Source organism: Pezoporus occidentalis, unplaced genomic scaffold (genome assembly GCF_034315485.1).
Source record: "Pezoporus occidentalis ecotype Australia unplaced genomic scaffold, CSIRO_AGI_Poc_V1 ctg1, whole genome shotgun sequence".
Classification (NCBI taxonomy): Eukaryota; Metazoa; Chordata; class Aves; order Psittaciformes; family Psittacidae; genus Pezoporus; species Pezoporus occidentalis.
Genome location: NW_026912778.1, coordinates 4,072,906 through 4,315,813, shown reverse-complemented (window position 1 = coordinate 4,315,813; position 242,908 = coordinate 4,072,906). Strand labels below are relative to the sequence as shown.

The 242,908-nt window shown below is 36.6% G+C and overlaps 1 protein-coding gene across 5 annotated transcripts; it reads left to right on the top strand.

Moving 5' to 3' along the window:
* The first annotated feature begins 1,221 nt into the window (after window positions 1-1,221).
* Window positions 1,222-188,117, top strand: SPOCK3 (SPARC (osteonectin), cwcv and kazal like domains proteoglycan 3). Of its 5 annotated transcripts, none has more exons than XM_062615178.1 (11): window positions 1,222-1,387; window positions 1,487-1,660; window positions 77,457-77,502; window positions 90,216-90,330; window positions 118,887-119,013; window positions 136,419-136,533; window positions 169,880-169,999; window positions 177,808-178,029; window positions 183,715-183,777; window positions 185,054-185,191; window positions 186,215-188,117. In XM_062615178.1, exons 2-11 carry the CDS (start codon window positions 1,487-1,489, stop codon window positions 186,385-186,387), a joined length of 1,293 nt encoding a protein of 430 aa, XP_062471162.1. In that variant the 5' UTR covers window positions 1,222-1,387; the 3' UTR covers window positions 186,388-188,117. The 5 variants fall into 5 exon arrangements, with proteins under 5 accessions (XP_062471162.1, XP_062471408.1, XP_062471332.1 ...); XM_062615265.1 differs by having other exon boundaries at window positions 1,231-1,324; XM_062615424.1 differs by lacking the exon at window positions 177,808-178,029.
* Window positions 188,118-242,908: the final 54,791 nt, after the last annotated feature.

Genomic DNA, 242,908 nt, shown 5'->3' with positions numbered 1-242,908 from the left:
TTCCAGACTCTTCTTCCTGAACAGCACAGGGCGAACTGGGGGAGGTAGAGGTGTACAGTCAGTATGTAACGTTTTTAATTCACTGCTCTTTCCTTCTTATGCTTTGCTCTGCTCTGGCATGGCTTCTTCATGAGTTGCAGCCCTTTAGGAAAATGTTCTCCCATGTGTGATCACCACAGATACTTTGGGTACATGCAAAAGTATGGATGCAGCACTGGGCTGCAGTGCTCTGCCATGGGGCATCTCCTCCACCTCCTTCATCTCTCTCTGACCTTGGTGTTCCTTCGTTTCTTGTTCTTGTTCCCATCTCCTCTCTCCACACAGAATTTTCTGCCCTTTATTAGCTATGCTTTCACAGAGGCACCACCAGCCCTGCTTGACTCTGGAGCTGGCAGGAATTAGCACTTGGGGCAGCCCTGTACCTCTTTCCACAGAGGTCAGCCCTGCAGTCCCTTGCTATCAAAACTTTGCAGCCAATACAAACCTAAAAAGCAGAATGTCACTCAATTCTAGGGAATAAAGCTAACATTACAAAATTAGATGATTTAGGTCAACAGGATAACAGATGGAATTTCAAATTAAATATTGAGTCAGCTGTGCCAGAAGGTAATCGAACTGTTTCTGCACCTTGCTCATTTCTAAATTAAGTTTAACTAATTTGAGAAAGAAACTGTATGTCACTGAGAGCTCTGAGTTACTATATAGCCGCATTTTAAGACAGCCAGGAAGAGGGGAAGGGAATGCATGATCACTACAAAAGGGAGTAACAGGCAGCATTACAATGCCAGGATGTACCTAAATCAGCACCCTGTGCCGATGGGAGAGCTTGTGCGTCTCCCTTCCCCTAAGGTACATCAAGTTTTATCTCGAAATCACTGGGAGTTCTTAGCGGTTGTACCCGCCTCAGCCTCCCGCAGGCTTAACCTGGGGTACGAGGCGCTCGCACCGCTGGAGAGAAGTTCAGCGGCTTCCACCCCAGCCTGGAGGTGCGGGCTGCACAGCGCGGCTCCCACCGGGACCATCATGGGAGCGACGGCGGCGGCCAGTCCCACGGCTGCCCCGGCGGCAGCGGGAGGAGCAGCGGCCGTAGCTCAGCTCTGCCCGGCTGCACTCACCTCCGTACACAGCCCCTCCCGCAGGCCGCTAGCCCCGGGCGCGGCGGCCCCGGCGGCGGCGCGCGCGGAGCGGCACGGGGGCGGAGCGGGGCGGGCCGGGGGGCGGGCGGAGCGCGAGGCGCGGGGCTGCAGACGGCGGCGCGTGTGGAGAGGGAGCGGGCCGCTTTTCCGGCCGCGGCGAGGAGCGCGGGTGCGGGGCTGGCAGCAAGGTGACGGGTTGGGCGGCCGCCCCTTTCTCTACCCCTGCTTTCGCAGCCCTTGTCCCCTTCAAGGTGGGCGAAGGGGTCTGCTGCGGGCGACTGTCCCGGTCCCTCCGCAGGGGTTCAGCTGTGGTGTGGGTAACCACCGTCCTCGTGTCTCCTCTCGCCCAGATGCTCAAGGTAGCAGCCTTGGTGTGCGTGTGTGCAGCAGCCTGGTGCAGCCCGGCGCTGGCGGCGGCGGCCGGGGGCAGACCGGACAGCGGCAATTTTCTGGACGATAAACAATGGCTCACGACCATCTCGCAATACGACAAGGAGGTCGGGCAGTGGAACAAATTCCGAGACGTAAGTTCGCCCCTTGCACCCTGCCGGCCGTCAGCCGCGCCCGCCAGCTCCTGTGGCGGCGGGCGGGTTCCGTTCTCTGAGGGCATCCCTCGGGCAGCCAGGTTCGGGGGTGCACCTTAACTTCCCCCATCTCCCCGGGTTTCAGTTCTTAATTCCCCGCGGCGCCTCGGCAGGACGAGGGAGGTCCCACCGGGCAGTTCCCGGTGCGCTGCCGCCGCTACGCGGCGAGGACCGCCCGGTGTGTCTCGTGCCCAGCCAGCACCCCTGCGGCCCAGTGAGCCGGGGAACGGGAGCTGCTTCTTGCCCTGCGGGTCGCCAGCCGATAAAAGGCGGCGGAGGTGTGTGTGGGGGGCAGTTGCGTTTGTTCTTCCTCCTCCTCGTTTTCCGATCCGCGGTGGCTGCGGGAAGGGCTGCGATAGGGACACCCCTGCCCCCTCTGCCGTCCCTGCTCCCCGCTGAAGCCGAGCGCGGCGGGGGAAACAGGGGCTCACCCCGTGGCCGCTGGGCATGGCAGGGCAGAGCCCCGGGCACCTGGAGCGTGCGCCGGACGGGACTGCCCGGCCTCACCTGGCCGCTGTTGGAGTGCCGGGAGGGCGGGCTGGGGGACGGGGGCCTGCGGGGTAGTCGGAGCGCGGGTCATGGCAGGGAATCCTGCTAGGTAAGGAGGTAAGTCGTATAAATGAATGGTGCGTCCGGAGCGCCACGCACGGAGTGAACGCCAGACCCAGTCTGACTCGAATCCTCGTCAGTTACGAAACCTGCTACTGAAAGGTGGCCCTCGTCCTCCAGAGTGCTTCGCTTTTGCGCTCAATTCGTGCTCTCTTGCCAGTTCAGTAAAGCCCAGTCGGTTTTCGCAAGTCCTTCACGTTTCTTTCAGTGGAAGTTTTCCTTGAGTTACCAGTATCCGGCTTTCTTTGGTGTCACATTAAAAAACCTAAATTCCAAGCTTGTGAAATAATTTTTTGGTCAGCTTTCCCCTGTTGCCTACTGGATTTCTTTGCGTTGGTGTGAAGCACTGATTTGGTTTGCAACTTCAGAGTCAACAGGTTTCTTGTGCTACAGCTTGTTGGTGGCTGTGGTTTGCTATAGCGAACTGAAGTAAATGTCTCCAAGAAGTCTCTTTTGTTATTCTGAGAGCTGTAGCATGCTTGTGATGCATGTTTTTTTCTAGCTTTCTGTATATATTGCATGTGGGATGCAAACTTGTCTACTTATGTTAAGTAACTCGGAAAGAAGAGCTATTGTTAGAGTTGTGGGAGAACTTGCTTCCCCAGTAGTTTTATTAATGAGCATTTCTTTGGTGCTTGAGAACACCGAAAACAGTGTTCAGATATTTTTGTTTCGTTTAAATATCTTAAGAAATTATGTTCATGTTAGAAAAAAAACCCAACCCTAACAACCTGTTTAGTGTACTGTACTTTGGGATCTGTGATTTTGGAAAAAAAAAATACTCTGTGCTGTATAAATGTTTTAGGATGAAAGGCTGCTGGTAGAAAACTCCAAAATAAGTACATCAGTTATGTTTTGTAATTGGGCAAAGTCATTTATGTAAGGACTGCCCTGCAAGGCTGAAGAAGCTAAGTGCTCTTTAATGCCTGTCTCCTGGGTGCCCGATAACATATACTGTAATACTGGATATTAGCCAGATAATTTATTCTGTGACAAGTAGGTGTCCCCAAGGATTTTAAGAGTGACTGCATAGAGGAAGTGCTGGATACTGATTCTTCTGAGGCAATTTGCAAATACACTGGCATATTTATTTTTACACTGTTTGAAGTTTTCTAAGGCTGGTACTTCAGTGAGGAATATGCTTTTATTTCTTCTGTAGAGTGCTTGTATCCTATTGATTGGTACTTCATTTGGAATATATGCTGGATGGTCCTAATGCTTCACAAGACTGCTTTTAAAGCATGGATGGCTTTCAGTAATTCACGAAGTATAATTGTGAAAAAAAAAAAAGTATTTAAAATTATGAGTTAATCTACCTGCACAGGAACACATTAGAAAAGTATCTGACTTGTAAGAAGCACTGATCAATTACCATCCTGAAATATAACATGGTGGAGAAGTTCTTTTAACATCCTTCAGTTTTATATAATTGGTAAATTTACTAATTTGTTGGTTTTAAAACTGATTAGCAATTTAATTAGTGATTCAAATGTTGCCTCCTGTTAAAGGAACAGCGCAACTGCATTTTAAACATATGTGATCTAACTTCTTGCAGAGTTAGCTCAAAATAAAGGTATGCAAGGCCTGTGTTTGTAATTTACTTCTCTGATCAGAGAGCAGTGTATCTTTCTGGGCTTTAAATATCCTACTCCTAGGGTGAGCTGGAAATCTAGTGTGAAAAGAAGTATTTAAAGGCTTAAGACTTAACTGACAGGACTGATTAATGTAGAAGATAATGACCCTGACTTCTGGCTCATTGGCTCAGTTTCTTAGAGTTTTAGATCACAGTGAGAAGGAACATAGTCATTCAGAAATGAACCCGTACAAAACCTAATAAACCAAGCTATGATCTTCTATTAAAAACAAGCAAAAACACCCCCCCCCCGAAAAAACTTACTCCCCAACCCTCCCCCTCCCAAACAAACCCAGAAAACCCAAACCTAGCTGCCTTAATATCCTCTAAAATGTCAGATTTGCCTGTAAAGGTTTTTATTAGCATGATAGTATTAACTAAGATCTTCTCAGTACTTTGTACAGGCAAAACTGTAACTATTCAATTCTCTTGAAAGATCTTGATCATTCTGACAAATCTGTTGAAAATAATGAAATAAGTCTAGGGAAGAACTGTGCCTTCATGCAGAGCAGTGAGAGGCTGGGTGTGTGTTAGAGGCTATTTTCTCACATCTTTTTCTTGTGCAAAAACTAAGAATGAGCTCTTTATTAAGAAATAGGAGACTTTCTGCCTTAAAGGTGGGGGGAAGGGAAATTATATTTTTCATATGTCAAATATCAACTACCTCAATTTTTATGTGAGTCAAACATTTTGGGTTATATACAAGGATATGTTTACTTTTTGCCTACAGTAACTGGGGAGGAAGAATTTTTAACGCAGTTTTAGTGCTGCTGCAGTGTAGTTGGTGAGTAGCTGCAGCTCATGTCTGTCACTAAACTAAGTCTCGGAGCTAACGTGTTTATTAAGGTCCTTCAAGCAGCCTGCTTAGGCTGCTTCAACAGCGGTGTCATGCCCAGGGAAGTTGTGAATGCTCCATCCCTGGTGGTGTTCAAGACCAGGTTGGACAGAGCCTTGGGTGACATGGTTTAGTGTGAGCTGTCCCTGCCCATGGCAGGGGGGTTGGAACTTGATGATCTTAAGGTCCTTTCCAACCCTAACTATTCTGTGATTCTGTGTCCTAGCCCATGTGTACATATCCTTTATTTACTTGCATGCTGGGGAACTGAGGTTCTTCAGTAGATGCTAAGTTACAGGAATCTTCTTCATTCATATTTTATTTTATTTCTAGAGCTTTGTGCTGATGGACTAGTCTATGGTGATTGCACCAGACATTTGGTAAAAATAGATATGAATCTGAGTTTTACTAAAATGAATATTATCCCTTTTAAAAATGTTGTTGGGTAATGGCATTACATTTATACTCTTCTGCTTAGTACCTCCTAAATCTTACATATCAAACCTTCATTACTCATAATGCTGTAAATCTGTGGAGAAACCCAAAATATAGGGATAATTTTTTATTCTTTATTACTTGATTCCAAGTAATGGTATTATTTTTAATTCTAGAGCAAAACACAATGGATTTGTCATCTATAACACAATTTAAAAAAAAAAATATTTGGAAATTGAGTCCTGATCATTAAAAGGACTGTATAATGTATTTTATATGGTAAATTTTACATGCCGCTTAATGAGAGTTATTTATAACCTAACTTGCTGTTAGTGATTTTTACTTTTTCTTTTCAAAGAGATCAGAATTTAGCAATTCCTGTATTTGCAAATTTAAGATGCATCAGGAACTTTGTAGTGGAAGATATTTTAGTATGTAAATAGACTGCACAACTAGGCTATGGCATAGTATTGTTACAAAATAATATGGTCAGTTGATCAGTGGGATCACTTTGCATCATACCATAGCGTTACTATCATCCTAACATATTAATATAGTCATTAAAGGTAAAGAAAGTAGAAAAAAAAATAAAGTAACAGACCTTATAAACTATTAACTATGAAGGGGAAGATTGTGCTGGCAATACTACCTTTTTCTCTGCCTCTGTATGAAGTGTTCTCACATTGACCATGAAGGCAATATATTATCTTCTAAAATTTGGCAAGTCTGGGCAGCTCATGTTGGCCTCCCAGATGGGTCTTCTGAAGATATTTAAAGAATATGTTTTTTCAACATTAGTTGAAATATAAACCTTTCTGTTTGGAAAGGAGTTGAATCAAATACTAGGTCTCCATACTGATTCAGCAGTCGACAGTATTAATAGTTCTTTTATCTGTTTAGAGGTTTGAGGCTTCCCAAGAAGAAGCACTCTGTCCCCCCAGACTCCCAATTAAACTCCCCACCAACTATACACCCAGTGTTTCTTTACTATTGTGAGCAGAGCATCTCTGCTCAACTGTACATCCACAGAACTTCATTATTGTAGAGGTAAGAAAGCGAAAGGCTGTTTTAGAAAGGATTCCTCACAAGTTTTTTGCACTTAATTTTGCAAAATCACTGTGTGAATATTTGGAAGGCTTTCATGTTTCCAGAGTGGAATACCGATAATCTTATTTGAACAGGAGAAGGACTTGCGTTCAACAAGTCTATTGCATTGTGCTAGAATCCCTCGTAGTTTATGGAGGATCATGAATGTACTTTGGAAGAAGTTGGTATTTAAGAACACTTAGCAGTCTCTCCTCACTAGTCTTAACTCGGTAACTGTGAAAATAGGTCCAGTAGGCTTATTTGTCCTGTACTTTTTATGATTTTGGGCAAGTAAAACTACCTCTTTCCTTATTAGTGGGTAGGGCAGCTGTTTTATTACGTATATGTGTTTTGATGGAAAATCATGATTAGGACATCAGGAAAAAATGGAATGGCCAAACAGGAAAGATTAAATTCTTTGTTATGTTGTCCTGAGCCTAAGTTAAAGCAAGAACTTGCCAATAAGTTAGTTTTTATGAGGTCATTGAATCTGTTTGCCTCATGCCAGTTTGTTGCTTGAAACTTGTTATTGGTTATTCTAAAGTGGTATCAGTCTTTATCTTTTTTCATGACTTATTTTGTATGATCTTATTTTTAATAATATGCTGAAGGAGGAAAAAAATTGAAACCTAGGAGATCTGACTCCTATATGTCACCATAGATGTCATCCTAGAATGAGTATTTTATACCTACACCTCTAATTTCTGCCTGTGAAATTAAACTAATGGAGAGTAAAGAACTGATTTTTAAACTGTGAACTCTAGGAAAATATTAGGAATTTGCATTAGTTTTAATTAAGGAAATTTAAGCTATTTAATTGTTCAGCACTTATAAACTGAGCATGTCAAATTACAATGGGAAGGAGTAATGAAAATCTTGATTTTTTTTTTTTTATTTTAAAATATTTTCTGTATTATAGAAAAAGGCCTCTGATTTTTATATTTGCTTTTAGCTTGTTCTCAAGTATGGATTTCGTTTTTCTTTCACATGGTTACATTCCTCTGGTCTGGTTGTGCTGCTTATTTCTAATGGTAAGTATTTTTTGTCTGCAGAGCCAGAGTCTGCTAATCTCAAACTTTTGCTAACATAGAACTCTTAACTGTCTCTTAGAAGGCATTAGCTTGGAAGCTCTTTATATAGCTGACGTTCAGGAGTTAAGTAAACTGTAATGTGCTTTTCCTTAGATTGCCCTCATAATCTAAAGTAAAGCTGATAACATTGTTTCATCTTATCTTTATCTCCTTTCTCCAAAGAATAATCTCTATTTTATTTGCTGTAGGTTGTTTAGGGGATATGGATACCCAGTCTTCTCTTGTCTTATCATTAAATCTTATTGGAATTGACTCTAGCCATCTGTGCTTATTACAGTATAGTATAAATAGCTTTGTAATACACTAATAGATGGTAACAGTAACAGGAACACCATGGACTGTTTTACAACCAGAAAGGAAAGAAGTCTAAGCAAGAGGTATATTATGAGGGGAAGCTGAACATAGGAAACAATGGAATATGAGCATAATTAGAATATGTTTTCAGACTTACACCGTCAATTCTTTTTGCTGTCTCCTCCATCTCTATTACTGCATAATCATCAAAGCATTTGAAGGAACTAGCTGCAGGAAGGAGGAATAATAACTGTGCTTAATATGTTTGCGAATGTTGGCCAGTTTTCAAGCATAACTCCTTTAAATAGGCACTGAAGTTCATATAGTTATGTGTTGTGTCGTTTTTTCTTCCCCTTCAAGGCTGGTCCGTCCCTCCCAAGATATGCTGAATGAAATAAAGGAAATCTTTGAACAGTTGATTATTTTTTTTTGTACCTAGAGTAACTCCTAAGTTTTCAAGCAAAAGGAAACTTTTATTCTAACTACAATGTTTCTATCTTTTTCCTATCAGTACATGAAAAGTACTTGTTAGTAAGATAGCTTCAGTTTTTCTTTGTGGATATTTTTCTAATGTAGTCCTTCTTAAAAATCAACATTAATTTTGCAGTGGTATTTTTCCTATTGTATATTTGTCTTAATCTGACATACTTGAGTGTGTTAGTAACCGCAGATGAAGCACTGCTTTTTCTGTATCTGGTGTTAAGTCTCAGTTTGACAATGCTGAGTTTTAAAAATCTATCATGTTTGCCTTAGAAAGAAATATTATGGAGGCAATGGTAGTAAATGGTAACAAACTATGTTTTATGAAAAGTTCTTGTAATTTTCATATTTTTTTTAAGTTTAATTTCTGTAAGAGAAGTCTGTGGCTAGTAATATCAGTGATCAAAGCTTCACTGAATGTTCTTACAGAAAGTGAATATTCTTTAGTTATTTGAAAGAGTTTTGTCTTTTTTTTTTTTTAATGATTTTTCGCTTTTGCTTTCTAATTTCATCTCATTCCACACTGATAGATTACAGTAGCAAAATCTATTGCAGGAATTAACGATTTACTGTCATGGTTTAAGCCCAGCTGGCAACCCAGAACCACACAGCCACTCGCTCACTTCCCCCCTGCCCTGCTCCCGGAGAGATGGGGAGGAGAATCGAAAGAATGTAAGTCCCACAGGTTGAAATAAGAACAATCCAGTAACTAAGGTATAACACAAACCACTACTGCTACCACCAATAATAATAATGATAAGGGAAATAACAAGGGAAGACAATACAACTGCTCACCACCCTCTGACCAATACCCAGCCCAACCCCGGCAGTGATCTACCCTTTCTGGATAACTGCCCCCAGTTCTACATCCTGGGCATGATGTGCTGTGGTATGAAACACCCCTTTGCTAGTTTGGGTCAGGTGTTCTCTCTCTGCTTCCTCCCAGCTTCCCCTCCTCCCTGGCAGAGCGTGAGACTCACAAAGTCCTTGGTCAGAATAAACATTACTGAGCAAGAACTGAAAACATTGGTGTTATCAGCGCTGTTTGCAGGCTGAAAGTCAAAACCACAGCACTGCACCAGCTACTAAGGAGGAGAAAAATGACTGCTACTGCTGAACATTTACCTAAGGACATTTACCTAAGAAAGGTGGTGCAGTGTCAGGTAGCAGTCTTGGACAGGACACAGAGAGAGCCGGTATGACATTCAAACCCATGACAAACCTTTTACATTACAATGAGGGCGCAATTTCACTGCTCTGTTATCTCAGAAGTGACTGCTTTAAGAGAACACACGGAAAGAATGGATTTAAAAGATGTAAATCATCCAAACTTTTTGGTATTTTGCCACTTCTAGATATTATTGTCTCAATATTTTGTTATTAAAGGCTATCCAGTGCTTGACACTTTTCTGCAGAAAATTCTTACGAACTCTTTTACTTTTTCAAGTGATGTGTAATCATTGGCTCAAAGGAGGCACTCAGTTTGTAGCTTGTTCAGCATCTCTAAAAAAGTCTGCAAGTCATCAAATAATTTTATGTAGTGCACTTACACTGGGGCCTGCATGCAGCTGAAAATGAGCTCCTTTGACATTTTTGAGCTTGCACTGATGACAAAATTCACTCCAGTTATTAGGTCTGTGTAGCATAGCAATAAGAAGTACAGAACTTCCTCAGAAGTATATACCAAGGAGTATGGAAAATGACCTGTGTTTTAACTGCTATTTCTTAAAATAAATTTATTAATACGAAGGCTGTGGGGTATATATTATTGATGCAGGTATTTTTAAGGATTTGGAGGTGGTTGTGTTGGTGACTGAAGTATCACTTCAGCAGAAAACAGGAACAATGGTTCTTAAAAGCAGAATCAGTGAGTTGGTGTATAAAGCAGCAATTTCAGGAATTCACTGTGTAAAGTGCCCTTCCAGCCTTTTGCAGAAGAGTAAGTTCATAGAATCACAGAACTGTAGAATGGTTTGTGTAGGAAGGGATCTTAAAAGTTCTAACACCCTTGCCACCTTCCACTAGACCAGTTTGCTTCAACCTGACCTTGAAAGCTTCCAAGGCCGGGGCATCCACAGCTTCTTTGGGCAACCTGTTCCAGTGCCTCACTACCCTCACAGTTAAAGAACTTCTTAATATCTAATCTAAATCTACCATCTTTCAGCTGAAAGGTAAACCCCTTGTACTGTCACTATGTGCCCTTTTATAAAGTCCCTCTCCAGTTTTCTTATAGGACCCCTTTAGTTACTGGAAGCTGCTGTAAGGTCTCCCATGAGCCTTCTCTTCGCCAGGCTGAACAAGCACAATTCTGTATTAACAGGAAAGGTGCTCCAGCCCTCTGATGATCTTTGTGGCCCTTCTCTGGACTTGCAAACTGATCCACCAGTTTGGTCAGATTTAGGACACCCATGTGAAACAGAGAACTCTTTGTATTAATCAAGTTTAGGTCCAAAATACAACACTGGATTTCATAATATGCTTGCCTGTCTATAGTGGCTCATTAAAGTTTACTGTGACAGATTGTATTAAACCCAAAAATTCTAGTTGGGCAAAGGTGTTTCAGGAGGCTGTACTGGGTGCTGCTTGCACTGATTACGGTAAAGATTTTGATCTCTGAGGCCTGCAGTGTGAGGGAATTAATTAGCTGCAATATTCCCCTGTGATCTAGGCAACAAATTTATGTTCTAAGCAGAACAAGGAAGAATGCTATTTAAATTCAAAGTAATCTGGGAGTGCTTCCTTCTTTGGCCCAAGTATGACAATGGCTGGTGCTTGGTTCACCGTTCTTTGCTGTTTAAAAGGAATTCCATTTTGCCACCTTCATAGCATTTTTTTAAGTGTATTGTCAGTAGCAGTTACTGATTACTTTTATGCAAAAAAAAAATCACAAATGATATTGGAGTACAAACCAATTCACAGCCTAAGGAAGATGGAGAAATGGCTTCTGAATTTCCATTAAGGTATTCACTGAGATACATATTTTTTTCTTAATCTGGAGTGTAGGTTTTAAAACATACTAAGGATTAGTTAGGCAGTCTTGTTTCCAGCAACCAGAATTGAGAAGCATGAACGTGAAAAGCTCAGTAGATTTGTATATTCCAAAGCCAGCAAAGGGCGCAGCTTATGGCAAGTAGCGTGCAATACTTATGTGAATGAGAATAAAGTGCACTTAAGTGCATATCTGTTTTTCTAAATCTTAATAAATATAGCATTTTGCTTCTAAGCTGTTGAGATGTTTAGTTTTTTGTCCATGTGTGTATTTTAAAGTTGTCTGTATCTAACTTTATTTGGAATTCTTGTTTGGCAGTTGCAAGGTCCTGTTTTGGTGAACTCTGATAGTTGGGGTGTGAATGGACAGGTTTGTTTTTTTTTTTTACAGTAATAATAAGAAGAATCTGTTATGTTAGGAAAATAAGCAGTTGATGCCACCTGTGATGCATGGGCTCCTCAAAATAAAATATCCTGTCAATGAATACAGGAATGTATCTCCAAAACTTCATTGGAGTTACTGTAGCACCTGAGCTAAGTAAAGTGTAACACGCTGAAGAATCCTGGGATTTTGTTCCAAGATCTGTGTGTCTAGTCCCATAAAGATGGAGGAAGAGGGATATGCAGAAGTAAACTTAAGTATGTAGTTCTGTACTAGAGATTAAACTAATGCAGATATATAAAACCTCAAAACATTTCAGTACTCTTCAGTAGGACTGAATATTTATATATAATTCTACACAGTGTTAATCCCCAGTACCTGGTTTGGGCAACAGCTGCCACAGCTTTCTGTCTTTGCTTGCTTTACACTGAATGTTTACACTTTTCTTTTTTTTTCCCTTTCTTCACTGCATAAAAGTGATCTAGTGTTATAGGGCACATGAAACTCACTTTTCCTCTTTTTCCGCCAAGTTTTCTAGATTTGAATTGTCGCATAGCTTCTTTAAGTTGAACGCAAGTAAGTAACATTTTTTTGTAGATGATTTTTAGGTGCTAATGTTAGTATTTGATGTTCAGGACGTTAAAAAGTCAAGCTCTTGTGTTTTTTATAATTATGAATGCATGCCACATGCATGTCTGAGTGCATGCACACACTCGTGCACAGGCTGATATCTCAACTATTTAAAACAATTTAAAGAGATTTTACTCCATCCATCACTCATGCTGGGGAGCATTGCAACGCCTTACAGAGTCTTACAAGTATTTCACATGTCCAACCTCATGGTGTCTGCAGATTTTATCTTACCATCAGATTTTGATATCCCATTGATTGCAGATCATTTTGGGGTATATGCTGAGTGTGACATGGGTTTAACAATGTTTATGGTGTACAGAATAAAATAATTCTGAATTCCGGTCTCATATGTGGGCAGTTGTTTATTGTAGTTCAGTTTATTGGTTGGAAAAAATACCTGATTTTTTACTTCCCTTTAAATATTACATACGACAAGTATGACTGCAAGCATCTAGTGATTTTCAAGAAAATGTGTTGAATTCCCCTTTCCCCCAAAAAGCTAGGAGAAGGTATAAAAATGTTTTAATACAATTTGCAAAATTATTCTGTGAAGCAAACCTGAAGTTAGAATAATACGGTGCTCATCTGGTTGTAAAATGGGATAGTATCTACATAGTTTAAATTTAAAAAAAAAGAAAAAAAATATCTTTCTTGTCAACCTGTTATTCCTTTGGGTCGAAAGTAAGGGAATCTTTAGAATTTTTTTACAAAGAGTTGGACTGTGACTTTCCAACCTACTGTATGTATAGTTGGACTATTCAGCAGCATGAATGCTATGAAACGTTTTTCTTAAAATGTTGCAAGTTACTGTCAAACTTTAATTAGAATAATAAATAGTAAATTTTATTATTATTTGTATAATCCTGTTTTTTCAGTAGATAGTTCTACTTTAAAATCTTTAATCTAGTGAAGGTAAAAGTTAGTGATTTGCAAATGCTTAATTCCCACATACAGAGATTGTACTGTTGCTTGGTTTTATCAGAAAAGATTTTATTGAATAAATGTTCTAGTTGAAGCTGAAATTTCTGTAGCTATAAAATTATGCACATTATTTATGCAACTGGTTTAAAATATGTCAATCTTCATAATTTACTTATACTGCGATAAAACAAAAGCTTGAAAATCAAGCTGTCCAGATTTGACAACTGAATTTTTCAGTTGCTTAACTTAGGTGGCTTTAGCCAAACAGCTTGCTCATTAGACAAAAAAACTGCCAAGGGTAATCAAGCATAGGGATGAAACAAAGGACATTGTGATTTACCATTTTATGCTGGCATTTATCAAGAGAAGTGCTTGAATAAAGGAAAAAGAAGGAAAAAGGGAAAGAGGAAAAAAATCTTCATAATGCTGAATTAATTACTATTATATAATTTGAAAAACCTCAGTGATGTGTAGTCAGCTAACCCTGTAGTACCTGCAATGTTATAGGAGTTCTTTCAAATAGTGTATTTTTAAGTAGTTATGCAGGAAGTGAAATGCTTTTCCGCCACCTCTTTATCAAACCTTCACTGAGGATTTCACTGGGATAATGTTTTAGCAGGTGGGATCTCAGTCCAGGTTGTCTGGACTCTTTTCTTGCCTGATCGAGGTTACTGAGAATATGTTCACTGGTGTTTATGATATATGGAGTAAATATTTAATTATGCCAGTCTACTTACTTAAAATCATGATTTGAACATTAGGTCTACAAAACGGATTTCTGAATGTATTTTCCTTCTGTGAAAAATGGAAAGAAACCAAGCTTGAACTGGAGAGCAAACCAAGTCATCCATACAATGATAACTTCTTTTTCATTAGAAAATCCTATCTAGTGGTTTAAAGTAGAATACATTTTAAGATTGTTGTGTGGTTGTTTTTTTTCACCTTTTTTCTTTTTTTCTTCAAATTCTTAATTTGTTCCTACTTCTTGGAGAACAATGGAAACATTTTTTTTTTCCCCTTAAGCTACTGGATTTGATTGGGGATTTTATTTCTCTTTTAAAATGAAATATTTTTCTGTGTAAGTTGTTACTTGGTTTTTATACTGCTTCCCCCCCTCCTTTCTTTGAGGTGAGGGTAGAAAGCAGTCTTTCAGTTTCACTGACCTGAATATAAAATATTTCATTTTGGTTAATTCTTCTGAGAGGATTTCAGTTTGTGTATTTATGATCTGTGATTCATTTGCTACATTGCTTCATGGAGTTGTAGGTAGGTGCCTCTATGCTGCCTTACATGCCATGCTTCTACAATAAATTGCATATTGTATGATGCACTCTGCTTTCCCCTGTAGCCAAATCCCATGTTGCACTTGAGAAACAGAGATTCAATTAAATGGGAGGGTGGTAAGTATTAAATTAGAAAAAAAGAAAATCAGACCAGCATAAAAAAGCTGTACAGAGCATAGCAAGACAATATTATGCTATTATGAGACAAGATTTTCATCCTGTATCACAAAGGCCATTTATATAGATAATACTATTAAAAACTAAAGCTGAATAATGTATTTTGTGAGAGGTATTAAAGCATCTGCTGCACGGCTTAATTCTGTAGGAAATTATAAGAGTTTATGGCAAAGCTGAGCATTGGGATGGATTTTACCTAGTATTTATTTCTTTTATTTAAAACTGGATTTATTTTTTTTCTTTCTCCCTGGGATCTGATGCTGGATTAGATGGATCACCTAGTATACTGATTCTTAGATATCCAAAGTAAGGCATAAATCTGCAGGCAGTGCTTTATTGTGATTTTACAAGTGTATGATATTTCTTTCTGTATCAGAAGCTCACATAAGGAAACTTCTGTGTACCAATAAACCAGGGATCTGGAGCAAATAAAAATCTGGTTTAAGGTGCCATAGTATAACTCAAGTTAACTTTTTTTGAGTCTGTAGTTTATTTTCTGTTCTCATTATGGTATATCCTGCTTACTTTGCTTGTCTTCAGAGTTCTGAAGTTCTGTTACACCTGCCTAAGCTTTATGTTCTTAAACATTACTGGGTAACTTGATGTTTCCAGCATACATATTTGTCCTCATCTTTATTCAGAAATCAGTGCGACTGTTCTTTACTTCCCTCCTCTGCCTAGGCAGCACAGAGATTTAAATATTTTCTTTAAAACCAAAACATTTTACGTCACTTCCCTTTTACAGGTTTTCCAGAAAATTGGAAACAAGGGAATGTAAAATGAAAGTCGGAATTGTATGGCCATTTTGTCAACTGCAGGAATTTGCAGCATGTAGATTGTTTGTATGGAGATTTCTTTGATACTGGTCTTGCTGATAGATGTCCCTTTCTATGCAGCCTTTACGCCAGGTTCAAATCCCTAGTCATTCACATAAACATTTCAGTGGCAGTGTCCTTGCTTAGAGGCTCCAGACCACAACCAGTGATTTTTATGTGTTCTTTGTGCTGGCTGAAATTATTTTTATGTATGTGGCGTGAAGGAACTAGAAAAGAACAGGGCACTGTTTCAGCCTGGGTCTAGATATTCAAGGTATCTTCTGTTTTAATCTCTTAAATGCATGAGACTATAAACTCTGGAAATGAAGGTCAACAGCACCAGCCATTGGAAACTTGGAGTGGTAGTGTCAGTAAACGTGTGTAACTCCCTGCTGTCTTTGAATGTAGGTTAGTAGAAAGCTGCTCAGTTTAGTTATATCAGAAATAGAACTTATCTAATGTGGCAAAACTTGGGTATCAGTCAGATCGGAATTCCAGATCTTATCATTACTTATACCATGAATTTGGAAAAAGAAATTTATCCTTCCATTTGAGAATTAAACTTTGAGTGAGAGAATTCAGAGTGGAAACATTTTTCTCTGACTAGTAGAGTCTTTTTCTGCATCTATGCCACTTTCTGATGGTAGACTGTATGAATCTAAAGTCTTCCTTCTTGCATATTGCAAGTTAAGTTAAAGAAGGATTTAGAATCATAGAATAGTTAGGGTTGGAAAGGACCTTAAGATCATCTAGTTCCAACCCCCTGCCACGGGCAGGGACACCTGCCACTAAACCATGCCACCCAAGGCTCTGTCCAGCCTGGCCTTGAACACCTCCAGGGGTGGGACATTCACAACTTCCCTGGACAACCCATTCCAGTGCCTCACCACCCTCACAGTAAAGAGCTTCTTCCTTATATCCAACCTAAACTTCCCCTATTTAAGTTTGAACTCGTTACCCCATGTCCTATCACTACAGTCCCTGATGAAGAGTCCCTCCCCAGCATCCCTGTAGCGGCCCTTCAGATACTGGAAGGCCGCTATAAGGTCTCCACACAGCTTTCTCTTCTCCAGGCTGAACAGCCTCAACTTTCTCAGCCTGTCTTCATACGGGAGGTGCTCCAGTCCCCTGATCATCCTCGTGGCCATTCTCTGGACTTGTTCCAACAGTTCCATGTCCTTTTTCTGTTGAGGACACCAGAACTGCACACAATACTCCAGGTGAGTTCACACAAGAGCAGAGTAGAGGGGCAGGATCACCTCCTTCAACCTGCTGGTCACGCTCCTTTTGATGCCGCCCAGGATATGGTTGGCTTTCTGGGCTGCGAGCACACACTGCCGGCTCATGTTAAGTTTCTCATTGACTAGCACCCCCAAGTCCTTTTCCTCAGGGCTGCTCTGAGTCTCTTCTCTGGCCAGCCTCTAGCTGTGCCTGGGGTTGCTCCGACCCAGGTGTAGGACCTTGCACTTGGCATGGTTAAACTTCATAAGGTTGGCATCAGCGCACCTCACAAGTGTGTCAAGGTCCCTCTGGATGGCATTCCTTCCTTCCAGCGTATCAACCGAACCACACAGCTTGGTGTGATCAGCAAACTTGCTGAGGGCGCACTCAATCCCACTGTCCCTGTCAGCGACAAAGATGTTGAACAAGACGGGTCCCAACACTGATCCCCGAGGGACACCACTCGTTACTGGTCTTCAGCCAGACATTGAGCCATTGACCACAGCTCTGCATGCGGCCATCCAGCCAGTTCTTTATCCACTGAGTGGTCCACCTATCAAATTTGAATAAATGGTGTGCTTGCTTGAGTGGGGCATCCACAGATTCTCTGGCAACCTGTTCTAGTGCCTCACCACTCTCACAGTAAAGGACCCATTCCTAATATCTAAACTAAATCTACCCCCTTGCAGCTGAAAGACGTTCCCCCTTGTCCTATAGCTATATGCCCTTGTAGGTCCCCTTTAGGTGCCGGAAGACTTCCTGAAGGTGTCTTCTGAGCCTTCTCTTCTCCAGACTGAACAAGCCCAACTTCCAGTGGCTTGGAAACTTCATCCATCAGTTCCCTCAGGACCTGCAGATGCATCTCATCGGGTCCCATGGACTTGTGAACCTTCAGTTTCCTTAGGTGGTTTAAAACCTGATCTTCCACAGCAGGTGATTCTTTGTTCTCCCAGTCCCTGACTTTGTCTTCTGTGACTTGGTCAGTGTCGCTGAAGCTCTTGCTTTTGAAGGCCGAGGCAAAAATGTCATTGAGTACCTTAGCCTTCTCCATGTTGTGGGTGACATGGTCTGCTGTTGCCTTCTGGAGAGGGCCCGCATTTTCCCTTATCTTCCTTTCATCCCCAGTGTACCTATAGAAACTTTTCTTCTTGCCTTTAATGTCCCTAGCCAGCTGTAATTCTCTCCTGGCTTTAATTTTCCTAACCTGATTAAGCTACAAGTTACAATGACCCTAATTTCTATTACAAACCAGGGCAATTTTTGCAGGAAAAATGTCCTGAAGACTCTGTAGGCTGCTCACTGGGAAAAGGGTTTAAGAAATGATCCAGTTATATGTGATTGAGAAGAGGTTAAGAGTTTCACTTCAAGGGCATAAAATTATTTAAGGAGCCGATACTGTAATCTAGCTGTGCATTGCCTCTCTGAGTGATTTTTGGCTTGAGCTGTTATGAACAGTTACTTGTAATGACTGGCTGGTATGTCTGCTGCCAACTAGATTTCCAGGATGGGGAGAATCCTAAAACTGTCTTCAAACACTATGTATTATTTTTCTAAGAATAGTTTGACAAAATATGTCAAGTCTTATGGCACAACAGAATACTCCGAACTTTTTCAATGTTAAATATAAAATAGTATTTTCCACTGCAATAATCTTTCTTTAAAGTTAAAAAAAGGTAACACAAATATGAATGATTTATTGCATGTTGTTATTTGATTTACTGTTTCTCTCCTTGTTTAATTTTCATGTTCAAATTATGTTGTTTCTGTTTCATTTCTTACAGCAATTAAATCATCACTCTAAGGAGAAAGCTTAAGAATAATTCACAGGGTTCTAAAAAAAAAATAAATCACTTTTACAGTTGCATGAGTATTGTTTCATGATTTCTTGTGAGAATAGAACAGCAGAATTTGTGATAATATATCCAAAAGTTTCTGGGTACTCCGTTTTCTTATTTTATTGATGTCTAGTTACCCTATCTAGAAAACCTACTATATGTGCTTATTTGGAGAAATGAAATTTATCAGATTGTTTTACAAATACCAGAATCCTTGTTTATTTCTAGAGGTTTGTCTTTTAGTACACTAGAAAACCACCATGCTTATTTCCCTAAATCTCTTAGTAATCTGGTAAAAGTAAGACTGCGTGCCACGTGTCAGTTTTCACAATGATCATTAATGTTTAAACACGTGTCTTGCATCCTTATCTATGAGTGGTGAGATGGTCTGAGAAACTGATCTGTTAATACAGAATTTAAACATAAAGATCTATGCTTAGTCCTGTGCCATTGATCACTATGATTGACATCATTCTTAGAGGGCTTCTGACAGTGGGTTCCCAAAATGAACTGTACTAACAGGGTAGCCATGATTAGTTATTTGCTACTGGGATTGTATATACTTCTGCATGACGAATTCGAATTTCTTATGTCCTGAATGCTCTGTGCTCTATCCAGCAAAGACCTTAGGGTTAACATAAGCCTTACAAGCAGGCTTCCTTTGGTACGTGCTATGTTTCAGCTAAGTGAGTTTGTTTGCTTTATGTATGGATAATGCTATTATTGGTGGGCTTGAAAGTTATTTCCTATTAAATTTTTTTTCCATAAAGCTTTTTAATAAAATAAGTTAGTATAAAATATGTGGCATTTAATGGGGGGGGAAAAAAAAAGGTAAGGATGCTTCCTACAAGTGGAAATTTTGTATGAGAATATTTGTGAGTCATTGTATGTTCTATTGGAGAAGTCATGCCACAGTGTTATTAGGGGCTTTGTTCCTTTGCTAAACACTTCCCATAAGATCTTGATTAGGAAACCTGAAACTGGAAGCAGTGATGAAGCTAATATTGCACAAGCTACCAGGCATTAGATTTAATTTTCCTGTTGGTAATTTTAAGTTTCTGTTGCTTTTCCCTGAGTTTATAAGGTATTTTCTTCTTAAAGGTTCTTCTATTATTTGTTTTGCTAGCTATCAAAAAAGGGTTTTGGTGCCACTGTCATTTAAAGTAAGGTATGTGAAGTTTTAAAACTTTAGTTTTCTGTGTTGACTAAATTCCTGTATGTTTTAAATTTAGATTAAAAGTGTAGCCTGTGCTTTGACTAATGATTAGTAGACCTCTCAGGAGCATGTAATGACTTAATAAACTATGTTCAGAGAAAAAGAATGTGGAAAGTGAAGTATTCTATGCCTTATATTCCTTTTAATCTCAAAAATTGGGCAGTTTGGTTGGCTTATTCATACTTTGGTTAATAAATTTCTTAAATAGCAAACCACAAATTTCAGACTGTTAATTTTAGAAAGAAAACAAAACTTGCAGGCATTAATTCTGAGGTGGTTGAGCAACCTCTGCCGTTATGTTTTGTTGGGAGAAATATTGGTCTACCTATCCAATTAAACTACTGTTATGATGTGATTACATGGAACCATAGAACAGTATTTTTAAATCCACTTTTTTAAGGTCAGCTTCTTTTTAATAGCATTTAAAAGAAACATTTGCATTTCTTTTTTTAACAGATGTTTCTCTATGGGAAACCAACAATTTTTATCTATAAATGTTAGTTGCATGGGGAATGAGATACTAAATTTAATGGAATGAACACCAATATTCAGTTTTATTCAGATTTAAGTTTATCCTAATTCTTCAGTGACTAACACTTCTCTACACCGCTTGGTGTGTGTGTAGTATCTTTTTGCTGTGTAAAACATTTGTGTTTTTTTGATACATGATTACTTTGACACTTCACAAAGTAAAATTTCTAGTACTTTGGAAAGATTAAGTTTCTCATTACTATGCAATGTAAATATCTAGAACGTAGAATTTATGGAGGCATCTGCTGTGCAGAAGTAAACAATACTACTGCCAGTAAATATCAGATCAGTTGTGTCGAAACCTGTGGATTAATTTTCTAGTTAGTTATTTGCAGGTATAACTATCCTGAGTAGACACTATTCTTTTCAGTATTTTAAACTTTATTCAAGAGGAATATACATCAGGAAACCCGAAGTCTTTATAGTATTTGAGACAGCTTTGAATTTTTTGTTCAACAGAAAAGCTGAAAGGAAGTTTGTATTTGAATTTAAGATGTCTCTCAGTGTTGTGGCTTAAACAATTTCTGCAACTTCAGCTATGTATCACATCTTTTTAGTGTGCTTTTCTGTGCCTGACAATTCTGATATTTTCTAGACAAACCCAACCCACCCTTGTCCATGACTTATCTCTTTTTAAAGTTAAATATTTTTATAATATATGCATTGACTGTTGTTTTTTTTTTTTTTTCTTTTTTTTTTTTTAGAAACTTTCCTTATTTGTACACCTACTTGTTTCTCTGTAAATGTGTTTTTATTCTAGATCTCTCACGGTAACTTCCTGAAGAATAAGCAGTAACTAGTCAAGTACAACAGAACTCAAGGGCATGACCTCAATTTTTTATATCGTAGGGGAGCACTTACTATATGAAGTGTAATATGAATATCATGAACTATGGACCAGGTTTCCTTTAGCAGCCAAATCCCACTGTTTTTGTGATTTTATTACAGCTAGAGCTGCTACGCTGGAGATGCCGTTCTGAACTGTTCTGAACTAGATATGTGTGCTGGGAAAGTTTTGTGTTGATAAAAAGAATGTTTCAGGTTATGTAGGACAATAGATCATTTCAGCAGAAGAGTAAAGTAACTTTAAATTGAATTTATGTAGAAAACAGTTGTTTTTTAAATGGAAAATAACCTTATCCAGTGGGTTTCCTCTATGTTGTTAATTAATAAAAAGCCAAAAGTAAAACAAAAAAACAAACTAAAAAAAAGCAATTTGGACTTTAAAAATATTAAATTAATTATTTTCATCAGAGCTGATGATTTGCATTGAAGTGTTTGAAACTGAACAGTCAATTTGTCATCATTGAGACTTTTTTTTATAGGAAATGACGTACTGTTGAGTTGAGAAACTTATATGGAAAGTTGCATGCTCAAAATCATGTAATATTGTTACGGAACACCATCTGCAGGAAAAAAAAAGTCATCAGATGTACTGTTTATATATGAAGAGTTCTCATGAGTTCCAGTGAATCCAAGGAGAACCCTGATCTAGGACTGAAAATGCTGTATGTTATCAGGCTTTTGAAAAATGCTGTAAAATACATGTTAGAAACTCTTGAATGACAGCTAGGTGTGTGATATAGAGTACAATGCAGTGGTATTATGCACTCCCAATTCTTACACTTGTTTCATAATGCTAAAAGTTAGTTGTAGTCTATGTGTTTCTTGGTTGTTTCCATCAGTTTTCTTTCTGCTCCTGTATCGCTGACTTAGTGTGAAGGCATGCAATATGATACCGCAGTTTGATTAACAATAGGCATTGTATTTCTTGATGGATTTTGGTGATTGAGTGTATGTAGGGGTATATGTAGTTCTTATGCTGGTATTTAAAAAAACAAGCAGCAAAAAAGCCAAAAAAGAAAGAACCTGATGCATGTAATCAATTTTTCTGGTTATTAAGTCAGTATTCATGGATTTTTTTTGTGAATAATTCTTTAGCTTACATAGTCTAATTAAAGGCAAAAAGTGCTCTTAATAGTTGCTTTCCCTTTTTAAGGAGTAATTTCACACACTTTACATTTTCGTATACTTTCCCGTTTGTTTTTATTGCTATACTACCATGTTTTTCATATTGTTGTGTCTTGTGATTACTTTCCTATTGCTTTATTAGATAACTGATGGAACAAAGGAATCTGAGAGGTTCTCAAGGGGAAAACAGCAAAATAAAATGTTGATGAATATGCACCATAAGCACTAGAAGGATATACTCACTGATGTTAAAAATGATAGCAGCAGTATAGTAGTTTCTTCATAACTGGAATTTTAAAGCTGGTATTATGTGTTTTAGATTTATAAGCAAAACAGCAAGGCAAATATGTGTCTGCAGCAGGAGCAGGTTTTGTTGTTTTTTTTTCTGTGCATATGTGTGCAAGTGGTAGACGTTTTTTCTGCATTAAAGTCCTTTAACTGTTAAATATAGGATTAAGATGTTAATATTAGTCTCTATTTTTTAGACTGCAAGAAATAACAGATGAGACCAGATATTAATTTTATTTTTCTTTAATTCTAATTACAGAGCTAAGCTTAAAGGGAAGGGTGTTTGTCATGTGTACAATTAAAGAGACCAAAGGGTCTCATATAGAAGTTTTCCAGTTAACTTGGAAAGGTTAGGAAGAACTTAAGTTTGTGATAAATAGACAGCATGTCATCCTTGCTATCTCATTTTTAATAAGCATAGAGAAGCTTGGAATTACTTTTTCTCCCCAAATTAAAATGGAATATCTTCCTACAATTTTTCATCATTTGCTCAAAAAAGTTCTTGTCACGAGGGCATCAGTCATTCCAATGGGTACTAATTTCTACTGAGCACTTTCTGTCAGATGAGTTTTGTGTCTTTGAGTTGTATCTTGAAGAGTGATACGAGCTACTGGTTGAGGTAGTATTTTGCTGAAAATAGTAATATATGTGTATTTGAGTCCTGATTACAAAGTTCTTATCAACAACTCATACGTTTATGTGAACATTACTGTAGAATAAGTAGGGATGGAGAGCAAATTGCAATACTTTAGCAATTTGTTGTGATAGCTTTCTATGGGGAGACTGAAGGTGCACCTACATGGCAAAATGTTCTCAAGAGATATGTGTAACAAATGAGGATATAGAATTAATAATAATAGAAATAGTATAGCTGTAGTAATGCAGAGCATTAAACAAGCAAGTTTGTCATGTTTCTGAGCAAAGCCTGCAAAACCAATATGTACTTAACTTTTATTATAAAATCATAGAATCATAGAATAGTTAGGGTTGGAAAGGACCTTAAGATCATCTTGGTCCAGCACCCCTGCCATGGGCAGGGACACCTCACACAAAACCATGCCACCCAAGGCCTCGTCCGACCTGGCCTTGGACACTGCCAGGGATGGAGCATTCACGACTTCCTGGGCAACTCATTCCAGTGCCTCACCATCCTAACAGGAAAGAACTTCTTCCTTATAGCCAGTCTAAACCTCCCCTGTTTAAGTTTCAACCTGTTACCCGTTGTCCTGTCACTTCAGTCCCTAATGAAGAGTCCCTCCCCAGCATCCCTATAGGCCCCCTTCAGATACTGGAAGGCTGCTATGAGGTCTCCACGTAGCCTTATCTTCTTCAGGCTGAACAGCCCCAGCTTTCCCAGCCTGTCTTCATACGGGAGGTGCTCCAGTCCCGTCATCATCGTTGTGGCCCTTCTCTGGACTTGTTCCAACAGTTCCATGTCCTTTTTATTGATTTTGATATTTGAATTTGGTGTGCAGAGATGGTTTTGATATATCCAGATAGTATTTTAGACAAAATGTCTGGTTATATAACTTAAGTCCTTAGCTGCCTTTGAATGGAGTAACTGAATATCAAACTCAGTTTTACGAACACCAGTTGAAAAGTTGTTGCAGAACGGTTATTGGTTGCATATGTACAGTGGTTAGTTCATTGAGCTTATTTTTGAATGATGTTATAAAAGTAGAAAATAAAAATCACTGCTTTTATCAAAAAGGTTCTAAGTAGTTTAGCTTATGGGTTGTTAAACCGGAAACTTCAAATTTCAGTTGTTGGTGTGCCTTATTTCCTGATTTGGTGACTAAAATTTAATTCAAAAATAAAGGACAAAATATTAAAAAACCTAACCAAAACTAAACCAAACCAAACCACCATATTTAACACACTTCAGAAGTTGTGCCTTCTCTTTCAGTTATGCTATGGAGCTGTCTGAATGTTTGTGAGTACCAGAGAAAGATCCTATGGAGATCAGTATCTCTCTTTACAAATACTATTCCTAAATCATCCATACTTCTGTAGCATTTCTCACATTTCAATTGAGACTCAATTCAGGACCCTCAAGGTTTCAAAGTGACAATTTTTTTAATTTTTGAAATATTTTTGATGTAGCAATTGCAGTATGAAAGGAGAAAGTCTTTAATCTATGGGGGAAATTCTTTTCTCAGCTGTGGTTAATTTCGACTGTTAACTAAAGGAGTAAGAGCAAAGAGAATTGAATTGAGAGAGGTAAACAAAAGAGTATTCACATTGAAAAATTTAGAATAGAGGGGGAGAGAGTTTTTTCCTTATCTTTCTCAGACAGTGATTGGAGAAAGAAAATTTCTGACAGGCTGAAAGCTGAGATATATTCATATCCTTTGCTATGTATGCACATAATATTTGCTATGTTTACATGTAATATTTAACTGATTTGCCCATTTAGCAGCAAAATGAGAGATGCCTCTTCCTGATGATATGTTGCTTCAGGTTTCTCAAATATAAACCAACCTCTGGGAAATAGATACGTGTTCAAGTACCTCTTAGAGGTGTAATTTAATTTGCTTTACGCTATTGCATCTTCCCTTTTCCTGTAAAGAAAGATTAGGAGCTTGACCTCAAAGTACTGAAATGACAAATCATACTTATGTGGGAAAGCATATGATTCATATTGGATATTGTTACCGCTGCTCCATGACAGCTTTATGATTATGAGATTATTTAAGAGAAGCTTAAGTCTCTTTAAGTGTGTATATAATATTCTTGACAGAATTAATATTAGGAGTTACTAGTCAATATTACAGTAACCCTTCTACTTTGGTAACTATGTTCCTTTACATTAGACTGTTTTCTGTTTTTTCATTGTAAGACTATCTGGAAATGGAGGAATTAGTAAGATGTTTATCTCTTAAGCCTTTCAGCTTTGATTAGTGTGACAGTTGGAGAAATTTTGCAAAAGTTTCCAGCTCCTCAAAGGTCATCCATTTTCTACGTAACCTGAGTTGTAATTAAAAGCAGAGTTGTTTAAAAGGGGAGTGAGCTTAATGGATGCTAGTTTAAAAGGGCAAATCTGCTATCAGCACAAATTCTGCTTCCCAGGTGCCTGGGTTTCCTTCTAAAGAGCTCTTTCTCCTTCTTTCCCCCTTGTATAAGCCTTTTAAAGCCATATGTAGGCTTTTTTCCCTCTCCATCCTAATCATTAAGAATACAGTCCAGGCAGGAGTAAATTGCTAACATTATCATCAGAGGAATGAAAAGCTTTCAAGCTCTGTAGATTACAGTGTTGGTTTTGGTTGACTGGCTGTTAAGATCTCTGCCTTAAATCAGAAGGTGTGTGGTGTGTGAAAGGTCTGTGCTCTGTACCCCAGTATCCTGGTCTGATAACTGTGCCATATTACTGCAGATGCAGAGTTTGGCTCTAGTTCTGCTATACCAAGACATAAAATTTGCTAGGGAATTGTTTGACCAATACTGCTGACAAAGTATGTCATGGGTGAAATTTTCCAGCTCAGGATCAGTTCCACAGTAGATAGGTAATGCACTACTAGTGTTTGTTGCCTTTCTTTGTAGTTATGAACATAGTCTCCATGGGGGAACTTTGCTTTAATCCAAATGTCAAGTACCTCAAATTTTTGTTGCATTTCTTTGTGCTAGGAGGGGAAAACAATGTCCTGTAATAGGGCAAAAGATTTTAATTTTTATATTGCAAAAGTTTTGCTAGTAGAAATAGAAGCAAAAAAACAAAACCCTGCTATTGTCTGTAACCTTTCATCCCTCCTTCTGAGCTCTACAAAATCTACTTTTTTCATAATTTGTATCTTAATGATCGGGATAAAAGTTATTAGAACCTGAGAAAACTTAAAGAATTGGGCCATGAAAAGTTTTGATAATGAGAATGCTATTTCTCAAGGATGTCAGGACATCATGCAGTTTCTCATGGCTAGATGCATCTATTGCACTAAAAATTACATAGCTAGTAGTGGAGAAACTTCAAGGAGGGACCTGCTTTGTACAGATCATATATATTTATGTTTTTTTTTCTCAAATTATTACTGGGAAAGAAGTAAAATTAGAATATGATTACCATGGCTTTTGTTGGACTAGGAAAGCTGTTCAATGCCAGGACTCTTACTGTGGCTCCTTAAATAATCAGAAATTTCTTTTCCCTTATTTACAATACTTAATTTCTGTCTTTACATTTCTGCTGTTTCAAGTCTTCCAAATTATGAATGTTATTTTCACCGAGACTTGAGGCTAGACATATAAATGGTCTTTTCTTATGAGTAGTGGAGAATGTAAATTAGATATTGCCATATTATAAAGTGGAATTATTGATTCCTTTTGCCTAGAAAAAAATCAACATTAAAAAATACTTTTATTTTTTCCTCGAGGAAAAAAAAGAACCAAACTAAACGAACAATTTTTTTATGAACTTCCAGAAAGCTAATTCTAATGGAGATTGAATTAACTGTGATAGCAATGTATTCCTTCTTTTTGTTTGTTTAGGCTTAATGTTACAAGCCTAAAACTATTATGTAAGTTGTGTGTGTTTGTGGTTTTTTTATCTCCCTTGTGAAAATAGCTGCATTTGAAAAAGTTCAGTTATCTTTGGGTAAATTTTGCAACGAAGGAAACTTGTTCAGTATCTTAGGTAAGGGTGGGTTTTGTGTGGGTTGTGAGATCATAAGGTTTCCTTGCTTAACTGAGTAACTATTGGGTAGTGAAGCTGTGGTATTATTAAGGTAGAGCTGAGACTCATCTTGCCTAAATCTTAATAGTGTGAAAGCTTAGAATAAGTTAATTTTCTGCAGACTTCCTTCTGGAAACAGATGTCTGCTTTAAGCAGGTGTTTGTTTTGGTTTTTTTTCTTGCAATTTTGTCTATGATGTATCATCCTTTGAAAGTGGTCACCTTTTTCTGTCGGGATGACTGGTTATCTTAGATGCTCTGTACAGATGAAACAGCTAGGTTTTGAAATTTTTTGAACTAAAATTAGGCACAGTTAGTCTGTATTAGACCAAGACCCAAATTATAGGTGTTTTGTACAGGTGGATGGAGAGACAATTCTGTTTTTCTTTTGTAAGTTCAGTCTGGAATAGAATAAAGTATAGAACGTGCATGTTACAGTTGCTTTATGTGTAGACCATTTAATTTTTTTTCAGTGAAGCATGATACTGCTGAAACAAAAAAAAAGAAAAATATTAGCCTTGGTATGTATAATTATTACATAGTTAGCAGTCTTTTCTCTGAAACCTATTGTTCCAAACATCTACTGAAACATAAACATTTATTATTGTCTCAGTATTCTTCTACTTCTAACCAGGTTGAACGTTATTCCTTCACAATAATGTAGACTTTCAGAGTTATTCTCTGCAGGGACTTTTCAGTTGGATGTTTGTTTTTTTTTGTTTGTTTTTTTTCCTATCCTTTAATTTCAATAAAATTGTTGATGAATAGATCATTTTTATGACTTTTATGACTACACCTATGTAAGAGAAGATATTTAACTATTTCTCAGATCTTTCACAGAAGAAAGAGGCTGATTTTCAGATTAGCTTGTTTATGCGTGAAATATTGCAGAACTGACCTGGAATTCTTGGAAATCTTTTAGAGTACTTCAATGTGCTGTGGGTTGGACCTTGAAGACAACGCACTGATTAATGCACTAAATTGATATGAATGTCTTGTAACATACTTTTTCACTGCCCTGTGTGTGTTATGTTTCAGTACTTTCTCTGAAGTAGGTGAAGGCATATATATCTTGTCAAGAATTCTGTTTTTTGCAATCTGCAAGAGCAGATGTTACTTTCTTCAGAGTGATTCAGAAAGAACAGTGTAAAGTGTGGTATAGTTTGTTAAGGAAGTGTAGCTGTATAGCTGTGCATTGATCTTCTGTCAATCAAACTAACCACATCCATTTATTTTCAGTAGTTTCTGGGCGAGCCTTCAAAACTGCTGATCAGAGTAACAAATGGATCAGTAATAAATTCTGCAGGGAAAAAAAAGGAAATGAAAGCAGATGAGGTCAATGTTTAAAAATCTCCCAACTTCATAAATGAAGCAAAAGTGACACAAATACGAGGTAAAATATGCAGGTATATCTATGCATAGTGCAAAAATGTTCAGCAAAAAAGGGGGAAAATTTGAAAAAAAGAAGTGAAGCAAACAGTTTTGTGTATACTACATGTCATAATCTGGTTATCTAGGGATTCATTAGAGGGTATTATGAAGTGGCTGTTGCACGTACACAGAAATATGGGGAAACCTGTAAGTTTTGCACTGCAACTGTTAGGTTTTGAGCCTGAAGTGAAAAAAAAGAGAGAATTGCACACAGTATTTATTATATCACCTGTACAGAGATAAAAGCTTGGGACTTTACGCAAAAATGCCCAGAATATTAAAAAAAACAAACCGTGATGACTATTTCCAGCATGTTTTCTTAAATGTGTTCATTAGAAACATTTCTTGTCCTACATAGCCTTAGGCTGAGAGGCAATGGGAGTTCAAAGTAAAAATATTCTGAAATAGGGTCTTACTTAACCTAAGGAACTTTTTTAGGAAGGTGGCACAGGCAGGCACATGAGGCCACGAAAGGATTTTGGTGGCTCATTAGCTCCTGAAAAATCCTAACTAAAGGCATTCTTTCTCCTTCAGCCAAAAGAGAAGAGGTAGCTCCCTGTCAGTAGGTGTTTGCAAGTAGTTTTTAAAAACATTTTCTGATTGAATCTTATTTTCTATCTAATCAAAATACCAAATTTTATTCTGGTGTATGAGATCTCTTGTCTTCAGCTTATAAAACTAAAGTATTTTGGACCACTGGATATACTGAGGAAAACATTCTGGAAAGAAGAATCAGAAGTAGACTGTTTCATATAAATTGTCTGTGTGAAATACTTTTAGAAAGTCTTCTGAGTGCATTAAATGGAAGCTTTATATAATGGAGTAAAGAGAGTAAAGAAATTTTGACCGGCTGGGAATAAGTAAGTGCTGTTTTTTAATAGAGTAATGCTTTTAAAATTTTTTGAGAAAAATGCTGGTCTGTGTTGTGCTGAGGAATTAAGAAAATGATGACATGGTCATTGTTGCTTTTGACTTTAAAAGCAAAGAACAACTGGTTCTGTACACTGGAAAAAAATCTTAGTTTACTTTTCCTTTATTGTTCCTTCAGATAACCTAGCTATTTTCTATATTTTTGAGTGTTACAGCAGCCTTACTGAAATAGGAAGTGTTAACTCAAGATTCTGATCCCTCAGTCTATGTGAGGTTCAGTAACAGTTTAATACTCTCAGTAGCTCATTTTTTGATGCTCTTGAAGCATCACTTATTATGAAAAGATTAGAGGATGATGTAAGTAGGTTTAATCCCATCTTCTTATTTTCTTCAGTGAAAGTGGAGGGGGAAAAAAAACAACAGAAGTGGTATTTGTATGGGGTATTTATTTAAGCAATTATATTTTTGTTTAAAACTTCCAGTGGCGTTTCAAAGCATAATTTATAGTAATTAAAGTTACAGTTTTCCTTTCAGAGACTTTTTAATCCACCCTAATAGGAAAACAGTTTTTGTGTGTATATACTGTTCTACTTTCAAAGTAGTTTTACTGCAAAGTACTTTTAAGTCTGACTCAGGCTTCTGTTTTTTTTTTTTTTTTTTTTTTTAGTCAAATTTGAGTGTATCCTGAGGCCTTAGACTTGTGACTTCACCTATATTGGGGTAGCCTGAAGAGGAATTCTCTAGTTTTTGGCAAGCCCTGAGTTTTTTTTGCAGTTTTTGTCACACACAGCTGTGACCATCTGGTGGTAGATTGATTTTGATTTTTTTTTTTTTTTCTCTTTTTTTCTCTTCCTTCTGAAGGTATGCTTTGTCCACTGAACCTAAATATTTTTTAATCCCTTTGAAAGTCATTAATTCTTGTTCTGGAGAGCCCTGGCAGCCCTTTTTATTTAGAGTGCTCTTGTCCTCTAGTAGTAACCTGGGAAGAAAGCTTACTTTCTTTAGACAAGAAGCCTTCATCTCTCTTTGTGTACTGAATGGGATATAGCTGTCTAAGGGATTTCCTGTTTTGTGTTTTCACTGGTTTGGAGGAAAAAGGTGTATTTTGCATCCTCATGAGAACTTGACTGCTCTTAGAGCCAAGAGACTGGTGTGGTTACTTCACTGCTCTTGAATGTTGTATTGAAATTAAAGACACTTAATACAATTCTGCTCTCTTTTCTAGAGAGCCTTTCTCTTTATTTAAGTTAAGACAGTGTGATTGTGCAGAAAGTACACTAATGATAGGGGTGTTATGAAAGTCTTATAGGAGAGCCTTAAATTTCTAAATGATCATAAGCAGGAATAATTCCCTAGTTATTTTAGACATAATAACTCTTTGGTAATTGCAGAATTAAGTTGTTTATCTTTTCAGTAAATGTTTTCATTGTTGTTTTGTGTAAAGGACAGAGACATTCTAAAATCTAGGATCAAGAAATATCTTCAATTTTACTGACAAAAATTACATTTTAATGATTAAGGTGGTAAGGCACGCATCTTATAAGGCACGCATCTTATTTAGAGTTGTGTTTCATTGTGTTGAAATTTCTGGTATATATATGATCCTGAAGTAGACTCAGTGAGTGGTTTACCATTTGAAGTAAGAGTTTGCCTGGATTAGTGGTTTTGTAATTAAGAGTGCTCTGACCATGGGTGTATAATTTCTTTTTATACTGTCTTAGAACACTGTGGAGAAATTTTCTGGAGAAAAAAGGAACCTTTAAAAGTTAAAAACTAAATGCATGGCATGCCTATCAGCCGTCTAATCAGCAATTTTATAGGAAATTGCACTCATCTTTAAAATATAGTCAATATTGTTAAGATGAACTCCAGTACTGCTTTTGTCTCATGTCAGTGGCCTGTTTCTTATTCTAGATTATCATAAAGGAATCTGAATTCTCAAGTGTGCACCTGTTCAAGAAAAAAATGTGATTTTTTTTTAAATTTTTTTTGTAGGAACATCACAGTCTGATAGAAAAGGAAGGAAAGTAATGCTGTGTTTCTCTTGAAAGGAGAGAAATACATGGACAATTTCAGAAGGCAGTTAAAATAGAAGCAAACAAGTTATGCTGATGCCAGAATTAATGTCACTGGTAAAGAAACCTGTTGAGAACTAGTGAAATGGCTTTTCCACTGTTAAAGAGTTAAACCTTTATATTACAGAATTGTGTGAAGAGAAACCAGGCAGGTATTCTTAGGTGGTTTTGTTTTTCTCCTTTTTTTTGTTTTCGCTGGCTTATATTGCTGGCAAGTGTCTGGCTTGAAATCTTGTTTGCATATAATAATGCAAATAATAATAAGGATATACCTGGAAAAGGAAGGCTTTATGTAACTTGTGTATCCCAAGATCTGTTGCTCTATGACAAAAAGCTGTCCGTTCACTCCCCTGTATACTCAATTATGAAGACTACTAAAGACAGAAATGCAAAAGTGACAAAGGCATAATGCTGTCATTTCAAAATGATACAAAAGCACTTCAGAATAGCGAATAATACTACAGACTTTATCAGCATTGCATCATTTCTTTCGTCCATAAACTCCTTTATTATACAAATCGAAACAGTGTATTTGACAAAAATGATATAAAGCAAAAGGTGCTACTTATCTCCACTATAGTTAAGATAACTGCAACTAAGGAAATAATTATTTCATCCACAATTCCCCAGTTCATCTATCAAATGTATTCATAAAGATATTGTTATTTTATCACTATGCTCATTGTAGGCTGTTTTAAAATAAGTAGTTGGCTCAGATGCAGTAATATGTCTTACTATGCGTAAGTCACTGGGAATAGTGTTGTTTGTTTTTTATATAGTTGCACCTGTGTCAAGAAAGTCCCTTTCCTTGCGTGTATTATACAGAATACAACAAGCAGAATATTTAGACCTCTACTTTAGCTAGTGGGTAGTCATTAGAGGAAAACAGACATTCTCACCTTGCTTTTGGTCTTTCCAGAACTTCAGGCTGCTGCTTCTGCATTTGTTCAGTGTGAGGCAGTATTTGCAGCTTTACTGAACGTTTGCAATCAGAATACTTTTGTTGGATGTAGCAATAATGGGGCTGCAGGATTGCCTAGAATCTTCACTGGGATAAACTGTTAATGTCAGTGTCATTTGGAAATACAGGCTTTATTTGCCAACTCCTGAAGTCTTGAGACCTTCTTAATTTTCCTATACTTGAAACTCTTTGTGCAAAAGAAAGCCCCTTTGAGTATCTACCAAGCTAATTAGTTTCAAAAAAGGTTTACAGTAGTCCTGGATGATAAGTGTACAGTTGATGCATGTATTTGTTTCAGAGTGTTGCAACCTGGGGAGAAGGAGATGAGAAAAAATGTCCCATTGTGTCCTGGTCAACTTGATGTGTTGCTGCTCAGACTCACAGAAAATCAAATATTCTCCAGTAATGCTTATCTGGCCAACTGGCTTATCTAGAACTAAAAAAAAAAAAGAAATTTTTAGTGTGGTATTTCTGTGCAGCGCATACAGACGTGATCCCCTGCAGAGATATGAAAAGGCTTCTCATTTGGTAATTCAGTAGCCACTGTTTATTTCAGTTTTTTTTTTCTGTCCTGCTGTGAGTTTCTTCATCAAACTCTACCAAATACTTTACTGAATCAAATTCCCTATGCTTAGAGGTATGTTGTGACAAAAGTCTGCTTTGAGTGATTGTTGTCTCTTATGTGTACAGACAATTTTACAAGTGATTTTGAAAAACTCCAGTAATTTTCTCTGGGTTCTCTGTTTTTATCCTCTGATTCGATGAAGTCTAGTGGCATAAATCAGCCTGTTATTTCTGTCTTCCAAAACTGTCTATACTCCTGCTGTTTTTCTCTTTCCAGGAGATTAAAAAGTTACATTCTTTTAGTTTTTAAACTGTCTTGAATCTGGCTAAAATCTGAATCCTTACCAGTGGTTTGGTAGACATTCAAAAGGTATGTGGCCAGACACTGTAGGAGGAATACCAAGTTAACAGACACAGTCGTGTGCTAAAACATATATGAGAAGTTAGATGAAGATCTGAAAAAGTAATTGTAACACTTACCTACCTCTTAATTGTACTGATCCCAATGTGCATTTTTGTTCTCTTCTCTAATGGTGGCCACCAGAGGGCAAACTAAACGTACATGCTCCCCTCTCTATGTTGTTGCAAATCGGTCGTGGTTGTTCATGCCATTATAATTTGCTTTTTCTCTACAGTAATTGTAAATATTTAATTTTTTACTTCTCCCAAGAAAATTTTCTTTTTCACTGAAGAGTTTGTATTGTCTTGGCTCACTGTGTTGCAACAATAACCTGACAGACCAAGTCCGAGACAGCAGGTAGCTGTTGAGAAGAAATTTCACATGAGCAAACTAGTAATACATCTTACTGCTGGATAGGTTTTGGTGACATTTGTAAGCAGAAGATAGTGTGTGATTCTTTTGGTTCTAATCACTATCTAAAAGAACATTAATTACTATGAGGCTGTCAAGTTCTTCTGTATGCAATAAGAAGGTTTTATTCATGTAAGATTGGAACAAACTATTCCAAAGTCCCTTTCCATGACACTGCAAACACTGGCATTCGAAGGAAAGTTCCTATATGTTTGAATCAAGATAAGATTTTGTTATTTTAGAATTCAAAATAGTTCCTAGAGTTATTGTTCTTTACTTTCCCTTTAGATCAAACTAGCTTACTGGACAAAAAATTAGGAAAGTTTTGGCTAAGGCATATACTGAATTTGTTCTCAGTTAACTTATGGAAGATGACACATCCCAATGTTGATGTATTTTTGTGTCAATAGAAATAGAAGATAGTACATGGTTCTTTAAATTATCAAAAATTAAAATCTATTAAGAATAAAAAAAAAAATCCCCTTTGAAATAACTTTTAACAGTTCAATGAGAAGGGAATTGATTACTAAGTTTAGTAGAATCATAGAATAGGATAGTTAGGGTTGGAAAGGAATTTAAGATCATCTAGTTCCCTCCCCCGTGCCATGGGTTCCACCTCCCACTAAACCATGCCACCCAGGGCTCTGTCCAGCCTGGCCTTGAACACCTCCAGGGATGGAGCACTCATGACTTCCCTGGGCAACAGATTCCAGTGCCTCACCACCCTCACAGTAAAGAACTTCTTCCTTATTTCTAACCTGAACTTTCCCTGTTTAAGTTTTAACCCGTTACCCGTTGTCCTGTCACTACAGTCCCTAATGAAGAGCCCCTCCCCAGCATCCTTATAAGCCCCCTTTCAGATACTGGAAAGCTGCTATGTGTTCTCCACGCAGCCTTCTCCAGGCTGAACAGCCCCAACCCTCTCAGCCTGTCTTCATACGGGAGGTGCTCCAGTCCCCTGATAATCCTTGTGGCCCTCCTCTGGACTTGTTCCAACAGTTCCATGTCCTTTTTATGTTGAGGACACCAGAACTGCACACATGTCCTGGGTTCCGCAGTAGCAGTCATGTTTTTCCTTTGTGTTAACTGGTGCAGTGCTGTGTTTTGACTTCCAGCTTGAGAACAGTGTTGGTGAAGCCGATGTTTTCGGTTGTTGCTAAGTGATGTTTACCCTGACCAAGGACTCTGTGAGCCTCATGCTCTGCCAGGGAGGAGGGGGAGCCAGGAGGAAGCAGAGACAGGACACCTGACCCAAACTGACCAAAGAGGTATTCCATACCACAGCACGTCATGCCCAGGAGGTAACTGGGGGTTAGCCGGAAGGGCTGAGAGACTGCAGGGTTGGAGGAGGTATCGGTCAGAGCTTGGTCGGGCTGGGGGGGTGAGTTATCGGTCGGCTGGTGGTGAGATGATGTATTCTCTTCCCTTGTTATTTCCTTTATCATTATTATCATTGGTGGTAGCAGTAGTGATTTGTGTTATACATTAGTTACTAAACTGTTCTTATCTCAACCTGTGGGAGTTGCATTCTTTTCGATTCTCCTCTCCGTCCCTCCAAGAGCAGGGGGAGGGCAAGAAAAGGGGGGGAAGTGAGCGAACGAATTACCTGATTGGGTTTAAACCACGACAACACAATACTCCAGGTGAGGTCTCACGAGAGCAGAGTAGAGGGGCAGGATCGCTTTCTTCGACCTGCTGGTCATGCTCCTTTTGATGCAGCCCAGGATATGGTTGGCTTTCTGGGCTGTGAGCTCACACTGCTGGCTCATGTTAAGTTTCTCATTGACTAACACCCCCAAGTCCTTTTCCTCAGGGCTGCTTTCAGCCAACCTGTAGCTGTGCCTGGGATTGTTCCGACCCAGGTGTAGGACCTTACACTTGGCATGGTTAAACTTCATGTGGTTGGCATTAGCCCACCTCACAAGTGTATCAAGGCCCCTCTGGATGACATTCCTTCCCTCCAGCGTATCAACCGAACCACACAGCTTGGTGTCATCAGCAAACTTGCTGAGGGTGCACTCAATCCCACTGTCCGTGTCAGCGACAAAGATGTTGAACAAGACTGGTCCCAACACCAATCCCTGAGGGACACCACTCGTTACTGGTCTGCAGCTGAACTTTGAGCCATTAGTAGCTTAAATTCAGATTATCTTCTGTCATTGTGTAGTGATAGATACATCTTAATTTTAACGTGACTTACCTTTAAAAGGATGTGTTTCCTATTTCACATAATCTTATAGCTGTCAGATCAAATAATTGTTTACATCAAAAATCAGTTTACACACTGACACACTGATTTTAGAGTATAGATGAGTATACTTTCCTTCCCACCGTTTATTATTATCAGGCTATGATTTGGTATGTTTCTGTTTGAATTCAAGCTTCTTAGGTATGGTTAATTTTATTTCATCAAAACTTCAATATGGCCTGCATCCAACCACTGTGAAGGTAGATGAAGTATTGCAGGGTAGAAGGAAGTGCTTTGACAGGTTCTATATTGAGTAACTTTGATTTGCAGAAGTTTTGGTTTTATTAACCCTCGTGAATTTTAGCTCTCTTTGCAAAAAAATAATTAATGTCATTCTTTATCAACATTTCTAAGTATATCTTAGTATTTTTTCTTTGTTCTTTTGGGATTCCTGTGACCTTGTAGAAATTTTGTATTGGGTTAATTTAGAATTGCTCAGTTCATAATGAGACCACTTAACAGCTAGAAAATAATTCTGACAGAGTAGATTGAGTATTTGACAACTTACAAGTGGATGTGTTTTGTAGACAGTATGTTGTAGCATAATAATGTTTTTTTTCTGTCTGGTAGAGGGAGACTTGTACAATTTGTATGCTTGAGAACTACATCTATATACACCTACCTACCTGCCAAAATGAATTAAAGAACCATTTTTTTTCAGTGGCAGTTTGCTATATTTTCTACAATGTCTTGACCATATCCATTACACTTCACAAAGCTTTTCTTTTGAAAGAGTGGGCAAAATAAACATGTTATTGTGTGGAGGTGTGTCTCTGAGTCATTAAAAAATCCAAGAAAACAGGCATAAGACTAGAAACTCTTTTCAAAAAGAAACCTGTTCTGGAGCAGTGCAGTTCAGTGCTGAAGGAAGGAACAATATGTCTGAAATCTGTAGAAGAGGAGGAGGCCCCTGAAGTCAGCAAGCACAGAAAAAATGATTTTAATGGCAGAAATCTTTTCATACGTTACATTGCAACTATTGCAGCTAAGATGGAAATATCCAGTGCTGTTATTCAGGATTTAGTTACTGTTAAAATACTGATTATTCACCTACTAAATTTATTCCACTTAACAGCTCTAGAGAACTTAAATGTTTAGATGCTAAACCACATGTGAGAAAGTGTGACTATGACTGTTCTTAATGGAAAGAACAGCCTTTAAAAGCAGAATGACTCTTCTTTTATTGGTGACTCCAGTTTTCAGTAGGAGGGGTTGGAAGCTAGAAAGGTGATTTTTAAGTAATTTTTTGCTCTGAAATGTAAGATTTTTAGAAACAATTTCTACATAATGACATTTCCTTACTTTTTATTTTGCAAAGACTTTTGTAAAATACTCGTTTGTGCCTGATCTCTTTTGTGGGTCAAACAGCTTAAAGACTAATTCGATAAAATTCAGTGCTGTTTTGCTTTTTCAGCAGAAATTTGTTAAAACAAAATTTGGGTGGATTTTGAAGGAGCTTCACCTGAAGTTAGTCCAGAATTAGCTGACTTAAATCCATGGGTTCTGATCTGGTCTGATTTAAAAACTAAACAAAGCAAACCAACAACAAAACCCAGAGTAAAAAAAAACAAAACAACAACCCACCAAACCCCTAGTAAATGCTCCCAAGTAAGCAGAAAATGGAAGTAAATCCTTCCAAATTACTTCTATGCAGTAGCCCATAATGGCGACTGTTTGTCTGACTTCACTTTTCATTTTGAATTAAAACACAGTAAGCATGAGAAGAGTCAAAAAACTGTTATTTTGATAAATCACTCTAAAACATGTACATGCATATAGCATATGTACAACATCATGTATTTTGCTCCTTTTTCTTTTTTTCCCCAAAGTAGGTTAAAGTACTTTATGTTCAACATATACACTCTTGAATCCCAGAGCTGTTCTGTAGCATAGAGATGTGCGTTATAGGAAAGAATTGACTATGCTGAAATTGAAACAAGAGACTGCAACTTTATAATAATAATGTGGGAGATAATTTTATAATTCCTTAATACATATTTGGCAATTTAAAGGCAAAAATATTCAGTCCTATTGTATTCCATTTTTTGAAACTGAAATGGTGGTTTTGACATGTACAGCTGAAGGAAATATACCTGTGGTTTTACAGAAGAATATTTCCTGAATTTAATATTGGAATATGTTTTAGAATTAATTTAGAATTGTTGTTCTCACTGCATGACTACCAAGTCCTGTCCTGTTTGAACTGTAAACAATCTTAACACTAAATATTTCTTTTCCCTCTCCCTTGTTTTGCCTCAGACTTGGCTTGGTTGTTCATGTTCTTGAGCAGATGTAGGAATGTCTACTCCAAATGACTCCCAGATAAGAAAAGTATGTTGGGAGGTAACTGCAAAAATAGGAACTTGATGTTTTTCTTGTTGTGCAACTTGTGTTTCATGAACAGAGTATAATGCACAACTCAAAGCAAGGTGATTCGTAACCTGTCAACTGAATTATTGAGATGATGTATCAATTCCACAAAAATTTTCTGTTCTTGTGTCAACAGAGGGATTTCCAGATGCATCAAAAAACCTGATGTAGATGCTTTCCTTTCACTGCATTTTCTGTTCCAAATTAAAGGTCTTGCTGCCTCTGTATGAGATAAGTTAGTGATGGTTCAAGTATGGAACATCGGAAAGAAAAAATGGCTTTTCAGTAATTGTATTCCTTATATGCTAATACGAACTAATATGAAACTAATATGAAGTTTATATTAAGTCAGAACTGCCTCAGATCACTGTTGACAGCTTGAACCCTAATGATTTAGGATGCATATTTTCTCTCTGTGGTTTGTTTAAAAAAACCAAAAACAAGCTGGTGTTTTCAGGTAATCATTATGAACATGCTTTGTACATATAAGTACGTCATACGGCATTTTTTAAATGGTGACTTTGCTTGTTGTTTAACAAGCTGTCTTAGTTTGTAGGTTTTTTATTATTACTGTTTTAGTAATGTGCAGTTAGTGAATTATAGATTACACCTTAATGAAGTAATTATTGTGCAAAGAAGAGTCTGCATCTACTTTATGATTGTCTTTTGCTGGTTAATGCTCTCAAATTTACAGTTATACCCATTCAGCTTTTTGTGTCTCTTCTCTAGAGTCTTTTAAGTGGATTGTTCTATAAATAAACCAATTGGTCTATTTGATCTTGTAAGTACTGTGGGGATTTAAACTTTAAGGTCTTCTAGAAGGGAAAAAAAGAATTTCTTCATTGATAGACAAGCCCACACATTTGCAAGGTTGCCTATTGCTTCTTGTGTTGCTGGCTAGTAATTCCGTGTTTGAATTGAATCTGGAGTTTTTCAGGAGTCACTTAGCTATCTCAGCTTCTAATATATCATAATTGGACCTGATCCTTCTGTAGAATAGATTCTGAAGTAACTATATCAATGTCTCTGGAATATTTTCTACAAATGTATCAGAGTTGAGAGAAGAAATAACATCAACTTTTCCTGAAGTGATGCAAGAATAAGGTTGCTTGGAACCAAGATGTTCAGTCCATGTATCAAACATTAGATATAGATCTAACATTAGGTTCTGATAAGATTGCATGCAAGTTTCCATATTTTAGTTCTCTCAGTATTGTTTTCGTAATCTAACAAGAAGCTTTAAAGAGCAGGTAAAGTATGTGATGTGATGTTGAAAGTCTCTGAAGCAATAGCAATACAAGGCATCAAGCTTGGAAAATGGCTTTGGGGTGACACATTAATGATGCAAAGCTGTTTACCTATGCATATTTTAAGGGAAAGGAGTGTTAGGCAGACATCAGTTGGCCAAAGTTAAGATGCGTAGAGTACAACTGAGTTAGCTAAGCACAGACATCTAGTTTTGGTTTAGATGCTGGAAATTGTTTGCTCTCCACTGGCCAGGAGTGTAGATTTCCCTTAAATGTTGTGTTATACACAACTGCCCCATGTAGATGTGTAGAATCTCCTAGATCCCACAATGTTTAGGCAACTGCACCCCACCTCCAGTGCCAGTAGGAACTTCTTAATAAGCAGCAGGTGAGAACTATGAAAAACAATTTTTGATCTGCAACTTGAAAACTAAGTATCCTTTTCCTACTGAAAGCAATACCAAATAGAGAGATTGAGTTAGCCCTATGCTGTCTTTAGTACCTTTTCCTTGACACATTCTCCCTGATTTGAGAGCACTGAGTAGTAAATAGTATTTGTAAGTATTTGAATTGGCTTGTAACCTCCATTGGCCAATTATCAAGTTTACATAAGCGCTTCCTAGCCAGCAATCAGGAGTTTCCCTTATACACCAAAATGGTATCCATGGTGTGAAGCAAATTTATAAATCTCAGGTTATTGATTTGTCTTGTTTATGAAGATTACTCTATTTTACCAATCAACTCTTGCTTAGCAAGATTGCTGTTAGAATAGTGTACACAGCTCTGGTGCCCCGGTCACAGATGAGCAGGTTTGTATTGAGACCCCTATCCTTCCATTTAAAATTTTCCTTTTTAATAGATTTGGAGATAGCTATTCTGTTTGAATTGAACTGTACTTCTGCTCATAGCTTTATGGCTTTGTATAAAACCTGCTTGAAACATACCATGTTTGCTTGCAGAAGGCAGGCCAGTAATGCACAGCTATAGAGATGTCAAACTACCACTTGGCTTGCCTTTTGCATTCTTCCTTTCACAGTCTTGGTTGTATTCTCCTCTCCTCCTTCTCCCTTTCCCCCTGCCCCTTTCCCTTAAAACACAGAACTATTGAAGAGATAAAAAATGCATATGGTCAGGAGCTTAATGCTCATAACATACTACAAGAGATGGATCTCATATATATAATAATCACTCATTTGTATGAAATGTGTGGGAACATCCCACAAGTCAAGCTTAGTGTCCATCTCGTCCACACCTTGTGTCTGAATAGTTGCCAGTAACAGGCATCTAAAAAGGCAGATAAAATCAGAGAAGCTTTTTGCTGTTAATTAACATTTCCATCTGATAATGAAGGAAAAACATATTTAGGATTATTTTTTGAGTATAAAGATTACTCCCGCTTTCCTTAAGCTTGACCATTTATTTCTCCCTTTTTCCTCTTCATCAGTTATTTATGGTTTCCTAGCACTATTTTTGTATCTGTCAGTAAACCCTTTTTCCTAATTTTGAAAGCTTAAAAAAAGACGTAAAAAAGTAAAGCTTCCTTTTGTGCTGAAGGAGTTTTTAACTGTTATGAATGGCTGCGGAATTACCACTATTTGGAAATTGGTGATGTTCTTAAAGAAATTTCAGTTGTCACTTATGTTGCTTGTATGGGTTTTGTTGTGTACCAGTTAAATTACACTAAGAATACTGATCAAGCTACAATCAATTCAGCATGATTTGTTTTCCTCCCTCTTTTTGCCTCTGGTTGACAACTAAGTGAGATGCACTGCTCTCAAATTAGGTTATAATCTGGAATATTTAGAAATTCAGTGGGTGTTTCAATTTTAGCAGTGCTGTTTTTCCACCTGATTATCAGATAAGGAAAGGGATAAAATATCAATTTGCCAAATAATTTATTAACTGAGTACCACAGCTCTTCATATCTTACCCTCCTATCATTCTCATATATTCTATCCTCTACTCTTTGGCCTTCTGTATTGATTAATATTTTGGCATGTATTTTTAAGATAAACTTGACGATCGTGTTGAGCTTAGCTTTCATAATTACTATTGTGGGACTTCAGTTGCTCTTTTGTGTGTGTGTCTGCTGGCTATATTTAGGCATTTTTTAAGAGGTAGGCTCTTCTGTAATTTCTCTTGGCATAAAATTTACTGTAGTGAAATGTTGTATTGCTGCTAAAATGGTCGGGAGAAACGTACAGCAATTCAGGTTAGAAAGACGAATATCTCTAGAAATATATACTGACATGGGTTGGTCCATTCTGTTCAAAGGCAAATCTCACTATTACCTTTTATCACAAGAATTTCAGTTGGAATTATTTTACATAGTGCTCTACATTTTTAACTAGCATACACTGCCTAAGTGTTGTTTGTTTTCTTCACAGGTCACTCTTCAAAATATCAAAATAATATGAAATTTTCTGATAATGTAGGGAACAGTCAATAAAGAAAGTAAGGAGAAAAACTTCAAGTTTACTTTAATAAACTACAAATTTGATAGTTAAATAGCCTATTAATTGTAGAGGAATCTAAAATAACAAGGCCATTGACAAAACCTTAATAGATGCTGTGGGCTCTCAGTAGCCATTTAGTACAAAGCAGTGAGTTTGTGCAATGTTGTGGAGAAGTGCTGGATAAAATTCTTAAACTTTGTAATGGTGTCTTACATCTCTAGTTCTGGAAAACACAGGCTTCAGGTAGAACAAGAAATATTTTTAAGATTGTGTGAATTACTTGTAAGGTTGGAAAATTGTGCCTTGTTTTTCCTTCTCATGAAAAACGTTAAATAAATGAAGCAAAAGGCAACACAGTTTTCAGTAACTCCGGTGTAATTCAGAGGATGAGGAAGTAAAGTATATTTTTGGAATGTGGTGTTGAAGAATTTGAATTTATACATCCATCAGGTTTGCTGTGGAGGTAACTGACGTTGATGGAGCTGGCTCATAGGTGAGGAAAAAAGTATACTTTGGCAGGCAGTGATGCTAAAACAGAATGTGTAGTCACATGCCAGAGCTTTGCCGCTTTTTGGTGAGGTTGTGCATAGTTCTATGTTAATAGGTGGTCTATTTTTGTCATCAGTGCAAAAATCTGCCTTTTATATTTATATGTATTTAAAAACATAAAGCTACTTTAATAGTAAAGAGTAAGGTAATCTTAGAATTCAGTCATTGACGTAAACTGCTACTTACTGTATCCTTTGTTAGCACATCTTGAGTTTCTTGCACCTTCCAAACATGGACCTGGAAAATGGAGTGATACATTCTAATAAGTTAATTTTTTCTGTTAGTGTAAAGTTAGATAATGACAAAAAATAAGCAATCAGTATTTTTAAGTGTGAAAGCAAATGTTTAATAGCTGTACCTGCTTTACTGGTGCCCCTGTGTGGTGGGTTGACCTCTGGCATCAGATAAACCTCCACTCACTGTTTGCTCACTCCTGCATGGGCCCTCTTCCTTTCCTCATCATCAGGATTTGGGAGAGAATAGGAAGAGCAAAAGCGAGTGAAAACTCATGGGTCAACAAAGAGACAATTCAATAAGTGAAGTAAAACAAAGAAGAAAGAATTAAGTGATGTAAAGGCCACCTCTTACAGAGCATCCTGATGCCCAGCCAGTCTCTGAGCTGCAGCCATTTTGGAAATGGTTTGAAAACTCTCCTGGTTTTTACTACTGACCATTAAGTTGTGTTATGGAATATCAATTTGGTCAGTTTGGCTTAGCTGTCTCTTCTGTCCCCCTTCCTGTCCTCTTGCTGACCTCTGGCCCACTTGCAAGGAGGGCTGAGTGAGAAAAAGAGAAGTCTTTAATTTTGGGTTCGTTCTGGGACTATTTAGCAATGGTTAAAACATTAATGTGTTACCAACACTGTTTTGGTCACAGATCTAAAAACTGTGCTGCTATGACAAAAAGGAATTCCATCCCAGCCAGGCTTGGTACTAAAGTTGCCAGTTCATATCTTGAATGAATGACTTCCATCAAAGCTAAGGAAAATTTCTGAAGCTTTGAGTACTTTTTCCTGTCTTGACAGTGTTCTGCCTCTTCCTTGTTTTATCCATGTTTGCTTTCACTAACTATCCTGCTATGAAGCCTGCTGTGAGAAACAAGACTGTCACATAATTTGCTTTCATTCTGTCTATAAGAGCACTTTGCAAACTTGCTGTAATCATACATTGCTCATAAATGGTTGAAGTCAGAGGTGGCTGCCTCTCCCAGTCTTCAATATAGCTTCTAATGTAGAAGCATTACATGATGAATTAGTGCTGAATTACTCACCCACATGTATTCCTCTCTTAAAAGGACAATTACCCACTTCATCGGTGTTGACTAAGTTGAGTACTTTCATAGTCTTATGTCCCACTTGGTTTGCGTTACTCATTTTTTTTTCTTTTTTTTTCACTGTGTGTTCTCCAGTCTTTTTGGCCAAAACAGCTGCAGTCAAGGCAGAGAGATTATTTTATTTTGTATGTATTTAAATACATATATAGAACTTGGTTTTGATGAACTTAATTATAGTTTCATCTTTTAAAATTATTATTGTCCTTTCCCTAATGCAAAATAAGCACTTTGATTTAGCAAACAGACAAAACAAAGGATGACTCAGACATTTTAGAGTCCTAATGAGTCAAACTATCTAAGAAACACTGTAAAATATGTTATTTCTGTATGGAAACCTGCTGAATTTTTGAAATTGTTGAATTGAGGTTGGCTGACTTAACTCTTCAAGGGGTTTTGAAATTATGCTGTTGGATAAAGCATGCATGAAGATCGTAGTACGTTTTTTCTTTTAAACCAAGGTGTATAAGCATATAGTGTGTGTGCTGTCAGATGTTCACAGTCATTACTACACATCAAGGTAGAGGAGGAGACATTATTTTGGTGTACTTGGCAGAAGGAAGTCAAGGAAGAGGGCCAAGAGACCTGCGTGGCTAAATAGGGAATTGCTGGGTATGCTCAAGTGGAAGAGGAGAGTTTACAGGTCATGGAAGGAGGGGCTGGCCACTTGGGAGGAATATAGGGCTGCTGCTAGGGGATGTAGGAAGGCAGCTAGGAGGACTAAGGCATCCTTAGAATTAAACCTGGCAAGAAGGGTCAAGGACAGCAAAAAGAGCTTTTTCAAATACATGGCAGACAAAACTAACACCAGAGGCAATGTAGGCCCACTGATGAACGGGATGGGTGCCCTGGTGACAGAAGATGCAGAGATGGCAGAGTTACTGAATGCCTTCTTTGTCTCTGTCTACTCTGCTGCAGGCAGTCCTGAAGAGCCCTGTACCCCTGAGACCTTAGATGAAGTCAGGTCGACGGAACGGTTTGCCTTAGTCGATGAGGAATGGGTTAGAGATCAGTTGAGCAATCTGGACATCCATAAATCCATGGGTCCAGATGGGATGCACCCGCGGGTGCTGAGGGAACTGGCGGAAGTCATTGCTAGACCGCTCTCCATCATCTTTACCAAGTCCTGGGAAACGGGAGAGGTGCCTGAGGACTGGAGGAAAGCAAATGTCACTCCAGTCTTCAAAAAGGTCAAGAAGGAGGACCCGGGTAACTATAGACCGGTCAGCCTCACCTCCATCCCTGGGAAAGTGATGGAACACCTTATCCTTGGTGCCATCTTAAGGCATATCAAGGATAAGAGGGTTATGAGGGGCAGTCAACATGGCTTCACCAGGGGGAAATCATGTTTGACCAATCTCTTAGCCTTTTATGAGGAAATAACACGGTGGATGGATGATGGCAGAGCGGTGGATGTGGTCTACCTTGACTTCAGCAAAGCATTTGACACAGTCTCCCACAGCATCCTCACGGCTAAATTGAGGAAGTGTGGACTGGATGATCAGGTAGTGAGGTGGACTGCGAACTGGCTGAAGGAGAGAAGCCAGAGAGTTGTAGTCTATGGGGCAGAGTCTAGTTGGAGGCCTGTAACTAGTGGAGTGCCTCAAGGGTCAGTACTGGGACTGGTATTTAATATATTCATCAACGATTTAGATGAGGGAATTGAGTGTACTATCAGCAAGTTTACTGATGACGCTAAGCTGGGAGGAGTGGCTGACGCGCCAGAAGGCTGTGCTGCCATCCAGCGAGACCTGGACAGGCTGGAGAGTTGGGCAGGGAATAACTGGATGAAATATAACAAGGGAAAGTGTAGAGTCCTGCATCTGGGCAGGAACAACCCCAGGTTCCAGTATAGGTTGGGAAACGACCTGTTAGAGAGCAGTGTAGGGGAGAGGGACCTGGGGGTCCTAGTGGACGACAGGATGACCATGAGCCAACACTGTGCCCTTGTGGCTAAGAAGGCCAATGGCATCCTGGGGTGTATTAGAAGGGGGGTGGTTAGTAGGTCGAGAGAGGTCCTCCTTCCCCTCTACTCTGCCCTGGTGAGACCCCATCTGGAATATTGTGTCCAGTTCTGGGCCCCTCAGTTCAAGAAGGACAGGGAGCTGCTGGAGAGAGTCCAGCGCAGGGCAACTAAGATGATTAAGGGAGTGGAGCATCTCCCTTATGAGGAAAGACTGAGGGAGCTGGGTCTCTATAATTTGGAGGAGACTGAGGGGTGACCTTATAAGTGTCTATAAATATATAAAGGGGGAGTGTCACGAGGATGGAGCCAGGCTCTACTCAGTGGCAAACAATGATAGGACAAGGGGTAATGGGTACAAACTGGAACACAAGAGGTTCCACTTAAACTTGAGAAGAAACTTCTTCTCAGTGAGGGTGACGGAACACTGGAACAGGCTGCCCAGGGAGGTTGTGGAGTCTCCTTCCCTGGAGACATTCAAAGGCCGCCTGGACACATTCCTGTGTAACATTATCTAGGTGTTCCTGCTCCGGCAGGGGGATTGGACTAGATGATCTTTTGAGGTCCCTTCCAATCTCTAGCATACTGTGTGATACTGTGATAGTGTTGCAGAGTTCTGTGCCTGACCAGCTTCACAAATTCATCCCTGACATGTACTTATGTATTAAGAGTGCTATGTGCCATAGTTCTTTGCCACTCAACCTTTTAAGATTGCAGTATTGAAAACTTCATCCTTTTTCATTGTTAGCTGTGATTCTTGTCACTGTCAATAATTTTTATTTTTATTTTTTTCCCCAGTAGCTTCTTGTCAGTGAACTGAAAACACAGGAGGCATAAGGCTTTTGTTTATAATGGGCATTACAATACAATGCTGTTATATTGAAGTTACATTGAAGCATCCTCTTGCATTTACTCTCTCTTGGCAGTAACCTTGTGGGATAATTCCATCTAATAGAGAGTGCAAAACAGTGGAACCACTTATTGCTCTGAATAAAATTTCTGCTTAATTTTATTGAGTGGTGTTTCTTCTGCAAGTAGTCCAGTTGGTATACATCCGAAATTCAGGTAATGAGTTACAGAACATTCTCATTACTAAAAAGAGCCAGCTGACAAACAAACAGACAAAAAGTAACTATTAGAAAAGAATAGAAAACAAATCAGAAGGTAGGATAAAGTTCCTGTATAATCCTATAATACACATTGTGTACATTGTCATTCCCCCTCTGCCCACCCCTCAAGATATAGTAGAGTTAGAAGAAATATTCAAAAGAGCAAAAGAAGTGATAAACAGTATGAAAAAGAGCAGATTCTCATAAGAAGGTACTTAATATTTTAGGACATTGATATGAAAAGAAATGGTAATGAAGGGATACTGCTTTTATTTTTTTGCTTTTTTTTTGTAGTAGATAGCTATCTGCAGATCAGTAAGCACAAGCATCACCCTCATTAATGAGTTGGGATTCATTAGCCCTGTTCTCAGAAGTTCCATATTTATTACTGTACTTTCTGTGAATAGAACTGTTGTGGTGGGTTTCAGTAACTGAGAAAGAGTGGAATCTTAAGTGTGGAATATCACTGCTGCAACACTGAACTCACATTTCTTTGGGAAACGGCTGAAAAAATAGTATCAGGTGACAGATATGGGTAGGAGGACTCTTTCTGTGATTCCACATTGCTTTGTCCTCCCCATCGAGATCTCAGTATCTTTCAGGACTGTCATATTTAGCATGAGTAGGGTTTGACATTTGCTGCCTTTTTTTTTTTTCTTCCTTTTTCAATGAGGTTTTCAAACTTTGTTTTTGCTGTATTTATTTTTCTTAGTTTCGGGTGATGATTTTCTTTTTTTCTGGGGAGGTATGACTAGAGAAGCGGGCATTGTATTTTGGGAGGACAAGAAGTGATGCTTTTGAAATGTGGTCCTTTAAATCCTGTTGCTGTTGTTGATTGTACAAGATATCCAAGAAAAACTAAAAACAGAAATACCCTGGAGAAAGAGTCTTCCAGGAAACATTGTGCCTGGCAGCAGATAATTCATGATGTCAGTGCTAAATTTGTGTTCACTGTCAAAAACTGGGTCTCAACGATGAGCACTGAAGTTCATTGCAGAGGGTAGAAGGACTGCTGCTTGGCATGTATTATATGAGTTGCCTAAAGAATTAAATTTTTCCTGGTATACTTGTTTGAAATAGATGGTGTAACTGAAATAGTAATTGGCCTTGTCAGTCCAAGTGTGCACATTTTGTCCTTGTATGAATAATACAGCTAGAATCAGAGGAAATTTGACCTAAGACCTAAAATGTTTGAAACTTTCAGATGTGGCAGTAGTCTGAATTCACAAAAGAAGTTGGTTGGCAGAGTTGCTGAGTATGTGGGGAGAATGCTGGTGGCTTTGTTTTTTGGAGGGATTTTTTTTTTTTATTGTTCCTCTTGATTGTTTTGTTCCTTTTAATTTAAATGAGCTTGGACCATATGTGGCCATAATTTCTACTTTCCTTCTTCAGTGTTCTTGGAGGATTTTGAAGAAATAATAGGCTGCAAATCTTGTAATGTTTTGGCATCTTGATTCATATCTGCTTGATGGTGTATGTAGAACTGTTGTTTAAAGTTGTCTTCTCACGATGGGGTGGGAGTGTTTAAGAATGTCGGGTGATTTATTTAGAATTGTAGAATCATTTAGGTTGGAGAAGATTGCTAAGATCATAGAGTCCAGCTGCGAAAGTATTACTCTTGCATTGTTCTGATCCTTCTCTGGTAAAGCTGGGGTAAAGCAGTTCTGGTCAGGTCAGTGGAATTTGTATGCATTTTTATGGTATACACAAGGATGATGCCCCTTAAGCACAGTCTGAATAAGCAGCATCATATTGATAAAGTCTTATTTTCTTTTTAACTTTCATAGTGCCATCCCTCTGGTTTATAAAGTGTCTTAGATTAGGAAAAAAACTGATGAATAAACAAAAATGAGTACTGGAAATGAAGAAAACTTAAGTAGCAGTAAAGTATCTAAGGTAGCATTAAAGTGTCTAAGGTTAGAAAAAAACTGAAGAATGAAAAAATAAAATACCAAAAGTAAGGAGGTCTTAGGTAGCAGAACAGGATGTCTTCCTCCATCTAGTGAACAGGATGCTGACATCAAAGAAATGTGGCAAACAAGCTTTGTTAATTCAGTTGAAACTGAAAAAAAAATCCCTCTTTGTGTATTTAACAAGGATTTGATTGACTACCATTTGTCCAAATTTTGCTTTTTTTTAAGTATTTTCCCAAGTATTTCTAGTAAGGTAAATGTAACGTGTTTTTTTTTTTTTTTTCTGTGGGTTTTCTTTTTTTTTTTCTTTACTTGGCAGTCTCTAGGTTTCCTTGTAGTGTTCCTGAAATATCACAAGTAGACCCACAAGTAGAGAATGTTTGAGGGATGAGAAGCAATGTTCTTGACTGATAATTTTAAGGCCAGAAAATATTCAGTATTTATTTTTTCTGACTTCCTGTGTTACACAGGCGAAATAATTTTACTAATACCTGAAAAAATAAATAATTTCTTAATACTCTCAGTCTTATTTACAGATATCAGTCTGAGCCTTAAAATATGACAGTTATCAAATCAAGCATTTAGAAATTATTAAATAAAGTTTTCAACCTGATACCTGAACTGGTCCGTTTGTTGATATGCAGCATGATGTAGGCTATAACTTATTTTTTACCTATTGAGTGAAAGGGGTTTTCTATGAACTGGAGATGAACCATGCTTGTCTTTTGAAGGGCTTTGAGTCATTATGTTTGTTTCAGTCATGTTTCAGAGTACAGAACAGTTACTAAATAAGGCACAGAAGTGCAGGAAGAGAAAGGAAGGACTTCTGGAGAAGGTCGTTGATACTTCAAGACATGTACCACGATTTAATTTCTTGTTTCTATGTTTATTTCTTAATAAATGCTCCGCTTCTTGAATATTCAAGCTTTCTAACTTGAAGGAAGTAAAAATGATCTGAGTGTAACCCAGAGAATTTAATCTAAGTAAATGTTTTCCACAAAACAGCTATTAAATGTTTTGTGAAACAGAAGTGATGGATCAATACTCTAACATTTTCATGTTTAATGGCGCATACACTTAGTTGTCATACCTGAAGAGAATGTTACTCTTAAGAGCCTGACTAACCTAATTCAAAGATTTTTTTTTTTTTTAATGAGGAAGGTCCCCAATGGACTTTGTGTTTGTGAAACTTGGAGAAAGGTTGCATAACCCCACAGTGAACATACCTGTAAATCTGTTTAAATTCTTAAACCTGATGCTACTTTAAAATATAAGGTAACTGATTCAGCTGGCATGTTTTATTGCAGAGAAACTGCAGAGACTAAACTTGAAGTTTCAATAAAGTTTCTTTCATGCAAGTTGTCATAGTGAATTATAAATTAAAACCACAACTGAATGCGGCCCTGAGCAGCCTGCTGTGGTTGACCCTGCTTTTAAGTATAGGTGGAACTAGGCAGTCTTCAGAGCCTCCTGCTAACCTGAACTTTTCTTTTTCTGATTCTGTGAAATGTAAATTCTGGTAGTTCCCTGAAATAACATACGAAGCTATCAGATACTGTGTTCAAGTTTATATCTGACAGTAGGCTGTTGATAAACCCTTAAATATCTTCTATGTTTAGGTTTTTGGCAGTGGTTTGTGTTGACTTTTTTTTTTCTTTTCTTTAGCAAAGACATTTTGGTATGTCCCAGCTATGGGTATGTTGTGTTGGTATATGAGGATAGCATGTTTTGATAGTGTTCTGTTGTATCTTTAGTGACAGCAGTGCAAGTATATGTTACATGTACGCACACAGAAATTAAATGGTACAACTCTTAAAATAGACTGGTTTGTATTTTTCTACAAGTGCTTTTGTTTATAAAGAATAAGAAAGTTTTTTTTAAGTTATGATCAGTGTTCCCTTCTTTCAGACTTAAATTGTTCCAGATGAAGTAATATCATCTTCGTTTTTACTCGGGATGTTACTTAGACATTTTGGTTCCCAAGGTTCTTTTGCCTCAGTGGGGCTTGAATATTGTGTCTTTCTGTTGTCCTGCCTTTGTATTTCTTCTGGCCATTCTTTTTCTCTGTGTTTAGTAAAATCTTTCATATAGCTGGAAAATATGTACTGTATATGTTGTGTAACAATGCAATTCAAGTTGTTGCAAGCACAAAGTTCATTTCTGTATGTCTTTTGTTATCTATATAGCATCCATTTCTACTTCAAGAAAAATAGCATGAAACAATATCTTTTTATTAAACTGCACGTTATTATGTGACTAGAAATAAGTATTCAGTGACAGTAATGCACCAGCTTGAAGATTTACTGAGTTTCAAGTACAAATCAGGTGTTTTCTTCGGAAGAGAGGTTATAAAGTAGCTGATTAACCTTACCTGCAAAGCAGCATTTGCTCTTTATGCTTAAAATGACTTTCCTTGAGATGATGACAATTTCTTTTGATTTAATGTGAGCTCTAGTTTGTTTATTCTATTTCATTTTCCTCTTCCTCAATCTTTCTAGAAAAATATTTTCTAGTTAAATATATTGCTTACAAACTAAAATGGAGCTTATTTAGCAAATAAAACACATGATCTGCAAAGAGGAACATAGAAATATTTTTCTTGAATTCCTATTAGTAACATTGCTAATGTGTGTGTGTACATCTGTGTCTCATAACAAAACTGCCTAATCTGGGATATTTTGCTCTGGGATTAAGTAAATGGATTGAAAGAAAAGCTTCTTTGTGTAAGTGTAATGAAGACATGTATGGGTTTCAGTACATAATTCTTAAAAAGGACTTCAGTGGTTTCAGAATACTTCTGGAAAATAACTGGTTTGATACCTTATAAGCAGGTAGATAAGAAAGTGATTTGTTAAATTTGTGTGTGTGCACATACATGTTAAACCATTAAACGGTTTAGCGAATACAGTTGTTTTTATTGGTCATTTTAGACACTGTCTCTACTTCATAGTGAGAAAAAAAATATGGCATTATAAAACTGATATGAAATATTATTCCAAGATATATATTTATTGGCAAGTACTGCAGTGCTTTAGTGAAGATTATTATTACTTTCTTTTTTTTTTCTGTTGGCAGTAAGATAGAAAAGAATTCCTCAATATTTGACTTTGCAGGGTGGATTTAGAGAGCTCAGTAAAAAGCTCCTGTCCAAATGCAGGTATGTGTAAATATTCTGGCAGTAATCTTAATATTTCAGTAAGCAGGAAAGCTGCAATGAAGTTAATGGTATGGATAGTGGGAGGATGGGAAATAGAAATATTCCCCTGTACATTCTTCAGAATCTGGAACTGAACATTCTAGCTCAGAGATAATAAATTCCTTAATATCAGCCAAAGCTGTTCGGATACTAAATCTGTATGGAGATATATTTATCTATAGAGGGGGCAGTATTGTTTCTTCCTCCTTCTTCATTGTGAGCCAAAGCAAATCAAGTCTTTGTTATACTCTGTAGTGTCATCTGAAAACTTAAAGATAGCTCAATATAGAGGCGTTTTGAGTAAAAAGTCATAGAATCATAGAATCATAGAATAATTAGGGTTGGAAAGGACCTTAAGATCATCTAGTTCCAACCCCCCTGCCGTGGGCAGGGACACCTCACACTAGATCATATCACCCAAGGCCTCATCCAACCTGGTCTTGAACTCTGCCAGGGATGGAGCATTCACAACCCCACTGGGCAGCCCATTTCAGTGACTCACCACCCTAACAGGAAAGAATTTCCTCCTTATATCCAATCTAAACTTCCCCTGTTAAATTTTAACCCGTTACCCCTTGTCCTATCACTACAGTCTCTAATGAAGAGTCCCTCCCCAGCATCCCTATAGGCCCCCTTCAGATACTGGAAGGCTGCTGTGAGGTCTCCACACAGCCTTCTCTTCTTCAGGCTGAACAGCCCCAACTTCCTCAGCCTGTCTTCATAGGGGAGGTGCTCCACCCCCTGATCATCCTCGTGGCCCTTCTCTGGACTTGTTCCAACAGTTCCATGTCCTTTTTATATTGAGGACACCAGAACTGCACACAATATTCCAGGTGAGGTCACACAAGAGCAGAGTAGAGGGGCAGGATCACTTCCTTTGACCTGCTGGTCACACTCCTTTGGATGCAGCCCAGGATATGGTTGGCTTTCTGGGCTGCAAGCGCACACTGCCGGCTCATGTTCATTTTCTCATTGACTAACACCCCCCAAGTCCTTCTCTGCAGGGCTGCTCTGAATCTCTTCTCTGCCCAACCTGTAGCTGTGCCTGGGATTGCTCCAACCCAGGTGTAGGACCTTGAACTTGTCATGGTTAAACTTCATGAGGTTGGCATCAGCACCTCACAAGCGTGTCAAGGTCCCTCTGGATGGCATTCCTTCCCTCCAGCGTATCAACCAAACCACACAGCTTGGTATGATCATCAAACTTGCTGAGGGCGCACTCAATCCCACTGTCCCTGTCAGCGACCAAGATGTTGAAGAAGACCGGTCCCAACACCGAACCCTGTGGGACGCCACTTGTTACTGGTCTCCAGCTGGACATTGAGCCATTGATGACAACTCTTTTGTGTGCAGCCATCTGGCCAGTTCTTTATCCACTGAGTGGTCCATCCATCAAATTGATGTCTCTCCAATTTAGAGACAAGGATGTTGTGTGAGATGCCATCCAGTGCTCGTTTTTGCCAGGCACAGAGGTGACTGGTCTGTAATTCCCCGGGTCATCCATTTTCCCCTTCTTGAAAATGGGGGTTATATTTCCCTTTTTCTAGTCATTGGGAACTTCACCTGACTGCCATGATTTCTCAAATATGATGGCCAGCAGCTTCGCAACTTCATTTGCCAGTTCCTTCAGGACCCGTGGATGGATCAATAAAAAAAAGTTGAAAGAGTGTTAAAGCAGTCTCCCCAACAGGGTATTGTGGATAAGTTCAAGTATGTTACTCTCCACTTCCGGAGGAAGCACAGAAATGGATTCTAGAAGGTAACAAGAGAACAGAAAGTTGCAAATGGATTGGTCCTGACATGGTTGAAAGCAGTGCTGCCAAGCGAGAAAGGACAAGGAAATGAATTCTTTTATTTATTGAATAAACTTAATCATAAAAGGCAATTGAGACCTTTCCATGTATGCAATAGAAATTTGTAATGAAGATGTAGTTTGCGTCACAGAACAGTATAAAGATGGAACCAGCCTGTTCTCATCACTGCTACACAGGAGCAAGATTAGAGGTAAAGGGCATGTTATAACATGGGAAATCGTAATTAAGTAAAAGGAAAAAAATTCTTCCAAGAGTGAACAAACACAAGAATGGGTTGCCCAGACCAAGAGTTGGAATCTCCATCCCTAGAGATACACAGATCTTAATTGGGCATGACTTTGAGCAGCCTGTTCTAATTGGACATGCTTTAAGCAGGTGTTAGACTAGATGACCTCCAGAGGTCGTTTCCAACCTAGATTATTTTACTTTTGATGTATAACTTACAAGGAAGCTGTTAAAACTTGGTTTGCTAAACAGTCTGTGGAAATATTGTGTGTAATTTGTGCATGTAAATTGAAAGCTTTAAGTATTAGATCTGGTACTGTTTTGCTGAGGAAATTTACAGGATGTTCTGTCTTTCGCTAATTCAAAATATGTGTGAGTGGCAGAGTAGAGGAAACATTTGAGAGCGAATGATACATAAGTAACTTAGTTTCTTTTTAGAAATAACACAAATGATACATAGTTATACAAGCTAAATTGCAGAAAGTTTTTTAGAAAAAAAGTGTATTAATGTATACATTACACATGCATACATGGGTACATGGGCTAGTTTACAAATTCAGAAATTATCAGCAGTGTCACTATTAAACTACAAACTTGCTTTTAGTTTCTAGTTCAAATAAGTATAGAGCAAAAGATAAGACAAGTGGTTATATCTTACAAAGGTAGTTTTCTGTTCATGCCATTTGGCACAGCAGCAAATGTTACTTAAGATTTTTGTGGAAAACCTATGAGTTTAGTACACCACAGTTTCATCTTGATTTTTAACTATGATTACAAACAAAAATGCATTGACTTTTTTTTTCATTGCTAGTTTTCTGTTTTAAGTTTGACTCGGGGCATTTTGGCTCAAGTTTCCTTATCTGTTATGGCCTGTCTTACTTTCTCCCTTTATCTATATGCACAGTGGTTTCGTTGTAGTAATTTCCCTATCTCACGAAAGTAAAGATGCCTGTTTGATCTTAATAGCAAAGAGTATTTCTACCTCTTCTCTTATATCAGTACTTTTTGTTAAGCCTTCTTCAGCAGGGCAGCTTAGAGGCATACTTTTCCTCTGAATCTTTTAACTGTTTTAATTCTGCTGCTCCTGAAGCAGCTGGCATCTATTTATTAATTTGTTTAATTTATTATTGTTTTTTTTTTTAATTTTACTTCATAATGACATTGGGAGGGGGAGGAAAACAAAAGTCTCAGGCCCTGGATTTTTTTTGAGGTGGGCTAGTGGAGTGTCATCTGCTTCTGGATCTAACAGAATTACTGAAGCATCTCTCTTAAAACCTGAGAGGTGCTATGATAGAGGATTTGGGAGAATATATTGTGTTCACAGGCACCATGATTTTCCTGCAGTACCTTAAGGTCCACAGAGAAAACAGGAGTCTGAATGCAGAGGCTTGGAGCAAGGCCTCAGATTCCAGCTGACCTCATAGTCCAAAGTGGACAGGGTCTCTGAAGTATTTAATGGAGAAGATTGTTGGTCCAGTGTAAAAGGTCATAACTGTTGACCTGGAAAACATTTTATTTTTTGCCATTGTAGCAAACTACAGCTGATCCCGGCAAAATACGAGTAGTCAAAAATGAGAACTCTATCTATCTTTAAAGTATCGCTGAGAAGAAATGAACTCAAATGTTAATGCACTCAAGTGTCCTTTCAGGCTATTGTTTTTCTTTTGAGCAGAAGGAAGATGGCACATATAGGGCGTTAGGGATAATAAATGATAGTAGTCTTCAGCCATGATTGCAATTTATATATTAAAGTGCATTGTTACTGGATGTTTCCAGTAGAGTGAAGAAGAGAATTGGAATCTAGGCTTAAATGTTAACTGTAGTTCTTGTTAGCATTGAAATTGCCTCAGATATTTGGTATGTTGTTTTGTTTTCATTTTGTAACTAGCACATCGACAGCCATGACATTCTGCTACTGCTTGTTTGTCACCATAACTGAGACAACCTGACATGTAGTGCTTGTACGTAGACGCACAGTAAAGGTACTAAGGATTTGATCCTTAGTCGTGATATGTAACTGTTTTTATTGCACAACTTCAGTTGGAAATGGGAAGTCATTGCTGTTTTCTGCTAGTCTCCTTTGTGCCAAGCTTTACTTGAGCAGGGAATCTAAATTTGTACTGGCAGATACATCTAATATCTTACTGGCTTTGGTATCCCATATTTATAAATCTTGGTTAGAAAAATACTTAATTTCCATAGTGACATCACTGTAAAACGGAAAGAGGAGAATGTGTTTAATTTGTGTGATGTAAGTATAGTTCAATGCCAGTCTTCTTTTAATAAGACAGATTGTGCTACTTGGTATTTATTAGGTAAACTCTGAATACAGATGGTCTATGTTAAATAAAAAGTAACGGTAAAGAGTACCCACCCTATTTCTGATATTAAAGGATCAGTAATTCTTTCTTCTGTTACTTTTTGGGATAGTATGAATAATGCAACTAGATACATGCCGGATGTATGAAAACTACCATTTCAGCAGATCATTATAATTACTTGTACTTTCAGAGCCTCTTTTCCTGCAAACCTTAAGTGTGACTCTTTATATATATAGATATTTTTCCCCTAATAGTGATTAAACTAATGGTGAAGTTTGGTCCCAAGGTGAGGAAAATCTTTGGAAAAGCTTTTATTGGCTTATGTGGATTTTAGGTCAAGTCTATGGGGAAATGTTCCTGAAAGCTAGGCTTAGAAACTGATATAATAAAATGAAAAATGGGATGTGGTGACTTTGAACAGAATTTTTCAGCATAATGCTGTTGAGGTTCTTGCAGGAATAGAATAGAGGTAAGTGTACAGACTGTGGTTTAGACATATTCTAAAAAGTATATTTACTTTTATATCCTTTTATCTCATTTTAGGCTTTTAACAAAGAGAAGCTTCAGTAAAATAATACAGAAGATGTCTGAACAGAGAAGACAGTGCTGTTTGAGGAAGAGTAGACAGTTGTGGTTCTTTTCGTTCTCAGAATAGAGCACTGCATTAGGGCTTAATTCACAAACTAAGCGTGAAAGAAAAAATAGGAAGAGGCTGAAGTTCACAAATTGCCTTCTATTTGAAAAAATCCCAAAATAAATTTCACTGTATGCTGTACAAATGATTAACATTTGGTAACACTGAAATTACTTTTATTCTGGGGCAGGATATAGCAGATTCTAGTGTTCAGCAATGTAATTCTATTTTAAGACATATTGAATGCTCTCACTGATTTTGAAACATAAGGAAATCTCAAGAATACAGGATGTGATTTCCTAATTGGACACTAAAAAGGCTAGTATTCATTTTTTTCAATATTTTGTGTGTGTGTGTAAAGAATCATGCCACTTGTAACTGTAGCTGCCAAGAATTTAGCCAAATTAAATAGTCTTCAGTATGAATTCCCATTAAAAAAAAAATGCTTCTAGCAGCACAGTCCTTTCTAATACACTGCTTTGCTGTGAGTTCAGTGCTGACTTTATGTGTCATGTACTGAAGCATCAGCAGGGTTTCCTGCAGCAACTGGGGTTACTCTTTGTCAGTCAACCTAGCAAGGACCAGATCTACTTGGTTGGGAGATTAAAGGCCATAATAACCTGCCACAGGACCTGAGGGACTGAGATAACAGAATGCTCTTGTGGATGGGAAAGGAGGTTGATGTTAGGGGTGCAACGAGGTTATGAAAGGAGGGTGACACAATTTCTTTAACTGTTGAATAACTGTTTGTGTTGATTCTCGTCTTTTACTGTAACATTAGCAGGAATTTGATATTGGCAGTTTGCAGATACGAACCAATCTTTGTGGTAAACATAGCTTTTCATTTTCATGTGAATAAGCTAATCCTGTAGTAGAATCAATGAATGACAGTTAGGTATTTGATAATCTACCATGTCTCACTGAAGTCAGTGAAATATTCCTGCTGATGTCCTTGAGGTATGGAGAAACCCTAGAGGCTCTATCACTAGACCAGTGTTTTTTACAGATTTACTCTGCAATGATTTTGGCATAGTGCATTCCCCCACTCTCTAGTTCCAGTCTTGTATTTCTGCTTCCACTGTGCACCACTTCATTTGAACAGAACAAGATATTCACATAGTTCTCTTCTTCAATTCCACCTAAATTAGCATTGTTTCTGTTACGGGGTGTGTGTCCTATATAGGACTTTGGAATGGGTTTGGTCTTATATAGGACCTGTAGACCCATGGGTCCCTTCCACAGGGTGTGTTCTTCAGGAACAGACTGCTCCAGAATGGGCCTCTGTAGGGTCACAAGTCCCACTAGCAAACCTGCTCCAGTCCATGCTCCTCTTTCCACGTGGCCACAGGTCCTGCCAGAACCCTGCGCTGGGGCCACAGCCTCCTTGGGACACATCCACTGTCTCTGGCGTAGGGTTCTTCATGGGCTGTAGGTCTATGTCTGCTCCACTGTGGATATCCATGGGCTGCATAGGCACATCTTGCCTCACCATGGGCTGGCTGCACAATGGGCTACAGGGAAATCTCTGCTGAGCACCTGGAGCTTGTCCTCTTCTTCACTGACCTTGATGTCCGCAAGTGTTTTGTCACATATTGTCACTCTCTCTGGCTGAATAGATGTTTCACACACGCACCCACACACCCACCTCTACACCCCCCCCTTCCTTCTTAAATATGCTACTCCAAAGGTGCCACCACTATCGCTGATGTTCTTGGCCTTGCCCATCAGTGAGACCATCTTGGAGCCGTCTGGCATTGGCTTTATTGGACCTGGTAGAAGCTTCTAGCAGTTTCCCACAGAAGCCATCCCTGTAGCCCCCAATACCAAAACCTTGCCACACAAAGCAAACACAACAAAGAATAGGATAATATATCAAAAGACTTAAGTAAGCAAAATGTACTTTTTAAAGAAAAAAGGCTGAAAATTTTAAAAAGATAGAAAGAAAATTAGGGCAGAGAGTAGGTGATTAGTAAATGGAATTTGGAGAAAATAAATGATAGTGTATGTTAGTGCCCATTAAACTAGTAATCTAGTAATCTGCTGGTGGAGCAGGATTGCTGGCAATAGACTTTTTACTTTCAAAGGATTGGATTCTCTCTCAAATTCAGGGTAGCTTTTCCACCATCAGTCTGATCCCAAAACAGGGAAGGAGACTTTACTCATGCTTGGTCTTTGCTGGCATTTTTCACTGTAGAACTTTGTCTTGTTATAAATTCAAGATGTCTGTGATCAGAGACACTGACATGTTTAGAGGACCATTTAGGAATGGATTGCTTTTTGCTCCTCATTTTGCTGCTCTACAAGGGATGTGTTGTGAAGATTCTTTGTGGCACTGCTGGCCAAAGTTGTTTGGAGTTTTTCAGGTAAAGCAGGAACTTCATGTTATACTGCATGTGAAGATATATTATTTCAAAATAATGCAGTCATTAATGGTCTACAAGAAATGGGTCAATTGATTTGAGTTGAAATTAAATTGTATATAGGAATAATTCTTTTAATAAATTCAGCCTTTGGTGGCATACGGTTCATTATCCTGGATGAGTCTAATAGAAGAATAATGCAGATATTTCAAACTTCATTTTGTGCTTAAAATTCACTATGTTCCTTTATTGAACTGCCTTTGAACACCTTTATCTCATTCTGTTTTCTTTAAGCTTCATCAGTAAGAGTTATTCCTTTAGGAGCTTACAAATAATTTTCTCTTACAGAGACCTGCATGTTATGTTGCACTTTTTCTGAATAGCTGCTGTTACACACAATGAAAATGAAGCCAGCCTTTGCTCTTAACAGAAATGACTAATGGCTCTATTTTCTTTAGAAACGATAGAAGATAGCCATTTTGGAGGACAACAATTCTTCATTAATTTCCTTGGAGAAGACTATTCTTGTGCAGCAGATTTGACAGATAACTGATTAAAAACAATTCTAAAATTATGTGGTACAAAAGTGTGGCTTTGTACGTATTATCATCTCTGCTCAATAGAGAGGTTAAGGATGAAGTTAAGGGTAGTGTCTATATATACATATAGGAGAAAGACAGTTGTGCAAGCTAGGAAAATAAAATGAAGGTAAGGTGTGTATAAATAAGCAGAGTGGTGGTTGCAGAAAGGATGTGTAGTACATTTACGTGTCTAAGAGAAGAGTATCATAGGGGCTGGCTTACACAGCCAGATCTGGGGCTAGATCACTTGTTCTGGAAATGAATGGGCAGGAGGAGAAAGCATGTGTCACGTAACAGAGATTGCACGTTACACCTGGAAATATTGATGGAGTAAGCTGAGCCCTCTTTTCTGCTGCCACCTCTGATGTTACTGAACTTACACCTGCCATTCAAAAGACAGAGGAAGGCTGCTGTGTCTCACCTATTTTATGGCTTCTGCTGATGCCAGTGGGTCAGGTGTTTTAGCTCCTTTCATATTTTCTTGTTATGAAAGTTAATATTTAATAAAATAGTTTAATATGTCCTAGTTTAGTATACAAAGTATCATAGGCAATATTTAATTGATGTGGGAAATTCTTATTTTCTTTTTAGTGACACCTGTCATATATAAATAGGAATTTTCCACACATGGTTAGGATATCCAAGCAACCTTAACTATCCCAACATAGGCAAGGTGGCTGAAGTTAGAAAAGAAAATGTGCAATTTCTTCAAAATTAATCTACTTTTATTTGGGATATCAACATTTCATAAACTTTTTGTCACTTCAGTGTCAGTAGGGTTCAGCCTAAACTTCATGTCATGTTTATAGGCCTGGTATCACTAGAATGCATTTAATTTGAAGCAGTTGAAACTTTCTCCTGTTAACTCCATTTTAGCATGGCTTTTGTCAAGGGAAAAAGTAATAAGAATATAAGGTGTTATCAACTTTTTTTAAAATTTTTTATAAAATATTTGCGAGTCGGATGAGCAAAAATGTCACAAGACAGGTAATTCTTAAGGGGTGAATAAAAAGCGCTTAAAGTCATGCTAGAACTACTGTTTGAGAAATTGGAACATCAGAAAGCTTTTTGAGATTTAAACCTCTGCTGATTTATTTCAAAGCTATCATAGTGCTATATTAATTCTGTTAATGAATACAGAACTTTTCTTGGAAAGAAAACAGTACTTCTGATTAGGCAAAGTTCAGAGTAGGTGAAGTAATTCATGACATTATGAATTTTAGTCTTAATTTTCACTTTAAATGTAGGTTGAATGAGCCCAAACCTTGCTGGTGATAAAGATGGGCACATTCTTGTAAACAATTTCGTAGTTGTGAAGTACATATCCTAAGGAGATTAACTAAAACCTAAGTTTCTTGTTAATCACAGGGAACATAAGCTTGCAAATATTTTTCTAAGTAATGAACCCTGACTTAGTGTTCTTTAAACTGACAAAGACATACCTGTGAAATTCCTTTCATCTGTAGTGTAACTTTCATTTCTGTGAGGCAGTTGATCTTTTCCAAATGCCTCTGATATTGGAATTTATTTTCCCAAGTCATACTGTACGTTACTTTGGCTCTATTAAGTAACATATCACCATGAAATCTATATGTGTTATATCTAGTGTCTTCTCCAGTTTTCTAAATTTGTGCTTCTCTAATGTTGGCAAGAAACGTGGGAATCCCACAAATCAAAAGGGGTGACTGACTTATTTGGAATATAGTTCTTCTTACCAGCTTTCTCTTGTCTGTATACTTGTTCGATAAACTGTCTGACACCTTATTTACATTTCTTAATCGTAGATGCATAATTATGATTGTATTTTCAGAGTAATCTGAAATCTACTGATGAAACTGCTACTGTTTGTTAGAAATTAAAGCCACTCAACTATCATAATACCTCAAACAGTGTTATATCTATAGGGCATATACAGATACAATTTCAAAAGCAGGTAATGTAAAGCGGAGTATACATAAAAAAATTACAAGCTATTTAATACTTGAGAAGTTAAATCATCCTTGGAAATATCTTTCATTATGTTAGGATCCTTCCTAGAAGGTACTAAAAAGTGACGTTTTACTGCTTTTAAACTTTATAGTGAGTATTTTCTCATTCAGATAAAAGTGTTTTCTATCTAACTTTTGAAAGTTAGCATATTGCAGCGGCAGGGAATATTTGGTGAGCAAAGTGCGGCCTTGAGTGGGGAAAAAAGGTCACTTAGGTGATGAACACACTCTCAAGGAAAAGGGTGCTAGCTGTATCCGCTAAGAAATAACATGGAAATTGATGTGAGACTGACAGTGAACTTTATTTTTATCTGTGTTGTGTTTATAAAACACACATATACATGTATATATGCACAAAATAATAATAATAAAAAATCCTGTCTCTCATGTGTCTCTAGCTACCCTAAATTTCTAGATTTCGGTAATAAAACACTCATTCAGTCTTGGTGTTGTGAGGAACACCACTAATCTTATGCAGTCTGATTAATTCTCCCATTCTCTTAAAATTTCAGTCTGCTAATCTGTCACTCAGCATTTTGTATGCAGAAGCAGTCCTTTCCACAATTCCATGTTCACCACCTTGCTCCATCTAGTTTTCATTTGAAGGCTGAACCTCTGCCCAGTTTCTCTGGCTCACCCACGCCTACAAGGGACTCAGGAACTCCCAAGCTACAGAAGCTAGAAAACACAATCTTGAAAGAAGTTGTTAACCTTGCTTAAAAGAAACAACTAGTTTTTCCCTATAAACACACAGGGAATTTTGAGAGTAAAAACCAGCCAAGCCTGAGACTTTACTGCCCGTGGAGCTCTTTAAAGAAGATTTCAGTTACAAGAACAATTGCTACTTGTCTGTAATTTCATTGTTCAGCTGCTGAAGATTTACTTTTGTTTGTCAACTTCCCTCAGTCAAGCTAAGACAGACAAAAACCCCCAGACAGTCTTCAAGGCAATTCTTTTAGATACACAGAGCCAAGGCCTTATAAACTTTGCGAAATATCTAATATAATGGCATACGGCCTTGATTTGGGTACAGCAGTAAAATAAATTTTAATTTCTCAACACTAAAACCTTTCAGTCTACCCTTTAAATGTTCTTCTGTGAACCTGTTTCTTTCTGGACTGTAACTATCAATCTTGTGAACTGTTGAGAACATGCAGTTGACTAGCAATTGCAGATATTCAGTTCTATCAAAATGTTTTTTTTCTGTTGATTTGCCTTCAGTCTGGACTCTAATGATTGATTAGAACTGAGGAGATGGTAATTTTCATTCTCTTCTATGGTTATCAGTATGTTTAGTGTGTTTAAATGCTGATTTTATTTTTTTTTTGTTTGTTTGTATGGGAGAATGCTATATTTTTTTCATTTACAGAATGAGGCCAAAGAACATTGTTTCTTGTTACTGGAAATGCTTTATTTCATTTAATTAAATCCATAGATAAACCCAACAGGAAACACATATTGGTTCCATCAAGGAAAATAGGTTGTTCCTCGTGAATAGATACTGTCAAACCGGTTTTGATAGAGCTTTTAAGTTTTCATCAGTATTTTTTTGAAAGATGGGAATAACAGCATGTTTGATCTTGTAAAATAGCTAAAGCAATCAATTAAAAAAATGTTCATTTAGCATTTTTTATTTTGTCTAAATGTAAAATACAGGCTAAAATTTTAGTACAGATTGTCTTATAAACATCCTTGCTCTGTTGTTAAGTGCTATGCTGTAGTACTTTTGCTGAAAATTATCACTTCTAAAATAGTCAGTTTGGCTGTAGTTCAATGTACAATGCAGAAACAGCAAAAAAATAGTGGTAAAAATATTAATACTGGTCTGTAAATAGATTATGGATTATGAAATAATAATAACCTGTTTTGAAAAAGCCAGTACCAACCGAGCCGTGTATAATTAGTTCTGAGTTGGGGAAAACATATATTTGTATCACCAATGTATTGTCTATGTTTAATACAGAAATAAGTATATATTTCTCACTTATATAAACATATATGCACACAATCAATTTTGAGTTGAGGAAAGAAAAGTCCGTTTCCCATCCCATTATTTCCTGTACTACCTGCTACTGACTCTTCTGGGTTTGTGCCAAAGTGATGGAGGTAAAGATCTTAGTAAGATATAGAACGGCTGCAGAAGGGAGTCACAGAAGGCACGGGAAACTGGTTTAAGCCTTTCCCAGCACATTCCAAGGAATTTTGCAGGATCTGTTCTCTGGTTATAGATTTTGTAGCTAAATAACTGCTCGTGTTGAAAAACGCTTTGCATGCTAGCAGCATAGAAAGGTAATTCCTAACATCTTTCCTCAGTATTGTGGAGAAGTTTTAAATGTTTCCATATCTTAGTAGTCTTTCTCTTTTAAAGTATCTAATGGTTTTATGTGAGCTAGTAATCTTTTCAGTCTTGTGCTTTGCTGTTTTGTCTGTGGACAGTGACAGTGGAAAATTAGTGTGTCTACCTCTATTTCTATGGAAGAATGACCAAGGGCAGATGTAGTAACTTACTCAAGTAATTCATGCAGACATGTAATGTATTTTACACACTTTACTACTAGATTTGTAAATTCCTCATAATTTAGTGGCAGACTACATACATTCTTGAGCTACAAACAGCATTTTAAAAAATGAGCTTTTCCCTTAGAAGGCAAAGATAGCAATAATGTCCCAAATGACAGTAATTAAAATGGGTTTCCTTCTGCATTTTGAATCTCAACTACTTAGTCCTCACAGTGCTTATATCTTCCTCTCTTCAAGAAAAAGCTGCATTTGCAGATAATAAATTGAATGTTTGTGTTCTGGAAGTCTGTAAAGCAGCACATAGTGACTCAGCATTGGTTTCATACTAGGTAGTCAGATTTTTGACTTGAGATTTCTCAGCTCTATTAAAAGAGGAAGAAAAGACATAAAAGGTGATGATACATCTTAGTTTGCCCTTAAGTATGGGGTCTTATTTCATATAGGACTTGGACACAGCTTACCATTTACTTCAAATATGTAGTTGTCTAGAGAAACTAATACTACTTAGTTACCTTTTGCATGCATATATATAATGAGATCCTGAAATGGAATTCAGTCATTTTGACACTTGAATAAGTGACCTCTTAAGTGAGTAAATAGACAGGGCTTCACAGTTTCACCTCAGATTTCACAGGTTCCAAACGGGTTGGGGGAAACAGTAGCCTTTGCTTCGTAAGTTCTGTGAAAAGTTATAAAACATTGCAAATAAATTGTATAACAACGCTTACTTGTTTTTCATTTGTTACCCACAATGGAAACTCTAGGACCTGAGCAAGTATAGTGGCAAGAGTTACCCTGTTATTTGTTGGAGGGACAGCGCAGCAGGACATAAGCCATAAAGGAGGTTCTTGGAATATATTGATGGTACCTTTCTTCTCCATGTGATAGACAACCCAATAAGGAGAGGTGCTATATTGGACTTTTTTCTCACCAACCAGAAGGGGCTGGTGGGGAATGTAAAGCTTTAGCTCCAATGGCTGTGTAACCATAGACCTTGAGATCTTTACGGCAGTGAGGAGAGTGCAAGAGCACTACCCTGGACTTCATCAGAGCAGACCTTGGCCTCTTGAGGAATCTGCTTCGTAGAGTATCATGGGATGAAGTCCTGGAGGGAAGAGGGGCTCAAGAAAGTTGGTTAATGTTCATGGATAACCCCTCCTCCAAGCTCAGAAATGGTGCATCCAAGCAAAGAGGACATCAGGCAAGAACACCAGGAGGCCTGCATGGATAAACAAGGAGCTTCTGGACAAACTCCAGCATAAAAAGCCTACAGAAGGTGAAAGCAGGGACAGGTAGCCTGGGAGGAATAAAAAAAAATTGTCTGAGCAGCCAGGGGTCAAGTTAGAAAAGCTGAAGCCCTGATAGAACTAAAGCTGGCCAGGGACATCAAGGGCAAAAAGAAAATCTTCTATAGGCATATCAGTGATGAAAGAAAAAACTAGGGAAAATGTGGGCCCTCTCTGGAAGGAAATGAGAGACCTTGTCAGGTGGGACGTGGAGAAGGCTGAGATATTCAGTGCCTCTGTCTTAGCTGGCAAGAGCTCCAGCCATACTGCCGTACTGAGTCACAGAAGGCAAAAGCAGAGATTGTTAGACTGAAGAACCATCTGCTGTAGGAGATGGGGCTTGAGACCACCTAAGGAACCTCAAGGTGCACTAATCCATGGGACCCAAAGAGGTGGATCTGCAGATCCTGAGGTAGCTCCTGGATTCAGTGGCTAAGTCACTATCCATCATTTGGTAGATCGTGGCAGTCTGATGTAGTTCACACTGACTGGAACAGGGAAAATATAACCCTGATTTTTAAAAAGGTTAAAAAGGAAAACCTGGGGAACTACAGACCAGTCAGACTCACCTCAGTGCCCAGCAAGATCATAGAGCAGATGCTCCTGGAAACTGCCAAGGTACCTGGAAAATGAAGAGGTGATGGGTGCCAGCCAACGTAAGGCAAATAATGCCTGACAGATTTGGTGACCTTCTATGACAGGACTGTGTCGTTGGTGGATAAAGCAAGAGTGACTGATATCATCTACTTGAATTTGTGCAAAGCATTTGACACCTTCCCACATGACATCCTTGTCTCTAAACTGGAGAGTCATGGATTTGATGGATGGACTGCTTGATAAAAAAGGAATTAGAATCATAGAATAGTTAGGGTTGGAAAGGACCTTAAGATCATCTAGTTCCAACCCCCCTGCCATGGGCAGGGACACCTCACACTAAACTGTATCACCCAAGGCTTCGTCCAGCCTGATCTTGAACACTGCCACATGGTTTCTCTCAGAAGGTTGCAGTTGATGGCTCTAAGTGGAGACTGGTGGTGAGGGGCATCCCTTAGGGGTCAGAAATCTGGAGAGAACTTTCTACAGGTGCATGTAGTGACAGGACAAGGGAGAATGGCATTAAATTGTCAGAGGGGAGATTTACATTAGACATTAGGAAGAGATTCTTCACTGTGAGAGTGGTGAGGCACTGGCACAGGTTGCCCAGAGAAGTTGTGGCTGCCCCATCCCTGGCAGTGTTCCAGGTCAGGTTGGATGGGGCTTGGAGCAACCTGGTCTAGTGGAAGGTGTCCCTTCCCGTGGCAAGGTGGTTGGAACTAGATGATCTTTAAGGTCCCTTCCAACCCAAACCGTTCTATGATAATGATTTATATCAGTTATCTCATTATCTGGTAGATTGATTATCTTACTAGTTATTGGCTAGAAGACAACAGAGTTTCCCTAAAAACTTGGAGAAGGTATTTGGCATTTAAGCAAGATATGTCAGAGTCAGGGCCTATAGGATATCTATAATAACATTTCTCAACAACTGGAATGAGATACCTGAAAGATTATAAAGGTATGTTAACCAATAAAGTCCAGTAAAATAAGTCCAATAAATCAGTGACCAAAAATTCTTGTTAAGAATTTGATGATCTTATTGAAATGAGTTATCTCTTTAAAATTCACAGTATGCTTGGCGCATGCTGCTTTTTTTTAGTTTCTTTTTAGTTGATTAAAAATAAAAAGTGTTTAACATGTTCCTACATTAACATCCATACTACAGCAATTGTAGTGATTGCTTTTTATACAGTTTTTTAATGTTTAACTCATGAGATTTGATGATTCATATGATATTTTTAGGCTTCTGTATTACTGATTGTATCAGTAAATTTTGTAATCTCAACAGGGTGACTTGGAGCAAGAAGGCATAAAAATGCATTGAAGTTGATGCTTTTTAGTGATGAATTTAGGACAAAACTCTTGAGAAATTTTGAATTCCATCTTGAATCAAAGAGGAGTTTGCTTACATTATGTTTGTCTTTAAAAAGAATAATGTTTTACCAGGGTATAGTTGTATAGTGATTAAATTTCTGAACAAATTAATGTTTTTGCATATAGATTTGTTTCATTTTAATTTAACAATATAGTTTTTTTCTGTTTTTACTCCCTGTGGATCTACCCAATTTGCAGTGTTTTTTGAACCCCGTCTGGTATAAGCTATATAGGCTTGACTATAATGAACACGTATAATCATGCAGTGTTAATATTCACAAAGAATGTTGAATGTCTCTATCACAGGTTTAATTAGAGATTCTGAAGTGCAGCTTATATCTTCACAGATTCCAAGTTCAGGTATCTGTTGATTATGTGAATTTTTCTTTTCCTTTTTTTTTTTTTTTTTTAAGACGTCAGCTGTTTACAAGAAAAAAAACAAAACCAAAACCACTGGTACAGATCATACAAAAATAGGTACTAATTCATTCTTTCAGCATAGCTTTGCTTTACTTCTTAAAATCTGTGCAGCACTCTTCAGTTTTTAACTGCCTTCATTACATTGTCCTTAGTAGACCTTCCATCCCCTTTTCTGTTGCCACATCTGTACTTACTTGCTTTGTCATGTTAATTGTTCTGTAGTGCCTCTCTCATAATCTTTTGTATTCCTTAATTTCTTCCCTTTAGTTTTTTCTGGTTTGGTCTCTTTTCACACTAGGGTATTCTCTGTCTCCATGGCAATGAGAGTTATACCAGAACGTTGTTCTGTGCCTTGGCATAAGTGACTACCTGTTGGAAGAAACATACCAAATCCTGTCTATGCAGCTGGCATGTTATGGCACACTTTATGATTATCTTTGCAATAAATTTTCTCCAGGCTGGAAAACAAGCAACAGCAGGAAAAGTATAGTATCTCTTTTATAACTGCAGGTTGGTCTCCTTGACATGCTAAAAATACAGAAACTTTCAGCTTCCTGAAGGAGAGCTGATGAGTAGCACTTTTCTTGCCTCTTGCTGTCCTCAGATATGGTTCAAAAAATGTTTTCTAGAAATTGAGTAAGGGTCAAGGACTTTGCAAATACCTTTCTTAGACACTAAGAAGCCCCTTCAAAGCTAGAGTGTTTCTGTCTTTGTGCCCTTTGTGCCTTTCACACCTTTCAGGGTTTTTGTCCTGAACATAATGCAACAATTCTCATAACTGTATTATTTATTTTTTAAGTGGGGGGAGGGAAGGCAGATCAGTTACATGAGCCCTGGCTATTTCTGGACTATTGCAGCCTTTGAAGCAGAAGGACATTTTTATTTTCCCAATTTTATTAATCACATTTGGTCCAAGTAGGCTGCTGAGCCAGTCTACCATCCACTTTTTTTTTCAACAGGCAGAGCTTCAAATAGCATCAAAATTGATACTCCAGTGAATGTTCTGATTTTTAGTGGTGGTTTATCCCAAATCAGTTTGGTTTATTCTTCACTCAACAAGAGCCCATCGTCAGGAATTATGAGACTAATGCTTATAAAGAATGATAGAGGCCCTCAGGATATTGTAAGAAGGAATGAGCTTTTCTCAGTCTTAAATGAAGAAATGAAGCTATGACTGATCTGTACTGAAAATCAGGTGCATTACAAAGTACAATGGCAATGTACATGAGCTGTGTTTGTAGTGCTATAGAAAAGTACTTCTTTCCACTGAAAGATCACTTGCTGTCCCACTGTCAAGATTGTTTGACGTGAAAAAGACTTAGAAAATGCAAATTCTGGTTTTGAATTTTCTTTCTGTGGTTCTCCATGTCAATCAAACTGACCCTGTTTTTGTAGAGTTCCCTTATATCTAGCGTTTGGGTCTTAAGATGATATTTTCTGCATGAGATACTGTTCAGGAGTGTTCTTTTAATGAACTGCCTCAGAGCAAAGATGGAGTTTGCCTGCCTTGAAAATGGCACCCTGCTTTTTCTGCTGCAAGGCAAGAACATCACTATTTGATGTAGCACAACAAAAAAGTCTCTTTTGACTTTGTTTCTAAATATGGAGTATGCTAAAAACCACAGAATATTTTCTTGATCAACATGGCCCCCATTTTCCCCTTGTGCACAAAACTGTTGCTTCATTGTAGAAGGCAGTTTGGGTGATGAAGCACTACAAATCCTTGGTGGGTCTGTGCTGAGTATTTATTCTTGTCTGTCATGTGCATGGGAAAGGACTCAAAGAGGGTGTTTTCCATTGATGTTTACAAGGACTAAAGTAAGGCTGCTTCACCTGTAGTTCCCTGCATCTAACTTCTTGCCTTTAATTTTTTTAAGATGCTAGCTCTTTTTTCCACTTCCTGGAGACCTCCCTGGTACAGTGAACCATTTTTCTTAGATTCAAGCCATAGCCTCACAATCATATTGGCCATCTCTTTCAACACACTTAGGTAAATACCCTCCAGCCCCAAGATGAGATCTGGTCTCTCTGTACAGTTGTTACTGTTCAGCCAATCTCGACTGTCCATCCTCTGGACTGTGGCGTTGTATGTAGAGGTCATGGAATAATTTTTGCCCTTGTTGCCAGGAGCTTTCCCATTAGTGAAGGGGCATTTGAGGAAAGTGAACAGCAGCCCTTCTAAACAGGCATGTGGAAGTCCCACAGGTGGCCTTCGATCTCACATATGCAGCCTGTTTTCAACTCTTCTCTCAGGTTTATTAGACTACAGATCCTGTCGTCTAACCTGTTTTGAAGCCCTCCTCACAAATTGAATCTTGACAGCTTAATAGGAACATGGTCAAAACTTTTTATATGTGTTTAAAGTGAAAAGATGGTTAATTTAATGGTTGATTTGCTTTTTATTCATGATGAGAAATGAGATGCACTTTTAAAGAGACAATGTTTAAAATTTTATTGGGATTTAGAAGCTTGCAGTGTTCATGTTTTGATGTTAATTCCTTTCTCTTCAAAATGTTTTTCAGTATTTTCTCAGTATTTCTGAATATAAGCTTAAGTAAGCATTTGGTATTTCTTGGCAAATGATTTCAGTACTGTCCTATTCAGATGTGCTGTTAGTAATGCTGCTAGTACCAACTAGCCTTCACAGAAATCTTACTGAATGAGATCTGTGAAATAGAGGGAGAGAGGGCTGAAAAGTGATGGCGTTTAGCCCAGTCTCATCAACGGTACTAGAAGTGTGAGGCAAAGAAGGGGAGCGGGATAAATATTGAGTGGGGGAATCTGGGTGCCAGAGTTGCTGGAAGCAGCTATTGATACTAATTGTGCTTTGCCAGTTCTGTGAATACAGGCCTCGGGGGTGGCATGGCCCAGGAGCCTGGGGCAGCAGTGGAAGCTGACATCAGCCTCCCTGGAGCATTGAAAAGCAAACTGGCATCCTTCCACACATCACTCCAGTACCTCACTCAGGAAAGCTAGGTGCCAAACAACAAGAAAGGAGCTGTGCAGCAAGCCTCGGTCTTGCCTATAGTTGTTGAGGTTTTTTACTACCAGAGAAGTAGTGCTGTTCTTGCCTCTGTTGTGGTTCAGTATTCTGGTGTTTGTTTTCTCATATGAATTCTTTTGACTTACTAAACTGATTTTAAAGATTGACCAGTTCCCAGAAGTACTGGGTGTAGAGTGCACATCTATCTGTGTCTGAGGTACTTTATACACTGAATTACTTCTGCTGGTTTTTGCAAAACTAATTGTATTTCTAATGGAAGACTTAGTCTGGGGAAAGGAGTCAATTATAGCAGTAGTCACCTTTCTGCTAGCCTGTAAAAATCTTCTGAGTATTTTTTTCTCATTTCTTCAGTCTAGGTAATAAATCTGGTCGCTTATTCTTTAAACTTTGATTCACTAAAGAAGGGTTCCTGCTCTGTGCCTCTTTTTGAGTGTTGGAAAGGAACCCTCAAAGGTGGCATGGGGAAGCATAAGAGGTATCTCAGCTGGTGAGAAGTGATGTATCCTGTTGAGAAGAAACTGTAGAGCCAAAAAAATCTGCTATACAAACAGTACCTTCACTCCCTAAACTAGTTCTCTTCCTAGTTCTTCTTCATGTCCTCAAGCTGTGTGGTATCACATAAGGTATGTTCATACTGTCCTACAGATTAAGCAACCTATTCAATGTGTCTGGGACAATTAGGAAAAAGTCCTCCAGAGCATATGGTCTGTCCAGGCTTCTTGCCCTCACAGATCTTCTGAGACACATGAGATGTTGTGATAGTAAATAGAGTGCTGAGGAGTGTGGTAGCTACCTTATTCCCTTGCGTGTACAGTCCTGCAGTTAACTGGCTAAACTAGTGCTCCACATTTATACAACAGTGTTTACAGGGCTTATGATAGATCAGTTGTCTATGTGGGTCAGCAGAGATGAAAAGCAGCATCTGATAGGCAGGTGAGTATTCACATGCTGCTGAAGAGCATGTCTCTATCATGGATGAGAATTCCAGACTGGCTCAGATTTCAGGTCAAAGAATTTCCCAGTACACAAGCATCATGCATTGTCATGGTTCAGCTTATCCTTCCCCAGTTACGGTTTATGTTTCGGGGTAGTACTCTCATTAGATGTAGCTGGAGTATCTTAGTTATTCTGTGTATGCTACCTGTGGCCCTCATTTGTTTGGGGGAACTGCAGAGTTAGGAGTGGTGAATTTAACATATAATGGAAGCTTTCATGGTGTCTCATTCTTTAATTGCTGTAACATTTCCCTATGTGACCAGCAATTTATGGCTCTGCAGGGTAATGTCAATCTTGCTGATGTTAGGCTGATGGTGCTAGAGCAAGATCTAAGCAGAAGAATACTTTCTGCACACTGTTGATGCTAACTTTGTTTTTCCAGCAGTGGAATGAAGCTGGGACAGGTATTGGGTGACACCCCTATCATCAGAGCTATTTCAGTGAGACTTAGAACATAAATATGTGTTACAGAGTCACTGTGGGAAGGTTTGGTGCAGATGAGTCAAACTCTTTGCTATTGGGGAGGTGGAAAGATGTGAAGGAGAGATAACTTTGTGACCTCAAGTCTGCTGCAGAAGTGAGATGGAGGCAGATGGAAAGCTGCAGTGTTGGACTATTGGCTCAACTCATTTGGCTTGTTGAAATGGAGTCTGAAAATAGCATAACTACTGAATAGCAAAGACCTAGCCTAAAAGAGGTGAAGAGCTTTCAGATCCGATGAAAAACAGATGTATGTACTTGAGATGGAGATAGAAGAAATGTAATAGAAAACTGATTAAGAGCTCCTTGAAATTAAAAACAGCATAATAGTCTTAAAGCTAATGGCAGCAAGGAAAAAAAACTCAATCTAATACTGTGGGTTTTAAGTTATATTATGGAGCATGTGCAGCCTGAAAGACTTCTGTTTCTGAAATTGTCAAAATAGGATTTCATGTACATCTACAAATTGGAAGATGTAGCTATTTTTTGATAAAAACCCCAAGCCCTGTGTAGGAATAGAGAGGCCAGCAGTAAACCGTATTTTTGCATCATGCTTAATCATTTAAAACTTGAGAATTTTGTATGGGCAGAATTCAGTTTGGTATTGAATAAAGTTCAGGAAATCTTGTATCTTCCCTGCTTTAGTAACTGTTAGAAGTATTCTTTCTTAAAAGGGCATTATGTATGAAACGGTATCTCACATTGAACAGTTGCCTATTAGGCTTTTCCCTAAATTGGTAGTTTGTAAGTCATACGCTGTACAACCTGTTCTGTAGCAGTGAAGTTATATTTGGATAAAATACAAAGATATTTATAAATTTATCAATTTCAATGGATTCTCTGACATAAATCAGGTTTGCTTTTAATATATAGGCTTTTAATGTATAGGCCATACCAAAGGTGAAATGTGAGCACAGAACAAGGCCTGGATTTTCTTTTATCTGTGAGTTGTTTTTTTTCAGGTCAATTTGGTCTGAAACTATTTGTGAGGAAACTGCCCTCCCAGCTTGAGGATACCTGCTGTTCTCTGAGTCAGACTCATTGTCTCTACCATGTATCATTATGTTTAGCAATATAGATTTCTGTTGGATAACAACTAATTTCATGTCAACTGTATATGGCAGCATCTACAGAAAATGCTGCAGAGATTAATAAAAATCTGTAACAAATGCTGTACACAAGACACAATAATATGATGCTATTAATTTCCTATCTTGGAAGCTCAAAACTTCTGCTGCATAACTACATTGTCAGATATGATTTTTATTCAGTAAGCTTTTTTCTCTCTTACTGTACTGTTTTTTAAGAATGCGAATAGAATAATTCATATAGAAGAATATAGAACTCCAAAAAGAGCAATAGAAGTGTTCAAGACAAAATACTTATTTTTTTTAATATTATGTTTTTATTTATTTATTTTAATAGAACTTCTCTGACTAAACTGCTTTTGGTCATTTTGAATCCTTTTCTTAAGGCTGTCATAAAAAATATTTATTGGTCTGAAAGTGCATGTGTAATTGTAGCATGAACTTCAACACTTAGAAACAGTTCAACACTGACCTTGACTGAACATAATGTTTAAACATGTATAATTTTAAGGCATGGATATTAAACTCATTGGAATCCATCATGCATGGCTTTATGTGTCTTTCAGACAGAGAGACTTGAAGGAATTATTGACATTTCACGTAGTTTCCAGTAGAGCAGTAAGGATGAATTTTCTATTTCAAATGCATGTATAGCTTTAGCTAGAAAACATTAAAAAAGCAGTATGGCTCCTGTGACAGATCTGAGACTTTATTCTGTGTATTTTTACAGTCTGCCTTTAATCAGATGTCATAGGCTCTGTCCTGAGACATTGCTTTTGCATTTATAGATACTTCGGCTGGAGCTGTGATGCTACTCAGCTGCATTGTAAACTGTGTATTTGTTCATTCTAATTTTATATTAAAATCGAGGCTTTGTAAATTGCGTAATCATCTTGACATTCTCAAGAGGATATTGAACATTATAATAAACTGTTATTGATTGAAGATCAGGAAAGGTCTGAATGTAACAGGAAGCCAGATTCTTATACATGTGGTAGGTTAAATAGCTTTAGAAATATATGTAAAATTGTAGAACTGCAATTTATTGAAGCGATTTCCTTACTTAATCTGAGAATCAATCAACTATTTTATGTTGATGTTAGAGGCACATAAAGATTTTAACATACCTAGTAATGGACTTTCTTCAAGTAACAGTTGATTTGAAAAATTAACCCTTAGAAAAATCGGTATAGATATATATGTTTTGGATTTAAGATAGAAAATTTCATGTAAACCATAATCCGTTCAAACCATAGTACAATTAAAAAAACCCAAACAAAACCCAGAACACTCCCCCCAACCTAAAGAAAAAAAAGGAGGGGTAGTCTTAATGGGGAGAGGAATACAGAACAAAATAATGTTATAGCGTTGTGTGTACATGTGTTGTTCCATTTCATCTTGAATGATCTGTGTAATGCTAGTCATGCCTTTTTTAAAAAAATAGACTTGGAAATGATTGAGGAAAGGGTAACGGGAATGGTATGGAGTGGCTTTGTAGTCAGAAGTCGGTCAGCTAAGACTTATTTCTAGAAAAGCCTGAGGTATGTTGTATTTGGGATCTGTGAAGTTGTCTGCAGTATAGAGATGAACAAGACTTTATTTATTGTCTGGTTAGTTTGAGGCCAAATTGAGAATGTGTAATTTGTACAAGCAGCCCCACTCCTATGTTCTTCCTTAAGCATAATGCTGGATGCCTTGTTTTAGAAGGGATTTTGACCTCAGGATGATTGCTCTTTTGTTCTAACAGCTTTTTTATTGAATTAACTAGGTTGGAAAAGATCTTTAAGACCATCAAGTCAAACCATTCACCCATGACTGCTGCTTCCACCACTAAACCATGTCACTAAGGGCCTCATCTACATGGTTTTTTGAACACTTCCAGGGACTGTGATTCCAGTGCTTCCTTGAGCAGCCTGTTCCAATGCCTGAATACCCTTTTGGTGAAGAAATTCATCCCAATGTGTTCTAGTTATTCTAAGTTTTCACCATTTTAAAAATAAGCATATTGTCTGAATAGCCTTCTTGTGGGTGAATGTTACTGGTTTAGTAGAAATGGAAAGGCAGTCTGACACCTCTATGTTTTTTCAAGAGTTGAAATATTTGCCAGTGATGTGGTGTGGTTCATGGAATGAATAGCATTGCATTAATGCTGTGTCAAACTTCTTCAGAACACCACTGCAGAAATAACATCTCCATAGTTACTATTAGGAGGGATACAATTGGAAAACACTGCCATAATTGTAATTCCTGCTTCTCTCTTGCGTAATTAAAAAAAATTATAGATTGTTAATCTGTGCCACATCAGAGGAATGCGTACGTATCGCTACAGAACTTTGGTTCTACTTTGCACTTCCAGATCTAATAATTTCTTTCTTCCTCTTTCAAAACACACATTTCCATCACATTTATGCTAATAAAACATAATCATTGCAATACAGTTTAGGCTGCAACCACTCCTTCCCCTTTACCCCCACCTCATCCCCTTGGTGGTAAGGCTGTTGAACCACTAAAACCCAGAGAGTGCTTTGTTCCTGTGAAGATGTGCTTGATGCTTGATTGTTCTGAAGTTGTGATTACGTGGCTTTGACAGCTATATGAGACTCGCATTTTCCCAGTGGTTGCAATTTATTATAAATTGAGTTTCTTTATGGTGGTTTTGGTGATATTTTAGCAAGTGGGGTGGAAGTGCTGGATGTGACAATGCACCCAATGCAGTTTGTGAACCTTGATTTGTGCAGACATTAAAATGTCTGGTACAATCTTTTAAATGGTTTATTCTAGAGAATAAGGAGTTAAATTAAGACATAAAAAATGATTCTAGTATTTTTTCTGCTCTACCTGTTATCTGAGGTGTGCAGATTGCTTTATTTACATCAGCTATGAATCTATAGTTAATAAAATTTCTTAAAAAGCTTGAAAGCAATTCATTTAATTCAGGTTTTTCCTTCTTGAAATTGTAGTCTAATATAGCTGATGACATAATTAGGAGGATATTTTATGTTTAGGAAAATGGTTTGTAGAAAACAGAGTTAATTAGACTTACTTAATGACAGTTCTGACTGATGCAGTTGAAAACTACATGGCAGAATATTTATTTTTCTAAAATTCGTGTATCATTCTTTAAAACATAGCTGTATTTTATTGATGACTATTTTGGAGCTTTGGTTTTTGAAAAATCATTCATGAAAAATGTAATTAAGTTAATCAGTATCTTAGACCTTAAAGTACAGGAAAACTACTGTAAGATTTTAAAAGCAGTGTTAGAAACATTACCTATGTAAGTACTGTGAGAAATATTTTTCTATTTTAAGTGCTAGAAAGTAACATTAAATGGCATTTTTAATTAATGAGTACAAATACCTCTGAATGACATTGTTTTATTCTTCGAGTGATTTGTCCCATTATGATGACTGTAATCTTTTTCTCTCCCCCCTTTTTTTTCCCTTAACTGCTTGCCTTTTCTAGGAAGTAGAGGTTGGTATACATCTTACGTCTTTCATTATTCTGTGAGTTTTTCATGTGTACATGGAGTCTTTATATTTTACTAAATGTAGGTTGTTTCTCCCTCTCCAGGATGATTATTTCCGTACATGGAGTCCCGGTAAACCATTTGATCAAGGTAAGATTCTGCTACTAGTTATTTTGCATGGGATAAAATTTTAAGTATTGGCAATTATGTTCCTGTTCTTGAAAATTCTGTAAATCTGTGTAATTTTCTCCCTCTTCAAATGCTTGATTTAAAGAGAGCCAGAAATTCAGCCTAATCATGAAATTTTATCTCTGATTTTTTGCAAGCTTTCATTGATTAGAGATGGGGAGCATTAGGAAGCTCCCAAAGTAGCTTAAAGTTTCACTTATACAAACTTGGGGTTTGGGAGATTTTGTTTTGGTTTATTTGCATATACCCTATGCATTGCTGTTTTTCCAGTAGGTCATTTGAGAAAAAACAGGCATGTAATCTGATATTTGTCTTTTGCAGTTAAAAAAAATTAAAATGTTGAAAGTCTCTTTTTATAGCTTCCTGATAAACCAAGATCTAGAAAAACAGTTTTGGAAGTCTCTGTCATGTTCAAGTAATCTGTCTTGAGGCAAAACACAGATGGAGCTTTGAGAATGCTACAGCCTTACAATCATTTGAGCAACCACAGCAAATTTTCACATTAAACATTCCCTCCCTAGGCATTGGAACTTAATGTTTACTGTCAATATAATCCACTTCATGTATGTTGTTTCAAAGGGTATGACTACTGTTGTGAAACTACTGAGACTCTGGGTACATTTTTATTTTTTGTAATTGCTACAAGCAGCTGTTCAGAGTCTTTGTCTTTTCCGATAATACTGGTGACAGAAATGTAATGAAGAAACAACGTAGGGGCTTGGACACAAGAGACTGAGAGAAAAATATGTTGCAAAAATAAAGTTTACTCAATTTAAGGAAATTCTTCCATAGGGGATACTGAATTTAAAGGGAGGTTTGTGATGAATTATATTGTATTACAGCCACATCTCTTGGAGATGGACTTTCCACTACATTCTGTGCCTTTGTCACTTTAATTTAGGATTGCTGTAGTTAAGCCTGTGAAAAAAAATGCCTTAATTTCTTAAATGAATGCACCTGGCTTGTTTTGCTAGTTAGTGGGAGACAGGAGTAGTCACAGTTGTTTTCACTACTCTGAATTGTGGTGATTCTCTTCTGGTACGGTGGAAATTTGTAAATATTAAGTTAGATCTATGGCAGACTGAATATTTTAGAACATGACAATTTTGCAGACCATGTGTTTCTCCTCATTATATTCTAGTACATTAGGAAAAGTCCTTGACTTAAGGAGTTCTGTGACTCCTCAGAGAACAAGATTCCTTTCTTTTGGTAAAATACCTCATCTAAGAAGCAGGCTTATCACTTCACTACAAAGAACCTTTAGTCTATTCCCTTTCTTTGTTTTTTGATAAAGCAAGTTTTTAGTATGGGAACTACAATAGGTTATACTTTAGTGATTTACTGGTGGCAAAATCTTTCATCAGAAGCCATTGAATTGAATGCGCTGGAAATTTTGGTCAGTGTCTTAATTTGGCAGTCATATAATTTAAAGAATGTCGGGTATTTTTTCCTCCCAGTGCTTTTCAGTTTTCCTGCAGTAATGGCTGCAGTTTTTGCATTGAATTTAGCAATGATATTGAATGGAGCTGTATGTCAAAAGATTTACGGCTTCTCAAGTATTAGACATTTTTTAGACTGATGGACATACAGATATTCTTTACTAATCAGAGACTTGTATGTTGTTGTTATTCTATTGAAAGTCTGTAAAGAACATTACTGACTAGATTTGAAAGACATATTAAAAGTTAGGAAAAGGTTTCCCAGTCAACATCATGGCAGAATTGGCTTCCTCTTACTTTTAAGTAAAATGGGAAATGATCTTTTTTAAACATAGCAAAATATTCCTGAGAATAAAATATAACTATGGAAGTACCATGTACTTGTTAATACATTCAAGTCTCTCTCATCAGATGGAAAAAGTGATCATGGGTATTATTTTATAGGAAGAGCCATTCGTACTTAAAAGCATGGCAATCTTGCAAATGTCAGTTCCTTAGAAGTGAGTGTAATATTCACTGTTTACTGAAGAAATCAGATCTTTTATGATTCCCTGCGTTTGCCAGTAAAAGACATACAGCAGTGACAATCTCAACACATTTTTTTCCTCATATTACTTAAGATGGGAAAAAGTGAGAGTTGGTAGACTATAACAACTGAGTTTTAGGTGTACATTCTGATAGTCTCTGTGGCAACACATGTGAAAACATGAAACTCCTAAGTGAAGGACAAATTTTTAAAATGGAGACATAAACTTCCAGTCAGAGACTAAAGTTGCTCACTAATGATGTTTGAACAAGAGCAGTAGCAACTTCTCGTGTGTTAAGTTTGTAGTAATACTGCTGAAGATACATGCAGATAAGTTCTTCCAGGAGGGAAATAATTAATATCCTTAATTTATCAGTGTGTTATTTCTTTTATTTATCAATATTTGTCTTTTCAGGAAATTGCACATAAATCTGTGAAAGTATGGAATAAACAAGGAATCTTTTTGGCATTAAAAGATCTGAAGTCCAGGTCTACCAGATGTCATATTTTTTTCTGTTTACTGAGAAACCAATGGATCATAGGAATTACTAGTGCTTTTACAGAAACATTTTTCTTTGTTTATTAAAATTATAGCAGCTTTACATGATGAAATTACAAATAGTTGGAAGTTTTGAAATCTATATGAACAAATATGAAGACCTTTAAACTGCATAAATGCCAAGTGACTACCTGTAATAAAGGCGGTGGTAGAATCTTTAGCTTTATGTCTGTGTTTTCAGATTGTTAGTTGTCATTTAAAAATACTCTTAACCGTTTCATGCCTTGTCTTTTAGGCTGTTGTATAGGTAGGTACCTGTTACAGTTGTAACTCCTTGTCAATGCAAGTAGTAGTCAGACAAATGGGTTCTCATTATGTTTATTATGTTCTAATTTATTATGTTATATGTACATATTCTGCTCAAAATCAGCAATATATGGGGACCTTCAAACTGTTTTCAGCAAACATCCATATTAACTTGTAGGTAGTGTTTTTGAGGAACCAGTGCTTGCCATACAGACATATCTTTGAGGTCTACACATAGTTATTATTTTCCTAAGATTTATATGACTATTAAAACTTTTCCTAAGATTTCTGTAGATTTACTATATATGGATAATATAACTTTTTATTTTTTTAATGCATCATTAATCTGAATGCAAATCTTCATGCTATTTTTTTTTTTTTTTTAATATTTGAAAAGTCAGTGGTTCAGTGACTCAGTAGTTGTGCGTATGATACTCAGTATCTTAATAGTGTCTTAATTCACTCCGCTTTAATTAGGTGTGTTTTTAAAGGCATTCTTACATTGATATGGCTAAGTATGTAAAAATTGCTCATGTAGAAAGATCTGTGTAATTCCTTGAGTATTGGTGAGAGTAGTTATATGGAAATATATCTCCAAGCATTCCAGGAGGTTAGCTCTTACTATGAAAATATAGAATAATATTTACTCCTGGGCTGCAAAGTTTAAGTTATTTTAAAAGGTGGAAAAATATCAGGAATCGCATTGCAATCCACCAGTGCCATTCCTTAAAGCAACATTTGACATTTGTGCAAACAGTGCTTGTTCCTGTTGAACTCGTTTGCATATATACATCTAAGATAGAAAAAAGTTTTTAAATATTTTGACTGTATGATATATACGCACACATAAGTGTTTATATTTTTCTATAAACACCACAGTGTGAATTCTTAATAAACAATCATGTGCACCAGGTATTATTGTTTGAATAAATCAGAATGTTCTATTAATCATACTTAGTGCTAAAACGCAGTTTTTGCATTTTAAGTGGTTTTAGAAACAAGCAATTAGGATATTTTGTATTTTGGACTATTTCAAGTTGAACATGTTAGTACCTTTAATGTGTGTTTTATCAACGTTTTCTCAGCTTAAAAGGAAACAACAATACTTGCTAACATGTTTTCTTCATGTAACATTGTTACACCATGCAAAAATGTATGGAACGCTTAGGTATATTTTATTTTTAGACTACAGATGGTATTAGAGCTTGGAGGGTGCAGCTATTGAATAAAGTTGCATACACAAAGACACTGGTGTAATATTTTAAAGTGGAAAGGATGTTTTCCTTTGCTCAATAGAAATACCTTGGAGGAATAGTGGAGTATTTTCATGTAATGGAAAAAATATGCAATGACATTTCCATGGAGGATGAACACCCTGAAGGTATAGTTGGTTTGTGGATATATTAATAACATTTCTTGTAAACCATTCCACTGAATTATTTTTGGCTTTTATAGTGTCTGGTTATATTATATGTCTGTTTACAGCAGAGGTATTGTAGATACCATTTTACAACAGAAATAGATTCTGAAACAATTTCAGATACTTTTGAGTCCTTTGCCTTTTAGCTCTTTATGTTTCATCTACTTAATTCTGTAATAATTTGAGTAACTAAGGATATGCAAATACCTGCAAACAGTTCTCTGTAATTTGTGAGTACATTTCTGTACTATGAACTGAAACGATTTAGAGTCATATTCAATAAAATCATTTGAATCACTCATTTGCAAGCCTTGGGAGGTCTTAAGGGAGTTTAATAAAGATCTATTACTTGAAGACTGTGAAAACAGTCATGCAGATTTAACTTTGCTACATTTGATGTGTGCAGTCATGATCTAGTTTTTATAGCAAAGCTGTGGATGTTTTTTAAACTAGAAATATATATCCACAACTTTCAAGTTAAAATTCAGTACTTTGCAATTAAGATGTAATCTATATCACTTTAAATACAGTTTAGTCTTAATAGTAAATAATCATGAAATATTAACAGCTTTTCAGTTCTGTTCTTTTTGAAATTCATAGTGTCCTCCAACAAAGATACTGTATCTTCATCTGAGACAACATTTTAATCTGATGAATAGTTTCCAGTTTCAGGTATTTGGGTATGTTTAAGAACCCTGTTCACCCAGAAAATACACCAACTCCTGTGTTGAGCTGATTCCCACTGCTCTTTATTACTTTCAGCCAGCCCTTGCCTGAAAAGATCTTTTGTGAATGTCTGAGGAAACCTTTAATGGGTGGATTTTTTTGTTCATTATCTGGTGCCGTGCTTTAGTGGCTATTATTTCTAATAAATTTCACTACTGCGATGTACTTTGGAACTGCCTTGTCCTGTATGGTTCACAGTCTTTGCTTCTAACTCAGATTCCCTGCTTTTTAAAATCTGCTTTTTAAATTATGGACCTCAAATTGTTTCAGAATTTATTTATGTGGAATCATTGAATGGATTCTAAATTCTTAGAGCTATTTTAAGAATGACTATATAAAGATTTTTAGTGAGGCTAAACCCAACCCATAATATGAGATTTTGCTTGTCTTCAGTAACAATTCAACCCCTCATTCCTTCTCCCCTGCCACCCTTGCTTTATGTCTTCCTTTTAGGTCTGTACAGTCACCAAATCTTGAATTGTCATAAGATAAATTAAAAGGTTTTTTTTTTTATTTTTGTTTTTAGCCTGGCTAAGTCATGGATTTTGGTAAACATTCAGACCTACAACTAGTTATGTCAGAAAAGCAGAACTATGGCATGGGGCTACAATGACTGACTGGCTGGAGGTGGAGCGTCAGAGCTTTTAAGCTGGCAGCATGCTGAGCAAAGGGTGTGTGGAACTGTTTCTTTGCATTTCACAAACGTACTGAAGTTTAGTCCTGCAAATATCTTCATTTTAAAGTCCTCCTACTTCTGTCTTCTGTGCTGGGATGTCCTCGTTTACTGCCTTGAGTTCCTGAGGACTGTGTGCTTGAATATGTTTTGGTGTGTACTAGGACTGCTGCTTCTTTACAGGTTTACTTAGTTGCCTAATGAACTTTCCTGTGTTTGCCACAGGAATTTAGTAAGAAAGCTTGTAAAATAGCTAACAGAGGTAGTTATTAAGGATATGAAATCTGAAATCACACATTACTATTTAGTTGTGAGGGAAAAAGAAATACCTTAATAAATCCCGTGAACATAACCAACCAAATAAAGAATGTAAAGAAGAAAAAAAGACTGCACAGTTTTTCTTCCTTGTATAGATGAATGACAGTTCTTAAAGCACATTTTAAATGTTGAAATCTGACTTTTGGGAACAATTTTCATTTTTTTAACCTCATCATATTTAAAAAACTGTTTTCTTAGTTAATTTCATAACTGAGATGTTCCTTGTCTGTTTCTGTAATCCTTTTTATCGCTGGTTGACTTACACATAACTCTTTAGTAATTTTTAATTTACAGTGTGTAAAGAACATACATCCTAGGACATATAAGTCGAAGTGTGGCACTGACATATAAAATTCCTGTTAGTAGCTTCTGCATTGTTCTTGCATTTAGATGAACAGGATTGTGAGAGAATGGTAAGATTTCAGGGTTGTGCCTGAAGTTCTTATATAATTAGCACTCAGTATTTAAGAAATCTGGAGTCAATAATTGTTCTTAAAATCTTGATAGAAAAGTCTTAGATTCCTATTTCACTCACTCACACAGCCGTACTCACATCCTTGCCTGAAACCTGAGTAAATAATTAGGATTAAGTATAAACTTCATTCAGTTAAAAACTCTGCTAGTGAAGCTACAGCTTGTGGTAGTGTAATATTTGTTAATTTTGAAAGATTTCAAATTAGAGTTTAATATTAAAGATATCAAAACATTTGATAAGCATCAGTATATGAAGATTCCACGTTATCTGACAATATCAGCTGAGTGTTTATGTGATCTGCCTTGCTCTCCTCCCATCTGTTTCTGGAAACTGTGGTTCTGGGATTCTGCTCATTTCTCTAGATCAGTGCTTTTCTCAATGAGAAATTCTGCTTTAGGAGGTCAGAATCACTGTCTTTCAAAATGGAGAAGTAAAGGCACTTTATATTCAGGAGTAGTGTGTTTATCAAAGCAGGCAATATGAGTCCTTCTAGGTGTCTGTCTGCCTAAGGTTGTAACCAAGGCATTTGACCAAATTATTGGTATTTTAGTTAAAGCCTATAGATGATTTACATTTATGTTTCCCGTGATCAAATGTGAAAACTTGGTAGGCAAAGTCATCAAACCTGCCTTTTAAACTAGAGGAATTAAACCACTCATGGGATGCTTAAAAAACATAGCTTAAGTTTTGGTAAGTGTAGTAAAGCAAAATGTCTAACTTTTTTTTATCTTGCCCATCAGAAATGAATCACAAACTTTGGAGGCAGGAAATAGAATCTAAGTCTGAAAATTTTGTCCTTAAGCTTTTTCCCCTTTAATTTTATTGGGAATGGAATATTAGGAACATGGCAGAATGCGCTCAGCAGATTGTAAAATAATAGTTACTGTGGATTCTGCCACAGAGCTCGTGTTAAGAGGATTCCTATGCTGTGTCTTGCTAATCTTGATTTTCTATTGTATTCCAAATAAAAATAATAAAAAATATGTGCTGGCTAATGTCAGTTTCTTGGAGTGCTAGCTGTAAATTAACATAAAAAAGAGATAATAGAAAGCTTTGCTGAGTTACTTATCCAAATTTGAATTATAGATAAATAGATCCATTAGTAGTAATCAAATTTTTTTTTTAAATATTAATTGCTTTTTTAGCATGTTAAAATAAGTCTATATCCATCTATAAAGTCACCAGATGATCTTAACGCTGTTCCATGTATTTTCAGCAGAACAAATGGCTTTTCATTTACAAGTTCTTAGAGAAATAATAGATGATAGTATTTTATACTTTAGTAATACTTGTCATGACAATGCTATTTTTTATGCTTGTTAAAATTTAATTAACACAACATTTGATAATATTTTAGGCAAATATATGAACAAATGTAAAGCAGGCATATAGGCAAATAACCTGTAGCAAGCACACTTTCCTGAATATCAGGAGCTAAATAAAGCTGACTATTACCAAGTTAATGAAGCTAAGATCATATTTGCATCTTTAGAAGCTGGTTGTATCTGACTTTCTACGAAGTCGGCTGATACATTATAGCTGCTAATAAAGAACTGATTTCTGGCAAGCCTTAAATACATGTTACTTATGTCTAGGGTCTCCCCACTATAGTGGAAACAATCACCTATTTTTAATGAATTATGCTGTACAATCTACATTTTCACTTCATTTATGGAAAAAAAAGGCCTCTAGCCTTCATAATTATGATATATTTTAATAGATGTGAATCAGATGAAAACTCAGATTGATGTCTGTTTTATACTGAGGGAAGTAGCTCTGAGGGATACATAAATGGCTGCACGTTGGGATTATGACACGTGATGTTTTTGGTGTGAACGTTGTGCTGTTTCATAGTGGCATATTTTAACAGAAATGGAAAGGAATATGTGTTGTTGTCATTGCAAGTCTGAGTGAGCTCAGGTAAAGCAGACGTGTTTTGTCAGGGGTTTCTAAAGGATGCAGTGAGGAATTAAAGGCTCAATGCCATGTATGTCCAGAGTTAACTGAGTTAAATGCTTAGATGAAATCAATAGTACTTTCCCAAGTATAAATTTATGCATTTTCATAGTAGTTTAAGATATTTATGACACCATGTAGAGACTGGATATATATAGTGGGATATGTCGCTGTATTGTAAGAGAAGTCCAGTTCTTCCCCAGCATGAAAAACTTTGGAGTACGGTTTTAGAAGATGCTTTTCTTGTGGTTTTGTCTTCATTTTCAATTAAAATTTTCCATTTGTCTGTTCCAAGTATGAAGTAAAACAGGCTTTAAAAAAAGGCAAGCCATTTCCATGCTTTCATAAATATCTAATTTTTTTAGTCCTTTCAAAGTTGGGAAAATCACTAATACAATTCATAAGTTCACCAATTTTAAAAAGCAAATTAAAAAATGTGATATTGTGCAAAATAGATTAATACAATTTGGATCCTGTGTACTTCACAGCATAGGGTTGACTACAGCATGTGATACTGAAAGAATGAAGAGAAAGACCTGCACTGCTTTTCAAAGTTCCTAGCAACATTTCTGTCTGTATTTTATCTTTTTGCTAAGCTATAGTGTCAGTCTGGGCAGAATTGACCCCGCAGGTAGCTGATATTTTCACGTTCCAAAATTATGTATCTGTTTGGTCTCTTCCTTGCTCTTACAAGATATGGCAACTTATCAAAAAATGTGTCCAGACCCATACATTCTCCTGTGACTTCTGCATCACTAAAACTGGGAATGAAGAAATTTTTACAAAAATGTATTGGAAAAATAGAAGCCATATATCACATTTAAGGTGACATATAAAGACTTCTGTAGCTGACAGAGAAGAAGTCCAGCAGGTCACTGAGTGATAATGTGAGTTAATGGCAAGACCATGAGCATTGAACCACCTCAACTTCTCTGTTTTGTAGCAAGTGAAACGAACACTCTGTGTGTGCACAGAATGTTATCAGTTAGCCACATTTATAAGTAATTTTTGTAAGATATTAAATTTTCTGTGAAGAGCATTCTTAGAGGAGTAAAATGGACAGAAATGTTGATATCGGACAGCTGAGTCTGATATCAACAATAGGGCCAGGAAGTGGTTTCCTTGCAGGTACTCCTGCCTTGCACAACTGATTTCTAGCAATAGAGCTTTACCACTACCTTTCATTTAAAAGGCGCAGTTTGTGAATGGGTGCTATACCAAAATGTATTTTTTAACACAGAATTCCAAACAATCTGGTTTAGAATAATCTTTGGTGAGAAAGCCTGTTAAATACATAAGGAACCTAATGGAGCATCAGCATTCAATGCAATTCTTGATTTCTTTTTCTTCCTATCTTTCTGATAGTGCTATCAAAATCCAGCGCTTCTTTGTGTCATCATGCATTCAAAGCCAGTTTCTAATTTGATTTGCTAGTTAAATCTCGTGGAGTTCCACTGAAATATATATTTTTAAATTTTGTTTTAAATGGAATCTTAACTCTTTTCTAGGGATCGTCATTCTGATTCCAGCAGTAAACTAGATGTTTTTCCTGGCAAAAAGGTGAAGAGTGACAGTACCATCTCATGGTTATAAAGTTGTGTAACACTGTCTAAAATATGTTATGGCTTGCTAGATTTTTTTTTAATTGTCTAAAAGCACCTTCAGAGTCCCAAGAACTTGGGATAAGAAATACCCATTTCAGTGGGAATGGGAAGTTACATGATCTGTTCCATTCACTCCTGAACTCGGCATCCTTATGTTATTTCAGATTTCTCCTCTCATGTATTTTTATTCCATTAACCTATTCAGTTTTGCAGAGCAGTTAAAGATATGCTTGTATCATATTCCAGTATTGCTATCTTAGTGTCTCCATTAGAGAACATTCTGGGAAGAGGGACTTGGACCAGTTCATTAAGTGACTTTAAGAAGAGAAAGTATTCGACATGGAATCGAAAATCTAAAGTATATTGGAGAAGGATACTGAATATAATGTTGTTAATTTTTACTCCAAATCTGTTATCCTAGTTCAGTCATATTTTGCTGGATTTGCTTCCTAGTTGTTTAGAGTTGTTATAATCAGACTTATTTTGGATGACTCATTGTGTTTTTATGACTGTTTTGTTGTAGAAATAAAAATACCTGGAAGAGGATTACATCTTTGTATATGTCTTATGCTGCAACTAACAAAATATTTCTTTTCTGTCTTCATTGAATTATTATTATATTAATGATTCAATAACTCTACTGCTTTGTTGGTATGATGTTATGTTTTGCCCAGCTGAATATATTGTTGAGAAGGAAATAATACTGTCAGAGTCACTGCTTAGACTATATTTAATTGTACTTCACACCACAAAGTCATGTGTCAAAACTGCAACTAATGATCCTGTTTTTTGTTTCCTGGGTACGTGGTTAGTCAGCTTTATGTTAATACCATCTGTCAGTTCAAGTAGAGGTGTGGTTAAAGGTTTACTTTTGATCATGAAGAACAGAGGAAACATGACTTTACTTTCAGAAAATATGTACACAAATACATATTTTATAAGCAAATGTAGAAAACAGCATTTCTGAAATACCAGTCTAGACTGGACAGTAATATGCTAAAGTGAAGATGAACACAGAAAAATACATTCTAGTTGTTCATAGCTTTCTTGCATGAGTTTGTGATTTAGCATTTTCAGTAGTGATTTTAAGCAAGGCTTTGGTGTTAAACTTACTAGTATGTTTTTGTGTTTGTTTTTTTTTTTTTCCTTGTTTTTTGTTTTTTTTGGGGGGGGGTGAGGGGGGAGCGGCTAGTCTGCGTATGGAGTGGGTGGCATTAAACTTAAGTAGAAGAATTGAGTTTGGAATCCCAAGAAGACATCATGGATACCAGAGAAGGGAGAAGTCGATTGTTTCTTTTGAAAGCATAAATTTACAGAAACTTTTCTGTATTGTCATGTAGACATGGTTACTCAGGAAGTATGCTATACAAATTTACTGGTAAGTAATGAACAGGGTTATTACAGCCAGAAATCAGTATTTGTGGTTTGAAGTGTAGCTCAAAGATGACTGTGGATTAGACTTAAGGAGCAGCTACAAAAAAAAACAAACCCAAAAAGCAGAAATAAGAGACTTAGAATATTGCAGGTAGAATTAGTATTTAAGGATGGACTTATACAGACCATGGACCTACATATTTTAGTTTACTTTTCTTTTACTTAAATCTTGTCTCAGTTATAATTGCTCAATAAACTCAGTCAATGTCATTGTTCGGCACTTAATGTTGAGTCGGAAGAGCCTAATTGTGTATTAGTAAGAAAGGGAAACTTCTTTCAAGGTAGAAATACTGGTATTCGGGGATTACAATGAGAAAGTGGAAATTGTTTTAAGTAGGTGTGGTGGCTACTTTCTTAGCAAAAAAATGAAGAATTTGGCAGATGGATGCTTTTCCTCTTTTCTAGGTTGGGTTAAATTGCTTATGGACCAGCCCATTGCCCTTTATGAGTTACTGAAGCATTACTGTTCAGTGTACTCAGTAGATGTTACTGTTTCATAGTAAGAACAACAAGAAATGGATGGAGTGGAAGTACATTTTATATATATTTCTTTTTATAGTTATAGCTATAGTTACATTTATTTAATCTTATTCGTATCCTAGCTTACAGCTTTTAAAAATGTGGCAGCCAACATTTGAATGAACAAATGTTCCAAACTCCTGATCAAATGTCATTTGCCTTTCTGACTTGTTTTGCATTACTTTATGGCTTACGGTTTTATTGCGGTTTCAGAAATGCAGTGGCCTTTGAACTATAAAAATCACAAACTTAATTTTGTTTAGAAAGGAGATGACTGAAATGGAGAACTGTAAGCAACAGAATCCAGTTCAAGATTGTTTTCTTTGGAAATTTGGTACTCTGAATGACATAATGGCAGGGGGTTCCTGCCTTGGCAGGGGTCTTGGACAAAATAATCTTCAGAGATCTCTTTGAACCCTATCAATTCTATGAGTCTGTGATAATGGTTATGCAAACTTCCCATAAGTCCTAAGCAAATTCTAATATTAAAAAGTCTTTTCAGCTACAGTAAAAACCAGCAGCCTTTGACTGCCTTTGTTACAAATGCTGATCAGGAGGGAGTGGATAGGGTAAGGAATTTTGCACTGCTTCATTTTGCATTGTCTCCGAGTGTGCTGCATTTTATACTGGTGACAATCACAGCCTTTCAGTCTGGCCTGTTGTACAAGCAGCAGGCCAAGACCCTTCCACATATGTGGTGGGTTTTATGTGTGGTGGGTTTCTTTTCTTAATTGCATGTTTCTAGATAAATGTTAACAATTTTCTAAAATTATTTTTAGCTTTAGATCCGGCTAAAGATCCATGTTTAAAGATGAAATGTAGTCGCCATAAGGTCTGTGTTGCACAGGATCAACAAACTGCTGTTTGCATTAGTCACCGAAGGCTTACGCACAGGTAAATACTTTAAAAGTTAATCCTATAGACTTTTTATAGCATTCATGACTTGACTATAAACCATAAACACACTATAATTAGTTTGGTTATTAAACAACATATGAACAGAGTAAGAGTGGATTTTAGAAGTAATTATGTATGCATGATTTGATTAGAATGTTCAATATTTGATTTTTTTTTTGATAGGCTGGTAAACAAGAGGGTGTACATATTTAAACCTCATAAGTTGCTGATACAAATGCATTTACGGGAATGCCTACTGTGTCATTGCCAAATGAATATAATGATTATGATAATGTTCTGCTGCTATATAGTACTTTGACTTCATCACTTATATTAAGCTAGAGAACTCAAAACTGCCTGTTAAAGTGTAGGTAACAGCCTGTTGCAGTATAAATTGTTTTTTTGCATGTTGGGGTTTTGTAGGTTTTTGGTTTTCCTTTCTTGTTTCTTTCTCTTCTATGAATTTGAGCAGATTGTCCATTCTTTGCATTCCGGACTGGTTCAATATGTGGAACAAATACATGATAAAGTTATTCCAGAATCCAAATGCAGATTTTTTAATTTTTTTTTTTAATAACGGTTCCAGATGCTCTGTTTATGTAGGTCTTACAGTAGCAAAATATCAATGTATTTCTGTGGCTTATCTGAGGCAGAAAGTTTTGTATGTAGGGACCTGAATCGTATGCTTAGTTGAGTCATGAGATTGTTGTTTGTTGAGGAGATGGGGTCAAGTTGCAGTTTTAACGTGAGGTTGTTCATTTTTTTGCACTTCAGAAAGGCTAAACTTCAATAACTTGATTGAAATAAGTGTGTGTTAAAGTGCTTAACTAAGTAGGGGCTGAAAAGAACTAGGTAAAATAAAAGACTTTCTTGTCTGATGTAAGAGGATCATTTCAAGCTTTTTAGACAGCCAGCAGTTTTATGAATAATATAAGGAACGTTCTTCTGAGTGTGTAGTTGTGTTAAATACACTCATCTGTAGCTTTTCAAACAGTCAAGATGGTACAAAGTGAAAGGAAAGGTTTAAACTGTTATTGATCTGCAGTTGCAATTAATTAGCAAAAAAGCTCTACATTATTTGAAGAGCTAAACTGTTTATGTCAAACAGTCTCCATGTAGACCTAGACAATTTGGTTTGATAGAGTACTGCATAAGGTGCAAGAATTATTAGCAGATATAGTGAGGTAGTCTAGCGTCAACCATATGTGAACTATCAGGGGAATACGTCAGCTGTGAACAGACTACACAATTTCTGAGAGGTATCACATACATCCATTGAAAACAGTGAAAAAATGACATCTCCAAGTTAAGTATACATGTAAGGACTGAAAACTTTTTTAGACTAGGTGAAGCTGCATACAGTGGTTAAACTAATAAATGTATTGACATTTGTCTTCATATCTGTACTGTTCCTCCCACAGTCCTGGCACAGTTTTAGAAAGGTAATATTTAAAGAGGCAAAGCTTGTCTGGGTATAATGCAGTCTCATAATGGGAAACTTTGGCATCACAGCAACTTTGTGATTTTAATAAGTACTGCAAGTCTGGTCTTGTAAGCCAGGTGAAGCAATAACTGTCCTGAGCCAGGACAGATGTTTTCCAACCTTACATCTCCCTGTTCCCCTATATGATCAGGTTCAAAGAGCAATCAGTTGCTTTGTGCTTTCTTTCTAAAGACGTTTTCTTCGTGTAGTCTCTGCCCTTTCTGTAGTATGATTGGGTAAGAGTATGATTTGCATATTCACAAGCAGGTGTGTCTGCTGGTGCCTTTACCGCTATTATTTTTTTTAGTCCAAGATTTTGTTCCTTTACTCATACCTACAATTTGCATATTGATTTTCACCAGAGCCATCTGTTTTTCCAAGTTCCCAAAGGACAAGTCCACTCATTTATGTCTTGGTAAAAATTAAATGAGAAAGGCTATGTTATCAACTGTCAGGTTATCTACCTGTATCCATTTCTAACACATCAGTCATGTGTATTCAATCTGCTGGGAATAAATCTCTAGAAAGCTTAATCCCAGTAATTTTCCCTTTCTGCTTCATCTGTGTCTGTGTGCATGTGGTATTCTTTAATGCCTGGATAATTTTTATTCTTTTTATTGAAGAAAGGCAGTTGGGGATATCTTCTGGAAAAAATAAAGTGAGACCTTTTCACGTGTTACTGGGAACTCTTCAAACTGTTAATAAAGAACTTGCCCATAGATTTCCCTTTGGGCATGTTTGCTGTATAGATCCATCCATGGATGTTGCAGAGATTATTCCCCAAGACTCTTGCAGAGGAAAAGTAATTTTAAGCATGTGAAGTGATACGGTGGCAAAATTATCCTGAAGAGACAGGAAAGAGGAGATGCTGTATTCCTCCAAGATAAGTAAAAGGTTATGGGCACCTTTGGGCTATGCTATGGAAAAAACCATGAAATACAGTTATAGAATCATAGAATAGTTAGGATTGGAAAGGACCTTAAGATCATCCAGTTCCAACCCCCCTGCCATGGGCAGGGACAGCTGACACTAAACCACGTCACCCAAGGCTCTGTCCAACCCGGCCTTGAACACCGCCAGGGATGGAGCATTCACAACTTCCTTGGGCAACCCATTCCAGTGCCTCACCACCCTCACAGTAAAGAACTTCTTCCTTAGCTGAACAGATTATTCTGTAGTGTCATCAAGTTGAAATTCTCAGATTTACAGTTAAATCCTCTGTTATTAGAAGCAGCATTTGCAAGCAGCCCTATTACCTTGTTCATAAATTTCTGTATATAAAACCTGTCACTCTTTAAAGTAATAACATAGAGAGTTACTTATCAATGAAGGCTGATAATTGTATCAAATGGAGAATCACTTTAGTGGTGTGTGTTTTGTTTTTTTTTTGTTTATAGTTTTTGTTTTTGTTTTTTTTTTTTAGAAAAAACATTTAGAGAAAAAACTCTTAGGTGTGGACATTCCATTATTCTGTCCATGCTGTCCAGGGTGTTCTTAGACTTTTTTGTGTCTGTACGTGCAATTTCCAAACTGTTGTAGCCTTGTATGGATTGCTGAGGGTACCTCAGTACCACAGAATGAAGCATGCAATCGGTGGCTGTCCCAGCTATCTCTAAAGCTGTTAGTGATGTGATATGACATGTTCTCAATAGGATTAGTTAATGTGACAGAACACTATTGATGACATGATTCTGCATGTACTTTCCTAGGTATTAAAACTTGTGTTAGTTCACAGGGATCTTAGCTCTGTGCTCTTCCTGCAGCATGTTTGTGTGGTTTCAGTTTCCATGGCAGCAGAGATCATGGTTTCCCCTCAGTCCTGAGATACTGCACACAAGGCTCATTTCCTTTTCTGGGAGACTGCCAGGATGGCCAGTCCTCTTCTAGCATGCTTCTGCAGTGCTTACAGCATCCTGATGCAAGAGCTTCCTGGAAAGACTGAACAGTAGATATAAATGTTGTAGATTATTGGTCATGAGATTAGTTTGGAGTACTAGAGCTTTAGAAAGTGTGGGGGCATGGTTAGAAGTGCCAGATTTTTTTTAGGTAGCAGGTAGTTGCATTTGATTCTCTGCTAGCTATAACTGTGTTGGAAGCCGTGTTGTGTGTGCTATGCTCTTATCTGTGTCTTAGGAAAGAAAGAAGAAATACATGCAGTAGATGCATTAATATTACTTATCAAAGTACTTCCATGTGGATTGCTGTGGAGAGTAGCTGTCTGCAGTAGAATGCATGATAAATAATTCAAAGTCTGGCATAAAATAGAATTCTTCATTGATTCTTTGAAACTCTGGAGGTTGATGCTAACTTTTGCTTGGTTGTTTACCATCCCTTTGTGCTTTCCAATTATCTTTATTGGTTAAGTGGTAGGCTTTATGGAGAAAAAAGAAACCTATAAAGTGTACACACAGTAATGAAATGCTTTTGGAGTATACTTCATTCAGATACAAATACAAATCGAAGAATATCAGAATACAAAATTGCCAATACTGTGATGCAGTGATGTGAATGTTATGGTGACAAACAGGATGTTCACCATGCTAATAGAAATCTGTCTACTCGTTTTAGTTTTCGATCACTCCACTTTCAGGAGATTCAAATACTTGAATCTCTTGTACTGAGAATCTGTGGGAACTATGAGTTCACCCCTCTGATCTTGGGGAAGAGGAAAAAAAGTTAAGTGAATGCTCAGCTAGAAGAGAATTGGACAGGAAGTGAAAAGGGTGAGTCAAAGGAGAAGGGCTGTAGGTGGCAATGGATATTTCTGAATACTTGCAGTAGAATATGTGCGCTTCGCATGTGCAGAGCAGCAGGCGGTAAAGTTAAACCCTTAAATCTTCACTGACTTGTGGTTGCCACTTTGAACAAAGAAAGAATTTGAGGTGACACCATGACACATAGGAACTCATTAAAGCCATAGAAAGCTGGTAGCTAACTAGGCTCGTAAAAGTGGAGGAGTTACTCCAGCAGCAGTCTATTGTAGGTTTGCGTGATAAGTCCTGATAAATAGTCTGTTAGTATAATCTTAGATTTGGAACAGGCAATTATAATTTGAAGTGACACATCATGTAATTTGCTTGAAGAATAAAATTCTGTGAATTGTAGGCTGCTGTAGTAAACTAAGTAGTGTATAGGTGAAGTTCTAAGCAAGCAGGTTAGCTGCAAGTGAAGAGCAGGATTCTAGAAAACTTGAAAAAACAGAGCAGAGTTGCCACCCCGCAGAGTGGCAGAGAATTTTAATGTGAGCATAACAGTAAACATGGGATAATAGCTGTGCTTTCAGTTGGTTTGCTTCTACTGGAATTTTTATTTTTTTTTCGGTCTGCGTGTTTGTCAAGACAAACATGCATTGAAGGTGAAAGAAAGAGAGGCAGAGGGGGGAAAGCATCTGTTGGCTTCAAATGTTTCTCCTCGCTTTTATCTCAGACCAGCTGCAGGAGAAAATTTACAAATGAGATAAATTCATCTGAGATCCAGTTATTATGAAGTCCATTCCAAGACTCAACTGCTTACTGCAAGAAACTGTTGAAATGGTGACTTGCTCGATAACATTTAGAAATGTGTTTCGTGTATAAGCTCTGAAAATGAGGAAATTGCAAGACAGATTTGGGGCAAAAAACATGTCCCAAGTAAATCTGAGTGTCTGATATATTATAACCTAGGGACTAACATTGTACTTATTGATCCTAGTGGAATCTAATAAAACAGTCTCTTTTTCCCTGAGAAAAAAAAATGTACTGTGTAAAATTGATTGGATACATCAAATCAATCAATGCTTGGATGCATTAAGTTATTCAATGCGTTAAATGCGTGTGCAGTTTTCCTAGGTAAATGTAAATCTGTCTCTTTTATGAATCTCCCACCATACGTAATGTCCCCTGTACCCATTAGGAAGGTCTTGCTGTGCTTTTTATGTTTGTTTGTTGTTTTGTTGTTTTTTTTTTCTTATGTGAAATGTGCAAATCAACACAACATTTCTCCACTGTGGGAGAAATATATTGTGCTTTTCTCTCTGCTGTGTTATTTTCATAGCATGTTAAGATGGAATAGAATGTTTGAAGACCAACAGCTATTATTTGTGTAAGGACCTCAAACTTCCTATTGAATTTCTCACACTCTCCAATCATTTATTCTTATGTTTCAGATTACAATTACAATGGCTTCCTAATTCAATTTTATTTCACATGCTAGTTATAGGAAATCTCTAGAGATTTATTTAGAAATAAGGGATCATTCCTTTTGTAACACAGCTTATGATTCATTTTCTCTTTTGTGGATTACAGTCCCTTCTTTGTCTTGTTTTTGCACTGCTCTTTTTTCTTTATGGTTGCAGTCTATACCTATGTCATTTTGACAACTTAGGGAAGGTGTTCACAAGAGGAACAGAATTGTCTTATCATAGAGGTATGCAGCTTTTTGGATCTTCTTTATGAGTAACTAATTTCCAATAAATATTAGCTAAGCAAAAGATTCTGATATTTTATTATAACATATATTAATTTTTAATAATTATATTTAAAAAAAAATATTAAAAATAACCCATTTTCTTAAAGGTGAAGGTAGGATAGGTGACTTAATGGTAAAAGCATTTCAGTTACAGATAGTAATTTTCCAGGTAAATGACAAGAATTCATTAGTAATGGATAGAGAGTCATAACAAGCACTTAACTAAGACAAAGAAACAAAAAGTTGTAATTGCTCTTTTTTTATTAGAGCTTCAGAAGGCATGGTCCAGGGAAGTGTGCAGGCTGGACCCCTTTGAAATGTGAAGCTGGGTCGGATGTGAGCAATATAGAGGGCCTAATGATACAGAATTCACTGTATTAAGGTAGTGAAAGGAAAGTGTGTTGCAGGTACTATCTAGCTGAAAGGTGTCCTCTGCTGTTCCTTCAGAGTTCTAGGAAATGAAGTTAGGTTTAGTGAGAGTTGTTCCCTGTCCTTAAGCTTGTGTGGAGTAGTAAAAAAAATAAATAAACTGATTGTGGGTGCAGACCTGAAGTTACAATGATTTCACTATTAGAGCATGTCAAAGAGTGTCAGTTTACTATACACTCACAGAATGGCAAAGTGTTTTATCACTTAATCAATCTAATTTACTAAGGTAGGTTAGTTGCATGGTTTGATTTTTGTGCTAGCATTTAATCTTCCTATAACTTCTTTAGGCTTTTGAGTTAAATGACATTTCCAAGTGCTGATTTGGTTCAAATCATTGGTCATCTAGTCCATTCTCTTGCCTTGGACTCTTTCCCTTTTACAGTGTTTTTAAAGAATGTGGAAAACTAGTCTAAATACTGGATTATGAGGAGTTTGTCCCTAGGTATGTTCACTGTAGTATTATAACATGAGGGAAATGTTCCATCTCAGCTTTGAAATGGTGAGTGTTGGGTCCTGAAGCATGAGATGGGTTAACCTTTTCCTGTTATAGATGATGTGACAGAAGTCTAGAGTAAATTTCAAGTGCTGCAAAACTGTGTCACTGATTCCATTGCGAAAGCAAACCTGAACTGCATCCATGGTGTGGTACTGCATGGCTGAGACTGTGCTCCCAGGCATAAAAAGCATCCATGTCTAAGTATGAGAGGCCTATTTGATAAGAAAAGTGCACACACATACATGCACACGTACATGCATACATTCACGTGTGCACAGGTATATGTATTTTTTCTGTTCATATCATATGGACATGTGTATCCAAGATTTCCAGAACCTTATACTTTGAAATATGAGATATTTTACTATTGCTCTCACTTTACAATTAAAGAAAGAGGGTTTTCAATTTAGACTTGCTACCACTAAGTCTTTGATTTAGGGAAAAAAAAAAGAAAAAGGAAACAAAAGCTGTTAATTGCAAATCTTCTTTGTTAAAAAAGAAAGAATGAATGTAGTTGCATTAAGTGGTCCACGCAGTTTTGAAAGAGGCACTGTTAGAACTGATATGGAAGATGCTGTATTTGATTAGAATCTGAAACAGCCTTGCACTCATTTGATCGGAAAAAAAAAGAAAAAAAGCAGAGGAGAAGGAGCAGTATAGCTTTGTAGCTTTTTAGGTGCTGCAACATTTTATTACGAGGTCAAATAAAGACTTAAAAAAAAAAAAATGTAGCAAACCAAAGGATTTGCTCTGGGCAGATTGTGTGGAAGTTGCAAACACCACTATTTAGGATGTCATCGTTTCACACTATAATGCTGCTTAAGAAGGCCATCTGGTGCAGTTAAGTCCCTTATTGGAAATTTTACTCTGATTCATTACTGTGATTTGTAGTTGTACACAGAAACACTTAATCATTCTTATGCTCCAAGCTCTATTGAATCTACTGAAGGCTTTCTGGTTCTCTGCATAATTTGTGCTGCCAGTATGCCAGCTTGGCAGTGTTTCAGGCTTGTTGCATTATCTATGTTTGTTTGCACAGGAAGTGATGCTGCACATAGGCTGAATTTACAGTAATTCTTTTGTAATAAGCTAATGAGCAGCACTACTTCATTCACAATACTAACATTATATAGCTTTGATTAGTCCAGTTATTCTGTAACTATGCCATTGTGACCATACTTACACTCTGCAGAGTACTGAAAAGGAAATTTGCTTAGCCATAGCTTAATTGAACTTGTTGAGAAAATAATTTGGACTTTTATGTGCTTAAAAAAGAGGTGAAAACGCGAATATTTGTGAGATATCTGTATGCTCTATGAATTAATTTATTATAAGAAAAAAAGTGAAGCTTTTATTTTTTTTTACTGTTGTTTCATTTCATTGGGAAGGAAAAAAGGTTTTACATATGTTGCAAAGGCCTCTTTTTCCTTGGTGTGTGTTTCTCCCATTCATTTTAGTGGGAATTATGGATATAGAGCTAGAGGAAAACAGAATCCTCTAATGGTGTTCATTCTCTCTCTGTAACTTCTGCTAACAGTGACAGAAGATACATATTTAGATTGCAAGAATGTGTATTGCAGTACCAATGTTGTCCATATCAGCATTAATATTTCTTAAGGTTGTAACTTACCCATACAATATTTATACTTTTTGCAGACAAACTTCAAAACTCAGAAATTGCTGTCCTTACAAAAACAAAAAAAAATTAACCCCATTCCTCCCCAACCCAAACTGTGTCTGTAGAAATAGAATTTTTATTATTTTTTTTTTTCCCCTTGGTATGTAATATATGTTTTGTAGGAGATCAAAGCAAACTTGAAATAAGAAACCCAAGTAGAACTTCTGTATTCTGTTTATTAGCAGAACAGGTATTTTCGCTATACTTTTCCCATTCAAAGACCATGATACACCTAGTTTTAAGGAAAATAAGGACTCCTACTTTAGACTAACACAGATGGACTTAAGTTAGTAAGTCCTAGACCTACTCATATTTTAGTATTTCCAGTAATCTTATTCAATTCTCAGTGGCCTGTAGGAGTGACAGGGTGCACTGGATACTCAGTTGGCATCATGAGTTTTTCAGTGATCATGAGTGTCCTACTTTCCACTTCTGCAATGAGATTATAAACTAGGATTGGGATCCTTTTGCAGGAAAATGGAGGTTGATTTGTTGTATTTCTTTCTGCTTTACTGCCCTTGCTGAGGGTACCCTTGGTTCTGCTACCTCCTAAAAGGCAGTAAATTAGGGCACTTCTGTTAAAAAACATAAGAAAGAATTAGGAAATGTGTTGTGTGATCTAGGAAAGCACTGCTGTTAAGAGTGTAAAACATTTGACTAAACCCTGGGGAATTTTAATGTGCTTCCCTTTAACAAAAATTTGTTTGTGAGCTTTTATGATTTTGTATCATTTTAAAATGGACTTTTTCCTCACAGTATTCATGAGAGTCTACTACTTAAAAAGATTGCCTTTTTGTCAACAAAAGCAAGAACAATGATGAAGATAGTGCTTATAAATAATTTCTCTGTCCTTAACTATGAAGTTGTGATTGTAGTCTATAATAATAAAATTCATTGTGGACTAATGTAAACATTGAAATAATAGAAAAGTATAAGAATAAAGTCTTTGACTATCAATTTATCAGAAAAAAATATGAAAAATGAATTCAGGAACCCCTCCTTACCCCTCCTTACAAATATCTATCTGAAGTAAAGCTTGCCATTTGTTTTTGTACTGCTTGAAAAATTAGCTGTCAGTATCAGGTTTCAGAGTGCTTTATTAGAATACATTATCAATTGTAAAATAGCTGATGCAAACATTTGTAATTAATTACTGCTTAATTTGGAAAGTGTTAGTGGGTTGTGGGTTTGGGTTTTTGTGCATGTCTTTTAGTGCTAAAATGCCTTAATACTGGGTAATGGAAAAGAATTAAACTTCAGGATGTGTATATGCGAGGGGGTTCTTTTACAGGTTTTAAAATTTGGGTCAGATTATAATTAGGTACTTTTATTACTGTCTAGCATAAATATAATGCATTTCATTTTATGTGAAGTTCGTTCTTGCTTCATAATTTGTGTTTATAGAATCAGAATATATCTGTTGTTTTGTTCACTTATCAGTGGTGAGAAAACTCTTATACTTTTCCTAAAACACTTAAGCAACTTCTGTAGTAGTAGTAGTAGTAATAATAATAATAGTAAATTCTTATAATCACAATGCAGTTAAGTCTGGATTTAAAGCTTCCTGAATCTGTGGGAGCCACTGCCTTAGTTCAGGCAGTATCAGTACAGATGTTTCGGAGATGCTTTGGGTTTATTGTACATGTGCACACAATCCACACAATGCGTCGCACTGTAGATTCTGTGTCTGGAAGTCTCAGACAAATGCTAAAATTCTGTCTAGACAAAGCTTCTAGGTGAGGAAAAGAAGAGGTCATACTTGAGGAAATCTTCACTCACTGTAGCCATGACTCCAGCATGATCTGATTCAATTCCCTTCAGGGAGACTTCTTTCAAATACAAACCTTCAATATATATCTACTACTAAACTAGCTAATGGCATGTAAGGATCAAGCCATCCAAAGTTATCTTCTTAGAGAATATGCAGTAATCAACATTTAATTTTTTTCACTGAGAATTCATGTGATTTAATCCTTTATGCTGTGCATGGCAGCATCATTTATCCATTGTGCTTTCTAATTCCTACTCTTTCTGCCTGAAGCATAGATTATTTTAATGCAGAGACCAAAGTATAAAAACTGCTGTATAATACAGCCATTTCAGTCTTTGAAATCTTGCCTCTGGGAAAGGTGTTTCACAGAGGAATATGCCTAGGTGGATTTTTTCTTGTCAGAGAACGTCAAAAGTTAGCAAGTAGGTAATGTTATTGTGATTCAGGGATTGCTCCATTTCTTGATAAGCTCAAGATCCGGGCACATAAATATTTCTGAAAATACTGGCATACATGAGGTAGCAGATTGAAGAAACCTGTTTTATTTTGATGTGACCCTACTGCCACAGAGCTCTTGGTCAGCATTGTGGTTAAAATGAAAATTTAGATGTGTGTGAAGAGCTAAAAACGTTCTCTAAGCTAGCATACAGTTAAGACAGCTAATTTTTCTGATGTGGCAAAATTGTTCTTGGCAATAGAGGTGTGACTTCTGCCTGTGGTCACTGTCCTATCAAGCTTTTGCTACAGCTGCTGTCTAAAAGGAGGTGCTGTAATGGATCAGCAGACTGGACCAATTAGATACCACAATTCACTTCCTTGCTAAAGATATTCAGATACCAGAAGACAGTTATTTTATATTTGCTTGAACGTATAAAGACCACAATAAAAATAAATATTGCACTAAACTATGAATTGCTGATGAGAAAAATAGCACTGGAAAACGTAGCATTGACTGCTCTCGGGATTTCTAAAAGCAAAAAAAAATCATGCTGTTAAGCAAACAGTTGCTTTCCCAAGCCAATTATTAAATGCTTTCTGTGCCTCATAGGGGGAGCAGAAAATACCTCTTTCCATTTATCTCTCAATAGATTACTTTTACCTTCCCCCATGTGACCCACAGCCCTTTTGTCATTTATTGCATTGCAATCTTCGAACTTCAAAGCTGGATTTGTGGTTGATCTTTTAAAGCGAAGTATTTGGAAACACGTTCAGCTCTGAGGCTGGAGTGATGAATTCATAATTTTGCAGAATCATGACTTTGAAGATGAAATTAGGCAGCTAAATTAGGATAAAAGTTGTGTTTTCATATGCAGAATACCAGGGGTACGCAGCTGGGGCCTCAGCAAGACCCCCAGTTGTATGAAGATGGAGGCCTTAGCAAAAGCTGAAGCCTGAATTATCTTTCTTTTTTCTTTTTTTTTTTTTTCCCCCTCCAGTTTTTCTGAACAAATTAAATTAATTATTAAATATTTAGGGGATTTTCCAAACTTCATGATGCAGAATGAAGTCAAAGTTTAAACCAAATGCTTAAAGCAGAAACACATTTCTCTTGGTGTTACCATCATGTAAATACTTATTTTTACCTTTCATAGCGTGTTATTGTTTCCTTAGAATTTGTTCTCTTGATATTTTTCATGTAGTTTTCTTCACTGTTCTGTCTCTTCAACAATAATGCAGGGTTGCATTTTTATGTATTACTTTGCTGTTTCACAGTACTTGAAGCTTTTACTTAGCATGGCTGAACATTCATGCAGTCATGTCTGCAAACCCAAAATAAGCCATGGTAAGAGATGCTTTATGGGGGCTAGAATGGTGAAGAGATAGGTTATGTATTATCCTGTAGGTACCATTTTGTGGAATTCACATTAGAGTAATTAAGGAAGGAAGAAAGAAGAAGGAAGAAGCTAGACTGAGGATGCTTATGAACATTAATAGAAAAAAATCAAATTAAAATAGGAAACTTACGGAGCTTCCTAATGACAGAGCAAGTTATATCTAGCTTTCTGACTACCAAATTATTCTGTGGGATCAAGGTGTTGGTTTTTTTTTATAAAAAGACACATAGGGAATATAATGCCAACTTAGATAAAAGAGAACTATCATGCTAGACTGAGTAATATGAAACAACATTAGAGTAGTTCGTAAAACTAGTGTTACTGTCAGTTTATTTCTCCTCCATGTCCTGATCATGGATATCTCTGTTTTATGTTAAATTTCCATCTTTAACTATTTTATTTGTATGTATGAATTATCAGCCAAGAAAACCTCACACTTTTAGTCTATTTGATTTTCTCACCTCAAGCAACAGTGCAAGTAATACTTTATGTTTCAAAAAAGAGTTTAATTTCTAGATTCCAGTGAGGAGCAACACAGATTTTGATCTTTGTTTAAGGAATTTCTGCATATTTGACAATATGGGTGACCATAGTGTACAGATCTATTACAAAGTGAATGTGCAGGAGAAATGGTACTCTTTTGGGTTTGCCATGTGTATGTATGAATTTCATTGCATAGGCAGATGCTGAGATGAATTAGCTGAGATTTAAGGAGAAGCACTCCTGACCTATGAGAAACTTAGTCTGTCTTCAATAGTAAGCAAAAGAAAATTAAAAAAAAGGAAAATACAGAGTTTGGGGTGTCCTTTATTTAATATAAAAAAGTATCAATAGAATTATTTAGTACAATTTAGTGCAGCAGATGGTTTTCTATGAATATTTTTACTACCCATTTTTGCTGGACTGTCATCTTACTATACACTTATTGCTATGCATTTTTTTTTTCTTCGCAGACCTCTACATCAACCTGTCAGTATTATCTCCCAGTTTTCTGATGTTATCAGACACCATTCATAAATTCAGAAGATATCATACCAATGGAAAAGATAAAAAGTTGAAAGCTTTCCTGTCTCTTTTTTTTATTTGGTTTTTCTCCCCCTTCTCTGTGGGTGCAAGACAAGTGGTGCTGATATGCACTCTTCCATCTATCTAAAGAGCACTTGGAAGATAACAGTACAATAAATTGACAGTTGGCTAGATGATCTTAAAGGAATTCTGATTTTCATAGAAATGCCATAGCTGTAAACTAGTGTTAGGATACAGAACCTTACTTTTCTGAGGCACTGCTACACAGACAAGTCGCATTCTCTTAAAAACTCATGAGCTGTATCGTTTGTGACTCGCATGTGTTCTTCTAACACCTGATTAAAAACATCAACTAAAAACATCACAGCATTTGTCACAACTGAGTTAATGTAATCACAACAGCAAAATGAGTTCAAGTTAATTAATTTAAATATCATATAAAGATTTCTTGTAATCCTGAGCACCATTGCGTAAGACAATTTTCTTTCCAAGTATGTGCTCTGTCTTAGAATCTGTAACTACAGGCATGATATTGCAATGCTTTTGAAATAATTTGAGGGAGGTAATGCATTTTGGCTGTAATTTTAGATTAGATATAGGGAAGAAGTTTCTAGATCTCCCTTCTGTCAGTTTGAAGTCATTCCCACTTGTCCTGTCACTACATGCCCTTGTATTGCTCCTTAGCACAAGGGAGTAGATAGTAAATAAAGAGGCTTGGTTCTATCTGTTATGTCATTTTCTTGTTTAGCAGAACTGTTCTTGATTTAGACTAGAATGAGCTAATTTCAAAGTTTTTTGATTTAAACAGGTGTTCAGAGCAGATAGAATTATATTACACAGTCCCTATAATGTATCAGATTAATGTAAAAAACATTTTAACTTTTTAAGCAAAACAGATATGGTACTTCTGGAGGTGTAGAGAACAATAAATTAAAACTGGCAGGTTTAAGAAGTTCAGCTATCAGGTGATGGGAGGTCACACTGACGTAGTTTAGTGTAGAATGAAAGCTAAAGCTTTGGGAGGGGGGTGGTGGGGAGGGAGGGTCAGAGGGTGGCAGGTAATGCTCACTGTAGAGCTGTGATATAGAGCAAAGAACATTTATTAAGATGAATGGCTGCAAGGTTCTGTGCTACGGAGACTCTGAAGGAGCCCTGATTCACTTATGCAATTAAGGGATTCTCAGACCCCTGAACGTGAGTACTCTGGATATATTTTTTGTAACAGTGGCTTATCATTCCTCACAGGTGCAGTGAGGATCTTGGATTTGCTAAATACAATCTGGAGATGCAGATACTTCCTTATGCCTCTCCTTGAATTTTACAGTTTTGGCTCAAAATAGTTCTGTGTTACATATCCATTATAAAAAAAAAAAAAAAAGGAAAATGGTAGTAAGCTTGAAATAGACTGCTGTATGTGGTGTTAGAAAACAATTTCAGGTAATTTTTGCCCTCTGAAGAGTTGATTATTCTCTGTTTTTCTTCCCATGTCTCAGTTGATGTGAGAAAAGACGATGATGGTGGAACTATCATCGATATAAATAAGGTGCAAAAAGAGAAGAACATTAGTAGCCATAGTGAATGCAATAGAAGTTTGATTTAAATTCAGTGCTGATTTTAGGATACTTCCAGAAGTTAGATTGTGCCATACTCTTTTTCTGTTGAAGTGCTAAAACTAAAGCTGATATAATTAAAAACAATAAAACATATGAAACCACATCAATCCAGTAAAACATTCAAAGATAAGTAGTGCGGCAGATCAGTTTGCCAGTTGAACAATTATGGAAATAAATGCTTCCTTTTCTCTTTATGGAGGGGGGGCAGGAAAAGGCCACTGAAGAATTTTTTTTTTTTTATAGTTTCTGTCAAGGAAACAGGGAAAGCTTTTACAAGCTGCGCCCATTAATATCAGCAGCACTTTTTGTTTTCTTTTTCTCTGTAGTGTGATGGTTTTGTCAGCTAAACCTGGGATCTGAAAAGGAAGAGTCAGCTTTTGCTTTGCACATTATAAATCAGTGATTTTTCATTTAAGCAAGGTGTGTAAACAGAGATAGTGTGTTCTGCTGATAATTGCAAAAATTATGAGCTGTACACTAAGAACTCAAGACCACAGAGGTGGAGTGGATTTGCAGTATATGTGCATCCATGTATGTTTATCTCCATACATATTAACATATATTTTGGTGTATGTGTATCAAATTGTGAAGATAAGAAAGAAGCATGCACTATCGGGGATAAAGCACCACATTTAAAAGTGTTGAAGAACTATTGAAATAAAAGTGAACTGTGACATTTGGATCCTAAATGATAATGCCAAATACATAATTGGGATGAGTTAGGGATTTGGGAGCATTAGTAAAAATCTATAGTAATACCATGAAGAGGAGTTGTACTAATACAGTCTTGTAGTGATGCCTGGGTGTTTTAGAGGTGCTACTCAAGAGAAGGCATATGTGCATTATTTCCCTCTCTTCCACCTCTGCAGTGGAGAATGTGAGGAATCGCAGGACCGGCATAATAACCATGTTATAGTCTAAGCAGTGTTTAAAGTGCTACAGACAGCATTGAGTTGGCTATGACCTTAAAGATTGCTAGATAGTGGGAGGATGCAGTAGTCAGCCTCCAGCCCTAGATGACAAAGTGTGGTTTAAGAGATACGTGTGAATGTGCTTTCTATTCTTCCATGCCTTACAGTCAGTACACAGCATAAGGATAAAATTATTAATATGGAACAGGATGTAGGCCAGATCCTGAATGCATTTGGAATGTAATGTCCCAAGGTCCTTTGAATGATCTTGCAGCCTCTGTGGACTGTCTATATAGATATGGTCATTGCAATCTTGAATTAGGTATAGAGCAGTTGTAGTATCTGTAGCTATTCTACTGGAACGGTTCCCACAGTACTGTGTCATTTGAATGCCTATAATTCAGGAAGAATATTGAGAGGTAAAGAGTATTCAGGAAAGATCCACAAGAATAGCTGAAAACATACCTTATCATAAAAGACAGCAGAAAAATCATACATATTTGTATTTGCAGTAGAAAGAGAAAGAAGGCTGTGCAACTGCTGCTTGAGTATTTATACAGAATCTTTTTTTAACATGCTCCTCGAAGTAGCATAGATGTGTTAAGATTTCAGAGAGGAATCTGTATTAGAAAGTCTGAGGGTAACTTCTTCTAACTTTGTAATATACAAGTCTCTTAATGTGTTATGTGTGAAGCCTGTTCTTGTTATAAAGCAAGTGCTGATAGTAGAATTGGTAGCAATTTAGTCAGATGTGAAGTAGTCTTCTTTAAATAATGTCATACCATTTTTTCCCCCCCTTGTGCTTGCTCTGTACAGGGAATGTTGCTGTGTCTCATCCTTGGTATCACAACATTGTAGGAAAGTATGAGTAACCACTCTGACATGTGGCACAATTCCTGAATTATATTTGCTCATTCAAGTAAAAAAACAACAAAAAAACCCTCCTCTTCTCCCTACCCAAACCTACTTCAAGCTGAAAGAAATCACTTTGATTTAGTACAGACTTTTACAAGTGAAGCTGGTTTTAATGAAATTGGAGGTTTTTAAACAGGTTGGGCTGACCCTGTAAAGCCAAGAATGGCAAATATATTTGTCTGAGATAAATAACAAATGTGAAATGGAAATCCAGAGAGAAAGCTAAAACATTATTTCACCAGGTCTTTGCTGCTGTTACATGGTTACTAATTCATTCTCTTGCTGTCTGTCAGACTAATGTGGAGGAAGATGAATAGAGGATACTATGGGATTTTTCGAGAGTAAGAATATTTGATCAGAAACATTATATGAATATATAAGGAAGTGTGAAAAGGGCTTTTGGTTGGTGTGGTTTGGATTTTGGGTTGTTTTTTGATTATTGGTTTGGTTTGTGGGTTTTGTTTGGTTTTTTCTCCTGAGGGGAATTGCACCATTTCAGTATTTTATGTCATTGCTGGGAAGGTGATGTGTTTTCCAGAATGTTACAAATACTGTTCATGGGAATGCACTGTCACCTTAAGTAATTTTAGCATTGGTATAGGAATATGAGAATACCTTCCTTGTAGATGAGATTTTTTTTTTTTACTACATGAAATGGATAGTTTATAAAAAGTACACAAACAGATGAGATTTTGGAGAAAAATGAGCAAGTACGGAAAAAAATGAAAAGCTTAAATGTTCACGCTATGCATTATTTTAACTCCAATAATATATCAATCACTTTGCAGAAATGTTTCTTCTGTACTTACTATTCAGAAGGAAGAAAAGCATGTTCTTTTGAAATTGATGTTGAACTGATATTTTCTACCTACCTGAAGAGCTGAATATAAAGTTTTGAAGAATGCAAATAACCTTTTAAGTATTCAAAGAAATAAAAGTTTTAGGTTGCATGCTGACTCTCAAATTCAAGTGACTGGCACAGCAGACATGTTTGATGATGATAATAAAAGGGGAAAATGGAAATCCTTCTTTCAGATTTTGAAATATATATTCTGATGCTTATAAATGTGCTACCTTATTTTGTGTCTTCATTGTCAAGTAGACACTGTGATTGATCCAGTGTGAGGGAAGAATGAGCTAGGAGTATGGGCCACAAGAGTGCAACTTGTACTTGCAAAGCAGTGAAAAAGATTGTGTGAGAATCACTTTGTCAGCAGGGTTCTGAATGAGATGAGTGGAATATCAATCTACCTTTATAATAGAAGGAAATTTTTTTTAGCAGCCAGTGTTTTGAACCAGCTATTTTCTAGTGCAAATTTTTCTGTATTTATACTCAGAGTAGTAAATCTTGTAGGAGTGACCATTGTAATAGTAATCAAAATATTGTCACTTTTTGTCTTCTTTGGACTGTAGAAGTGATTCCTAGTTATTTGACTAATTTCATTTATTTTCATTTATTTTTAATTTACTTTTTTATGTTTCAGTTACTGTTCTTCTCTGAGTTTTTATGACTTATAGGCATTAAAATGCTTTCTGATGAGAACCGTGTCTGTAATCAGGCTATCAAATGCAGGTAACAAAAGCATCGTAGTATGCAAAACAGCCTCTGAAATGGTAACTTTGAATTCTTTGTCAATAATAGACATGTAAGCATTAAAAAAATTAAATCAATACACAACCCTGCAGTTTTGCTAATACAAAACATACTGATACATAGAACCAGCATTTAAATGATGAGTGCACTTTGCTTTTTATTAGGGCCTTTTAGATTCCTGCTAAACAAACTGTTAAGAATGTAAGACTTGACACATTTTTCTGGTTATTATATCTAGTTCTTAACATTATTTTCATTGACTGAAGAGGACTGGTTTATGTCTTCAGGAAAAAAAAAGTAGTATACTGCTTTATTAAATAATATGTAAAGCAAAAAGGAAATTATTTGCACTTCTGTGTTATCTGTATCAGAAACAATGTTGAAGAATTTCTGCTTTCTTTTGGAACAGAAATTGATGTCTTTCTTGATTTTTTTTCCTCAGTAACACTAATCACTAGTGTACACGTTTATATTTAAAGAGGTAAACTGCAAGGCTGACACAAAATCTATGTAATGTTCTGTCTTGGCCAAATAGAAAATGATGGGTTTGAGAGCTGCTTAATAATTCTTTTGGCTTTATAAAATTAAAGCATTTTTCAGAAAAGGTGATAACTCTAAGTGAAATGATTATAAAATTGCATTTGCAGCAAGGTTGAACACTTAGATTAACATAGAAAGCACTCATTAAATACATTTGCATATCTTGGTAAGTCATGAAAAGGTGAAGTTTATAAGTGAACATTCTCTATTAAAAATCTTTCTGAAATAGTACATTATTGCTTTACCAAAGTGGGATGTCTGTATGTATGAATCTCAATTTTATTTTTTAATTTTGTCTGTACATTATAACAACTAAAATATGTACAAAATAATTTGAGGCCTCAGTTCCAAAATCGGTGAAAATTGTGAGCAACCCATGTAGTCACTGGAGCTATTCAAACTTGCTTAACTTTATTTCTGTCAGTTTCTGTAGTGCTTGTGAAAGCTTTAACCATTGATTGTTATTATGGAGATATCATGGAAGTTTTAAGATTTTACAGATGAAAAATAGAAAGCCATTTTCTAAACATAGCACTTAAATTATTATGAAAATTAGGAGATGCTGGGTTTTTCACTGCCTGTTCCGGTGAGTTAGAATGCGTATGTTCACTGAAAGGAAAGTTGTCATGCTTAGGTTAATATTTTTATGAAATGGCAAAAGTCATCTAACCAATGGGAGTTAGGAAAAATAGTAGCTGAGTTGATAAGCTTAAAAATTAAGTCAGTATTACCAAGGTGATTTTTCACCATCTACAATATGTGAAAATAATAACTAGCAGAGAAAGCACCTTTATCATTTAAATGACAGTAAGTATTCATATAATTTCAAATAATTGAAATACCTTTTTCTGTAACTTCACTGTTCTTTCCCTGCATGATTTTCTTCTCTTTACCTTTACATAGTTACAAAATATATCCTTCAAAATGTTGCACTGGAGAGTCAAAAAAATGCCAGCCTTTGAGTAACATTTTGCTTTGCATATTGAGTATACACAGAGTTTTGATCATAGTAAACTTCTTTCATGTACAAGGGTCTTTTCATGTTCTGTACAGTTTCTGAAAACAGTAATCCTTGAAAACTTCTAATAGTATTTGTTCCTACTATTATATGGCCTCAGATTTGCTGTATCATTTTATGATGTATTTTGTCAGAAATTGTTTGCTGTGATAACTTATGGCTGTTACACCCAGCAGGTCTTTATTATTATTGCTAAAGTAGGTGTCAACCCAGATCATTGTATTGATCTGTTCTGCGCAGAACTAACAATTTGGGATAAGCAAGTAACTGTTAGATTACATTTTGTATTGTTTTATGAGGTATCTGAAAAAGATTGTGTGGATATTGCATAGTCTGGATTCAAAGCCTATGATTCTTTAGCAACTTGTATTCCTGCAGTTTCATTTTACTTCTGAGGGTAATGGGGTTTTTCTAAATTACATTGCTGTAGCCCTTTTGACCGCATCTGCCCCTGGGAACTTGGTGAAGAAATAATTTTCATCATGAAAAGGGAGAAAACAAGTGTGAAGGCCATGGTTTGTTTATGTAATCTGTAGGAATTGTTGTTGCATGTGGATGGATGTGTGCGTTGGGTCTTAATATGTTTCTGTGTGCCTGCCATCCAACTTTTTCTTCCTTTATAGTTTTACAGACGTTTATTCAGTCTCTGTGGAGCCTGGAGAAAAAGTAAGGGATGAGAATGTAGTACATGCTGGCTCAAATTATCAGGTGGTGGTTTTTCTGTTGTGAGGAGGGCAGTTTGGCTCTTAGAAGGAAGAGGGTTTTGACAATGATGCTGTAATTTACAAAGACAAACTTGGCAAATTGTTGTTCTAGTTAAAAACAAAAAATAGTGAAAGAATAGGGGTAATTTTCCTGGTATTCTGTGTTAAAATGAGCTCTTCTTTCTGGATAGGTTGATTGGGGTGCAGTGAAGCTAATAAAGAGAGTAATGTAATGTTCTTTTAAAAAGAAATTTTGGTTTTCCTCAAAAAAAAAAAAAAAAAGGAAGGAAAGGAAAAAACTGAAGCTTAAAAAAGGGGAGCAAAATCCCCTGTGTGTCTACATTAATGATTTGGTTCAATTGGGACTGTGCTACTGTAGGAAAATCTGATCATCTCACTTAGGTTGCTTTGGTTTTAATAGTGGAATGGCTCTCAGGGTGTATGAAATTTCCAATGAAAAAACATAAAAGGTGTTCCAGGGTCCTACCTAATGCATGCCAGCATGCCAGACAAGAATGAGGTCAAAGTTAACAAACTAAACAGAAAAGCAGTCCATCACCACTTTCCCCCAAAAGCATGGTCTTTAGCGTCTCAGCACCTGATGTTTCACTCTGTATGCGTAATCCTGTGGTACCTGTTTGCTAATGCAGATGTAGTGGTTGTGTTTATTGGCAGAGTTATATGTTATTTTGTTATTCAAGGTCTGTGTCTAAAATACTGCTGAATTAGTCCAAAAGACTTATAATCTTTAGGGATCGTTCTGTTGTTGCTATAGAAGCGTAGCATCCTGAACGGTAGTTGTGATATGTGGAGCCTGATGCAACAGGCTAAAACTATGGCCCACCGAAAGGCAATGGAAGTTTTCTTACCAAATTCAACAGGACCAAGATTTTATAAACAATCTTTAAATTCTAACCTACGCACAACTGACAAACTAAAAATGGTGTATCTTAACTTTGTTCAATGAAAATTCACTGCCATTGTACTGTAGAAGTTATAAAACATGACATTTGCATTTGATGATGTCAGCTTTGAAGCCTGTAGGAAGTTAACTTGTATCCCAGGCTATGTTGGGAAGGGGTTATCTTCTTATGTTGCAAATATCTGTTAAGTAATGATCTTTGCTAGGTAATGATCGTTAGTGATGAAAGGATTTCTCAGTGTAGCCTCTAGATGGCGCAGTGATTCGGACTTTTTGTACATTCGTGTGATGTTGGATGGATGCCTGCACAGAAAATAGCCTCTACAGAAATAAGACCCTTTACTGTAAAAAAAAAAAAAATCCTATTGCTTTGTTGAAAGACAGTACAGGTGTAACAAAATTGCCAACATTAAAAGAACTGGAAAATGTATGAATAATCTAGAGATCAATGCATATTTTAACTGTCTTCTAGAGGTAGTGTTGGTTCTATGCATTATAGAATTCTTCGTATCTCATGTTGGAGGCCCATGAATGTATGCTGAAGAGCCAAATCAGAATTCCTGTGATAGGTGAATTGCTCTGCCATGCAAAAATGCCTGCATCATCCAAGGTCTTCTTCTAATGTGTTCTTTACTTCTGGACCTATAGTTTTAATCTTCCCTCTTTGGATCACTTTGTTCAAACAATTTTTACAATGTATGAGCAGAATACATGCAACCTAAAAGTATAAAATCGTAGAATGGTTAGGTTTAGAAAGGACCTTAAGATCATCTAGCTCTGCCGTGCGTCCTTTTGATGCAGTCCAGCATACAGTTGGGTTTCTGGGCTGTGAGCTCACACTGCCAGCTCATGTTCCAGTTTCTTGTCAACCAGCACCCCTAAGTCCTTCTCCACAGGGCTGCTCTCAATCCATTCTCCATCCAACATGGCTTCCCTAAGGGCAAATGGTTCTTGACAAATTTGGTGACTTTCTACAACATGACTATGGTGTTGGTGGCTAAGGCAAGATTGACTGATGTCATCTACCTGGACTTAAGCAATACATTTGACACTGTCTTGTATGACATCCTTGTCTTTAAATTGAAGAAGCATGGATTTGATGGATGGACCACTGTCCTGGGTTCAGCAGTAGCAGTCATTTTTCCCCTTCTTGGTAGCTGGTGCAGTGCAGTGTTTTGGCTTTCGGCCTGGGAACAGAGCTGATAACAAGGATGTTTTGGTTTGGCCAAGGACTTTGTGAGCCTCATGCTCTGCCAGGGAGGAGGGGAAGCCAGGAGGAAGCAGAGACAGGACACCTGACCCAAACTGACCAAAGAGGTATTCCATACCACAGCACGTCATGCCCAGGATGTAACTGGGAGTTAGCCGGAAGGGCTGGGGGACTGCGGGGTTGAAGGAGGTATGGGTCGGTGCTCGGTCGGGCTGAGGGGTGTGAGTTATCAGTCGGCTGGTGCTGAGGTGTTGTATTCTCTTCCCTTGTTATTTCCTTTATCATTATTATTACTGGTGGTAGCAGTAGTGATCTGTGTTATACCTTAGTTACTAAACTGTTCTTATCTCAACCCGTGGGAGTTGCATTCTTTTTGATTCTCCTCTCCGTCCCTCCGGGAGCAGGGGGAGGGCAAGAAAGGGGGGGAAGTGAGCGAACGAGTTACCTGACTGGGTTTAAACCACGACAACCACTCACTGGATAAGGTGGTACTCCAAGGTCCTACTACCTCCTTCCTCCATCTTGCATGTGGGTCAGGGAAATCCTAAGCACAAATAGAGGCTGGGTGGAGAATAGATAACAGCCCTGAGGAGAAGGACTTGGGGGTGTTGGTTGATGAGAAACTTAACATGAGCTGACAGTGTGCTCTTGCAGCCCAGAAAGCCAACTGGGTGCAGGGCTGCATCAAGAGAAATGTGACCAGCAGGTCAAGGGAGGTGATTCTTCCACTCTGCTCCGCTCTTGTGAGACCCCACCCGGAGAACTGTGTTCAGCTCTGGCCCCCAACATAAGAAGGATGTTGACCTGTTGGAGCGAGTCCAGAGGAGGGCCACAAAGGCCAGACAAGCTGAGAGTTGGGCTTGTCAGGTTGGGGAGGCGAAGGCTCTGGGAAGACCTTACAGCAGTTTCCAGTACCTAAAGGGAACCTACAAGAAAGCCGGTGAGGGACTTTTTCACAAGGGCATGTAGTGATAGGACAAGGGGGAATAGCTTTAAACTGAAAAAGGGAAGATTTAGATTAGATATTAGGAAGAAGCTTACTGTGAGGATGGTGAGACACTGGCACAGGTTGCCCAAAAGTTGTGGGTGCCCCATCTTTGGCAGTCTTCAAGGCCAGGTTGGATGGGGCTTTGAGCAGCTTGGTGTAGTGGAAGGTGACCCTGCCCGTGGCAGGGTTGTTATTACTAGATCATCTTTAAGGTCCTTTCCAATCCAAACCATTCTATGATTTGTGTGTTGCTGTGCATTCTTTCTTTTTCTGTCTTGTTAAAATACTTCCTAATGTCACTCAATAAAACTGAAGTAAATATTATTCCAGGAAATTTCAGCAGGATTCAGCATTACTTGAAGCTGTTGTTTGTTTTGTGGTGGGGTTTTTTTTTGTTTTGTTTGGTGGGTTGCTTTTTTTTGTTTGTTTGTTGTTTTGTTTTTAATAGATATGGCTGTTTTGTTTAGAATTTGGTTTAATATATATATATATATATGCATTTAGAATAATGTAGTGGTTTCTTTCACCTGACAAAGTAGGCAGAATAGTGATGAAAATAATGGAGCTATGTGACAACAAGGCAAAAAAGTACCTTAAAGTGTAGACTTATCTTTTTAATAATATATGTAGGTGGAAGGAGGTAGTAAGAACTTGTATCCTTAAGATATCTTGTTTTCCTTTTCCTGTGTAGTTGAGTAAATAGCATTTTCTTCCTACATGCACAAGAAGAAATATTCTGAAATAATACTGTGATGCTTAGAGCTCATGACAAAAATGATAGATGATACTCAGTTTTCTAACCTAAGGTTGGGTGAAGATGCTGGGGAAAAATAATAGCTGAATTAATATAATCTCACGTGCACCTGCTAAGCATTATGGTGGTTCATCAAGAAATGCAAATGTCTTGCCACTACTGTTAATTTAAAGTTGCTAAAATATTTTTTGATTCCAACAGTAACTTTATTAGCCTTTGGTTGTTTTTGGCTTAGGTTTATTCAATTATTGTTGGTTTCTTAAAAGTGATTTCTCTAGTATTTCTTAGGAGTTTTGCAAAATAATGAAGCAAGGCTAATATAGACATACACAGAGACAGGCAGTAATGTCTTGGTTTGTTTTGACATTTGAAAGAAACATTTCAATAATATATTGACAGCTATCATTTTCTTCCAGGATGCTTTAACATGATAAGGTAACTTTTCAAGTAAATCCATTCAACTGTAATGAAACCAAATTGGATTTTGTAATATAAGTGGGGTTTTTTTTCAGATTACATTAATCTGACAGAGCCCAGTTGTGTCCCCCAAAGGCCATGGCAAAACATAATCAGGCAGTCTTTAAATTGAAATAATTCTGAAATCTCTAAAAAATGCAAACGTAGCTATCGGACAAGAGTTGGAGGAGTCCTTTGGAAAATTGGAGGTTTAGTAACTCAGATTTGTTTCCATCAGTCTGTATTTGAAGACCTGTGTTTGAAGATTCTCATATCTAGCTACGCAATGTAATTTTTCCAAGTGAATTGGGCACTCATGCATTTTATAGATGTCATTACGTAAGTCACATTGCTTAAGAGTTGCTTGCAGCTAAATTTTCAATGGTTACTTCAGGCTTTCTCAAAGTATTTGCAGACAAATCACTGTGTACACAGGAAGGTAAGTTTTATGTATGCAAACAGGTACATAGGCTAGAATAATTGGGCAGATTGGCTAATTATGTTTCTAGGCTTGCAGTTCCATATGCAGTCTGAAATCATATGTACAATTTGGTGTATGCAAATTAATGCACTCACAAGTGTTGCTGGTAAATTAAACCCATATACTTAATTTTACACTTTAGGTTTCAACAAGTATCACATAAGGTGGAGCTTGTGCATGCACTAATAGATCTTTATTAGGCAGATCCCAAAGCCCTTTTCAGGAAATTAAGACTTTTCAGTGGAAGAGGTTGACTTTTATGTAGCATCATATATTTATTGTGACAAAATACTAACAAACCCAAAAACATTTTTAGTGATTGCAGTGGTGTTGTGGTTTAAGCCCAGCTGGTAAAAAATTTAATGGCAGAATTTTAGTAACTGCAAGTTGTAGTGGTATGGGTGGTCTTGCATATAGAATCGAAAGTAATAAATACGAGCAAGATAGAAGTGATTTCTTAATAGTCAAGTAATTGATTTCTTTGTTTACTATTCTTTCCTGAACATTTTAAAATTTAAAAATGCATTGCTTTAGCTGCATATTTCAAGTAAATTATAACAAATTATATTGTAGTTGAGCAGACTTTCTGTGTATTATTTCATGATGTTGGCAACATACACCACTGATTTTAATTCAACATGATTTATATCATCACAATAGTTTTTCAGTTATTTCCATGTCATAGAATCATAGAAGAGTATGTATGCTCATTGCCTAGCTTTAATGAAAATAAACGTAACACCTGGTAACAAAATTAGTCAACAGGAACAAATATGATGTAGTTAAGAATGGTGAGTAGAAATGTGTACATAATTAAAAGACATTGTTAACATTTTATGAAATATATGTGTCTACCATAACTAGTATTAAAAATGTTTTTAATTGATTTTTCATATTTGCCTGTCGTCTCAGTGACTGACAAGCAAGAAATAGGTGTTCAATAGTTCTAATAATACAGAGTCTGGTTTCCACATCATCATACTAAAGTTTCTGAGCAGATGTCCATACAAAGAATTTCCATGACCAGGTGTCTCTGGACTGATACATTCAAGGTATCATTATTTATAATTTATTTATAATTATACCTTCCATTCCAAGTTTAAAAAAAATACAGATATTACAGGAAAGTTATTAGATTTTGATAAGAGTGATCTGCTGGTCTCAGGTAGTTTTGTGTAATAGGAAACTTGACTCTCTTCAACGTAAATGGGTGCCCTGGGACATTCTGCATTTAAAAGGCTAACAAAGCAGAGGTTAGTTGAGGAGAAGGTAATCTATCTGACTGGATAAAATATTTTCCATTTTCTTCATACCTCTCCACTGGCTGTCACAGACCTGTGATTTCCATCTACTGAGCTTGTTCTGCTGTCCACCTTCCTTGTTGTACTTCTGAGACACATGATTCTCTTTTCCTTCCTTTCTGTTTTTTTTTTCTTGTGTCTTTTCTTGTTGAGGGCATGTACAAGGGTGCACATATGCTTTTGGTGGCCTTTAGTCACCCCTGGTCCTTTCTTTGATATGTTTTAGGCATCTACACCCAACAGTCCCTGTGTGTCTTACAAATCTTGCTTCCAGTTTCTGATTTTTGCCATAAGTGGTGTTCTCCCTGTTGATATCTGGAACTTTTGCAATTGATTTATGCAGTGGTTTGGAGTTACTGTATCTCAGATAAACAGAAATTGCATCAGGTTGGTAGCTGGGACCTTGGTCCTGCCAGTAACCTCAGGCTACTGGGGCACTTCTGGAAAACTGGGAGCTATAAAAGTAATAAGAAGTAAGAGAAGCCATCTAAAAATCTAAGTATGTTGAGCTCATGTGGATGTCTGGAAAACCGTCAGACAAGTGAGAGGAGCAGCAATAGTTAGGTTATTACTATATATTATACATGTACAGAGATACAGTTCAACTTTGCTTTTCTTTGCTATAACAGAAAAAAAATGGTCTGTTCTAAGTGTTTAAATGATGCAACTCAGCAGAAAGGATTGTTGTTTATAATTAATTAGGGTGATAGGTTTCAATTTTTTCCTTTTTCTTTATACTTCCTGGTGGACATAAGCCCCACTCATTATGCTACATGTACTTGAAGCTGTTACTGTTTTTTAAGAATTAACTGATAATTTCTGTGTACAACATTTCGGGTTCCTGTTTACACTGTAAAAAACTCTGCACAGTTCAAAATTCCGCCACACAACAACATCTGAATGTAAACTTCTAACTGACATGATTTATTTTTTTTTTCTTCTTAAAGGCCACATTTAGAGCCCAAATTATGAACAGCACAGAAACATTAGCATAGCTTGGCAATGTTTTTGCTTTTGATCATCACCAGTTTACTGTTAAGTGTGTGCTTTTAGCCTTGTACTGTGAACACCCTAGAAACAAAGGATGAGTTTATTTTCTCTTCATTTCACTTCTTTTTATTACTCCAGTCAAGTTCTTCTCAAACAGCATTTCATGACTAATTAGTAAAATAGTTCTTGTTTATCTGTAGGTGATCCAAGCTCAAAGAGTTCTGCTCCATTAGAAAGGATTTTATTTGAGGTGTTTTTTTTTAAATTTGAACATTTACTGCTTGAATATGTCCTGAAAAGTCATTGCTGTATTATAAGCGTAATCATTTTTAGATATCTCAGTAAGATCCCAAGCAGAAAACACAGTATAAAAATCATGCATTATTCTTCTATTTTCTTATTTATATGAAAGCCATTAATAGATAAAGCAGATCAGTTCCGTGCTCCAGTGCACCTTCTTTTTTTTTCCTTTGAACTTTGCATTGGTTGCTAGAGTCTGACTTTTAAGAAATGTAAGCTGTGAAAAGCTGTGGTCAAAGTGGGGCAAACAGTACTCTGAAGGACCACCTACTTGTTTCTGTAGTATTTATGATGTAATTTTCTAGTACTTAAACATTAACTTCTAAAACACCAGTATTAATAAAACAGCTCCATTCATACTATTTAATAGCAACAAAAAAGTAAATACTACACAAGTCAGACATCTTTCACTGATCATTAAGTGTAAAAGTCACCAAAGCATCATCTTCATCATCATCTTCTACTAAGAAAGTGAAATAATATGCAGGTATCATGTATTGCTACAGTAGGGTATAAAGGTAAACGACTGTATGTGAAAGACTGTGGCAGCCCTTTACTTAGAAGAAAATTGAAATTATTAATGATTGAAATTATGTATGGCTTACATTTTGTAAAGGCTTATTAAAATACCCTGAATGTGTTGTATTTTTACTACTACTTATCAGAATTACATACTTTTTGTTTACTTACAGTATGAAAGAGGCTGGTTTAGGCCATAAACAGTGGAGGGGTGGTCCTATTTCATCAAACTGCAAGCAGTGTCCTGTAGTTTATACCAATCCTGTTTGTGGATCAGATGGTCACACATACTCTTCTCAGGTAAGAATTAAATAAGTAACTTAATTATTCTTTCATTGTTCCCATCAATTCCAGCTCTTGGAAAATAAAATACTGTATTGTAGCACAAATCAACATTTATTTGTTTTAACTAAAATATATATTACAGATTGAAACTGACGGCAATTCTTGTATATTGTAAGGCAAAAAAGCAAAACGGTAGCAAATTCTAAGCAGCATGAAACAGTAATACCCCAAGCAGCACAGTATGAGAGTGCCCCACAATATGACACAGCTCTAGATTAAGTCTGTCTGCAGCAGACACCAAGGCAGGGTTTTGAGCAAGGTAAAAATTGTTGTGTTTCCCCAGTTGGGGGTAGGATAAATATGTTAAGTCAGATTTTCCAGTTGACAATTATGGGAATGCTTTACATTCCAAGCACATAGCCATAAATGTAACATAGCCACATAAAAGTACTGTAATAGTGTAAATAATTGTTGCATATCATTCCTTCTTGCAACATGCCTTCTATGTATTTGAAGGCTATAACCAAATCTTCCTTCTGTATTCATTGACCTTCTTGTCTTTTCCTTCATACTTATTTGGAGACAGAATAGTAAATAAAAAAATACTAGTCAGTTTACCCAGTCTGTTTTGGAGAAAAATTTTTGCCTGTTCATGCTGAAGTCCAGAATCCATGTGACTGCATTAGTACAGTGCTCAGGTGAAACCTGTGAGGTTAAGGGACTTTGTAATGCTAAAAATAAACCAATTTGTTTAGCATCCTCTCTTAAAACTTTCAGTACCCTTGAGGAACCCATTTTTGTCAAAAATAGCGTGCAGTAGTGCATGGGAACTACTGTGCTCTGTTATACTGACACCGTGTCCTTCCCTAACAAAGTGTTTCTGACATAATATCCAGTGCTTCAAGAGAAATGTAGTAATAATGATAATAATGGTGACTGTTCTAGATTGAATTGATGGAGAAGCTTGGTTTATTACTTATAAAAAAAATTCTAGATAACTTTTTAAGCAAAATATTTTTATGATGCTTTCCAGGACTTAAAGATTTTAGGATTAGTATTTGCTGTGCTGAATTTTCTTCTTCCCTACAATTGCAAACTATGTCTGAATGTGTCAGAAAAGGATTGGAGTTTCCAGGAGTGACTGGCTGCTGTATTGAACCCTAAGTATCTGCTCCGAGGATGTTTTCTTCTTGGTAAAATAAAAACATCAAATATAACTAGCGCTTCCTCAATAGTTTTTATGCTTTTGTCCTAAAGCTTACATTGGAAAATGCTTTTCTTCTGAGCTGAATATGTATTTATTTACAGCGAACTGCTCAAGAAGCTTGGTTTTTCTTTAGAAAATGAAAAAAAAAAGTTCTAAGCCCTACACCAGTATACCGGAGGCACTGAGCTTTGGACTTTTTGACCTAGCAGGAAAACAATTTTTTTCCAGTAATAATATGACTTAAAGTTTTAATTTAGGAATTTGAAAAGACTTTTTTTTTCATTCACGGTAATCGTGTATGTCTTAAGAGCTTGAAATGTGCTTGCATCCTACTAGACATTAGATGATAGTGTTATTTAGCATTTCTTTTGTTGTTCCATGTGAAGGTAATACTTTACCTAATGTAATATAAACATCGCAGCCAGTTTTAACCTCATTGGTAATTTCTTATTTTATCATATGGGAATTCTGCATTCTAAATTGTCCTATATGCAGAAGTGACCCTTACGGTTTCTTATGGTCTGGCTTGAAGTATTTCTGCAGAAGTCTATAAATAGTGCTAAAAAACTTAACGACCACAGGAGATCTGTACTAACCTGTAGATATTTACTTTCATTTCAGTGATGTTATGATTTCATACTCTGTGGTGCAGTTGAATTAAAATGTCCTTGCAAGGTTATTTCAGGAGCAGTCATTTTAAAAATTGACATAAAGATGGATATTTGTGTTCCCTTACTCCAGGCAAAGTTTAGTTTCATTGTGTCGTCAGGCTCCAGTAGGATTTTATATAGCAGTTTTCTGTATTTAGAATGCATTTGCCAATGACTGTGGCAAATTGCAGAATACGTTTTCTGAAAACAAGTCAGTAAGTAGTATTGTAGAACACAGCCAGGCAGCTGGCAGTTATTGCATGGACGCTACTTTGGGAGTATGCCCTCCCTTTGCTGGCCAAGCCCATGCAAATGTTAGTGTCAAATTCTGTAACTGTAGGTATTTCACACACATTTTTTGCTTTGGAGAGAAAAAATGTTATATAATAGGTAGGCAATGTAGAAGGAAAGGTTAACTTCTAAGTTAAACTGATCCAGTCAGGTAAGCATGTTTTGTTTCCCATTTATTTTTTCAGGCCATGCTATGTTTACTGTGTTCTCAGCCTACAGTTAGTCAAATGCAGTCAGTGTAAAAGAAAAGTAGCAGATGTAAGATATTCATTATTAGCATTACAAGAATGTTGAAATAAAAATATTACATGCTGAAATGTTGAGTGTTCAAAGTGAACATTAATTATTATGTGGGAAGAAATTCAGTATAGAGATCATGCCATGTCCTTGCCAGGGTGGTGGTGGTAAAACGATTTTTAGTTAATAGCCTGTAAATAACACTTGTATATGTTTTACACTTGTTAGTCTAGTTTTACCTTCTGCATTTCTCTAAACTTTAGCACTTGAAAGTTTATTATTCATTTTAACTATAGAAATACTCAAGTAGTCCTGTGGCATCGGGCTTTGGTACCCCTATATGTTTGGCATAATACATGTTATCCAGGAAAACCATGGTCACTGCTGCCAAGACGGCTCTTGCAGCCTTTTTCTAGCTTCATCTTTCCTGGAATTAATATGGAAATAAAAAGGATGAAGTGTTTTGTGGCAGCAACCCACCTCCTGCTGTTCTTTTACCCAGAGATGCAACTCACTGCTGTCCAGCATGCATACAGTAAAGCTGGAGTAACTGTGGAGGAGATGATGCTGCTCAAGATTGGATGTATCTGTTGGGAAAATTCTCCCATAGTGTATATTATATTATCTCAGGGCCTTCTGCAAAAAGGCCACAAGGTAAAAAAATAGTCACACATCAGATGAATTGTCTTTTGGGTGGTTTTTGCATATTTTAATTAACAGTTCTGATGTTTGTTTAATAAGCTGAAATTTTCTCTCTTAGATTGAACGTGGTCAAAAGTAGTCCCACTATAACAAAATCTAACTGTAAATTAGATCAGTGAGCAACGTTTTGGTATTTTGAAAGGAAAACACCACAGAAATAAGTTAGCCTACAATATGGCCATTGCCCCATGATTTTATTCCAGAATCATCTTGGCAGTAAGTCGTATATCATTTTTTTATTAGCAACAATTTGCTCACATTGGTTTCATGTCAACAGTGAAATTGTTATGATTTTTTTTCTTCCTGCCTATGAAAACTTCATGTGATTGATGACATCCCTATAATTACCAATAAAACAATGTTTTGCAGAAATAATGGATCTAAACTACCTTCTCAGACTAAGGTGTAAAGGTTACAGAAATGCAGACAGTCAGTAAAGAGTATATTTATTCTTGATTGATAGACTTTAGATACGTATGTGAATTTAGGTAATTTTAATATTCAGTTACCTTCTTCGGTCTCTCAAATTATGATTCCTTTTTTATTAGAAGACTGAAAGAGAGCCATTGGGTAAAATCACACTGTGGGAGGGGGGATTTTGATACTGGTTGCTTACTTTATCCAAATATTGTTTATAATTTTACGTGAAATTTCTAGATTCTCTTCTCAGGAATTCCATGTTTAACATTTTGCTTTCTAAAATCATGGCTGCCTTTATTCATTTCAGGTGTTTTAAAGACTTCATGTTAAAAATCTATCTCTTAGCAGTGTTTTTGGTATGAAACATTATTTGGAGGAAGCACTTAAAACTAAGTATCAACATTTTTAATTTTTGATGTTATTTTAAACATATTCTTATTATAAAAGTTGAATTGGTTTAAATTTACTTATGAGCTTATTGTGAGTTTTCAGGTCACATTCCTGAGATGTTGACAGTTTCTTTCTACTTCAGAAAAGATTGCTAGAAAGTGGATTGGCTGAAGTACATTTACAAGTCAAAGTTGTTGACTGATAAAGAAAAAAAACAAACATGACCAACCTTTCTTCCACATACACACCCAAATAAAAACCTAAACAAAAAACAAATCAAACTCTCCTCAAAAAAACAACCAAGCTGAAAACCAAAACAAACCTTCTTTTAATGAGACTGACAGGTAGCCATTGAGACAAAATGTGTCTTGCTTGTTTGATCCATGGAGTGTACTTTATCAGGACAAACTGATCTTTACGGAAATACTGGAAACTCCTTGTTTATTGTTTATATGCTTAAAAAGATTGATAAAATATCGGGAAATGAGACTGACTGGTTTGCCAGCTTCTGTCATCAATGGTTTTTGCCAATAATGCCTGAAATTTTATCTGGAACCTTGAAACAGATAGGATATTGCATTCAAAAAAAGAGAAACATGAGAGGGGTGCTTCACTTTATTTAATCAAGTTTGTCAAATAGGCTGATGCACTAGAAATTCCAAATTGTATATAGCGGTTCTCTTTTTTTATCAACTGTGTTAAAATTAAATTGCTGCTAAAGGTATAGAGATGGTATCTTAGATTACAAACTATTTTATAGAACCTTCAGTATTTTGAAATTCTGGGCAGCTCAATATATCTTAGACTAGAATGACATATTTATAATAGCAAGAATTGAATTTGGTTCCTTTTTTTTCATTTCCATAATACTGTTTCCTTAATATAAAATTATATATTGTGTTTCTATTAAAACATAAATAAACTTTAATACTTCTATCAAAATTAAAAAATGCTGCTTTATGGACTAGAAAATATTTTCTTAAACCTTAATCTATGTAATGCCTTTACCTTGTTTTTTTTAAAACAGTAATCAGTTTTCTCTAGAATATAAACAATCAAGGCTGGAAGGACAAACCAATAAAATAAAAGGACAAATAAGGGAAAGTAAAACAAGTGTCAGGGCTTATTAAATAATTCTTATGTCACAGCAGCAGTATATAGATACAAAATAATGAATACAGAAAAAACTCAGATTCAGAACCTGTACATGAAAATCTAAAACTGGATATTAACTGTCAAATGGGACATCCAGCAAAACAAGAAAAATCAAATTGCTTAAAGTGAACATGAGAAGATAGCTAAAGATTCAGGTTTCTGAAACTGTTAACGTTGCATTGGAGACATCTGTACTTCTCTGGAGAACAGTCTTTCTCTGAATGGTAGCTTTAACCAGCAGAAGTTAATCTATTGAAAACAGTATTCAAAATATCATAACTCTAAATACAGATAAAATAATCAGAATGATTTTGGCACAAGAATTCTTTTCTAGAAGGTATCTCTGTCATACACAGGCAGAAATGCATAGGACCTGGACACAGGTGCTGTCACTGGCATATTTATGCCTGTAGAGTGACGGTGGTATTAAAGAAGATGAAAGTAGCAAATGGCAGACATGAAAACTGGCTCAGATCTTGGCTCATGAAAGCATTCAAATACTACATCAATAATGCTCTGAAAGATGACCCCAAAGAGTGTGCCAGTGAAGGAGGTGGTATGGAGAATCTATGTAAAAGGAAGAAGTTTAGTGGTGAGGGGTGTATGCTATTCCCATGTCTCTGACAGCCGTACTTCCCATCCCAGGCATGTCATTCTGTTCTCCTTGGAACATTCCTTCCAGTATCCCAGAAGTGAGGGAGAACAATGGTTACCTAAATTGTCCTTGTACACAAGGCAGTAGTCCAGATACATGAGGAAATGGAAGAAAATGTAACAACAAAGACATTTCTTGTTTTGTAATAGGTATGTGAATGGGATGATTATACTTTTTTCAGAACGCATTTGCTCTTTTTCTGTCACCAGAGTGCCATAGAAGTCAGTAAATTTATGTCCTTAAAAGTGATCATTTTCCTGAATTTATCCTGTAGGATAAAATATGTAGCCACACAATAGTACCAAAAAAAAACCCAAACAACCAAATACATGTTAGCACAGCTCAGGTGTATTAAGTTTTTGGCTATAAAATAATGTAACCGAACCACAGAAAGCTATCCGGGATTCAGGTTTCTAATGGGATGCACATCCACTTTCCTCCCAAAACAATGTCACTTTAAAATATCCAAAGCCACTCTTCCAGAAATTTCTGGGTTGTGTGAGTTTCACGGCATGTTCACATCAGGACTCTGAAGCATTAATATACATCTGCCACCCTCCCTCTTAGGGGAAAAACAAGCAAGCAGGGAAAAAAAAAGGAAGAAGAAACCTTGAAGAAATGAAAAGTTGATATTCAGATATGTTCAGATGTTTTAGCCAGCTCTCAAACAGAATCCTTAAAGGGTCTCTTGAAAAAACAAACAGTCTTTCAGGAAACTTGTCTTGTTTCTACCTTCAACAGTTTTCTTCAGTGGTGTGGTTGTGATCTACCTCAGCTTCAGTCATTTCTAGCAAAGAAAAGAATCATCCTACCTGTTTATTTACATGTCCAATGACTTTTAAGATGGATGTTTTCTTCTAAATTTAAGAAAACATAATAGACCTTTCTCATACAAGTTGACAGTGCTTCTTGCTCTCTTGCTTGTTTTTCTACATTAATCTTGAGATCAAAGTGAAGCCAAGTATTTCATAACAAACAGATGTTCTCTTGGATGGGATCTTGAGTAAATAAGGAAAATAGTATGAAAGTAAAATAACTTAAGTCCCAAAAGAAGAGATCTGAACATTGATGAGAACTGAGAGGGAGACAGAGATCTGAAAAAAAATGACTATCAGAGGTAGGTCTTCTGAATGACAACAAAGATCCAGAAAAAAAAGGAACATCATAGGTCACCATGGACTTACTAGAAGAAAACTAAGTTTTGTAGCAAAATTTACCAATCTAGCTCTTCCTTCAGAGCATGATATGTGAAGACTTGACTTTGTGTTGTCATGTTTTTAATCCATATGTGTCTGACACAGAGCAGGGAAATCTTATGTATATTTTAGAAGTCAAGTACTAACAGCAAAAGTGGAAGGATTTAGGCACAGTTCTGTATGTTTCTACAGCACATAAATCTCTTTAAGTTCAAAAAGAGGTATATGTAATATAGGGAAAGCCAGCCATGCTTGGTGTATTAACTCCCAGTTGTACAACAGTATGTTCTTTCCCTGACAGGGCGAACTATTATGAATGTGGAACTTAATAAAAAAATTCCTTCACTGATAGCACACAGAGCCTTCTCTTTCTGACTGTTTAATAACTAGAATCTAGTACTTTGAGTTCAAATGAATTTTAGCATACATTTTTAGGTGGGTGAAAAAACAGAGTAGACAGCTGTAGAGACAATGTGATGCTAAGAAAACAGAGTGCCTGGGAGTGTCTTAACTTCTGATCTCAACAGTGATTCTGTTTAGCTTTCACCTAAATGTGAGTAACCATACAGATTTTTTTATTCCCCTTTCTCCCCCAGTCCCCCCAGTTCATATAGTATAAATGTGTTAGAAATTTGGGCAGGGTAATCCAGCGTGGACTAGCTAGGTCCATTCACATTACTTTTATTACTTTCATTATTTTTCCTGTAATTGAAGAATAATGAGCATGCCCTTTAGATGCTATTTTAGCTCACATATAACTTTATAAATATTTCAGTTTAGATGTAATTAGATAAATTGGACTTGTTTAATTTGTAATGCAATCAGCCAGCGTGGTTTAGGAAGCCATACCACATTAAAAATACAGTGATAATGCATGCTAATGAGCAGTAAGCAGATTCTTTTAACAAAAAATTCCATGCTTTTGCAAGCTATTTGTGTCTTTTATAAGGCTTTATAGCGTTGCCATTACTTTTACTTTACCATTGCCATTACTCAGAAATTTGCTTGTCAGCTGAAAGCTGATTTTGCGCCAGGGTAGTGCTCAATTTTTAAGGTGATGGTTTAGGAGAATTAAATGGGTTTGCTCACATTTTAGATTTTTCTTTGAATGTTAGTTTTTCAAGTTTGAAGTTTGACCTTGAAAAATACAAAGTTTGTTTTCTCTTTTTCTTTTTTCAAGAAATTTCCTGCAAATTATGAAACTGTAATACAGGCAATGAGGTACACCAAGGATCTAATGTACATACAGTGTTGAGTGACATTCTGTGCTTCTGTAGCTTGGGTCTGCCAAAAATGATGAAAAAGTTTGAAAAAAGGAGCCTGATGAAGTGCTGAAATTTGGACTGAATGGGCAAGAGCTCTGTAAAAGAGCCAGGATTTATAGATTTTAGTGTATGTGTGTATATGTCAGAAAGAGAATTTTTTTTTAATATTAAGAATGCTTACAAGAAGCTGTGTGATTTCAAACTGCATCAGTGTTTATAATATTGGAATAAGCCAAGATCAGAAGGAGTAATATAGGTAGGAGTAATATGGTTATATTTTTGTTAATCGTTTTTTTAAAAACACTAAATATTTTTTATAATTTTTTGTATTTGAAATATCTTGTTTTTTACAGAATTTATTGTCTTCAAGGAATGTTGAAATATTAATTTGGATCTGAGGTAATATATTACTTTTTTCTACACAAAAAATGACTAGAAGCATTATTACTAATACTTTTTTAAGTTACTGGTAATCATGTTTCAAGTAGACATAGGGTTTTGTCATTTAGCATAAATTAAGCTTTACATTTTCATTTAGTGGTATAAAATGCTAGTTCACCTGTTTTCAAAATATATAGAAAAGATGTTGAGGTATGTGTTTCCAAACAGAGTAGGTGCCTAAAAACTCAGATGGCTGATTTAAAAGTTAGATGGGTCCTTAGTAGGATTTACCGAAGCTCCTGAGCATCATGTATCTAAAAGCCTTTACATATGAATGCAAAGACAGGTAGGTGTAATCTCAGTAGGCATCTTATCTGCCTGTTTCTGTGACTTAATATGTTTTCTAGGGTGTCCAGAAAAGTCTGAATAGCTAGTTGACCTGTTTTCAGGCTTTTCTTTTTGTGCTGTTGCACTGCAGAGTGCTGAAAACGAGCAAGAGCTACAAAAGTGAACAGGAAGAAATCTTTGTATGCAGATTTTCATTTTGTCGTGTAAAGCTCATAGCTTTATAAATAAAGTATCGTCATTTCTCTTTCAGTCACAGAAGACTTTCTTTACTCAGGGTCTTGATTCAGTAGGCACGTTTCCTTTTGTTCTCTGCACAAAATGCTGGTTGCATGTCCTAATGGTTAATATTCTGAAATATTTTCATTTTAAATAGTAGTACTTGTGTGCTGAAAAGCTTTTAACCTAAAGTCCTATTGCTTAGGTAAGTAATACACATGATTAACAAGTTACTGACAGGAAAAAAGGCATCTATAGATCAGAATTTTTGAATTCTCCATTGCCTACTGATATTCCCTGCTTCACCTGCGCTAAATCGCTATTTTTTTCTTTTCTGTACCCTGGAAGCTTGGTTAGATCTGAGTGAACAAAATTTTGTTAATAAGTATATTTTTTTTTCCTTAGAATTAGATAGCATGCCCTGTTTAATTATATATGCACAAAAAAAGTCATGGACTTATACAGAGTTTTCATTAAGTACAATTAAAGGTGACAGTGACCTTTCAAAGATGAAATGCTTTGTAGAGTTGTGTAATTGTTAGCTACTGGTTGTCTAAAAAGTCATTTACTAAATGTGCAGCGTTAAATGAGGTGGTGTTCTAGAAAGCATTCCTGTGTTTCATACCTGAGCACATGAAAATTTCTAAAAGACTATGTTGAATTCACACTTCACCCAATACTGCAAGGTTATGTTTATATGGTAGAAGAGGGTGTGTTGACATATCTGGACAAATTTCATTCTTTCAATATCAAGGGCTTGAAGCATGTAATGGACAGAGTGCACATTAGAGATCCAGGAGAATGCACTGACAGATAGCTTCTGCTGACTTGTATACTGTAGGAGTACACCACATCTGCTTCCATCTGTCCCGTATATACAAGGTGAAGGGAAGGAAGATTTGGAGGGAGTATCTGCAGACAGCTCCTGAAGGCACTAGTGATGAGCTTCTGTTCCTTGCTTTAAGGATACATGCCATTTCTCTTGCTACTTAGCTTTAATTAGTTTAGAAGCCATTAGATATTCCTGGCAAGACAGTACTACTGAGTGAAAGTATATTGTCTTGCCACTGAGGTAATAGCATTCTCAAAAAGGAACGCAATTGACAAAATGCTGGGAAATGCCCAAGTTAATGTTGCACAAGCAACATATACTGCAGTCTTAATTATGTTGCCATTTCTTCCACAGAGCTCTTCACTCAAAACAAAGAATGGACATTCCTCTCTTGTATCTAATCAGCAATTTGTTTTCTCTGCACTGCTTAGTACAGTCTTATATCTTTTATTATACAGTAGCCAGACAGTTAAACTAAATTTATCATCTGCTTTAATACGTCTTTATTCCCTGTAGATTTTGAGAATTCTGCAAATAGTAACTAATTTACACTGTGTCACACATAGTCCCTCTGCATGATGAGTGTTGTTTTACAGATAGAAAATGATTCTACAGACAGATGGAAACAAAACAATTATCCAGAAATTTGGATGCCCAGTTAAAGATTAGGTTTTTCATGTTTCACATTGCAAATCATTTATACATTAAATTCATTTTTCTTTCAGTTTATCTAAAACTATTTAGCATGTTCCCAAATCAGATCTCAGGTTTTCAAGAGCTCAGGAGGGCACAAATACACTCAGTACCACACAGAATGTTGCTGAAGTTATCAAAGATCCATGGTCCAGCATAAGCATTGTAAGCATTATTTTTCTCTTCTTACACTTGGTCTCCCTCGTTCATTCATTCATGTCTTTCAATCTCTGCAGTTAAATGAACAAGATTTATGCAAGCAATAATCTCATGACACTGGTTCATGCTCAGAGCAGGTTGTCCTATACTTCCACATTGAATAAGCTTGATGCCATCTGGTCCACCCATTTTCTCAAAGCAAGATAAACTACACAGCTGTAATTCCTGACAGATTTATCTAATTCTGGTTGTAAAGACAATCATTAAGATTCAATAAACTTCTCCAACAATTTATTTTAATACTTCACTACCCTTATTATTAGAAAGTCTTCCTAGCATCTAATCTGAAACTTTTCTTCAGCAATTTAAGTCAATTATTTCGTGTAACATTTGTCATGGTATTCTTTTCAGGTATCTTTCGGGTGCCTTTTACCTATTTGACAGCTGTCATTTGAATCCTCTTGTCTCTAGACTGAACATACCTTCTCCTTGAGCTTTTTGGTGACTCCTCTATTTTCTAGTCCTCTTTTCCTATTGGAAACCCTGTTCACAAAGCTGGACTAAAGGTGCTCTATTTTAAGCACTGCCAGATCTGTGTGGAATTATTTTACATGCTTTGTAGGTTGAAATCCTGTTTATGTGTCCTCATATGTTAGTGTTTTTAAACCCCATTCAATTGTTCATAATGATCACTAGATTTTTTTTTTTTTTGATTGAAATGGATGTCTAGCCAGTTGTTACATAGCTTGTATTTTGAACATGATTATTATATCTAACTAATAGTGGAACATAGCCATATTCTGTATTTAAATACATTATATTTTTAGCCTATTCCATTGAGTATTTTATTATATTCCTGTTTTCTAAAGTTATTCCAGCCTCTTCCCTGCTTAGTAGGTTATCTTTTATTTCATATTCTAAGCCATTAATGAAAAGACAGAATAGTTCCAGGGTTGTGACTTACCCTTGCGAAGTCTACTTAGTGCAGCCTTTCGTTTTACCCATTTAAGTGAGCATCGATCACTATTCCCTGAGTATTACATTCAACTACTTTGGTACTCATCTTACAGTATAAGCACACAAATAGCATACTTTTCAGTAGGGCTTACCAGGTTGGAATGTAAAGGCGTATGACATGCCTTGATAAAATCAAGGTATTTGCTGTCTAGTATATCTGTGTTTTCCAGATGTTTGTCCATAGAGTGAAACTAGAACTATTATGATTTGCCTAATAAAAGCCTATAGCATAGTCCATCTCCTTCCAGGTGCTCAGAAATCAAAAGCTGTTTTTTTTTCTATGTAATTTCTGAGAACAGCTTTTCCTTCCTTTTTTTTTTTTTTTAATTTTATTAATCTTTCATGCATTTCCAGTCCAATGGTGCATATTCTGTCCTTCACAGTTTCTCAATGGCTGCAAGTATGCCTAGCCAGCTCAAGTGTTCAAAGATATAAATATCAAATTCAGCTAATTTGAAAACCTCTAGACTGTACAAATATTGTTTGAATATCCTGGAGATTTTACCTAGCTGTATACGTGACACTTGTGCTGACTTACTACTCCTTTTTATAGAGTGTTCCTATGTATTTGAAGTCATCAGAAGCTTTTCCCAAGTCACAGTTTTTTTCAGTGTCCTCCCCATATATTAATGTCATGCACACTGTCATTCATATTTGAAAAATTAGTCAGTTGTTCACGGGACTATCATTTGGGGTTTTTCTGAAGGTAACCATGTATATATGGAAATGTGTGATATTCACGTGGAACTTGGTGAATATCACACCAAATATTACAAATACCACACCATATTACAAATACAAGGGAAGTTGGGATTATTTAGAACTTCATGTAATAAATAAAGTGTATCCTGACCTTGTATTCATGCCAATCAAATGCACACAAAAATAATAGTACTTTCCCCTTGTATTTTATTGTTTTCATTATATGCCATGGAAGACTAAGTGGGTGTTGTTTTTTTTTTCAATTTGGGAGCAAGACTAGGCTCTATATGTATAATATCCAGAGATCTGTTGGAAACCTTTCAGAGGTAGCTACTTTGGAATGGAAGGTGGCAGAGCTTAATAAAATGTATCACTGTCATTTAATCTTTCCAACTCTATAACAGGTAGTTCTAAGAGCAGAGCTCATGTATATCAAAATAACATACAGTGTTATTGTTTCAGAAATGTAACTGTTCTCATCTTTAATAACAGTAAAGCTGCAAGAAACCTGTCTAAAAATGACATATATGTTCTTGCCACAGATTTTAATTGCTTGTCTCTAGTTCACTAAACAACTACCTTAGGCAAATGTTGAAGACTGTCAAGTCCATTTAAGACTGAACAGGTTTTCAAACAGGCAGAATATGAGTAAAGAAATTGCATTTTTCTGTGGGACGCTTGACAGTACATAAATGAAGAATTTTTCATGCTGAAATATATTGCCAAGAGACCCTGACACAGTACTTATTCTTTGTCTGTACTGAAATGATTTATTCCTTTTTTAAGCACTTTTCAGCATATTGCTCTGAAGTCAGAAATACTTACTCTTCTGTCTTGAAACAAAATGTGTGCAAATTCCAAGAGTTGAGGCACGCTTAGAATCAAACATACAAATGAGACATGGTGAAATTCCAAGGTGGAAAACTAGTATGCTAAGAGGAAAGGGAATTCAAGAGCAGGAGGAAAAAATCTAGATACATTCAGAAGTAAAATGGTATTTTTTCATGCATATGAAGGATTGTGATGAAAGTAGCACAAGCAGTTAAAAGTTTATAAAACCAGCATAAATAAGGAATATCGTGAAATACAACAGTTGGATTTCTTGCGAAATTCGTGATGTTTTCTGCATATAGAAAAGTCACTAATAAGGACAAATAAATTGGAATTATTTTATTCCTATACATAACATAATAGTTCATATATTTTTCCGCTCTTTAACCTCTTCAGGTATTTCCATGGTAAAACAAATTATTTCATCATTGTTCCAAACACTCTCCTTTATTCTCATTATGTCCTCATATTGTGTATGCCACAGTTTTCTTTTTCTGTGGGCTTTTTTAGGTTGTTGCTTGCTCTTCTGCCAGTTTGAGAGTAATGCTGAGGGAAGTCTGGCCCACCTTTATTTAGCTGAGCCTCATTTGCAGTATCCCAGTGTACTGTTTATTTGGACAATAGGCAAAAGAGGTTTGAGCCAGAGTTATATTCCTGGTGTCATTAGCTACTGATACAAAATTCTCAAAACAGCCTCTCGTTTCATTCCTGACTTATACAAACATCAGGATTTTGCTTTGTTTCTGGAGACAAGGAATCTGTCTCTGCTGCCTGCCTGTCCATAAAATGAATTCAGTGAGTGTAAAATGTTAGCATACCTGTGAATGGGAGTACTGATTTGGAAGTGTTATGTGCTGACATTGTACTCACTAACTTCAGTATCAGTGCCTATGGTAGGATTCGTGCATTATGTTTTTCGTAGCATGGAAAAGGGTAATGTTACTTGCAAATACTACAGAGTGGACAACTTTAAAGAAAAATAAACCGAACGGACTCAGCTTACAGCTCATCATTAGCTGCAGCAGCTTTGAAGTATTTACTAGTTTCTTCAGCAACATTTGGAGTGAAACAGAAGCACTGGATTTTGTAAAAAATAATGTCTCAAGGAAAGGATTAAAGAAATGTTAAAAAAAAAAAGTATTCCTTTGTTTTGCACTCATATGCTGATTTCAGTAAAATAAACCTGAAATGGGTTTTATATGTCCATTTTTGATGTTTTAAAAGTGGTGATTTCATTAAGTTCAGTCTCCCAACAGGTGTACACAGTACACAGTATGCTAGAGATAGGAAGGGACCTCGAAAGATCATCTAGTCCAATCCCCCTGCCGGAGCAGGAACACCTAGATAATGTTACACAGGAATGTGTCCAGGCAGGTTTTGAATGTCTCCAGGGAAGGAGACTCCACAACCTCCCTGGGCAGCCTGTTCCAGTGTTCCGTCACCCTCACTGAGAAGAAGTTTCTTCTCAAGTTTAAGGGAACCTCTTGTGTTCCAGTTTGTACCCATTACCCCTTGTCCTATCATTGTTTGCCACTGAGTAGAGCCTGGCTCCATCCTCATGACACTCCCCCTTTATATATTTATAGACACTTATAAGGTCACCCCTCAGTCTCCTCTTCTCCAAACTGTAGAGACCCAGCTCCCTCAGTCTTTCCTCATAAGGGAGATGCTCCACTCCCTTAATCATCTTAGTTGCCCTGCGCTGGACTCTCTCCAGCAGCTCCCTGTCCTTCTTGAACTGAGGGGCCCAGAACTGGACACAATATTCCAGATGGGGTCTCACCAGGGCAGAGTAGAGGGGAAGGAGGACCTCTCTCGACCTACTAACCACCCCCCTTCTAATACACCCCAGGATGCCATTGGCCTTCTTAGCCACAAGGGCACAGTGTTGGCTCATGGTCATCCTGTCGTCCACTAGGACCCCCAGGTCCCTCTCCCCTACACTGCTCTCTAACAGGTCGTTCCCCAACCTATACTGCAACCTGGAGTTGTTCCTGCCCAGATGCAGGACTCTACACTTTCCCTTGTTATATTTCATCAAGTTATTCCCTGCCCAACTCTCCAGCCTGTCCAGGTCTCGCTGGATGGCAGCACAGCCTTCTGGTGTGTCAGCCACTCCTCCCAGCTTAGTGTCATCAGCAAACTTGCTGATAGTACACTCAATTCCCTCATCTAAATCATTGATGAATATATTAAATAATACCGGTCCCAGTACTGACCCTTGAGGCACTCCACTAGTTACAGGCCTCCAACTAGACTCCGCCCCATAGACTACAACTCTCTGGCTTCTCTCCTTCAGCCAGTTCACAGTCCACCTCACTACCTGATCATCCAGTCCACACTTCCTCAATTTAGCTGTGATTTCATTAAGTTCAGTCTCCCAACAGGTGTAATCAAAGCCTAAAGCACAGGTATTTGTAGGTTTGACTCCTTAAGCTACTAAGATTGAATAGTAAAAATTCTCAGATCTTAAAAAGGGAAGATATCTCTTTTTAACAGAAATACCTATTAAATTTGTATTTGTGAGCCATTCTACTAACTTTGAAGATTGTTTCAGGTATTAAAATATGAATTGTCATGCACTGCCTGGGAAGAGGTCTGGTGGGCATCATAGCTAATGCAAGTACTCCCTTGTCCAGCCAGGTTAATTGTGCAGGGATACGAAAGGTATTCAGTTTTTTCATAATCAGCTTATGCAGAGCTGTTTGCTTCAATTTTCTGGTCCTTTAAGAGGTACTGTTGCTCTTCATATAGATTTCAATTGAAGCAGATCTGCTGTTGTGATTTTTTTTTTAGATTATTTTAGCTTTGTTGTCCTTTAACCATGCCTTTTCAGCAAAAGGTAGCACAGTCAGAACTGAACTATAATAATGATTTTATGTAAATACACAAAATTTGAGGTATTCTTTTCTCTCCTAAAATGTCTTCCTTTTGGTATTGCCAGTGATGTGGTGCAGCTTGTGCTAGGTAGAGAGCTGCATGACAGTGTTAATCTCAACTTACAGTATTTTTGTTACTTGCATTAGGTTTTCTGACTTTAACTTTAGGTGTTGCCAGAAATACTGATAATTGTATAATGGAATTGCTTAAGATGAGTCCACAAAGTCTGATTGGTCTTCTGAAGTGTTGAGATGCATAGAATCTCAACTTAGTATTTTTGTTACTTGCATTGGTTTTCTGACTATGCTTACCTAACTAATGAGACATCTTCCATCTTTTATTCAAGGATGAAGTGTTCTCCATAACCATCTCCTCCTGTCCTTTTCTGAAAAAGCTCTTTGTAGATATTTAACTTCTTTTCTCTCCCCCACTCCATTTGGAATTGTGGTTTGTTTTTTTTTTTTAATATTACATTGGCAAAGCATCCGTCAGAAAGTTCTTTATATCAAGAACTTCTCTTTTGGAATAAATTCAGCTTTTCAGTAGGAATTGCAATGCTTACAAAAATGTTATTTTCTATGTATGTGGTCTTTAACTGTTATTTTCATATGTTTGAAACAACAATTCCATTTCATGGTTAGATTTAATTATTATATGGTTTCTGAATTGGAGCTGTAAGTAAACAGATCAGAGCCATACAAATTAAATCTTTTTTTATATTGGGAAAGGCTATCTGTCACTGTGCAGAATTACATCAGGCAAATCTTGTGTATTATGCTTTTTGCTGCTGTCATTTTAAAGGTAGAAATTAAGTGATAAATTCTGTAACAATTCACCTGCTTTTTTTACTAATATTGAATTTTGTTGCCTTGTTTTATTTGTTCATATAATACAAATAAAAAACAATGCAGTCTACTTCATGTAACATGCATACTCAAATCAGTCTAACACCGCAAGTGCATACATGCCTGAGTTGAGCTGGAAACTGTAGCCAGCTGAGGGAACAAAAACTTTGTAGCTTTATCTAATCTAATTCTTGATACAAAGATAGCATATACTGCGGAATTCTCCTATCATCTGTATCTGCAGAGAGCTAAGCACTTCGTGAAAGATTGCTTCAAAATACTTAAAGAGCTATGATTTTTATTATAAAAGATGTTTATGTTAATGATAGTCATTCTCTCTCCTTACAGTGCAAATTAGACTATCAAGCGTGTGTCTCAGGAAAACGAATCTCAGTGAAGTGCGAAGGACGTTGCCCTTGCCCTCCTGACAAATCCACAAATGCAGGCAGAAATGGTAGGAGAGGTAAGTGATGGCAATTTGTACAATATTTTTAACAGCTTGTTTCTAGAAGGAAGTAAGATTTTTGCTTAAGAACAGTAAAGTAATCTCAAACACTGATTATTGTTGAATAAAACCAGCTTTATTTTGTTCAAGGATGTTTTCTTTGCCGTGGGTTTTGAAATGTGCCTCCAGTAAAATACTGCTGTACTTTTCAAGTGCAGCAATTGTAGTATGAGATATTATTGTTCTTTTTTACTCTAATACTCCTCAAGCTGCATATGGCTGTACTTAAGACAAAGAAAAATACATTCCTGGCTCCTTAGTGTTTTCAACTGAATATTCAAGAAAATGAAGTATGGCGGAAAAAAGGAAACTTAAAAGACCTTGTTAATGCTCAGAGGAGCAAGCAGTTGCACTTAAACTGTGGAACTATTAGTAAAGACTGTCATACAAAAGTGAGTTTATCTTTGAAAAGGGTTTGGTAGGAATAAATCAGCTTCCTTTTGAACCATGCATGAGATTAGGCTGCTGGAAGATATAGTTGTTTTGCACTGCTTCTTAGCCATTGCAACTGGAGAAAAAAAATTGTGGCCAAGTGGGTTTGTATTTAAGTGACTCCCAGATGTCTATAGAAAGTTGTTGTTAAACATCTTTGCCGTCTTTGGTGCTCCAGAATAGAGAGCTATCATGGCATGAGGTTTTAGGCCACCATGGACCTGAATTTGCCAAGAGCAGCGTGACTGAGATGACCACTGCAAGCACTGAGCTGTGTGCAGACATACAAGTCAATTAAAACTACTCTGAAATACTCCTTTAGGTCAAGTTTTTGGCCTTCAGCAGTATCATTGATTGTGTAATCAAATATTAATTGAATGTGTAATTAAATATTCCCTATGCTATAACCCCTCTGCAAAACAGTACAGCCTTGAGATTTTTTTTAAAGCATTAATTTACAATTTCATGTAGTACCAGTAAATAAATAGATAGATCTGTCATCTGCTTATATTGCCAGCCTGAATGAAAAACACTTGATGACCCATGGTTAATGTGGCCCTTTTGATAGCACATGTAGTATAACATTAATGCAGTTGCAGTTTTCTGCATCTTTGGTATAGATGAGGGGATATCTGCTTAACAGTGGGCATGAAATAAAATGAAGGTAATGAGCTGAGAAGCATCTCTGTGAGTAGTAGGCTTGTCATTGTCCACTGTTGTTTTTTTAATGTGGTATCATTTTCCTTATTTTTTACCAAAATAAAATTAACGTTTTCTCTGCTGGAAGCTGGTTCACCTGATGCAGTTGTGTTTTGTCTTTGTGTGTGTTCTTTCAAGTACATTCTTTTTTTGGTACTCCTGTATTTAACACTGAAAACAATCAATAGACAAATTTTATTTGCTTCAACAAAATTGAATTGTTTTTAATTAGGAATTAACTCCTAGGAATGAACTCTTCTTGAAGATTTATACTGCCAAGGGACCAAGATTACTTTTGCTTAGTTATGTAAAAGAGAAAGAAAAAATCCTGTATGGGTATGGGAATTAACACTATAATCCCATCCTCACAGATTGTCAGGGCAAGCGAAATACAGGGCTTTTCCACTACTACATTTTACTGCAACACTGAAATTTGAATATAATTTCTTTACAAGGCCAAAGGCCAGGAGGCATGAGAAATATGAGTAAGCTAAGTATCACTGCTGAAATATCGTCCATTATAGTAACAAAATACAAAATTTGGTTTAACTCTTGTTTTAAGAATATAATCATATTCTTTAAATGGAACTCTGTGAAGTGTTCTAGGCTGCATGTGCACATGTCAGTTATCTTGAATCCAAAAATGAAAGGCCTAAGAAGTTTATCTGGAGCTAGCTGTATAACTTAGTAAGAAAACAAATGAGAAAAAAGGACACAATAAAATAAATATCTTTCTTCATCATTTTTTTGTTTTGGTTTTAGTTTTGAGACAGAAATGGGTAAAACTGTAAACTTCAGCAGGTGTTCCAATAATTTGTCAAAAGAGAAATGAAGGAAAAACAAGCTTAGTGTACTGACATAGAGAGAAAGTCTTGAGGCAGTATTGGAGAGAAGGATCACCCAAAGTTAGAAATAAATGAAGATGGGAAGAGAGGGATGACTTAGGGAGTTGCTTAGAAGCAGAATGAGAAAGAAAGGAAAATCAGAAAGAATGGGAGGCACCATCACTAGTGATAGAGATGTTAATTAAGAGACAAGTGAAGAAGCACCTGCAGGACCCTATCTTATTTTCCAGGCCTAGCCATTGTTCCATGTGCTATTTTTGCCCTAATCTCCTTCAAGTATGTGCCCGGATTTGGTCTATCCAGGTCATACTGGCTTGCACAGTTGTGCATGTAGGGATTTCCCTGAGCTGGAATGTGCAGGTCTTTATTTTCCTAAGCTCTTCTGAGTCTTTTTTTACAGTGGTTATGTGGAAGCAGAAACTAAGAAGGCTTTTGTGTACTGCCCATATTGTGAGACTGGGGAGACCTCTGTCTCATTGACAGTGTCTGGGTACCATTTTGTGCTCCAAATAGCAGTTACGATCTTTTGCCTATTGTAGAATACTATGTTTTTGCTAGTCCTGCTGTTCAGTCTTATGGATAAGAGCAAATACGCATGATGCAAAGTGTAGACTTACCAATTGCATCACTGGAAAAGGAGATGAGATCAGTCAATGGGGTAAATACAGAAGTTGTGCTCATTTTTAAGGACGCACAAAGTCCTGTTAACTTTAAGACTTTGCACACCTCATCGTGTTTTGCCTTCTGGCAACTCAGATCACCCATCCTTCCACCCATCCCCAGCTGCCCAGAAAACAAGCACCAGATCAGTCCTCTTTCTGCTTCTTTTTGGGTATAAAGCATGCTTAGCTTCTGGTTTCAGCTATCTAAAATAAATAGGAGCTCGTAAACCTGCCATCTGCAGTGAAGCTCAGCCTATTCTGTAACTATTAACAGGCAAGACAGAGTAAACAAGAACCTGCAGTGCATCTGGATACTGAAATTTGTTTAAGAACAGATGAGATAAGAGCTTTTACTCAACTTGATTTCATCTCTCGCACCCACTCTCTCACCCTCCCACCCAGCACTGTGTTCACTAGATCTCAGCTTATCTTCCAAGTAGGGAGGTCACTGCTGACCTGGGACAGTCAGGCAAAAAATCATGTTGGTTTCTGCCATGCTGCTGCATGCAGTGCATATTGGGTGTTTCTGGCAATGGTTCTTTGGAGTTTCCCTGCATTCGGGTGAAAGCATCTCATTGATATTCGGGATCTCTCTTCGTTTCCAGAATCTTTCCATCAGCCAGGATTTTAAATGTCTTCTTTCAGAGACCCCTTCTTCTTTCTAGAAAGCCATTCTTCTTCCAGGACCCATCCTTCCAGCCCCTAGTACCCGCACTATCCTTGCCCTGATTTTCCTAATGTAAATAGTTTGTATGCAGAGACACAATGCATAATCAGTCTCCTGTAATTTCCATTCTGTGTCAGTTTATTTAATGAAGAATTCAGGAAATGCAACTTATATCAGAATTTACACAAGTCCATACCAATTGCAGCTAAGAAGTAGTGACCTTATGCTTGAGGGTTCAAAGTTCAATTTTAAGACATCCACAGACCTACTAACTACCTGTTAGTGTTCACATTTAAAACTATTCTTTCACATACTGCAGTAGCACATTTATTTGAAGCTTTGTTACATTTTTTTTAGTAATGTACAATTCACCAACCTACATCTATTCTTTCAGTAATTTAAAGTAAATTAAAGTAAAAAAAATTACATTACAAAGCTTTTAACAATTGGCTATTTTGACTTTATTTAAATCTTTTCCTTTCAGCTAATTTGAGATTAAATTATTAACAGCAAAATTTCTTCTAGAAAATTTAGGTGACAATGATAGAGAAGTAGAGGTGCACGGAGATAAGGCTTTTCTATTGAAATGTTTTCTTGTCTCATTAACAGATTTTAATTTTCCTTAATTTGTTCCCATTAAAAAGATGGGGTTTAGAACAAAAATAGTTTTATTGAGTGCTCTTCTGTCATTTGGCACTTTTTCCTAATTTAAACTTATTTTTTTCTTCCACTGTGTCTTCTAGTCCACTGCTGATTCATGTTTGATTTGCACTGAATTGTTTTGAAACCTCTGAATAGACACTCAAATGGACAAATTTGTGTAATATAAGTACATATTGCCAGCATTCTTCAAAGAAAAAAAATATCAAGTTTTAAAATCTGATTGAAAGAATGAGGTTGTGGGTGAGTTTTTTCGAGTTCTTAACCGATTTCAGGGCTTTGGTATGCTAAACCTATTAGGAAAAAAAAGAAAAAAAAAGAACTATTGAATTTTGTAATCTTAATGGCTGGAAAACAGCAAGAACAAAAAGTTGAGCGAATGTGTTCACAACTGAACTTTCTGCTTCACAATAATGTTTTATTTTGCAGATTAATATATTCAAAATATTTTCTCAAGTGCATGAGCTTCTTTTGATGTTAAAGAACATGATTAATGACTGTTGCAATTGCCTAACAAGCACAGTGGTACCTTGGCATGATCCCAGAAGCATTGTCTTGCTTTTTAGTTTGTTCAGTGTTGCTTTTGATATTTTGAGCTCCTAAGAAAATGCATTTCTCTATAGCAGTGTACTCATATTCTGAAATAAGTGTTGACAATCCATTTACTGAACATGACATACTGGCTTGAAATCTGTTACAATTTATATTTTTTGAGTATATATTGAAATGGTCCTCATTCATAGATAGCAGATGTTGCTTCGTTCCTTGCATTGTATGTGATATAATTCAAAAGATATGATAAAAACCTTTAGTGAATAAAGCTATCCTCAGAAATGTTTTTAACAAGAGCCTCTAGATATATAATGGAAAGTTCAGGTTTTCTTCTCTTTCAGCATGAATGAAAAGGGAACAAAAAACCCCACCTCGAACCTATTATAAAGGTTACACAAACCTTTCTACTTCAGGGTTCAACTTAGTTCAGTGACTTTGGCAGTTCTAATTATAATGCAATTACTCTGAAAAAATGTCTGACCCACTGTATAGTCTTACACCATATTGACTTCTCCTACTAACTGTAGTCTTCTGTTAATTTCTGCAAAAGTTTAATAAGTATCTTGTTATATAAACATGGAAAAATAATCCTGAATATCCTTCAGGCTCTACTAGAGAGAAAATTGTATACCAGTAAGCTTAATTAAGAGCTTGCTAGATGCGAATGCTTGAGTACATGCCTCACCAAATAAAGTCAGAATTTGATTTATGATGTTCATGGCCTAAGCTGTAGTTTAAAAAAAAAGATAAGAGGGAAAATCAGTATATTACGTAATTGCCAAGCAATTTATTTTTGCATTAAATAGATGAGATGTCTTTACCTGTTTGTATGCTTTCATGTTTAGGCCTGGCAAGCATTAAAATGTTACTTGGTTTAGTTTGCAAAGTGCATTTGCTTCTTAGTTTGTATCTTGCATGTTCTAGAAGGCCAGGTTTATTAAGAGGTTTTGTTAATTTAGAAGGAAGAATGAATGTCAGCAGCAAAATCCTCAGAGTTTTTAATAGCAAAAAAATACTAGTTCAAGACATTACAGGAAAAAAATATAGACAAATAAATTTTTGCTGTTATTTAATTCTTGTGGTATAGGTCCATGAGAATTAAATAACAGCAAGAACTATGTTGTCTTTTTTCCACATGAAGAAATAAGGTAATCTGGGGAATGATAAATAAAGACTTAAAATGTTAACTGTGTTTACTTCTCAAATATCATTTAATGTAATATATATGAGGCTTATATATGTATAATCCCTTACATTTTCCAGCTGACTGGAAAAAGCAGTTCTGACTTATACGGGATATTGGTTTAACAAGTCAGGGTAGGACTGTCATGAGCCAAGATTTGGATTCATCTGTAATCTGTTGAAATTTACCTTGTTTCCAGTCTTAATATTTCCTTGTATTTCTTTTTTACTAACATTGTACTTACTACTATCTGAGGTATGTCAGATTAATGATCTTAGATGGGTAAATATTTCTTAGGACAGTAAAGGTTTGTGGACTGAGGAGTTTTATACCCACCTTTCAGAAAATAAAAAGGAAGGTCCCACCGAGCAGCCTTCTCTGTGATCAGCTGTAGCATTTAACATCTCAAAAGCTGCAGGATAATGCAGAAGGAATTTATCAGTTTCAGAAATAAAATTGTTAAAAATCCATTCAGAAACTGAGACAGAAAGAGGTTATTCACTCTGCCTTAAATGTTGCTGCATTTATTGCATCACTGTGGACAATTTCTTTTGTTTCTCATTTACTTGGTGTATAGGTTATATAAAGGCCTATTGAGTAAGTAAAAAACAAAAAATGTATAAGAGAGTAGTAACAGTTAAAACCTTCAAGACATGAGATGGTGTTGACAAATGGTTTTGGTTATTTTTTCTTGCCTGGACCAATACCTGGGGTGTGCTTCTTCATTGTCACAGTACACTCACTAAACTTGTTTGGAATGCCAGGGCAGCAGGTGGGTATATGGCTAACAACTCTATGGTCAAAGACTTTCCAATGGAATCAGAGAAAAGCGTCAGTTGACATGAATTTGCTTTACTCTAGAGTACATACATTGTGAAAGTTTAATTTTCCTTAAATCCAAAAAGCTTGACAGAGTGCCTGTCTTTTATGTCCCTGACGAGCTACACTAACACTGTGATAAATGTGTGCCATTATATAGACATTATATATCCTGGTCTCCCAAACAGTCTATTTCAAATATTTGGCTGATGTGTGCTGCAGCATCCTCCTGTATTGTGTCTTTGTATATCTTTTTAATGGAAACAATTCTGCCCTGACACACAGTAAAGATACATCTGGGACATGCAGTCGTACCCAAAAGCTCAGAATCAGTTGAAGTTCTTGCAGGCTACATGAAAAAAGCTCTAATGTGGGTAAAATAAGTAATATCCATTTTCATTAGCTACTAAAATAGAAGAATTTGCTCTCAACAGTTTTTGAGTTAATTTTTAATAAATACTGTGGTAAGAGCTCACTTGAGATATTTTCACTGAAATAACAGAGGTACACTTATATTAATGAACAAAAAAAAAGGATTCTCTTTTTCTGATCGTCTGTGGAGTACTATAGAGGTAACATAAGAAGCTGCTACTCTTTGAATCTAAACCTTTGACAGAAAGAAGTTGAAGAGGCAACTTTGCATGCTGAAAGTATTTTCAGTTAGCATATCTGAAAGACTTTAATCATAGAATATAGCTGCTCTCTCAGCTGCATCCTATTTTATACTGAATACTGCCGAATTGTTAATTGCTATGGAGAGGTGAGGATAAGTAATAGCAGGATTAAAGAGACTGTGGATTCTGTTTCATGTTGTGTGCATCAGTGCTTGAAAAACAAATATAGGGACTCTTTTTAAACAAATAGCAAAACAGCACTCTCCCAAATCCTCTTATTTTGTTTACATAGCAGCATCTTCTCAATACATGATCTCAGCCACTCTTCATACAGTACAGGTATAGATGCCAAAAAAGAGCTTTTGTTTTGTTTGTGTTCAAAGAGAACACTGAATGGTTTCTAGATCTCACAAATAAAGAGATTTAGGGCCAAAAATAACATTTGTGTTAACTCCTTAATCTCTACTTTGTATTATTACCTTTCAAGGACAGATAGTACTATTTTGTAATTCCCCTTTTCTCTTCTGCAAGATTAAATCCAGGACATCAGTAAAATAACATCCATATCCAAACATCCAACATACAGTAGACCAATTATTAGGGCTGTTATTGTCGGTAATTAGTTATGGGGCAGCCAGGAGAAGCCATTTATATGAGACAGCAAATTTCCCATCTGTAAGATGAAGAAGTTCTTGCCATGTGGTCAAGGGTAAAATTTAACATTCAAACCTCAAATAAGAAAAAAAGAAGAGGCTACATAAAATTATTGTTATGTTATAGTGCTGTTCAGGGTTACTTATAAATACTTATGTTAGTATGATTTAAAATATTTCCTAAAGATCTAATTATAGCTGCTAATTTTACGCTGCCATGGTTCTATGGAAAATAAGTTGACTTGCCTATAAAAAGAAGTACAAAGAGAAGCATGCTGGCTTTCATCATGGAGAAACTACTCTCAGTCGTTAACTTTCTCTGAAGAATATGTACAGTAAATAGGAAGGAGGTGGTCTCGATAGTTTGGGAGTACAGACAGTGGCAACATTTTATACATGTGAGTTTTATTTGCCTTAGGTGATTGTCAGCTTTTTAGTCTACTGTTTTTCTTACCCATATATTTATGATTCAGTAAAATATTTTGTTATGTAATTGCTACTACAATTCTGTAGAATGCAACAATAAATGAAAACATCTATACTTTTTTAGTTGCTTAATTTTCGTTAGAAAATTTTGCTAGTTTTTCTCAAAATAGTCTTTAGATGAATTCTAAAGTACAAGTGCACAGCTATCAGTTCAGTACTCAAAGCCAAGAATTTATGTGATCTGGTTTTGGTGCATACGGTTTGAGACTGACATCACTGACCACAGAAGTCAGATCTGGGCTGGTATTCCTGCTCTTGCCTTTACTACTGGCAGCAATGTGAATCTTGCCATTGATTTAAGTGTAAACAGGCTCTAACACCATGACTCAGTTTCTTGTTAGAGGAAAATACGTTATTTATAGGCAAGCTTTCTTACTCTACTAATGTTTCTGAAACCTTTTGTGATTTTAAAGATGCTACAAAGCTAAAATATATTATTATATATCCATTTTAGTTCTTTAGAGGGTATTGACATAGCAATAAATGTCCGTTTGCTTTTATTGGTTTTTATACTGTAATACATACTATTCACTTTTAAATCTCAAAGCTGATCATCTTAGACCTATATCTGTCCAGGCATGCAAGTTAAAATATTGGTTTTCACTTTGCTTTATTCATTATATACCTTTTCAGTAATGTTGAGCTGTAAGTATATGTTATATATAAATAGAAGCTCTTTGAAGGTAAAGTGAAAATTGATGCACTGTAGATTTTTATGCTTTGAAATTCAGTCAGAGTAATTTACTGAGAGTGTCTTTTTTTCCTATCTTGTATATAAGGTGAATTATAGACCATTTTTTACTTGATCTTTAATAGGAAGTACTATGGTTTAATCAGATTTTGTTGCTTTAGTATCTTTATAAATATTAGTGTATTTCTAAGATAGTAGATTAATAATCTTATCAAGAATTCATTTGTATCTGTAAATTATTTCTATCTGCTATGGTAGGGAATTTACTAGCACAAAAATATTGTATTTGTAAAAGACTTTTATTTAATATTCATTACTCTGTGTAATAACATAAACTTAATGGATCCGATTTTATTGTTTGTTCCTTCAGTGTTGATAAATTTTCTGCATGAATCTTCTTTAGATTCTTGAGCAGGACATTTTTTTTTTTTTTTTTTTTGCTTGGGTGATGCTGAGCCAAGGAAAGTTGTCAGCAGTATCTTCTTTCATTAATCAAACTCCATCTTAAGACTTCCTAAAAAGAGACTTCTCCATCATAATTACTAATAATCTAATGTAGTGTGATTAATAACAACCTAATGTGCTGTAGAATGACAGAGAATGTGTTTGGAATGAGAAGGCATAACTGACGGCATGTACCCTGGTACCTTTGCCATCTAGCCTGGGGCTTAGACAGACCACACCAGGTACCCAGGGTTCTTTCCCCTGGAACCCAGGGAAATGTTGGAAGTGAGGGGTGTAGGCAGCTTGACAGGTCTCGTCCATGTGTGTTGTGGAAAAGCACACCGGAACTTGGCAGATGGTAAACTCTGAAGACCCCACAGTTCAGCCACGTGGCTGAGACTAAGCAGTAAAATGTGTGAGAAAGACAAAGGGCCTATAACTGTGTTTAAAGAATGGGAAATGGAGATACAGTTTTGTAACACAGCGGTAGGCTGTGGAGGTAACTCCACCATTTTTGCTTCAAATGCATGAGTTTCTCCTGGGATTTCAAACTAATCTTGTATGGAGCAGGTTGTATTCACTTTGTTTTAAATACCTTTAGTTCAAAAAAGGTAATTAGGACTGTTTAGATATTAATAGGTGACCTTGGCTAAAAATAATTTTTTGTTTGCTTTATGTTCTTAAGGGGTTAAAATATTTGGGAACAAGGGATAGAAATACATTGCAGAAAAGAAGTGATACCACAAATGCAAGTAGAACAATGAGGGAGATGTGTTACAGTAACTTGAGTTACAAGTAAGAAATGAAGGCTTAAGGGTAGACTGTCCATTCCATAACAGTACAGTTTATGTAAAAAAAAAATAGAATGCTAGAAACTTTATGCTGTGTTTATGAAAAATAAACTCTGTAACACTGCAGAACATATTCAAGAATACTGTGAAAAAGAATGTTTTTACTGTTGCCAGGATTAAGTGAAATCCTTAGAAAGGATTGTTAGCTAAGTGCTTCTTGTCAATATTACAGAAAGCTATAATGCTAAGGGGAAAGCTGGAATATTACATGACCATTCAAAATGGATATGTAACTCTTTGCTCATGATTCCAAGTGTCTTTCCAACCGCAGTCTTCTCCAGAATCAGTTTGCTTTTCCTCTAGGCTGCTCTGTTGTTTCCAAGTCTTTCCACTTTCTGTGGCTGCTTTTGGCAGTGTTGGATACTCAAATCTACATGGTTTTGTCAAGTACAGGTATATCATGTTCCCAAGTTTTCATTTCAGTGAAAAATTCTTCAGGTGTCAAGGCTGTGGAAAGCAGTTCTAGCCTGCTCTGGTGGCCTGCACTTTTAGAAGTTGCTTCTTATGTTTCCTCTTTTACCAGCAAATGGGCATTTAACCATCAGATCTGGCCCTGTATTAAAAATATTTGAATAATACAGTTTATAATTTCCGAGTGTCTAATGTGAGTACTGCATCCCTGCTCACTGTGTGAGTGTTTTTATCACAGGACACCAAGGGCATGTATGTCCTGTGCCAACTGGGGCTTTGAAAACGGGTATGCATGTTTGAGGATTGGCATTCCTTGATGGCCTTGCCCATCTCAGGTGCATAGGGAGCAATTTCAGGGTGAACTTCCCAGATTTCATCTCGGCAACACTAGCTGGTTCACTACAAACCAGTATGTGAGGGTTACACATGGGATGGACACCTGAAACTCTTTTTTTTAATTTTTTATTAATGCTTGATTTCTGTGGGACTGTTCAGACACTCAGGGCCATTTAGACACTGGTTCTACTTAGGTAAAGACTTAGTATATACAAGATGTGTAATTAGTAATTCAGAGTTATTTTCTTACTACTACAAGGTATTGACATAGTTTTCACAGAAGACTCTTGTGTAGGAGATTGCTTTAAATAGATTTATAATGGAAATTTTTACTAGCCTGGTTGAATATCTTTATTTTTGTTCCTCTTGTTTTTCACTAGGGGGAAAATAAAAAAAAAACAAAAACCAAAAAGCAAAAAACCAGAAAATCTCATAGTAAATGTGCTTTCAGAGGCAAAAATGTTACCTTCAGTGTATCATCCTGTGGTTTCATGCATACTGCTGCAATTTTAAAGGAGTTAGGTAGGCCATTATGAGTAAAGAAGATAATTAATACTGTTTAATTTTATGTTTGATAATCATTAATTTTAACCTAGGTCATTAAACAATTCACAAACAATTTCAGTCCTAGAGTCCCCAAAACTTAATTATGTAAATGAAGGAGCTTTGCCAATCTTATGATACATTAAAGGCTTTAGAAGTGTGTCACAGTAGTTGTATTGAGACTAAATAACCAAAGAGATGCAGATCAAATGCTAAGTTTCTGGATCAACATTATCTTTCTGTTCATGCAATGTATGAATAAGCTAACAGGATGCTGCTATGTTTGTGTCTCAATTACTGATGTGATGGTAATATTTCTTACTGAAACTATTTTTATACCATCAATGTGCAGTTATATTTAAAAATGTTTCATTGCTCATCAATGGGAGATGTCAAAATCTTGGGGCAGATTCTCCTGGAAGGAATGCTAAGGCACATGAAAAACAAGGTGGCTGGTGACAGCCAGCATGGCTTCACTAAGGCCAAATCCTGCCTGACCAATTTGGTGGCCTTCTATGATGGGGCTACAGAACTGATGGACAGGGGTAGAGCAGTTGATGTCATCTACCTGGACTTGTGCAAAGCGTTTAACACTGTCCTACATGACATCCTTGTCTCTAAATTGGAGAGGCTCAGTGGATAAAGAACTGGCTGAATGACCGCACACAAGGAGTTGTGGTCAGTGGAGATTCAGAGCAGCCCTGCGGAGAAGGACTTGGGGGTGTTGCTTGATGAGAAAATGAACATGAGCCAGCGGTGTGCACTTGCAGCCCAGAAAGCCAGTCATATCCTGGGCTGCATCCAAAGGAGCATGACCAGCAGATCAAAGGAGGGGATCCTGCCCTTCTACTCTGCTCACCTGGAGTATTGTGTGCAGTTCTGGTGTCCTCAACATAAAAAGGACATGGAACTGTTGGAACAAGTCCAGAGAAGGGCCACGAGGATGATCAGGGGACTGGAGCACCTCCCGTATGAAGACAGGCTGAGGAAGTTGGGGCTGTTCAGCCTGGAGAAGAGAAGGCTGTGTGGAGACCTCATAGCAGCCTTCCAGTATCTGAAGGGGGCCTGTAAAGATGCTGGGGAGGCACTCTTCATCAGGGACTGTAGTGATAGGACAAGGGGTAACAGATTCAAGCTTAAACGGGGGAAGTTTAGATTGGATATAAGGAAGAAGTTCTTTACTGTGAGGGTGGTGAGGTACTGGAATGGGTTGCCCAGGGAGGTTGTGAGCGCTCCATCCCTGGCGGTGTTCAAGTCCAGGTTGGACAGAGCCTTGGGTGACATGGTTTAGGGTGAGTTGTCCCTGCCCGTGGCAGGGGGGTTGGAACCAGATGATTTTAACGTCCTTTGCAACCCTAACTGTTCTATGATTCTAAGACAGCTAAAAAAATACTTTTATCAGGTATTTTTTTTAAAGTAGTTTATTTTACCCTCCTGCTTATTTTCAGAAAGTAGAACATGTGCCAAATGTATAACTTACTGCTGAGTTATTTTTTCCTGTAATTGTGTCAGAGTTAAATGTATAGCAAGGGTTCTTGAGGTCCTTTGGAAACTTGGGAATGAACTGGTGATCGTTCAGTAGTGTTCTGAAGGAGTATTGGATCAGTGCATTTGACTGAATTGTCTTCAAGTAGGATGTAAACCCAGTGGTATTTAAAAAACATGTTTTGTGCCCAATTCCCAATAGCAGTAATTGAATCTTTAGTAGTTTAATATCCTGTTTACTTCACATCTTCAACTGTGTTATCTATCTATGCTTCCGATTAAATAGTTACAGCATCACTTTTCCGTTTTAATATCTGGTAGAATTTTGAGATTTTCTTTAAAATAGCAATGTCCCTTAAAGGCCAGGGATTTAAAAGTCTGGCAGCTATTGTTAATGCTTCTATAGTTACTGCACTGAAATTGACAGAAAATATGCTAATGACCGAATTAATGTCCTGGTGACAGGATGTCACTTTCTGAATTGGTTTTTTGTTACTTTTTTTTTTTTTAATTATGCTTGTTGGATTTCAGGCAAAATTTTAAACATCTATGTTTTGAAGCTGACCTCTGTCATGAAAATTAATTCCTATTTAAGCTAAATTCAAGCAAATACACCAATAACTTATTATGCCAGAAGAAAGTCTCAGTTCATATCAAGTCCTTACTTGGTTACACAATTTCCTCTTTCTTCCAATAATTAAAATGCAGTAATTTCTTACATATAAAAGTACAAACGTTGTCTAAAAATCTTGCAGACCTCTTCTGAGACAGAAGAACAATATTGATTTACTGTTTCACTTTTATTTTCTCTGCATAAACATTTGAACTCTCACAATTGAGAACCACTGTTCTTTTGGTTGGTATAATATTTTGAGACACTAGGGGAGCATTTATGTGGCTAGGGCATATCCACTGATGGACAGAAAATGTCAGTGAAGGTATGATGACACTTAGGCTGTGTTTGTGTGTCTTCATGCCAGGTTACTATAGCTTTACTGAGAGTCTTGTAAGAAATGTTAAACAAATTTTGCTTGTATCAGCATGATCTAAATCTGTTTCAGGTGGTATAATTTTTATCTCCACTACTTACACTACCAAGAAGGAAGATTTTCTATTTATAAATTAAAAATAATTTTTTGTGTACTCTTGATGAAACAGCTTTATAAAAACATATATTAATAAAATTATTAGATAAATGCTCTCTGGCTCCAATTATCGTAATTACCCGTCTTGCCTTTTATTTTGGTTCACAGGATACAATATTAATTTTGTTTGTGATATCTTAATTCTACATCCCAGATGCAGGCTACTTGACATGTCAGAAATCCTCTAGATGAAATATTAAAGTCTTCATGGGAAATGAAAAACCCAGCTTCTTCCCTGCAGGCACCAAGATCCATGAAATTAACTGTGGCATCTGTTTTAACTGTTGTTCCGGCTGATACTGCAAGATCAAGTGCTATAGCCACCTTCCATGCAAGTATCAGCAGTTGTTCAGTTGTATCAAATTGTAAGCTTTGGTTCATTAGCATGGTGGCACCTTTATAATAGTCTGAAAGCTAAAGGAAAAGCATCCATCTTTAAAACATAACTACCTCCTAAAATTAAATGGCTTTGAAAAACAGGTTTGTATTGTCATTTATTAGTACTGAAATGTGCTCTTGGGGGGGGGGGGGGGGGGGGAAGAAAAAAAATAAAAACTTATATTTACCATTAATAAGAGTGCAAGACAAGTCAGAAGAAATCACATTTGATATATATCAGGTAACAATTTTTGTCAGAATTGTTTGCATTATTTATCCTGTTTATAATAGAAGCCTGTTATAAATTATTGAGATTTTTAAAAGCAGGAGAGCAGAAACTGATAAAACAGTGGAAAATGAACCAGAGTGAAGCTTCAGTAATAAGAAACAGGGACAACTTGTTGCTAACTTTTGTCCCTGGCAAATTCAAGGAGAAACTTAGCAGACCTTACTCTTATCACGTGTCAAATGAAGTAAAAGGAAAAAGGAGAGTAACAAATTCGGGATCTTGGTTATTGTGTTGCACCCTATTTGAATCTGATACCCAATTTTGGTTAGTTATGAAGACCTGTAAAAGAGAAAAAACTTTAAAATAATGGTCTAATAACTATATATCTATACTTAATGAATACCAAGCTAGTTGACTGTGCTTCTGTATGCAAATGCATATATTCCTCCTTCAGCCAAAACATAAAGAAATGCCGTCTGATTTCACATTTTTAAGGAACAAATCTAGAAATGTGTAGCTTAGCATATAACATGAGGTGTAATCATGAAAATGTGATTTATAGTTCAAAATATATTTATCACAATTTTTTATCGTTTTAAAATGGTGATAAAAATCCGTGCATTTCGTAGAGAGCTTGATACAATTTATAGTGGTTATTAGATGTTAACTTATATTGGAGTTCCTAATTATGAGTGATGTCTTAGATAAAAAAATAGTTTGTTTACATGCACACAATGCAAAAGTCTGTAATGCTTATATTTAAGCATTTTATATATAGTGTATATATATATATAAATAAATATCAGATCTATATGCCAAAGACAAATAGATCTTTTCCAGTAGCAACTACAACATTGAAATTGTTTTGTGTAACTGAGCATTGTGATTTACTTGGAGAGTAATGTAGCCACATACAAGATAAATGGAAAAGTATAATCAGTAGTAGTAGTCCAGAAACCTAATGTATATTTTCTGTACCTTGAGATCAGTAAAAATGTTTGCAGATAATAAAGCCTTCAAAACAGCTTTTGCCTTCCCTATGTTTTAGCCACAGTAACATTCAGTTTAATCTGACATAAGCTTTTTAATAGGCTAATGATTTATTTTTTTTTTTTGACATTTGGACAAAGGACACAGGAACCTCGGAAGAAATATTTACATTCCTAACCATATATATTTATCTGTAGAAGAAAGTTGACTATACACAGCATAAGGAAGAGGTTACACTGAATTTCATTACTACAGAGGTCATCAGGTAATTGCCAGATCTGCTATTATTACTTTTGCTCTGCCTCTAAGCAAGATTTCTTCAGTCTGGAAGAATGTCCCTTTTGCTATTTAGGACTTCTGTAATGGAAATAAAAATGCATATGTCCATTAAGAAGGCATTTGCACAGAGATTGATGGCGTTGCCATGCATTTTTTAAGCGCTAAGCAGATAGCCAATCCATATGTGCACCTCAGTTGCACTGCATATGCAGTGAATCTGGTGCATCACAGATGCTTGCAGCTTAATTGACTTACAGCTTGAATTGTAGACTTTTCTGGGACAGCATGAAATAGCCTGGTCAGAGATACTGCTTTTGCTCTGATACGGTCTGATACTCTGTTTTTATACCCAGGATACTGAAATTCCTTTTTTATACCTTGAGTTTTAGAACTATAAAAAATTGAAATACAGTAACCTTTGTTCTATTTAAATTAGCAGTTCGTTCCAGTGTATCGTGTAGAGGCAGGCGCGACTTTTGTTATATAAAACAGGAATAAAAAACTCTCATCAAACATTATAAGCACTCATAAATATTATTCTGAATGATGAGAAGTTCTTTTTAGTGGAAGTCAAAGAGTAACTATGAAAACAAAGTGCATCTCCCTAGTGTGATCTTTGTAGTAAAACAAACAGAAAATACTGAGTGTAAGCTTTTCGAGGAACTAGAACATAAATGAGTACTCCAAGACAAAAGAGAATCCAGTGTAAGGAGTTTGAATTCTTTATTTTTGATATTGGTGATTATTGCCAATATCTTATTTTTTATTGTCAGCCTCAGTGTAAAACTGCATTATTTATTTATTTATTTATTTATTTAAACTTTTGAGTATGCTTATGAAATATCAGATCATACAAAACTGGATGTCTTCACTGTTTTCTTGCATGTTCCAATACTATAAGGAAAACTGCTCAGCATCTTACCATTCCCTAGAAAAAAATGTTTTACATTGTAATATTTTTCAAAAAAAGAATACGTATAATTTTGCTCCAGAACAGAAATCTCTCAGTAGCAGTGTAATAGTTGTAAAAGTTATTTTGATACAGAAATATGTGCAGATTGACAAATACTTCAATTCACAGAAAACTTTTCAAGACCAAAGTGATTAAATGGGACACCTGTATTACGTGTTGTACAAGTAAATATATTTTTTTGAAACATACGTAGCTCATTATCTCTTAACACTTCAAAATGTGAGAGACTGAAGAAAGAAACAGTTTTGAAGGGGAAAAAAGGTAAAAAAAAAAAAGGAAAAAGAAAATGTTGAGTAGCAAGGAGATGATTCTTTAATTATGCCTTTGGCTTGGGAGTGAAGTTTTGTGCCCACTAGGCAGGTGCTTGGCTGTCTTGTGTTGAAAGGAGAGAGGAGAGGAACGCCTTGGGCTTTTATGTCTAGATTCAAACATGCATTTATATTCCTACCTTATGTTGAAGAGTTTACCTCTTTTTTTGTGTGGGGAGGAGAGGGTGGAATGAGAAACAGTTAAAAAGTAGATACATAATGTACCTGGGTGACCACCTTTCAGAGAGGTTTTGGAGAATTTGTGTGAACTGCTCCCCTGCAGACTGTTATCACTGCCTATATCCTCAGGAAATTTCTTCTGATTATCATCACTGTTGAGTGACTGAATAATCAGAGGAGCTGTTGCCTACAGCTTATTCACAGGTGATTGATGTCAGTGTCTTTTGAAAATGTCAGTTTCTGTTTCCTTTAATAATTCCTACTAAGATACCTATCTAACTGACGTATTTGGGTTTAAAGCCGTGATGACATTCAGTCTTAATTTATTTTATTTTGGTAAGCTATTTACTTATGTCAAATATTTTATACAGCAATGTCACAGTGATAGGGGCAGCCTTATTGAGTTTAAGGGATCAGGTACTGTACACACTGCTCCCTCACACTGACTCATGTTGAAAGAAACAGTATTACTAAGTAATGTCAGGTGCAAGTATAAATGGAGAGAGGAGTGGCTGTAAAGCAGCCCTGCAAAAAAGAATCTGGAGGTGCTGCTTGAAGCAGGCTCAATATGACTCATCAGTGTGCCCTGGCAGCCAACAGAGGAAAGTGTGTAACACAGCATGATCAGTTGGTCGACAGAGGTGATTATCCCAATGTATTCAGCATTGGTGCATCCTCACCTTGAGTACCATGCGCAGCTGTGGGCCCCACAATTTAAGAGGAATGTGAAGGTCCTTGAATGTGTCCAGAGGAAGTCAATAAAGCAGGTAAAAGGTCTGGAAGGCATGTCCTGTGAGGAGCGGCTGAGGACACTGGGCTTTTCTAGTTTGCAGAAAATGAGGCTGAGGGGCAACCTGTCAGTGTTTAAGAGGGTTTTGTACAGTGCCCTTAACAACATGCTTTAACTTTTTGGTCGGTCCTGAGTTCATCAGGCAGTTGGACTAGATGATCTCTGTAGGTCCCTTCCAACTGAAATAGTCTATTGTATTCTAAGTAGCGTTATTTTAATCTGATTGCTAAGTTGTTACTGTTTCTGAATCTGTCCCCTTTCTTGTTTAATAGATTTGCCACAAATGCAGTTTAACATGTCTTGAGGCATCAACAGCAAAACTCACAAATTTACTTTCTAGTATCTGGAAGGTAACAAAACCAGATATTTTTTTTAATTCTGAGCCTGGACAGGAAAACCAGTTTCTTGTAAAGTTTAAAGTTTTAATGAGTTTTTCTGTTTTATTTTCTGAGGCTTCAACAGTGATGTTATTCTAGCATTTTAAATTGCAGCTGAAATGCGTTTGGGTTTGGTGGGCTGTCTGTTATGATTGTAACTTCTTTCAACTTGGAAATTATATAGTTCAATGAATTTTTTTAAAAAACAAATCTTTCCACAGCTCAAATTACTGGCTAATCTCAGAAATTAATAGTTGAAGTTGTACTGAATTTTTTTACACAGAAAGTTAAACTAGATTGCCATAATGGCAACTGCTAGCCATGGTACATCATGTCCTGCAACAAATTTATTTAGGCTTCTTATTTTCTCATTTTTCACTTATTAATGTATGAATATTGGTAGACAGCACTTTCAGCTGTCTTTCACTTCTTAAGAGGTCTTCAGTCAACTGCAGCAAAAGCTTAAAAGTGGCTATAACCTTTTTGCATACAGAGCAGTCCTATAATGATTGCAGGATAAGTGGTGGTGTTCTGAATGTGTCTGCTCTATGCTACTGCAGTTAGGGCTAAGCCGACAGAATGAATGCTGTGCTCTTTAACTGTTTCTGTACAAAGTCAGGTACCTTAGTGTCGTGGTTTAAACCCAGTCAGGTAACTCGTTCACTCACTTCCCCCCCTTTCTTGCCCTCCCCCTGCTCCCGGAGGGACGGAGAGGAGAATCAAAAAGAATGCAACTCCCACGGGTTGAGATAAGAACAGTTTAGTAACTAAGGTATAACACAAATCACTACTGCTACCACCAATGATGATAAAGGAAATAACAAGGGAAGAGAATACATCATCTCACCACCAGCCGACCGATAACTCGCCCCCCAGGCCCAACCAAGCTCCGACCGATACCTCCTCCAACCCTGCAGTCCCTCAGCCCTCCTGGCTAACTCCCAGTTGCATCCTGGGCATGACGTGCTGTGGTATGGAATACCTCTTTGGTCAGTTTGGGTCAGGTGTCCTGTCTCTGCTTCCTCCCGCCTTCCCCTCCTCCCTGGCAGAGCATGAGGCTCAGTCCTTGGCCATTTAAACATAAATGTTCAGAAATGTAAACCCAGGACACTTAGGTAAGATTTAAACATAAATGTTCAGAAATGTAAACTAAACATCTTCCATTGAAGAGGATCGGGGACACGGTTAGCCTCTTCTGCCATGTCCACTGAGGTGCTGGTCTGTGGCGCTGTGGCAAAGGAGCACGTATTGCAGGTCTGCTGTTCTCTGTGTGCTTAAAGGAATTTCATGCTCATCTAATACTGTTATCTTTGAATAATATTATTATCTAAACTTAATGACCTTTCCAGAGTATTTACTATATCCAGTCCTACTTAAAACAGTAAAACGATCAAATAATCTTCCAGGATTGTCTTATAAAAAGGTACTCTGTGTCGTGTACAGTATGTTATAGGGTTATGTTATATTTATTATGTTTATTCTTCCTCATAGTTACTAACTCTTATTAGCCCATCCTTGGAGTCCGAGTACTGGGCTAGGTGATCTGACACACTGTTGTGACTCTTAGGATCTTCCATAGCCAGCACAGACATGTCATGTGAGGGCTAAGTTTTGAGAAGTTGATTCCAGGATTCGTAGGCAGTATCTATTTTAGACAAAAGAAAATGACTAGAGACACTGCCTGTTTACCTGGCTCAAGTAAACAGGAGAGTCTATTAAATAGTGATGCAATATTTCATCATTATCATGTTGTGTTGTCTACAGAGCAATTTCTTAATAGGATTTGTAACTTGCCCTTCATAAATTTACCCTTACAAGGTAGCAAATAAATAGTGAATAGATTATAGGAGGATCTTGATCAAGCAGATTTTCTCTCCTTGCCCTTTCATAAAAGTAAAGTCCATATTGCTTTGAAACATGAAAAGACTGCAGCAACTGTATTATCGTTCTCTATGATGGAATGTTACTGTGTTCCTGCATTTGCTGTAGTCAAAATTTTCTTCTATCTCCTTTTCCTATTTAGTAAGCTCATTCTCCCTGAAAAGGAGGTTAATAGAGTACATTCGCTTGCAGTTTTACAGTCCTTCCCTTAGTTTTATTTCCTTCTCCAGTTTTTCTGATTGAAGCCTGATTTTCCTCTCTGATGGGCTCAAATTGTAATACATACCACAGTTCTTGTTCAGCTACTACCATGTTCCCAAGGAACACTGTGCACTCCTAGGTGCCACAGGAGATGTATAGATATCAGAAGAATGCACTGAGCCATTTTGAGACCAAGTATTCATCTTAACAAAAGAAATGCCATCAATTCTTCTGGAGAAATTGAATGGATTTCTGAAATCCTAATTGGCAGTGTTATAACTACGGATTTCTTCAACTTATATTCGGTGTAATTGCAAATGACAGAAGCTACAAGGTCTCTGATAGCCTTGCACATTGACTTCACTGAATGCTTTGATTTTGCTAAATGTATATGGTCTTCTGTTGCCAATTCAGATCACTTAGTTTCTATTTTTGGTGTCTCAAATGATAATTTCTTATCAGTGTGTTTAAGAAAGGTCTTTTAAAGAATTTAGGGGAGTTATTCAATCCAGCTGGTTAAATGGCAAATGTCTTCTATTTCTTTACTTGTACTCTTTGTTCAGTATAAATGGAAGGGCTATATGGATGAGGAACTTTCTATTATTTTGTTTCTCATTGACAGGATGTGTAAGAGCAGAAAAGCACAGTTTAAGCTTCCCAAAAAGCACATGCTGTTGCTGGGTCCTGGATGTCTGTATTGTATCTACATGCATGGACCCTGCTCTGTAATGGGAAAACAGCAACCCTGAGGTTAGAATCCAGTCTGCTCAGACAAAACCTGTATTATCTCAGTACATCAGTCAGTCGAACAGGTAGAAAAAAATGGAATATTTGGTCAAAAAGGAGGAAAGTTTTCTTGGTGGGATTTTTTCCCTTTTTTGTTAATTCTGTGTTGACAATTTTATATTGAAAGAAGGGTGCCAACCTCTGGAAGTGTTATTTTATTTACTCTGGTAGAAAGTTCAAAGCTTTACTAAGGGTAAACTTATGCATTTATTTAGTAACTGCTTTATGCTGAAGTAGTTTATTAGGATATTCAGTTCATTTTCAGCATTGCAATTCAATATCTCCCCTGACAAAAAAAAGATGTTAAATCTTTCCTTTGAACTAGGAGAACACCCAAAATGTATTTCTTTTCTGAATGTTGTCATTCCTTGCAAAATATTCAGTGATCATTACTTGCTCTGGAGCCATTTCTTCTTAGACTGACCATGACATGGTCTCCATTTCTGGGTCACAGACTTGGCATGAAAGAATGTGGGAGCTCATAAGGGCGTGTTGGCACTGACAAATAATGTAGGTCATTGGTTTGCTCCTTGGCTCTTGTCCTTGGGTATCCACACCACCGGTTCAGTGCCAGACTCTTTGCTGGAGTAGCTGTTCCCATTTCAGTTGTAACTCTGGGAATCGTTTTCTCCATGGACTTCTTCCTGCAGTCTATATGAATGAAAAAGCAACATTTAAGGATTTATAGTCCTTTAACTAGCAAATGGCATCCTATCAGACACTGCACCCTCCAACATTTTATACACCCACATATGCCTCATTAATGCATGCTTCTCATATCCTTATTATTTATTTATAAAACTGTACTGTGAACGAGTTTCCCCATCCTATTCAAAAATAATAATTAGAATTCAGTAGGGTCGCTGTTGGTAATGCAGGATTTTGGGACTTAAGTATAGGAATAACCACATCAGAAATTACCAAGGCTAAATAAATTTGTATCTCCATGAATATTCATTTATATCTCATAAAAATTCTCTGTTCTACGTCAGATATTCACGAACAATACATTTAGTGTTCAGTGCATAGACTAGCAAAGCATAATTGCACTTTGCTGGCATATTTCATATATACACGTGTAAACATTTCAGATATTTGTGCCCTAATCATTTATTTTTTAAAAATCATTACTTTCTTCATTTCTCTTTTGACTTTTGATTAATGAATTTGTGTGGAGACACGGGTGTAGGTTGCATTTACTTGGCTAGAGTTCTGACTGCAGTGAGGTGATGGTACAGTATAGTACAGTTTACAACTCAGCGCATGTGATTCCTGTGCCAGGTGGAATGGGTCCTGCTCTTAGATTACTGGTACAATTAATTGACTACCATAGTTTTCTTCGGTATTAGAGAAAGAGATAATCTACCTCTGATGGCCTTACTTTAGGAAAGACACTAATAATTAGCTAAATTGAAGTAATTCCCTCTCAGTCCTCACATAGAGGCCTACAGGCAATTGTACTCTTTAATGCACACTTTTAAGTGATTAAGAGCAATGTTAATGATTAAGTATTCAAAAAGGACACAGAAGCAAACAGTTCAGGTAAATATGAAAGTGCTGCAATGCAAGCCTTAGATATGTCAGTGGTATCCACTGTGATAGAAAATTTCTTTATGCCAGACACTTGCAGAACAGAGTTTAGTTAATTTCTATTAGTCGGTGACCATTCAGCCCAATATTCAATTCTTCTATCCTTCCCTGCAAGAGAAAAGGTGCAAACCACTAGACGGTCCTATCAAGGCTTAATGGTAGTTTTCTTTGACAATAGAAAGTAAGTTCCATCAGTCTCTTCCAGGTTTTATGTGCAGAATTACTTGGTGCTGCAACTTTTGAAGCCTCTTATCTGCACAGAACATTTCTGATCTCAGAAAATATCTAATTTGAAATAATGAAATTATATATATATATATGAATTTTCTTATAAAGAGCATTGTTTGGTGATCTTTTTATCCTTGCCTACTAGGTTTCAAGGAGTTTTATGTCAGATGCAGCAAGTCTTTGTGGGACCCTATCAATCTTGTCCTTGAAAGGAAAAATATGTCCTGACTTTGTAACAGAGCTGTGTTGTGCTTTCAAGAATCTTTGGAACTGGATTTAGAAAGCTACCTCACTTTTGGGGGTATGGTGTTGATGTTCTGTCCCTGTTTGATACTTCCCATATCTTCTGTTATGTGAAATACTGGATTCAGTTGAATGTATAAAAATATTTGGGAATGAAGAGGTGTTGGAATATAACATACTACAGTGGAGCAACTCCTTGCTGTTTAACTTCTTTTGCTGACTATCTAGCTTCCTAAGTACGCAATTTACAGATTAATAAGGTAATTTTCATCCTCAGTAATTAAGAGTTCAGAATAACAGACCATGATGGGAAATGATGACCAACAGTAAAGGTTAGCAGCAGTAAGCAACGGAAGCCATATATATTGGCTGTCCTCCACAAACGTAATCAACAAATTCCACAATAGTTCTGTGATACTTCTGGCAGATTAAACAATTACTGTTGTCTTACTTAATTGCGATTTAAATCTTTTAAGTTAAAAAGAATATATTAGCACATAAATTCTTCATGTTGTGGTTACTACTATTTTGTGTGCACTCAGGTATAGTCATTATATTTAAATGTGAAGTCTTTAAAACTATGAGGGCCAAAAAATATCAGATTTATTTTAATAAAAATGTAATTTAATAGAAATAATTTAAAATTTTATGAAACGTTAATCATGAGCAGAATGCCTGTATGGAACATTAATTTGACGCATTTAAGAATAAGCAGCTGCAGTTCCCTGATACAATATCTGCAGCATTTATATAATTATCTCGTAACATAGACTAACTGAAGTAGAAAATTCATTGTTTAGTTAAATAGTAAGGAAATTAGAATGCTTTCATTTGTTATTTTCAAGGTATTTTCCTAAAATCATTGGGCCTAGAGTTAGCAGATGGCTAATAAACTTCATGAGCTTATGAAAATAGAAATGTACAGATGATCTTCAATTTATAGCTGTTTTTTAAAAAAGTTATACATATGGGACTATGAAAAAATGACTGTCCCATCCTTTAGTTACAAGTTTGAAGGGCCTTTTGTCCTTCTGCCAAATTTATTGGTTTTGCAACCACATTTTGTTTTGACATATGTTATTCCTCCCATTTATGACAGAGATGATACAGAGCCTGAAATGCTGCCCTATATTGCAGGAATTGTAAGGCCATTTGCGTACATTTTTAGTTCTGGTATTGCTAGATATTTAAATTTAGCCAAACAGGGACTAGCCCTTAGTTTGAAGACTGCAATTTTCAGTTTGAACAATCAGTTCCTCAGGGCTTAATTCATAAACCTGCACAGAATGGCAGCCTGAGTAGGTATGCTTTATATAATGTTCTAGTTAATAGATACTGGTTTTAAAGGCAGCACTGACTTCTAATGGCAGTATTATGATTACCGTATTGTCACACATGACCCTCTGGGAAAGAATACATTTAAATGCACATAAATTATGTGCAGTTAATCAGTGCATCTCAGATACATAAAATGTGCTGTGGAGCCATACAGTGGTGCATGAATGGTAGATAATGCATTGAAAGAGCATTGGACTACATAAGCATCAACTTTAGACTGCTCTAAATAATCCTTCTCACGGTTGAGTTGGAATTGCTGCGGTAACCGAGTTTCTGGATGTCTAACAATCCTGGACATATGGGTACAATTCTTAAATTACAGCATGAGAAAATCTCTTGTACTCTTCAGTGAAAACAGTATAGAGTTACAAGATGGTAGTGTATTTCTCCTTTTTAAGAGGGGTAGTTTTTCATATAGTGAGGAACCTTCATGTGAATGACACAATAATCACAGGACATGAACTATTGGACACTGCCCTGAGAAACCTGATAAAATTAGACCTGCTTTTAGCAGGGGATAAGACTGAACAACTTCTGGAGTTCCTTTCCAACATAAATTATTCTCTTTGTGATTCCAACATGTAGGAAAAGTTGGGATGATGATAAATCTTGCTTTAACACAGACTGACAGTTAAGTTTCCAATTGCACGTGGGGTAGTTCCTAGTTTGATGTAGGAGGTGTCCTACACCTACCCTGTCCTCCACATTGTCCATGTTACGTGTATATTTACTTCTTGGTTATTTTATTATATACATGAATTTATGAATATAGTTCTGCCCGACTGCAGGAGATTGTATGTGTTGGGGATGATCTTCTGCAGTTCTGGTTGTAGTGGAGGGGGATGTATCTTGCAACACGATAGGTTGTGTGGCAAGCAAAACCACATGATGAGATAGTGGAGTACCCCTTTTGTCTTGGAAGTGTGCCTTCCGGCAGGACAGGATACTTCATCTCTCTCTGTGAATCAAAGCCTTAATCTTTCTCCTCCAACTTAATCCCAGTGGCCATATCATCAGTAAATTATGGTTTTTGGGTTTACTGGCTACTAGTAGATTTGGGAAGTGCTCTGTTAAATTATGCAAAGACATATTAGGAATATTCTGGCTGTGGGCACAAAAGAAGATAGATCAATAGGTGAGTTCTACACTTAAGTTACCATTTAACTGTGTGTTAATAATTTATTTAGTTTTGAATCACTTCCTTCATAATTGTTAGGCCTTCTACTCTTAGAACTGAAAATTGAACTGAGTGAGGTCTGCTGCTGAAAGAGTAGGTGAAAGTATCTCTTCCCAGAGTAAACATGAGACACAGATTCTAGCTACAGCCTTGTAGTTCAATGGATTATTGTGAATGATGGTACATAATGTGGGGTATTTTTATGGCTTCCTTTTTTTTTTCTCTAAATAATTTTTGACCCTTCATTTAACAAAAGCTACTCCTTAGTAAAAGGGTATTTTGTTGTGCATATTATGTCAATATACTAATGATTTGTGCTCATTAAACTACAAATTTTTTTTTTATATGTATGTCTCTTTATATAAAAAGTATATGCTTAAAATAACCTAATTTCTGTTATGTCAGAAAGCTAAGGCTGGTTTAATATGTTAGGGAATTCAATCTGTTATGCTAGACCCAAAATATTTTCTGCATGTGTTTACAGCTTTCAGTAGCACTATTTTTGCTTCATCAATTAGCTTGAGTTGAAAGGCACCAAAAGAACACATACTGATACAGCATTTTCCAATATTCTACTTCCAATCAGTAAATTATATTCAAATGCCAACACAAATTGTAACATTTAGTATATGTGAAAACAGATTTAACAGTTGGTTCCACCTAACATTTAAATAATATTTATTATAAAGGAATTTCTGGATTTGATAACTGTACGCTTTCAGATCCCTTAATTTTTGCATGACTGTATATGTTAGTTTCAAATAGCAGTTTTTATTACTTTAGATGACGGGACACTCCAGTAACCTTTGGGCTAGTGACTTCCTTTTACCCCATACTAATTCTCTTAATGGGTACTAGAATTAATGGTAATGGCAGAAATGCATTGCATTGGCATTAGACAAAATCAGGCAGGTTCTTCAGTGGGTTCATGTGACACAATATGCATTTTTTGATTACTCTCTAACCTTCTACAACCTTTACTGTCTGTCTTTCGCCAGTAAAGATTAAGCTTCCTGTCTATCAGGTGAAATAATTGTCTGAATAAATCTGAATTACTTCATCTTGACCTATTTTAAATCAGTACAACAGTTTCAGCAGCAGGTACCTTTACAAGCTGATTACTGGAATGAAAAGTCCCTAAACATATTCTAAAATGCATCAACCCATTAATTAGTATAATTTTTCATTATATAGCATAACCCTGAGCAAGCACGCTTCAATGGTACATAGTGTTCCAGTGAACAGTGTTACCTGATCCCCTCTGTTACAGAATACAAGGTTTATTCACATAAATCTCTGTGATTTAAGGTGGACTCCTGAGACAGGTACTGCACCAAGACAGGATACAGATCAGAAATTAAGATAAATGTAGTAATTTTCACTAAATATACCTGATTTTTTTTTTGTGACCTAAAGATTTTACTTAAGCATCACTTAGGATTACATTATGCAGCCCAGCTCCTGTGGAAAAAAAGTACGTGTTTGTGCCTCTGATAATGTCTGAATATTGTTCTCTGCTTCTCATGACTTTCCGAAAGCTATTTTTTAGGCTTACATCTTTTACATCTGTTAAGTGTGTATCTGAATGTTCTTGGAGAGTTGAGCAAAACTTATACAAATTTTGGTGTGAGAGAAAATAAATCGTTATTTTACTATTTTAAAGGTTATTTAGCTACTTTCTACATGTCAAAACAGGAACAAAAATGTGAAGTGTGATAAGTACTTTTGAAAAAAAAAATCTGTAGTTGAGCATTTGACATTCAAAATCATATCTTTAACATGTGGAAGATGTTAGAGAGGATTTATACTTTTTTAATAACCCATGTGATAAGAATCTTCAGTTTCTTTGTATGTATGGCTGACTCTACATGTAACATTAAATTAGATTCTCTAGTCTGAGGCTCTCAGTTTACTCGGAATGTACAAATATTGCCTTAGTCATTTTGGCCACAGTATAAAAATACAACTTTATTATGAAACAAGAAGGAAGGGAAACTTCTATAGTAGCATAACATTACAGTAAGAATTAATATGGAATCTACGTGCCAATAAAATCGAACCTTTTGCAAGATTATTAGACTTGAGACAACTCTGTTCAGCAGATTCATAAAGAAACATAGATAATTTTAGGCCGTATTATTCAAAAGTCTATTTGAAGTTTGCACTGCATATATAAGTTCTTAAGGCAAAATTTCCCCCTAGACTGCCTGAGACTTGTACTTGCCCTCTAAGCCAGAAATTACTGTTTTCATAACTTGAGAATGTGTGCTTGAGGTGCCACTTACTTACTTACACTTGCTTCAGGGTGGTAAACAGACTGATCAGATTGATCTGAATAATAATAAAAAAAAATAGTTAAGGTTTAAGTCAACATTAAAACAAGTAGTATTTGTGACTTACTAGGTTATGATAGCCCCTGTTCTTACGAGTTTGAGCCATAGTTGTGAAGCATAATTGTACAAAAAGCTGTTAAGGAATAATATCGATCATATATATATATAAAACATTAGAGTTATATTTGGTTTTTCAATTTGCTGTGCATACATATGACAGCTGTAGAGCAGCTTCCAGACTATTTTCTTAATGTAAGAACATGCAAAAAACCTAATACACAGATTCTGGGTTTATGTGTTTATAACAACATGAAAGCATGCAAAGTGGACTGTTTCTTTTCTGTCAAGTTTTGGCATACGTATCTGGGTTGAGATAGGACCAAACAGGGGGTTTACTACCTTTGGAATCAAAAGATTCAGTCTTTCTCCTTTGAGAAAATTTCTCTGTCATGCCAGTAGTCCTCTGATTGTGTTACTTGATGGTATAATGAATGCAGCTTTCATACAACTATCATGGCTTATGTAGTCAGAGCACATTGTTCCTAATAACTTCGGAACTGGGAGGTCCTGGCCCGAAAGTGCTCTAATGCTAATATTTAAGTGTAGAAATAGCTGTACTACTTTAAGGATCTATTTTCCAGTACCATATGTTCTCACATACTTGTGTAAATCTGTTTTCTGCTTTGTCATTTTTCAGTATAAAATACCATGTTCTTATAAAGTGTCCTTTTTTTCTATATTCTCATGTCAGTCCCAGTCAACACACACACAAAAAAATGAATTATTTTCATCAGTTTAATGTTTCTGAAATGCATCAAACAATGTAATGTAACAATATTTAGAGAGGGCCATATGCAAGAGTAACCATGGAAGTGAATGCATACTGACAGCAGATGATAGGCAATTAAACTTAAGAAGCTCCAACCAAAAACACTTAATAGGAACCATAAAATAAAAAATAAGATCCTAATTATCTTTTTTTTCTTTTCCTTTTTATTAATGTTAGGGTAGCTAGATCTTAAAAAGCACTGTGGAAAATATAAGTATGCTGAAATCTGAAACTTGAATTTCTCAATGGAAAATTCAAAAATAGAGGAGGAAGAGTGGGATTAAAAAAAAAAAAATCAAAAAATCTAGTGCAGTGTATTTTATTTGTCAGCAGTCAAAATTAAGTTGCATGATCAGTTGTTATGTAACCAACTCAAAATTTTAACATATTTTAAGCATCCTATGGAAATAATTGATAGAAAGTTTCATGACAAGAATTCTGATTTGCTGTCTGGTTCTACCATTTAAGCCTTTCTGAGATGCTAGTAAAGGAACTAAATGTTCTTTGATAAAAAACTGTGATACTCAAATACCATGCTGTAAATCCTTGATTAGAACACAGTTTGCACATGTAAATTATTGTGTAGATTAGTGTAGTTCTGCTGTATCTCTTGTGCATGTTTCACATATACAAGACATCTACTTTTACTTGGCGTGTTGGAAATGAACCAAAAATTCACTGTGCATTAAAATTAATAATACAGTGAATGTAATTACATGTCATGTTTGAGAGCTGACTCCAGCACTTGAGTAGCTATGGGGTGTAAAATCCTCAAAGGACAGTTTTAATCAGTTTGGTTTGCGTTACCTTAATTTTTGAAGTTGATCTATTTGCATGCTAAAGTTTTCAAAATCATTAAAATGGACCAAGATCATTACAATTTTCTCATTCTCTGTGTTTGAGATAAAAACTATAATATAAATTATCAAGCAAAGTTTGGGAAAGTTAAGTTAAAGCAGGAAGAAAGTGTCTCCTCTGAGATCAGATGTGGGATGTGTCTGATGCCCAAAATGTGCCATATGTACCTGTCATTTGGAAAGGAATGCAATTCACAGGAGCAAAGAAAATGTTGTTTTATGTCATATTGTGCATGACAGTGTCTGGTACCAGATGCTGAAACAGCAAGTTTTGTTTTGTTCTTATACCTAAAAGTTGAAGAGGTACACCTTTTCTTAGTGCTTTGTTTTTTACACCTTAATGAGTTTAGGAGATTATTAGTTTTAGTGTGTCATTTCGGCTACTTCTACAAAAAGGAAAAATTCATACATTCTCTCCTTCATGTAGCTGCCACATGCATCTTTCTGTTAATGTTATTCAGGCTAATCTTTTACTTGTAGCTGGCACTTCCTCATATTCTCCCTTATATATGTACATAAACGCACACGTATTTTTGGATATATATGTAGGTGTGTGTGTCTGTGCCTGTAAATGAGCTCAATTCTGGCTCTGAATCAGTCACCTCAGCATCAGGTTAATTGGAGTAGCACTGCATAGACAAGTTAGAAATAGATTAAAATAGCATTTGCACCATTAATGTAGCTATGTTATTTCTGGGACCTGTGGTGGTGTTTATCGTGCAGGGTAGATAAATCAAAGTGGTTAGATGGCAGGTCAGGTATCCATAATGGTGTTGCTGTGCTCCATACCCTGTGATTCAATTCTAAAAGTCTTTCTTTTAAACCAAAGTTTAGTAGTTAGAGAAGGGAACAATATAACTCTATTTCATCTATAATGGAAGGTTTTTTATAGGGGAGCAGGGTGACCCAAGTTAATATCTGATTCCTTATGCTGACACAAATCAGAATTAGCTGGTACAAGGCTTGGTAAAGGAAGGCAGTATTACAGCAAACGTAGAAATCCCACAAGTCTGAATTGTGACTTTTAGTCTTGGCTCAGGACACGATTTTCGTCTAGTTGTTGTGATAGGACACTTTTGAACATATATTTCCAAATATGTCATTAAAAAAAAATCTTTTCCCCAGTTCCCTATTGAATTATCAGTGGGGAAAATAAAACCCATTACACAAGAGAAAAGCGCAATACACGGTTTATAAAAATGTCAGTTCATAATATATGCAAGTGTATGTATAGATTGCACCTAAGTCTTTCATGGATTGAACCAGTCTCAAGAGAGACTTCAGCAAAGAATGAATAAACAAATTCTTAGATGCCTGCTGTTGTACAGGCATTGATAGTTGTTCACATAATGACATGTTTCAATATTACTCTAAAATATAAATAGGAGTTTCGCAACGTTGTTCAATTTAATGAAGTGTGCTGAAGGCTATGTCACCAAATATTATAGATTGCTACATGATAAAGGAAAAGTAAGCTGAACTAGAATTTATTTTCCTGAGCATCACCGTGAAGCTCTGCTGACTTATGTATGAGCTCATCAGATTGTAGCTTAAGTGAGTTTGTAGCTTAGTCAGTTACTGGTAGACCTGGAAAATGATCTTTATTTGGAAGCAGTACCTGTTGACATGGGCAGTGGAAGTGTCCTGGTTTAAGCCCAGCTGGTAACTCAGAACCACCCAGCCACTCGCTTACTGCTTCCCTTGTTCCTTCCCCCACTCCCGAAGGGATGGGGAGGAGGATCGAAAGAAGGTAACTCCCACGGGCTGAGATAAGAACAGTCCAGTACCTAAGGTATAACACAAACCACTACTGCTACCACCAACAATAATAATGATACGGCAAATAACAAGGGAAGAGAATACAAACGCTCACCACCCTCTGACCGATACCCAGCCCAACCAGGTAACTGCCCCCAGTTTATATAGTGGGCATGACGTGCTGTGGTATGGAATAACTCCTTGGTTGGTTTGGGTCAGGTGTCCTGTCTCTGCTTCCTCACAGCTTCCCCTCTTCCCTGGCAGAGCATGAGACTCAGAAAGTCCTTGGTCAGAGTAAGCATTACTGAGCAGCAACTAAAAAACATCGGTGTTATCAGCGCTGTTTGCAGGCTGAAAGTCAAAACCACAGCACTGCACCAGCTACTAAGAAGGAGAAAAATGACTGCTACTGCTGAACCCAGGGCAGGAAGATATTCTGTTGCCTAGGGAAGCATACATCCAGTTCTTTTCCTGTTTTTGTCATCCTCCACACCCTGTTATTTCTCTTGTCTTAGCTTCTCTCAAACACATGAAATGGAAAAGCAGAGTTCTGGAAGGAGTTCTCTGCTTGCACCAAGAACACCTTTTCTTTATCTTCTCCAGCAGCTTAATAGTGAAGGTGACTACGACTCCTTACTGCACATCTCTGTTTTCTGCTTCTGCTGCTTAAAGGCAGTACTAACTAGCAGTACTGTACACCTCTCAGTCAGTCTGCTACTAATCTGATGATCTTTGTGCTACACATGCTCTTTTTGGTCTTGCGTGTTTTCTCTAACTTTGCTGAGCGTGGGAAAAGAAACCATCTTTTCCGTTCCTGACTGGCTGTACAGCTAGCTGCCTGTTTGCAGTTAAGTGTGCATGAATGCGGGTTTGTAAAGCTACAGTCAATCAAATAAGCTCTCAGGACACTCTTGAATCACCTTCTCTGTGAATCCCATTTGCCCTTTTCATGCTTCAGCGAAGGAAAGTGAGTTAGATGTTTCTGTGTTATCTGCCTAAATTGCATCTCTGACCCCTTTTGGTAGGGCTTTTGTTATTATTGCTTTAATGGACATAGAAATGAAAGTCCATAAGGCTGTCATGGGTGCCGTACAGCCTCATTTACAGTAAGATGTGCAAATATGTGTGCTAGAAGTGCTTGTAGTAGTTTGCAAATGATGTCTTCTTATATATATATATATATAATTTCATAGTTGCTTTATACATCATGTATTTATTTCTAAATACCTGAATTGTGTTTTGAAGACATAACAAGGTAATGAAAGTCACTTTTCTGAATTAAAGGAAGCTGTGGAACATATCTTTATATTATGATGTTTGCTTTCTTTTTTAGCATAGCTTGAAAGTTCTATTTAGCACCCAGGAGAAAAACATTAAACAGCTCTGCCTTTTGTTTTTCAGTGTGCAGTGACCTGGAATTCAGGGAGGTTGCAAACAGATTGAGAGACTGGTTTAAGGCACTTCATGAAAGTGGAGTTCAGAATAAGAAGACTAGGATTGTTCAAAGGCCTGAAAGAACCAGTAAGAGATTTCTACTTGTCTTATTTGATGTTCTCTTAGATACTTTTCTGTCATTTGTATTTCCATTGCTAAGACTTGCCTTGTTCTCATATGCTTTAAGTAGGTATGCGTATTAAAACCATAACTTTGCATTTTTCTAGAGTTATTTTCTTATTTATGGCTTAGTACCAATATAAGATGTTCACTTTAAACTTTCAACATTGTTTGTCAGGACTCTTGCTTTTAAGAATGATGGGCAGCTACCATTCACAATCCTTTCATTTGTTAATACTGTCAAATTGTCTATTTGATAGAGCTTGACAATTAACAATTGAATAATGAGATAGAACAAACAAGTAGGGATTTTGAGCAACTTTTCCATAAAGAAAAGTGATTTACTAAGTGGCAAGTCCTAAGAAATAAGATACAAGAGCTGTAATTATGTGTGACCTATCATTGCTAGTTGATGCCACTGTAGTTACTGCAACAGAAAAACACATAGAAAAGAAGCTTGTAAGTAAAAAGGAATTCTTATGGGAATACTTCAGAGAGGAAAAAACTCAGGAGTACTAATAAAATGGAAACAGTAGGGTGCATCATTTGGTTTTAACCCCCTCAGATAATAAATTTTTTTTTGTTGTTGTTATGAATAGTAGTAGTTTTAAAATGCAGTTGTCAAAGGGCTTATTTAAAAAGCAGTTGAAGTGTGCAATAATAGTTTCAAGAGTGGTGTCCTGCTGTGAAGGAGAGTCAAATTAGATTTCATAAGCCATAAAAATCTACCTTTCATTAATATGAGGAGAAAACTATAAATTTCCCCAGAGCATTTTTCATAGAACTTGGCCAGCGGCTGCTTACCTTGGTTCCTTCATTATTGGCTCATTAGGTATTTGGAGGTTTGTTTTGTCAAGGGTTTTTAGCTTTTGCTTGATTGCTGTTTGTAGCATTACTTTGTCTTTTTTTGAAGAAATCCATCTATTTTATTTCATTGGAAATGTCATTTCATTGTGTGATTTTTCATGATAAGGAGGCAAGTAATTCTGCAAAACACAGTGACTTAAAGTTGATTATGTGTTATCTAGGAATACTCAACACTGAGAAAAATGTTTTAAAGGTAAGGCGGTAATACACTAATGTCATTTTTTATTGTTACTGAAGGAAACACATACGAAAACATGTATTTATAATTTGCATTCTGGTTGGGGTCCAAAACTGGCATGTGATATACTTCTCATCCAGGAATGAAAACAGCAGAAATACAAAGTTTGCAGCTCTTAAGTAAGCATTTATTGTATTGCATAGCTAAAATCTAATCTATCTAATAATATAGCTAGTGTTGACACATTGCTCAGTTAAAGGTTAGATGAAACACTGCACAGGGCTCTGTTCCTTGCTGAATACTCACTTTGTTGAGGGTAACACACTGCATAGGTAAGGACGAAAACACAGCACAGCTGTTTAAAAGCTTGTTAGTACAGCAAAAGTTCAGAAAGTAATTTTAAGAATAGTCTTTTCAGGGCCTTTTTCATCAACAGGTAAGGAAATATAATCTGTGTGGAAAAGTCTGTTTTCATTCTGTTACTAACTTTAATTTCTCTGTGAACATGGTGCTGTCAGAAATGTTTGACTTGCACTTGTAACAGTGTAGCAGAAATTAATCCTAAACAGTTTCAGTGTTGTACAAAATATTATTTGATTACTGTGCTGGTTTTAATTTAAATTTTCTGTTTCAAAGAGGTATAGCTCATCAACCTTAAAATAGGGGTAGCGTTGTTACAAGAATGATGAAAAGTTTGCTATTTGTCATAGGAGAGCTAGGATGTAAATATGGAAGTTAGATGATAGGCTTTGGCATGTTTGTTTTCTTTTCACTAAAACAAACCAAATCAAATTATAGAAAGTATTTACATGGGAGTCATTCAGTTTGTCTTATCTTTTCTATTTCTCTTTAAAGAAGTGTTTTGGCAAAACCCACAGTTTCATAAAAAATTTGGAAAATAACTGTTTAGTATCTAGTGTTTTAGTCCTGTGCTCAGTTACTCAAATAGCATATATTTAATTGGGGGGGGGGGGGGGGGGGCAAGCTTTCAAATATAATAGATCCTATTTGCACTATATTTACTTGATTTTATAAATAGCCAATATTCACTTGATTTGAATTTACAGGTTACTGCAAAAAGGCAGTCCATCTACAGACAAAGTTATCGAATGAGTATGTATATGATCAGTAGTAGTTTTCTTTTTGTGAAATTGGGGTTACAAAATTGTTTAAAAAGTTGTTTTTATGCAACTGTACTTTTTTTTTCTCGTATGTACATTTGTGAACTTCAAGATTTCTCACTTGAGGCAGCAGAAGGTACTGCGTCTTATGAGAAATTGACATGTCTGTAATTTAGAAGAAAATACTAGGTCACTATGTCCCTGTAAACACACAAAGAAACTAAAATAATGATAACTATTTAACATGGTAATGTCCTTCTTAATATCACTAGGAAATTCATAAAACTGTTCTTCATAAAACTAAGCTCCTGAGTAGCATCCCTAATGAAGTCCCTCAGAGTCAGCCTCCAAAGTCATAGTAGGTCCAGGACATCAGGTGCATTAATTTTTAAGTATACCAGAGAGTCCAGCCCCTGTTTTGGGTATGCCTGATAGCTACACTTAGAAATAAATCTTGCAAAGGACTTCTTAATGATGTATAACAACCTTATACTTAGCACATGGGACTTAGTGATCTGTACAGAGCAACACCTATGACAAAAAGCCACCTGAATTCAACTTCCCCTTTCAGAGTTCTAATGTTCATTACCTTTGGGTAGTTAAAAATCTCTTTTGGCACCCTTTCCCCCAGGCTATCCTTTAGTCATAGAGTTCCTTCTGCATTTGAAAACCATTCTGCATTGAAAAAAGCAATTTGTGTCATTCCTTCTGGTTGTCTGTATGCATTTAGGACTTTTCATATCTCAGTCTCACTTGGGACAGCATTTATTAGAAGGCTTGGGCACAGTCCTGATCAAGGTATATGTGATGCAAGTTTATAGTGCCTTGCTGGTGCTTTTCAGAGTTGTCTCAGGTATTAAATAGTCCACATTGATCTGTACAATCATTGATGCTATTTCTAAACAAACCAAAGAATAGTGTTTAAGTTGTTCTGCTACAGCCATCAATACACTGACAACAAGTTAAAATGTAAGGTGTTTTTTACAAGAGTTACAAAATTTTGTCTGACACTTATTTTTTTTTCCAAAACTGAATCTTATTAGTAATATAGACTAGAATATTTCAAATGATTTAATAGGGTTTTATTTCTGAAATCCCATTTGTGTCCAGAGGTATTTGGATTACATATATCTAGGAGTATCATTATTATAAATACTAATATAAACACACAAGTCTCGTCCTCAGGCCATGTATGTTCTAAATAGAAGAATCAAAGGGGGAAGGGCACTTTACCCCCTCCGTTATAATTCCCCGTAGATGGTGAAACAGAGCATTGAAAAATTGAGATTTTACATACCTAGTTAAAATCTGTTAAAATTTTTGTTCTATTTCTGTATTAATTTTGTGTGATAAAACTAGGGAATTAATGCATCAAATGCAAAGCACAAAAAAATACTGTAGGCCCACAAATATTTATGCTAACAGACAGTCTACTTCTGAGGAATATTTGTGTGCCTTGTTATATTAGAAGATGAAAGACCAGAGGCCAAAGGTAATAGTGAATCTTCTTATGGCTTGGGCATAATATGATTTTTTGGAGTCTAATATACACTAATAATTTTGAAAATAACATAAAATATAAGAAGTCTGAAAGAAAATAACTTGTAATTGCTTTTTCTAGAATGAGCATGGGGAGATATTATTACACTAAATTGCCAAATATCTTACAAATTTGCAGCAGGAAAAGACTAATCTTGTATAGCAATGTGTAAATAAAATTTAAGAATTTCCGATGTTTGCTTGGAGGTTTTTACTTCCTTCTGACTATCTTAAGTCCTTATCAATGAAGAAACACAGCTGACATTATGAAACGAAAAATTAAATTTCCCTGATCTTCATTGCTGAATTATATTTGGAAACCCTAATGTACAGACAGAACTTGTAAACAGAAAAGTAAGACTTTGCTTACTCCTATCAATACCCTCCCACACAGTCATTTTAGAGTTATAAAAGATAAAAAAGAACTGCCATTTTAAATATCATTTTTGATGCTGTGAAAATGTTGGCTGCCTAGAATTCGGCAACTTCCTGAAATTACCTCAGAAAAAGTCCCATAAGCTGTATTGCAAGGTTGCACAGGTTACCAACCTGAACCATAGTTCTAGTTTACTAGAAGTACAAGGTTCTTTCTGCATGTGTCAGGTTAGCATAAGCCCAGGCATCCTTACAGCAAAAGTCCAGGAAAAGAAATCCAGCCTAGAAGTAATTCTGAGCAGGAATTTTAAATTAGTGCATCCTGGCTTAAAATTAAGATTTTGAGTTAACTAAATCAGTATTGTTGGCTGAAGTTTATTTTGACTCAGTGTTTGGTACAGAATTATCCTTGTACCCAATGAAACATGTATAGATGTTTATTGTAGTATTTTATTTTATTTCTCCTTCCTCAGGTCCCTTCTGTTAATAAAACGGTCAGTCTCATGTCCCACAGTATACATTTCATCTGAACTGTTAGGAAACTGGTAGCTTTCAGCAATAAGAATCATCTAACAAAATCCTCTAACACAGTTTCTGGAGGCAGAGAGGTGAGAGACTTCCAAATGCCAACTCTCACAGGTGTTTAAGGGATGTTGTGGCTGTGCTTTTTTTATTTCCTATTGTACTGGGTTCAGCATTTTCAGCTTGGTGTGGCCATAGGCTAGCTAGCCTGGCTAGCTCTGTCAGTAGAGCATGGGACTCTTAATCCCAGGGTCGTGGGTTCAAGCACCACATTGGGCGCCAAAAAGAACTGTTTTTTTTTTAAGCCCAGACGGCAACTCAGCCACGCAGCCGCTCACTCAGTCCTCCCCTTGTTCCTTCCCCTGCTCCTGCAAGGATGGGTGGGAGAATCAAAAGAATGTAACTCCCACGGGCTGAGATAAGAACAGTCCAGTAACTAAGGTATAACACAAACCACTGCTGCTACCACCAATAGTAATAGTGATACGGCAAATAACAGGGGAAGAGAACACAACCGCTCACCACCTGCCAACCGATACCCAGCCTGACCCTAGCAGTGAACTAGCCCTTCCAGGTAACTGCCCCCAGTTTATATAGTGGGCATGACGTGCTGTGGTATGGAATACCTCTTTGGTCAGTTTGGGTCAGGTGTCCTGTCTCTGCTTCCTCCTGGCTTCCCCTTCTCCCTGGCAGAGCATGAGGCTCAGAAAGTCCTTGGTCAGAGTAAACATTACTGAGCAGCAACTAAAAAACGTTGGTGTTATCAGCGCTGTTTGCAGGCTGAAAGTCAAAACTACAGCACTGCACCAGCTACTAAGGGGAAAAATGGCTGCTACTGCTGAACCCAGGATACCCATACACCTTTTGTTGTAAAATGAACGTCAGTTATCCTAGGTTTATTGTAAGACCTTTGTTACCTTCCATGTGTCTTGCCTTAACCAAGGCACTGCTACTAACTGTGTAATCATAGGGAGCACAAATATATTACAACTTTAGACTGGTGAAAGAGAATGTTATGCCTAATGCTATGTGTTCGTTGGGCTAGATGGAGCAAGATGAGTCTCATCTAGATCATCACTTCCGTGAACAACAAATATGACAGAAAACATTCACATCTGTGTAGTCTTCTTTAGTCCTTCCAGCTAAGGTCTGTCCTGATGAAACTATATTAGGAAGGAAAACTTGTTCCCAGCTTGTGCACAGTAGGCCTCAGCTGTGAGATGCTGTTAACTGAAGGTTTTCTTATAGCCAAGAGAGTAGATAAATCCATCACAAGTGAAAATCTTCTTGCTGTGCATCTTGCATGCTGAACAAGTAAAAGCCATGGTCTAGATGGCAGTCAGTACTGTAGCAGAATGCATGTGTGTTTATTCACGTCTGATTTGTCAGTGTCGTTTATTGTACGGGACAATATACTGCTATTAGAAAGAATCATGTAGATTACTTCTCTCAGCATATTAGATAAACAGTTTTTATATTATACAATATGTAAGCCGTTTTACATGAATGCTGTTTTGATTTCTACATAATGTCAAAAGCTATCTACCTCCCTTAATGGGCACTAGGATTTATTACTTAGGAGTTTAATAAGCAGGAAAACAATAGTTTCACCTTGAAAAGCAGATTATATTTACTAAGAGTTGATATTCTCCCCCTGAGAAATAATCAGGACACAGGAGCATTTCTGTTGGTTCCTTTTGAGGAAATGTTTTGAATGCTAGTGTGTAAGCCACAAAGGAGTTCCTGTAAATAGCATATGTGTGTATCAGACGCAGCTAATGTCTTCTACATAGGCAAGAGGCCTGGCAGTTTCTGAATTTCCCATCCATATTCATATTCAAATCTGCATATACTTTACAGTTAATGCAGGAAAAACAAACATAAAGTCTGAGCTCTGGCTATGGGAATGATTAACTTATCCTGTTCCTGATGGACCTTTTTACAAGCAACAGTTTAGGAAGATGCAAGCTGTATTAGGAGGCCTGATACTGGCAGTTGGCTGCTCTTAGCAATCATCTTTGCATGGGCCTCCTCTAATCTGTAAAGTACATCAGGTAAAGATGAAATACCATAACTTCCAGGACATTGATGAGGCTGAGTATCATGCTTCTTTTTCATAGAATTGAATATATGGTTGTCGTGGTTTAAAACTAGTCAGGTAATTCGTTCACTCACTCCCTCCCTTCTTGCCCTCCCCCTACTCCCGGAGGGACAGAGAGGAGAATCGAAAAGAATGCAACTCCCACGGGTTGAGATAAGAACAGTTTAGTAACTAAGGTATAACACAAATCACTGCTGCTACCACCAATAATAATAATGATAAGGGAAATAACAAAGGAAGAGAATACATCACCTCAGCACCTGCTGACCAATAACTCGCACCCCCAGCCTCACCAAGCACTGACTGATACTTCCTCCAACCCCGCAGTCTGCCAGCCCTTCCGGGTCACTCTCAGTTACCTCCTGGCCATGACGTGCTGTGGTATGGAATACCTCTTTGGTCAGTTTGGGTCAGGTGTCCTGTCTCTGCTGCCTCCCAGTTTCCCTCCTCCCTGGCAGAGCATGAGGCTCACAAAGTCCTTGGTCAGACAAAAACATTTGAGCAGTAACTAAAAACATCAGTGTTATCAGCTCTGTTCCCAGGCCGAAAGTCAAAACACAACTCTGCACCAGCTACTAAGAAGAAGAAAAATGACTGCTACTGCTGAACCCAGGATAATGGTATAGGATGAAAAAAAAAAGACTTCAACAAGTTACCTGGGATTTATTCTCTTCTTAGTTCTGTAAACACTGCAAACCACTTAAACTTCACTCTCCTGATTTGTAATGCCACTGGAATTCCTCAACAGAATTATTTTTCAGGAAGTCACTGTAGATCATTTATTACTGTACATAATGTGTGTTATAGGTATAATGTTTGACAAGAAAACTCATATTTCTAAATGCTTTGAGACTGATGGTGAGATTAATTTTTTTACCAGGTTAATTTAATACTGTTTTTAAATGAAGATGACATACAATTTATGCGTATTATTTCAGTAGCATCTACTGTATCTGTGTACCGCTGGAGCAATTTCCATGATGCAGCATTCTTTTGTGGTGTCTGAGCTCAGCAGCTGCTGTATCTTCCCTACTATATGATTATGTTATTTAGCTGTTTGTTTTCCTCTTAGGATTTGATACCAGCATATTGCCAATTTGCAAAGACTCCCTTGGCTGGATGTTTAACAGGCTTGATACGAACTATGACCTTTTGTTGGACCAGTCAGAACTTGGAAGCATTTACCTTGACAAGAATGAGCCATGCACCAGGGCATTCTTCAATTCTTGTGACACATACAAGGACAGTTTGATATCTAACAATGAGTGGTGCTACTGCTTCCAAAGACAGCAAGGTAAAAGATAAGAACAACCTGCATATGTATATGACTGACCTTTTTGTAGTGCTTTTTTTTTAACATTTTAAGATTACAGTGAACTACATGCTCTTAAATGCTGTACCATGAATTTGTGTTAAGGATTTTTGCCTCCCGGGAATACCTAAAATGAATTAAAAAACAAACAAACAACCCAGACTAAATGCAAAAGCTTGCTAGAAATGCGCTGATTCTAAATGAAGTGCAAAAGACTGACTAATGCTTTTACCGAAATACAGTTTCTTGTGTCAGCTTCCAGTAAATATGCAAAGAAAGGAGATCAAAATAAAGAACAAAAGTACTTAGATGGTTTCTTTACCAGTCTACTTGCCTACATTATAAATAAACCTTTTTCTTTTTTTTTCCTGTAAGAGGGCATCTTAATGTTCTATTTTGTGAGCCTATTAAAATAACTGAATGAATATTATGGATAAAGTTATTTTCAGTCATTTGGACAACCAATTCATTTTTACTACTTAGATGAATTTCTTGTTAATGTCTTGATGTGATTCGTCTGAACAAATAAACACAACCTAAAAGCAGTATTTTCATGAGGATCATATAACAATTATAGATGTAGGTGAGACACCACGTAAATTATGTAATTAAACTAGTTGTAGTCAATCAAAGAATTTAGTCATTAAATATTGGATGAACCTGCACAGAATGGCCCCTTATTTTTTCGTACTAACATGAGATTTTCAAAGGGATAAACAGCAAAATTTTAATTTCAGTTTTTAAATCTCACTTATGTTCTTAAAACTCTCATAGTAAATTCCCATTAGCGCTCAGCATCTATGGTTTGACTTTGATTTCTGTGGAAATAAAGATTTTTATCATGCCACATCTGCCAGTTGTAAATCTAAACAAAAATAAAGCTGTACTTCTGTGGGTACGTACTAAATAAACTTCTTCAGTAAACTTTAAAAAGTTAACATTTAATCATTCAAAACACCTTGTTTGTTTCATAGTAGAACAATAGTTTGGTTTTTCCTTTTATAAGCATGTGTGTACTGCTAATAAAATTAGTAAATGGAAAATAACCCATCCCAGAAATAAAGTAGTTCTTAAAGTAAAGAACATAACATGTTTTGTTTGGTTGTCTTTAAGATAAAAAAAAAAAAATAAAAACCCATCACCAGAATCATGTCAGCTTAATGTATGAACACCCTTACTCTTTGGAGGGCAGCATAATTCTTTTAAATTGTCAGAGAAAATACAGCACATAACATGTGGCCTAGTACCAACCAAGGTTCTTATACCAATAGGCTTTTCTGCCGATTTCGTATAATGCATATACAGCATAACCAGGGCATTAGGAAAGCACTTCCACAGATGAGTTTCATGTAGTTTTGCATTCTATAGCCTATAAATACTGTCTAAAATATTTTATCAGTGTACCACTAGAGGCCAATGGTGGTATTATAAAGACTAATCTAAAACACTACTAAATTATATTAATGGTACCCTGAAGGCTAAAAATCAGGGATCCGTCTTTCAGTGACACTGATTCTCCCCATTGCAGAATCCAACATTATCAAGCTTTTCTTCCTTTCCAGTTTTCTCACTGTATTAACCATGTTGTTTTGATAAGGTGCTGATTTAAACAGCAGTTTAAACACTGGTACTACAGTGTGCTTGAGTGTATAGTAAAAAATATGTATTCTCAAAATGGTAAATGAGATGAAATCTCAGTTTTGCCCATCCTTACATATTAAACATGTACTCAGTTCTTCCAGATTAACACTGTCAACAAAACCTGTATTGTCCCTCTTATATGAAGATGTAAGGAGGAAAAAAAGCTTATAGTCTTCTTCTGTCACATGTTATTATCTCTTGCACAACTATCTGAGTCCTAACTCCCTAGTGTATTAGTCACCTACTTAATTGCCTGTGTTCATGTTTGGTTATGTTTTACTTGATTGAACAACCTAAATAAGACCTTTAACTAGACCGTTGCTATTAATAGCAAAGAGACGACTAGGTAGAGAAATTCAGTGTCTTCTTTCTGATGTTTACTAAAATAAGTTGATATTGACAGAATGCTTCAAGCCGTTTAGACAGCTCTCTGTATTCCTTGAGCATAGTAGGTGCTTTCTGAGCAGATCTACAATTTTATAGCACTGCTGTTGATTAACAGTCTTCAAAGTGAATACAAATTTTAGTCAACAAGATGTATCATACTGGGATAGAAGTTCTGTTGTGTTTTTTTAAATACCCTCTTGCTTTTTGATCTTAGTTTCACTGTTCAAGACTGTGAGAATCAGACAAGTACTTGCAACTCTTCTTCATTCTTTCTTTCTGCTTGAGGTCTGACATGATGCATTGCAGTACACCAGACCTGTTACTACACATTACTCACAACTTCTAGTCGATATACACAGTTTCTCATGAATAGTTAAATCAGACCTTTCTTGCTCAGTATAAGATCTTCCTGTAGTAGCTGTCCCACCTTGACTAATGCTTAAACACGTACCACTCAGTGCCGCTCATTGCTTTTTTTCTTGGCCTTATTCTGCTTTAGGTATAGTTTAGTATTTCTGAGATACATCCAAGACACTAATTAACTTCTGCAAAATTTCAAGATCTGCATTTTGACAGTGCCCCTTTGCAAGTCTTCCTGTGCACTTTGGTCAGTATTGCCCTCCAGTTTCAACTACAGTTCACTTCAGCAGCCCTCTTCAGAACTTTTCTTAGTTGTTTGATGCTAGCTTAACATTTCAGTGGTTATGTGAATGCTGAGGCACTTTCAGTGTTGCTTTTTTATGGGTTGAATTTCTTTGTGCCACTACTTGATCATTGTTACAGCCTTGGTTTTATTGTGTCACTGCTTCAGAGTAGAAGAGTACCTATTTTGCTGGGAATATTAATTCTTAGAACCTAAGTATTTCTTTACCACAGGCCTCTGCATGGGTCTATTAGTCCAGCACTTCTCTAGGTGCCTTTTTCCTTTATGCTTTTCTGCCTACAAGGCTGGAATGCATCTCTATGACTTTAAAATTAGTCCATCTTAGAGAAGAATGATAAATACTGTGATTCATATTTGTTACACTGGTCTTTTCAGATTGCAGGAATTCAAATATGTTTATACATGGTTATAAAGGAAAGTATAATGTGCCTTAACTCATAATTGAGATCCCCAGAAAGATTTCTGGAAATGCAGAATTGATGCTTCAAATCCTGAAAGTCCAAGCCTTGTTTGTCCAAGAACAATTATAGTACTTGTTCCCAAGCACAGGCAAGGCACAACTTGGCAGCTTGATCTGCAATGGGCCATATGCCAGAAGCTGGGGACTCTACTGAATATTGCCTACTTGATAGATGGAAAATCACTGTTTTGTAGTTGAATAAGGCAAAGAATCTGTGAATGCTGGAGTTGCACTGTGTGGGTAGCAGTTCCTTGAGACATGTCTGTTAAAAATCTTAGACTTTCTTAGTCAGATCTACCAGTTTTACTCCCATTGCTCTGTTGATGTGCCTATTTTTGGTAAATCAAACCTTAATCATGCTAGCTTTGCAGCATCTCTTGGCACAACTGAATATTGATTTCTCAAGGGGCACTATTAATAACATGGGGTAGTCTGGTGTACGTCAGAACTTCGAGCACTGATGGTTCGTGAATCACTCAACAATGCTGTGTTATTGTCAGAGAGACAGTTCCTGCCACATCTGTGGAAGTAGATTAAGGATGAAGATGATTAGGTCTCAATTATTTGTCTTCAGATCATCAGAAAGACTGATGTCAGATTCATTTCTGTTTCAAAAGGAGCCACCAGACTGATTTTTGTAAAGGAATTCTTTCTCCTTGCCTCAAGACTCCCAAAAGCTGTCCAGTGACACTGGTTTTCTATTGAAATAAGTTCAGAAATCTCAAAGAAAGCTTTTCCAAACTCAGGAACTAACTGCAAAATAAAGAAGGAAGCAGCATGCTCTGAGGAGAGAGGAAAAAGGATATGCTGTAGACCAAAAGGAATTGGTTGAACTCCTAGCCTGTCATTCTTTTTGACAATTTTTAAGTACCTGAGTGATTTAGCATTGTTAAGAGGTTTTGATTTTTTTATCCTGAGAAGCAAAGCTTAAATGTGAATCTTGAAGACTTAGCTTCTGAGAAGAAGAGAGTTTCGGGTAAGTAACGTTCTCACATTGCCTTGTTAACTTTTGGTTAGTGGTATTCCTTTTTATAATTATACCACTGAAGATTTATAGCTATAAATTAAGATAGTTTTTCTTTAGGCATAGTCTGTCATTTTGACATTTCCACATTAGTGCTTATGTGTGCAACTCTGTGTTTCTAATTTAGGATTTTTTTTTCCATAGGAAAAAATATGTAGTTTTCCTATTTGAGTAGTTCTCTGTTAGGATATTTCCCATCTTCTTCGGAAGACAGAGTAGAGTAGAATCATTTAGATAGGAAAGGACCTTTAAGACCATCAAGTCCAGTTGTTAACCAAACACTGACAAGTCCACCAAAATCCTAGATCCTTGTAGCCCGTGGTACTTGTGTGCATAAATGACTGTCATTTTTTAGATTACTTATTAATTGGAAATGCCTTTGGTTTAAGAATAACTGATCCTCAGAATGTTGTACAATTAAGAGCTTAACTCTAAATACCAGGAAAGACAGAAACCTTGGTTTTGAAAAGTAGTGGACATCTCTAGCGTAATAGTGAGCATGATCACCATGAAAACACTTCTTAGAAGAAGAAATGTAAAAAATCATGTAGCCTCACCATATACTCAAAGACTAAATACTTAAGCCCCAAACCCACACAATTATGTCAAGTCCCAGTGAGCTAAAAACTTATGCAAGTAAACTCGGTAATACTATTGCTAATTCAGAATGAGAAATGCCTTTGTGCTAATGGTGTAGTGTAGAATGCAATGTCAGTGTTCAGATATTAGTCCTTTGCTATCTTTTATTCTTTCACTTATTTGGCAGTAATGTGTACACATTCATTTCTTATTTCCTTCACATTCATGAGTCATATTGTGGCTTGTTTTTAAAACAGTGGAAAATCAAATTGTTTGGAACTGGAGGTAGCTCTAACTGAAGAATGGAATATTGAAGTTTAGTACCTATTCTGCTTCTTAGAGCCATCTGAAGTTTGGCCACTGATTTTAACTTGGTTTGCTGAACATGGGGCTTTGTACCTATCAAACTGTTGCAGTAGAATCAGAATCTTGCGGACTTCAGTGGAGAAAATTTGTTAGTGTAGTGTGTGAAATACAAAACTTGAACATGACTTATAACAACGGCAAAAGAGAATTAAAAGAGACATCCTGTTTCTATGAATACATGAGGAGAGCTTCACAGTCATAGTCTGATTTCTGTAGTCTGATAAAATAGGGTGCGATAGAGTTACTATTTTGGTCTAGCATTCTTCCATCTTCCAAACTAGTGACTAGATGCTTACAATTGGGTTAACTGAAAATGGGCTTCTGCAAAGATCCTGGTGGTGCTCTAATTCATAATTCTGGAGCTGTAGCAAGGTGCAGTAATTCTTTTATTTCAGAGTTTAGAACATGACTACTAACACAGGATGTGTGTGTTTCTTAAGATCAGTAGTAAGAGTGACCTTGGAACATAGCAAACTGAAAACTTGGTCATATGCTTTCTTTCCTAGGTACAGTGTAATCTGTTTAACATTTTTTATGTCATTTTAGACCCACCTTGCCAGACAGAACTCAGCAACATTCAGAAGCAGAAAGGAGGAAAGAAGCTCCTAGGTGAGCCATAGATCATTCTTTTGAAGGTTTTATTGCTTACATAAATAATCCTAGTGAAACAGCAACATAAAATCAATATTAATCCAACAGAGATAGAGTGCAGTAAATTCCAGCAACAGAATTTATGAAATTTTTGAAAGCTATTAAACTTAGTTTTATTACCCTACCTACCAAAAGATATTACATCTGTTTTATTACCCTAATCGAAGGTACATTTTTACAGTTATAGAGGGGACAGTCTAAGGCACTCCTAAATTAGTATCTCTGCTGATCCTTTACCTGTAATATTCTTAAAGTAATTGAAATCTTTGTTGTGAATCAGTTCATACTGTATCAATATAACTTAAATATAAAATCTTCGTTTTACCATTGGACACTGTATAGAAGCTGCAATAGAAAGCTTAGCCCAAAGTAGTCAAAACTGTATTTGTGCAAAAGATAGTTCCTAATAACAACTATACACTTCAAAAAGCTTTCATGTGAATGTTTTGTTCATTGTGGTTTGTCTACCATGTTTCTTTCAAAAAGTCTCCGTTTGCTCCAAATAAAAAACAGTGGATTATTCAGCCTTTGGCAAGGCACTGCCTCACAAAATAAGTGCCTGATTTTGTTTCTTGTACTCCTGGTGGGGAACCCTTTTGGCTTAGAGTCTAATTTGCATAGGTGTTTCACATATAAATGCAAATTTAACATTCTTTTGTTAACATTTGTTGTTTATGAAATTAGTGTGTTACACTGCATTAGTCTTCTGTTGGGGGGTAATTAAATATTAGTAGGTAACTAAATGAATTGTAAAATATATATTTAAAAATAGCTCCTAAGCCTTGTAGCAGATAGTTTGTTAGATCAGAAAGCCTGGTCCTTATTATTTAGACTTGTTTGTATTCCTCAGATTACAGAATATCCCATTCAGGGTTGGGTCCTACATTTGAGCCTTTTCCAGAGCATTCAGTGAAGATCTTGACTGAGACGTTCAGGGAGTAAGGAATGCGTTATCACATCATCAATGAGAAATTTCAAGGAAGATTGGTCACTATTATATCTTGAGATCAGTCCAAGATTGATTCATGTTATTTCCCTCCCACATTTGATATATTCTGTCACTTTCTGCTTAACTGAATTCAGTAATAGTAATAGTAATAGTAATAGTAATAGTAATAGTAAAGCAGTCAGTGGAATGAGGAAAACCAGCAAAATGTAGTTACTTCTTGCTAGAATTGTTACATTGGTCAAGAGGTGTTTTTTAATATCCTTATTCAATATTTATATATCACAGGGCAGTACATCCCCTTATGTGATGAAGATGGGTATTACAAACCAAGTCAGTGCCATGGAAGCGTAGGGCAGTGCTGGTGTGTTGACAGATACGGTAATGAGTTGACAGGATCCAGAACAAATGGTGCAGCAGAATGCGGTAAGTTAAAAACTCTTTGTGGCATTTGGTTTACAGGTGTTTCTTCTTTGATTACCAGCCAGATTAAATTTCTTCAGTAAGAGCAGATGGGAGGACCAAGTACATGGATTTTGAAACAATACCAAATAATAATTTGTTATTGGTATTACTTCCTTATTTTTGCAACTCCTTTCACTTTGTCGGCTATTAAATAGACCTCATATATGTGCTTGGCATAGTGTATATAAACATAGGGAAAATCAATTATCTAGAACAGCTTTAGACAAGCCCCAAAATGCTTGATGAAATCCTTTTGAGTAATCAGCATTCTAGTGAATTAAATTTGACTTTTTGTGTTTTTTTGTTGTTTTTTTTTTACTTTATGTTTGAGGGAATTGGCAAAAGTTCCTAGCACACCAAATCTTCCTTATTTTTCCCTTCCCTGCAGCACTCTGCAGCTTCTGCCAAGAATTCCCATGTCACTTTGATTTGATGTCCCAGATACAAAAAATGGCAAAAGAAAAATTTCCTTTTTTAAGGAATTACTCCTTACATTACTCCTTTCCACTTCTTGTGCAACAAAGAACATAGCCTGAAACAAAGAGTGAATTTAATACAATGTTTGATTTACAAGGTCAGGCCTTGAGATTGTTCATCTAACCCAGGATCGTTTCAAGCTAAATGGAGAATTCTAGATAATTCAAGATAGTATGTAAGAACTGAATAATAAACAGTGTATATTTCATCCGTAAGTTGAACATAAATCTCTTTCATTTGTTCCTGATGCTCATTACAGTTCTACAAATCCATAAAATTTGTCTCCATTTGTGAACATTGAGAAATTAATCCCTGTTGAAGTGATTTTATTTTAAGACAAAAAGATCTTCGTCTTATTTTTCTTTCTATGTCACACTTTGTAGTTTAAAATAAGTAACTGTCCTGAAACGAAATACTCTGGTTTGCCCATTTAATGCTTATATATATTATGCAACAAATATGTAGTATGTCTTTTGCACCTTTTCTATAACTATCATACCTTTTCAGCTATCGATTTAGAGACTTCAGGTGATTTTGCCTCTGGTGATTTCCATGGGTGGACAGATGATGAAGATGATGAAGATGAAATAATGAATGATGAAGATGAAATTGAAGATGATGATGAAGATGAAGGAGATGATGATGTTGATGATGACGATGACCATGATGGATATATTTGATAATATTAGGGGCTCCATAATTGTACCTTTCCAAAATTCTAAAGATGACATTTCATAAAATCCCTTTGCTCTCAAAGATCAAAAGGATTCTAACAAACATGTATATTTTGTATGATTATTTCAAACATTGCAGCTGGAGTCATAGATTTTTTTGTTTGTTTGTTTAAATAAGAATAATTATATTACGTGCTTTTGAGTTTTTAAATGCCTTTGCGCTGAAGAAAACACATTGGAAGTCTAGCCTGAAGAAAGAAATGTAATGTGCTACTGAAAATATAAATGAGCAAAACACACTGTAAAGAAAACTGGTCTCTAAAACTCCAGTGAAAAGATATATGCCCTTACTTGGAGCTGTGCATGACCTCTTCAGAACACATACTGTGACTTAACTTTAGTTCAGTGTTTCAGGCCCCGTGGGCTTTGCAAATTGTCCATTTAATAAATCAAAAATGTTTTACAGTAGAAAAGCATTGGTGCACAAGTAGCATCTCACCAGCCTTTAATTAACCAAAGGTATGGAGATAAATTTTCAGGAGGGAAAGATAAAGCAAAGTCCTTCTTTGTGTTTGCGTCGGTAGTTACGTTTTTTTGTTTACAAAATGGCTAGGTTATTGAAAGGATTTTTCAAAAGCAGTAGCATGGACAAGCACCAATTCTGTAATTGTAAAGTTTTCATGTAATTTCTTTATTATTTTTTTCTTTCCTGTCAAGACTGTATAGGTGTTACCATTATTTACTCAAACATTGCTTCACCCTTTGTTGTTTTGCTGCATTTCTCTCTAATCAGAGTAGCGTAAAATATTTTACATGGGGAAAAAAAATTGCTTAAAATTATATTACCTTTATATATGAAAGTGGTTCAGAGTATTGGTACTAGCCCCAAAGTAGTTTTTAATAAATGTATAATAATACTTTTTATTTTCTTAATTCAGGAAATAGTTTTGCATCTTAATTCCTGTTGCTTTCTGTTACTAGGGCAGAAACTTAGAGAACGTATTGTAAAGGTGCCTTGCAAAATAGAAATAGAGAGGTTTTAGCATGCATACCAGTATAGGATGTTAGGCAATAGCTAAGCACACCCAATTACCAAATTAATACCAGTATAGGTACTGCTGCTGGAATGAAGAAAATGGGTTTGGTTTTGTTCTGGTTTTTCTTTCTCCTATTGTTATGTAATTACCATGTGGACTAGATTATAATTATTGTGTAGAGTAGCACTTAAGATTTGATTGTAGAGAAAATTACTTTAATCACTGTATTTATGTTAGCATGTTAATTAATTGTATAGACATTCTGGGACTCCACCATCTTTGTTCATATCATTTGTGTTCCTTTCTGCCCACAATAAAATTGACGTGACCTGTATAATGTAATACTACAGGTTGTATAATTTCAAAATTGGATCACTGGTTTCCCATCATTAATTAAAAGGGATATCAGTTTCTTATTTGAATTAATTTCTACACATTAAATACTAAATTTAATGTTTATCCTGTGTAATATTGCAGAGTATAACGCATTTTCTTTTTTACTGTTTCTGTATAGTTTGCAAAATAAAGACTCTTGTAACCAACCTTTGGCCAGTATAGCCCATCATTTTGAATTTTTGCATAGTTTGAAATTTTCAGACAGGAAGAATTAGTGTTTCACCTATTAAAAATGTATTTATTTGGTACATTTCATCTATTAAAAATGTATTTATTTGAATAAAGCCATTTATTAATGTTTTATTTTATAGTAATGAATTTTTGACTAAGGCAAAACCCGTACGAATCTTTTCTTTTTCTGTATTTTTTCCTGAATTTTCTGTAGCTGTGTTATGTACCACATTGTCTTTACATAGTAAAGAAAGGAGATAGTTCTTTTCAAACTCTGTCATAATTTATTGGGCATACTTATATTATTTTCTTAAATAAAAATAGTTAAGAGTTTACCATTCTAATATAGTGGGATTTTACCAGAGGACAGTTTCTTATGTCTGAAATTAACTGATATCTAAATTGATTTTAAATAAAGAAGCTAAAGAAAAATCGTTGTCAGTATTGGTTGATGTAGCAAGTACGGGGGGGGGGGGGGTGTGATGTGACAAATGGTCATTAGATGACAAACTGAAAACAGATTTCATTAAAACTTGTGATATTAGCAGAATTAAAGTATGGAAAGAGAACTTGTAATGGGTTTAGCCTTATATGATTACAATATGAAGGTCATTCTAAAATGAATTGTCATGTAGAAGAGCACGAAAGAACTCATATTCTTTCTTCCCTGAAAATCCCCCATTGAACTGGAAGAGGAGGGAATATGCATGTATTTTAGTCCCCGAGTATCTAAGCTACCTATCATAAAGTCGGAAGTATGTCAAGATAGCTAAATTTACTGAAGAACAGTGACAATGCCGATTCAGGGTCATTTTTTGAGGATTTCTGTGATCCAAAATTAAAATCAGCAACAGCACTCGGGTTGTTTCTCATTCATGAGGAAAAGCCAGAGAAGGTACTGATAGTGTGAGTTTCTTTGAAGACATTCTCCTTTTTGTCTATGGATTAATGTTATGGTGTTGATTTGCTTTTGTGATACCAAATGTACCAGAAACTACTCACTGCAGCATTAAAGAAATGCATGAGACGAGGAGCAGGTAGAATAAGTAAAGGCAAAGGCTGATAATATAAAAACACTAAATAACTAAGCCTTTCAGAAGGGGGTTGCTTCTTTCTGTCATATCCAAAACCTTTGCACTGAGGTATGTCCTCATGAGTACATTCTTTCAGAAAACAGTAGGGAGTCCTTGATTTTAAAACTTCATTATTTTTACAGTGTCACTGTCATTGGTTGTTTTTTTCCTGATCTTATAATTGTGCATGTGTGTATGTACTTAAAATATGCAGAGAAACTGATACAAATTTGAAGAGTTTCACACAGTGATTGAGTTATAATTCTCAATGAAATATAATTCTCATTGAAAATTAGAACTCCACACAGAAAATGTTTGGAGTTATAATTCTCAGATTCACTGAAAAGTACAGAATACCAAGTTCAATGAAATAAATCGTTATATAGTCATCAAAGGGAATATTTCAGTTATCACTGGGTAAGTAATTAAAATATCAAAAGTTTAAAGAAAACCAGTCTGCTCCTGAGGGCAAGTACCCTACTGGACATGCTGAAATAATAGGGTAACCCCTTGTCATGAGTTAGATCTCCACTGTCACTGTACAGGATGGGTGCATATTGCCAGGTTGTTAATTCATCCAGTGAAAAGGCAGTAGGAATGACTCTTTGAAGATAAGGAACCAGAGCAAGAATTGGAAACAGTTGCCTAGGCTAAAGGATGACACCTCCGCTTGAATTTTTTTGTTGTGTTTCAGATGCTAATTGAACCAAATCCTGAAAGTGAGGCTACTGCACAGCATGTGTCTGTCATTTTGAAGGTGAGTTTTATGTATAAATGTGTGTGCCATTTGTAAGAAGAATCTATGTCCTAACATAAGTAATAACACGGAGTATTTTACGTTTCTTATCAGCTTGACACATGACCCCATCAAAAAATCTGATTAAAACTTCAGACAAGGTTATCCAGGGGACTCACACTCATGTCTGTGACCATTTTTGCCAACATAGTTGAAATTTATCAAGTTAAAATCAAGATGGACAGAGAGGTGGCCCATTGTCCCTGTAGCCTTTAACATTCACAGCTGCTTTGTAAGTTCTGCAAGTCTGCTGAATTATGCATGAATACACATTCCTCCAGTTTGAGTCATTATAATACTCATCAGGCAAGTACCCAGCACAGGGCACTGAAGATGTGGTATGAGTATTGCTCTTAACATCAGATACCCATTTTTAGGAAGATTCTCAAGTTCCCTTTTCACAGTTTAGTTACCTAACAGGCTTAAATACTGGCACATTTTGGTGAGATTAAGTTATCTGGGGGACTTAGTCCCTGTGAAGAAGAGGAGGTTGAATCTCTTCTATAATGCTTCTGATTGCCATGTGTCTGAGGGGACTGGAGAGCCACACCAAGTTTTACTGAGTTTGGCATGTTAGAACATAGTAGTGAATAACAAAATACTTTGTTAATTTGTTTGAAAGCTATAAAAGACTACTGAGGTTTTCTCTTCTTTCAAAACAAACACAATGAAAAACACCCAGCAATAGCAATCCACAGTAAGAGTATAATTTTCCAGCCAAAATGATGTGATTCTTTTTCCTTATTTCTCAAGAATAATGCAGTTATTTAAAAGCATACTGTAATTCAAAATCAATTCAGTTTGAGCATTTTGCAAAACAGCTTTGGGGCTTGCTCAGTTTTACTACACTTCAGTGTATTTCATTGTGCTGCATTAGCGCTATGGCACTGATTCATGCTTTAATTCAAAATCTATTGGATGACGCTGTTGATCTGTTTCTTAGTTATAAACATTTGTTCATGAAGAAAACAGATGAAGAAATCTGGATATTATTTTAAAGATATCACAAGTATAAATCCAATTCCCTCAAAGTAAAAAAATTGCTATAAAAACATCATTGGTTCATATGAGGCATACATTTTAAAATTTAGGTTGAAATGGTTAAAATACTTACTGGTCTAACATCTGTGGCAGCCATCTGAAAAGTACAGTTGTACCTATATAGAAGTTTATGTTGGGAAGTTTTTGTGTTTGCTCAGTGTGTCAGAAAGATAAGTGCAAAGCTGATATCGCTGAGCTGTGTCTTCATTGTAATTATTTATGACCAAATGGTTGTCACGAGTTCATGTGTTAGTGCAACTCAAAATGAGAGGATACACAATGTGAAATGACACTTCAACAGCACAAGATGATGATGCCAGTCTGTTTCTTCATGTGCATGAAGAGAAAGTCAAATGCTGAGTAGAGCTGCTTCCTTCAGCAATAAGAGCTCTAGGATCTGTCACTAAAAATCATCCCAGAATGTAAGAAGGATGCTCCTTTGAAAGCAGAGTAGCTTAAAATGCATTGTCTAAGTAAGATTGATTGCTGTAAAGAAAACCTGCCAACGGTTTTAATTTACGCCTTGAAAAGGTACCTCAGTTTAATCTTTGATAATGTGAAGACAATTTTGTTAGTACAAAAAAGAAGTAATAATGCTCTAAGTCAGGCAAGCTCAAAGGAAAGCAAGGCAGGAGAAAAATTGGAGTAAAAGTGTTGGGGCAGCTTCTATGTATTTGAGTAGCTGTCTGCTCCTATCACTGGATGATAAAAAAGTGTGAGGATTCTAAGTTCATTGCTCAGGCTGCTCTTTTCCCTCACAATTTCCTCACATACTTGTTTTTAGTAGCTTTACTAGCTTTATACAGTATAATTCACATTGGAAATTCCATGTGAGTGCTGAGAGGATTTCAGCTCCCATAATGGGATTGTGGCATAGAGTATCTGTAGGAATTGCACCATTGGCTGGCCTGGAAGCGGAGGACATGTTGCTGGCACATTAGAAGAGTTCCTCAGAAGTAGTAGTTTATAGCAGATGTTTACCCAGATGTAACCTAGTCCATCCATTACAAATTCTTGCCTGGCTCAGTGAAAGGAAGTTGTATAGGATTTTTGTTTGTATAAATGGTAATTTACTTGGGTTCTGAAGTAACAGTGGAATAATACCATTGAAAGCTTTAAATCTTGTCCATTAAGATAGCTTGACTTTCATGTAGTACTACTTTAACTATCTGCATGGTAATTTTCATTTGAATCAGCAATAATGGCAGAAAAAACATTGCCATCTAAGTAAATTTCCTGTATCAGTTTTGTAAAGATAAAAGAAATGTCAGTGCTGGCACAAGGCAGCTTTAAGGCGGAACAGGTAATGAGTAAATCCCCTATTCACGTCTATGATTCATAGATCTGACTTATACCATAAGCACTAGCTGCCGTGTTAACTGTTCTCTGGACATATTTAGTTTTCAATTATTATAAGGAAGTGAGAGAAAGCGGCTCCTTTGTCCCCTTTCAAATCCTTAATATGTGTCTTTTACTGTTAATTGAAGGTCAATTTATCTTAAATTCTCTCCCATTCCACTGTTCCTTGAAAACCACAATATAACAACGAGAAAAAAAAGGCCTATTAATCCTCAACAGCACAGATAAAATTGCATAAAATTCCTATTATTTGCTGCTGTGCAGAGATAGGTTTTTTGTGTGCAGACAGGAACCTTGCCATGCAGCCCTCATCTCCTTTGGCACAACAGAGAATGCCACTGTTGTGAGTGAGCAGCGCAGGGTTTCAGACATCTCTACTGCCTGGCACATCTCATTTCTGTGTTACTCTTTATGCTCCTGTGCAGCTGATGCATAATGTTGAGACTTCACCACAGAGGGATCAGCTCTGCCACAAAGATTTACTGAAGGGGAATGGCTTAAGCCTAAGGGTCTTATGGTAGTGCTGCTGCTGCTTGGCCAAGCATGATGAAAGAAAGGTAAAGATTTTTCTCTTTTGCATAGTGAGGTTATGCAAACTGGATAGCCCCACAACAGTGGCCCCTCTGTGCTCTGTACTTCTTCGTAAGAGTCATTTGCTCTGCCAGGTATGTCAACTTTCTCCTTGTTGGATTAGCACAGAATAGCTAGCTGATTTTCCATTTTAGCTGACTCAAAAAGAAATAGATGTTGTGCTGTGAGATTTGTTTATATTTTTTTCTTCTTTGCATTTAAAGTGTTCTTCATTGAGCTGTTAGAAAAACAAAGAAATTATAGCAAAGGGGAGAAAAAACAAGGCAGAAGTCTAAAAAACAGTAAACTACGAAGGCAGTTCTGAAAACACTCTTTCTAACCTAGTGAGGGTGAGAAAGCCTGACAATGCTCTTGCTCTCCCTGCTTTTTCTCAAGGCTCTGTTAGTCTTGTGATCTTTATCTGTATCAATCTGTAGGTAAGACTTTATCCTCATGCTTCTGGGATTATACCTGCTCATGCAGCAAACATCTGTAAATTGCCGAAGCTACACTTTTCACATGGGGAGAGATCCTAGTAATTCTCCCTCAGAATGGAAGAAATGAAATTGCAGAAGATGTACACAAAAAGTCAAAAGTTAACAGTTTTCCTTTGGCATAGCACCTTTTTGTGATAAAATGGATTAAAAAAAAGAATTGCATGTTGAGAGTTATGCTTTTTAATCGCTATCTTAAATCTAGTTATCATTTGGTTTTATTTTTCACAGTAAGAATGATGACGTTAGAGCATGTCATGCAAGGCTCATTGAAAACCATGACTTCCAGTAATTTCCTTTAGTTCAATCTAGAAACCAAAAATGTTGATTTTTGAAATAATCATAGAAACATAGAATGGTTTGGGTTGGAAGGGACCTTTAAAGGTCATCTAGTCCACACTGCCCCCACTGCAATGAGCCAGGATATCTTCCAATAGGCCAGGTTGCTCAGAGCCCCATCCAACCTCACCTGGAATATTTTCAGGGATGGGGCATCTACCACCTCTCTGAGCAAGCGGTACAGTGTTTCACAACCCTCACTGTAAACCATTTGTTCTTTATATCTAGTCTGAATCTCCACTCTTTTAGTTTAAAACCATTACCCCTTGTCCTAGTGCAACGTGCACTGCTAAAACGGCTGTCCCTGTCTTATAAGCTTCTTTTAAGTATTGGAAAGCTACAATAAGGTCTCCCTGGAGCCTTCTATGCTGAAGGATAAACAACACCAACTCTTTCAGCCTTTCCTCACAGGAGAGGTGCTGTAACCCTCTGATCATTTTTGTGGCCCTTCTCTGAACCCTCTCCAACAGGTCTATGTCTTTCCTGTGCTAAGGGCTCGAGCTGAATGCAGTACTCCAGGAGGAGTCTTACCAGAGCAGAGTACAGTAGAGGGGGAAAAGCACCTCACTAGTACCTTTTGATGCAACCCAGGATACAGTTGGCCACCTGGGCTGCAAGAGCACACTGCAGCTCATGTCTTTCATGCATCCCAGGTGCATCTCCACAGGGCTGCTCTTAATCCCATCATTCACCACCTGTATAGATATGGGTTGCCGCAACCCAGGTGCAAGTCCCTGCACTTGGGCTTGTTGAACTTCATGAGGTTCAAATTGGCCTGCCTTTTGAGCTTGCCCAAGTCCCTCTGAATGACATCCTGTCCCTCAGGATTGTCAACTGCATCACTCAGCTTGGTGTCATCAAAGGATTACATTATTGAAATGCTGCAGGGAAATTTCCAGAGCACACTGAATTTTTTCATAGTTACTTTGCTAGGAAATGAGCTGAATTATGCAGTTTCAAGGCAACTTTAAATAATTCCAAGTGAAAGTTAAGAAACATTTAGTAAGATTGTCAGCTACAGTTAGGCAGAGATTTGTGATTCACTGTTATGTTCCCTCCTGCCTTGTCAGAGTTGAAATCTTTCCCAGGGTTTCACAGTCTACCTCATAGACTGTTTGTAGCTTTGCAATTTTCTGCTCAACAATACATATTTGGAAGGTTTGAGCTAATTTTTTTTCCCATGTCTGAAATATAAAATAGTGTTTAGACAGTAACTTTACGTACATGGCAAGGTCTAAATTAAATATTACTGATTCAGAAATGGAAAAGTATTTAGAATAGTTTTAAACAAAATGTTCTCTAAAAACATCACTTGAATGCTCAATGACAGTCAAAGAAAGTCAACTACATCAGAAATTATTTTGAGGAGAATGGGAAGAAATAGAGAACGAAACGCAAAGAGCATCTGTTATATCACTATATAAACACATGTGCTGTGCTGATCTCTGTGTCTTCCCTGTTTCCAAAGAGCATAAAAGTTACAGGAAATGATGACAAGGATGATGAAAGGTAAGATTGGCTCATATTAAGAAGATAAACAGGTTGGTATACTCAGTCCTGGAGTAAAGGTGGTAAGTGGGAATATTATAGAGTACGATAAGATAAAATCTTAAAGGTATTTCTAACCTAGCTGATTCTGTGATTCTGTAAATTTTCCATGTCACTGTGTTTTGTGTCTGTGCATCCTGCCTGCTAATGGTTTTAGTAATCAGCTTCTTTCCCCTGCTACTTAATTTATTTCACTACTTATCTGATGTTAAAATAAATCTGGGATTAAAAGCTTCATTCTGTTTCAGCAGTCAGGAACAGATATCTGTAGGCTTGCTGGGCTACTTACAAAAGAAATTTGGATTTCACCTGGCAGTATTGAAGCAAATGTCACTAGAAAGCCCAGTGACATAAGAGATCAATCTTCTCCCCAGTTCTTTGCAACTGGGACTCTCAATAGCATGTTCTTAGCCTGTATGAAGGAAAGCACTAGATAAATCTTTGAATGACTTTTTTATTCTTCTGTCTGTCTTTATTACATACCTTAAATATTTATTGTACGTTAGCTGTCAGGAAAGAAATGTTACTGTGGCTAAGCAGTGAAGAGAATCAGGATTTGAACAGCTCCACACTTCCTACAGAAATAGACATGTTTGTTACTGACAGCAGGGGCTGGGATAGACTGGCAGCATGCTGCGAGATCTCTGATTAAGTCTGTAGTTATAACGTGATGTGGCAACTTAAGGATAAAAGAAGAAACTCTTTCTGTATTACTTCCAATGAAAGGAATTGTCTACGGGATGCCAGATATTTTTGCCCATTCTCTGCAAATTTTTTTTTATTTAGAAGCAAAATGCAGAGGCCTTTGCACAATTTGCAAGGAACTCCTTCTTGTCTGGTAAATGGCATTTTGTCTGGGAAAAAAATGAAGGATCTGTCCTAAGTAGATGTTAGTTTTGCCTTATTATGTAAGAGCATTTCATCACTGAAGACTTCACAGCCTTGAGAAGCTGATTTGCCTGTCAAATGTAAGAAAACTAGTCCAGCTAATCCCCTAAACACATAATAATTACCAAGTGCTCACATTTTTACACCTGAATTGCTGTAAAAAATATGGAAAGTGGTCTAAAAAGAGCTTAAAAATAATAATTGTTTTCACTGTTAATTAGGAAATGCCCTGAAATGAAGTTACTGGCAAATGAGTCTATGCAGTGTCTAGAATATATATACAGAGAAGCAATGCTACTTCTGGAGTCCAACAGCAGCATGCGTCCCTTCAGCTATAGATGACAACACTTCAGTTCTAGTTTTCAGCTGTCCCCGTTTAACAGGATTCAGTGGTCTTTGTATCCCCCACGCTGCTCTGCTGCAGGCTGATGGAGTTGCATTGCATGGGAAGTTTGATCCTGCTTTTCTTTGCAGGTCTAGAAAATATTTTTATTTGCAGACTTTCAACTTCTTGGGAAAATGTACTATGGACAGCAAGGGAATGGCAAACCTGTTCTTTGGGGGCTGTGCAGTAATGTGCAAGGACAGATGTGCAGGACAAAGGAGGCAATGGCATTTTTGTTGGTCTAGTGAAAAGTTTCAGATAGATTGCTCTAATTACAGTTAAATACCAAATGACAATGGGAAGTCATTTCAAGTCCCTAAGCCAGATGGTCTAATTCATCTCTCATTTAAATCACTTTGATTTCAAAATTTTGAAAGGGTCTAATGCTCTATCTTATCACATTTAGTTCTATAGAAAGGTTGGAAAGGAATGTATTTCCCACTTACAATTTTACTATCTGAGTGTATGAAATGAGAACTTAACCATAAAGAACTGCCAGCATCTCGCTGTTACAATAATGAGCTGGACAAGCTTTCCTACTTGTGTGTTTCTAGCTCTCGATGAAACCACTAGGAAAGTAAAACCTCTTTAGTCACTCTCGTTCTAAAACACGGAGATTTGTACTCTCCCTGCAACCTAGCTCAGGTACAGATACTGCAGTCGTCCTGACCAATTTGGTTTTCCCTTTTTAAAACAAACTAAGAGGTAAACCTCAGTAAATCAAACTTGGATGTGTATCTGAACTCTGCTTAACTGACCTTCTCTAATGACTATGGGAGATGTGAAATGGATTATCTCTGAATACCAGACATTTACTTGCTGGGAAGCTGAAAGTTTTCCCCTTAGCATGTTGACTGGCCTTTCCTCCAACTGTTTTGTAGTGAATGAATTTTGAAGCCCAGGGAGACTAAAGGGTCAATCTATAGGCTGAGGCTTGCTTTCCCCAAAATGTGTTGTCATGTACAAATGTGTTTATCTGGACAAAACACTATCAGAGTAAAAGGATTTTATATTCTTTATAGTCACAATTAGTTAGAAATGCTTACTGAGGCCATCAGCGAAGAGATTGCTTGAAACAACTTTTCTGTGGTCATCTATTTACATTAGCTTAATGTGAAGCCTTCAACTCATTTTATACAGGTAATAAACCCACAATAAAAAAAAACTATCATTAGTTACTTTGACCTCTTCTATTTCCAATTAGAGGTACTGTATTATTTGAAAGAGATTGTGTACTCACATACACATGTTCTGAAGAAAGAAAAATCCTGGATGCTCTATGCATTTTTGGTTCAGATATTCAGGGTTAAACTTTGGTACTGAGTATTCTCATGAACCCGAATCCCTTGCTTCTCAAAGTGGAGTCATTGTGCAGCTCTAAATTCTGTGCTACTCTGGCAAATTTATAAACGTGTGGGGACGATTTTACTGGGAATTTTTTCAGAAGAATTACCTGACCTTGGCATTTTGGGGCTTACCACGTAATAATTTATTTGATGGCCTCAGTAAAAAGTTTTTAAACTTTTTTTCTAGTGGACAGTCAATACTCCACACTCAGATTTACTGCGGAGTTCAAGAAGAGTGCTGCTTTTTGCTTAACTTTCTCCCGTGACTGATTTGCTAGGTGTCTGCATTCATAACACTCTGCTGTCTCAGCTTGACAGGCTTAGCACCTTTTTCTCTTCCTCTGAACTTGCTTAACTGCCATTCTGGCATATTTCAGGCTTAGATACTTATAACTCATTTTAAAGGCAAACTTATAATGATATACTGGAAAAGATAGTTCTCAGCAGAATTGTCAGAGCTGGTGGTCGGAAAAATGTATGGGTCCTTTTAGTAACAGGAAAGATGGCATCTATCTGAATGGGGCTGACGGGGATGAAAATGAATTTTGCCAAGTGAGTTCTGTCCTAGTATTCAGAAGCTGTTTCCCCTGGATCCATATTGTAAGTCATTGATTTGTTACTGCTAAGAATTACTTACTGTTGATGGTCCTGATCCTCAAGGGCTTTGCCTTGGCTTAAATTACTCCTCTCCCTAGTGCATGCAGGACCTACCTGGGAGGCATAGAGGAAAGCAGAGGAATACGTGGCTGCGTCAAACTAAACCCTAGTGTTACTGTGGTCCCTGCCATTACAGGTTACTGTATTGCAAGTTCTTTATAAGACTGTGTTGTAGAGAAATTACAGCTAGGCTGTCATTGACATTGTGAGATGTGACAGATGCCAACCAATGGGTGAATGGTGTAAACAGAATCTCTACCAAACATCTTTTACCAGCTTTAGTGCCTTACTTAAGAAGCACAGAAAAGCATTTATAGTGTCTGTCTGTTTTGTCACTATCATATTACCCTTCTGTTTAGTTTCTCATCTAGATATATTATAGGAAAGCAGAATAAACATAGATATGATTAAAATCTCTATCCATAATATAAAAGATTAATGAACCTCTCAAGCCTAGTCTGTAACTCCATGTGTGGCTGGTGATTATGTTACTGGGTGCTCTTCTCCACAAGCTCTTGTTAAAAGATCTTGATGAGCCCCTTTGTAAACACACCAAACCAGCAGGGAGGGGGCAAACTCGCTCCTTGTCCAACAGCAAACCCAGAAAACAGTGACACTCACTCTTGTGCCAAGTCACAGCCGAGGTCCTTCTGCTGAGTCTGTACGCAGTAGAGGGTTTCATCTGCTGCTTCTAGCTTGATAGTTTTCTAATATCTTAAAAGCCTCAGGGTCTATATGGGAAGAAATAAAAACAAACAAAACACAAACCCCACCACCAGATTTTTCTGCCAAACCCCAGGCACGTATTTAAAATATTTTGGTTGTAAGATCAATGAGTGTGGTGCATCAGTGATTTTGCAGGTGTAATTTTGAGTGTAGTCAGAAAATAAAACCTGTAAGACTGTTTTTTTCTGAATTTGGTAGGGAAGCCCCACAGTCTATGACAGCTGCAGATTTCCTAACATTAAAATGCATGTGGTTATATACATTCAGAAAAAAAGAAGTTCTGCTTGTGTGCCTCAGGATAGTCCTTGCCTTTGGGCACAGGTCAGCAACTAAGGACAATCAGCGCATACTCAAGGAGCACTCCTGGTCTGAACTAAAGTGCTCATGTAGGTCCACTTCAACTCTTCTTTGTTTCCATTCATATACTGTCTGACAAAGTGCCTCAAAGTAGCTTCTGAAGTGTCTGTGTGCACAGGAAGTCAGTATTTTTTCCCCCTAAATATAGATTAATTATTTATAATGGTTACTGGATTGTGCTATTCATTCCCCCATCTATCTGCCCAAAATGAGATCTCAGCTGAAGGAACAATATAAAAAGAAGGGCTTGTGTCTGAAGAAGGAACATACTTTTCCTTTTTTTTTTCTCTTCATATATATTTGGTGGCACAAGCACACAAGCTATAAAGAATTGACAGTAGCAACTGCAGAATAGGGGTTTCTTGAAGTTATTGATACTGAAAATATATTTACCTTCTTCTGGCGGTCAATAGCACTTCTTAAACAAGATCAGTTTGAAAAATCCTTCACTGCAGAAAATGATATATCTGCGTGCAGAATGGATTGAAACAGGTTAGAGTTTACATATAACCCAGAAGTTAAAAAAAAAGAGCCAACTTGGGTTCAAGCCAGCAGGCAGACTTTGAAAGTCAGAGATATGCTCAAAAGTGAGAGCTATTAGGAATTTGTGGAAAGCACTTGCGTTTTTAGGCATGTCAAAGGCTTGTTTTGTGGTCAGCAGCTGACATCTGTTTCTGTGTACTGGTATATCATAAGTAGTTTTTCCTGCTTTCATCTAAAGATTAGAAGGTAATGCTCTATGGCCAAATATCATCCTAACTTAAGCCACTGAAGTTAATGAGCAAAACTCTGTCACATTAGTACACCTGCCCTGAAGCATGTTTCAATCATGGAATGTATAAAGCCACAGAATGTATTACTGCTTTGTTTTTCCTTTCTTCCCTCTCTCAGGAGCATGCATGCAGCTTCAGAAAAATCAGTGAAGGCTGTCCCTGAGGTTTTACAGGGTGTAAGTCAGCAAAGTATTTTCTCTCTGAAGCTGCTGTAACACACTCAAACTAACCTTCAGGCAAATCACCTTCTCATCTTACCCTTCTTTTTTTTTAGATGTAGCAGGTATAAAAAAATCCACCATGATTCATATGGAAACAAAGACGCAGTAAGGGCAGTGTTTTACACAGCGTTGACAGAGCTGAGATTAGAAACAGAGAAAAAAAATATTGATAAAACTGTCCCTAGTAGGAAGGATTCTTCAAAGCAAGCCAACAGAATAGACTGAAAGCTCATAGCCCGTAACTGGAAGATTGGACAAATCTTCCACAAACTACATGGATTATTCTGTGGAAAGGTAAGGTAACGTCCTCCTTGCCCTTGACTTCTCACTGCCTTCTCACTTCCTTGCTCTGTCATAAGACCTATCAATTAGAGTAATTTTTAGTGTGACAGTACTCACATTTCCACAGCTCTGACCCATGGAAAACAATTTTGAGGTGAAATATGAGAGCTTCTGGGGATGTTTAGGTGTTTTATACTTAAAGTCTCAAGAGAAAGGACTAAAGCACTCCTGTTTTCTGGATTCATCCCCAGGCTAAACCATGAGATAGATACCGATTTACTCAATCTGTCATTTGAGGAGCATTGTGAAAGGACTCAATGCACCAGGGTATAACAAAATGTTATAAAGGAGAAGTAAATGTAGTAAATGTGATTTTCAGGACTGTAGTTGGACACAGAGATTCAGCTCCAGTCCCACAGTGTCTTTTGTATGGATCTGGTCATTCATTTCCCTATAGCTCATTTATTCACCTGTATAAAAGATACTAAATATTTTGTTTTCCTTGAACCCTGACAAACAAAGAGTACATTTTTTAAGCACTCAGTGCCACAGTTCCCTGGTAAGCTGGACCCAACCTTCCCATAAGAATTATAATATAGGCAAATGTTCAGCCACATATTTGGGGAACAAACAACGAAGTCTGTGATGATCTTTTCTCTTGGTCAGAAGTGTTTCTGAAAAGGGCTTGTGAAGAATAATTAGTAGATCACAGCCACAGAGTAACATTTTGGTCAAACACCACATGAATGTAAATATGGTTGTATAAATAGTGGAATATTAAGACAACTAAGGCAACGTGTCTAAGGTATCCAGCCATGAATTTCAGGACATTGTGGGGCCTAGCTGTACTGTCAGCCTACACATGCAGTGATCTGTAGAATGAATAAATCTGGAGTCCCCCTTAACTTGCGCTGTCAGCACTTGCAGTGACTCATAGGATAAGGAGGATCACACTTCACAAGTTTGCCCCTGGAAAACACCAGCATTAAGTTCTGTAAATAATTTGCTAAAACATTTAAGGATTGATGACCAGGAGCTCAAGCAAGATGAATTCTGTCACGCTTAATGTTGTAGAATGTTAACAGTGAGAAGAGGTAGCTGCTGAAACAGGTTGCCATGGGCCACAAAAAAGTCCCTCCACACAGCTGCTGAAGTTGAGACAGGCTGCTACCTGCTTGAGCAGCCCAGTGCAGCTAGAGGGTTTGATCTCAGGGTTAGAAGTTCAGGGAAGCTCCAACTTCTGTTTCTTCAGGTCAGACTAAAGATTTATAGAGTCCCCTTTACTTAAAAATCTATTAACCTGAGTTTTGTTCAGGGTTTTTTGTTGTTTTTTTTTTAAACACAACAGTTGCCGTTTGTTAGGAAAAAAACAAAACAACAAAAACCCCACACACAATAGATGGAACAAAGGATTTAGATTATAATAGAAAAGAAATATGAACATGTATAGATTATAATATTTAATGTTTTTCTTACAGAATATATCTACAATACTTTTATGCAGTCCTTGAATTCCAATTTGGCGATATCCTACAAAATACATGTGTGCTGATGAGACCTGTTAATCATAAGCTTGACAAATTAGGCAAAATTTGTATGGCTACCACTGGAATAAACCTGTAAAATGCCTATGAGTTTTTTGTGCTGTGACATGTCCAGTACATATTACAGGCAGAAACTAGCATGTGGACTTTGAAGATACATTATAAGGATGTCATAAATCCAAAGTTAGATGCAACCGTCTTTCCAAATCGCTATCATACCCTGATATATTATGACATAAAAACCTGACCTTGACCATGATTAATGATATTGTGAAATTCGTGGTCTGCTCACAGCTGTGCCTACCTGGTCAGCTGCTCTGCCCCAGGATTGCTGCATTTGAAGTTATAGGTGAACTGTTAGCTTTTGGATGTTTTTTTTGGGGGGGATTTTGTTGTTCCTAATTAAAAGGAAGAAAAGTAGAAGACGGAATGAGAAGAAGCCTGCAATGAATACCCTGTATTAACCCATAGGCAGAGTGCTCAGACCTCCACTCAGTGCCCATCACAGCATCATGTAGAGGGAACACCAGGTACCACAGAAACTGTCAGATACATTTCTATACATCTCAGGGACATTGAGCTGTTTAGGCAAGCTGCTCTGCCCTGACGGCTTTGAGAGGCTATGACGAGACTGTATCTTTGTTAGGTAGAAATCATTCCTATGTTCTCATGGAGGTCGTGTTGTCACTTTTACTTAAGCCAGTGATATTGAGAACACTTTACCTCTTGCTATTTGACTTACAAAAGGAGCATAGTTTCAAATGAATTCTGGATGCACAAATTAATCTAGTTTATGCCTTTATGGAATAGACTATTGTTTAATAAAATACCAGCAAGCATTTTTTTACTGCATCTGCAGAGTTGGTACAGAAAATGAGAGGCATATTTTTTACTTGCTCTTAGGTCTGAAAGAATTCATATGAAAGAAGGGAGGCAAAGACAAAGGAAGGAAAAGAAAATCTGTGGACTTAAAATCATGGTTATTACCATTTTCTGTCTAATATGTTGTTTTTCTAAAGTATTTATTATTCACCTTATGGCTTTCAAAATAATACACCCAATACATTGGTTATGGAAAGGTCTGGCTTCGGAGAATGTTATCTTCTGTGTGCTAGTAATGAATGAAGAAATTAAGTCAACACAACCTAAATCCAGAGAAACAAAGTAAACCAAAACCTGTGAAGCACAGAATAATGAACATATGGGGAAAAGGCAATTAACACTGAAAAGCTGAAATGGATTCAGAAGACAACTAGACTAATTTCTTTAGAAGCAGAGCATTAAAACAATCTGGTAACACACAAGTGAGTGAATGTAAACATAAATGGAAAAAGAGCAATCATTTTTAACCAGATGTTCCCCCACACCAATGATTTGCAGTCTGCAATGTAGTACATGCTTTGGGTAAGAAGTGGTGGGGAGAGAAGGAAGAAAATAATTTGCAAACATCTTAAATTTGTGTTGCAGTTTGTAATGTGCCTCCTGTCATACTTTAAATGTGGAATCAGTTTTCCCTGCAGGTTGAAGTCAGCTGCTGCGCATCCCTAGCAAAGTCAGCCTACTTTTCTTCAACTAGATGAGGCATGTAATTGGTGATGGGTTATATCACCAGCCATGGAACTTACTCATTTGAGAGCAGACCCCGAGTTTTATTTATATTGCTGGCTCAAGGCAGGATAGTGTCTGAATGTCAAATCAAGGAGTTTCCTCTGGTAGTTTGCACATTTTTAACCTTTTGTATACAGGTGTATAAAGAAAGGGGACTCTCAGAAACATTCACATCTCTTGGAGTCTTCAGTACTCAAACAAAAAATATTTCTGACTCAAAAGGATGCAAGAAGAAGCTGTTTTCTGTGTCTGAAATATGAATAATCCAGTAAAGGATCTGCTCAACCAAAATAAATCTAGCTGCTCAATAACTTCAGCTTAGAGGGGTTTGTTCATACCACTACATCTGCTACACCCCCTTGGGATTTATACCTTTCAAATATTTATAATACCATATTATGCACCTTTAAAAGCATTGCCAAGTCCAAACTTGACAATCTGAGCACCAGCTTTTTTCCACTTTTGTCTTTTTTGCTCTTTCTTAATAATCATGTGTCCCGGTTTCAGCTGGAATAGAGTTAATTTTCTTCTAGGTAGCTGGTGCAGTGCTGTGTTTTGGCTTTAGTCTGAGAACAATGCTGATTGATAACACACTGAGGTTTTAGTTGCTGCTCAGTAGCACTTACCCTGATCGAGGACTTTTTAGTGTCTCAAGCTCTGTCAGTGAGGAGGGGCAGAAGAAGCCAGGAGGAAGCAGAGACAGGAAACCTGACCCAAATTAGCCAAAGGGGTATTCCATACCACAGTACGTCATTCCCAGTATAGAACTGGGGGGAGCTGGCCAGGAGAGGCTGATTACTGCTCAGGTTGTGCTGGGTATCAGTCAGTAGGTGATGAGCAATTGTACTGTGCATCACCTGTTTTTTTAAAGAGGGGTGCTTCTCTCTTTTTATTGTCTCCCTTTTCATGACTATCATTATAGAATCATAGTTAGGGTTGGAAAGGACCTTAAGATCATCTGGTTCTCACCCCCCTGCCATCATCATTATTATTATATTTAAATTATTACATTTTAATTAAATTTAAAATATAATATTTTAAATTATTATATTTTATTTAAATTATTAAACTTCTCTTATCTTAAACCATGGCTTTTACCTTCTTTCTGATTTTCCTCCCATTCCACTGGGAGGTGGTGCTGTGAAAGAGCAGCTGCATGGCACTTTAGTTTCTGGCTGGAGTTAAACCACAGCATCATGAAGGTTACAATTATCTTTCACTTACTTACTTACTTACTTACTTCCACTTATCTTATATTCACATTCCTGGAAACGGAGCACAGTATTCCTGCTACCCATACAGCTGAGACACATTTGTTTCTTTTGGCCGAGGCGATTGGGACTTTTGCATCTTCAGACTAAAATTCTTTCAATTGTCAGTTATTTTTCAACATTTGCATTTAGTATCTGTTACTATGATGGAATAAGATTTCCTGATTTATTTGAATAAAATAAATCGCCAATAATAAAATAAATAGCCAGTATCTTTCAAAATGTAGTTTACTGTGTTTTATATGATTTTCTGTAGCTCAGTTCTCTTGATTTTTTCTTTTTGTTTTGTTTTGTTTTGTTTTGTGTCCCTTTCCATTTTGCCTTAATCTTTATATATCATTCTGTGATTGTATTACCTTATTGTAATGGTTAATGAAGATAAGGACGAGCACAATACCTTATATTAATTCCCATGGACCATCCTTCTTTCCTATCTAGATGAACCAGTTCATGATATAGCCTTTCTGCATGTTAATCTATTGGGTGAAAGACTTTTTTTTTAAGTGAAAGCTGTTTTTTACCAAGTCAGTCTGTTAATGTCTGCCTGTTTGCTATGAAAATGTAAAACTTTGAGATGGTGAAAGTTAAAAAAGGAAGAAGGAAACATACTCTAACTACTTAACACACTTCCTGCAGGGTAGGTTGGATGGATTTTCTCTTATAGTACATTTCCATAGTATTTTGTTTTAATAATTGGCTTCCAGGGAAAGAAATTGGCTTCTGATTGGCAGTTAATGTTTTGGTGACTCAAGCATGATGAAAAACTGACCAGAGGGCTACAGAAATAGACTGTTCTGTTTCCCCAATTCATATACTAAATTTTTGAGGTCTATTCCTAGCACTATTTCCCTAACCCTAGGTTTTGTTGTTTTTTTTTTCCTCAGGAACACTAAGTTTTTTTCAGATAGCCTTTGAAATTTGCCTTCCTTACAGATTTCCACCAACCTTCAATGTCACACTGTCCAGCCACTTCACAATGTGTTGGAAAGTAGCCACAATGCTGAAGGAGAATTGAGGCAGAGAAAATAGATTATATGAGGTTGTAATGTGTTCGTAGTAAAATGAAAGCAAACCATCTCTATTCATCCTCAGTTGAAGGTTATCCAGCTTTCCCGAGGAAAATGTATCATACCAAAATTTCTGTGAAACTTACTCCCAAGTTCCCTGTGGTGTTTCTAACACCACTTTTCTGGAAAAGCAGTGTAAATTACAGCAAGTACTCTGACACGCAATATCTGCTTTCAGGTATTCACTGTCCCCTTGCCTTTCCTCCACTTTTACTAGTTAGACCAATAAAAATACAGTTCCCTACAGGGAAAATGTTGGAAGTGTCAGTGATGTCCACTTCTCACTACATTTTCCACCTGAACACTTCTTTATTGCAAACAATGTGCTTTTGTTTAAAACAAGAAAGCTAGTTTCTTTGTAAAACACTGTTCTTCCTTGGTTAAGGAATGTAGTTTTAGTAGAAAAATACAGTTCCAGCTAAGAAACATTCCCCAAAGTGCCCTGAAGAATGGACCATTTTTGGTATTGTAACATCCCATCGTGAAAGGAAGACTGACGTAATCGATAGGTTCTCTTATTTTCTGGACATGGTTGCAGTTTTAGGAAAAAATGTGTGTCTGTGCTCAAGTGTATTTTTGTATGTATATGTAAGAGGAAATGCAGGTCTTATTGAAGACAAAAGGAGTTTGTCTTGTCACCTAGAGAAAAGACTCAGGACCTGAAAAATTTAGTATGTCCCTAGGGGTCTTGTAATGTATCACAGCAATTTATCAAGAGGGAATCCATGTTAGGAAGCTGATCTGCATAATGACTCGGTTGTGAATTCTGTGGTGTCTGAGGAGTTGGAAAAAATCTTTCTTGCTTTTATCTGGTTTACCAGTGTATGATCTATTTCTCTGTATGATTTAGCTTTTCAGGTATCTGTAGAAAGCCTCATGGTAGCTGACAATTTTTCACCTTATTCCAGTCTTGTTGCTTTTGAGTGTTTAAAGCTGGTAAACAAGAAAGGTGACTTTTAGCTTGTTGAGTGGCTGACCTTTCTGGCAAAGCAAATGGAGGGTTTATAACAGATTTTACATGTTTGCTTTTTGAACTACGGTAACATAGCTCAAAATAATGTGTGATAGATACAGTGTACTGCAAAGGGTAAGGTTATGTTTCAGCCTATACTTGCAACATTAATAATCGCATTATCCTCTCTAAATTTGTATTTCTGTTGACATTTTACCATTTGAAACTTTATTCATTTCCCCATGGTTCTTTACATTTGTTTTATAAATGACATATGCACAAAGCTATTCCGTGGTCTAGAAGAAGGGGGGGGGGGAATCTAATATTAAGCCCTAAAGGCATCTGTTCAGTAACCTGTATCTGTGAGTAAGGCAACCATGCTGCCATCTGTTATATTTTCTGTATGATGGCTATTGCCCTCGTTGTAGGTTATTGCAGGTCTCAAAGGGCTCTGCTCACTTTGCCTTTGAGCCATTTTCTAGAAAATAAAAAATATCTTGCATTTTCTCCTGTGACTGCACAAGCTGTATTGTAAAGATTACTTCAATTACTAGATCACTTATGTTATTTCTAAGCAGAATAGATTTTGTTTTCATGTTGTATAGATGAAAGTAAGCTCTCTAAAAAGTTTTTAAAGTGTTATTGTACTTTGTACTTTCAAGTTTTGTACTTTCAAATACCTGAATGCCTTGCATGACTTTGCATGAAGGTATGACATATACTTACCATTTATTTAAGATATTTAGTCAGGGGAAAAAAAAACCTCTTCTGAGAAACCATCTGCCATCTGTGTACATCAAAAGGAAGACGTAGAGTTAAATGCTACAAAACAGAAACATAGAACAACATATATACCGGGGATTTATTTTTTTTTTGTCTTCTTCCAGTCACTAATCTGTTATGATCTTTGTCAGAGTAAAGTCAGGTGTTTTGAGAAAAGTAACTCTCTTTAGTCACAATGTTCGTGGCTCTGCTAAGTGTGAAAGGCGCAATACACTGCTGTGATCCTTCTCAAATACTAATTTCTTGGCCAAAACTAACAAACAGGAAAGAAAAAGCCCCCACATTTTCACCTGCCAATATTTGGATTTAAACTGTGGCTTTTCTCTGCAGCAGTAATTTCCTCACTTTTCTGGGTGCAAGAAAAATAATATTTCATGGCTCTGAGAATGAAACACTTATATCTGAGGGAAGAAAGAGTCCACAATTTTCAGACCCCCTAGTTCATGAAATGACAAATGAATAGCAAAAATGACATCTCCCCACCATACTTTGCTTGTATATTTTATTTTCAAGAAGACAAAACAGACATTTTCTACAGCATGAAAAGATTATTAAAGCCAATAGATCTTCAGGGGAAAAAAATATTCCTAAATAATAACACTAAAAAGAGTGGGGTTGGGGTATTTGTAGTCCTTTCTTTAAATTGCTTCCAGGAAAATCTGATCTGTTAAAATCTGAATGTGTTGGAGAGTTAAAATGACAAATCAGTACTTACAACTCAGTGTTTCAACACCAGCACTTACAAGAACAGTGCTGTTGAGAGAGTAGGAGGGATGAGGAACAATAAACCTTTACTTCCAGGTAGATTGGAATGGTTATCTCCTGAGCCAGCCCCTCTGTCATTTACCACCAAATGAATTCCTATAACAATGACAGCAATTCAAAGCATAATATTACGAAAACACTCAGTGCATCATTTGGCATCATTAGCATGTCTTAATGTCATTTAACAGCTGAAAACAAAGACAACAATCAGCATCTGATAAGGCTGTTAGGGTTTGGCAAAACTAATTTTAGAAATAAATCAATTTCTAAGATATTTCCTTGTCTTTTCCAATGAACAATGGCAGATTTAGATTCCAGCGCCACCTTAGCAATTGGCTCAAGTGCATCTTAGTGTATCACACTTTATGACATCTGTAGATTTTCATTTTTTTGGTGGAAAGATGAAAGGTAATAAACAGAGATAACTATTTCTTCCTGTGGTGGTACAATATGGGTATTTTAAACTTTAACTATTTTCATCTGCAGGAATCATTGCCAGGTGTCCATTCCTCCTTCAGACACTCGGAATGCATGAGGACAGCAACAGTTTATAAAACAGCAGTCAGTTCTATATCTGATTATGTTTTGGTTTTATCCTCAATGAAATAGTATCTTAGTGTGGTACTGTTAAATTTAAAGAGAACCTGAAATGCGAATGAGCACAATTATTCTTGTCATTAGTTTGTTACTGCTGATATATAACTTAGGTAAAGTTTGTCCAAGACTATGAAATGTGTGATTAAATGAATCTGACAGTGTTTACCAAATGCAAAGAAAAATCTGTTTTATAAGTGATATCGAAACACCCATTAAATACAGTCCTCTCCTCAAAATGGACATTTTGCAGAAAGTTGTCATGAGAAAAGGGTGCAGAAGATACCTGGAGAAGCATATTGCATTGCTTAGGCAAATTATTTTCCCATATTCCAGAAGCAGAGGTGAGGGATGCTGACATAAAAAACCTGACCCAAATCATTTTATCAATGCACAGGATTATAAAATGGAATTGAACAGAAGAGATGGTGGTGAGAAAAAAAGAGACAGTGTAGACAGTGTTACTAAAAACTAGTGTCTTTTTTTTGCATTGTCCGAATTATCAGTTCTGTCTTGGTATCAAATAAGCAATCTAGACTCAGGGGGCAGTCTTTGGAAAGATGAATGAAAATGCAGCACTGGCTGAGTTTCTATTTTTGTAAAGATTTATGCGCTCTTTTAGCTGTTGGACACTGAAGCTTAGAAAGAAAAATTAAAGATGTGGTTTAAAAAGGAATGGAAAAGAAGAGGAGAAGAAAGCAAATGAAAGGAAAAAAGAAAATGGATCCAGTTTTAAACTGGTCTGTTAGCTCAGAGAGACTGGTTTTTAAATGTTTAAAGCCTCCTAGAGTCTCTGATACTTTGCTGCACAGCTCAGCTCCTATTCTACCAAATTCCTTTCCTGCTCACCTTCTCTTCTTTCAACTTGACAGGAAAGTGAGGCCACATTCATAGTATATTTGGAAAAGTATTTACAAGGCTCTCTTTGGGATTATTGGCTATAGTTGTTCATGGATGTGGTGTCTTGGCAGCTGGCTCATACTGTCAAATTATGTGCATAGTGTGTCCCATTTTATATGTAAAAAAGATTAAGTTGTAAAGCTCTGAGTCTCAAAAGGTGAACTCTCTCCTAAATACTACCATGCAAGATATAGAGGCCTTTATTACTGCTTTAAAAAGACAGAGGAAGAAACAAAGCTTTTCTAAAAGCAACCTTTTCAAAGCTGACCTTCAGTAGCTGCGCTAGAAATCTTTCTTTTATGCATTATGGACACCTTTTTCCTTTTATTAAGAAAGGTCTATTTAAAATAAACCTTTTGAAAATGGCTAACGGCAACTCTAAACTGTTATGTGTTGTCTTCTAACTCCATGTTTGGTAATTAATTCATTAAAATTGCTCATCTGCTTATCCCCTCCTTTTATTAACTCTTCTTTTGACACATCCAGTCTTACTTAACCTTTTAAAATTTACTTTCTAAAGTTTTCTCCTGCCTTTTTCTGCTAAACCCAGGCTGCTTGGGAATCACTTCATGTCATTTTCCTCTCTTTATCCAGTTCCTGTGTTTAACTCATTCTGCAGACATGTCCAAGGAAGAGGCTGCTGATATGAGGAAATGACATGGCATTGAGACTGACAAAAGTACTTGCAAGGACTGGGAGAAGAGACCCTGAGAGTCATCGTAACCGTACTGGGGAAAAGAGTGAGAGAGGTATGTGCGTGTGAGCTCTACTTTTCCTCCAAGTTTATAAAAGAAGCCTTTTCAGTTACTCACTGTTCCTTCTGTTCTCTGGTGTCACTGAAGAAAAGGAAACTTCCCTCTGACCAGGGAGAGTTCAGAACCCGTGGACCTTTTGAAATGGGCTGGGGCAAGTTGTTCTCATAACAGCTCAGAGAAAATAAAGGAAAGGTGATTACAGATCCAGAGATGTATAAGACTGCACTGACTCATTCAACACTGCTGTGTAGTGTGCCCTGGAATACCAGCTGCCAGGACTATGACACCATTAGAGTTGTTGCCACATTTATTAACAAAGCCATCTGTCATCATGAGATAAACCTGAGGATTTTTTTCCTGAGACAACAGAGAGCATACAAAAATCAACAAGACCTGATTACTCAGTGTGACAAAGCCAACATAAATGCCTTTGGGACAGCATCTTATTTCATATCTTTAAATATCACATAACACCAATAAAATATTGATCAGTCTTGCCCACACAAATGTTTGTGAAGTTAAAAGCATTTCAAGCTGTTAGAGGCAGGAAAAGAAAATCTTTCTCAAAGTATGTTATTGTATACCCCATCATTGTCAGAATTTCAGATCAAGCAGGTTCAAATCTTAAGTGCTGAAAATACTGGGTGACAACACTTGATACACCAACTGATTTGACCAATGGCTCGTAGGTAGCTGATGTCTTTACTGAAAAAAAATTACTTTTCTAGAAAGCTGTTCCAGGGCTTTCAGCAGACTAATACCCTTTTCAGATGTTTTAGAAAGCACTCAAATTTATCCATTAACAGTGGGTAGAGCATTCTGTAATATCTCCAAACAGCAACAACTCAGTGAATATCTGAAGGGGGCCTACAAGGATGTCAGAGGAGGACTTTTCATCAGGGACTTGTAGTGATAGGACAAGGGGTAATGAGTTAAAACTGAAACAGGGGAAGTTCAGGCTGGATACAAAGAAGAAGTTATTTACTGTGAGGGTGGTGAGGCACTGGAATGGGTTGCCCAAAGAAGCCGTGAATGCTCCATCCCTGGCAGTGTTCAAGGCCAGGCTGGACAGAGCCTTGGGTGACATGGTTTAGTGTGAGGTGTCCCTGCCCATGGCAGAGGGGTTGGAACTGAATGATCTTAATGTCCTTTCCGACCCTAAGTATTCTATGATTCTATGAATAATGAATAATATTTATATTATTCAAATATTAATTCAAAGAATAATTCAAATTGTTATTCAAAAGCATTCTCTACTTACATATCTCCAACCTTTTGATGCTAAGAAAATATCTACAAAAGCATATCAGGTTCCTGCTGGAGCCCATAATCATGTTTGTTGAATTTAAACCAGATGAATGACCTGAGTGTTTAGAATTCTTTTGTGATGGCATGAGTTCTTGATATATTCTTGATCACACTGCAGAAAGGTACTTGTGGTAATTGAAAGTGCTAGATTAGGAGCAGAAGGGAAAGGTTTCTGATGAGCCAGTAGTCTGTCCTTGCTGACATCTTTAATAATTCACTATTGTAACATATTTGAAGTGCTTTGATAACGCATTTGGCAGCTAAATGAACTGTGCTGTTCCCTTCATGACTGAAATACACATGGCAGGGTAGAAGACTTGGGAAATGCCCTACTTCTGATCAAAGGGAGCCTGCAGTCACTTCTTGCTCCTGATTCTACCAGAAGAACACTTCAACTCTTTCTTTAGAAAGTTGTAAGTAGCCCATGAAAGTTTTCTGATATGTAGGACAGTTTCCCTTGTAAGTCATGGAAACCAGCCAGGCTTGGTTTGGTTCGGTTTGGTTAATATTTGCTATCAAGATTTTGTGAGAGAAAGATAAAAATGTTTTCCTACATAGGAAAAGTAGTTATTAGTTTAGATAATTAGTAAAAGCAGGCCTTGAGCCTAATCTTTTCTTTGTAAAACAAGATGATGACAGAATTCTCTCTTTGTGCTTCATAATCTGAACATAATCTTTATTTTTAGTTGAATAATCATTTGTCAGATGACTGAATGAAATAATTTCTATATCTTTCAGGCCCAAGAAAGGTCTCAGGTTTCATACATATGTCTGCAGGCAGTTGCTGACATACATTTATGTATAACCATTCACTGACAGTGCTTTTTTTATTAACCCTTATGCTATACAGGTTTAAGAGTTAGGAAATACCAGAGGTATTCTTCAGAAGCAATCTATAAAATGTCATTGTCCTGAGTTCAGCAATAGCAGTCATGTTTCTCCTTCTTGGTAGCTGGTGCAGTGCTGTGTTTTGACTTTCAGCCTGGGAACAGGGCTGATAACAATGATGTTTTGGTTTGGCCAAGCACTTTGTGAGCCTCATGCTCTGCCAGGGAGGAGGGGAAGCCAGGAGGAAGCAGAGACAGGACACCTGACCCAAACTGACCAAAGAGGTATTCCATACCACAGCACGTCATGCCCAGGATGTAACTGGGAGTTAGCCGGAAGGGCTGGGAGACTGCAGGGTTGGAAGAGGTATCGGTCGGTGCTTGGTTGGGCTGGGGGGGGCGAGTTATCGGTCGGCTGGTGGTGAGGTGTTGTATTCTCTTCCCTTGTTATTTCCTTTATCATTATTATCATTGGTGGTAGCAGTAGTGATTTGTGTTATACCTTAGTTACTAAACTGTTCTTATCTCAACCCGTGGGAGTTGCATTCTTTTCGATTCTCCTCTCTGTCCCTCCGGTAGTAGGGGGACGGCAAGAAGGGGGGGAGTGAGTGAACGAATTACCTGACTGGGTTTAAACCACAACAGTTCTTTTGAGGGAAAGAAGGGGGGGAGTGAGTGAACGAGTTACCTGACTGGGTTTAAACCACAACAGTCATGTTGTTTGGGCCATCCTTTTTCTCACTTCCCCAAAACAATATGCTTTATTCACAACTTCCCTGCAGGTTTTCCTTTGAGTGTTTCAGCAGATATAAGGCAAGTCTGTATAAGAAAAGTGAACTTTAGTTAGATTTTATGGCAGACATGTCATCATGTGTATCTGTACATGCTCTAAGTCCTAAGTACTTCTACTCTATGCCTTTAAATATTTAGACTTTTTCCTCAAGAGATTTATTAGGTTTCAGATGCTGACCTCATTCATTATTGTATGTGAACGTTTTTCAATTTTAAATTATTCTCTGCAGCATGGTTTTGTCACCACTTGGAAGCTCTAGAGCTCTGAAATAATGGATTCATCAGCTGAAATGACATTGGCCTCTACTCAAGTTTCTTTGCTTTCTCTTTCATGATAAAGAACTTTATAAATAAATGTCAGAAAAACCTTGTTGCTGAGGTAAGAGATTTAAAAGGAGGCTGAAGCTGAGTGAGAGCTAAAGATTCCTTGTGCCCTAATGTGAGGGCAAGCAACAGCAAGTACTAGTGAGGAGACCTTGAATTTAGGACAATGCTGCCAGGTGCTCTGCAGAGCTCCAGGAAAGTAATTGGCTTTATTTATTTATGAGGATTCACCTTTCTTCACTCAAACGTTATTTTGAACAGATATTGATGCTTAAAAAGAAAAAAAAAGAAAGAAAAACACCAACAAAAGGACAGAAAACAGCAACAAAAAAGACCCAGCAGGTTTACATGCAGCTATTGTGTTTCAAGAACTGAGCATGACTTCAGACGTGCAAAATGACAGTTGATAGAGACTCAATGAAATATTACATGTATGTATGCAACCAACAAATAAATACCTCATAAAAACGAAGCTGAAAGTATTACTACTAAGATTGTGTTATTATTGTCTCTATTTTACTACAGAGATTTTTCTGCCTACTTCCTCAGCTCTCTTTTCTATGTCTCCCTTTTGCAACCTTTAAGTAACACATGCCTTTAAAATAGTGATGGAGAAAATATCTCTCAAAGGAGGACTTATTCTCAGCTATAAATACATCAAAATGTGGAAATTGTTTGGAGGTTAAAAAGGTGCTTGCTACATCTCTTTACAGCTTCTACATTGAGCATATAAAAATAAAAGGTCTTTATTCATGACCAGGGGCTTAATACTAATGCACAAATTTTGTGGTTATAAGTAGTGATACTCCTGTGTAGAATGTCTTTTTAAATAATGTATCCTTGCACACAGGTTATATATATAAACACAATATAAACAACAATTCTGTCAGTAATTAGAATGGGAAGATGTCCTTGATGTTTTCCTGCTTCCTTTTTACAAACCCTTCAGTTCCTGTTGTTCAGTGACTATATTCTGGTACAGTACATTCATCATGTATTTGTTTCTTCAGCAGTAACTTTCAATCTTAAGGTGCATTAAGTGCCCAAAAAGGTTGTACAGAAAACTTTTCCTGGGAGGAATGAATAAATTCTTTTGGCAACTGCATCTTGTCTGTAAGATACTGAAAACTACTCCAAATCCCACTGAAATAGGTGGAAAGATTTTCAGTGGCATCAATGAATGTAGGATCAAGCCAATTAAAACTAATAGCCTCAAAGTCTCTCCCTAGTAGTAATAATACTTAATACCTATTACACTGTTAACTCCCTCTGTTTCTCTTTTCTCCTTTCTTCTCTCCAGATGTTGTGATGAGCACATGCTGTGTTTCTTTCCTCTGGCCCTGAAATGTTAACAGAATTCTACATGATGTGTGCTTTGACTCTTAAGCTACTATAGGTGATGCAGAAAAGCAAGAGAGTTTTATTTGTGTGAAAACATTAAGGTTAATTCTCATTAATTAAAATTAATTAGCTGATATTTTTCTTGGACCCATTATTGCTGCTACAAAACCACCTAAACTTTTTATACACAGTAGTATTAGTATAAGCTGCTTTTTCCTGTTTTATTAACAGATTCTTTACATGATCACCTTTTATTGCCTCTGCTGTATGAAGAAGAGATTGCCTCCTGATGGGGCTTCATTGTTGGAAAACACAGATTAACTTTCACTATTAATAACACAATCAGGGAAATGCCAGGGATTTTTTTTTCATTCTACTGTATATGCTCACAGCCACTTTGTTTATAATATGACTAGGCACATTACCATGTCAGAATAATTACAAGTTTGCTGAACTAGTTTTTAAAATAATGAATAAATTAAAGGTATTTTGATTCTCAGCTTTTCTGCTGAGACACACTTTTAGTCCTGTGTCCCCCTGTGTCGTCGTTCCCCCCCCCCCCCCCCCCAAAAGGCAAAAAAGCCTGGTCTGTAAAAAAAAGAAAACAGAGATTGAAAGAAAAAAAAAAAAATTTGTTTTGTTTAAAAAACTTAAAAGTAAAATAAATGGCAAATACAAGCACAGCTTGAAATGAGGACTAGAAGTTCTGATTTATTTTTCCACAAAGAATTTTTTTACTAAATCAACCAGGTAAACCACAAGAATGCAGATTCAGAAAACTCTTCATTGTTTCCTAAAAGGTATTTCTGATGACAGAAAAAGTTTCCATCATATTTTTCACTCAGCTATACTGAAACAAGTGATGCTGCTGTAGTATATCTTCAAGGGGCTTAACCAGCTTTTTAAATGGACCACAACATGTGTACAGACCATGTCTCTGAAGTTTACTCATGATGTCCTGTCACAAAGCTATCAGTCTTATTGGTACCAGTGCAAATGGTACTTATGGTCCCAAAGCTATTGGCATTAACCAGTGGCAGACAAATTCCTTCAGTCTGAAGTATTCCGTATTTTCGGGGTGTTCTGTTTTCTTGGGGAATAGGGTGGAAAATCAGCTTTAATCCAGCTGTAATCCTATGCTTGGTTAGCCTTCCGCCTCCCTTTTTCTCTCTCTCTTTCCATCTGAGTGGTAAGCAGTAAGCAGGGGGCTTTGTTCCTTTCTTTCTTTTCCAGGTTATATTGTGGCAGCTCCTCAGTGTGTAGCTCAATATGAAAATCATTAATATCCAGAAGTTAAAATTTCTGACTGTGGGTAGAAAGACTGCTCTTTGAAATGTCACTGGATCCAAAGTGGTCATGCCCTGTCTGATACTGCCATCGTCCATCCTGCTTATTCTGAGGAGGACAGCTGAAAGAGGGAAGATATATAAAGAGATCACTAGCGAATTTGTGGCAGGGATTCAAGCAAGGCATGCAGCTTTACACTGGCTATTTTGGGATTTCACAAAACCCCAGCTTAAGCAAAGGGATTCTTTTAACTATGTGGTCCAATCCAGAGCCAGATGTGGTCCCTTGGGCTGACCTGCACTGTGGCAGCCTGAAAGGGTAGAACTGTCAACCAAGCATCCGTGACCCTTCTCAGGTAGGGCGCACTGCCAGTCCAAGCTTGCCTGTCACTGTGTAAAACTCCTTGGGTAAGGGGGAAAATACAGAAAGTTTTAAACATTAATTCTGAAAAGAAATTAGACACTGTATAGTTCTATCAAATCCTCAGTGTAACAATGAGTGACACAAAGTGTTAGCATTTGCACATATTGTTTCATCTTATACAGAATCATTAATCTTCATTCAAATAGTCACTTACTGAAAGATTAAAACTGTTAAACTTGAGCTTTTCTTACCAGACAATTGAATAAAAATTTTGTTCGTACACTTTTGAGGTCCTGGTATAGGTGACCTTCGCTTTGCTACTGGCATGTATACCTAGCCCAGAAGAGGCTTGGAGCTAGAAAGCTCCCAAAATACACACCTCATTAAGCAGAACAACTCAAAGGGAAGGCAGGTGAAAGTTTTTTTGCAGAATCATTTCACAGAATAGTTACAAAGAAAAGGTAAGTTCAAAAAACCTGAAAAGATTCCATCTGGTCTTAAATAGTTGTTCAATAAAAACATATATTTCTTTTTTTTTCTTTTCAGAAATATCACTGTCTTAGCAAATTCAAAGCTGTAACAAACAACTTGGGTGATATCTCAGTACTATAGGAGCTCTTAAAGGAGGTTGCACAATAAGACTGTGCCTGAAATGTGGTTGAGATAGATGAAAAGCTGCAGTTTTCATAACCTGATTTCTGTGTGTGGAAAAGAGAAGTCACTGAGGCACATGGGGAAAACGTTGGAAGGTTTGTTATTTTCAGATTTTCTAGGATTTTCCTACAGCTTTTCTTTGACATTCATGCTGTATCCTGAACAAGTGGAGGCCCTAAATATTGTCAAAATGACCAACTTTCATCTTCTTGTTCTGATCATAGATAGGACCTGTACTGTAGCGATAATATCTAATCCTCATGGCAAGAAATTGTTTCAAGATATTTTTTCTCTGACCCGTTTAATTTTACCTATAGGAAATATCAGGTCTGCCTGCTAACACGAGGCCACATTTCAACAGGCTTTATACACCACAAGATGAAGAACAAATATCCCTAAGGTCTGTATTATTTCACATTGCGTTGCAGGTTTGACACAGAGGCAAAATATTAACATCGGTATTGATTAAACTGCTATGTTTACCATTGTTAACTTTGCTAGCTGATACGGAGCATCTCTTATTGCTAACACTGGGAAACTTTTAAGGCTACTTTGAAGGAGAATGAGAATCAATTGTGGATCTTCAGTGTAATGATAAAAGAAAACCCTTTTTGAAAACCAAAACTAGTGTGTGAATATTGATTTGTAAGTTCATTGCTGCAATACTTTCTTTGCTCTTCCTTTCACAAATCCATTTTAAAATCATACTAAAGACCTAGACACTCAGAATTCTTCATGTACTGAGTTAAATACAAGCAAAACAATTGAAAGCCGCAACATCTGAGTGGGAGGCAGCAGGCTGTGAGAGCACAGACTTTGATGGCTACAGAAAGAGTATCTCAATAATTAGAGGATTGTTTCTGATGGTGGCCCCTTTCAGCAGTCACACCTGTGTACCCATGAACTCTGGGTAGCATCCCAAACGTGACTGACCCATCTCTACAGCTGTGACAGTAAGCAGTCAGATTTGGAATGGCAGTTGCAATTGATGCAGAATTTTCTAAAGGGCAAAGTGTCAATCCTGCTCCAACTAGAGCCAGTGAGACTTCACCAGAGAAGTATTTTTGGAAACCCCACCTGTATCTTGCTGACAGTATGAAATGGACATTGTGGAGTCTATTTTTCATTCCATAATAGTCCTCTTGAAAGTGGAGGAACTAAATAGTGCCCACAAGGAAAGAAAACCTACAAAAATTAGTCTTGAAATAATAGCAAGCTAAAAACCAACTTGGAAGGAACACTGCATAATGAGGAAAGAAGTAGCGCAGAGGTGATTTAAAATAAAAGTTGAATATTAAAAGATAAAATATGTTACAATGACGTTTACTGAATAGTTCTTTGAGGCATGTTACCATGGCCATTGGTTTGGTTTTGGCAGCAGCACAATCACTTTGATCTCAGTTAATCAAGGCAATGAAGTACTTTCTTCCTCTTATTTGAACAGTTTCCTCCCATGGGCACAACATAAGTCAGTAGATTTGCAGTCCTATCAGTGGGATAGCTTTGCTTAATAAAAACTAACACAAGCTTTCAACAAAGTGCCAGGCAGTTCAGGCCCCAGTTCTCCCTCCTGCAGAAGTTACACGTTACTGAGGCCAAATGAAGCTATTTTGACTCTTTAGGCAAGGATTCCAGAAAGATAAAAGAAGGCACCAAAAAACATCAAAAAGTGCAAATACCAGAAATGGATCAATGCTTAAGCAGAGATTTCTGCATGAGTCTATTAATCACATCAAGGGACGCTTCCATCCTTAATGGCATTATAATGAGGAAAAGCTAGGTACTTAACTAACTTCAGCAACTGATGCTTGTGGAGAGTTTTAATGTATTACTAATGCAATATGAATTGCTGGAAATAGACGTGTACAGTAATCAATTGAGATTTTATTATTTGCTTTCTATTTTTGGTAGCAACAATGTTTTCAGCTATGGTACTAACAAAGAACATCAATATATTATCCAAGGCACTTTAAAAAAAAATGTCACCAGCACCCCTTAACTTGCTGCTGCAGGATTTACTGGGTGATACAAAAAATCATGAATTAACATTATCTGGGTTTTTGCTGCTTCAGCAACTTGAATGAAATCTGATGCTCCAAGCAGTGATCTGCAGCTCTTCCACTCTAATAGGATGCTGCGAGCAACATTATATGTTGCTTTTCCAGTCAGCCTATAAGATGACGTAGTTACAGAAAGCGGAAGGTACAAGCAACCTGGGAGGATCTTGTGGGCGAGTTACTGCCTGTGAGCCATAGTTTGGGAACCGCAGAACTACACACTGGCAATCGTATTAATGTGGTTTTGAACTGCTGCTCTGAATTAATCCATGTCTTTGACATCAAGGAGAGTCTTTCTCGTTACTGGAGGGGTGAAAAAAGGAGGAAAGAGTGGGAGTCAGTAAAGACTCTGAAACCTCCTTTTCATTTATAAATCTAGTTAAAGTGCCTGCATATTTAAGTGAAAGTGATTCTGGTGAAAATTCTGAAAAATAAATAATTGTTTAGCTTGGTTTGATTTTTTCTATTTGAATATTTCTGTCAAGAATTAATAAGTTGCAAAGACCTAGCGCTGAATGCAATTGCATAAATACAATTTTAAGCCCATGTCTAGGGGAGAGTGTTATCGCTTTCTCTGTGACAGTATCATTGCAGTTTAATAAAAACATCTGTAACTACCTCAAAGGAAGCTTCTCAGTCACCACATGTCAGGTGACAAGGTTTTATTTGTTTCTTTCATTAAGCAGTACAATAGTATGACAGTTTTTCCATCCTGGTATATGTCAAAAGCAGTGAATATTTAATGCAATTAGGCATGTTTATTCTACTGAATGTGTTTGTAAAACGAGCCCTGTTATGCTTATCCACCTCTTATTCCCAGTCCTTATCTTCTACCACCATTAGCATGCAGCAAAAATTAAAGCTGTCATCCTTCTCTTCGAACTAGTGCATAGCCAAGTAACGATTTCACATATAATGGTGTTGATCATCAAGTTAGACTGCGATTAAACAGGATGTAATTTCTTTGCTCAATGCAGAGCTACTAGTGAAAACCTAAGGTGGATTTAAACGAAAGCCAGGAGGGAAATGTCATCATTGCCCATTAAGATCAAAGAAGCAAACTCTGTTTTTTCTTGAGCATTCACAACCTTCTTCATACACAAAACCAAGATAGCCAACAGATGTAAAAGGTGACATTCTGGGAAAAAAGCTGCTGAAAACTCTTTCTTAAATGTTCTTCTTTATAACTCAAAACATTGAATCAATTAATGTTTCGTGGTATATTATTGTTTTACCCCCAATTAAATATCTATTTTACACTTATACTTGCAATGTTGTAATGATACTATTATCCTACAAGTATTTTTAAATGTGTGACAAACAAATTATAATTCTCAAATGGCAAAATATCCTCATAAACCTTAAAATATTTATAGTCCAAGAAACGGGTATGTTATACCCCATTAACAAACCAAATGTCTTCCTGCATTTTAAAGTAAAATAATTCTAGTGGGTTTTGGCTTGTTTTGGGGGGTTTTTTTGCTCATTTTTGCCTGCCCACTATTTCCCAACAGCTAGGCATTGATGGGTATGTATTTAGATATTCTGTTATTCTATATATATGGTATTCAGAGCTAAGAGAAAATTATTATGACAAGACTACATAATACAGTTATGTAGACCTCATAGCAGCCTTCCAGTATCTGAAGGGGGCCTATAGGGGTGCTGGGGAGGGACTCTTCATTAGGGATTGTAGTGATAGGACAAGGGGTAACAGGTTAAAACTTAAACAGGGGAAGTTTAGATTGGATATAAGGAGGAAATTCTTTCCTGTTAGGGTGGTGAGGCACTGGAATAGGTTGCCCAGGGGGGTTGTGAATGCTCCATCCCTGGCAGTGTTCAAGACCAGGTTGGATGAGGCCTTGGGTGATATGGCTTAGTGTGAGGTGTTCCTGCCCATGGCAGGGGGGTTAGAACTAGATGATCTTAAGGTCCTTTCCAACCCTAACTATTCTGTGATCCTATGATTCTATGATTCTATACAGTTGCCAGTGATAATATAGGACTAAATTAAGGCAATCCCTCACCTTTTAATCTGATGTTCTATTGCTTGCAACAGCCTAACATAGGAATCGTATGTATGAATACTACAATATGACGGCTGAATGTGAAGCACTAGTTAGAACACATCATATCTGTCATCAGGTATTCGTGACTGGACTTCTTTTGCATGGAAAGAGAGGTGTATAAGGAGGAAGCTTGTATGGCTAGTTCTAACTCTAATAATGACCGTAGAAACAGCTGGGGTATGCACACTAGATATGGAAGTAAGATGTACTGGACCAGATACAGACTATATTATAGCTTTCTATGCCTCTCTCTTAATTTGTCATAAAATTGATATGTATGGAATAAAGAGCTATTTGGACAACCCTGAAGGTATGGAAGTTGAAAACAAACAGGAAAACTTCATGTAAATTAAGTTGTAAAGAACTCAGAAAATGTGAAGGGTTCTTAATAGAACCCTTAACACATAAAAGATTCTTAAGAGAACCCTTAAAATATTCTTAAAAGAACAGTGCTATCATGGATCCCAGCAACTTAATGGAGAAAGAACCAGCTGTAAGCCTTCATTATGATAAGATATATGCAAGTTTAAAAAGTTAGTTGCTTGAATGTAAATACATCTTTTATGTACGCATTTATATACACATAGATATTACTTAGTAAAATAAATATCATTAACAAATATAATTTGATTTTAAAATTATTAAATTTTTATTTTTTCTTTTGTGAAAACAATAATGAAACTGTTTTTTTTTAAAAATGAGCAGAGGTTTTAAAACATACTGAGGACTCAGAAATAGTGGGTATTAAAAATCTCTGAAAATCAGCATCCTTATAGCCCTTAAACTGAATGCACTCTTTGTCATGCCATTGCTGAAGTCTCACCATTATCTTCTTCAGAAGAATGGTCCTTTGCTGCCATTAGAAGGATTTCCTTCAATTCACAAGCCTTTGTGAATAGTTACTTTCAACATGAAAATAGTATTTATACCTTTTCTGCCCTTTTTAGCATTAGAGCTTGGAGATGGTGTTATCTTCTGCCACATCACAGAGGGTTGTTCTACAGCTGAGATTCATTTCTTTGGAGGTGGCATGAGGCATATACGTAGGAGAGCATAATGTAAAAGTTTGTGCTCTGCCTCCCCATGATGTAGATAAATGTTGTGTCTTTAGTGTTGTTGAGCCAAAACATTTCTCAACTGCCAAAATCACACAAAAATAAAATGGGTTCACAGCTGGTATAACACTGTGTATGACATACAAACTAACGCTTTCACAGTGTGCCATCAATTTTAAAGTCTATCTATCTTTCTCACTAAGGTTTGCATAGGGGAGGCTTTCTTGGATGAGAAATCACCAGCAGTGTGACATTATTTATGGGATTGGTCACACACTATGTGTGCTATGGAAAGAAAAATACAATTGTTTGTGTTACTCTATGCAGTAGCTAGTATTATTTTAAATAATGTACATAATTTTAAAATCCCATCATAGGGTCCAGAAACATATATCCTCCATCAGTTTTATAGGCTTCATATTTACTTTATTTCCCCATAGCTTTCAGAAGAGTGAAATGTGTTTGCTGTTCAACTTCTTGCTCTTGAAAAAATATATGACATTTATTGTGGCAGTTTGTATACCTGGCTTCTCTGAATAATTATTTTCAAAGAAGAACGTATGGCAAGTTTGTAGGTGGAATAATTATTCAAGAATAAATATTTTCTTCAGTCTGTTAAGCAATTTTACAATGGAAACATGAATCTAAGTCTTATTTTTAAAAGCTTGGATTGTATAAACCCTTGAAACGCTAAAATGGAAACAGCAAAATACTATTTTATATGCTAACAAACATTTGAATTGAAGGTGACACAAACTCTACATTAATAGAGGCTGTCACAAGAAATTAAAACTATTACTGTGTGCAGTTTATCACAGGACACTTTCTTTCAGGAGGTGGAATTTCTAAGAGGTTACTGTACACCAAGTCCTGAAGCTTGAAATTGCCCCTGTGTTGCAGAATGCAGAACAGATTAATTTTAGGGTAAGATAACAAGTTGACAAATGCATACCTATTTTATGTATGCCTCATGTAAACTCTGAATTTTCATAAGTAAACATAAATATTAATCAGCATCTTTGTCTTCTGTATTTACATGCAATATTTTCTTATCTATAAGCACTAAAATTAGCATTGCTTGTTTTCCCAGAAGATAGTAATATCTGAAAAATTCAACCCACAGGATGTAATAAATTTTTTTGTGCACCTTCTAATTGATAATTAAGTATATGTGAAGATTGTTTCTTTTTAAAGGAATACAGAGTGGCAGCCCTGGGTGCACTCTGCTATGAGTCAGGGTGTCAGGGCAGGTTTTTCAATGGTCTAATCTTCAGCAGTTTATAACCAAGCAGTGCTGAGTTGCAGGTGATTCCAATCCCCAGTTCTGCCTTTGCCATATGTTTGCATTTCTCTCCGAGGGTATACCCATCAAAGATGCTGACAAGCAGCACTAATCAATGTGTATCAGAAAAGACTTGGTTACAGTTCTGGTATGAAGCTTAGAGTAGTTGTGTCATGGGAGGCATAGTAGCTAACATTTAGAGCTGAATGCATACATCCAGGGAGGAAGAATGAGACCTGCACTAGATGTCTTTAGGGGCATTGAGATTATTTTAATGTTTTTTTTCTTATTACTGTCTGCACAAATAAATGGGAGTCAGCTCCAGGTGTCTCCTCATTACTCTGATTTCTACACTGCAGAAAAACACATCAAGGTATTTGAATAGCAAATGATGTGGTGATAGGAAGCACCTGATCATTATTCCTCAATGCAACAGGAAGCTAGCAAGGTGACATTCAGACTTAATGATTTCTGCAGGCTCCATAACACTGTGGAGTGCTAGCAGCTTCAAGTTCTGTTTTTCCAGATAGAATCTGTAATAATCAAAGAGAGATAGAAATGTTATTTGATTTTATTTTTACTTTGCATTTTCTTCCTACAAAATTATAGCATTAAAGACAGTAGTAATAAAAACTTATCTACTCATGCTTCTATTGACTTCCATCTTTACAATTGGCAGCCCCTACCTAAACTAAAACCAAGCTTCTGTACTAGGAATTTATTATAAACCTGCCCATTCAGTCTTTTAAAAACAAAAATCTGAGCTTTGAACATGCTGCTTCATATAAGAGTAGTGTTTTTATTTGGTTTGCAAAACATAGGAGGGTCTGTGGCTGTTCATTTATGGTATCCGTGTTGTGTATACTGCTATCTGTCCATGACTGGTTTTGATTCATGCATTTTAAATATTACTTTGTAAAAGATAGATGAAGAGAGTGTTTGTTTTTAAAAGCAGACTTTTAAATAGTTTTTTTTATAGGCATGATAACTTTGCTGCTTTATTTTGCATGACTGTTTTCATCAGAAACGTGGTTACATTGGCTTGTCATGTTTGGGACCTGTATCCCTTTGATGTCACACTTCAAGGTAATGGAACAATTAGGGGCATGAATAATAAAAGATGTGAATTTCTTTGCATGATTTTTGCTTGCTTTGGTTATATATGCATTTCTTTTTCCATTTTCCATTGATTTTAATTTTGAAATCTCATGCTTATATTATAGCCTGTTTGTACAAAACCTCAATAAAACTGAATGATCTGAAATTATTCTCTATAAAGTTCTTTCACAGGTAGAAGAAAAAAGTCCCACAATGTCACTGAAAACCAACTGTATTTCCTAAAAGACCTGTAAATGTTCAATGTTTGCATCTGAGGAAATAGGGTTACGATGAAAGATGAGGAGCTTCTGCTCCCTTTCCTCCTCCACGGCTGTCTGCATGAGACCTCAGCTGTGGTGTCATGACTGACAGCCCACTTCTGATCCTATGTAGTGCCAAAACCAGCTCCTCCTTTGGACAGAGTCCACAGCTATGCCCACATACTTGCAAAACAAACTCAGTGCAGTTTGTCTTTAGCCCAGCTTTCCTTTTACTTCATACTTATTTTCTTATATGATAGATGTTAGATGTTAAGGATATTTCCATGGTGTTCAGGGCCAAGATGAAAGAAATGGCAGGCCTTTCTCTCAGCATCTTCTTGTCTTTTTACTCAAGTGCACTCCACAGCTAGCACTGAAATAATGTTTTCCTTTGGGACATAATCTTTAACCTACTTAACAAATGAAGTCTTTACGTGTTTTGTACAACAGAAGCATATAAAGGATTTTTCTGTCATAATAATTTTCTGGGCATGCTGTTTGGCAATGCAAATATTCACAGCTGTTTTGGAAGGGTGTTAAAATTTTCCTAGCAGAAAAAGAAAATCTTTAGTGGATGTGTTTTTGTTTTTTTACAGTATGGATAATTATTGATATCAGTCTTGATGTGGCTGAAAAGATAGATTCTATTTATGTGGATGGTCTGCTCCAGGCACTGACAATTTTAAAGAATTTAGTGTAGCTGTGATGAAACTGGTGAATGAAGGTTCTTTCCATGGTATGATGGAACCAACAGATGTACTCTTTGATGTCACATAAAGCTAAGAAATCAAGTAATTGACCACTTATAGCATATTGGAATACTAGAGAAACAAATTAGCCTAAGGCTCAATATCTTTTCACTGTAACTGTTCCTACATCATTAGTAGACTCCCTTAGATTTAGGATCTGATTTAATGTCTGTTAAAGTAAATGGATATCCTTTCACTGAACTGAATCAACTGATGCAAACCCATGGATACAGGTAGAAGAAAAAGTAAAACTAGTTGAAAAAGAATGAATGTACTCTTGTGAAACTCTCTGTAATGCTTAGAGAAAACAATTAAATGAGTATTAAGAAAAGCTTGGAAATAAAACTGGAAATCTCACAGGTGTCAAGACAGAGTGCTGTAACTTATTGCTGTTGACACTGTGATTGGAGGAAAGATATGATTGTGGGTTCATGACAAGCAATAAACAAGTTTTGCACCTGCGATTTGCACCTGAACTGTGATTTCTCAGGTGTAAAAATTGTGGACAAATAGTCTTTCCTTGATTTCACAATGTAGGCACAGTGATTCCAAAAATGGGTTTGGAATGAGAAAACAGGATAATTATTTTTTTTTCAGTTTGAAAATGTTAATTTTAAATATTTCAAGTGTCTAAGACTTCTAGAAATATATTTGACAAAACTACACTTAAGCTGACCTTTTTTGTAAAGATTTTTAGTACTTATAAGTCAGCGTTTTCCAACAGAAAATTCTTATTAATTCTTTAAAGCCTTGATAAAAATATTTAAAAATACCTGGATCTGCTATTTTAAGTAAATCACCAAGATGACAGGTTCTACATCAAAACTCTTTATCCTGGTCATTCTCTAATGGAAATCTGAGAATTATTCTGATAAAATATCCCCCTAGAAAAACACACAATACTGTAGTCACAGAGGCAAAGTAAATTTGTGCCTACTGAGTTCAATGTAGCTGTGACTACAGTGCCACTAGTTTGACAGCTGTTTTGTCTGTGCATGTTGCACTTTACACAACTATATACATGTGGTTCTCAGATTTGCTATGAAGTGTAAAATGGGTAGACTATTCTGGGTAACAATTACAAGAGTTCTTAAAATTTAATTTCTAGACTGAATTTTGAGACTTGTCTGCAGACTTGGAGGTGAAGATTTTGCGACGGTTTAGATGAAAGGCACAATTGTTCTATCAGACTTGTGCAAGCTCTCTGGCACAGAATTTGATTTGATTCTGCTTTGGGCAATTACATGATCTATCTTCTGCGCCTATGTTATTTTTGTGAAATTTAGGACAATGTTTGACAGGACAACAGGCAAACAAAAAGTGATGTATCCACCCTGTCTAGATGCCTAAATCTGCCTTAATAAAAGAAATGGGGATAACAAGCAGATTTGGGTCCCAAACTGTTAGTTCTAGGATTTTTGTTATGTGGTTGGTAGTATGTTGCTTCATTCTGCAGTCTACCTGTTACTTTAAATTGATAGGCTGTTATATCTGACAGAGTAATACGTATGTAACAGATGGTAAAAATTATTCTTGAATGTGATGAATATTGTCATATATTGAGGCTTTTAAACTCTTGACATCTATATGGAGAGACAGATACAATTTCCCTCTCACTGAATTTCCTGACTACTTCTAACTTAAGTGGTAAACCCTTAGAGTGATGCAAACAGATTTAGTAATACAGCTTCCACTTAACACTAATAGGACTTTTACAGTTAATTTCCTGTGCATCAACTGGAAAATATGCCACTTAATATAATCTAAACATGTATTTATAGCTTAATTATACTCTACCATTAGACAAAATGCAATATTATATACTTCCATAACTTAATTTATATGATATCCTGTCACAATACATAATATGCTCTTGTTGGATAAAACATTTATAAAATGCTTTCATTTTTAATCTGGTCAACTAAGATAAATCTGACTATTTTATGTGTACATACATTGTAAAAAACCCCCCAAACCCCAAAATGCAATGAAAATTTATCAGTCAAGATGGAGAATTTAATTTTGCAAACTGTGATGACAAGATGAGAAACACATCTGAAATGTATACTAAACTCAATCCTCATGGAATCATATAGGACATAAACAACTGTTATTTTTTTGGCCTAAGCAATAAAAGAGATTTTGAATCTGAAACAACAGAGCATGACTGCTGCTTAGAAAAATCTACCCAACTGATGAAAATATACTGTCCTTACTTCTAAGAAAGTATTTGTTCTGAGTGATCATTGCACAGAGTGTTTAGATTCTGAAAAGTACAAAGTTTGATAGCTGCAGTAAAAACCAGGACTGTTAAAAGAAATATAATTTTAGCTTTATCTTCCCCAGGGTATGCATGATCAGCCAAAGTCAGTTTGGGAGGAAACTGCAAGTTTCCAAGAGGCCTTCAGAATGAAAGAGGTAAAATGTTATCCTGCTGAGAGTTGTAAAGTTCTGTAAATGACTTAGGGGAAAAGCAATATGCAAGAATTCCCAGTTATTTTACAGTGGTCACCCTTGATATAGTGTTGGCTTTCAGAATTTTCTCACACCAGAGAAAATCCTATGGTAATACTGAACTTGAGCTGTCCCTGACAGCTTGTAGGCCTGTTATACCACATGCTCCTGATGATCATAAATAACAATTACTCTGAGCTAGTAGAAGTTACTGAAGATGAGAATGATTAAAATGGGCTGATATTTTTGCTGCTTAAGGAAATCTGAAGGCTTCTGCAAGACAAGGGAAAAAAAAAAAATGACCTTCCAAATGGCATGTGTCATGACTACTAGTGTTAGGAATAACTGGTGGAACAGATATCTATTTAGTACACACACTAGAAGAAAATATACATTAAAATAACCAGGAAAGTTGCAATGAAAAACCGTATATGATAAGGCTGACAGATCCAGTACCATTCAGTGAATAAAATTCATATGGTTGATTAAATTAATTTTTCTGCGCTTAAACATATTGTACTGTAGCTCCTTATTATGTTAGCAAGAAAGGTAATCAATAAGATGAGTGATTGTTCTTGTTTTTTTTTTTTATAAATATGATACTGTGGAAATAACTGCAATGATCTACACTGCTTAAAATAGTTGCATAGTAGTAAAGGAAAAAAATATCAAGTATTTCTAATGTCTGGTGTGAAAGCTTGCCAGTAAGAGTCTGTTTGTCATCTTGTGTAAGTTTTCAGACCTACATTTGTGCTTGCTGAGGATCTGGCCTTTGAATACAATTATTTAATTTCAGATTTGGTCAAATACCTTTTAAATTTATGATTAGTTACTTTTTCAGATAAAGCAACTCAGACTTTCTTGAGTCTAGATTATTAATTGAGTCTAGATTATTAATTGCATGCACATTAATGGTCTGATGGGAGAGTGAGTTACATTATGTAAATACTGACACAATACTAGATGCAGAAGTATGCTTTCTTGGCTAAAAAATAGTTTTGTGCTTCAGATTCTAAAAGGAGGCCAATTAGTCTGTTCTCTAACATGTAAATCTACATTAGAGCTTTTTATGTGATAAATCAGAAACAGTTATGGATGCTCTTTGTGGCTAAGCACGTAAGTGGCAAAAGTTAGCATAAAGAAGATCAATGTGGCATACACATCCTTCTTTTCTATGTTATTAGATGATGGGAATTAATGGCATTTACTGTGAGCAGTAGCTCTGGTCTAGCACTAAGAGTTACAGAATCAGTCTAATGGATTTTTTATCAAAACTTGCACACTGACAGAGCTGTTTCTATGGGCAGAGTTTTGCTCTCTGAACAGATTATCACAAAGATTTAGACAAATTCAAAGACCTCCTTTCCTTTTCTTTAGCCCGTCTCTCTGGTGAACTTTCACAAACAGCTGTGTTATGTGGGGTAATTTTCTTCTCCATCACAGACATTTTTTAATACAATTTTTAAACTTAATTCTTAATGTATTTGTTAAAAATTTAAGAAAATCTTTTATCAATATTCCCTGTGCCTAAGTGATTAGTTCCTGCGTCTTGTAAATCAGTTCCACCTGGAGCAGCAAAATTCTGTATGAGAATGATCTATACCTAAATGTTCCCTTATGGCACAGGCTCCGGGTCCTTTCTATCTTTCTTTTAACACCTTTCATAATTGAAAACCATAGAGTTTCAATATTTCTAATGTAAAAGTCTTTATTCATCATCACTTTTAAGCTCTAACAGAAAATGTCACTGGAACCAGACATAATTTGCCTTGGTTCACCTGTCCTGTTTCAAACCAGATACCTCATTTCAATTTCTTGCATCATTTACTTTAACACTGAAAGATTTACTCATCTCATTATGTCTCACAAAATAACTTTGCAAAGGAAAAATATAACCATAAGAGGCCCAAAACCTCAGGTTTGGGGTCCATAAGGAACCAACATGTAGAGTACTATGGGATATATATGAAAACCTTCCCCTCAGAAGTGATTCACTCTTCTTTTAGGAGTATTTGCAGATGCAAATTATCTTTAGATTCAGGTTAGAATTCAGTGTTGCTGTATCTAAAATATTTCCTGCTACTTCTCCCTATGAGCTGTAAGCGTTTACCGTGCTGTAAAAATAAGTTAAAAACAACTTTTCAGTCTGATGTCTGGATATTTTCTAAGGCACTTAACCCAATTAAGAAAGACCTTTTGAATTACAATATCTTCCTTTTTTTTTGTCTAAATTTAATTGTATCTGAGGCAGATTGTGATTTGTGCAGCTGGATGTATTTATCTTAAGCTTAATGGGAACACAGCTGATGAGGAAATAATATGCCATAAAAACTGACCTAAAGAGTTTTTTGCTGTTTCCACAAGGATGCAGGTAGAGTGGCTGAGAAGTTCTCCACAGTTAGCTCACCAGCTGAAGGAAATTTTCAAATATTGCCTTAGTGCTTAAAATTTATCTCACATTAGCTTTCTCTTAAAAAGTCTATTACAAATCTGAATAATTGAAGTGCCATCTGCTTGAGGGATTTAAACTTATGATATAGCACAGGCGGTTAATATGGATTAAAATACTGTCAAAGCTGTATGTTAACAAAAGAGGTTGAGACTGTTTTCCTGGGAGAACAAAGACTCTTAGTAATCTATCTTAATATTCTATTTATATAAAATTTGTAAGTTTAAGCATACAAGATTAATAGAGGTTGATTTGACTGCCCTCCTTACTTCCTGTGCCCTCCACAACATTATAAAGGTGGCAGATTGCTAATCAAGAATCCTTGACACTTCATTCAAACTCAGAGGTTAGTTTCTTAGAAATGATAATTACCTGTAATTCCAGCCATGATCTCTTTGGCTATGAGTCACAGTTAAACTATTCATCTTTTGCACACATCTTCCTTACAAAATGAGACCATAGTTATAAATAGCATTTCATTACTCAGAGAAATGTTTCCTCTTTCATAGCTTTAGCTCCAATACTGCATCAGTAGATTTAATGAAACTACAGATGGCAATAGTTCACAGTGGCACTAAATAGGACATTAGTCTGTTTTCTTTGGTTTTTCATTGTATTTTTATATGCTGTAATGAAGTGTTATATTTCACTTCCAGCTCAACCTTATAGATTCAGATCATATCCACTGAACATATTTATTTTCTGAGCCTTTACAAGGATCTTGTATTATTATAATATCATACTTCTTAAAGAGCTGCTAACTATTCTGAACCAGCATCATGCTGCTGTTTTGTAAACTCTGGTATTCAAACAACCCCTAACTGGATAAGCAGTTAGAGCATCTGCTATGTCTGAATCATTGCAAAAGTGAATACATAAATTACCCATATTTCTTTCGTTGTCTTTGGTCACTTCATGGAAGAAGGTGCTGGTTGTTTGTCAGGCACAAGAAAATTGGCATCTGCCCTATACCACATCTATAGGTGTACTTCAGGTCTGGCTAAGATGGAGTTATTCTTCCTTATAGCAGCCCTAATGGTGCTGTGCTTTGGATTGTGACTACAACTGTGTTGCTAATATATCCATGTTTCAGCTATTGCTGATCAGTGTCTGCATGGTGCCGGGCTTTTAATTCTTGGTTTTTTTTGTTTCTTCTTCCCACTAAAGGAATATTCTGTACTATATGATGTGCTCAGCAATAAAAGCAGGGGGAAAGAAGAAGAATGGGTGGGGATATTTGTGGTTATGGGGCTTCTCTTCCCAAATAACCATGATGTATGCTGAAGCCATGTTTTCTGGGAGGTGGCTGGACATCTGTCCGCTGATGGGAAACAGTGAATGAGTTGTTTTATTCGCTTTTTGTGCATTCACAGCTTTGCTTCACCTATTAATCTGTCTTCATCTTGAACCACTAATTTTGATACTTGTTTTTCTAATTCTCTTCCCCATCACCCTGTGGGGGAGTGAGCAAGAGACTGGATAGCAGTGTGGCTGCTGGCTGTCAACCCAACATAGCAGTATTTGTTGGTGTCATTTGCCTTTTAAATATGTTAAATTAACAAATAGCCTAAATCTTGTACAGACTGGGTATTTTGGGACTGGGCCCTGAAAACTTGTATTTGCCCTTAAAGTTGTGATTGTTCTGCTGACTAGATGGATGAACTAGATGAATTTTCTAACCCAGAATAACATTACCATTTAGTTTTTCTCCCTTGTTATGTTATTCATTTATATTAGTCTTTCTCTATTATTTTTCATTGTTTCTTGCGTTTCTCTAGATTCTGAGTCACTGGTTGGTTTCTTCTTTCTCATGTTCCTCCCTGCCATAGTCTAAACAAATGTGGATCAAATATCCCTTAAACTTAAGTATTTCCCTTTATTTTGTGCAATTTTATATTAAGCTAAAAGAGTTTGTTCATCGGTGCAGGACAACAGAGTTTAAGAAACATTAATGCCTGAAAATGACACATGAAGAATGCTTCTATCCACAGTTGTTCAAAAGGATTGTACCTTTTGGCAGTCTCATCTCTAATCTTCTATTTTTCCATCTGTTACATAGTCCTGAAAACTCTGTTTCTTAACACTTCAAGGACTACAATGAATGCACAGAGTACATTGTAATAATTATACTTTTGCACCAAAGGTTTGTTCTTTTTTCACTGTAACACAGATCTATGCATGAGCAGGACAGAAAACATGCAACTGAGTTATGTTAAGCCATGCAAAGCTTTATTCACGAGCCATTAATTATTAGTGTATTAGATTTTCAGAAATATAGACCGTAAAATATAAACTGATCTAGAAACTGATAAAAACTGCTGCAGTATCAAGAAAGTAATAAATATTGTTACTTTAGATTTCATTTCCATTGATTATGTGCAATTGGATGCGTGCAATAAGGACATTTACTTGATTTCAGTAAGTGCTCTTTCACAATGATCATAAATTAAAATACTGTTATCATTAAAATGAAGTTTTTCTTTTTTTTTACAGAAAACCAAACTGTCATCTTCGAAACTGTGCAATAGTTAAAGCCCTCCAAAAGTGACATTAGGCCATGGCTTAATGTATTTACTAAAAACCTTGAAGCTCTGGTGAAAAGGGAAAGGATAAAATTTATTTAAATTGGTTTAAACCTAAGAGGATTTTTAGGGCCTATGAAAGTACCTCGCAAACCCAGTCAATAGACAGAGGAAAGGAAAATTCATGCAGATTAGATACACATTTGAAGTAAAAACTTTTAGCTGCAACTAACCAGGAAAGGACACGCTCATCAGTACGAGTGGTTCCATGAATACATTTGCTTTAAGCATGGCAAATATATTCTCCCTCACCTCTTTATTTTCACTCTTGACTTCATAAGAATCACTGTCACTAAACCAGAAAGATTTTCATCTTTCAGCTCCCACAAAAGTAGAGTAAGAAGCAGAAAAGCATTTAATTTCAATAGGAATTGTTCTTAGACACCTGCCAAAATTCACTGAAAGATCTGGACACTAGAAGATATTCAGAATCTAAGGACAAATAGGCAGAGGTCACAGGAAAGAGCTTCTGTTTCTATTTAGACTGTAGAAACTGTTTTAAGGTGAAGAATTGAAAAAAAAAATTAACAATATTGATGGGCAAATAATAATTACATAATATTTATTAGATGAAAAACTTTACACCAGGGTGAAGTAATTTAACACTGATTCTAGCTGCTCTCCTGGGTTAATGTGGTTGGTTACTCTAATACCATGCATTTCCTTCTTCTTGGTGATCTCTGCTTGCACAGGTTATTGTGACTCCTATTTCACAACAGAAGAAACTCCCTTCTTATTCATGTAGTACATTCTACTATACACTCTTGATGCTTGTTTGCCTCTATTACGAATCAAACAACAGTGATAATAAATGGGGACAAATACACTGCTCCGAAGAATTAAGATACCATGTTTCTACATTTCAGCCTTTGGGATATTTCTAAGGACATTGATTTAGCCAATTAACTAAGTTCTCTTTTCTCTTCAGGCTTCTTTGTCCCTGACATTTTTCCATCTCTTTCCAAGAATTTTCCATTTGCTTTCATTGCAGCAGATGTTTGTCTTCTGCCCTTTAGTCTGTGGGCTGAGGCTAGAAGATGTGTATACTTTTGGAGGCAGCAGCTTGACTTCCTTCTCCCAGGATGACGCAAGTAGCAACAGTTTAATTTTTTTGTCTAACAGACTTTAGATGACAACAGGAAACTACAAAATTAAATCTCATACATATACTTAAGTTATTTTATGGAATTGAATTTTTAAAAGGCAAATATATGTCCATGTACCCTTATATGTGCACTCACAAATTCTGCTATAGACAACCATACAAACACATGCACATGCACTCTTTGTATTTAATAAAAATAGTGAATATAGGATTAATTAAAAAAAAAAACCTGTTCAGCCTATATAATCTATGTCCTGTACTAATATGAGGATGAGGAAGAAATATACCAATTCTGTTGATTAATTGATTTTTATTTGGGCGGTTGAGGGAAGGGGTGAGACTCATGTTTTAGGCAGACTATGAAATATTTTTTTTTCTGATTGTCCCTCAGGCACTGCAAATTTTCTTGTAAGATGCCCTTCTCCATAATGTTTTCAGTATATCTCATTTTCCAAGGACTATCTAACTTTCACATGTATTAGCTGAATATGTGTGTGTAAAATGTCTGTGAAACTGACAGCAGGATAATGGCTATGAGCAGTGTGCAGTGTAGAGAAAACTATCCATGGAGCATTAAAGACATGTTTGGTGTCACATCGTATATTCTGACAACCACAGAGTTATCTAGACTTAGTACCCTGTACTAGTCTTTTTCTTCTAAGTGCTTGTATAACTGTTCTGGAGTGAGTTTGTGGTTACAGCTATTGGTGCTGTCTTTGATGGTGCATTTCATATATTAATCAACATCTGTGCAAAGATGTTTTTTAAATGCCTTTGAAGACTAGTCTTTTCTCAGCTTCATGCCTTCCTGCTTTAGATCCTGCATTATGTCACTGAAGAGCCAATTGGCACCAGCTTTCCTCTGGACTGCCTCTTTTTTTGTTAATCTTAAATTTATTGGGTGGAAATTGGCCTAACTTCTTAATCTATCCACTTGATAGTAATACCTCAATTTTCTCTCTTTTACGGTTTCTTCCACATTCCAAAACATACTTCATGAAAGTCTAAGACTTGGTCTAAATGTTAAGAACATATGCTTCAAAATATTTTGTTTCATTTCCCTTATCTACTGGTTAAAGTGTTTGACTGAATTTGATAGACCCCATCATATTAGAACCTTGGTGCTGAAGTACTGCAAAAGCACAGATAATGTTTTTGGACCACCTCAGAGCACCATATAATTTTTTGTTTGTTATTTTATTTTATTTTATTTTATTTTATTTTATTTTATTTTATTTTATTTATTTTATTTTATTTTATTTTTTGTTTTATTTGAAGATATAGTCAAATCTCTTCTTAAAATGAAACATAAATTAGCATTTTTCTTGTAACCAAGTAACCTCCAAGATAAGGCACATGCTGTGTTTCCGATTTATATCCTCTGTTTGCACTTTATTTCTCTGTACAGCACATTTCATTACATATCTCTTCCTGTCACTTATTGCTCCTTGCTCTTCATACTCTTTACCTTTTATATTGTTACTCTGCTTTTCATCATTTTTCCTGTTCATATATTTTTATTCTCTTGTTTTCCATTCTTCATTTCCTTTCATACATTTCTATTTTATTTTCTATTTTTAAATATATTTAACACCTCTTTTGTTCTCACCATCTAATTTTCCTTATTGCCACTGTAAATCAGTCTAAACAGCTCACATTAATTTTCTGTCAATCATGTAATATGTACCAGGAATACCTTTCTACTTTCTTCACATATTCTGTTAAATTCTTTCACATTCTGGGGAGGGGAGAGGCAGTTGTCCAGCAAGACTACTGATATTTCAATGTTAGTTTAGCATATGAGAATCAGTTGATCAATTTTATTCAGCTTTTTCTATGTGTCAATGTAGGTGAACATTATTTTTACCAATTCATTTTCAGGTTTAGGAAGGTAGTAATAATGGTCAAGAGAAAACAATCTTCCACAGTCATAATTGATTAAGAATATTGGTGACATTGATATGTATTTTCCTACAATGATCTACAGAAAAGATTGAAAGCTGCAAGGAGAGAGAAAGAAATGTAGTTGTTCTTCATTTCCAGAAGCTCTTCATAAGTAGACATCATTACATAAATGTTGCAGGAGTTTTGGGGGTACTTGCCCATATCTCAGATACAAAAGGAAAACAGACAGACAAGCCCTCCTCCCCAAAGCGCCACCAAAAAACAGTGCTTCATTTCTGTCTGAGCTGAGAAAAAGTTCTCTCCTGACTGCAGATTTGTAGATCATTTCATCACTGAATGTTAATGACTGTGGAGCAGTTTTTGATAGCTTACTTAACCTCTCAAAATTCATGTAAATAGAATCCAGAGCAAACAGGGATATAAGTAAATTTCTCATTTCTTCAGTTAAATAAATATGAGTTACAAAAAAATGAGAGTATAATATTCACCTGGAATTACTTCTCAATCGCTAATGAAAACCAAATTTTCTATATCAGAACCTGGTCTTAGTTTTGCAAGGAGACAAATGCAATTTTTTAACAGCTACTTGAATTGTGAGTTTCAGTTATGATTAGGTAACTTGGTTTTTTTGCTTGCACTGTAAAAGACTTTTATTTTTTTTTATTAAGAATCCTTCGTTTATAACTTTAAAAATGTATGAAACCTATAAATATGTGGCAAGTGGCACTAAAAGTCCTTGAGGAATATATATTAAGTTGGACTTAATACTAGAGTGGCTTTATTCTTGTTTAGATTTGTACAGGCTGCAGCTGCAAAGTGTTCCTTCGCAATGAACTTTTAAGTGTCTCCAAAGGTCAAGAGCAATCTTGCTTCTAAATGGAAGGAAAGAGAATGACATTTCTTTGATTGTAACTTCAAAAATTTATTTATTTAGTTCTACTTTTTATAAAATGTGTTGACATAGTATTTGTGTACTGAGCTCTTATAATTTGAAATCACCGCAAAGGTTTCCTGCCCTTGACTCCTTTGTAGCAGTGCTGTATGGTATTCCTTATACTTCCCCTTATTTTCCACATAAAATGACAGCTGTGCCATGCTGCATCAGGATGAAGGTACAGAAGTGGGAAAACTTAACTTTATTTCTGCTTATTTCTCATGCAGTCACAAGCACACTTCCTGATGAATAGGGGAAAGATCTGACACTGACCTGTAGTCTTAATCTTCAACTCACGAAATATTGCAAGTGTTGAATTACAAAACCAGGAAAGTCCACCATCTATACACAGTAGTTAATTTGTATTAAATTAATAATTTGCCATCTAAAATGAAATAAATAAAAAAAACCACCGCAGAGAAGGATAGACACCTTAAGATTGGCTTTAGCTTAATGGTTAGGCTGATCATGAATATGAGCAGCCTAGATTCATGCTTGCCTGAACAGAGGGATTTTTCATGATTTGGATGTGAATAGTGAAAGAACAGGGTGCAGTAGTTGCAATTTTTGCATGTTTTAACATGCAAAGGAAATTGAGATTAAACATAAGAAAAAAATACTTCACAGTGAGAGTGGTTAAGCACTGAGACAGCTTGCCCAGAGAGACTGCAGAATCTTCATCGCTGGAGGTTTACAGAGCTTGACTGGATGAAGTCCTGAGCAAAATTTTAAGATAGTTCTATTAAGCAGATCCTTAAACTAGAATATCCTGAGGGATGTCTACCAGCCTAAACTATTCTATGAGAACCAGAACCTTTGCAGATACTATGGGAAATCCAAGTCCAAATTCATGCTCTATCCAAGTTAAAGGAGAGATCTGAAACAGGGGATTTCATGTCCCATTGAATATCAAGTCCACAATGCACTAAGGTCAATTTCTTTGTTTCTTGACCCCTACATGATCCAAGTTACCATCAGTTGAACTGCTGAAACAGAAAGGTTGTTGAAGACAATCCTTAATTAACCTCTTTCTGCATTTAATGTCTAATTATCTGAATCTACTTTCCAGTCAGTTGTTTTCTGAAGATTCTTCCTTGAGATAGTTAATTTTCTTGCTCTACCAATAATGTCACAGCACCAAAGATGATGCAATAAATGCCACCCTGGGTCCAACTCCAGCTGATATCCAGTAGCTCCCAACCTTCCTTGGAAGTGCCTTGTGGTTCAGGTTTGGTATGTCAGGTTCTTATTTCTCAGAAGTCATTTATATTTTTTCAATACCACCCATCCCACCCCCTGCTTTTATTGCTTGTTTTCACTTACAGCTTTGCCTCGGGGGATTTAAAGGAAACATAAGTGAGTTTCTTTAATTTTCCGTCTCTGGTCCTGGTGACTTTGTTCCAACTTACAAAGGAGGAGAACTGGTGTCCTTTTGTACAATAAAAAATATCATTCTTCATTCTTATTTCATGTTGTGTGATGTGCCTGGCTGTGATGTTGAGGGCAGCATCATGCTTTTTATTTCCTAGCATTGAGGTTGCTTGAAGAATCAGAGGCAGAGTTCCAGCTTGCTTTATTAATATGAGGGACTACTACTGTTAACTTTCACTGTGAAGGTAATTGGCTGCAAAGTAGGCAGAGGTAAATGCATCTTTCCAGATGGTATAAGCAGGCAGAATGTCTTTGCCTGGACTCCTAAATGTCTGGACCAAGCCCAGCTCTACTCTGTAAGTAAGTACTCCATTTCATATACCCCACTTTTCATCAGGGCTCATTGACAAAGGCACAGGTCACCCAAATGCTTTCTCACAGCATCAGGGCCACAGCTGAGCTGCAGCTAACCAGCTCCCCTAGTACATAGCACAATCATATGTCTGTCTGTGAGCAGCCGTGTCACCACTTTCCCTCAGTGCGCAGGTACATGGAGTGCTAAAGCACAGGCAACAGGCTGATTTCCCAGAAGAGGTAAGGGTGCCTTTCTTTCCAGAGTAAGGACAGATGAAGATCTCAGTAACCTAAGTAATCAACTCTTTATCTTTCCTCTAGAAGAAATGACGTGTTACCAATAGATTATGCCGGACATGATCTAGATGATCATACTGCATCACTGTCACCCTTATTAGTATGGATACCGGTATTATTTGAAGAAGTACAAGAACCTGTGAGAAAATGTCAGTCTAGTCATAGGTGCAGAAATAGGAAGTCAAATAATTTATCATTCCTCTGCCTTGTGAGACTGCCTTCTCTTCAAGCTGTTGGTTGAAGAGTCAGCAGGTGGGGACGAAAAAAACAAGATTGCCTGCTTTTCCTTATGCAGATTTATGTCTGATCACTGCAAACAAGTCTGTATATAAAATGGATATGCTCTTTAATTAGACTGTTGTAAAATAAGCAATTACAGCTACTAAGAGCACTTTTATGTCTGAATATAGAAATGATTTCAGGATTGTCAGTGAAACTTCATAAGGGAGTAAGCTGATTTCCAAATTCTAAATCTATGTGTTTGTTTTTTCATAATCAAGATGCTTTCAAAGCTATATACTTTATACAAATTTTCTTATTACAATCATCTGAGCAATATGTTACAAAATACATTATGTTAGCTGATGATTTTGCTTTCTCTTTAGTTTTAGGCTTTTAAAAATCATTAATAATTCCAAAGCAGCAACAAAATCAAAGCAACATTTTCTTAGTCTTTCATAAATAAACTGATTTAGTAATTTGCTTTCAGTACATGGCCCACTGAATTGCATGCTATGCCAGAGATAACATCAAAATTATAAGAAAAATTTGCTCATACTACATGCAGCCATGTAGTTGACTTGCTTTCGACAAGCAAGTAAAAAATATTACCTATGTCTGTTTATGATTCAGTAGCAAACAGTTAACCTTTGTTGTGTGAAATTTAAGTGGCTGTGTTTCTAGTGCTTCATCTTCAGCTGTTACCTAGATATCATAACAAAAATAGATGTTTTGCACATAAGAAAGTATCTGCTATAAGCCAAGAAGAAAATTGACTTGTTCTACAAAAAGCAACTAGGTAAATGAGCCTTTTCTCTTTACTATTGTTTCCTATCTGTTTTCTCCCTTTTCTTCTTTCCTTCCAAATCATCATATGAAAGCCTGTGCAGAAAATGAAAGCAGAGCTAAAGACAGTAGCAGATTTTGTAGTTAGCCCCTTGTTGAGGTGTGAGGAAAGGAACACGCCTCAGGAAGACTTCTGGGTTTTCCTCTGACATACAGTACTAGGGTTTGCTGTGTCACTGTTGTGTTGCCTCTACAATGGTGTTGCAGACACAAGCAAGCCTAACTGCAACACAGGATGCTAAGAAGCTTCTAATACTCCTGTAGCATTGCAGTTATGCCTGAATGTAGTACTTCATGAATTTGGCTATGTCACTTAATAAGAGAGGCCAGTACAAAAGTTAACATTGAATTTCTATGCTGCATGATCCACATCAAATATAGTCAGTGTTTCATTAATCAGAGATTGAGATAGTCAAAAAACAGGAAAATCGCAAAATGGAAACACTTGAAATGCAAAGAAGACTGTGGTGTGGCACTGCAGCTTGGGTTCATTTTGCTTCAGCTTTTTGCTAGCTCCCTTGGTGCAATCAGGGACTGCTGCATGCGTCCGCTCAAAAGGTCTTTATTGTGCCCAGTGCTTCAGATTTGCGGAGCTTTTCAGGTTTGCTAATGTGCATGAGAACTGAGTTGGCTTCTGTTCTTTACGTACAGCTGCTCTGGACTAAGAGTGCAGTGAAATATAATGCAGAAGCATCTGAGTAAGGACTAATAAATCCTATGGCACCCAAGCTAACTGCATACCACCACTTGTGTCTCTGCATCATGTTTTTCTATACATTCATTTCATGGAGCTTGGGATAACAAATTTACAGTGAACACGACCAACCTGTCTCTTTGGGCTTGATTTGCTCAGGTTCTGCACAATGCAGGAGTGATTAACCTTTTTCTGTTCATGAGGTGGCCTGGAAACAGCAGAGTGCATTTATTGCACCACACCTGCCCTAAGAGGCCCAGCTGATCTGACCTGGCTCTGAACTGAATCTTCATATCCAGGGCATGATTAATCCACCTGGATTTGATTATAAACATTTAATCCCCCGTGGATAAACCACAGCTGATGTGGACTGACTAAGCTCTTACTGCATAAGAAATATCATCATTCATTGACTCTAACAGCAGCTTGTGTGATCTAAAATGGAATAGCCTGTTTTACAAGAAAAATAAACAACTAGAAAAATAAAATGGTATTGGGTTTTTATCTCAACCAAGGATTACAGTTGGAAGGATTTTAAAAAGTGGATTTTAAAAGATTAATTTAAAATAATCTCTACAGTTCAATGGGATTTTAAAATGTATTAATTTATTTTAAAATATATTTGAAGTGATTTAAGAAAGTATTTTTTTCTTTTCATATTGCATAAAATATAATAAAAAATTACATAAAATATAAAAATTACATAAAATATAAAAATTACATAAAATATAATAAATAAAACCTCATATTCTGTTTTGTATTATACCATTGGCCTAACGTTAGTTGATAGGCCTATAAGTGCTTTGATTAATATTGATTCATAATGCTGTGTCATCTTCAGTCCTATACCTAGGTATCCATGAATTATGAGGAAACCCCCTAAAATACCAGATTATGACTTGAGCTTTGGTGTTTTCTATCTGATCGAAATCCATCCTTCAAATGCTGGTTTTATACCATTTTTTACACAGAAAGAACTCAACAAGAAATCCTTTAAAATAATTAAAAAGTGGAGGAAAGGGCATCTCTATTGTTTCAGTATTCCTGCTGTTACTTAAGAAAAAATAGTGAAAATGTAGTGAACAAAGGTGTACTTATGGTGTTATTTGGCGATTACCCTCCTTGTAAGGTTAGTAGTATTCAAAAAATGCAC

Excerpts from the sequence above, each read along its gene's own strand:
- SPOCK3 (XM_062615178.1), top strand. The coding sequence starts at position 1,487 with ATGCTCAAGGTAGCAGCCTTGGTGTGCGTGTGTGCAGCAGCCTGGTGC. Across the intron at positions 170,000-177,807 it reads TCAAAGGCCTGAAAGAACCA|GATTTGATACCAGCATATTG; the intron begins GTAAGAGATTTC and ends TTTTCCTCTTAG. Across the intron at positions 178,030-183,714 it reads CTGCTTCCAAAGACAGCAAG|ACCCACCTTGCCAGACAGAA; the intron begins GTAAAAGATAAG and ends ATGTCATTTTAG.